Consider the following 251,441-nt stretch of genomic DNA (forward strand, 5'->3'; position numbering starts at 1 on the left):
CGCGTAAGCGGTTATCGCGCCAATTAAGAAGAAGAGAGTACCCTTGTGTTAGCATATAATAGAAAACAAAAGTGTATTTACTGAATTGTTTTAATGAGATTTTGTTTATTATATTGTTATGTTAAAAATATTAAAATTCTTTTAAACAATTATCGAATTTTGATTTTAAATTTCAAATTCCTAAGTTGAAGTTATTAATGTACTGCACGTGATTGCAGTTTGCATGCTAGACCGTTTACACCATCGCTATTCTACCCAATCGGTATCGTTATCATCGTCGTCATCATCCGAGTTTTTTCGTCCAACTGGTGGTGGTATTAAGGCTGATAGGCGCGACATAACCGGGTTGCCAGTTGTAGTTGCACCAAAACTAAGTGACCCTTTATGTGCAGTTTCAGCGGCGTTAATATTTTCTTTGTCTTTGGCTCCAGAAATCCCCTTTCGACGCATTAACAGCTTGTTATGCAAATCTGCCATTAGGTCGCCGCCACCGGTATTGCTGGTTTTCAATTTAGTTTCACTACCTTTAGAGCTTAAACGATTGTCGACCACGTCAACAGGCGCAGCAGCGCGCAAACGTCCTCCGCGTGCGCCACCCGCTTTACGAATGGCATCCATGAGTTCAGTGCGCGAATTGTTTACATTCGATTGCGGCAAATTCAATTTTTCTAACTTTTCACTTGTTTTTTGCGCTGGAATTGTTTCTGTTTGTGTTGGTGGCAGTGGCGGTGGTGGTGGTGGTGGCGGAGGTGCTACCGCCGCTAATTGAACAATAACATTAGATTTTGTGGCGATTGTTTGTGCTACTAGCGGTACTGGCGGCTGTACATTATCGGTGCACTGCTCTGCAGTTAACTTCGGAATGCTTGCAACGTCTGCGGCCGCTTGCTCCAATTCAGGCAAGTCGGGTAAGTTCTCAATGTATAGCGATGGCGCGATTTGCTGCTGATCTTTGCCTTCAAAATGTATATCATCCGCAATACCTGGCAAGTCCGGCAAGTCAAGCGGTAAATCTATTTCCGGCGCTTCGTGTAGACGCGGCGTGTAACGAAGACCACCGAAGGAGTTGACTTTCTGATTGCGATGCGCTAAGGAGTGAGGAGCTGGTTCCAATAGATGTTTTTGTTCTGTGCTATTGTATTGACGTTGTCGTGATGATTTAAGAAATTTCGCCTTTCTCCACGCATCCTTTTCAACACTTTCGCTCCCGTAAACAACTTCATCGCTATTACAATGTAATAGTGAGGATATAGAGCGTAGTTTCTCTGGTACTACACCCATACCAACGCTCTTGTTTACTTGTGCCTTAGTGCCCGCCACAGTGGGACCATGTAATGGGGCATCAGTATCATTATAACGGACGTGAAAGAACACTAACTTTTCATGTAAAGCTTGAGTTGCTGGTGCATCCGAGCGACTATGAACTTCATAGGCAGCATTTTGTTTCTGTTGACGCTGTTGCTCCAACATTGTGTGTGAATTGCCAAAAGTTTGTGGTATGTCTAGGAAAAATTTAGTTGACGGAAAGCGAGCGGGTGAGTAAATTTTAATCGATTTTTTTGTACCAACCAAACTACGTATTTTGGACTGTGCCCGCTCGATACGAGTACTTAGCTCTTGAACTTTCGCATTATTGCGTTGGGTACGGTTATCAATGCGGTCAAATATAGAATTTATTGTTTTCTGTAGACAATCAAGCGCTAAGGCTGCTTGGATGATAGTTTCCTCATGACGTAGATCGGGTGGTATCACGGGCACTGTATACATTGTGAAAACGTATTTTAAAAAATTTCCTTTTTATTGTAATCGCAGTTATGGTTCCAAATAATTTCTACACTTTCGTTCCGACTGAAATGATCAAAAAACTCAACTTGACCAACACAAAGCGAACAGCTGATTAGTTAGGTTTTAAAAACACTGTAATAAGTAGGCGGTGCCAAATAATACGGGTGCGTTCGGTCTCTAATAATTGTGGGAATGTTTTTAGAGGATTTGTATGAAATTTTGGACAACATAATCATAGTACATAAACAAGGCGCATTTATTAAAAGTGGTAGCACTAGACCAACAACAATGTTTTGTACGTTTGGTTGTCACGGTTGTCTTATTTTGTGCTGACCGCCACATAGACACAGCGAGAGCGAAACTACTCAATGTTTTTCCAAACTGTTTTTTTTTTTATTTTGAAGTACAATCCTTCCGGTTAATGATGGAACACAACTTCATTCATATGGCTGACTCGGCTAGCCATGCACCATCCCATACGATCGGTCCAATTTTTCAACACATTTTCGATTGTATGCGGGTGTATTTCAGCTATGACATCGAGTATGTTGGTCCTCAGTGCATCAATTGTTGCTGGTTTGTTGGCATAACACTGGTCTTTGACGGCACTCCAAAGATAATAATCCAACGGCGTCAAATCGCAGCTCCGAGGCGGCCAAGCGATATCAGAATTTCGGCTGATAATGCGATCTTCGAAGACAGTGCGCAAAAGATTGATTGTTGTTGTTGTTGTTTTAACAGCATAGTTTGCCCTGTCAGTGTAGGTATATCATCTGTCGTCTTCGTCTAGCTCATCTAGGGGTAGGCCCAGGAAACATGCTGTTTCGACAGGTTGGGTCCAGAGGGAGAGGGGGGTTAGATGAGTCTGATTAAGGGGGCATGTGAAGAGGTGGTTAGTGTCGTGCGGGGTACCTTCACATGCCGGACATGTGTTTGGTATGTCGGGGTCAATTCTGGATAAGTAGGAGTTTAACCTGCTACAATATCCAGAACGTAATTGTGCCAATGTTACACGAGTCTCACGGGGAAGCTGGAGCTCTTCATCTGCAATGGGTGGTGGTTGGACTCCGATTATGGCATTCACGGGACGGGAGTTCATGAAGGTGGTAACGGTCTCCCGGTGAATGTCGTTTATTGACTGTCTGAATACTGTCCGGTCCAGTAGGTCTCGGTCAGTTTTGTCCTGGAGTTCGTCAGCGTAGTCGAGGAGGTGTCTCCTGACGTGCCTGGGAGGCGGCTCAGGCTCAAGCAGGTGTCTGCAGGGGTGAAACCTGCGGTAACACCCCAGCAGGAACTGCTTGCTGAGCAATTTGTTGTGCTCCGCGACTAGGAGCATTTGTGCCTCGTTGTGCAGGTGTTGTATGGGTGACATCAGGAGGCACCCGGTCGCTGTCCGAATGGCGGTATTCTGACATGTCTGAAGCTTTATCCACTGCGAATCACTGGTACCAGGCGACCAGACAAGCGCAGCATAGTTTAGAACCGGCCGGCCAATTGCCTTAAATGTCGAAAGCAACAGTTCTTTGTCCTTGCCCCAAGTGCTGCCGGCCAGCGATTTGAGGACCTTGTTGCGATTTTGGACTTTAGTGGCAATTGCGGTTGTATGCGCAGAGAAGGAGAGCAAGCTGTCAAAGGTTACACCCAAAATTTTGGGGTTATTCACAGTCGGAATTGGTGTGTCGTCGACTTTTACCTTAAGGGACAGCTTGACCTCCTTTGTCCAGGTGGTGAAAAGGGTCGCTGTGGACTTGGTGGGGGAAAGTTGGAGATTCCTCGCAGTGAAAAAGCGAGAAAGGTCGGTGAGGTAGTTGTTCACTTTGGAACACAGGCCATCGATGTCATTGCCCGACGCCATTATCGTGCAATCGTCAGCGTATGAGATCAGGGAAACTCCCGCTGGTGGTTGGGGGAGCTTCGAGATGTAGAAGTTAAAAAGCAAGGGTGAAAGGACACCACCCTGCGGTACGCCTTGCTTAATCTTCCTCTGCTTTGACATTTGATCTCGAAAAATCACTGACGAGTGCCGACCGCTCAGGTAGTTCGCGGACCACCTCTTCAGCCCTGGCGGGACTGTCGACTGATAAATATCATCTAGTAGCGTGGAATGGCTGACTGTATCGAAAGCCTTCTTTAGGTCCAACGCTACTAGGACAGTCCTCTCGCAGGGGCGGTTTTGGTTAAGCCCGCGATTTATCTGGGCGTTTATGGCGGTGAGTGCCGTGGTGGTGCTGTGCACTCGTCGGAATCCGTGCTGATGTGGGGCTGGGGCCAGATGTGTCGTGAAGAGTGGGAGTAGGAGGGCTTCAAGTGTCTTCACTACTGGGGAAAGGAGAGTTATCGGCCGATAAGACTCCCCTTGGTTGGCGGGTTTCCCAGGTTTCAATAGTGGGACCACTCTCCCTGCTTTCCACTTGTCAGGGATGATGAGAGTGGCCAGAGACAAATTGAAGACCCTTGTGAGGTATCCTACTCCCAGGGGTCCCAGACGCTTCAGCATCAGCGCGTTTAGTCCGTCAGGGCCAATGGCTTTCGATGATTTCGACTTGTTGATGGCCCCCTGAACCTCATCACCGGAGAAAGTAAGTGGCGCACTGTCGTTCGTCAGTTTGTGCAGCCTTCTGGTAACACGACGTTTGGTTCTGTCGCCCGGAGGATGCAGTGTAAACAGCCGGCTAAAATAGCTCGCGCATCTCTTCGGGTCCGACGAAGTACAACCGTTGAAGGTGATAGCCACCTTGTCGTTGTGTTTCGTCGGGTTCGACAGGGACCTAACGGTGGACCAGAGCTTACTCACTCCGGAGGTGAGGTTACAAGTCTTCAGGTGCTCAACCCATTTAGTCCGCTTATGTTGATTTACCAGTTGCCGGATCTCCAAATTGAGATCCCTTATGCGGGGATCCCCGGGATCGGCCTGGCGTAGGTGGTCACGCTCGTTTGCTAAACTGGCTGCTTCTGCTTGAAGTGAGGACGGATGTCCTTATAACATCCAGCTGGGATGAAGCGAGCCGCAGCAGCTGTGAGCACCTTGCGGAATGCGCGTTCGCCGACGCGCACATCAGTGGGGATGGGAAGAGCGGCGAAGGTGTCCTCGGTGAATTCCGTGAAGCCGGCCCAATTAGCTTTTTTAAAGTTAAAATAGGACCGGTGATTCGCGGAAACAAAATCGGCAGGTCTCTCGATCGAGACGATAATGGGCAAGTGGTCTGATGCAAGCGATAGCATAGGTCGCCACGTTATGCTATTTATCAGACTCGCGCTAGCTATTGTTAGGTCAGGCGAGCTGCTACAATTGCCCACTACCCTGGTGGGGGCGTCGTCGTTCACTGTGCTGAATGTCGAGTCGTCTATCGCAAAAGATTGATCGTAGCATTCGCTGTGTGGCAAGTACTAGCGCCATCTTGTTGGAACCAAATGCCACCAATATCCTCCTCTTCAATTCCTCGGAACAAAAATTCGTTCAACATGGCCCGGTAACGCTCTCCATTGACGGTTACGGCCACTCCTCGCTCATTTTCGAAGAAAAATGGACCAATGATGCCTCTCTACCAAAATCCGCACCAAGCAGTGACTCGTTGTGAATGCATCGGCTTTTCTTCGAGTGCGTGCGGGTTTTCTGAGCCCCAAATGCGACAATTTTGCTTGTTAACATACCCGCCGAGATGGAAATGAGCTTCATCCGAAAAGATGATTTTTCGGTAAAAGTCTTCATCTTCTTCAAGTCGATCCCAAGCCCATGAAGCGAAGCAAAAACGCATTGGGTGGTCGGTTTGCTTCAGCTGCCGAACCAATAGGGCTTTGTACGGCGACATACCAAGGTCTTTACGCAAAATTCGTCTCAATGATGTCTCCGCAATGCCCAATTGGTGAGAACGACGGTGAACTGATGTTCCTGGTGATTCACGAACACTCTCGGCGACAGCAGCAATATTTTCGGGTGTATGCACGGTTTTTGGTCGGTCACGCGTTGGTTTGTCAATAAGCAACCCAGTTTCTCTTACTTTTTTCGCAAAGTAACGCACATACGCTTCATTCGGTGCTTTTCTTCTTCCCATTGCCGTGCGTAATTTTCGTACACATTCTGCAACATTACCATGATTTTCAAAGTAATGTCGCAATATTTCCCAGTGTTCTTTGAGTGTATACACAACCATTTTCGTTCAGCGGAAGAATAAAACTAATTTTCAGGCAAATCAGATGGCAGCTAAGTGTTGCCATTCTTCAAATAATACCTCGTTCAAATCCGTAACGATAGATGGCGGGCCCGTATAAGTAAAGCAACACTTCTTCCCATTTTCCTAACAGGCTCTAGGGTTGAGTTTGTTATAAAATATTTGTTGGCCTTTAAATTTTTTAAAGTGGGCTGTTCCTTTTTTTAACTTGTAAATTTGTTTATATTTTTTGTTTCGCCATTGTATTAGGTGCGCAACTAAGTTCCCGCTGTTTGTCAATAGATTAGTGATTTTGTTTTGGTATCATATACTTTTGGTTTTGTGAAAATGTCTGATTTTGTGCCGAATAATCGTCATTTGCGGAAAATGTTGATTTTCCTCTTTCATTCAAAAAAAAAAGGCGACTGAAGCGCATCGAGAGCTACAAAAAGTTTATGGAGATGCTGCTTTAAGTGAAACAACGTGCCGAGATTGGTTCCGTCGCTTCAAAGACGGTGATTTCAATGTTGACGACCGTCCCCGTGAAGTAAGGCCAAAAACCTTCGAAGACGCTGAATAGGAGGCATTGCTCAATGAGGATCCGTGTCAAACGCAAGAAGACCCGCCAGTCCATTTCCAAGCGATTGCATGCTTTGGGAATGATTCAGAAACAGGGGACTTGGGTTCCTTATGATTATAACTAATATAGTATGCAAGTTAGGAAATAAAATATTTGAATATAAGTTTAAAAAATTCAGTTCCATGGAAAATACGAGTTATACGTTTTTTGAACTCCGAAATAAATTAATATAAGCAAAAAAATATCTTTTAATTTATTGATTCGTTCTATTGTCAGAAGGTAAAAAACCCCTCCTTGCAACTGAAAACAAGGCGCAGGCATTTGGAAGAACAGATATATTTATAATCTTTAATAATAATTATTAAAATCTGCGGTAGTTTGTAAAAGCAAAATTAAATTTTAATGAACTTGTAGAGCTATGAAAAAGCATTTAAAGATTTTATTGTACTAATTTTACGATTATAAATTATGGAGGAAAACTATTTCACCCAAATTTCAACTTCAGTTTAAGACTTAAGTAAAAAAAATCAATAAAGAACATTAACATTTCTACTTTTCACCATAGATGTCTCATTACTAATTTTTATGTTTCAGTTCTGATTTTATTTTTAAATTTGATGTCAACTTATGAATCCGTAATTATTTTGATTTTAGCGAAAAAGTAAACTTGACTGGAACCAAGTTGTTGCCCAGGTCTCGACTGGGCTTTAAATATGAAAAATCAAAAAGAAAATTAGTGTTCCAGATCTCACCCCGAACTAAAAGTAATTTCTCAAACATAATCGCAACCTCTAAACTAATTTTTTTTTTATCTAAGCAGTTGTCAAACTTCTAAATTGCAGCAAAATATGCGCTTTAGCGACATCGTATCAAGCAAGTTATTTCGTAGTTCGAACACTTTTCGTAAAAGAATAGATTTACGAACTCTGAATAGCATGCAGTTGGTATTTAAGATATGTTAAAACTATCAATAGCGCTTATTTAAAATTTATTTTCCTCAATTTGTTTTTAGAGAATGTTCATTAAAAAAATTGTACGTTTACGAACATATGGCAAAAAAAGAAAAAAGTTTTTTCTTTAATTTCAGGCTTTTACTTTTCATTTCGTATAATCCATAAACAAAAAACATTTACTATTCAAGCGTACATACAATATATGTATATCTATTAAAGCTGTCCCAACATTGGTTTCCGACCAGGCCATGCCTCTTTGGCATACTTTTTCTTTTGCGGTCCATGTCCACCACTTTCTGACGCAGCAGAGCCACCAACGGCATGTGGATCGAAGCGTACTGTAAGAATAGATATACATTTTCATATATAGAATTATATTTTACCGATACGTTATTGAAATGCAGATGCTTACAGTTTGCATTGGCTTGCCCTAACTTCTGCGCAGCACCCTGTATTGTTAAAGGTTTAATAGGCGATGCTTCAGTAACGACGGGTGTTACATCAGGGGCTGGGTTGGGCAGCAACAAACCCAATTTTGTGCCCATGGCAATTGGGGTGATATCGAAATCTGTGTTGCTATTGTTGAATTTTAAACTTGAGTTCGGAAGAGTGTCATGTATGGATGCTGGCAGTCCTTGATAAAGAGAAGTAGGTGAGAGGGGTGCTGCTCCCACATGTTGTTTTAGTTCAGCTAAACTTTGCTGGAACATTTGATGACCGCTAGAGCTGGCCGAGGATAATGCAGCATTTGATAATATAGTACCATTGTTGGGCGAAGTTTGGATACCCATTTGACCACCAGAGTCAAAGCGAGCTCGTTTCGTCGGCACAACGGTTGTTTGAATCAGATTTCGGAAACGCCCGACCGTTGGATCTATGTCTTCTGGATTAATTATGATTTCTTCATCGTTGAAAGTGACATTCCGGCGTTTTCGACCACTCTGTTTTGCTGCATTTTGCTGTAAGGCAAAAATAAACGTATGTTTATTATACAAAGTAATTCTATTATCATTCATGAACAGTACCAACCTTTCGCAAATTGTCATCTGCAATACCCAGCATCGAAATACGCCGGTTATGCGCAGTATTGTATTCGGTAAGATTCTATAAATTAAAATTGTTTAATCGCAAGCATTATACTTTCTTTGTATACACCTACATCCAGCTCGGTTTGACTTTCAGGCAAGCCAAGCAACGCTCCGTCACTTGTTTCACTCATGGGTAAATCCTCCATAATGCTATTGCGTTGACCAGCCGAAGGGCGTTCTCGGAGGATGTAACGCCGCGTAGAAGCTCCGAAATGAAAGGTGCTATTTATTTGTAACTGCGTCGGCTTGTGAGGCTCCAGGCGTAATGTGCCAATAAACGTCCCATGTGCTGTGAAGAAATGTACAAACACAAAATTACCCGTAACATGTTAATGTGTTTATGCATTCGGCATGAAACCTACTTGAGCCCAAATCAACCAAATAGGCAATATTCAAGTGTTTGTGGTACACAAAGGCTGCATGTACGCGCGAACAGGAGGCGTGATCAATACAAAAATCATTCATTTGACTATTGCGTCCGAAGAGGTAGCATCGCTTTTCATCCACCATAAGTTTTTGCACAAGTTTATCTTCTTTGAGAACATCCAAATGCAAACCGGTAGGTGGTTTACCAGCCCTACAAAATACGTATGCAGGCATATACAGTTTCCCAAGTGAAACATCTAAATCAATTTAACTCACCAGCTTGGTATATCATAACTATTGGCCATATCTACACGATCAGCCTCTTTAGAGTCAAGCAATAGTAATAACAGTACTTCTTGTTTTCTATTATTAGTTTTTTAACCAAACCGAATGGGTGTAGAATTCTCGGTTGTTTATTATTTTCTTACCAGGCTCTTTTCAACTCTTTCGCTGCCAGAGCTGTCAAATTTGGCTAACATTATAGTATAAACACATTAATGACGGCACACGACATATGGGCCCATCACAATGGGTTCGTTCCGCCCGTTGCGGCAACGAATTTGACTGACATCAAAATAGAATATGTATTGTGTATGTGCCGTATGCCATACTGGGGTGTACAAAAATTTACAACTTTCTACTTTTGCCATACGACAAGTGTGGCGAAACTGACAACTGTTTAAAGAAGAACAATTTTGTATCACGCAATTTTCATCGATGGTGATTTTTAATATATCAAATTAAATGCAGAAAATGAATGGAATTTAAGGGGTTATACGCAGTTATGAAGCAAATAAAAGACGGGTTGTCAAGGATTTATCCTGAAGAAACTTCAGAATATTTTAATTTGAAAATTTTTGGCGGTTATAAAAGCATCCTTCAAGAACGTAACAAAATTTTTTATTTATGAAAATGTTGATTATAGAGCGCGCTGCAGGCGATTTCTGGAACCTCCTTTAAAAAAAGACGATTTACGGTGTACATCGTAACTCAGGATTGGATTATCTGAAATCAAAAAACTAAACAAATTTTGTTAATATATTAGATTATCTAGTAATTAATCGTTCGGCTAATCAAAATAGTGAATTTTCACAAAATGGCAGCTTTTAAAAGAAATGATTTCGATTTTTACGTTAAAATTTGGCCGTAAATTGATTATAAAATGGAAAATAAGTATCAGATTTACAAAAGGAACGATTAATTACTAGAAAATGTATCTTTAAAGATAGAGTTAAAACGGTTGACCGATCAAACAAGCCGTTTTCGAGACATCGTGTACACCGATGCCGTTTTGAAAAAAACACGTTTAAAGTTTCAATACCTACCTTAAAACGTGCCGAGGCATCTCTACATATTTAGGTATAACTCCGAAAGTATTGCTTAGATCTACTTCATATTTCGTGCGTATACTTTTGAATATATGCACATTACAAAAATGCTATAAAAAAATCGATTTTTTTGAAAGTCATAACTGCGTATAACCCCTTAAATGATTTGAGCAAATTCAAATGCACCCTTATCTTTTCGATAGAAGCTTGAAAGAGTAGAGAAAAGACTCGGCTTAACAATGTTTTTCTGCAAAATGAATGTACGTCCCGATCTCGAAGTTATGGTCGCACCCACCGTTTACGATTATCATAAATTCTGGCAAAACTACGTTCTGGATATTGTAGCAGGTTAAACTCCTACTTATTCAGAATTGACCCCGACATACTAAACATATGACCTGCATGTGAAGGCACCCCGCACGACACTAACCACCTTTTCACATGCCCCACTAATCATACGTTCACATATGCATTAGTCACCTATAAATCCACCAAATTAATCTACCCGTTCACGTATGGAAGATTACCTGCAAAATTGACAATCAGCTGTCAATACTGCTTTGAGAAGTTTTTCTTCTTGGAAATTATTTTGGTGGAATATTTCAGTGGTTTTGGTTTCCTTAATTATTACTAAGGAAATACAAGGAGAATGAATAGCTAATTTAATTGCGCAATTGGCTGCTAATAATAAACAGTTGAGGGAAATCCGTATGTGACGTTTACCGAGGTTGCAAAAAATTATGGCAGCAATACACATGCGAAATTCGTAATTACATTTTGTAATAAGTAATAAGAGGACAAAGCACTTATGGTAACACGCTTTTTTCTGTAATATGAATGAATATTTAATAATATTTAACAAACATTTAACTAAAATTATATCTACAAATCTGATTTTTTTGCCGGCGTCCATTTTATTCAGCTTTTACTTTGATGTTTCTCCTCACATTCGTAATAATAATTATCGATAACACAAAAACCACAGGGTTGTATGTGAAGAAGTATCTTTATTATCTAGTATTATTTTATAATCTCAGATTTTGGGAGATAATTTTTGTATTGGAAATCGCGCTTTTTAATTACGGATTTTGAGTTAAGCGCGAAAAAATAGATCATCTACTTATATGAGAATGTATTATAAACCCACTCATCTAATACACCTCTCCCTCTGGACTCAACCTGTCGAAACAGCAAGTTTCCTGGGCCTACCTTTAGATGAGTTAGATGAAGACGACCGGTGATATTCAGTGTGGTGTAGGGGCAGGGCTTACTTTTTCTGCTAAAACATCAACTACTACTACCATAAATTCCATTAAAACCTTCATTCACGTCAATAAGCACGAAAAGAATATCTGCTACTTTTTGAAGTGAAATTTCTTTACGCGCGTTAGAGTATAATTTCAAAGCCGCAACATACGAGCTAGCGTTACGAAAAAACGTCACGAAATGTGTTGTGTTTCGTAGTCTCCCCACTCTGTAGATACGTATTGCAAGTATACACAATATACACTCATACTACATGATGCAAAGAATAATGAGATGGCGCCCATTGTGGTCCCGTTACTTTGCGCTCAGCGAATTTGACAACTAGTTACGTGATTTTAGCTCCAGTATGGCCAGATTACCATTTTCGTAACTTGATTTATAATTTTTTTTTTGTTATTTTTATTATTTTGTGTCTCGGAGTTTTAGTTCTTTCTTCATGACATTTTTCTAGTTGTTCTAATTAAAATGTCATGTTTATAATTTTGTAAAATATACATTTTTTAATAATTATTTAAATAATTCACTCAGTTTTATTTAGCTTTACTTTTTTTTAACATCTGGTGGCATTGCCCGCGAGTGCAGGTGTTGTTGGTGTTCTTCTGCTTTCGGCTGTCAAATCTCTCTCTCGCTACTGCAGTGTTGCCTAGCTTTGGATATAAAAACGCATTAAAATGCCCATTCAAAGAAAATAACCCAACAAATTTTTATTGAATCACTTAAAGAACTTTGTATGCGTGACAAATTGTCTTTAAAATGTGCATTTTTTTAAATAAATATGTCATGCTTATGTACAATTTAATTTATGAGGTTTTTCTTAAACGAGACTCTTTTGTTAAGGGAACGGCTTTTTTGCTATATTTGAAGTTATGTAACTAGATAAGGTACTCTTTTTGTAAAAATGTCAGTATGGTTTCTTTAGTATTTTCTGGTAGTTTGTGGCTTATTTTTACAATGAATACAACTCTTAATGTCCTATGTCTCACTAAAGATTTATGACCGGAAGAAACAATTACACCTCTAAGGTTTTAATTCGCATTCAATAAATTCAAAGGCTTTTTAAAATGTGTAAAAAGGTTTTCAATCTTAAGAAGAGTTGGGAGCGGGGCAAATAATACTTTTGCATAACCTTAAATGGAGCCAAAAATTAAATTTGCACTTTCAAATTATCAAATTTTATAAGAGTAAAAAAATTTTCATTAGCACTAAAATCTTCTCAGAGATCTGGTCACATTGCCCATGATTGCGGTTATTGTTGATGTTTATGAATATTCGTTTCTTATTTGAAATGTGCGTTAATAAGAACAAACGGTAACAAACGTTTTAGTGAATATTTACGCAAAAATAAGATATTTCGTGAAAGTGTACTCGTATAAGTGAAAAATAAGAAAACATGAAATGTGCAGTGAAAAATTGTGCTAGTAAGAACCTCAATAAAGCGTGTGATATAAGCTTTTTTATATTATATTTCCAAAGGATGAGGCGCTCTGCAAACAGTGGATGCATTTCTGCCGGCGAGGAAATGCCTTCAATCGAAAAACGAGCTTTATATGTATGAAGCATTTTACTAGTGATAGCATTGAAGCATTCGGTAGCTTTAAATTAAACGCAAAAAGAAACAAACACGAAACTTCAAAATTTTCGCATTTTCGGTATAAAAAAGCACTAAATTTATTGCGAAGAGCAAATGGTTGGCAATACTGCACAACTCATCAAACGTGACGACACGTACGCTCTGATGGGCGCAATCTTGTTTATATCATTCTTGGAGCGTACGTGTCGTCACGTTTGCTGAGTTGTGCAGTATTGCCAACCATTTGCTCTTCGCAATAAATTTAGTGCTTTTTTATACCGAAAATGCGAAAATTTTGAAGTTTCGTGTTTGTTTCTTTTTGCGTTTAATTTAAAGCTACCGAATGCTTCAATGCTATCACTAGTAAAATGCTTCATACATATAAAGCTCGTTTTTCGATTGAAGGCATTTCCTCGCCGGCAGAAATGCATCCACTGTTTGCAGAGCGCCTCATCCTTTGGAAATATAATATAAAAAAGCTTATATCACACGCTTTATTGAGGTTCTTACTAGCACAATTTTTCACTGCACATTTCATGTTTTCTTATTTTTCACTTATACGAGTACACTTTCACGAAATATCTTATTTTTGCGTAAATATTCACTAAAACGTTTGTTACCGTTTGTTCTTATTAACGCACATTTCAAATAAGAAACGAATATTCATAAACATCAACAATAACCGCAATCATGGGCAATGTGACCAGATCTCTGAGAAGATTTTAGTGCTAATGAAAATTTTTTTACTCTTATAAAATTTGATAATTTGAAAGTGCAAATTTAATTTTTGGCTCCATTTAAGGTTATGCAAAAGTATTATTTGCCCCGCTCCCAACTCTTCTTAAGATTGAAAACCTTTTTACACATTTTAAAAAGCCTTTGAATTTATTGAATGCGAATTAAAACCTTAGAGGTGTAATTGTTTCTTCCGGTCATAAATCTTTAGTGAGACATAGGACATTAAGAGTTGTATTCATTGTAAAAATAAGCCACAAACTACCAGAAAATACTAAAGAAACCATACTGACATTTTTACAAAAAGAGTACCTTATCTAGTTACATAACTTCAAATATAGCAAAAAAGCCGTTCCCTTAACAAAAGAGTCTCGTTTAAGAAAAACCTCATAAATTAAATTGTACATAAGCATGACATATTTATTTAAAAAAATGCACATTTTAAAGACAATTTGTCACGCATACAAAGTTCTTTAAGTGATTCAATAAAAATTTGTTGGGTTATTTTCTTTGAATGGGCATTTTAATGCGTTTTTATATCCAAAGCTAGGCAACACTGCAGTAGCGAGAGAGAGATTTGACAGCCGAAAGCAGAAGAACACCAACAACACCTGCACTCGCGGGCAATGCCACCAGATGTTAAAAAAAAGTAAAGCTAAATAAAACTGAGTGAATTATTTAAATAATTATTAAAAAATGTATATTTTACAAAATTATAAACATGACATTTTAATTAGAACAACTAGAAAAATGTCATGAAGAAAGAACTAAAACTCCGAGACACAAAATAATAAAAATAACAAAAAAAAAATTATAAATCAAGTTACGAAAATGGTAATCTGGCCATACTGGAGCTAAAATCACGTAACTAGTTGTCAAATTCGCTGAGCGCAAAGTAACGGGACCACAATGGGCGCCATCTCATTATTCTTTGCATCATGCGTACGCTCTGATGGGCGCAATCTTGTTTATATCATTCTTGCTCATACTATGCCATATACTGCAGCCTATGTCATATGGTGACATCCGTATACACGCGCATGCGCGTGATATTACAGGGGCGAGGAGGCGCAGACGCCTAGACACGTAGAAAACGACGCGGATTTGTGTAGTCCACGTGTTCATCAAAATTATTATTAAATAATATTTAATAGTTAAATATATATTCCGTGAGAGTGAAGTTAAAATTAGCAAATTAATTTCCCGTTAGAACAGGTATGTATTGATAAATTTGTATAAATATACTATGTAAAATTTAGTATCTATACGAAGAAATTAAATATCAGTATATTGTGATTATGAAAGATCTATCCTACACAGTTCACAGGTACTGTTGAGGAAAATCTGCTGTGCCTTACTAAGCCCGATTTGACATCACTAATTTGAGTATTTGTAAGTATAATTTTACAATAGTTATATTATTATATTTGTTGACCATAAAAAATATTGTTGATTTCCAATTTGGTATTACTTTTTGTTATAGACTTCAATATGCCAAAAACGCCTGCTGAACGTGCACGGGAATACAGAGCTCGGAAAAAATTGCCGAAACAAGAAAAACCGCGAGCGCAAACAGCAGCACAACGCAATCGAAAATATAGGGCTCGACAAAAGGCTTTGAGAAATGCAGTCGCCACTATCGGAGACAATTCATCATCGACGAATTTCTTTGGGCCAAGTGAATTACCCATAGTCAATACAGACAATCCACAACCCAGTACCAGCAGAGACGATGGTAACATATTGCATAAATATTTATCACAAACGAGTGGCCAAGCTGAGCAGGCTCAAGTTCCTGTTGAAAATACTGAGGGAAGAATAATTGTCATTCACGCCGACGTTCATCAGGTCAATCCATCGCAAAGTCCAATGAATCCGACTTCAACTACATCCACAAAGACGAGGAAATCAGTCGCTCAGCGGTGTCGTGAATATAGACAGCGAAAAAAGATGCGGGAAGATGCCAATACTATAGTCGTCCAAAGACCAGTTGTTTCTTCAGTTATTGTGAACGTGCCTTCGAATGTGAGTGATGAGAAGTTTCACTTCAAATATGCGCACATAGTGCGGCTGGTTTTTACTAATTGCTTTTTCATCCAAAAAATTTTATGTTGTATAAAAAACTAGGAAGTGGAGGACCGGAGTAATGCAATCAGAACTCAAAAGAAATGTAAGGACATATTCAAGCACGACGCTGAAACGGAGGTATATTATAGGCTTAAATTTATTTGCACTGTAGTATAAAAAAATATACATGTTTGCAGATCGTACTGGAACCGGAAGCAGATATAGAGATTAAAAATGAAATCGATTGCCTTGACGATGATGATATAAATAAAGTGACGGAGATTTACGAAGATATATCAGATCAAGATTCTGAACCGGATGTAGGTTTTCAATCACACACGAATTTTATTTATTAATTATTTATACTTAAAACATTCTAGGCTATTTTTGATTTTGAAGCTGAAATGGATATGAAAACTGACATTGAGCTAACGAATGATGAATATACGACATCTGGGCTGAACACCCCCCAAATAAATGCGCCTACATTGGGTTTTCCGGTAAATTAACATTGCAAAATTTTTTATGTATTAAATATTTTTAATTATTATCCAAAAATATTCAGAACACTATACAGTCGCAAATTTGTGTTACTATCCGACCAAATACTTCTTTGAATGCACCAATGCTGACCTCTGGTGAAGCTGACGGAGCAAGTGGAGACAATACAATTTCGCCTCCAGCAACTACTTCAGATAAATCTAAAAAGTCGGTAGAAAAAGCATGCAAAAAAAGCAAAATTGCTGTTCTTCCCTGTCCATCAGATATTACGAATGCCTCAGATGTGGAGAATAAAGAAAGACGAGTCGTTATAATCTCACCCCCATCAACTTCTTTGAATAAATCTACGCAAGCTACAATTGACACCGCCAAGGAGGAAAAAATGGTTCTTTCCCATCCATCTCCAACTGCGGCAAAATGTAAAAGAGAAAAAATTTGTATTGCCCGCTCAAAAATTACTTTGGATCCCTCTTTGATACCCTCAGAGGTGACGGGCACTGAAAGTTTTAACACCAAACATTCTTCGCATACGTCCGTACCTGAAGATACAACAAATGGATCGAAAAAGCGCAAGATCACATCTCTTAATGAAATGTACGAAATCATTTTAAAGAGCATAAGTAAGCGAGATGACCGAAAAGAGCAAATTATGGGTATTTTGCATAGACTAACAGTTGCCGTAACAAGATTGGCAGATAACGTTCAGAGACTAGAGGAAGTATTGACATTTTTTACGAATGATTAATAAAATAAAAAATATTAAGAAATATTTATTTTCTATATTCTACTGATATTTTTTTACAAAAAAGAAAAAACAAAAAAAAAAAAAAACTTTTAGCCATCGCAGTTGTGGCAGGTCCACATACAACAGTTCATCATCAGTGCAGTTTCATTGGAGATATGAAAGCGTACACAAGTAAAAAATATATTTCTTTGTCCACCAGTGTATATACTAGGTTTTTGTGTAAAAATAGTAATATTTCTTCCATTTTAATAAATTATAAATGTTGTGTATAACGGTGTCTAACGTATGTGCCGTCTAAAAATTTTGGCGCACGCTTCAAGGCCGCTTTCTCTGACACCTTCTTCGAAGCATCTTCTAAAGATGTTTGTAGTTCGTTTTTATCCTATGTTGCACTACCTAAATTCTTCAAGAGTATATTATGTAGTATGGCACATGCATATATGTTTGCGGGACGTTCGTGCTTATAATACAACCTGCGCCTTTTGGAGAGGCATTTAAAGCGGGTTGCTTAATACAATTATGAGAACTTCTAAGCCTATCGTTATAGGATAACTCCAGGCGAGTAAGCAGCCATGGTTCTAGAGGGCATGTAACATCTCCTAGTAACCAAGTGTTTTGTGAACCTAATTTGTAGTGTTTTATTAAAGAACTACGCCAGATAGATGAATTAGATAGGGAACCAGGCGATCTCGCGTTTAGCGATGTGAATAACAAGCGGTGATCACAAATCTATCAGATACATTGTTATAGTGGAGATATTAATTGAAGATTCAATAGCTGATTCAACTTGCTGTACTTACGCTTCCTACTTTGATACTGTATTCACAGTGCTCATTAAAATATTCTTCTGATCCGCATTTGTCTTTTGACACCAGTATTTTAATGTGCGCTGTTCCAATAACACCCAAAGTATTATCCATGTCAAATTTTTCTTTGAAATTATAAAATAATTCTTCCGCATATACAACAGCTCACAAACATAACATTTTGTCATTATTCACCCCTTCTTAACAACTGCTTGACTCTAATTTATGTCTGAAAAGCATATTTCATCACGTTTTTGTGTAACCAATAGTTCCGTTATACTTGGCAATGCGCGAGACATCGATGGCTGACTGATGCCGAATATCTTAATCTTAGAGCGAGAGGTAGACTAGTGCCCTGTTTATCGTACGGTAGCAAGTCTTCTATTAATGAGCGACACATAGATTTTGGCAAGAGGAAATGCTTTTCCAAAACTTGGGTTGACAAATTAAACGGATCGCTGCAGTCACCAAGAAACTTCATAGTATTGCTATTAAAAGCATCCTGCCACTTCTCGATTAAGAGCAATAGAAAGTCCTCTTCCATTTAGATACTCGATGAACAATTTCAAAAACGAATTGATTCAGCGCTAGTATTCATTCTGCATCCAGCAAAGTGGAATATTACAGCCCTGTCACAATGGGTGCGTTTCGTCCGTTGCATTGACTGTCGTGACGTGTAAGACGTAGCGTCACAATGGAAGTATTGCATCTAAACAAACAGATGTTCGTGACGTGAGAGCAAACAGGTTTTTGTTGGTTGTGCAGCGAAAGTTGATTTGAATAGAATTTATGGCAGTCGTAAACGGGGGTGCGACCATAACTTCGATATCGGGAAGCACATTTATTTTTCAGATAACTTGGTTAAGCCGAACTTGGTTCGAAGAAATAGGGGTGCGTTTGAATTGACTTAATTATTTTAAATTTCATTTATTTGCTGCAATTAATTAGATACACTAAAAAACACCATCGATAAACATTTGCACGTTACAAAAATTGTTCTTCTTTAAGGGGTTATATACCTTGTGGTCCGGTGAAATTAGCGAAAGTTGGGTTTTTTTTAAAGATATGTAGCAATAATTTTATTGTATAAAAGTTTTTATTATTGGATATTACAATGTTTAAAGAAAAAAAAAAGGCTTTGTTTGTGTAAAAATATTTAAAAATGGCGGAGTTATGGCGTTTTCCCCCAAGACCCTTTTTTAGGAAGAGGCTTGCGGTGGACGCGATTCAAGTCCACCAAGTCAACTGAAATCAAAAAATCGAAAAGATTTCATTAGTATAGGGTTATATCTTCTTAGTGAACGATCAATATATTAAATATTTTGATTTTTGTGAAAATAGGAACATGTTTTTAAAAAACTCCACTTCTACAGTCCTAAAATTGGCATTAAAAAATTCATATCTGCAAAATAAAAATTTATACATAAAAAGTTGATCGTTCACTAAGAGGCGACATCAATTACGAACAATTTAAAAAAAAAAATTATAAAAATCGGTTGAATACTTTTTTTGCAATCGCGTCCACCGCAAAAGCATTTTTGGAAAAACACGTTTTTGAGATAATCGCGTTTAAAGTTTCAAGCGCCGCATGAGGCCGTACGCTCAGGACGTGACGACGCACAATTTAAAACGCTGTAACTTTCGATCTATTGCTCAGATCTCTATGAAATTTTTGGAAAATGTTCTCAAGGGATTGTACTTTACGATAAAGAAATAAAATTTATTTTGATTTTTTTGAAAAACACAAGGTATATAACCCCTTAAACAGTTGTCATTTTCGCCACGCTTGCTATACGGCAAAAATAAAAAGTTGCCAGATTTTGTGCATTCCGCCATGACGTACGCGACAGATGGGGCGCCTTCGAATCAAATGCACATAATATTTTTTGCTGTCAGCCAAATTTGTTGCCGTAACGGATGAAACAGACTCATTGGGACGGGTCATTAGGTACACAAATTTTTGTTTACGTTTGCAATTGCAATCAATTTTTCTATTCATCATCTGTTTCGCAGCCCTTAAAACAGGGTGATACCGGCAGTGCGAAAAAAATGTAGCTGGCTATTTCATCAGCTTTTTAATAGAGCGAACTGTGTGTGTATGTTGCATACTTGCAATGTACGCAGCGGACAAAAAGGATTTATTAAGAATTAAGTATATTTTTAATTTGGCCGACAACAATCCCCCCTTAAAAATCTTACCGTATTTCATAAAAAAAAACATAAGCTAATTATGCTCTTCTAAATGTGATAACAATCGATGATTTTGAGCAAATAAATCTATTCATTTTCATTTTTTAACAAAAAACTATCACCCTAAATAAACTGCTTGTTATATCACTGCCGCTTTGAAAATAAATATTTAAGAAACTGGCTTCAAGGCTACATTTTCAGACAAGGAAGTGTTTCTGTCGTTACGCCATGAAGCGCCGTCGTTAATGGGCATAACCTTTTCTTGATTCTAAAAATATGTTAAATTACACTGTGGAACAAGTTCAGGTTAGCAAAAATTAGGTCCATTCTGAGAGTGGCGGGTGAAAATAGAGGCGAAATTAGAAGACCCGTATCGCGCCGTTTTTTATGTTAGTTCGAATTTTTTTTTAATCGGTCTTCGAAGTTTGCAGTCAAATGCCGATTTTCAGTATATTGTTTCATAAGTACCACAAAAATTTTCGAAATCAATTTTTTCAAAAATTGTAATTGTTGCACAGGTCTCTAGCAATAATTTGGCTTTTACAGATTGAAAAAATATCAATTAGTCGACGAGTTATAGCCAAAAAACCATATAAACAATTTTGCTCCGATTTCGAACTTCGAAGGCCGATTAAAAAAAAATTCGAACATAAAAAAACGGCGCGATACGGGTCTTCTAATTTCGCCTCTATTTTCACCCGCCACTCTCAGAATGGACCTAATTTTTGCTAACCTGAATTTGTTGCACAGTGTTATTATGGGTCTGTTCACACAAAACTTTGTGTCTTACTACACAAAAAACTTTCGAGGAAGTAGGAATCAAGCGAATTTTTTAAATGAAAAGAAATAAACAAATAAAACATTGTTAAATTATGTACATTAACCCGTTTGTGTTTTTGTATGTGAGGTGTCAAAAGCCACTTGTTTTATAATATGTATCTAATATTACAACTGTAAAATGGAGACAAACAATCCATTCACTATGAATTTTATAATTATTTCCTATTCATTTTACCAATAATTTCATATAAATATAATATATATATTCGCAAATATTAACGCTACAATTTTTTTTTGTCCTGCACAAACAAGAGTTCGGCATTATTTTTATTTATTTTTCCGAGTTCTTCCCCTATTTGTGCCATTGTTCCCCAAATGTAGAAACCTACAATTTTAGGGCGACTCCGAACGGCAGATATTTTTTATGAGGAGCTTTTTCATGACAGAAATACACTCGAAGCTATACCATTGTCTGCCGAGGGGCAAGCGCTTTAGAAACAACTTTTTCTTTTGATATTTCATGTCCGAAGATTCGAGCCTGGGCACTTCCGAAAACTGCTGATTAAAGACAGTTGCAATAAACAATCAAACAAACCGTCAAACTCATTTTAAAATATGGTATAGAGTAAAGAACAAAAATTAAATAGAGTACGTTCAGTACGTTAGCAATAAAGGAAATATTCAAGTCTGTTTTGTGAAATTGAACTATTCAAACAATATGCCAGCATAAAATCGTGTTTTTGTGAAGTTAGTGCTATTAATAAAATATTTGAAAGTGGCGTCGTATATTAATAATATTTGACACTTGTGAAATAGACAGGTGCAGTATATAAACAGACAAGCAATGAAGCGCTTAATGATCTAAATAAAGACTCAAAGTCATATGTTTCATTTAATAAAAACGTTATTCACAAACGAAATTGGATGATTGGATTGTATAATATATATTTTTCTATTTGAGAGATAAAAGTATGTTACTCTCTTACAAGTTGGTGCCGGATATTTTTTACTGAAGGTAAGAGGTAATCAAAATTTGGCACTTTAGAGAACTTTGGTTCAAACTACCAAATATACTTAAATTTTGCTTTTGGACTACTACTATCATATTGTATGAATTCAATTTGTATGCATCTTCGTCACGGTAGAGAGAGAACTTATTCTTGCATTTACCTATATGGAATTGATTCCGGGGAATTACTAAATACTTAATTCTTCCGTTACCAATAGTATACGCCAATAATAGAGAATAATTCGTGCACACATACATAAATCGCGATCAGTCTTGTATAAACAGCACGGTTCCGAAGAAAGCAAACGCATTTTTATTATTATATTTAACGGCAACAAACTGTGTTCTCAAAACTTAACAATTTTTTTAGAAACTTTTGGTTTTTAATTCTCCAACTGCCAAATATTGGTTCGACAGCTAAACACTGTAAGACGATTTCAATTCATTGAAATATTCCAGATCACTTTTGCTAATCGATGGTACAAACTGACTGAAAGATTTGTTGAAATCTTCCATTTCGACAAGCACATTATCGGCGACTAGCCGCTCATCACAGGTATTATCTGCAGGAATAATATACAAAGACATATATGTATGTATGCGTGGAAATATTTTTGGTTCAAGTAAAACGAGATAAAATTACCTCTCAGATGCTTGTCAACAGTACGTCTAACTGCCGATAGCCAAGCATTCGAGCATATCGAGTATAGATCAGCGCCAGACATATCGCCTTTAAGTTTTGCGGCAATGTCATTCAGGTTAAGGTTCTTAGCCAAGTGGAAGCGCTGTGTCTGTGCACTTAAAACAGCTGCCTTATCATCAGTTGTCACACAAGGCCCCACATAAAATAGCTTATCAAAGCGACCGGGCCGTAGTAAAGCTGGATCAATAAGATCTGGCCGATTAGTGGCAGCTAAGATAAAAACTGGTTTTGTTGCATCGCCCAAAGCATCCATTTCAGCAAGCAATTGTGACACCACTCGATCCATTACACCGCCCGAATCTCCAGCTACACCTCGATTAGGCGCTAAAGAATCTAGTTCGTCCAAAAATAGTACACACGGTGCAGCTGAACGTGCGCGAGCAAATACCTCGCGTACGTTTTGTTCACTCTGGCCAACATACATATTTAACAGTTCTGGTCCTTGCACCGACAGAAAACTTAAGTTGCACTCCGTCGCTACAGCTTTCGCCACCAAGGTTTTGCCTGTTCCTGGGGGACCATATAAAAGTATACCCGAACGCCTCAAATTTTTACCCATTAAATGCATGTGATTCAATGGCAAACCAATACTACTCTGAATTTCATCTTTAAGTTTTGAGAGGCCTCCTATATCGGACCAGAGGACTTTCGGTACTTTAGGTGCACCAAGACTATCGGCAAATGAGGTTTGCATTTCAATAAGGTGCTTGGAGAAGTGTGCGAATTTGAGATTGGAATTGCATTTAGATTCTCGGTTGTAGCATAGTGCACGGATTGCATTTTCATACAACATTTGTAAATCACCCAGCAAGAATCCCTGTGATTTCTCTGCAACTTCTTGCAAAATAGATTTTATTTCCATCCATTTTGGTGAGATTCGCGTCATATAACGATCCCTTTGATCTAAACTGAAAAGTGGCAAAGACGCTATCGCCTTTTGATTGAAAATCTTATCGTTGAAGACTTCACGAGCATGGAGCCAGCACAGTATTTTATAACGTTCTTCCTTAGTTGGCGTCTCTAAGTGTATAACCTCCAAGAAAAGTCGTTGTACCATTGGTTTGAGAAACTTTTCATTGATCAGCGCTACAATAACTATTGGATGTTTGCGATCGTGTGTGAAAAGTTCTTGGACTTGAACTTGAAAAGCAGATAACAAGCGTAGATCCTCATTTCCTTCATTATCGATACCAAATATCTACGAAAAATTTGAAGAGATTTATTTTAACTACTGCTTTAAATTTAATTGAAAAATAAATTTTACCTCAAAGTTATGGAAACATATAAGCAGTGGTTCACTAATACTGCCTTTGGCGAAAACAGTTTTCAATTTCATTTCTGTATGAGAAGGCACTTGTGATACTATTTCCGCACAATCAACGCCAAATACATGTAAACCTAGCTCCTGCCCGACCGCATTCGTCAGTTTTGTTTTACCAGCGCCACGCTCGCCTTGCAAAAGAAATATTGGATAGATGTGCTTAGACGACAAACAGGCTGATTTTTTGGGTAAAAAAGCATCTATTGAGTCGCGCAGGATCCGGTATGTGCGCATTAAACCGATTGGATAATTTTCCGTGATTGCAATATTGTTCATAAGTTGTCGCGGCAGAAAGTGATGTGTGTGCGGTACTTGCACTAGGTTGGTGAAGTTTTTAGCAATAATGGCCTGCATCTCAAAATCATTGCCTTTTAACTCAAGATGCGCACAACGGAAGTAAACATGCTTCAAATATGCAAAAATCAAGTAATAGTGCGCAAACGCAGCGGTGCCAACCAGTTGTGCATTGAGCTCAATACGATACGTGTGGCCACGATGCAGCAAGCGAGGCGTATTAAAGAAATTATTGAGTATTAACTCAGATACTTCCGCAGGCAGATCGTATGGAGTATTTAACAAATAGATATGTGCCTTAGTCGCAATGCTAGGAATTGTTTGGTCATCACTTAAATGCTCCAAATGTGCCCAAAAGCGTGTGCGACGGCTATAATCGTTAGTTACACGAAAACGATCCATTAAATTCGCATAGAAATTCTCTTGTACAAAAATACAATTAGATTGACTATTGGCAGTGGGTAACAATTGCGCAACGATTGTATGTGGAGCACAATTAAGCATTTGTTTGATAACATGGTCGGATGCAGGAATTAAGCTTTTGCTCTTTCCGTTAGTAGATGAATTGTGTAAACCGCCCTCTGCGGTTATAACCAAATTAACAAAATTTACGTCGGCGGATTCTGTATATTCATCATAAACTTCTTGCGCTGCGAATACAATGTGTTCGGACTTTATAAGCTCTTTGTCTATTAACATATCATACAAAGCATTCGGTATGGGCACTAGACGATATTTGCCCTTATAGTATTTCATGTAGCGTTTGTAAACTGCATAGATGAGATGACCTGGAAATATGTACCATGGAAACTTTGGATATAAAATTTGTACGGCAACGTTATAGCTTTCAATTAGTTCCAGCATGCGTCCGACATACGTATATTTTGTGGGTGAACCATCGTCAATGGAGCGTTTTGGATTGCAGCTCACAATTTTCTTCTATGTGAGAGTAAAAAGTTGAATTTGTAAGTGTTTAGGAAAACAACATTTCATTGAAAATTTAATACAATACGTGATAAAATAATATTTGAATTCTTGAAATTTAAAAGGTACATTTACGAATGGCTTTGAATTGCATTATATTTTAAGTTAAATGAACATGCGATGAAATCCGTACCACTTATTGAGACATACATATGTATATAGATATGTGCACATTAGGGTGGGTCAATTTGTTCTTAAAGAACATACACGACTTTGTTTCGACGACTGAAGTATTCTATTCGCATTCTGTGAATCTTACAGTTTAGATAAAAGAGGTGTTTAGCAGTTCGCATTGTACAAAAAAGGAAATCAGCGGAGAAAAAATTGAATTTAACTTTTGACCTAGAGTTTGGATATTTCAGGGTAACTTGTTGAAAAGAGATTTAAAAGTAGTTTATTCACACAAAAAAAGTTATTTAAAACTCTACTCGAAATGGGAATAGGTATAATAAAATTTCAAATCTTTCCTAAGGGTGTTAGGATATACATATTTCAATCTATGAAAAAAACATGGTAGTAATACAGGGAATAGAATCCTGTCTGAAACATATTATTGCTGGAGTTTTATACATTATCAAATACTTTTTTTAATATGTTCTGAATAAATTGAAATAAGATAATTGCTATAAGTAGTGTTTTTTTTTTTCTTGTCAAGGTATTCAAATTGAGTAAGCTTTCAAGTTTTACACTCTTTTGTGGAGGGGTTTGAACAAAATAATAATCATCAAAACTTTCAAACCACATGTGTATACTTTCTTCCAAAAAATATAATAAAATATAAAATAAAAATTAGTTTTGGATAACTAAAATTAAACACAATGAGTCTTGAAATCCATTTTTGAACTATACTTCCATAGATTTTTTTGCTTAGAGTTAGTAGTATAGTACTTCAGTCGCCGAAACACAGTAAAGAAAAAATTTCACCCTCCCTAATGTACGTATATTCACTTTTATGTGCAATATAAAAAATTTAACTAAATATATTTTTGATACATCACTATTTCACGTACCTCTTCGAACATTGTTGTGTTAACTCCAATATGCGGTTACATAGAGCACACAGTATTTGTTTTAAATCAATTAACACACATTTACTTGTTGTTAGTCGTTTAGGGAAGTAGTATAATGCGTAACCTTTAGGCTTTGATTGACAAATACATTGGGGATATAAGGTTAGGAGCAATAGTATTAAAAGCACCTCTCCAAATCATTAAATAACAACTTTACCCTGTATGGAGCTGCAAATTTAATTAACAAAACAATTATTTTGGCATACACATATGCTTATGTGCATCAAAAAACTTTACATACATACATATATATTTACAAGAACAAATCACCAAAAGTCGTTTTTATAACATTTGCAAATGGACTTTACCTTTTTTACAATAACGCGTCTCTTCATTTCGACACAGGTATTAATTTCTTCAATAGGCTTCTTTTTAGGCTATTTAGCTGAAAATATTATTTTCAATTAAGAAATAATTTGCTGCTATTTTTAATTATTTACAGTAAAGCCCAATTTGTCAATGAGAAGTTTGTAGCTGTTCAGAATATTTAATAGACAGCTGAGCCAAGAAGACGTATCAAAAGTTCTAAAGCCAATGTAGTTTTGATTTTTTCGACCATAGTTAAGGCAGCGGATTCGCCTGAATAAGATGAATTTTGACAATCTAACTACTAAATTACAAAAAAAAAAATGCTTGTGAATATTGTTGTTGCTTTAGGGATACCATCTTGGATGTATTGGTTTTACTCAAAGTGTAGTGGAATAAGTATTTCACGTACTAAGGGCAACCTATTCAAGTTTATGTTTGTTTTTCGCCTTCAACATCAAGATGTCAGCACAAAGTGAAATGACGAAAAGTCGTTCTATTTTACTGCTATTCTACTTTCTTTTGCCGTGACATTTTAATGTACAAAACCTTGTTGGTATAGTGACACGACCTTTAATAAATCCCCCTTGTGACGTACGCTTATTTGCCAACATGAAAATAAAAACTTTGTATATTTGCGAGAATGATAAAGTACAAGGTTGCGTCCTCTGAATTCGCTGTGACATCATCTCTTCAAATAAACAAATAAAAGGAAGAGGAAGAGTAAGCGAAGGCAATGGAAACTATCGCCAAGCAATAGTAATAGTGTAATTTCTTACACACACACCATATATTCTTGGTACGGTGTTGTCAGCAAAAAAACTCAAAAAAGAATATATTTTTATAATCCGTTATTTCAGAATTTATGAACTGATGGCGTCAACCGGTTGTCAAAATCGTGAAAAATGAAGTAGCGGTTTTTAGAAGGCGCTAATTTTAGTTTCTGTACATCGTGGTATTTATCCACAGTTGTAGAATCACTATAAATAATTTAGATCCGTGCCCACTAATGGGTTAATGAGTTAGTAAAAAAGAATGTGCATAGCGTTTAGAGTTCGCAGAAATGTGAAAATATCCTCCGGCTACTGTTTTGCTTTCATCTTAATCGGTCAATCAGTTACTTTTAGTGTTACACATGTTCTGGTGGTTTTGGTTTTTTGGAGATGCAACCTGTTGAAGCAAAAATAGGTGTATTGCTTGATAGTAGCAACCGTTTAGATGGTGATAGATTGAAACCGAGGCGTAAAAAGTCCCACCTAATAAGAATGACTACGTTTGGAGACTATATAAGTATATATTTAAGGAAGAGTTTAAATTTTAGTGTGGCGGCCGCCGTAGCCGAATGGGTTGGTGCGTGATTACCATTCGGAATTCACAGAGAGGTCGTTGGTTCGAATCTCGGTGAAAGCAAAATTAATAAAAACATTTTTCTAATAGCGGTCGCCCCTCGGCAGGCAATGGCAAACCTCCGAGTGTATTTCTGCCATGAAAAAGCTCCTCATAAAAATATCTGCCGTTCGGAGTCGGTTTGAAACTGTAGGTCCCTCCATTTGTGGAACAACATCAAGACGCACACCACAAATAGGAGGAGGAGCTCGGCCAAACACCTAACAGAAGTGTACGCGCCAATTATTTATTTTTTTTTTTTTTTTTAAATTTTAGTGTGCCAGGCTTTGGGTTAAATTTCAAGCTAATAATTTGCAACAACAATTGGGAAAACCATAATTGTGTGGTTAAGGCTAATTGTAAACATCTTTATTTTAATTTCAGTGATTTATTAAGCTTTGATAATTTTTAAATGACTTTTAAATATGTACATGTTACAAATATTCTTAATATCTTTCAGATAACTGGGTGTATATATTGTTCACCATATTTATTGCTGATGTCTTGCTTCGATTTTTTAAAGTACTTTGCGAGTACTTCAAGTACACTAATCATTATTTGCCCGAAAATCGCTTCTGGACTATATTGTCTTATGCTTATTGTTACAATACCGCAACTATGGTTATTTTTCTATGCGTTACAGCTGTTATTATCATACGAGTCAGCTTCAATAAGCATGTGGATATATTCCCGCCTTTGGAATATTTAACATACATTCCTGTTTGGTGGCTAGTTTGCTTGGCACAGTTAGATCATAGCACACTCGATTATGCCATGTTTATCCGTGGAAGTCATGGTTTAGATTCTGCGTCAAGTATGGCAGCCAATTTCTTCCATGGGTATTTAAAAATAACACTGCCAGCATACACAAACCACACAGGTATACGGGAACGTATTGACAATTATGAGCAGGTGCACGATGTAAAATTTGCGACCGACCGTCTAGTTATATTAGTTCCAAGCAAACTTTTTATACAATCTAAATTCGATAGTCCCTATCTGGAAAAGGCAGAGGTAACTAAATTAAAAAAAAAATTGAAGTTAATCAAGGGAAATATTATTTTATTGACTTATGTATGAGTTTCGTTAGCCACTACCTCAAGTACAACGTAACCGTGCCGGTGTCCTTCGCTCTTACAAAAATGATGTCTACCGTTTTACCAAGCCAATTAACAATCGATTTTATTATTTGGCGCTGGAAGGTGCTACCCCGATTCTAACATTTTTCGAAACTTTGAATTTTCAACTCACTAGCACCAAACAGATATTGGAAATGAACCGTGAAATCCTTTTGAAATTCTACAAGTATTTGAGGAAATTGATTTATATGTGGCCAGAAACAGAGGCAGAAATTGATTTGATTTTCTATAATGGTGAGTAAATACAAACCTACATATGTAGGTATGTATGCATAAATTAACAAAGAAAATATTTTATAACCAGATCACAAATCAAATGGGGAAAAGCAGGATGTTGGAGAAATGTTGTTTAAGCATTTCAAAAGTTTAATACTTTCTAAAGAGATGTCTAACTCAAACGAAAGTATTCAAACTGCTGCTATGGACAATGATAACATGCCTGATGAATGACATTGAAAAGTGATGCAAACCGTTTTCTAGTGATAAAACGTAGGCTATTACTCCTATTTGAAATGTAAGCTTTAATATTTATTTACAATATTATGTGCCTTTATTATATGATTAAATGAAGGGTTTTTCCAAAGCAAATAGGACTTTGCACAAATAAAAACGAAATATTTTATTTACATGGAAGTTTAGAGTATGCCGAATGATTTGGTTAAAATGCAATAATGTTTTGAAATTCTAGATTTTAACTCCAAAGATATCAATTGAGGTTTTATATATTCCGCTCAATTTTTATAGAATTTTAATTAAAACTTAAAATTGGGATTAACTTTTCATTACTGCCACTGTGTATTTGGATGGTAGACGGAGGTGGGGAGGCATGTCACCGACGTTTCCACGACAGTCGGTTCTACGTTACCGAAACGACCCGGATTTATATCCGGCCAAGGACTGTCACTCCAGCAGCATTCCCCGTATGTAAGTATGGGGAATGTTTATGCTGCTACAACAACAATAGGCATGTCACCGACCAATTTGATTTTTTTTTGTGTCTAAGTATTTTAGTAAATAAACTTTAGTGAATGCTTTAATTGGATAAAAGTTAAGATAAATCCATTTAAGCAAAGTAATTTATTAATTTACATATGGTGACATTCATGTGTTACTTTATCTTAGAAATTAAAAAAATTTACATCTAAATACTCCATAACATCTAAAACTAAATGAAAGATTAAACATGTTCTTGAACGATTTCAGTAAATATGTAAGTAGGTTCGACGTTTTGTTTGAATACTTAGGTGAACAAAAGTGCAATCGATTTTCTCTAAGTCAACTAAAATAAAACGCAAAACATTGCGTTCTTAAAATTACATACCAGAATTGTGTATGTAATTTTAAGAACGCAATGTTTCTGGTAACATAATTAAGTCTCTTCTCTTTTTTACAATATTCGCAATTCTCCAAAATTTAATAAATTTCAAAAATTAGGAGCCATATTTTCATGATTTTTATCAGAAGACGTGCAAAAATTGCATTGATTTTTGACAGTATTTTCGTATACGATGTTCAGAACGTCCGAGTTACCATTATATGGAATAATTTCAAATGAAAAACACTACAAATATTGTAATAAGATGTAGTGACTTAATTATGTGACCACAATTTTACCTAAATATTACTTTAAAAACAAGCGAGCAAAAAGCTGCATTCCTACTATTCTACATTCCTAAAATGAGATTTTCTTTGTCAAATTCTTGTTCGTCTTCTTCTTGGTCTAGTTGACTTTTCAGCTGCTCTTCTGCCATTTGCAACATTCTTTTCTTCCATTCTTCATAATCCTCTAAAGCAGTTGCTGAGCATTTTTTATTGTCTACACCGCTTTTTGACTTCACTTTAGCTGCAGTGCATTCACTATCTTCCATCGATTCCTTAATGCGCGACTTTAAATTATTATTCTCCGTTTTGTCTTGATAATGTTTGGTTAAGAACTTATTCCATCTTAATTCGAGTTGTTGCCACTGTGTTGGACGCAAATTACTAAAAGTTAATATTTTCACTTTGGATACTTTCTGTTTTAAGATTTTTGCAGCCTGGAAAACAGCCATTGCCGCATATTGAGGATGTATAAGATCGTTTTCGTCACCAGTTCCTTCCTTTGCCATAATTGCTTTATATAATCCCAACAATTCGTTAGCCTTTTGCGAGACTTCGGTCATATTTAATTGCACACAGATATCATTGACACCTACAACCTTATTCAGGTCGAGAAGTTTTTCAATCATTCGTTTGTGCTTGGTGTAATGTGATTTGCGTAAACTGGATAACTTGATTGCCTGCTCCTAAAAATTGTTCGTTACGTTTAATTGTTTTCTCTTATCAATCGTGTACTCTTACCATATCGAAAGCAGTGCCCAATAAATCTGCCGCAATATCCGCACATAACACAGTCTTGGCATATTCATTTAGCTGTAAGGGAGCATTGGCAGAACGCAAGTCTAGAAGTCGTAGCAATTCCAGTGTTTTGCTGAATAAGCGAAATAAACATGCGATTTTCAGAAATTTCAAGTATTTTTATTTTATTTTTTATATATGTATGTATATACTGACCTTTGCATGATGGGCTCGTCGCGCAGCCCCATTTTGCAAAGCATTTGCTCAATTAAAGTGGCCATGACTTTGTCTCTGATTTGCACTTTTATTGAATTATTGCTGGTGTCAGCAATTTCATAAACAAAACAAATCTTGGTTTCACTGAAACCTTAAGTAAATACAATAGCACTATTGGCGAATGTCGATTTTGTGCGCGCGAATACAACACAAAAGAAATGAAAGTAAACACAGAGAACAGAGAACGTTAATGCAAGGCGAATTGAGTACTGAAGGTGGCGTCTTCTCAAAACAGTTATTCGTGATTTTGACAAGTCTGCCTTCCCAACACAGTAGAAATTATGACGAAATTACATGTTTGTGAAATTGGTAATATTGTGATTTGTGAGACTTAAATTAAATAAAGTAATGAACTTAATTGTATAGAGGAGTCTTACGTACTACGAATAGTGTAAATTGTCAAAAATGAAGTCTATTTTACCTCAAGAATGATAGAATACAAGGTTTCGTCTACCGAATTCGCTGCGTCGTCCTATTGGTACCCCGCAAAACCTTTGTAACTTTGGCCCAATTGCGTTCTGGATACAGTAGCAGGTTTTCACTTGCTCCATCAAACCTACTCACCTAACACACCTCTCCTCCCGGAGCTAAGTGCAGTAAGAAAAAATAGCAGCAGAGAATATTAATGAATGAGAAGGCGGAAATGTTATTGTAAGTATTTTTCGTACAATTAAGTTTTGGAAAGTTCTGTAGTAAAGGATTTAAGAACACCGACAATATAAACAACATACTGAGTTTTGCATCACACCACAAATTTAAACATCACACATTTCTCACCTCAAGATATAGGTGAAATATAGGTTACATTTTTTACTATTTTCTTATTTTTGAAAATTTGGAGTACATAAGATTTATGATCCAACATTTATCCGATAGCATTAAGAAAAAATGTCATTAACCATCTCGACTTGAAGGGGTCATTCGATTTAACCTTTATTTAAATTCCTTAAACAGCAACAACAACAACATAGCTAAATGAAAGACACATTCGAATTGGGTACATATACATACATAGGTATATTCTTTTCAAGTACACCTTATCAGAGCTCTTGAGTCTTTCATATTCGACAACTATGTGGGTATCGTGGAAATGGTATAACATCGCGTATATTCTTTACTCCTGTGAGCAATTGTAGGTAACGTTCAAAGCCCATACCGAAGCCACCCGTCGGTATTCCACCAAACTTTCGCAATTCCAAATACCATTCTAGTCCCTGTGGCAGTTGCGGATGCGTACGCAGTCGATTTTCATCGCTTTCGCGAATGCTACCACCACATATCTCTCCCACTCCAGGCATTAACAAGTCTAAAGCATGTACGCGTTCAGGATTTGTCCGCATAACTTTCATATAGAATGGTTTTTGATTTGTGGGCCAGTCGATTACGAATACTGGTGTGCCACAATGTTCAACAAGAAATAGCTCTTGTTCTTTCGAGAATCCTTCATCGGGTTTTAACTTCGTTTTGAATTTATTCCTGTTTGCAATCAAAATTTCCAAAGCGTCATCGTAGCTAAGTGTCTGCCAAGAAGATTTTAGCCAAGGAAGTTCAGAGATAGAACCCAAAGATTTTTCTTGGCAAAACTTTACATCCTCCGACGCTGCTTCTAAGACATTAGTTGTGATCGCTTTTAACATTCTTTCAATAAATTCGGTTAATACAGAAACTTCTTCTACGAAGGCCAACTCCGCTTCAAACATGTAAAACTCTGACAAATGTAGTGGTGACTTGGAGTTCTCTGCACGAAATGCCGGTGTTAAAGAGTATGTGTTACCCAGGCCATATGACATGGCTTCTAGGTATAATTGGCCCGAAACGGAGAGAAATACTTTATTATCGAAAAAGCTTTGCTCTACCGGAATATTGGGACGGGACATTTCTTTTAAAAGTTCTACTGAATCTGGTTGCACTCTGAAAACCTGAAAATTAAATGCACAAATGAAATAAAAAAAAACAACATAAAATAGTACCTATACCAAATTAATTCATACACCACTGTTGATTTGAAAAATAAACAAAAAACTTACTTCACCAGCACCTTCGCAGTCATTTGTTGTAAGCACAGGAGTATTGATCTGAACAAAATCTGAAGCATCCATGTAGTCATGTATTGCCTTCAGTGCACGATGTCTCACTCTCATTTGCGCAGCTATATAATCTATTCTTGCTCGTAGATGTAAATGCTCCCGAACATATTCCGGTGGGTGCTGCTGCCTAGGCGTAAAAGGATATCCCTCAGCTATATGGCCACCAGCTGTAATAAAAATATACAAATTAAATTAAACGTTATGCATATGTGTATGTAATATGTTACACTTTTGCAACACCTATTACTTCCACATGTTCAGCGTGTAGTTCAGGTTGGCCATGAGGTGTCGTTTGTATAAAGCCATTTGCGCTAATGTTGCTGCCAATATTAATATCCTTGGTATTTGGTGTTTTTGGTATTACTATTTGGAAACACTGCACTGTAGATCCATCATTTAAGTCAAGAAATATATTTTTCTTTAAGCGGCGTATGTTCTGTATCCATCCCTAAAGTAATGGGTAATGGTTGGAATGAGGATAGAATAAACAAAGTATATGTGCAGCATTATTTGCTTGCCTGCACACTGAGACGATCTCCTGGTTTAGCGGTCTTCGTGATCCCATTTATCCGTTGGAATCCGCTGCAGAAACGTTTGACCAGAAGCATGCTAACCTTATCTTGGAGTGGTCTTGAAATAATTGCATTATATACCACTGATATGCCATCAGCTGATCAGCTGTGTGCAATTTATTCACAATAATTGAAAAGCTATTCATTAAAAGTTTGATAATCACTGTAGTTATTACAAAACCACTCCACTATATATCCTATTTCATTTGCCCTAATCGTTATTAGGTCCCCAAATCTCCCAGAAAATACTTACTCAATGGACCAAAGAAAAATATCAGGCATGTAAAATCGCTTCATATACTACTTGATTATTACGTTTTTTTTTATTGAATAGGTAAAAGCACGTTTACGCATTTTTAGCAAAATCCAATAGATTCTTACTAAACCGAGATTTTATATATAAAAAAATCATATTATATCTCATTATCACTGTCATCTTCATTCTTGGCTGCTAGACCCGCTTGAACTGCCTGATCGTACCATGGCTGAGGATTCAAGCGATGTAAACCTTTCGTTTCTTTACTCACCAAACTCATTTCGAAATGGAAATCTTTATTTCTCAGTTCATCGTGCACTTGGTAAATTCTGTAATTTGTAAGCAACATAAGTTAGGAATTCAAAATACTAATATATGCAAAAATAATAAGTATTTACATTCTGCCAGCATTCTGCACTAAATCGTCTACGCTCATTTCAGCAAATTTTAATTTCTCCATTTCTGTTTTTGCCTGCTGTTCAGCTTTTCCGCTGGCACATGCAAAATATCCAAATGAAGTGCCGGATGGTTCAATTTTGTACAATTGGGGTCCCTGTTTCTCATCCCATGAGGCTAGAATAACCGACACTCCAAATGGGCGTACAGCACTGTACAGTGTGTATGCGTGTACATAGGCCGACACACGCTCTGTTAACTGTTTCAGTGGTATTGTCCGTTCAAATTGTTGTCGGAAATTCGCAGCTTCTTGACGTGCGATATCCACAATGTAGCGTCCATCAGCCAGCAGACCAGCAATGGCAATACCAATATTTTTATCCACTGTGAATATGCGGGTAGCCGCGTCATCTTCATACAATGCACTTGTAACAATCTTTTCCACGGCCAGCACGATACCGTCCTTTCCACGCATTCCAATTACCGTTCCACTCATTTCCACTGCTTTGCCCGCATATTCAATTTGGTAGACACGGCCATCAGGAGAAAATTGAGATGCTGACAAATCGTACTGCAAGATTCATATATCAGTATGTTTTTGGAATATTAAGACTTTCAATATTTAACTTACTCCAGCGCCAATTGAACTCATATTATTTAATTGTAATATTCACTACTCTATGAAAACAAGTGTAAAATAGCAAAAACTGAATTGGGATAGTTTTGTTTGCGAGCGATGAAACGGCTTAATTTGCGTATTCTAAGGTTAGAATTTTGACAACCAATTTTGACTTTTCATTCACAAGAGCTGCCAGATTGCAATTTATCAAAATCAAATTCTGCATAATAAATTTTAAGGACGAGTTAGTGACGTACCATATTTTTGTGGTTTGGTCACAAATCTGTAATTATCAATTCCACGTAATGGCATTCCGACTGTTTTCCATATAACTACAGAAATTGCATGACTTAGCTTTTTTTCTTCCGACAAAATATTGTGTAAGCGTAATTTTCTAATAAAATATATTCAGCAGAAAATTTTGGAAACAAGTAGAGAATACGGGGCTTAGTTTCGTCGGTAAAAGTCGAGTAATATTTAAGATATTAACATTTTTAAAATGCGTCACATTAATTTTTGAAAAATTAAAAGTTTTATTACCGTTGTAATCAGTATAAATAGTAATAGTGAAGAGGAAGAGCAAGCGAAAGCGATAGAAATTGCCAAACGCAAGAAATATATACACACACACACATTTTCTTGCTAAGGCATCATCGGCATAAAAATGTAAAAAACTGCTTTTCGAGATATTTTTATAGCACAAATTATAATTTAATGATTATAATTTTATAATTTTTCACGAGACACTGCGTTTTTATTACTTTGTTTAATTTCAAATTCACAAATCTTCAAAATATAATATTAATAATCCTATTTTATCCAACCTTTATTGGTCTATCGTTCAGTCGGTCTCTCTACACCCATTTAAGAGTTTACTTTATTTAATAGCTCTCAAAATTGTGTATTGCGAATTCCTTAATTCAAAACAAATATGTAGGTTTTATATTTTACTTAGTTTTCTTAGAAACTTAGAGGTTTTTACTTAGCACGACATCACGATTGATATAGCCCTATTTGAAATCACTTAAATTAATATAATATTATTTATACCATTTAATATCAAAATGCATGCAAATGAAATGGGTTTGGTTTATGACATTTGTATGTCCACAACAGAAGATGTAAGGTAAAATTTATAAAAAGCATTCCATAATTTCGAAAAGATTGATTTTTGATATAATAGGAAGCACATTCCACACATTGCCATGTAAATATTTTAAAATATTGTATTTTTTACTTATAATTGAAATAATAAACACAGATCAGTTGATTTAGGTCTGTATTCAGAGGATAGGTGATCTATTAATCGATAAACAGTCAAATTGTATTTCAAGAACAACATTTCACATCAATTATCAAATTTCACTTAGTATAAAAAATAAAAACTTTTTTAAAACTTATTTTTAATGATTTTTAACAAGAAAACCTTTTGGTGTAAAATTTTCAAGTTAAAAAAAATCGATAAAATATATTCATTGGTCCATTTACGATATTTTCCCCCCAGCATGTCATCGTTACTTTTGCGGTGTTGCCACTCCTGCGTATTTTGCCGATTAGTATTAGCTGTGCTCTAATGGTCAATAGTCGGGCTACGGATAAAAATTTTGCACGCAAATGCAACAACACCGATGATATCCTGATATTAATCTGGTTCAATTTATAATCAGCACATCCTTTAGTAATTGGTATTACCGACGGTTGAATTGTCATATATATGTTACATATGTATATATAAAATTATATGAAGTAAATTGAAAAAGCTTTTCTTTCAGAGATAAATTTTATGCTACGCTTTATTACGACAATGAGCTATTTAGAAGCTATTTTTCGCCGATTTTCAATTGTAATATCGGGGTCTTGAAAATGTGTATTATTTATAGCTCCTTCTTCTTATATTTGTGTTTCACCTTCAATGCTGTCATATTCTAAACAGCAAACATTGCAAAGAATACATCCACATTTAATTTTATTTATTGTTGCTTTCAAAACAAAAGTTGTATACCAGTGCTGCCAACACACGCTAAATATCGTTATTAGTTAGCACCATACGCCAAACTGACAATAACAAGATTAAAAATAAAGACGGCTTTTCTTTTCAGTATTTTCCTAACTAAATTCGGCTTTTCTATGGATGCTGATTACGGGCCTATGTATACAGTGGCACAAATGTACATTTCACTTTATAATTTTGCATATGTAGACTCATGCGCTACCATATCTCCAGTGATATCAAGTAACTTTTGACAACCAGCCAAAGCAAGTGTAACTTCAAGATCCTTTCGCAAAACTCCTAGCAACTCTTCAACACCCTTTTGACCACCACAAGCCAGACCCCAGAGTGCAGCACGTCCCACAAATACCATTTTAGCACCGAGTGCCAGTGCTTTGAATATATCATTGGCATGTGATACACCTCCATCCAACATTACCACCAAATCGTTACCAACTGCTTTGACCACCTCGGGAAGTGCTTCAATTGACGCTGGCACTGTGTCTATTTGTCGGGCACCATGATTTGAGACAATTATTCCGGCACAACCGAATTCACGAGCCAATACGGCATCTTCGCGTGTTAGTACACCCTTAACAATGACTGGCAGTCGAGTTAATTTTACCAACCATGCCACATCCTTCCACGTTAGCGTCGGATCGAATTGTTTTGAAACGTAAGCGTTGATTCCGGACGTTGATCTGTCGTTACTATGTACGCCATCCGCTTTGATCCCTTTGAAATTGCCGAGACTTAGATGCGGTGGTAAGCTAAATTTATTACGAATATCTGAGCGGCGCTGACCAAAAACTGGTGCGTCGATGGTTAGAACGATCGCTTTGAAATTTGCCTTTTCGGCACGGCGTACCATTTGTTCGGTAAGGGAACTGAAATAAAAAATCTTATTAAATTTTCTTTTTCCCTTTATAATTTCAGTTAACGCTACTGAGAAATTTATTTTTAGGCTCTTATCTCTAAGATGTGAATATATTTTCTAGATATACAGTGCCGTGAGGCAGATTGCGGCCGACAACGAATTCATCTAAACAGGGTGGGACAACGAATGGTATTTTTTGATTTAAACTACTTAAAAATGCTTTCCCAATTCCCATTGGGAATCATATTTTACCGCCCGAAATGATGTGCTGCAAATGGAAGTCCATACAGTTGTAAGCTATCTCCCGTACAACTGATTATTTATGAGACACCGCTTTTTTTTGCAAAATTGCTCAAAACGCCGTGCAAGTTTGATGTGGATAAGTCATAATATAAAACAATTTAAATAATTATACTTGTGGAATTATTTACCGATCTCTGTAAACGTAAAGTTGAAACCACTTATTGGTATTAGGTGCCGCTGTCGCGACTTCCTCAATAGACATTGTGGACAGTGTACTCAGTATATAGATGGAACCAGCATTGCCTGCAGCACGTGCACTTCCACCCTCCCCTTCCGGATGCGCCAATTTTTGCATAGCTGTGGGCGCAATACCCAAAGGCCATTTAAGGTCAATGCCTAAGATACTGCAACTAGTGTTAATTCGAGAAACGTCACGTAAACATCGTGGACGTATGCGAATTCTGAAATAAACAATAATAATTAAAAAGAATATAAAGTTTTTTAGAAGGTAGCAGTGCTTTGCAATGTAATAACAGTAGTAGTAAATAACAGTGTGTGCGTAACGTAAGCAATTATTTTCCTATTGCTAATGATTACCATCCATCTTCATTGTAAATCATATTTTCGACCGTTTCACGACAGTCGGTTCTACGTAAGCGGAGCGACACGGGCTTATATTCGGCCAAGGAGGGTCACTTCGGCAGCATTCCTCGTACATACATGTATGGTGAATGTTTATGCTGCTACAACAACAGCAAGATTGCGACATCCGTGAGAGTATTTCTGATTCTGAAGCAACAGTTGAATAAACAAGAAAGAGAACAGCGTTGCAGGGGAAATTCGGAGCAGTACAACAATGAAATGAATGCAAATATTATATGAATTATTACATCAGCAAATCAGCTGATTCTGGTAAACTCGCTGACAGTAGGACAGCGGGTCACGGATGTCTCCACTTTCTGTATAATAAAACCGGTTTAGCTGCAATAGCGAATTGTAGCCACGCAAAAACTCCTTCGATTATGGTGGGCACCTAAAACCGTTGTTTTCAATAATTTAAGTATACTGATTTGGTTCGAAGAAAAAACTGTGCCATTTTCCGTATTCATATTTTGAAAGCATTTGTATTATAGTTCCGTCCTAATTCTTATATTTAATACATTGACAAATAGTTTGTAATTTTTCGTTTAACTTGATTTAGTTTTTCTTATTCCTATTTTCTTAATTTTGTTTACTTCTTAAAGCTTAATGTATTGCCAAGACGCAGCTCTTTCATGCCATCTGTTTCAACGGTATATTGGTTTACTCACTTACATGAAATAGCAAAATGATAGAAAAAATTTTTCTAACAACAGTCGCCCTCGGCAGGCAATGGCAAACGTCCAAGTGTCTTCTGCCATGAAAAAGCTGCTCATAAAAAAATTTGCCGTTCGGAGTTGCCTTAAAATTGTAGGTCCCTCCATTTGTCGAACAACGTCAAGACGCACATCCACAAATAGGAGGAGGAACTTGGCCAAACTCCTAACAGAAGTGTACGTGCCTATTGTTTATTTATTTTTATTTTTATTTGACGGTCACACTTCTTGTCGAAAGGTATTCAGTTATTATCTAAAATATGAATTTAGCAAGAATAAGTATACTTTTTCTCAATATATTGATGGATTGTTTATGGAAATGGATATCTTCTATCATTACGATATTTTTTAGATACTCGCGTTGAGAGAAGATGCTAGATTTTGTGGTTGAAAAAATCTTTTTTATGTGCAAATGTACCTTCTGAAAGCTTCACGATTCAAGTGCAATGTATATTGTTCTCCTGCACCGCTACGATAATAATCTAATGCACTCTTTTCCAACACACTGTGTGCTTTTTGTTCAAAATCGTCCACACAAACAAAAACCATTTTCTCTAAATATGAATTATACTGATCAACATATGAGGTTCTAGAGTCAGTCAAGCTGCTTCTTTCTTGCTTGACTTCCCGATTAAAACTGTTGAGCATTTAGTTAATGGGATATTTGAAAATTGCAGATTAATTTATGTGATTATTGTCAGAAGATGCTCATCCATGTTATCAGCCCAATGACAGGCAAATACTCCTCCTAAAGGTCTAACACTTGGACATACAATTAGATTATTTTAATTACTGTAACAAGTTTGTATTGAAGAGATAAGAGTTTAGCTACAAAAGAAAACAGAAGAAACGCGTGCATGTGTAGCAATTTTATTTATATATATAGTACTGCACTTATATTTAGATTGTTTTATTGTTGTTTATGGTCAGGCCAGCTTTCTTAGATTTCACATATCACATATTTTATTGCATATCCTCATAATACTGTTACATCAGCCACATATTCTAAATCACTTAGATTTCTGTTAAATCTCCAGTTGATACTAAGCCGTTGTTCTATTAAGCATCGGTACCGAAAATATCGAAGATGTATACCGAAAATATAAGATCGGTTACATGAAAGATGTTAGAAACACATGGCGTCGTACTGTCAGCAATAAGACGAGAAACCGCACAAGCTGGAAAAATTATGTGAAATCACTTGCCGCTTGATTGAAGTTTTTGTTTTTTGAGTAATTGTAGTTGTTATCTTACTTTTTTTCTTCTGAACTGGCAATATGTATGCATTTATATATAGTCATAATAATAATAATATTTAGATTAGGGATATGATTTTCTTCTTCCATGGGATACCGTAAATTATTATTCGAAACAATTTTTTCAGCACTCTTACGAACCTTCCGTTGACAGGCTGACGCTGATCGACTTTCGAAATGTGGTTGTTTAGAGCAACAGCTTCCGGCAAAAAAAAGGACCCAGCTACGCGATTGTCTCGTGATTGGTCAAATACAAAGATAAATCAATCACCATGGATGTAAGACTTTGCTCCTAGTGCTTTAGATGTACGTATGATCCGAGGATTTATAAATATACGCTTAACAACAAAGAAGTACCTCACTTGACATTCAAAATATCAGATTGCATGAAAAAAGCAATCAGCTACTCAAGTAATATCGACAGAATTTAAAATTTTAAGGTAGGAAGGATTTTCTGTAAAGATAAGAACTATTATCTGGTAAAGAACTATAATCAAAAAGTAGCTTAATGGGTATGAATACCCCTTTTTATTTATTTCGTGTTAAATAAAATACGACAGTTAGGTAAATGTTCTACACATCTATGAAATATTTAAATTATAATAGATTTAGTAAATTATTACGATTTTTGACTTATTTTAAAATAAAAACGTTCTTCAGACTGATTCGGTCACATTACTATTCGGTAGTTCTAAGGCTTAACGCATTTCTTTCTTTATTTTTCTGTAGCGATACAAATGGGCTGAAACTCATTGATATTTAAATATTCTTTAATAAATGTTGTCTTAAAATGGTGTAATAATATGAAGTATTGCCTTAGATGAATAATTAGTTCTCACGTTATCCTCGTCACGAAACGGAAGTAAAAAAAAAACACTGTCTGGCGCTGAGCAACCACTACTTGCTTTTTCGCTTACCAGAAGTTTTCTCGAATTTTGTTAACGAAGTAGTCAAAAAGTGGTTTGACAAGCGACTTGTGTAGTGTATTTTGCCCTTTATCTAATCACCCGGTTTCTTATTTTTCAAACATGTGAGTATCTCTGTGCCGCGCACGTTGTTGGATGAAAGAAGGAAGAGAAAAAACAAAAACATTGTGTTAATTTTGCACGAGAATTTTTTGCCAGGCATTCTCAATAATTCAGTTTGTTAATGCCCCAACGTGATCATGTCTGGATTGTGTGAGAAAAGGTATTATAATTACAGCATTTAAATATTTTATAACTTAATGATATTTTCTACTCACCCAGTTTTGCTGTGGAATCGCAATTCATTAATTTCTATGCCGGTGGCGACGTCGCTTGGTCCAACGATGGCGACACTATTTATTGTTTGAATAATACGGATGTATGTGCAGTAAATGTTCCCACGGGCCAAATGCTGCGTTCATATGGTACTAATGTGAACACAGCAGAGCCTGAATTCACGACAGGTAACAAAAATGAAAGATTGGATGACGATCAATTGGAGGATGAAATTCCTTGTTTCTCATTGTCACCGGATAATACCTTGCTTGTGACGGCTCATCGTAGTGGACTGTTGCGTTTATGGTCTGTTGATACCGGCAAAGTTGTGAAATTATGGAAGTCGCAGCATCGAGGACCAGTAGTCAAAATTCAGTTCAGCAGATGTGGCAAAATAATTTGCTCTAGCGGTGGCGACTCATCTTTGCGCATATGGGACTATGTACATAGCACATGTGTGTGTGCTTTGCGTGAATTCTGTGGCCCGGCATTAGTTTTGGCATTTCATCCGGATGCTGCACGTACTGAAGTATATGCCGCTGGCTCGGATAATTCAATATATTGTTGGGATTATGCAGAAAGGCGACTGTTGGGGCAAATGCGCGGCCACCTTTCGCAGGTCACAGCCCTCACCTTCCTAGCTGGTGAGAATGGTTATAATTTTCTGGCATCTGTAAGCCGTGACAAAGTTTTAATTGTATGGCGTCTTGCCGATGCAACACAGCATAAAGTTATACCCATGTATGAAGAACTTGAAGGTATAGTTTGCTTAGATGTAAATGGTGGCAAGAAAGAATCGCACAACGTAGTTGTGGCATGCGCATCTGGACGATTAAAGATGGTTGATTGTAAAACATCCAAATTAACTACCCTAAGTGAAGATTCCAGTCAGGAGCTTCGACAATTATTACACTGCAAAAACACTCAGCAATTAGCTGTGGTGACAGTGGAGCAAAATATTATGGTGTACAAAGCGACAGTTGAATGTGTGAACGCTAAAAAGCTAGAATGTACAAAGCAGTTGATCGGATTCAATGATGAAATTCTAGACATTTGCTTTTTGGGTGAGAATGACCGTTTTCTAGCTGTGGCTTCGAACAGTAAAAATATTAAGATTTACGACACGGAATCTAATATGAATTGCAAAATTGTTAGCGGGCACAGCGATACTGTGATGACGCTTTCAGCGGCTGCCGGCACAAATTTGTTACTGTCTGCCGGCAAAGATCTTAGCATTTGTTTGTGGAAAGTGGATCCGAATGCATTCACACTCAACCTTGTGGCCAACAACAATAGCAGTCACACTTCAACCATTGGATGTATCGCATTTGGTTGCAATACAGCTGCACACTTCGCATCGGTTTCACAAGATGGCAGTCTCAAAGTATGGCATTTGAAGAAAAATAAAGATGCACCGCATTCGTTCAATTTAAAGTACTCCGCGCTGTCGCATGAAAAAGAAGTGAATAGTGTCAGTTTCTCGCCCAACAACAAGTTACTGGCTACAGCATCTCAAGACAAAACGGCCAAATTATGGAGCGCTGATACCAACACGTTGGTTGGTACCCTGCGTGGTCATACGCGTGGTGTTTGGTGCGTGCGTTTCTCCCCGGTCGATCAAGTTGTGCTCACCTCGTCCAGCGATTGTACGCTACGCCTTTGGTCGTTAGCCACCCAAACTTGTATAAAACGCTTTGAGCAAGAATGCACCATATTGCGCGCTGAATTTATCGACTACGGCAAGTACATAGTGTCGGCAGCATCCGATGGCCTACTCAAGTTGTGGAGCATTAAAACGAACGAATGTATACAAACATTGGATGCACACACAGATCGTATTTGGTCGCTGGCAATATCCACACGCAGTGGGAAATGTTTTTATAGCGGTGGTGCAGACTCCAAATTGATACAGTGGCACGATGTAACCAAGATTTGTCGAAATGAAGAAATTGATAAACGCGCACAGTTAATGCAACAAGAGCAAACGCTACAATCTTTGTTACAACAACGTCAAAATATGAAAAAAGCCTTCGTGTTGGCGCTTAAACTTGGGAAACCAAAAACCACCTACAACATCATTAGTGATTATGTACGCCAACGCAATACCGAACCAGTGCGTGAGATAATCAATACTTTGAATAGTGATCAACGTGTGACGCTAATGGAGCATACCAAAGCTTGGACGACCAATTCGCGGCATTGCAAGATTGCCAATCTTGTATTGCATTATTTACTGAGCGATTGCATCGCAGTGCCCTCAGAGCACGGCGTACCTGGCATGCGAAATGTGGTAGAGGTTCTCACGCCATACCTGCAACGCCACCATAAACGCGTCAACGAGCTGACCAAAGAGCTAATGTTTCTTGAGTATATCGTCAATAGTATATAAGTGTTCTTCAAGTTGCTTGAAAATAGGTTGTTTGCTGAGGTTGGTTTGATTTATGTAATATTAATAAATAAAATAGCAGAATACATGCAGTAATGTAAAATGAGAGTTTTTTTTATTTATAATGTCAAAAGATTCTTAATGGTGTGACCAATAGCAGACCGTTAGCTGGCTCTCAGCGAATTTGACAGAATTAGCGGATGGGCCGATGTAGCAGAAGTTATGAATCGGTTTGTTTACGACAAAACTAAGAATGTGTTAGTGATATACGAAAAAAAAAAAAATTAACACAATATCCCTGAACAATGACAGATTTGATGAGTGTGTGAATATGTGTGAAATTATAGTGCAGGTTTTAGCTGGCGAATACTTCTGTGACGTGGTAACCGAAGTTTCCCTCACAATTTTGTTTTTCATCATAGTTATTGGCCAAACCTAGTAATCTATCATCCTTGATAAAATAACTCTCTTCCAAAGTGGCCTTCACTGTTGACAGTTATAATTTCGAGGTGGTAAAAGACTTCGTTTATTTAGGAACCAGCATTAACACCGATAACAATGTCAGCCTTAAAATCCAACGTAGAATCTCTCTTGCCAACAAGTGCTACTTTGGATTAAGTAGGCAACTGAGCAGTAAAGTCCTCTCTCGACGAACAAAACTAATACTCTACAAGACTCTCATCATGCCCGTCCTAACGTATGGCGCAGAAGCTTGGACGATGACAACATCCGATGAAGCGACGCTTGGAGTGTTCGAGAGAAAGATTCTGCGTAAGATTTTTGGACCTTTGCACGTTGGCAACGGCGAATATCGCAGACGATGGAACGATGAGCTGTATGAGCTTTATGATACCAGCTGGTGGTAGCAGAGGAAGAGGAAGACCTCCTCTGCGTTCGAAAGTTCAGGTGGAGAAGGACGATAACAATTTTGGTGATATTGGCGCCTGTTAGCACGAGAAAGAAACGACTGGCGCGCTTTGTTAAACTCGGCCAAAATCGCGTAAGCGGTTATCGCGCCAATTAAGAAGAAGAAGAAGGTGGCCTTTAAATCACGGAATTACTATAAGTATGCTTTTGTGTTTGCGCTTGCGCATAACAGCACGATGAACGTTTGCTTTGTTGATTATTGTGTTTCTCATTTGCTCGACAACAGCGGAACTAAGTAGAACTGGAGAAATGCCGAAAAGTTTTGTATTGGGTAGCAAATGCGAACTTCTGATTATCAGCTTGAAAAACTCCAGTGAAAATAAACTATTTTTAAAGTTTATTAAACATTTCTTTATTAACTTGCCAACATACACATTTTATACATTACAGAAATAATGCTCCATTTAAATAAACACTTTTGTTCTCTCATAAGTCATTACATAATTTAACTCGTTTTAAAGGAAACTTAATCGAAAGGGTATAAAAAGCAATTAAATAAACAAAAGAGTTTTTATATAAAAATATGTCGCTCACTACTATAATTCTAAACTTAACACATACTACGTATGTATATAAAAAAGTAAGGAAACCGTTATAACACTTATAAAATATATGTATGTATATTTGGGGTTTTTCATTCAAATGTACGAAGATTCACATGTGCTTGTGTTTTTAAATACATATACGAGTATAGATACTTATTTGTATGCGCTTTGACTTAACTGAGCGCAAAAACACCAACACATCTGAACCCTAAGAGAACTGCGCAGTGGGTTGACATGTCAGTGGGTTGTGCGTAAAAAGTTGTTTCGTAGTTAAAAAAAGAACAAAAAGCAAAAACAAAAAAGCGTCTCTCAGGATGTGTGCTCGTTGCTGTGACAACAATTTGTACACTCCCTCTTCGATAGTCGTAATAACAATATTAATTTTTTCCCGCTATACATATGTACATATAAATTCACTATGAAGGTACAAAAGTTCCAACTCTAAAATGGAGTGTCGAATGAGTGTCAAATGTTCTTAAGTATGTTTTGTACGAGTATGCTTGCATACATATCTATGTGGACATTATATTTCCTATTTAAATTGACAATGTCAGTTTTTGTATAGCGAACAGCCAAGTTAATCCTCTGAGACATTTCATTTTAGCCGCACATGTAGTAAGTTTGTAAATATAGTACATATATTTATAAGTTCATATGTGTATATATATGTATATGTAAGTATCTTCGTTATGCATTTTGAATGTTCACATGAATGTATAACTTCCATTCTTAATTTACTACAAATATCATCACTATTTGGTACATTTTGGATTTTATACACTCACATTTACATATATATTTTTAAGCTAATTTTTTTTACTTTATGTATTTATTTTCATACTTTATGCTTTGTGACCAACCAAACCTCAAGAAATAATTTTCGGTACAAAGCCGGTCTAAGCATTAATTTTGAGAGCTTGCATTTATGCAGTTCGGCTGTTTGTTGTGAGAAGAGGCTTTTACTCGATCTGCATAATCAAGTCGTCGCCTTCCAATTTCATGCCGTTGATGATCTCCAGCTTCTTTACCACACCTGCTTTTGGAGCCTGTACAATCATTTCCATTTTCATGGCCGAGAGCACAACCAATGGTTGACCTTTTTCAACTGTATCGCCCTCCTTTACACGAATATCAATCACTGTGCCGGGCATTGGTGCGCCCACTTCGTTTTTGTTTGACTTGTTCGCCTTAGGATGGATATGAAGTTCCTATGGAAGACACGGAAGATATGATTAGTTATGAAGGGAAAATTGGTGTCATAAACTTATCACTTTAAAATTTCATATAATTTACGTCCTGCATTCTTCACTCACCTTCACCGCTTCCTTGTCGCGTATTAGCACGGAGCGCAGTTGTCCGTTCATCTCGAAGAACACCTCTCGTTCACCATTTGGTGTCAGATCTTCAGCCATTGCCAGGGTCTTCAAGCTTAATGTCTTACCACGTTCAATGGCGACTTCAAATTCTTCTCCAACCTTTGGCCCAGTGAGGAAAATACGTGTATCTAGCTTATCGACTGGTCCGTAATTATCACGGAAGTAGATGAAATCTTCAGTCACAGCAGGATAAAGCGCCGCCGACATAACATCGCGATCACTAATATGTGGATGAGATTCTTTCAGATCATTTTTAAGCTTATCAAAGTCCAGCGCTGGCAAATTGGCGCCAGGACGTCCTTCAACCCGCGGCATATCCTTGAGTACACGTGAACGTAAAGGTTCAGGAAAACCACCATGCGGTATACCGATTGAGCCCTGTAGGAATTCCACCACCGACTTGGGGAATGACAATTCCTCAGCCTTATCAAGCACTTGCTCAGCATTCAATTTATTTTGGACCATAAATTGTGCTAAATCTCCAACAACCTTGGACGATGGTGTCACCTTAATAATGTCACCCAACAACAAGTTTGCCTCACGGTAAGCCTTCTTTACATCTTCAAAGAAATCGCCCAAACCCAGCGAGAATGCTTGGAATTGCAAATTGGTATATTGACCGCCGGGTATTTCGTTCAGATACACATCAGCGTTGCCTGATTTCATGGTGGTGGTGCATTCGAATGGCGCATATAGAGTACGCGTCTGCTCCCAGTAAGCGGAATATTCTGAGACATCGCGCAACTCGAATTGTGTATCGAGCGGTGTGCCTTGTAATGAAGCAACTACAGCGCCCATACTGGGCTGTGAGGTCATGCCGGCCATAGAATCGACAGCTGTGTCCACAACATCGGCACCAGCTTCCGCACAGGCGAGCATGGAAGCAACACCGGCGCCTGAGGTGTCGTGCGTATGAATGTGAATAGGTATGTCGGGATGCTTATCGCGAATGGCGGTGATAAGAAGTCTGCAATGGTGAATGAAGCGAAGGCAAAGAGGAGGTGTGTTAATATTAAATACATGTGTATATGTGGGTAGGGACAGATAAAATCACTTACTTAGCCGCTTGTGGTTTCAACAAGCCAGCCATATCTTTGATACAAAGTACGTGAGTGCCTGCCTTCACCAGCTCATCGGCTAGATTGGTATAGTACTTGAGATCGTACTTAGTGCGTGTGGGATCACTGACATCGCCAGTGTAGGAAATAGCCGCCTCAACGACACCACCAGCTTTGCCAGCAGCTTCCATACCCAAAATCAAATTGGGTAAATAGTTCAAGGAATCGAAAACGCGGAAAATATCCATGCCGGTTTGGACCTGCAAAAAGAGAGGAAATTTTTGAATGGTCATATTGGAATGGGAAAAGTATAAGATAATAATAAAAGAAAATTATGTAAAATAAAAAACACGAAACAAAATAAAGTAAAATGGAATGCAATGAAAAAAGAAAAAAAATTTAATTAAATTAAATAAACTACAAATAACAAAAACAAATTTAATTGAAATAAAATAAATTAAAATGCAATATAATATGATAAATTTAATAATCAAAATAAAGTGAAATAAAGTAAAATTAAATATAAAATAATGGGGTAAAGTAACGGAAAGTAAAATGAAATAAAATATAATAAAGTAAAATGAGTTAAAAAAAGGGAAAAATAGAAAAAAATTTAAAATAAAATAAATGAAAATAAAATATAATATAATAAATTAAGAAAACATGAAATAAAGTAAAATTAAATAAAGAGTTTTCCAATAAGAGGTGTTATTTTGATATTTAAAGAAAAATGCTATTTTTTGATATAAATGATCGGATGTTTATTTCATTATAAAGAGGAAGGTATACCATTAACATTGGAAAATAACATCAGGCAAATGACCACCACGACCACGCTTACAGGACAATATTCTTTTCATGAAATATTCCATAACCAAATTGCAAAGTGGCTGCCCTATGTCCTCGATAGCCTCACGAATTCCATCTTTGAGGTCTTAAATCGACCATGGGATGTTGGCGTAGACCTTCTATTTCACGTGGTCCCAAAGAAAAAAGTCACAAGGTTTTAAATCACAAGATGCCGGTGGCCAATTGTGATCACCTCTTCGAGAGATAACACGGTCCGGAAACTTTTCCCGTAAAAGATCAATGGTTTCGTTGTTTGTGTCGGACTTAGCGTCGTCTTGTTGAAAATAAACGTTGTTAAGATCAATACCATCCAATTCCGGCTATAAAAAATCGTTAATAATCTCTCGATAGCCTTTTATGTATATATTTAAATAACACCTGTTATTGGAAAACCCTTTAAAATTAAATGTAATAAAATGAAACAAAATAACATAAAGTGAAAGGAAATATAGTAGAACTAAATAAATTTTAATAAAAGAAATATCATGAAGCAAAATAAAATTTAAAAAAATTGAAAATTTTCTACCACGAGCGCTAGTAGGTATATCGTGCTTTTTCGAGTAATTCGAGCAATACTTTTAATATTTTGATTTTTTTGTCCGACATTTTGTTTAATTTTCCTTGCTATTTACCAATACGCATTTATTGGAGGTGGTGGCACTAGACCAACAACAACGGTCTGATTGTAACGGTAAGGTATTGGCGAAGTAGAAAACAAAAAATGAATTCGCCTTGTTTTATTCTGTGCTGACAGCTACGTGGACACAGCGAAAAAAAAAACAAATAAGCTGATTTACCAACACCACCTTTAATAGATTCGCCTTGATACGCTCCCAATGTCGTTGGAAAACTAAAGAAATGCTGACAAATAAAATTCAAATATTTGAGCAGTTGAGCAGTGAACGAGTTTCGAGCTACTTGCACTGCGCGATACTCGGGTATATCGAGCTCTAGTATGTATGTAAATTAAATTTCTTAAAAGTTTGAAAAAAAGTAAATAAAGTAAATTCACTTACCGCCAGTTCACAGAACTTATAAACCACATTGTCTGGATAACTTGTGTAGCCGACAGCGTTCGCACCACGCAACAACATCTGGAATGGAATATTTGGTATACGCTTACGCATTTCTTCCAAACGTTCCCAAGGACATTCGTGTAGGAAACGCAATGCAACATCGAAAGTGGCGCCACCCCAATTCTCCAGTGAATAGAGATTATGGAATTTGTGTGCAACATACGGTGATATCTTTAGCAGGTCATGGGAACGGACACGTGTCGCCAACAAGGACTGATGCGCATCACGGAACGAAGTATCCATCAGCATGAGGTTCTTACGGCTGCGCACTTCCTTAGCAAATGCTTCGGGACCCTGCGATTTGAGTATATGACGGAGGCCCTTTGGTGGTTCGGTGACTGGATTGTCACAGAAATTAAATATTAATTAGTTGATTCATTTTCATGTAAGTGACAAAAAAAAAACTATTTATAAAGCAAGTAAAGCACACTCCGCAAATATGTGGCAAGCCGGCTTATATACTATAAGTCAATTTTTACATTCGAGAACCCGATAGGTTTTAGTTTTTATAATGATTTGAAGATTTGCCAATACCGCATAAGTCGGAGGTACGCGCTTGCACATGCAGCATAAAGCCTAAGCTGAAGCAATCATACATTGCTGATGTGTGGATTAAACTAGAAAACAAATAAAAATACAAACAAAAATATTGGCTACAATAAAAATTGTAGAACTTATTTAAGGCGTCATGAGGAAACGTTTCTTATATACCATCAACGAGGATAATCAAGCCCAAAACGAATTGTGGAACGTAGAGATAAAGTCAAAAACCAATTGTAAATAAATAATGGAACTGAACAAATACTAAAGATTACCAGAAACCAATCAAAAAGAAAAGCGAAAATACAAAAAACAAAAAACTGATAAACACCTCAAAAGATCAATGAACTTAAAGATGTCTTACAAATATGTGGGTCAAATTTGAATACCAGATGATCGAGATATTTATGTAAATTTGCTATCATTGCTTCAAATTGTTTTCTTTTTTGTAGCTTTTTTTATGATATTTGTGTAGGTGTATGTATGTATGTACATACACATATTAGGATGGCTCAAAACGGGGAAAAAATCGTTTCCTGCTGCTATCCCTAAATTTGTTCTGTGGTCAAAAAAATATGTTACCTCTATTAATTTTTTTCTTTTATTGATGGATAATATTTACTCATACTGCCAATTACCGTTGAAGCCACATAGAAAAAAATGCACTTTTCCGTAAACTTTATAATAAATGTATACAGAACGATATTATTTAATTGTAATTTCTCTTAACAAATGTCCAAGAAATAATATCAAAAAAAAAAAAACAAATGAGGTTGGTAAAACATATTTATATTATATTTTAAAAATATTTTTGTATTTATTTCTATATGGCAATACCTGCTACTTGTTAGGATTTAATTTAAAGTTTTTCTTATATGGCAATGCCCTAAAATTGTAATAACTACTACATGTCTTTTTTCAACTTCTAAATTCGAATTTTATAACAGGATTGCCTTTGCCTACAAAAATCCTGCGCGCACTTGGAAAGAAAACATTCCATTTGGTAATCGGCGATAAACAAAGCTAAGTTTTCCGGTGTTTTCTTTACCATTAACGATAAGCTTTAAAATAAACACAACTCTACAAAATATATTTATTGTAAAATAAATACAACTCTACAGGTTATATTTTTGTTTTAAACATTTTCAAGAATGTTTTTTTCATAATAAATGCTAAATTCATTGTTTTTACTTTTTGTAATAAAATATGTGATATAATTTTCTGAACATTTGTGAAGGGAAATTAAATGAGGAGATTGAATAACATGGATTTTTAGACATTTTTGATCAAATTCACGGAAAAGTGCATTTTTCCTATGGGAATTCAAATGTAAAGACCATACGCCGGCGGAATGGGTGAATATTAAATAAAAAATAACAATATAGGTGTCTAATTTTTTGTCCATAGAACAAATTAAGGGAGTAGCATAATAAAATAGCATTTTGTTTTTTTGAGTCGTCCTAATGTTTATACATACACATGTACATCTATTTATGCATTCTATTTTTCCTTTATATATACAAATGTAGGCATTATGTACTTTATACGACTACACCAAATATTTATTTATGTACGTACTAATTTTATGACTAAGAATGAAATCTGGAGTGGTAGTAGTAGCAGATTTAAAACATACCTTTGGCTTCCCCGCGCTCTTCACGGCTAATTGCCTCGGGAGACAGGTCTTCAAGTGATCGTGATCACAATTTCAAAGTTCGAATGTTTTTCATGATCATGTAAATTTTGTTTTTGTTTTCGGTGATGTTACAAAATGGTGTTGTTTGCGATTTTTTTTATTTTGGTTTGCATATATTGTAAAATGTTGTATATTGATTTGTTTTTGAATTGGATTAATCACATGATGTAATAAAGAAATAAAATCGTAAATGATAAGAAACATTAAAGAAATTAAAAAGAGAAGAAAGCAAAAGAAGACATACATATGTACATAGTATAATTCATATGTATATGTAGATATTTAAAAAAATAATTTTTGGAAAATCACACCATAATATTAAAGGCGTGAGTGCAAAAGGCGACAGTGGGAAAAGGATGTTAGCAGGAAGTGGAAAGATTATGAGCGCAAAGAACTAAAGGCACACAACTTGAAAAGTTTGCTAAGAAAAGTTAACTGACGAGAATAGGATTAAATGTATAACATATAGAATGGTATGAATTGGAAAGAAGGTAAGCGTAATTAAAAAAAAAAAAAAATTGGAAAACTGAAAGATGTTAAAGGGAGAGGAAAAGAAAGCTGACCGGTTATGAAAAAATGCAGATTTCGATGGAAATAAGGGATGTAGGGAAAAAGAAATAAATAAAAATAAAATAAAAGCTGGAAGAAGTTATGAAAAATATTAATTGAGGAATCAAAAATTATTGAATAAAGTATGACATTAAAGAGTAGATAAATTAAAAATTTAAGAGAAAAATAAGAGGAAAAGAAAAAGCAAAAACAAAAACAAATGAAAATTTTAAGCCTTAGTATAAGAAAGAAAAGAAGGAGAGAGAATATATAAGAATGGAGTGCAGTTGAGTGGAGAAGAGAGGAGAGAATAGAAGAGGAGAGAAGAGGAGAGGAGAGAAGAAGAGAGAGAAGAGAGGAGATGAAATAAAAAAAGGAATTATAACAAAATTGAAAAAAATATATTAAAGAGAATGCTTTTCTAATCACACTTTATAAATGTTGAAAGTTTATATAATAGAAAAAATTAAAAACGAAATTTTAAAAGAAAAATTATTCGAGTAATGTAAAGACCGCGCCTTGTATATACGCATACAAATTTTGGAAGAAAATTTGATAAATTTGTATCAGAAATTTACAAAACTCGCTATTCTCGTATTCGTCCGGGCATCTCAGTATATTGAATTTTACTGTTGTTGTCGATTGTATACGAGTATATGTAAAAATATGTACGTAGAATACAAGTAAAGTTCAAATTTGTTGAATTGAGAAACGAAACCTCTGCAAATCGAGGACATTTTTATCCAAAATTCACATTATGTGCGCGAAACTTGCAGATTTCTTTGCCGCCAGTGCGGTGCGCACCATTTGAGCAGCATATACGAAATATGATGGATTTATTCATTCGCAATGAGCTCATACCAGGCGTACTAAACTGTGATAATGAATACATATGACCAGAACTCGACTTCTAAGCTAGTCTGAGTTATTTGTTGTTGAAATTGGAACATTGTTTGCGTCGTACGTTAGGTGAATAGGCTTGAAAATAATTGGAAGTTGAGCTGGATTTTTACTGTGAAATCATCCTTAGAGATGAGGCTAATTTCCGGCTTATGAGTATGAGAATATGTAGAAAAAATTGGCGTATTTGGAGTGAGTAAAATCCTCATGTGACTCTCTGGACCCCTTTACATTCATTACATCACTGTTTGGACTACTTTTTGTGGGGCTACATCTAGTTACTTGTTACTTATGACGCAGTCGACGTGATCATGTGTCGCAAATTATTTCTAAATTAGAAGAATTTCAAAGCTTATAAAGCTTACAAAGCATTTTCCAATTCATTAATTGTTTGTGATTTATTAAAAACAATGTAGATATGCTTCTAAAACAAACAAAAAACTCGACTTTGTGAGTATTAAAATGGAAGAGATCAATTCAAAGCAAAAGGAGTTTTAAAGAGGGAATATGAGAAAAGAATGAGGAAAGTTTGAGATTCAGAGAACTGGAAATGAGCGGGAAATTAAGCAAAGGAAGAAAACGAAAAAATTGTATTGTAAAAAACCACAAATAGATATGAAAATGGAAAGAGTCCAAAATATGTATATGGTATAAAAGCAATTAGGAGAGCTACGGGATATTTGGATTCAACGAGTTACAGGAAGAATGGTTGAAATATGTAAATAAAATATCGATATGGGAAATTAGATAAAAATGAATAAGGGTAGGAATTTGTTGAGACACATACACTGACTTGATATAAAAACGGCTGTTGATAGAAGTTGAAAATTAATTTTTACATAAATAATAATGAAAAAAAAAGTATGAAGGGCATTACTATATAAAGTCACATCTCTTAAACTATAAAACTATTTCTAGCTGTTCCGCATAAATATTTGTGTATTTTTGTAAAACGAAAAAAGAAAGAAGCCTTAATAGACTTGACTCTTAAGACAAAATAACGTGTTTTTCTGTTCAAAAGTCCACAAATACTTAAGTATTCTTATATTTCAATGAAATTGTTGTTGAATGATGGTAATTAAATAGAAAAAAAAAAAAAATAAAAAACTGCAAAATAGATTTTTAAGGACACTTCACTTGAGGGTTTTTGAATATTTATTATTTTTCTTTACTTTACAACTTCGCTGTCTTAGGTGAAGTAAAAAATGTTCAAAATTTTTCGCTTTGTAACGACGATAATTTTATCGTCGGCATAGTTATAATTATTTTTACACAAATGGTTCGAAATAGTTTTCGGCCTAATCATAAATTCCTTGATGATATCAAAAATGCTCACAAGCCGGTCTGATTCGATGATTTCTGAGCTTTTATAAACATTTTCGATGACTGGTCTATCTTCCACATCCTTAGTACCAGAATGGAATAACTACTTGGCTGCTGCTTTCGATACTATAAGGTGGCGCAAAATTAATCACCCTATCTGAAGATTTTTAATTTTTGCAAATGGTATCGTACGCCAATTATATTTGCCACTTATCAAATAGACATCTGCAGCATACAAACAGACATGCAATGGAGGGCGAAATAAAGATGTCCATCGCTCAAAATCATTTTTGAAGTGAAAACTTCTTTAGAATCGTTGGAAGAGATTTGAGACTCGATGAAACGAAAAGCGGCACTATACGTATATGTGTGTGGCTGCGTACTGCTGAGCCACGCTAGTATAGTGAGTATTGTAGTATGTATTTAGTAGTATGTATACTACACTGCCTATTACTTGCTTTGGTGTTTAGTTCAAGCGTCGTACGTATGTATGTTTGTATGTATGCTAGTACGTATGTGTGCGCGCCTGCGTATTACGGAGCCACGGTGAGCGAGAAGGCATTATGTATACCTATACTACACTACCTAATACTTGCTTAAACCAAGCGTCCTACGAATGTTAGTGTGTATGTTAGTACGTCTGTGTAATATACGCGTTACGACGCTCATAATAGCAACCGCGTGTGCTGTATTGCGTCCGTATTTTTATATTCGTAAATATTTTCATTTTTAAATATTCACCGCAATTGCAGGCGGTGTTGCAATATACCACAATCAAAATGACGGTACTCGTATTGTAACTCCACAGATAGATCAGCTCTCTAAAGTGGGAGAAATATGTGCATGCGAAACCAGATTGAGCAATGGAAAAACAGTTTTAATTGTGGCAATTTATATTTCACCGAATCAATCAATAAATAGCATCACGGAATTCATTCACGAAAATTTAATAAAGTATACAGCAGAAGTATCGCGGATACTTAGGGAAGATTACGATAAAGTTCCAATGATTTTAAGTGGCGATTTTAACGTAAATTTTTCATTGGGCACAGCGGTTCCTTTAATTGACTTTCTCAATACAATATTCAATTTAAAAATGTGTAACAATCGCACTGAATCGACAACACGATCAAAAACAACAATTGACGCGGTATTTCAAAGATATTTTGACAACATCGAAACCAAAGCATTTGTATCATATTTTAGCTATCACAAGCCACTCGTATCATTTGTTGAAATTGAAAACATTGAGGATGAATAATAATAAAATGAAGAAAATAAAATATGAACTTTATAGCAATATTATAATGAACCAAAAATTATCCAGCTCCTAATGCTGCTTTCGTCTCATTCTCTCTCAGTTTGTTTTACGGAAGGTTTCACTTCTATCGCGTCTAACCGTTAGACTGGTATTTTTTTTTATTTGGTAACAAATTTATTCGTAAACAAAATGGTATGATTCATTTTATGCCACCCGGTAGGTGGTCGTAGTAATATCAACATTTTTTCTTTTGTTTATATTTTTATTTTTTAATACTGTAAAGCACAATTGGCTTCACCAAAATACAAAACTAGCACTTTTTTGCAGCGTAATTACACTTCTTTTAGTGTTTTTTTCGGACCTTTAAAGTCAAAAAAGGGTGAAAAAACGGGTTTTCATCTTTGAACGTCCCGAATCATACGATAACGACATTCCTACTGCATAGGAACCTTTTTGTCTTTTTGATCGCAGACACCTGTGAATCCCGGAATTCGTGTCGCCAGCGACATACCTTTTTTGGAAGACCATTTTTTGAAGGCAGACAACTTATTGAACAAACCTCATATGGCAAAAGCAAAATTTGTATTTTTGATAAATGGATCCAAAAAAAATATATATATATATATATATATAATTGGCGTGAACACACTTTTTGTTTGCTTAGCCGAGCTCCTCCTCCTATTTGTGGTGTGCATCTTGATGTTGTTAAACAAATACAGGGACCTACAGTTTCAAACCGACTCCGAACGGCAGATATTTTTTATGAGGAGCTTTTTCACGGCAGAAATACACTCGGAGGTTTGCCATTGCCTGCCGAGGGGCGATCGCTATTAGAAAAAACTTTTTCTTCTTTTTGGTCTTTCACCGAGATTCGAACATACGTTTTCTCTGAATTCCGAATGGTAGTCACGCACCAATCCATTCGGCTACGGCGGCCGAAATAAAATACTGAAAACAAAAATTAAAAATCTTTCGTTCCCGTTTTACACGCTTTTATAGAAACACCCAAAAAAACACCATTTCAAATGAGTGGAGGGCCTTAATCGTCTTATTCGTCAGACTATATGACCCGACGCCATCTAAACATGGCACTAAAGGCATCTAGCGAAAAACATTCAGAACTTTTTACTTCACCCAATGCCATTTTATTAATATTGTATATGGAAAGGCGGGAAAACTACATAGAAACAAGTGGAAAGATAAAGAATCGAAAAGCTATCAGCTAAGTTGAAGCTGACAAATATTCGCTTCAAACATCTATTTTTACTTGGATAAATAAGAAATTTATGACAAAACATACACGGATCACATATGCAGATAGTTGTTATAAAACATTTAATACGGGGAAACGGAAGGGTGCGAGAATGTGGGAGGATGAAAGGATAGTTTTTGCCTTTTTTGCTTTTGAGTTTTAACTCAGCACGCTTTTACACATTAGAGCAATAGTTTGTTACTTACGAAATCTCGTAAGCTGACGTTTAACACAAACTGTTTAGCACTACTCACCTAGTGGTACTTCCGGTACATGTGGTGAAACCTCTGCTGGCTTCAAATTGGTTGCCAACGGCGTTTGTGGACCATTGACGAGCACTTCACCAATGTAGTTAAGCAATTTCTGTGCACGATTTTGAGAGATGCGGAATTTGAAGAGTTGCGGATGTTCATCGATGAAGTAGGTATCCAAGACACCATGCAAGAATTTCTGATTTTCCAAAACATTCAACAGGAAAGGTATGTTCGTTTTCACACCACGTATACGGAATTCACGAAGAGCACGATTCATTTTAGCTGCCGAACTTTGTAAGTCGCTCGCATGCGAGATAATTTTCACGAGTAGCGAATCATAGTAGGGCGAGATGATGGCACCTGCAAAACCAGAAGCACTATCGACACGTATACCCATACCCTCACCGGAGCGGAATACCTCCAGACGACCGGTGCTGGGTTGGAAGTCATTGGCTGGATCTTCGGTGGTGACACGACATTGAATGGCGTAACCGCGTGGTTGTATATTATCCTGAGTGTAGCCAAGTTCGGGCAGAGTCATGCCTTCGGCAACGCGAATTTGTGATTGCACCAAATCGATGCCGGTAATCTCCTCGGTTACGGTGTGCTCCACTTGTAATCTAGATGGAGAATTTAAAATAAACCAATTATAGTTGTAGAGCAACATTTTTGGAGTTACATTTATGCACTTGCACTAAAAACTTGTTGTTATTGTTTTTTAAACCCATTACAACTTTACCTGGCATTCACTTCGATGAAGTAGAAGTTGCCCGATTCGTCGCAGAGGAACTCGACTGTACCGGCGTTTTCGTAGCCCACATGCTTGGCCAGGCGCACCGCTGCCTCGGTCATTTTATCGCGCGTCTCTTGCGGTAGGCGCGGCGCAGGTGCTATCTCGACTACTTTCTGATGACGTCGCTGCACCGAACAGTCGCGCTCATACAAATGCACAATATTGCCCGCCTTGTCGCCAAGCAGTTGTACTTCAATGTGACGCGGCCGTTCAATGAACTTTTCAATAAACATAGCACCATTGCCGAAAGCGGCCTTCGCCTCCGAACTGGCACGTTCAAACATCTCTTCGACTTCATCCATTTTACGGACGACACGCATACCACGGCCACCACCACCATAGGCAGCCTTAAAGATCACTGGCAGACCATGTTTCTTGCAGAAATCCACAGCCTCTTCTTTCGTTGTGACGGGCCCATCAGTACCGGGCACAATTGGTACACCGGCTTCGATTGCTGCAATACGTGCCGCCACCTTATCACCCATCTGTTGTACCACTTTCGGTGTGGGCCCAATAAAACGGAGGCCAGCATCAATGACAGCTTGCGCAAAGTCGCTACGCTCCGAGAGGAAACCATAACCAGGATGCACAGCATCCACATCATTCTCTTTGCACACACGTATAATCTCTGGAATGTTCAGATAGGCTTCAACGGGTGGCAACCCTTTGCCGACAATATACGACTCATCAGCTTTCTGACGATGCATATGCATTTTGTCCTGTTCCGAATAGATGGCCACCGATTTGATACCCAGCTCTGTACAAGCACGGAAGACACGGATGGCGATCTCACCGCGATTGGCGACCAGCACCGAGCGTATGGGTTTGTATTCAACCTGTAGCAGAGAGTAGGAAACGAAATGAAGTGGCAAGGTAAGACTCAGTAGCAAGGTGAGCCTTGCTCGAATATAAAGTCTACTTTCTTTAATACTTTACTTGCGTATTAGTGTGTCTAATTTACCTGACTAGAGTAGGCATTTTTGTTGATGAGAAAGATTCGAACACGAGGCGTAGATTGTCTCAAAGCCCTAAAGGCCGATTGGGCAACTGGGATGAACATTTTGGCGGTTTTGACTCTTTTAAAGAAAATTAAGAAGAAATTTTTGTTTTAATTATTATTTTATTATCTGCGAAGCAATTAATTTTTTAGTACTTACGGAGTTAGCAACTAGAAAATTATCGGTTCGACCACTAAATGCTGGTATCCGAAATTGCCTGAAATGAGAATGAAAATCGTATAGGTATTAAATTTGTTGTTAATAAATTTAAATATTTGTAAATTTAAATAATTGTTAGTTACTAAACTGATGCAAATTTCTAAGTGGTGCAGAATTAAGTTTTACAATGTGAAATAGCTATAAAAAAGAGCATTACACACAATAGAGTTTCGACTCTACCTAATGTCGAGTTTCAATCATTTCGGTACATAGTAAAAAAATGTAGGATACTTTGTTTAGCACCACATAAACATAAAAACTTAATTTTAAAAATAATAGTTTTTAAAGAAGCTCAATCATGTAAATAACTATTACAAAAAACAACTATTACAAATTGAATTTTCATTCTTTCATCTAATTAATCTTGACATCGATCTGGGCGATACATTTCCCTGCATATAACTTTCTACTTTCGAAGGGGATTGCTGCGAATTCTTTCTCGAACGACTTTTATAGCTGCACTGGATCGAACCACTCATAAACTAATGGCAGCACAACTTGCTTGCTTTATTTTTTACTTTCAATGCTGAATTATGAAGTGATGCATCACTTTGGACTTAAGACTGAATGTCTTGTGCGCATGCACCTCTGTTTTTATAAGTATCTACTTGTGCTTAATGCTATCATAATTTCTGGATGTGGCAACTCATATTTTCTGGCAACTTGTGTTTTGTCGTCCGTTAATCGTGTTTTGTTTCAGTACTTGATTCGTTCGGTATTAAACAATAATTGTAAGCTCTTTGTTCATTTGAAACTTTTTGCTAGTTTTAACAGGAAATTGGATACTTCAGTTTGTAGGAAAATCTGCAAATCTTTTCGGCAATTTAACGTTAAGTAAAACGGAAACAGATTTAAATATTTAAAAAAATTTTAAGGAAAAGCTCGTCATAGATAAATATGTAATACCACATTTCGTTTTGAATGTTTTGAAGCAGTATAATTATTGCTCGTTTTTTTTTGTTTGTTTTTGTTTGAAGTATTTGAATCATCATAAGTAGGTAATATACAGAACCGATGACCTGTGCAGTGCATTTATTTTGTATTGCCTTCAATAAAAATTAGTTCTCTCCTGACATGAAAGAAGTGGTAAAAATATAGAATTAAATTACCGCAAATAAATACTAAAATTCAATTAGTGCAGATATTTAATAAGTCCAGAATAATGAGCCCCACTTGACTTAAGGGGTTAGGGGTAGTCAGAATTTTCAAAAAGTTGGATTTTTTGTTTTGGCATTTTCTTAAAGTATAATATCTTAGAAATATTGTGTGGAAGTTTGAAGTGAATCCGACGAATACTTTTCGAGTTATTCAACAATTAACAAAGGGCGCTCGGGCGCTCCGGAGCTCGATAGGAAACTTTAAATGCGTTTTTCTCAAAACTATGTTTTTTCAACTGGTGATCACTGTAACTTAAAAACCGCTTGGTAAATTTCAATAAAATGTATACTGCTTCTAAAAAACAATTAATTGTCGTTTTTTTTTCGAAAATCTGAAAAATATTTCCTTAGGCAGCCACATTGTTAATTTTGAAAAAAAGCTTCGATCAGGCATAAGCTGATTTTTTTTTTCTTTCGCTGTGTCCATGTACCCGGCAGCACAGAATAAAATAAGGCGAATTAATTTTTTGTTTTCTACTTCGCCAATACTTTGCCGTGACAATCAAACGTACAAAACATTGTTGTTGGTCTGGTGCCAACACCTTCAATAAATGCGCCTTGCGTTTGATCAACAAAATCATAGTACAGAAATACATTTTCCTAATAGGCACTAGGGTTGAAATTGTTATAAAATATTTTTTGGACTTTAAATTTTCGAAAGGAGGTTGTCAAGTTATACTTTTTTTTTACTTTCAAATTTGTTTATACAATATTTTTTGTTTCGCCATATGCAATATTAATAAAACTAATTTCACTTGTCCGATTGATTTTAAATAAATCTCCAACGACTTGTGATGATCACCGCAAGGGACTTCTTGAGAAACAGGCTCCACACAAACAGCGATAAGTTGCTAAAAGCAAGTCGGAACATGATGTATTAATGCTATGTTTTTATTTTTGTAAAACAAAGCAATTGACTAGCAAAAAAAAATGATTGAAAATTTTTCGAGCCTCTGACCACCCCTAACTCCTTAACCACACAATTCAGGTACACATCTTACATTACGTACATACACATAGTCTTATATGTATATATGTACATACATATGCCGGTATTGTACATGAATGTTCCCGTATTAATATAAAAAATACACAGTACCGGATTTTATTTGCGAATATTTTCCATTTTCATAAAAACAGCTTTTATTTTAAATGTCAATAAAAAACATCGCTTTTTTGATATATGTATACAAGTATGTACATATGTCTGCATGTTTTTTAATTTATGTATGCATGCTTGAGCGCCATTACTGGCTGATTTTAAGGTTATCAACGCTTACTGATTAAATGTGGTCTTAGTTTTTGTTTTTTTGTCTATTGAAGTAAAGTAAGAGAAATTAATGCAATTGAATTAATGAGACGTTTTACTTATTTCTTCTTCCGCAATAATTATTGCTCAAATATTCTTGTTTGAACAGATTTTTATGGTCCTTTTGATAAGCTTTGTCTGTAGTAATAAAAGTTTAGAACCAAAAAAGTTGAAAGAGCAAAGATGTATATATTTATGTATGTGGACCTATACACACGTACTTAAGCTGTTTGCACGTGTGAAAGTAGTTTCAAACTTTAAACGCGTTTTTCTCAAAATGGTGTTTTCAAAGTCGGTGACCAACCTTACTCGAAAACGGCTGAACCGATTAGTCTCAAATTTTAACAGGAGCTTCTTAAATATATTTTTTAGTAAATAAATATTTTTTTTCTAAACAATATAGATAAATATTTTTTTTCTAAACAATTTAAGGCCGAAATTTTGGTAAAAAATCGATTTTTTTTAGAAACCGTCATTTTGTCAAAAAAGTTTATTTTGGTTATTTCTTCGATTAATTACTAGATTAAAGAAATCTGTTTGATTTTTTAATTTCAGAGGATCCAGTTCAGAGATATAGCGGTCACCACAAAACGTCTTTTTTGAGAGGAGATCAGCAGTAGTTCCTTTCCAAATAAATATTTTTACTGATACTAAGTCTTAAAATATAATTAAAAGATAATATAATATGTGCACAAATTTTTAGATAAAAAAATTCTCAGAAAAAATTCTGGAAAATTTGCTTTTTTCGGCCTTCTAACTGTATATAATCCCTTGAGCTGTATGCATGTATGGATATGTATGTGCAGGTGCAAAGGTACAAAAACTTATACCAATAGTAAAGGCCTTAATTTTAATCAAATTAATATTTACTGAATCGTATCTTAATTTTAGTAGCTAAGTATGAGGTTCAAGATTTATAATTAATTATATACGGGGTGCAAAATTAATTATCCTATCGCAAGATTTATGATTTTTGCAAATGGCGGAACTAGACAGCTGCAGTATGCAAAGTAAAGATTTCCATCGCTCAAAATGTTTTTTTTTTGTTTTAATTTAGTAAGAAATTCATTATTTAGTAAAAATTACTCAAAAACCAAATGGGGTGATTAATTTTGCGCCGCACAAGTACACACCTTGTGTTTCTAATATTTTTTTTTAGGTTCAACCTATTTAAGATAATGGCTGCTATTGTTCTAAACCTTGAAGAAAGTAGCCAAAAGACGAGCGTCGATGTTGTTTTAAAACAAAACATGTCAAAATTGAGATTATTTCAAGTCCTACTATTTTTTATTGTTACCCGTTTAACACACAAAAAATATTTTTGATCCAATGCTAGCATTTATTGGGCACCTTAATTTTAATAGTTTTGCTTTTATTAATAGAAAGTGGGTTAAGAACGTACCAATTTTCTATAAAAGCAGGTACCAATGATGAGTAACAAAACTACTAAAATACCATGTATGTATGTTTGTATATGTAAATATGTACATATCCACCTACATAACATATGTACGCATGCTATTTAATTTAACGAACGGCCTTTGAATTCTGCGCACTTACAAAACTTATACCAACTGCTTTGCTTCACATTACTTTAGTACATTGCGTATGCATGTAAGTACGGGTATGTATGTATGTGTGTATGTATATGCACACATGCAATATTACTGAACAGCTGATTTATGTCTATCAAAAGTCATAAAAGTAATGCAAAATATGAAGTATAGAATGTATTACTACAACAACACTGGCACGCGCTTGCAACGGCCACGTAATTCAATATTTATTACTGGTGCTGTTATGAGGTGTGTCAATTAAGCTTCGGGAATTTAGTTAAAACTTTGGAACTGGCAACACTTGCTCTTCCCCCTTGTTTTGAAAAAAGGGGGCTTTATTGGCTGCGTGAAGATGAGTAATTCGCATTGCGAATCGATTTGCGATGAAAAAGGGCGGCAGAGATTGAAGTCCGGAAATGAAACCTGCAAGTTTGGTTTGGTCAACACAGCCAGTAGAGGGTGGTAAAGGGTAGGGAGGCACATATAATATTTTCCAAGTACGTCCCGAACTCGCCAATAATGGTTGGATCTTGCACCGCAATCACACGTCGGCGCATTCCTTGTTCACTGTACTAACATTTTGAAAACAAAAAGACTTTCCTACGTTTCGAATTCCTAGTTCATTGGGCCTTAGTTTTTGAAAACAAAAAACGCTTTCCGATGTTGCTATACTACTTTATATCCGCCACGATATTTTCTTACTCCTCAAAATCAAATCGCTCTTCAAGGGGACTCATTCTGGTGGGCGTACAAAATGTAAAAAATATGGGTTCATTTTTGACGATTACCAAGAAGCTTCCAATTGAGGAAGCAACGTTGTAAACAGAACTAGACAGATAATATTTTTAAGAGCGATAATAAAACTTGGCACAGTACTTAATTTGCTTTTGTTTTATTGATAAACTCACGACATTTAATTGTCGCACCTCGTACGGATTGCCACAATTATAGCGGCTCACCGCAAAACTATTTGTTTGGTATAAAACGGCGGAAAAACCACTGCGATAGGTGTGTGCCAAATACTAGTACTTTGTAACTGTAGATGCATACATATGTATGTACGAGTATATGTATGGTATATATGTAAGCATGCATGCATATTTTCTATGCAAACATCGTCTGCAGGAAAATATTCTGGGTCTTAACTATTAAATGAATGAATTTGGAATGGTTGACGTTCCAGAGGAACAACTGCTGAAATCAGATACTATAAATGTAAGTATATTTATACATATAAGTATCCCTTATAGCTATGTTCTGAAGAAGTTTTACTAGTTGCAATCATATATTGAATGTTGGAATGAGGAATGATTTCTTTCATGCTTTATTTAACACTTGTTAAAGGTTAAAAATACAAAGATTATATCACATATTTACGTAATACCATTTACCAAGCCCAAAAATATGCTTGGTTGCCTCCAAAACCGCTGCACACTTAAACCAAGAAAAATTACGAGGTGTGTTCAAAAAGTATCGCGAATTTTGAATTTTCCCAGGTTACGTATATTCGAATTTCGATTTTTTTGTGGCGATATGTTGGTACTCATGTCTCTCACTCATGCCGACGAGTTCGGTAATTTTGAATGTTCAGTTAATTGTTGACAGCGTTTTTGCTTGCAACTGTTTCGGCTCGTCTTCGATTTTTTTCCCTAGGAAAGTTAGGAAAAGTGCGAGGACCGTGCTTTACGTGGGATTCGAACCCAACCTCTGGAATAGCAGGCTAGTGCACTTACGCTAGACGACCGAGGCTGCACCGTCTTCGATTTTACCTATACCTACCGTGTCATACGGAGAAGCTACTTTGGACCAAAGCAACGTTTATCGGTGGTACAAAATGTTCTCAGTAGGCCGAGAAGAAGTGAACGGCGAAAAGCGTGCGGGACGCCCGAGCACTTCAACAACTGACGAAAAAATTTATGAAGTGAGGAAAATGGTATTGGCCATTGGCCATGAGGACCTAGACATATCGATTGGCTAGTGCCATTCGATTTTTTTCAATGATTTGGGCATGAGACGGGCCGCCGCAAAATTCGTACAAAAACTGCTCAATTTCGACCAAAAGCAGCATCGCATGAACATTGCTAATGAGATGTTGGACTCTGTCCGCGACGACCTAAATTTGCTCCAGAGGGTCATAACTGGTGACAAATCGTGGGTTTATGGTTGTGACGTGGAAACCAGAGCTAAATCATCTCAATGGAAGCTGCGGCACGAACCAATACGGAAAAAAGCGCGTCAAGGTCGGTCGAATGTAAAAGTTTTGCTTACCCTTTTCTTCGATTGTAATGCCAGTAATAATGCCACAGCTACCGCATTTCCCAGATCTGGCCCCCTGTGACTTTTTGAGATGAAAAAGATAAAAAAATGACTTTTTGAAGTGCTTCGAAGAATGGAAAAAACGTGCATAATATCTCATGGGGATTACTTTGAAGGGGACAAAATAGATATTAATGAATAAATAAATAGTTTTTGAAAAAACATAAAATTCGCGGTACTTTTCAAACACACCTCGTATATGGAAATATTGGAATAAGCAGCTAATTAGAAATCAGAAGTCGCTCCCGATGACAGAGAACGCAATAGAAGAACTGAGTGTAGAGGGTCGTGCCTGCAACAGACGAAGTTTGGTGTGCCACAATAAAATGAATAAAACGAGTATAAGAAATTGAGAAACCATTTTTTCCTTCTCAAAACCGTACAATCTATAGCATCGATGGCTCTTTTAGTCCTATTACAATACAACAATCGATATAATTAAATCACTTTTTTAGTAATCGTTTCTGATCCCATTTTGAATAAGTTAGTATAGTATCCATACAAATAATATACTGTTCCTACATTTCACACTAGTTTCTTTATATTATAATACCATAGTTAATTGCCAGCTTTATTTGGACGTGTGTCATGTGATTTCACTCACTTTACTACAGTGGGTTGAGAAGTTATTTGCTATGAAACAACGGCCAATGAAAGGAAATAAGAAATGCCTTTGATATATTGTAGGATATAAAAATGTGAGAAACGAAAAAAAATTAGTTGGAATATTTTTGCATGCTAAGCTCTTCCAATTGAAGATTAGCTACAAGCAAAGCTTTTTGTAAAAACGAAAATTCAAGAAGAATTCACTCTCTCAGATGTTCTCTTCGTTCCACATCCTTCATCTATTCCAAATCTTATTAACGAAGAAAACTTTTCAAGTAATGAAAAATAAACTAATCAATTTTTATTTTGTAAAGCTTACCTGCGATATAAACTCTAACCAAAAAAATGTAAACATTTTGACTGTAGTTAAAATTTTTCCTGTGGGGGTTGTTTGCATAACTGTCTTGAGTCATTACTGTGACTCTTACTGTGACTTAATTAACTTGATAGCATAACGTCATAAATGCAATAACCCACTGTTACAACACAAAGTGAATCGACTGAGAGTGGCGGCATTTTGATAAAAAAAATCACTTGCACTCAATTAGATTAAGTGGATTTACACAGACTGTGGGATTTATTGAAATGCTTACATATGTACGTTAGAGAAATTAAAAACAAAAATTCGAGCGATTTGAAGCTGTCATTTGAGGTTATTCTATAGCTCTTTAAAACATTTAGTTATTGATACAGAAAATAAGGAAGATTTTAGTTTGTTACTAGTCAAGACTCAGAGAGTCCATTGCGCATTCCACTGTGACTTTGAAATCAAACAGAGTTGAGTAGTTTAACAGAAAACGCCGCCGAACGATTTGATTGTACAAAGTCGAATAAATCTCTTTGTTTTCCTAAAAGTACGCTCACATATGCAGTGATTAGCAATAAATCCACAAAAACTAATCTACCCGTTCACATATGTATGGCAGATTACCAGCAAAATTGACAATCAATCAACTGTTAAGACTGTTTTGTGAAAGTTTTTCTTAATAGAAATTGGTTTAGTGGACTATTTTATTGTTTTTGCTTTGTTTAATTATTACTAACGATAAAAAGAAAAGTCAAATGGAATTTAAGTTAATTTAATTGCGCAATTTGCTGCTAGTATTAGACAGTTGGAGGAAATCCGTAAACGACCTCGACTGAGGTTGCAAAAAATTATGGCAGCGATACGCATGCGAAATTCAATATTTCATTCATATATATTCATTTTATAATAAGCAATAACAGGCCAAAGCGTCTATTCACATAGGATTTTTCCTGTAATATGACTGCATAATTAATAATATCTAGCAAACATTTCATTAGAATTAGGTTTACAAAACTCTTTTCTTTGCCGGCATGCATTTTATTTAGTTTTTACTTCAACGATTCTCCTTCGTTCTCTCTGTGAATTCCGAATAGTAGTCACGCATCAGCCCATTCGGCTACGGCGGCCGCTCTACGATACTCCTTACATTTGTAATAATAATTATCGATAACACAGAAAATACAGGCTTTTACAGCAAAAAGTATGCTTATAATCTGAGATTATTTCTATTATTTTATAATCTCAGACTTCTCGAGAGAAAATTTGTATGGTTAATCCTGCTTTTTAATTACGCATTGGGAGTTAAGTTCGAAAAAGTGGATAATCTAGTTATACAAGTATGTGAACCTATTATAAGATGGCGTTTCACTCGTACAAAATACTATGATACACGAGGCTTAAGATCTAGTTACAGTGACAACTTAGCGACTAAATCTTAAGATCTAGTTACGTACATGCATGCTCTACTAAAGGTCTTTTCACGCGCACACATTTGCCTTCAACTACTGTTCCCCCGTGCGAGCTCTGTAGTGCGATTCACGAACACATTTTAACGATATTCGCGTTGTTAAGTTTTAAAGCTAGATATAGCCGGGGCAACCGTTGAAGCAACGTGTTGCCTTTGTTTAAGAAACACGTTGCGACCGTTGCTTCAATCTCAGTATTGTGTATAACTGTGGTGCAGGAAAGGTACAAGCGGAAGATACGTAAAATTAAATTTTTTAAATGATCGACAAAATGCGTAAAATTACTTCTCTTATTGTATTATAATTGACGAACTTTTGTACGAAAATGAGGAAGAAGAGATGCAACAAAAGAAGAGAAAAAAAATCTGGTCCAAAAATTGGCTTTTAAAAAAGATCGAATTTTCGAACGAGAGGTTGCTGAAAGAACTGAAGGAAAATGAGCCAGCGGACTATAAAAATTACATGAGGATGGACGAAGCCCTGTTTAGAAAATTGTTGGACTTCGTAAAGACCAAAATAACGAAACGAGATATCATAATGAGAGAGGCAATATCAGCAGAAATTAGACTGGCAATAACTTTGCGGTATCTTGCAACAGGAAACTCTTTTGCGGACTTGAAATTTTTATCAATTTTATTGTATTCATTTTTTAATTGTTCGTATGCTTTTTTTCTAAAATTTTTATTTTTATATTTTTCACTACTTATATCCCACAGCTCTCTCAAATTTGTATATTCGTTAATAAAATTAACATAATTTTCATTATTTTCAATTGCCATTTTTTCCTTTTTCACTTTATTTTACTCCGCACGAACCTTCTTCTTCGCTTGTGTTCAACGAACTGAACGAGTAAAAGCAGTAAACAATGATACACACGAAGCAACGGTTGCAGCAACCTATCCCAAAAATCAAATTTATTTGATATTTCAGGCAACGGTTGCAGCAACACGAAAATCATTTGGCAACACAGCTACACACGAGGCAACGGTTGCTTCAACATGGCCGTGTTGCTGCAACGGTTGCCTGGTGTGTATTTAGCTTAACGATTTTGCTATTCGGTAACCCATTTGATAACCATAATCGATAAAACAAAATTAGCGGCTTGGTTAACATGTCGATTATCGCAAACTAAACGATAACAATTTTGGTGTCGTTAAATTAAACGAGAAAACAAGAATTAGTAGTTTAAATTGAAATTTTGAAATTACATAAATAAAAACTTATTAAAAAGACGCGAATATGCCCTTTGAGTATTTGGCTTAAGACTTATCGCGTGGAGAGAAGGTAGTGAACCCTCAAACAGTGGATCGGCGTTTGCTCCGGGATGTGGATAATCCTCTTCATTTGGTTGCAGCGGAGTTCCATAAACTATTCCGACTTGACTGAGGACCTAATATCTCAAGTTGACAGTCATCTTAAAGGTTCCAGAATAACATCGATTACGACTGAAAAACAGGTATTTCTTGGAATCTTCAAGCTAATTTAATTCTAAACTCTGTCTTTATATATCAAGGTTCTAGCTGCATTGCGATTTTTAGCAACTTTTAAAATAATTTTATTATTGTTTTATTTTACTGATAATAAATAGATAAATGAATAAAATTAAGATACAATTCATTAACATTAACTAGGTTTAAAATTGTTTGAAAATCCCCACTGTGCTTTAAAAACTCGGGCTTTCAGTTAATTGCCTATATTGAGCTTAATGATGAAACAAAATATTGCATTTGTTTGTAAATATGGTAGATGCGCACTTGAATAGTCACTGTTCGTGCTAAAATATTCTAGACATTTGTAAGTGGTAATTGCGTCACAATGATTTCCATTGAAATACTGCGGTGAAAATTTAAAAAAATTTATGAAAGAATTTAAATTAATTTATATATATGTAGTATGCGAAAAGCACTTAGAACACCAAAACTAGTAAAGCTTAAGTTTTATTCGATTAGTTTCCCCAAAATTCCAGCGAGCGTCATAAATAGTATTATTTAGTGGTAAAAGAAGTATAATTTTTTAAAAGCTTATAAATCCATTTGGTGGCATTTTTAAGATAATATTTTTTATTTCGCACTCTTTTGTATTTGAGAAGATTATCAAAAAAAAAAAACTATTATTAATGAAATAGCGATATTTATTACTTTGCAGTGTAAGTTAGTTATTCATATTTCCACGGCACGTTTGCACGCGATAGTGTATGAAATAAAAAAATCTAGATAAAAACCTTTACGGGTTTATTGACTCGTCAATTGGCACCACAATAGTGTAACATATATACATTACAATTCGTCTGCTCGTTTACGCACTTGAATGACGTACTTATAGTACGAGGAATACTACAATATTTTTTTATCGCAGCTATAAAATTAAAAATGAACTAAATTATCAAAAGTGTCGAGTCGCAGAAAGTCACACCCAGTTATCGCAATTTCCTGCAGCTCATACAATAACAAAAAACAAAAATAAATAATTGGAATTTGGTGCAGAATTAAGGTGAATTAACAATAACCGGTTTTTCGTTATTGCGTTTTGTGATAAAAAAGGACAGTTAAACAGAGAAAAAAATAATTGAACCACCTCCTCCCAGTAGAAAATGGGGCATGAAGTAAAAAATTGTGTAAATAATGTATCTAAAAGCATTTACAATAATGACCTTGCACAATACCAAAAGCGGCATTTAATCTTTTTTATGTGAAACTGAACTTGAACTTGAAATTTAAATGCACTCACTTTGCTTTAAAGGTGTATAGTCAATCAACTCCAGCGGTTAGCTTTGAAAAGTTAACTTTTTTCTTTGAAATATTAAAAAGTTTAAATTACTGAAAAATAAAGTATTTTTTGTTTGCAATGCAGTAGAGAAATAATAATGCATAAATTACTGTTTACAAAATATTAATATAATACCTAAAAATATTGTATGTACAGTCTGTGTCACAAAACAAGAACCGCGATTATTCATGAAGTAGAAAGGATATATATTTAAAATTTGATTTTATATGAAAGTATGTATGCACAAAAATACGAGTCGCAATTACTTAAAAAGCCGTGTAGTTTTCATCGTTGTCGAGTATAGCCTGGCATCTTCTTCATGCTTTGAACAGCTTTTCTGCGTAGCTCGTCGACAAACAGGACTAGATTTTGCGAACTTGACGCACAAGTTGCTTTAAATCATGGACTGGCCTTCTGGCAATATGCATTTTCATAATTCCCCACACATGTTCAATGGGGTTGGCGTCTGGGGAATGGGAAGGACAGTCTATTACTACTGACGCCATTTTTTTATTTGGTTATTTCTCAATGTGTTTTTCTGAGAGAAGAGGTTTTGATGATGTGGTACGGTAGGATATGTTCGCCTCCTTCAATCGACGTTGGACAGTGTTGATACTCACATCTATTCCCTTTTTAGCAAGAACTGATCGTGCTTGGCGTAGTCACAAAGAAGGGTCCCGCTCAAAAACTTGAACGATCACTTTATCCGGTTTTTTTGTCGTCACTCGCTTCAAGCCGCGCTCGTAAAAGTCATCAACATTTTTGTACACCTTATACCACTGATTCCACATCACAACAAACTTTTTTGAATTTTTAATCACGTTTGCAGCCACGGCGTAAGATAATTTCGGCCCTTTCGAATGCGTGCATAAAAATACCGCCTCGAAACGCTTCGCGCACTTCTCACTCATTTTTGTTTGGTTGCGTTTACGGAAAAGTTTCGAACAACACTAACCTGAGTTAGCACTGGCGTCGTAGCCCTTGAGTGGGACTATTATGCAGAAAAAAGCAGAACGAAATATATCTTGAAGTTACACGAAAAACCGGTTCTTTTGTTCTGACACAGACTGTACACTAAGTGTTATGACCTAATTTCTTTATAAATGACAAATGACCTAATTTCTTTTCATAATTGAGATTAAAAATGATATTTAGTGAAATTTTGCGATGTTTGGTACTCTAATCTATAAAGTCGTATTCTATAATTGCTTTTATGTGAAGTTTTATTCCAGATTTCACTGGTGCTATAAAATTATTATTCATTCCTCTCGTACGTCCCAAACGGAAATATAATATCTTTATTGGGCGTCCGAGCCACGACCATCATATTAAACGCAAGTATTTGTGGCGAATTGGAAAAGTGAGCCTACCAAACTGCATGTACAGAGATACTGAGTATGACGATGCGGAGCACACCTTCTTTAAATGCGAGAGGTGGAACATAGAGAGAACAGCTCTGCAACGAGCTATTGGTGTATTTACACCTGAAGAAAAAACAAGAAAATGATGATAGACGAAGAAAAATGGAATGCCGTCGCAAATATCGTGGAGTATATTATCCGAAAAAAGAAGCGTGAAATGGAAACTTATGCTGAAGAGCATTGAGCATAGGTTTCTCAAAAGAGGCGACCCTAGACGCAGGGCGAGTAAGTAAGTGTCCTTCTTAGGACGCCGTCTTAGCCCTCTACCTCGAGGCAATGCGGCAGCAGTCCCGTGATGGAGGGATAAATCTAAGAGAAGAGGCGGGATACTTTTAGTGGAATCACCACACACGGTTATAAGACGGAACGGATTTAATGAGAGTTTATACGGTTTGCTCTCCGATCCATAGATGGTCTCATTTTATGTGAAAACGGGCCCAAGAACTCGTTTGAGTACTTGGCAGCACTGCCAATCCCTGGGCTAATGAACAGCTGACAGACGAAATAGCGGCCTGCCAGAAATAAGTCGCCAAAAATAACTAATGAAAATATTTATTTTTTACGATAATGCCGCGATATACACATTTTGCAGGAATTTGTGTATATTCAAATAAGAGAGAAACATAAAAATGAAGAAGGTAAATATTACAGTTAGTGCAGGTAATGTTGATGTTTTAAGCTAATAAATTATGTTGTAACACGGTTTTTTCAGCAAGAAAATGTCAAAAGTAAGAAATAAGTGGATTCGAGAAAGCGTCGGGGGACAATAAGTTTTGAATTTCTCAAGTAAGGAGAAAACTATAAGTGAATTGCTATGCCTTTAATATTAATAAAAAAAATGTAATAAAACAAATATTCTTCTAGGCATTTAAAAATTAAAAGTATTTTTTTTGAAATTGAAATTTGAATTGGTCGAGCCAAGGAGCACCAAGAGATTTAGTGGCTCCTAAAACACTCAGGCTAAAAAGCCCATTGTATTTAGAATTTTTTATTAACCCTCTAGTACCCAAGACCGCCTGTAGACGGCCTAAGTTTATTTCACGCTTATTCCCTTTTAAAATACCATTTCGTTACTTTTTAAACTCATTCTAATTCCGGAAAGTCCCAAAATTATTGCTGGTGCATTTGCAGCAGCGTCTTGTTTTTTAATCAGCCGTCATAGTCATTTGAAGTCGGAAAATAGTGAAAAGCGGTCAAATTAATTATTCTGCAAAAGTGGTGTATTTTAAAAATTAAATAAAAATATTAGAAGTGTATTTAGCTTATAATAAAAATTATCATAGTGTTGCTGGTTGTGTTCAAAATACGAAAGTTAAAAATAATAACAAAAAAAAAGTGTTTCCTGTATTTTATAAACCTTTGAAGACAGCCCGTCTAGAGGCGGTCCTGGGATAACTCGGAATAAATAACACTATGCGGTAAGTTTGAAATTTTGATATTTTTAGAGGGGGCTAAGCTTAAAGTTTTGGTTTTTTAGAAATGGATCAACGACAAAAGTCTAAATTATCATCCATCAATGATGAAGATATTGCAACATTTTTGGATTTACTAGAAATCGACGATGATACAGACGTGGAAGAAGATTTCGAAGATCTTTTAGACGAAAATGTGGACGATGCAGAATTACCTATCGACACTGGAATTGACGAGGTGATTAACAGGGCGGTAAATTTGTCAGATTCTATGCTGGAATCAGAAGTGTGTGTCAATTTATGTACATGTTGTCAATTTGTCAATTGTCTCGTTGATCATTTTAATAACAGGTTTCAGTCCATTCCGATGACTCAACGTTTATGTGACGATGAACAAATGTGCGCACCGAAGATGAGGACTTTCCTTCGACAATATCTGCCAGATAAACCACATAAATGGGGTATAAAACTCTTCGTTTTGTGTGACTCCTTCTGATTTTGTTATAACTTCGAAATATATTGCGGCGCAGGAGACAATGCTGTTCTGACTGATACACCAGATCTTGGGGCATCAGCGAATGTGGTGGTCCGATTTTCCCGTAATATTCCAGATTTTAAAAACCATATAACATATTTCGACAACTATTACACGTCACTGCCACTTCTGGTTTATCTAAAATCACGCAGAATACATTCGCTGGGAACTATTTGTTCAAATCGAATTCCGAATTGCAAACTTCCGACAGATCTTGATCTCAGGAAACAACCCCGTGGATATTCAACTGAATTTTGTGGATCTGCTTTAGGAGTTGACATGTCTTTATCAGTTTGGAGGGACAATAAAATAGTGTGACTCGCATCGAGTTACGCAGGCGAAAAGCCCTTCCAGAATGAAACAAATGTTATAAATAAGGTGTCGCGGTTCGTCCGCTCAGAAAAAAAATTTGTTGATGTCGATTGCCCCAATGCAGTCCGTGAATATAATAGTCATATATGGGGGGCGTCGACCTCATGGATGGACTAATTGGGCGATATAAGATTCCGGTAAAGAGCAATAAGTACACAAACCGACTTTTTAATCACCTGCTTGATATGGCCATGGTAAATGCTTATGTTTTGTTCAGAAGAATTAACAAGATTGACACGCATGCTAGGCAGTACCAACTGCCGAACTTCCGGGCAGAGATCGCATACGTACTATGCAAACAACAATATTCTTCAATACCAAGAGCTCCAGGTCGTCCTTAACAAACTCCTCAAGTAAAATTTACTGGAAGAAAAGCTTACTTACCTCCTGACGACATTCGCTACGACGGAGTTGGACATTTTGCAAAGTTTTTATCACGCACCGGTAAAAAAAGGTGCGAATATCCTGGCTGCACCTCCGAAACTCAAATCGTGTGCCGAAAATGGAATCTGAATCTTTGTTTTTCCCAGCAAAAGGACTGCTTTCACAATTTTCACCATAAATAATTTGCACCAACTGCCTATTTATGCTCAAAAGCATGCCTTTCTTTTGTAGACATTTTTCTAAAACTATTTGAAATAAGACTGACTGTTTATTTTGTATTGATTTCTGTTAAAAACTTTCTGTTTTGTTCAATAAAAGTACGTAATACACTGAATTTGCAAGTTTTTCATTTAGATTTTTTTTGGCGTTCTTTCCCAAAGCCGCCTGCAGGCGGGGTAAGGTTTTATCCCTATATAATCGGATCAAGGAACAAAATTTCACTTTCTTTATAAAGAACATATAATTTTACATAATCCCCACCCAAAGCAATTTTTTTCATTCAAAAATAAAATTTGGGCACTAGAGGGTTAATTTGTGTGTTATTTTACAGATTTATTTTTGTTACCCACTTTTTATATTATATTCAAAAATTGCGATATTTTACTGGTCGACTCTCAGTAAATCTTTGAGCGAACTTCAAATAAGCATAATTAATATATAAATGAGGCTTTTAATGTTTTTCCGAAATATTTTGGTGATACTCCTAGAATATTATGAAACTCATAGTTCCGAAGGAAAAATACAATTTTTTGTATGCAAAGGATGAACTGTAATGCACATACATACATGCAAGGTGGCGCAAAATATTTTTGTGATAATTTTTGTACTAAATAAAACAAAAAAATATTTTGAGTGATGGAAATCTTTATTTTGACCTTTACGCGCTCCATTGCTTGTCACAAGTGCCAAATACTATTGACTTATATGCCATTTGCAAAAATTATAAATCTTCCGATAGGCTGATTAATTTTTCGCCACCTTGTATATAGATAACGTCGAGAAATCTGAAGTTATTTTTCATAAATCGCTTGAAGCTTGGCCATCCTGCTTTAGAGTACTCCAATCGGCAAAAGTATTAATTAAAATATAAAATAAAAAAAATTATGGGATTTAATATGGCATAACAGCTTTCACAATTTGCGATAAATAACACTGGAAAAAGCAAAAACAAAATGTATTTAGATTCTAAATATTGTCAATGTCATCTCAAGGTCAACGAAATATGTTTGCTACAAATATACATAAATGCACGCATACGTACATAGGTATATATGTATATGGATGTATGAATCACTTTATAAGCTTTAGCGTAGACACCTTTCTAATAGTTCTAATACGAGTACATATGTATTTGATACTTTATTTAAAGCAATTTGTTTTTGGCAATCGTTAATTAAATATGCCCTCAGTATTTCATTTTTCAGTTTTATCAACTGCATACTTAACTTAATCCCTTGCAATGTCAGCTAAGTGGAAATCAGCCGTATTTTATTGAAGTGTTGATAAAACGTTAAATTACGATATGTCACACGTCTGGGTTATACACTTTGCAGTTATGCAGCCTATCTGCACTGATAACGAAAATATATAATTATATGTATAGATAAGTTAAAGTGCTCAAAAAAGATATTAACTAAAACACATTTATCCGGCTAGCAAGGGATTTCAGATAAGGCTAGACACGAGTACTCTCCAATGCGGTGGAAAATAGTAGTTAAAATCAATAACTAGGCTTTTACACAGTCAAACATTAAACAACGGTTTCAAAAACGGTTGTAAGTTTGAAAAAGAAATCTCGATGGACCAGTGCAATGTGCGTGACTTCCATATTCAATATGCAATTCTTAAAAAAAATGCTCAATATTTCGATATGAACTTTAATGTCTACGTTCACTTGATCACAAAAAAGCACCCGCTTTTCATGAGAATCTCTACCATGCACGAAGAAGTATTGCATTTTTTTTGCGCAGTGCCCATGAAAACTGTTCTTTAGAACTCTGGGACTCAAATTTGGATCAAATTGAACAACCTTTATCAGTTGAGTATACAATTAATAGAAAATCGTTGCAAAAGAAGAAAAAAAAAAACATTACCATAAAAAGTTATGAGTTAAGGTGTAGGACTTTTCTTTTTATTTTTTATAAAGTATTTTACGTAATTCGTTGGACGACGCTGTGAGTAAAGTAGAGCGAAATGTTTTCCAGAATTAAATTGAATATGAGCTCGGTGCTCGGTGCTCGGTGCTAACAATCATATTAGCTTAGGATTAGCTATCACTGGCATTAAACCTTCTAACTGGAACTAAACCTACTTCATTATAAAAAAAAAAACTGTTTGTAAACCGAAACTAAAATTTTATTTACTATTGCTTCTGCTCTCAGCTACTAGATTTTGTTTTGGCTAGCATCCAACCGGCAGCTCATCTCCCGACCACAAGTTTAGGGACAGATGTTCGCTAGCCAAACTTAGAGAATTTACATTTTAGCCATCTTTCGATTGTTAACTCAATCCTAATAAAGCACCTAACCCGACCTTATGACTTCAAGTATAAAGAACACATGCTCCATTCCGGTGGTTTAAGCGTGGATCTTTTTTGTTTTGCAACCTTATGTGTGACCTTGTTCCACGATATAACCTTTAGTATTCTTATATCGCTACAATCGGTAACAGTTTTAGAATGGTGTGTGACAGAGTCAAGTGGTTTGAGAACCACTTGTGTGTTTGAGTATGAATTTGTAGATCTTATTATCTGCACTTATTTCTTAATCGCAAGCAGCCAATAGCCCACTTGTTAACTTTGTAGTATCGCCCTTATTCCTGAATGGTGGCACTTATCTTATTCTTAATGAACTTTTTTACTTATATTTGTCACAACTTAAAAAAGTATATTAAATAAATAAGATGATATGGCTGATCAAATTTGATTGAGAATAGGGCTGCATTATTTGTAAGATACGTCGGCAAATCATTTGAGATATTCCAAATGAAGTAGTAACCTATAATCTATTATCTATCTATTATGTAATTTAATTTTAGAAATTCCTAATGCTCATTCGCTAGTTTCCTTTTTTTCACCCAGCTATTTGTTACACTGTTTAAAAATTTCATAGCGGTATATATTAACAAATAGCATCTCACTACAAGAAAATAGGCCTTCGTTTCTACTTAGGGAGTAATAGTAAATTGAAATTTTTAAAGTCAGCATTCTCTATATATGACATTCTTCCAGCAATAAGTTACACTCTTCATTCATTCAAAGTCATCTGAAAACTGATATGCACACAGGCATTTAAAAAAGTCCCTCCAACAAGTGGCGCGTGTTTATCATTTCTTCTTTTTTTTATTTGGAGATTGAATTCATGCAACGAATTAATTTCGGGCCAGTTTCTCTTTTTTTGATGCTTTTTTATAGGTACTATAAATGTACTATGTAGCCATTTGCATATGTATCTGTGTGCTTGTGCGAGCAGTGTGTTTGCTTCTTGCACATTGGACTTCTTTATCGCTGACAAATACACAAGTGTGCAAGTACATAGTTTATTTTTAATCTACATACTATACATGTGTACATACATATGTATAAAAGCAATGTAGAACTTGTTTGTGCACTGTCGAGCCCCTCTTTTTGATGGACACTCGCACAAATATAGATATATAAAAGCACATACATATGCAGGTACTACCGTGCGTGCGGAAAGAGTTTATTTTGCATATGAAGCGACATTTCGTTATGATACTTAGTGGAGTTGTAATATATATGTAAGTAAACTATTGTCTTTAGTTATACAAATATATGTAATATGAATACCCAACAGTCACTTCCTTTTACACGAAAGCTGGCGCCAATTGTAACCACGAGGCCCAGCCAAATCGTTGTCCCTAGGCCTTTTTAAACCAAATGAGGTCTCCCCTTTTCTTAAATTCACAGGTACAGTATCGCATACTTTCAGATATGGATTGCAATGCGAAAGCAGCTTATTTGATTTTTTGTATTTGCGGTTTGGTATTTTTTTGCACAGTTATTACGTCAGCAAATCAGTTGTTTCTGTCAAATGCACTGAGCATGCGATATTTGTTCGCGGATGTTGCCACCTTCCACGATGTACAGGGTGACGTCACACTTGTGCAGTTTATTCGTGCAGTTGGAGTAATTTCTTCTTCTTGATAATAGTTCACACGTCACACCTCTCTGATGGGCGCAATCTTGTATTCTAATCCTGCTCTCAGTGAATCTGACAGAGTCAGCTATTGAGTTCACGTAATAACTGAGCTGTTTTTGTATTTGTTTTCATTTTTATTATTATTAACAAGCGAATTTATTGTACTACGCCGTTTTCTTTCTTATTTGCCCACTTGTTACGTCACAGCCAGAAATACTTTCACGGATGTCGCAATTTCGTAATCTATCATTTTTGAGTAATGTTTGTTTTATTCGGATCGAGCCAGCGTTGCCGTTTGGATCTTAGTTCGCTGAATTATGAACTGAATATCCAACGCTCTGCAGCATACAAGAAAAAGATCATCACGATGTATCTACGGAGCGTATTTTTGCTCGTCGAAAGATTACTTCAATTTTATTTCTGAATTTGAGTAACGCTTATAGGCGGCTGCAGGTCGCAACCCAGCCATTATTTGTGCATATTGCTCTAACTTTTATATCAATTCGATTCCGTTCTCCAGAGCACTAGTAACACGCTCTTAGACTCAGCGGCTTAGTTTTAAAACCGAGCGCGGAGTTACACATCGTATGCTATTCAACGTCGACTGCGAAACTAAATCAAAGAGACAGTCTTCACATTCCCCTGAAAATAATGTCATTCGCCTAAATGTCAAGCTGATACATGCGCAACCCTTACATCCGTGGACTACGTCGTAAATAATATCTGGGGAGAAAGAAATGTACGTGCATGCGGTAACAGCTGTGCCACACTTATGGAATTGCTTCAAAACTGGTTCAGCAGTACAAGTTTCATCTTATATGGGAGTACGACGAAAAGAAATGTCTGAATATCTGGCCAGAGCGGGCTTTGACTGGTTCAGCAATCAGTTATATTCAGTATTCGCTCTCTCGACTATCGAAACATAGTGGGACTGGGAGGAATCGAGAGACTGCAGTTAGGAACAATTCAAGTAACCTTCACAATCTCAGAAGGTACAGCGCTCTGTGAGCAGATGGAATTGCAAAAAACTGATACGAGTGTCGACTGATCACTTTTTCTGTTTCATCTCCTGGATGTGATAGTGCCATTTACCCTGCCAGTTACAGAAAAACTGAAGAAGGAAAATATCACGATCCCGCAACAGTTAGTTTTACGTAACCGGAACGACCCGGATTTATATCCGGCCTAGGACTGTCATTTAAGCAGCATTCCCCGTATATGTATGAGGAATGTTTACATTCACAACAACAACAACAATGAAAATATTACGGATTACCTTAATCACAATTCACTAGCCTCTATTAATTACTGATATTTTCATTTCAATTAAAATTATGTGGAAGTAGCAACAAGTACTCTTTACTGCTCTGAAAAAAATTATGAATCCCCTATAATTCTTCGCAGTGTTAATTCGCAGTGCATTAGCCATCAGGTGCTTTTTACAGTCACTAATTAGGAAACTATTGATTTCTCTACGAGGTACAGATACCTACATACGTACATGCATATGTATGTACGTATAGGTATCAATTCGCGTAAATTAATATTTTTGCATGTGCAAAATCGTTTTAAAATATACAACGTCTGCCTTTAGAAATAACACAAAACACAAAAACTGAAAAAAATGTAAAAAGCAAACAAAAAAATTATTAAAAATAACAACAAATGTAGGTATGTAAGCCCATATTTAAAAAAAATATTCAGCCAGACACAGCAACGCTCCGGACTTTGCACTTTGAGAAGGCCAAACAAGAAAGTCAATGAATTGAAATTGGACCTGTTAACACATACATATATGAATATATGTATGTATGCATGAACATATGTATGTATGTATGAATACATGTATGTACATAAATATTCTTATAAATAAACATATGTAAGTATTGGCAGAGAAACTCTGTAGGCGACTTGTGAGTGCCTACAGAACTTTTTTAAGCTTTTGGGCATAAGCATTTGTATATATCATAAAAATACTTCTTTAAATCAGCCTGCTGACAATGCGACTATTATTAAAACTCCTGCAATTAATTAGAAACTAAAAAAAACAAAATTTATTAAAAATAAAAAAAAATAATTAATTAAAAATTAAAAAAAACAAAATTTATTAAAAATAAATTATAAATTAGTTAATTAATTAAATTTTTTTTAAATTAACTGTGTAACACGGGAACCTTACTGTTTTTTTTCACGGAACCGTTTAGACTCTCTTAAGCAGCGTAGGATATGTCTTATCCCAACACCGGATCGTTCCGTAAGAGAGTCAAAATGGTATTTTCCTAATAACCTTGCTGACTCCTAGCTAGTGCTAAACAATAACAGAGGAAGTGTTCTAATGATTCTTCCTCTTCCTCGTCTCTGCAACTTCTAGGAACTCTAAAACAGCTAATGACCGATGACACAAGCCACGACCTTCGAAATGCTCTCTCATGAGAGGGTGAGCAGTTCTCCTGATCTTTCGTATCTATTTGCGGCTAAATTAGTCTGGTTGTAACACAAGTAGTTTCTTCTCTTCATGACCTTTTGGCCTCCTGGAGAATGTAATTTTGTATCCTTAAGTCGCAAGGGACTCCAATATTGCTTCTGTTTTCAACCAGTGGAAGATTAGTATCCTTTCTGTGTGTCCCGGATCCCATATAAGGTTGACCTTGAAGACGGTGCTAATATAATTTAGAACTGCCAGGTATTCCTGAGCAACCTTTGATCTTAGTATAACTGTCTCCATTGATCTCATGGCCGTCTGGCTGTCCGAAAAGATATTTATTGTAGTTCTTATTATGGCTAAGACTTCGCCTGATAGACGCTACAGTAGTTCGGAAGTCGAAGAGATAATTCTAATGCTGATTCTTTTGAAAAAGCTGCATAGCCTACTTTTTTTCTAGTTTATATTCATCCGTGTAAAAATTTATTTCCCCGTCTTTTCCATGGTCTTTGAGTTTGCCATTCTCTCCTTGACGGGATGTTAGTCTTGAAGAACCTGTCGAAGGTGGGTTTAGGGAAATAGTAGTCTATTTCTAGGTTATTACTACTCATAATATGTAGTATAGAAGCGTGGCCGAGCCGCCGGGTCTTCCATAGCGCCATACTATTAATTCTAAGTGCTGAAGCCGCGTGATTTTCAACCAGATTTAGAGCAGGCAAGTTGCCTCACTCCTTTTTTGCATGGGCGCAATGCAATGTTGGCCTTTTGAACCTTATTCTTAATATTAAGTCTCCACGTAAGTTTTCTTATTCTAAAATTAAGTAAATAATAAACTTTTCTTACTACCGTCGCCGTACCTAAATGGTTCGCTTAACCCCGGATTCGATGAATATTATAGACATGAAATAGTTTTTCTAATAGCGGGCACCCCTACCATGCAAAAAGCGTCTGATAAAAACAAGTTGCTGTTCAGAGGCGTCAAAAAACTAGGGGTCGCTCTACAAATATCTATGTATATACATATATATATATATATATATTCCCGCTGTTCCTAGCAGGAACATGGTGCCTCATGCATGCATAGAAGTTTCTAATTGCGTCGCTTTTTATAAACCTTTCAACGCCTTTTTTCTAGCTTTTAAAAAATGTGAAGAGAAATGTACATACACACATACATATGTATATATGTATGTATATCTAAAAATGTATATCTATGCAGAAGTGCTAATCAATTAGGTGCTTGCTGTGAAAACGTGCACAGACACCGGCAGTCAAACACTGAAAATATTTCTGTGAAGAGACAAAACTATTTTTAGATAAATAGTGCATAAAAAATTTCAAAAATGAATAACACACATAAATAAACTTTTCATTATAGAAAAAATTATTTCAGATCATAACTGAGCACAGTGGTCGAAATCGGAAAAATTCGTCAATAGTATTATAGTAAAATACCTAAATCAATACTTTCAATAGTTTAAATAGTTGCAGAGATAGTCTCAAACTTTGGCGAGACAACTAAAAGGCGTCAAAAATATTTTAAATTGAAACCCACCGATCATCTAGAAATTTTGACACAACGGATTTTGATATTGAGAATAATTTGTCTAAGCAGAAACAGTTTTTATTTATTGTTATTAAATTAAACATTTTTTTATCGCTGCTTTTTGCATGGTTGTGAGAATATAGAGCAAGCCGTGGACCGCTACCAAGACCGATAGAATATAAGATTGCGACCATCAGAGAGGCGTGACCTCACAATTGCGTGAGCGAGTTGTAAAAATGCGAGCAAGAGTTCCAGAAGAAGAAGAAATTACATAGTAACACACGAATAAGTTGCACAATTGTGAGGCCACACACACACACACAGAGATTCTGTCAAATTTATTGAGAGCGAAGTAACGGTACTAGATGGGCGCCTCATTTACATATATACTATACTGTGGGCCGCTTCTTGATTGTCAGTAAATTTCATAAACAGTTGTTGAGGTGGCGTAAGTATAGATTTGTATTTACAAAAAAAAAACCTTTTTTCTTGCTCTGTTCTATTTTCTTCTTAATTAGCCTAATCCAACTTTTCATATCTGTTTACAAATGTTCGCTATTTCAAGGGATTAGGGGTAGTCAGAATTTTCAAAAAAATAGATTTTTCTTAAAAGTATAATATTTTAAAAATATTGTGTGAAAATTTAAAGTGAATCCGACTAATACTTTTCGAGTTATTCAACAATTAACAAAGGGCACTCGGGCGCTCCGGAGCTCGATAGCAAAACTTTAAATGCGTTTTCTCAAAACTATGTTTTTGAACTGGTGATCACTGTAACTTAAAAACCGCTTGGTAGATTTCAATAAAATGTATACTGCTTTTGAAAAACATAAAAAACTCATGTCTGATCAAAGGTTTTTTTTTCAAAAATTTCGATTTTTTTTAAACAATTAATTGTCGTTTTTTTCTGAAAATCTGAAAAATATTTCCTGAGGCAGCCATCTTGTTAATTTTGAGAAAAGCTTCGAGATTATCTATTAATAAAACTATTTTCTCTTGTCCGATTGATTTTAGATGAATCTCCAAGGACTTGTGATGATCACCGCAAGGCACTTCTCGGGCTCCACACAAACAACGATAACTATTACAATTATTAATTTTTTTTTTTGAAATTTTGCTTAAGTCAAGTCGAAACATTATGTATTAATGCTATGTTTTTATTTTTGTAAAATAAAACAATTGACTAGCAAAAAAAAATTATTGAACACTCTTTTCTTAGTTTTCTCACAGCTCACATCTAGAATTTTTTCACTTCATTGAAAAAAGCGGAAAAATTGATCAATGTTGCCATTACTCTAAAATCTACGCAAAACTAATTTTGGTTGGTGCCTTTAGTGAACGAATAATAAATTCTCTAAAATCGATTGATTTACGATAATTAAAATTAATATTTTATAAAATTTACTATATCTTTGGTTTCATTCCAATTTTGCAACTAATAATAAATAAAATTTAATGAAGTAATAAATAAACGTTTAGATGCATTTCAGTAAATTTCATTACAATAGTTCTCCTACAAGTAAGCACCACCAAATCGATAGTTAAATAATGGGCAGCTTCTATTACTGTCACATTTAATGCAAAAATTATAATCTTATGACAGTGTGTTGCACTTAAATGGATGCGGGTGTGAAATCCGGCCGGAAATAGTTATTAAAAGCCTGAATAATAAGCCCTTGCTTGCTCAGTCACATAAAAATATAGTTTATTTACAGTTTAATTATTCATTCCGACAAAAAAACTATGGGTGGGATTGCAAAATATGTGAAAAATTACATACTTAGCTGAAAATTGAACGGTTTTTCGAATGACTTATTAACTTTCTAAGGTCTTTAAATTTATTTGAGTACTAGCGCGAAGCTGTTACAAATTTAAGAAATAAAAAAATTTTTCTTAGAACTCATAAAAATGGCAGCTTTAAAGTAGATTTGAAAATGCCTTTCATGCTTAGAAATATTTTGAAATGATCAGTGTGACATGAAAACATTTGAAAGTGTATAAGTTTAATGCCACCCCTTTCGACAAGATGCAGTGAACAGAGAGGAAGAACGCATATGATTCAGCGATGAGCAGCAGACAAATGTTATAGCAGAATAACGCGCTGAAAACTATAGCGCCAGGAGCGCTTGGTATAAAGTTCTAGCTTTATGGAACATCTTGTAGTTAAAACAAAAAATACTCTTACAAAAGAGTAGGTAAAACTCCCCGGCTGGGGAAATTCCAATGAGCAAAAGATATCCGCTTACCAGAGACTAGAGTCATCGAGCTCTGTTAAATAAATAACATAATGCGTATATATATTTCGTTCGCTCTTTCTACTCTGTGTGTGTGGGGCTAATATCAGACCGTTAACCGGCTGTCAGCGACTTTGAAAGAATCAGAAGATTTGCTGGGGTCGTGATGACGGTTTGTTTACACAGCCTTCACTCGTATTACATCGTTGTCGTCTGATAGAATGATAGAAACAAGATTGCACCCACCAGAGAGTGCGTGACGTCCCATTGGTGCAGTTGCATGAGATGGACATGAAAATGCGAACAATAATGCAATAAGAAGAAGAAATTACACAAACAACACACCTGCAACGTCACACACACAGAGATTCTATAAAATTCGGCGAGAGCAAAGTAGCGGTACCACACAGCTCCACCTTAGTGTTCTCTCCGTCTTGGTCTGAACAAGGACTAATTGGACGATGTGAAATGAGCGAGCATAATTCCGCTACCGATTACCCGGTGACGTTACAGCCGAAATTACTCTCATAATTTTGCTTCGGATGGATAAATCCGGTAAGCTATCATCCTTTTCAGAGTGGTTTTAACGAGATGTATTTTTAGAAGAGCTATGAGAGAGAATTAAGAGGCAAGTGTCGAATGAATATTTTGTAAAAAATGTATATTAATATATACATTAACCTACCATTGGAAGATAATATTGTATATAGAAATGTTTTGTTTGTAAATAATAATAATAATAATAAAAAGAAATCTCTAAACTGAAGGCAGCTCAGCAAGTGATTCTGACAAATTCATTGAAAGCCGAGTTACGGTCCCGCGATATTCGAAGCATTCTGTTTCCCCTTTACTGTGTGAAATATTCAATATATTATTTTTATTCAAATATTTTAAAACTATTTTGTGGTTGATCTTTAGCTCTTGGGAGATGCTACGACTACGAACATAGCGGTCAACTTTGATTATTTCGACTTATATATATCCTTTTTAAAAATATTTAATAAGCTATCTGAAGAACGTAAAAAGTACAATTTTTAATGTTCTTGAAAATGTTTTTAAATCCCCGAAGCCAGTAGTTTGTAAAATTATTCAGTAACTAGTTTGGTCAGCCCGAATGCTTGTTACATTCATTATCGTACACACTGTTTGCGTGTATTAATTAATCGAGTTTTGAGTTTTTTCTGAACAAGAGATGTAAAATAAATGCAAACGTGTATATTTGTCTGGGGTTTCTAATGAATAGTTTTTATTGCATTTCCATATTCACGTGCCAAAATTTAATGCAAAGCAGACAGTCAACGATTATCGGTATACAAAATGGCAATCATAAATCGTTATAAAGCTTAGTTTGTCATTAATGCGGTATATATTCATATACATGTGTAAGTATGTATTTCCATGTGCAACCAACTGTTTGTATGTCTATTCATTTCTACTAATGCGCAAATTTCAGAATACAACAGTTGTATAGAAAAAGAAATATAGGATAATAATTAAAAGTACAAGTGCACATACATAAATACATACATAAACATATACGTATGTCAAAGGAAGAACAATTAAGTGAGCAATAAATTCTGCAAATAACTCAGAATATAGCAAAAAATGGGGAATTATTTGTGATGGCTGAAATATATGCACATAAAACCCAAATATAAATTATTTTACCGATATATATTTTTTGTTTTTGTTTTTCTCTATAATAAGGCGTGGTCGCATTCAACCTTGAAAGGTGTCAAATAAGGGGTCATGAGGTTTGTACCACCTCCGAACGCCAAATGGTTTTAATGAGAGATTTTTGGTGAAGCCGTTAGAACTTTTACTTACATACGAATATGTATGTTCCACCATGCACATGCACATGTATTTAAAACTTTCCCCACATATTTTTGGTGAATGCTGCTAAAGCAACAATCCTCGGCCGAGACGTACCTATAACATACATACATACATATGCACATATGGAGAGCCAATTGTAATTCGCATGCAGGAACTTGCTTTACTAGCGTTGCTATCAAATCGGAGCGAACGCGATGCGAAAGTAAGTAGACGGCTCTTAAGGAGAAAAGGGTGATACATATTTGTGCCGATAAGAATGAAACAATAAAGTGTTTATTAAATACACATATTTATATATGTATGTATAGCAAAACCAGACGCCGCACAGTTGATTCTTCTAATTAGCTACATATGCAATATTTGTACTTAAAATACAATACATATATACATATATGTGTATGTACAAATGTATATTTATATAAAAATCTATTTACTAACTATATTTTAAATAAATAATGAATAAATATCATATATTTAGCTGAAATATGTACAGTGGCGAGTGTAACTGAGTGCATAATGATTTTTTTAATATTTACATTTTTTTTCGATTTCAAATTGTGTATTTTTTTTTTAATATCTACATTGTTTTACGAGTCACAAAATTCAATTTTTTTAATACTTACAATGTTTTTCGGATTAAACTTTTGTGGTTATTACTTTTTCTTATTTATAATGTTTTAAGACTTAATTTTTTTATAGTTTGCAAATTTTTAAGACTTAATTTTTTTTAATATTTGCAATGCTTTACCAGTTACAATTTTTTGCTATTTTGGGAAAAATTTTGTTGTTATTTTTTTTAATATTATGTTACAAATACTTTGCAGTTACATTTTTTTAATCTTTTTTTTTTAATTTGCAATGTTTTTCGAGCTAAAATTTTGTAGTTATTTTTTGTTTTCAATATTTATAGCGCTTTTCAGTTCACATCTTGTTGTAATTTTTTTTTTTTAATATTCTTAATATGATACTTTCCAGTTAAATTTGTTTTTAATATTTACAATGTTTTTCGAGTTAAAATTTTCTTGTTATGCGTTTTAATATTCACAACACTTTTCAGTTAAAATTTTATTGTAATTTTTGTATGCTTTCCAGTAAAAAATATTTTTTCTATTTTTTTTAATATGCACAATGTTTTTTGAGTTAAAATTGTGTCGCCTTTTTTTAGTATTTGCAATGTTTTACGAGTTTACGAGTTAAAATTTTGTTGTTATTTTTTTTTGTTTTTAATATTTAGTGCTTTTCAGTTCAAATTTTGATGTTAAAATTTTATTTAACATTTACCATTTTTTCTATTTAAAAATTTATTGTTGTTTCTGTTTTTATTTTTAAATCGAACTTTCAAACTATATACAAAATTTAAAAAAATGCAGCAAATTTTCATAATTATTTTGAATTTTTCCACCTGAATTTAAAAAAAAATACGAGCGATTTTTTTTTTCATATAACAAGCAGAATTTATAGAAACTATGATTATTTCTAATTTTTTTTTTTTCAAACTACTTAGTTTTATATGGAATAAAGTGCAAAACAAAAATTTAAATTAAAGCCAATTTAAGCCCTTATTTGATTAAAGTTTTAAGAGCCATGCATAACGATGCATTTTTTACCTCTGCTAATACAGACGAGTTCTCTGCATTGAAACTACAATGAGTAAAATTATTTCTTCCATTTTCTAATAATAAAGCACAAATTCTATTATATTCAAAAATACTGGTTCCATAGGTCTGCGCATTGATAATTTCAGCTAGCAGTGTTAGAATGCTGCACGGCGAGCCATTATCGTTCCCTCGTCTTTCTTAAATAGTGAACGTCTCCTGAAAGAGGTAATTCTGTGCTCTACGATGCGTTTATAATTTATTTAAATTTGAAGCAAAACATTAAATATTTGAGTGTGGAATTCAAGTCTACTTGCCAAAGTTTGTGTTACTTTTTACTACTTGAAAAGTAGTATTCATATCTATGGCAAAAAAATTAGCTGGGCGTTGGTCATCACCTGTAATAAATCCGCCTTGAAGAGAACTGTTGAGCGATGGATCGTCTAGCACAAGCTACGTGGACGAAAATCTACCATTCAAGTGTAGCTTAAACATTAATACGCAACCCACAACAAATTGCATCCAATGCCTGGCCTCAACATCTGCCCACAATGTCCAGTATTAGTCAAAAATAAAAATTTAAAAACCAAGTTAATCAACTTGATGTTGAATTCTCCACGATTGCCCACAAAATGTTTACGACTGCGCACTGCTTATAAAACAAAAAAAAACATAAATTATTTTCACCTCCTTCGATTTAATTTCGTCTAATTCATTTACATTTTCTTTACTTTGTACTTAAGTGAATTAAGCACTTAAATAAATTGCAGGCATAAATCGCACAATACGAGTTAATTTCGTGTAGACATTCCTCCATTATACAAATATCACATGACCGGCTTTTTTTATTTAGTTTGTAGATGTTTGTTTTTTTTTGCACATTTCAAATTAATGTTAAACCGTTTTCGCTACTTCAACGCCTGTTTATTATTCATTCGGTATACTGTTTAAGCATCTCGTGCTGTTTTGCATCGTCGATGACACCTCCGCAACACACTTGCTCATACAAAATGACAGTTTCAATTTAATTAACTTGAACTTGTAGTTACATATGTATGTATGTATGGATGTTTGTGTGTATGCACAGATTTGCCGATATCAACTTACCGACGGCGTCTGCTACTCAAACAGCATTTTAAGCGGCGATCTATGCGAGGTTTTATATGCATTTATTTATTTATTTATTTATTGCCTTTGAATGTATACATTCTTACAGACTATATTAAGCTAATGTACAATAGTTCAGTAGTTACTAAGAAAAGAACGATTTAAGATGATTGACTAAGATGCCAAACGGTCATGTAAAATCAGCACCAGAAGAATTGAAAAACATTTATGTGTGTTTGTTTACTTGTACGCATGTGCAAATACAAATCTGTTGGCTGTCTTGATTTTGAAAAGCCGGTAAAAATGTACATTCGAGAATGCTCTCTTAGTAGCTCTGTGCCATTAATAGCTTTTGAGTGGTATCTATTGAGAGATTTTAAAATTACTCGTATTTATCAAGAAAAATGTCCTAAGAATGACTTATTATTTGAGAGAAAGTCATAAGTATGCAGGTATCTAAATTGTTTACGATTTTGCGATTTAAATTAGGAACGATTTTTCGCAGAAATGAAACCATATTTACAAGAATTTACATTATTAAAACAAGCTGAGTGCGCTCAGCTGTGTTTCAACAGATAGTGTAACTGTAGCCTTTTGCAATGGACCAACTAAGCTACTGCTGAGATATTATCTGTCGGAAATACCATACGAGGGAGGTCAATAAGACTCTAAGAGTTAGAACAGATGGTATTTTGAAAGATGAAGAAAACATATGTAAGTGGATTATAAATAGTATTAAGCAAAATCATCATTAAAATTTTAGATATTGTAAGATTAGGTCCAAATTAACTTGATCACATGATTTTCTTGTTAAAAGTGTCCAGCGCTTATTCAAGGATTATCGATTAGCTCTGCGCGTACAAAAACTTACCATTTCTCAAATAGTGCCAACACTCCTATTACTTCGTTGACGTCTGAACAACGATTGATAGGACTAGTGTGTGAATACGAGTACGTGAGAAATAACCGAGCAGAATTCTGCTGTCGAATGCTCGATGAGGTGGCAGCCGAAGTTACGCTCACAATTTTGCTTCAGGTAATCAAACTTTTTAATCTACATATTATTCTTAGTATACTCTCATGAGCTAACTGTAAATCACAAATATGAGTCACGCATCTACTGCAGTGTTTTTCAGTGAAGCACTAAATCACATATTTTAGTGAATTATAATATTTATTCTGATAGCCAAGTGGCGAGCAAGAACTTATGTTCGTGCAAGTCAAAGACGAAACTGACTGGAGAATGCTTGACTTCACTCTTGATTGCAGTGGAAGACTTTACAAGCTAAACTACCTATACATACATACATATGTGTGCATATGCAGATAGCCTAGGTTTTTCATCGGAAGATATATTGAAGCACATTCTTTCTCTTAAGCCTTTTCGCAAACTGATTATGATGGACTGCCCGAAATTTTATATAGCTTTGTCTAATCTATTAAATACGAGTATAATATTTAATAAATAATTTACGTTAGGTAGGATCCTGACGATAACTACAATAACACAATTTTCCAAAAGTCAAAGTAAAAATAATGTTCGAAATTATAGACCGACTTCAAGCCGTCGGACCATCTCTAAACTTTTTAAAATTGTTGTCAAGGGCAAATCTATTTTGCGATCAAATCTTGAATCGGTTCAAATCAACGTGATTTCATCCATGGACAGTGTACTGTGTCTAATTTACTGACTTTTAGTGAATTGTGTATATCAGCGTTTTTGGCAAGACTTTTCTGTTAATTGACTTGAACGAGTTCATGTAGTTTTTCTGAAATATGCATTGCGCACGCTAAGGCTTGCAACTTCTTTTTCATCTTGCGATTCTCGGCTTTTGTTAATTAGTTTGCGCTCTTTGCAAAATAGCTTTGCAAAAGAGAAGAAATTGTCCTTTCCTTGTCATTTATCTGCCACATAATTGATTGCCCAGTTTTACTTGAGTGAATAAGCTTTAACGTTTCACACAGAAGTCGCTGAAATTTCTACCCTTTCTGCGATGAAATTATAAAACTATTTATCGAGAACTGAACTCATTTTCTAAGACACAGTTGCTGGAATTTTTTTATCGAGATGTGAGTTTACAAAAATTGTAAACTCAATTATTTACATATACAATTTTTTTGCATTTTATTTATATAATTATTTATTTTCTATTAAAATTTAAGTAGGTTTTTCTGCTAGTCTGTGAAGAACTTTACTGTAGACTTAATGCAATAAAATAAAAAATTATATATTTAATATTTTATACATATTTATATTATATTCTATATTCACACACACTTTCGAACACAACCTTCTGCAGTGGGCCCATTGCTGTTTAGGTAGCGCTAATTGCATCGCAAAAATATTGAAAATAGAAAATTGTTGTACACACATACATACATACATATATGGTATACACATCGTCATTGAAGGTCTTCCGCACGCAGTCAATAAATGATTTGAAATAAAATCATGCATACTTAATACACATACACATACACATGCATATGTACGTACGTAAAAAAAAAGGAAGCTGCGCGGAGTGGATGTTATACTCGTATAGCGGTTAACAACTAGTCAATTCAGGCACGAAAAAGTGTGCATGCATGTATGTATATACATAAGTCAAATTATACTGATACTAGGCCTATAAAAGCATACATAAATGTGTATGCATGCACGCCTAAAATACAAGGATGTATTCACTTTCACATAAGTACATACATACGTCACATATGGCGCCATTACTTTGACAGCGCTCACGCGTTTCTCACGGTGTACCAGTTTGATTTTTTTGCCATCATACACCAACATACACCACATACATATGTACATATGTATATGTATATGAGTATATAAAGAATACAAACGACATTAACCACGAAAGCTTTTAGAGGTTAGAAATTAGACGAATGTGAAGGTCAATTGATTTTTCACAATATACGAAAACGTAACGAAATAACATCAAACATCCATGGAAAGTGAGATATGTAATTGGATGGAAACTCAAGAAAATGGACAGCAAAAACATCATTCATAAACAGCTGGATTTTGTTATGTTAGCCGCACACGGAGGTATGGCATTTTAAAAGTAAAAACACGTGCGTATAGCATCATAGCTATAACACATTATACAGTTACTCTCAACTTATTTGATACAGATACGATTTTATTGTTAAGTGTTCTATATTTCACTATATTTTGCGCAAATGGAAAAAATAGAGTATTCAGATATTTTATATATTTTGCTTTATTTTATTTATTTCTCAACATAAAATACAAAAAAGTGTTCACTCATTTCATTGTAATGCAAAAACAAAAAACCTAAACGTACAGGGAATTCACGCCGCAGCGTAAATGATACAGTTAAAAGTAATGCTATTTCCCGGCGAAAGTTTCAAAACAGAAATGTCGCAACATAAGAACCCGGAACGGAATTAAAGCGGGATAGCGGGTAACGGGTTGACGGGTGGTGATCAGCTGATTCAATTCCCGCGGAAAATTAGGTAGATTAAACACAATTGCGACGAGTACGAAAACACCATTACGACGGGCCGGTTTTCAGTTGACATTTTGTGGTTATATGTATATATATATATAATTGGCGCGTACATCCTTTTTGGGTGTTTGGCCGAACTCCTTCCTCCTATTTGTGGTGTGCGTCTTGATGTTGTTTCACAAATGGAGGGACCTACAGTTTCAAGCCGACTCCGAACGGCAGATATTTTTATGAGGAGCTTTTACATGGCAGAAATACACTCGGAGGTTTGCCATTGTCTGCCGAGGGGCGACCGCTATTAGAAAAACATTTTTCTTAATTTTGGTGTTTCACCGAGATTCGAACCAACGTTCTCTCTGTGAATTCCGAATGGTAGTCACGCACCAACCCATTCGGCTACAGCGGCCGACATTTTGTGGTTGCAATCAAATTAATTTTGTACTTAAATCTTTTCGTTTGCTATATTTGTAAAGCAACCCGTTAAAGCTCATTATTACAAAACAACAACTAAATTCCTATGGACACTTTTTATTCAGTTTTTCCATTTTAGCAAAATATTGTGAAATATAGAACACTTAACATTAAAATCGTATCTGTATCAAATAAGGTGTGAGTGACTGTATGTTTGTATGCATGTGATCAACATTTCTCATTTGCGAAAAAAATATGTATAGGGCTGCATGAGAGCTATAGATATCTAATATATAACTATGAATTGACGGCTGAGAATGGCAAAATGTGCTGACATTTCTGTTCAGTAAGGCTTGGCTAGTTATCGTAAATAGATTAACACCAGAACAGTGCATCCAAGCTGCGGAAATTTACTTTGAAAAAAACTAATCTGTTCGCTAAATTTATAGAGCACTTGCGGCATCAACGGTTATTATTACTTTCGAAATTAGGAAGGAGCTGCCGTTATGGCTGACTGAATATTTGCTGCCAAAAATTAATCAGCTGAACAGCGACGACATTTAATAAAAAAAAAACATTCATTCCACCAATATTTCCGTTTCGTATTATCATTTTAAATTTTCAAGCTCTTAAAAAAACACCTAATAACATAGGTATATGTTTGCACACCTAATTGTTGTTATTAGCAAGAATACTTCATTTTATTTTTTAGCACGCAAAATTCACGTGAACAGTTCGGCGTCCCAAAAATGGAAATAAATACAAAAAATATATAAAAACATACCAAATTGCTCGCGTGAACTTATATCAAGTGCGCACTTAATACTTAATACTTATCAAAGACTTGCTTAAGTTAAGAAATGGACAACATACATTTTTTTTTAGTTTAAAAGGTATTCACAGTTCACATCAGATTGGGTTTATAAATAATGCGCTCACGTACATGAAATGGAAATATTTATAGAGATCTAATATTGATAAAAATGGTTAGAGTCAACCTAGAGCCAACACAATGAACTAAGTACTTACAGACATAAGATGTAGATAACTTAATCGCACTTTTTCGCTAAGTACCAGCGTTGGCACTTTGCTGCGATCTTAATAAATTTGCTATGATTTTTAAAACATTTTAAATTTGCTACCTCGCTATGCTTTATAGGCACCTTGCACCATACCTTTTTGTTTGTATCAAATTGCGCGTCGGTGTAATTTGATGTTTTGCCCTCACATATACATATCAAAAAACTCATCAAATTTTAGCTTCTCGTTTGTGTTCAAGCTTTGTAAATACAAGAAAATAAAAGTGAGTGACAATTAGTTTTTGAAGTAAAACTTCTTAGGCGTCGATGGACGAGCGAGAATGGAGAGTAAATTTTCAAGGTAATGCAACGTTTTGAGCATTTTCGTTCCGCGAGAGAGAAAAAAGATATAACGTAGAGGAAAAGGAGAGAGAGAACTATACCTTATATATATCTTAGATACACTTTAGCCTATTTTTCCTGACTTTTTACTTGTGGTTGCTAATTTCTAGTGAGAAATAAAATTCCCAACTTTGGCGCTTGTTTGTTGGTGCAAACTTGTAGGAAATATATTTTTGGTGCCTATTTTTTAGCGTTATATTTCCTTGGTGCCTACTGTTTGGGACGTTTTTTGGTCCCAATTTTTTTGGTGCCAACTTTTTGGCGCTTATTTCCGTTTCCTGGCTAGTGCTTGTGCGTACTATTAAGTGCTATCCATTCCGGCGTCGGATTTATTTAGATATATATTCTTTCTCTCTCTCTCTAAGACTCTCTCGGGTCTCTCCCTCTTTCTTTGTCTGCCTTGACAGTTTCTACGCTACACGCACTTTGTTTTTTAGTCAAGCCAGTTTTCGTAGCTTTGTCATAACGTTTTTGTATCTTTGACGAAGTTTGTCGTAATCCACCGCTTTCAAGTTTCTATCGCTATGAAAAGGTCTCTTCACATCCCATAAAGAGCGAAGATTACTGTACGCGTGTATTTCCCCGTAAGTATTAAAAGTCATTTTCCATATCATTTTTAACCATTTCTTTATTTTTTATTTAAATTTTCACACAGTTCACTTGTTTTAATTCTCAACTAAGCAAATCGAAGTACAGTGGATTCGTGATAACTCGTAATCCAAGGGACCATCAAACTATTACGAGTTTTCGTTATTTTCGAGTCATAGAAAACGATCAGTTGAAAGTTGAAAGCAAACGTAATGGTATAAATCGATTAGCGATTTTTTACTATTTCGCCAATTACGAATTATAAAGCAATATGAATAATGAATATGAGTTATAGAATACTTTTGCCAAGCACGAACGACAAAAAAATCGACGAAAAAATCGTTCGGCTGGGATACTCAACTCAATAACTCAAACCCAAATTACATACGTTTTATGCGAGTTATCTAAGGAATCGAGCTTTGGTACAAATTATGGTGATTTTCAACTTATCCTATTTGTGCAAACCGCCAGAAAACCCCATACATATGATTCCAAATCTACAAAATTTCTTGAAAAAAATGCACGAAATTTTTTAAATGCGGAGTAACGCATTTAGGTACTCTATCAAGAGGCTAAGGAAAAAATTATTAAAATCAACGAAATTTTTTATTAACTTCAATCTTGCACTATAGTATATTATACTAAAAGTCTTTCTAGAAATTCTAATTAAAAACCGCTGGCAATAACTAAAAATTCAAAACTTTCTTTCTGCAGAAGTACATTCTGTCAAAAAACTATCGGGAATTGTTCATTTCAAAAGCGCGCGTTACACATACAAGTATGTCTAAATTTTTTTTGCTGGAATGTTGGTACAATTGCCCTCTATAGTGTCGCAGAGTTTGAACGTGATCTGTCAATTAGCTTGTTTTTGGCATTTAATTATATCAGTCAACCACAGGTGTGCCTGCGATTTTCACTATGGATAAAATTATCGAACAAAAAATTTGTCTTAAATTTTGTGTTTTAAACGGGATTTCGTGTGCCGAATCGTTGAAAATGTTGCAGAAAACCTATGGCGAGTGTGCTTTATCAAAAGCACGGTTCTACGAGTGGTATAAGGCTTTTGCAGAGGGGCGAGAAGTCATCGAAGTTTTGATGATCGCCCATCAACGTCTTCAACGGATGAAAACGTCGACAAAGTCAAGGAAATGGTGCTGGAAAACCATTATTTAACTTTGAGAGAGGTAGCTCGTGACCTTAGCATGTCTGACGAATCAATTCGCAACATTTTACACCATGAATTGGGCATGAAACGCGTAGCTGCTCGACTCGTTCCAAAATAGTTGAATTTCTTTAAAAAAACTTTAACGGAAGAAGGTGGCTGAAGACATGCTTGAGCAAGTGAATTCGGGCCCAACGTTTATACAGCGCATCATAACAGGTGATGAGACGTAGGTATATGAGTTTGACATGCAAACCAGCCAACAGGCGGCTGAATGGCGCTATCCACATGAGCCGAAACCCAAAAAACCACGTCAAAGTGAAACTCGTTTTCTATGATTATCATAGTGTTGTGTACTCGAAATTCATTCCAAATGGCTCCACAGTAAATAAAGAATATCACTTGGAAGTTTTGCGACGTTTGAGAAACGGTCAAATTTGTGGTAAGAGAACTTATGGATCTTGCACCATGATAACGCACCGTCTCACAAGGCTCATATTGTGGATACTTTTTTAACCAAAAACTCGACAAATATCATCGAACAACCACCGTATTCACCAGATTTAGCTCCCCGTGACTTTTTCCTTTTCCTAAAACTTAAATTGCCACTACGCGGACGCCGCTTTGAGTCGATAGAGGCCAGTAAGGGGACAGATACCTGTAAAATTTCGAAAAAAAAATTTTTTTTTCATAAAATGTTAATATAATCCTTTAAGAATATGTCAAACAAAATTTTAGAAGACTTTCTTATATTATAGAACGTCAACCGTGACGTCTCTATTATTTGCGTTCAAGCGCTGTGAGAGGTATAGTTACGTTGTATTCAAACTTTAGACGCGTTTTTCTCAAAACTAAATTTTTCGAATTGGCGCACACGATAACTCGAAAAGCTATGGACCGATCTCCCTGAAATTTTGCACGCACACATCTTTTTTATGATATTACTTTTTGTGTGAATTTACAATTCGAAAATTTTATGATATGAAAAAAAGAAACCAAATTTAATAAAATTTGCAACTACAAAATACTAAAAAATGTATTCGTGTTAATTATCAGCACCAATTTTTCTATAATTTTTTATTATTTTACTCAGATATATTCCCTTAAAGTGGCTGTTGGCGTACTTCGCAATTTTTTTCAATTTTTCCCACATAAATTCAATTGAATCTATTTACCAAAATTAAAAAAACATTTTAAATGCACCACTGTGTTTTCGTTATGGAAGCATCACGTTTTTTGCAGCCTATGTGCAAGAAGTCAGGGCCAGTGACAGGCAAATAAAAATAGCTAATAATGCACATAAGAACAATGACACTCGACAGCTTAAACAAAAAAAGCAACATATCTGTAAAAAATTGTGTAAATTTCTTATTGTACAACTAATAACTTATGTTAAAGCGAGCACGAATGGCCGCAATTCAAATGGAGGAAAGCTAAAGAAAAAACGATCAAACAATTATGCAATTGGGAAAACTGAAAAAAGTGCATGTGTTGGCACAGATTAACAAAAGAGCGCAGACAATGCAACGAGAATGCAATGAATTTGTTGGTCAACTTTTAAATTCGCTATTCTCACTCTCTCTCCCTCTCTCTCAATAATCTATTGTTCATTTAATAAATAGAAACTCCAATTTCCCAATAAATGTCGAACGTAATAAGCGATTATTTATTTAAATGGTTGGATGAAATTGTTTCTGAAACACAATCTGTTAATTTGATTGTATATATTTTTTATTAACAAAATAGGCAAGAGAAAAAGCAAAAAAAATATTTTATTTATATTTTTGACAATTTACTCAAAATGACTGTCATGAAGTTGCTAAAAATAAATTTCTTCATTTGAGTGTTACCATCTAAATGAATATATTGGCGCAGGATTTTACAAATGCAAATAGAATTTGTTCACCCAATTTTATTTTATTTATTTTAATTTAATAATATATTATTTTAACCTACTTAATTCTTTTAAATTAAATTTCTTTTTATTTGTCTTTTATCTTAATTTCTTCTTTTAATTTCTTTTTATTTTATTTTGCTTCACTTTATTTTATTTCATTTTATATTAACTATTAAACTAATATAATTAGATGAAAGAAAATCTTATTTTATTTTATTATAAGTTTTTTATTTTTTAAATTTATTTTAATAGAACTTAATTTTTTTTCATTTTATTTTATGTTGTTTTATGTTATTTAATTAATACCATTTTTTTAACTACAATTTATTTTAAGATATTTTACTCTAATTTTTTATTTTATTTTATTATTACTGTTTTTTCTTGTAAGCTTCATTTTATCTTATTTTATTTTATTTAATTAATATTGTACGTTTTTAACTTTAAAATATTTTGTTCCATTTATTTGTTTTTGTAATATATTATACATTAATAGAATTAGATGGAAGAAAACCTTATTTTATTTATTATAATTTTTTGATTTTTAAAATTTATTTTTATGCAATTAAATTTTTTTTTCGCTTATTTTATGTTATGTAATTAGTACCAAATTTTTTTTTAATTACAATTTACTTGAATATTGTATTCCATTTTTTTATTTTATTTTATTTTATTTTATTATTACTATTGTTGTTTTTTGTAAACCTTATTTTATTTGGTTTTATTATATTTAATTAATAATATATTTTTTTAAATTTAAAATATTTTGTTGAATTTTTTTTATATATTTTTTCTTATTTTGTAAACTTTTTTATCTAATTTTATTTTAGAGTATTATATTTTATTGTATTTAAGTTAATTTTATTTAATTTGATTTTATTTCGTTTTATTTCATTTTATTTTATTTTATTTTATTTTATTTTAATTTATTTTATTTTAATATATCAATACAAATATATAAAAGGAAATCTTGAAGCCGTAAATACTGTTAGCTGACAAAGTTCAGGGTTAAATTCAGCGAAAGTTGTCCGATAGAAACCACAAAATTGTGTTGCATCAACAAATGCAGCAATTTTCTGGCTTTGTATGGTAGAAACTCAGCTGTGTAAGAAATATATGGCAGCCTAAATTTGCACACTGCTTGCCATATGTTACGTCCTTACATATACACATGGTCGGCTTGTCGGCCTATGTACATAAATATGTTAAATCTCAATCAAGTTGCTGTTAACTCTCTTTAACTAACATCAGCTGTTTTGATTTGCCACTCACCTTTTCTGATGTCTTTTGGCACAGATATGTTATTCCCTTTCGCTTTTGTAACTGCCTGTTGTGTATCCTTCGTTGTGTATATTTGTATACGAGTATGTGCGGTTAGCACAAAATTTTTCTAATTTATATCCTTCACTTATCCTTTCCGACAAATTTGAAAATGCCACACATACAAATAACGTTTCTATAAATACATATATACGTAGATTTGTACTAAATATATGTGCATAAAACTTCCACAATTTTAACTAGACTGCACCGCAGTAACCTTGATGTCGTGGTTGTTTTTTTACAGCCTAATTTATTGTCTCTTTTCAAATAAGAAAAATAAATAATAATTGCAATTAAAAAAGAAAATGAAAAAGCTACACGTTCCACTGTTCCCAAGAGTGACCGTGCAAATCATTTAGAATTAATAATTATGTAAAATGTAAGGTGTGTTGTTGCGTACAAAATTAGCAATGGATTTTTTGCCAACTTTTTCAATAACATTTCGTACGTAAAAATGGTGAAAGTTGGTCTACTTTAATAATCACACGCAAAATATACCCAAATAATTAAGAAAAAATATCAGTATGAAGCAAAGCCAATAAACTTGCACACTTCACACTATTTCTAATTTTTTTTTGCACGAGAATTTAATTAAATACTTATCACGCACCACCACAAGAAACAACTACGTCCGTTCACACCAAAGCTACACATCTGACTGGTAAAGTGTCTTGAAAAATCGGAACATGAAATGCCTACAATAGCAATGTTAGACAGAGGCGATGATATGAGCAGTGCTGCTAACTGAGGCAGCACCAGCAACAGCAAAGGAATTTCAATGACCGAGCTGAAATGAAAATGTGCCGACTCTGGTGCCGATATGGACTTGAGAACTTATAAAAAGGTACACACAATAATTGAGCAGTGTGGAGCGAAAGCTTGCGAAAAATAACAGATAATTATAAAAGTTAGGCGTAAGAACATTGGTAATATATAAGCACATCTCAAATTGCCCTGCAGGGAAATTACAATTGCAGCGATTATACAAAATTTAATTATATTCTTCAATAATTTATTTGTAGAAATCTTCTTGTATTGTATATTATTATTTAAAACTGACTATAGATATTTTATATATATGTAAAATTGGCGCTTACACCCTTTTTGGGTGTTTGACCGTGGTTATATCTTGATATTACAGGGAATAAAAATTGAAAATACAAACGCTCATTTCCGCTACGTATTATATTCGTACGTCCATAATATGATAATCTCGGAAAACGATGACCATGCTCATCTTGCTATCTCCAAAGCCAATTGGGTGGTGTGACATCCAATTAAGACGAAACGCTATTCAATACATAGTCAACTTTTCACCGATAAGGAGTAGTCTCTTTAAACAAGGGAATTTATTAAACTCACGGAGAGATAGCAAAATGTTTTTGCAAAAAATTAAATACTCATTATTGCTTTTTATAATTATTAAAATAAAAAATTAAAAACAAAAACCACGAGGTTCAAACTAACAGCAATTGACAATTGGCGCCTCATGGTAATGAAATCATTATTCATGCAGCTGAGCTCTCTGCAGAGAATATAAAATAAAAATGTACAGACGTTGTATTATTTATTTTACGACTCTTCGCTGCGCTGCTAACATCAAAGTCAAAGTCATTGCATAAAACAGCGAAGTTGGCAGCGGCAGCGAAACCTACAATGGCATATAGCATCTCGATGTTACGAGCATCAGATTGAATCGTTCTTTATTTATTTGAGTAAATTTATTATATTGTCCAAGCTATTTGACTTAGCTACTTACCATGCATTTGTATATTCATTTATATGTGCATATATATATGTACATATATACATAAAGTATATTTACATGTATACATTTTTAAGCATTTTGTACGGATCGCACATAGAAGTGACTAGTCACTTATAGTAGAACGTCATCTCCAAGAGAGGCGATAAGCGAACTTGCTTGCGGTGTTCACTGTCTGCGTACGCTGAAGCCGGCTATAACACGTGCAGTAAACAAATGTGTATAAAATTTTTACTGAAGCAAAAGTATATATGTATGCATAAATACACATGTGTGTACGTACATACGCATGTTTGTGTGTTTGTTTATAACAGCCACGATGTTGCGTGAGTATTAAAGCCAATGTAGGATTGCACGTTCTGAGCAGACGCACTGTTAAAGCTTTGCAAAGTAGAGTGCTGACAGAGTCAGAGAGTGCAACAGAGAATATTTTATTTTTCTGTCTTAATTTTGTTTTCGAACAACAAAAATTAACTAAAAAAATATTATAACCACAAAAAGTTGCCTTATGAAAACAAATTTGCTATTTTTGTTATTACTTGTTGTTGAATATAGCGTGGGTCATTAGGTTTATTGGAATCAATCGTAGAGAAGTCTCACTAAATAGAAATTTATATACTATATGAATCACAAGGAAAATTTTTAAATATAGGGAAAATTCTAACTATATACTGGAACATATTGTGCACTTATTAATTTAATATATAAATAAAGAGGTGATGAACTGAATGGAATAAGTCCACTTGGTAAAAATAGTGTTGTTAGGAGTTTGAACCGGCATTAATTAGCTGTTACTGAGTGTATTTTTCCATATCCACCAGTACAGTTGAACTTGCGTTGATCCAGCGGTGCTACCAAGCAACGGACAAAACTTGGAATAGTTTTCTTCCCTGAACCTATCCAACTGTGACTGTGAAAACTATCTATTCAGATGATAGTAAGGGCGTCTGAGCAGAATATGTGCTCTGTGTTCAAAAAATGAGAAAAGAAGATATGACATTACTTTTACTTTAAAAATTTTATAGCTACAAAAATGCGGCAGATATTCAGTAAAAATCCCACAATTCATATCAATTTTGCAGGAAGTCCAAGAGCCAATCACTACTAGCTTACAGTGTCGTCACTTTAATCGCCTTAACATAAATTTATTACCACAAAAGGCGTATGCGATCGCTCAACAAACAAAACACATGAACACGTCTGCACGCGTATACTCTAATATATAACAACAAAATACTATTAAATTCGATACTCGGCAATACTCGTATCAGATAACAAGATCGTGTTAATCCACCGAAACCACAACACTTACGAGCGATTTTGGCGGCTGTATAAAGCAAAGATATCACCAGCATTGGCAATTGTTCGTAATGGGGTGCGCAGTTCTTGTCGCCACGTTGGCTATCTTCATATGTACGAGTACGGTAGAAAGAAGGAATGAACGATTGTGGGTGGCGCTCACTGCGTATGAGTAACTTTCCATAAATATTGTTATCACATTCAATATTTCAATTTAAAAGGCACACTATTTGCTTTCGTTAATAATATTATTTACATATATTTGTTGTGCACCTTTGATTGGTTGATTGATTAGCGCAAATTTCAAATAAGGAAGTTTGCTTTCTGTCGAATTAAAAGGCTTTGTGATATCAAATGTTAAGGTAGTTCGTGCGTACTCAATACCTAATGAACAATTTTTTCAATCAAATAATGTGATTAAATATATATGTACATACATATATACGTATGTTTGTACATATAAAATATTTGTGTTTTTTTAATTAAATAAGCTTACTCACATTAATTTATTTTAATTTTTTTTTTACAAGTCATTTTAATTATAATCATTTTCAGACTCAGAGCAAGAGGCCTTATGGCAGATAATGATTCTAGCAATCAGTCGGAGCAAATTAGTTTAGTGATTTGCATTTTGAAAATATTCAATGTACGTACATGTATTCAAATTATATGGTATAAAAGATTAAATTGAAATATGAAAATAATAAATACATATATCATGAAATCAATTTATTTGCTACAAAATTTAGTAATACATTTAAAAAATATAAGTGAAAACAAAACCAAACAAAAATTATAGAAATATTCCAATTATGTTCAAAACTCCGACTCTTGCTCTGTGAATCGGAAATAAAATATATTTATTCATGCCTCCTTTGACACACTTTCAACAATTCGGCAGATCAGGAGCTTGCTAGTACATATTTTTAATTGTTTTCAAAAGTGTGGGGGAGAGAAACGAAGCATGATGGAATGCCAAATTTTATTAAATATCTTATTTTGAGAGTTCTGTATTGTAAGAACACCCCCATTGAAAAATTTATTAAAGCTATTAGGTCACTCGTTGCATGCAATCGCGCAGATTTCACAAATTAGCTAAGGTTCAACACACAATACTAACCATACTTGAACCATTAAAGGGCTTTGACTTTATCAGATGTCATCGAAATACTTCCAACCAGAACAAAACCACAAAGGTACTGAAAACGAAATCGTCCAAACAAGGCGCCATTTTTTTTTTTTTTTTTTTTGTTTCACTAAAACTGATATTTTATGGTTGTAGTCCACTTTAGCCTTCTCAATTTGATTTTTAGTAAGACCTTATGGTATGCAGAGCACAAAAGAAAAAACATCAGCAAGAATTTCGAATGACGGAAATACGTGTGCGAATCAAAATATTTCATGTTCCACTTCAGGCAGGATCGCAAGGTTTATTTCTTAAGTTTTCTTTTAGGTTTTGTTGGAAGAAATATTTTAATTATCTCTCACTCATTTCTTTTACATATTTTACTAGTTTTTGATGTGATAACGTCTTATAATTCGATGTAGTCGGCTGCACGCACCAAAAAATGTTATGTTGCTCATGCGGCGTTACGGCGTTACCTTGCTTGAACTGCATGCGAGAGCGCGGAACGAACGACAAAGAGGCACAATCGGCCCCCGCGTTCAGCAACGTTCGACATCTGGCTCTCTCCTACTTGAGTGAGCATATATATGTATGTATATGCGCATATGTATATAAATTAACATATCTGTATTTGCATATGCCTTCTTCCTGTGTGCATGGTAATGAACCATTTCTCTATGAAGATTATTCATTTAATTTAGTTGAAGAATTTAAAATAAAACCAATTATATCATCATAATCCTTACCGAATTTATAATTAGTGACGACTAGTTGTTAATAATATCTGTTGTTTTAATGTTTTTATTATTAATTTATAGGATAGAATAGGACGATGATAGGAAAAGTAGGAAATGAAAGGGAGTGTTTCGAGTGTAATGTGTCTTGAAAAAGTCAAATCGATGATGGTGCCTCTTAGTGTTGTTGACTTATTAACGTCTGATGCACAATCGAAATTGAACATATCTTTCATGAATTTGATAAATGTTTCGTAATTTTTTACGTTTGTGTAAATGTAACTTGATCAATTCCATTGCGATTCCATTTACCTCCTTTTCTATGTCCATACAAATTATCTATCAAACAAATAAAATTAAAATTTTCTTTTGAAAAATGCAACCATTCCATCAGTATTTTCTTATGACGTTGTCACGTTAAACTATCGTCAGTAAGCCGACTTTACAGACAACCTCTTTTTTCATAGATTTTTTTTTTCGTATATTTAACTAGTTTTTTTTCATATATTTAACTAGTTTTTTTTAATTTTCGTAGATCGACATCGAACATTTTAATGAACGACGCCGAACAATAAACTTGCAATCTTTTGGACTACCGGCACCATAAAAATCGAAATTTGAAGATGCGTGGAAACACACACCTAAATGCCTTTTACTTGTAGATATTAATGTCTTGATCGGTAAAGTGATTAGAGCACAAAGTTGTGATGAAAAATCCGCCTCAATTTTGTACTAAAAATGAAGATCGAGTTGAATGGTTTGACTGCTAAAACTCTAGAGCACTACGAACAGAGTTTTAATCAGATATCTGAATGTTAGAACAGCCTTGATAAGTATTAAATATAATGCAAGGGCGGAAATGAAGAGCTAATTGGCGCTAGTGCTTCTTAGCCAAGCACCATGCTGAGGGAAAAAGGTCACAAGATCCCATTTGATAAAGAAGGTTGAAACTTGTAGAGGCCAACTTAAGTCAAACTCGCTACAAAAATCGTCAAACTCACTTGTTCTCGACTCAGTGATATCTTTAAAAATAGTTATACATATGTATTTCGATACATTTTATTTAAACTTGATAATTTGTCTACTTTCCGGGCAAAGAAAAATATACACTTTTTTTTTAATTTCAATATTCGCTAGTGAATTTTAGGATAATAATCTATGCATGTGTAACACTTTCAGATGCCACAGAAACGAAAATATGTTTAAAATAAATTTAAATTTTATTTTTCCCCTCATTCGTTTGTATGGTCAATACGTACATATGTTTAGCCGGAAAGCACCGCGCGTTTTTGTCTTGTTGCCTTCTTTTTTAAAGCAAAGGATTTAGATTACACATTTATTTTTGACAATTTGACGTAAAACATACATTTCTAGCGCTTTTATAGCTTTTGCTTTCACGAATTTCGTAGGTGTGTCTCTAAAGCATACATATGCATATATGTATGTAGGTACATTTGTAATTATAATTTCTATATCTCCACACTGTTGCTTCTGCAATTGTTGTTATTGCAGTTTTTGAACCTAACGCGTTAACACTTTTAATTTTTGCTGTTCTCTTTTTTTATATGCATGCAATAAACAAAATAATTTAAATAAAAAATAATTTTTGAAAACCTTATTGCCGAAAATCATACAAATCAATGTGAATTCATACAAGTTGATAGCGGTAGTACAGTAAAATTTTAAACGTATGTACATATATAGGTACATATAATATTTTGTTTTTGCAATTTGATGGTTTTTATGCCAAAATTTCAATCAGAATGTGAACAAACAAGTGAAACTATAAACCAAAAAACTGATCACTTTGGCCTTCAAACCACTAATCGCGAAAAAGCAGCTTTTCCGCCATCACCTTTTATGCATTCTCCTTGATAAGCAATTTTCTATCGTTTTTTATAGCTATTAATTTACCGAATTTCGTAGGTGTGTCTCGAATGGTCGAAGAAAGTAAACACGAAAGCTCAAAAAGAAAAAAAATGTAATCGACAAACAAGATGAAACTAAGTAAATATACAAAATTTTATGTATATGTATGCACACGTTTGGTATTATTATTTCTATATCTCCATATTGTGGTTTTTTCTCTCCATTTGTTTTTACTGTAGTTTTTTCACCTATGTTTTGTTTTTGGCTCTCCGCCGACATATTTTATTTGTTGGTAGCCGCCCGTTTATTCTTACATATTCAATTTAGTTTTTGTTGCTGCTTCAGTTCCAACAATTTCACACACTCATACAATCAACCGGCATCAATTCTTAGGTAAACATTTTTATGACCGTCCTATTCATTTGTTTATTTGCTTGGTCATTAGCACGCTTAATATGTATGTATGTATGTAACTATTTGTGTCTAATAACAAATAAGTTATTTTTAGTAAATTTGCAACCAAAATATGTTTGCCAAAAATGAAAAGCAAATATATACATACATATACATATATGTACGTGTCGCCGTTGCGGTCTATGTTGGTTTTTACAAAAGTTTCATATTTTATTTTGCACTATTTTTAAAAGAGAATTATTTAGATTGTTAAAAAATATCTCTTATGTACTTACATATTTGTAATTATTTTAGCATTTCTTATACTGCGGTAATTTTCTCTCACTACATTTAAGGTTTAATATTGTGCTTTTGCAAATGCACAGCATCTGGCAACGTTGTGATATACGGTCCTGTGGCGCAATGGATAACGCGTCTGACTACGGATCAGAAGATTCCAGGTTCGACTCCTGGCAGGATCGCAGAGTAAAATTTTTTGTTTTTATTATTTATTAACGCATTTAATTTTTTTGTTGTTTTTAATTTTTACTTACATTGCTTAGTAAAGGTTTTTACTTTTTTAGTATTGTTCTTCATAAAGATGTTGCAGCATATTTTTTTCAATTGAAATTATTATTATTTTTTTGTCTCGATAAGAATAAGTACATACCTCTTAAGCGGGGAGGGGATTTAGAGATTTAGAAAAGTATGTACATATGTATCAACCAAATCGGTCATGTTCTGAATTTACATATTCAGCATTACTTGTGTAAATGGTTGCAATATACAGAAAACTTGAATTTGTGGTTCAATTTATTAATTTATCCTATGAAACGATGTACTAAAGACAAAACGAAATGCTTATCGAAAATATTTGTAGTATTTTAACGAAATTCCTGTGTCCTGAATTTAATAAAATCAACTGAATATAAAGCATTGCACTGACCAGTTTGTGTCACCTCCTTAGTTACAGCCGACTAGAGCACAATAAAAAACTATTAACTTCGCATTTTCCACACAAAAAAAAAAAAAAAAATCCGTACGTATTTTAACCATTTTTTTAGCGATGATGCCAGCGGAAATAAAGCAATAACAGCGTTGATGTTTATATTCGAGAAAGTATTTTTTTATACCCGTCTATACTGCTGACAAGTATGTTAAGTTTGCATCTAAAGGTTGTTTGTAATTGCATAAAGGAATCGAGATAGATATAGGAACATACATATATGTATGTAGGTGTATTCGAAATAGTAGCAGTGCGGTATAAGTTAAATTTTGGTCAAAGAAATAAGAAAAGTGACATTTCGTTTGTGACTAATATTGGCAGATTTATCAAATTTATAAAGTACGAACCTAATCATTTCGTTTCCTCTTGTAAGTAATATTAATAAAGGATTGAATTGCGGAATCTTTATGTACTTTTCAGGAGTCCTGTAACAGTAAAATTATTCGTACCCACGAAATTCAGGTCTAATTTACCGAAACGACTTGGAGTTATGTTCGATCAAAAACTGATACTCCACCAACATTCGTCCAACATTTTTTAGGAGTGTTTTATGATTTCATGAACAACTAAAATTTTGGTAACCCTGGAAACCTAATCAGCTGTTTATGCGCCTGTGTTGAAAGTTTATCAACAAATAAGTACACATAAAATAAATCACTGAAATTACAAATCACAGTGTTAACAAATCAAATTGTAGAAATATGTTAACTGCCAAGATTGGTAAAGTGGGCAAAGTGCTGATATGTGGCATGAAAGGGGTCGGCAAAACGTCGCTGCTGGAGCAATTAATTTATGGCAACGTCACAATGGACACGGTGGGTCTCCAACGTTCTACCCACTCATCTTTATAAATAATAAACGTGTATGTTATTTAATTAAGATATAATCCTTTCCCAGGAAATTCATCCCACTATTGAGGATATATACGTGGCTAGTGTGGATACGGGACGTGGCGGTGCTCGAGAAACTCTTCGCATTTACGATAGCGCCGGCCTACAGGGAAAGGGTCAACTTCCCCGCCACTATCTGTATTTTCCTGATGGTTATGTGTTGGTCTATGATCCTACAGATCCTAGCAGTTTGGATATGTTGGCTGATATCAAAACTGATATCGATCGAAATAAGGAGAAAAAAGATAATGTAGCAATAATTGTGTTGGCGAATATGAGAGCACGTAACAGACGTGAATCACCTGCGTCGCCGCCAACTCAAGTGATACAACCACAAGTACAACAGCAACAGCCCGATCCTGTAGAATCTGTTTTAAATCGAGCGAATAGTTGGTGTGCACGTGAACGTATAAAGCATTACACGGTAAATGCAATGGAACGCCCGTCGCTATATGAACCATTTATAGCTTTATGTGCACGTTTGCATCCACCACCGACAAAAAGTAGCTTCCCACAATTGCGTCAGGTGATGCAGAAAACACAGAAGAGTGATAGCTAGGACGGGGAATCGGATGGCGGCGGTGACAATATGCTATGGTGTATTGCTGGCTGCCAGCGAATCGGCGGTGGGAGTGGTGGGCAATAATGCAAAATTAACTCTATTGTAAAGTATTAAAAATAATATACATTCATACATATGCAAACATGAGTCCGTTAAAAGGACCTGCATGCACACATTTGTGTTGGTGGGTATATATTTCGATAATCTCAAATTTTCTACAATATTAGTACTTAATTATTAATTAACGTGTGCAAGATATCTCCATTATAAATGGCACTTAAATAAAATAAAATAAATATACGCATAACAAAACTACATTGGGTCATAGAATTTATTTAGAAAAGATTGTTAGAATACATAAATTTTGTATTATTTATTTGAAAAAGAGATTAATAATTATCATAGTTTAGTTTGTCGTAACCCGCAGCCTAGCTCGACATGTGGATGATGATCGCATGTAAATCATTCATACGATATAATGCAATTATAGACCATAATAAATCGCAGAACTTATTTGACAGCTATATTTTCATTTATACGAAATCTTTGTAGTAGCAACATTTTAAAATCATAAGAGATTTTTAAAAAATTAATGTTTATTCTAATTTCTTAGGCTTATTTAACATTTATGTGATAACGGCAGCGAATGGATGGATTTGCCGAAACTGCTGTTAGTAAGCTGATAAAACAACAACAACATTTACAGAAACTTTATTAATTTTGCGTTTAATAAATTTCTTATTTTGCTCGAAGATGCAAACAGTGCAATGAAATGCCCAATATGGTAATTATGTCATGTGCCATAGAACTGCCAGCTCACATGCGATAGATCATCGCAAACAGAGTTCTATAGAACAGCTATGAAATTCAGCGCACTTGCGAATGCGACCCTGTCTCAAAACTTGAATGCCACTCTCTTTGACTGTTTCATTTTACATGGTTCCGTTCGTCTTCTCTGTGAAAATTTGTCTGCAGCCTGCAAAATTTTATGTGTAAAAAGTTTTAATTACTGCAGAAAAACTGAAGAAATATTGTTAATATTGTTGCAAGGAGCTTATTTATAATAAGGGCAATGTCCAAAGAAGAAGGAAAAACTGAAGTGATGGAAGCTAATGATAATTCGGTAAGTAAATTTATTCACAAAAAATGTGAGCCGTGTGTGTGTATATGTCTTCTTGGAAGAAGCACCGCACACGCAAGGCAAGGCATTTGTGAGCGACGCTACGAACAGCTGAAAATGCCGGGCCAGCATGTAATTGATGAAAAAAAACGCGGCAAATTATTGTTTGTTTGTTTTGCATATTGTTTTTAAAACTTAAGTTAATGTTTCAGAATGAAACCACTTCGGAGGCCACCACTTCGTCTGCTGAAAAGGAAGTGGATTTCGACAACAAAATTGAAACTGATCGTGGCAAACGTTTCGATTTTTTACTTAAGCAAACTGAAATTTTTACACATTTCATGACAAATAGCTCGAAAAGCCCCACAAAGCCTAAAGGTCGACCAAAAAAGAACAAAGATAAGGAAAAGGAGAAAGATGGCAATGCAGAGTAAGTGAAAAATTTTAAGTGATGAAAAATAGAAGTAAAGGTAATTATTAAATATTTCCTTATTTAGCCATCGCCACCGTAAAACAGAGCAGGAAGAAGACGAGGAACTATTGGCTGAGGACACACAGTCGAAAGAGCTTTTCCGTTTTGAGAGCTCACCTAGCTACATTAAAAATGGCGAAATGCGTGACTATCAAGTGCGAGGTTTGAACTGGATGATATCTCTGTACGAAAACGGCATTAATGGAATATTGGCTGATGAGATGGGTTTGGGCAAGACTTTACAAACGATTTCGTTGCTTGGCTATCTCAAGCATTTTAAGTAAGCCAGTTTAAACATATTTCTTATTATGTAAGTAACTATGCAAAAGTATTACAGAAATCAGGCTGGACCACATATTGTTGTTGTACCCAAATCCACATTACAAAACTGGGTTAACGAATTCAAAAAATGGTGTCCTTCACTGCGCGCTGTCTGCTTGATTGGAGATCAAGATGCGCGTAATACATTCATACGCGATATTTTATTGCCAGGCGAATGGGATGTTTGCGTCACATCGTACGAAATGTGCATACGCGAAAAGTCAGTTTTTAAGAAATTTAATTGGCGCTATATGGTGATAGATGAAGCGCATCGTATCAAAAATGAGAAGTCCAAGCTCTCAGAAATTTTACGCGAGTTTAAGACAGCTAATCGTCTACTAATCACTGGTACACCACTGCAGAATAATTTGCATGAATTGTGGGCTTTACTTAATTTCTTGTTGCCGGACGTTTTTAACTCATCGGAAGATTTCGATGAATGGTTCAATACGAACACCTGTCTGGGTGATGATGCACTTATAACACGTTTACATGCAGTATTGAAACCATTTCTGTTACGTCGCCTCAAAGCGGAGGTGGAACGTCGTCTTAAGCCTAAGAAAGAAATTAAAATATTTGTTGGTCTTTCGAAAATGCAACGGGAATGGTACACAAAAGTTTTAATGAAAGATATTGATGTTGTGAATGGTGCGGGTAAACTGGAAAAAATGCGTCTACAAAATATTTTAATGCAACTCCGTAAATGCACCAATCATCCGTATCTGTTCGATGGGGCCGAACCCGGCCCTCCATATACTACCGACACACATTTAGTCTATAACTCGGGCAAAATGGTCATATTGGATAAATTACTGCCCAAGCTGCAAGCACAGGGTTCACGTGTACTTATATTTTCACAAATGACACGCATGTTGGATATACTCGAAGATTATTGCCTATGGCGCAACTACCAGTATTGTCGCTTGGACGGTCAAACACCACACGAAGATCGTAACAGACAAATTCAGGAATACAACGCGGACAACAGTTCGAAATTTATTTTCATGCTTTCCACACGTGCTGGTGGTTTGGGTATTAATTTAGCCACTGCGGATGTCGTTATCATTTATGACTCCGATTGGAATCCACAAATGGACTTGCAGGTACTTCCTATTGATGTTTCCATTTAAAGAGTATAAATCTATTCCCTTTTTACTCGCTTAGGCAATGGATCGCGCTCATCGTATCGGCCAGAAGAAGCAAGTCCGAGTTTTCCGTTTCATCACCGAAAATACGGTGGAAGAAAAGATTGTGGAGCGCGCTGAAGTAAAATTACGTCTGGACAAAATGGTCATACAACAAGGACGCCTGGTCGATAATCGATCTGCACAATTGAATAAAGATGAAATGTTAAATATCATCCGATTTGGGGCTAATCATGTGTTCGCCTCGAAGGACTCTGAACTCACTGATGAAGACATCGATACTATTTTGGAACGAGGAGAAGCAAAGACCGCTGAAGACAAGGCTAAGTTGGATCAATTAGGTGAAAGCTCTTTGCGCACATTTACCGTTGACACTGTGGGTGGCGAGGGGGGTTCGACGTCTGTGTATCAGTTTGAGGGTGAAGATTACCGTGAAAAACAGAAACTAAATGCGCTAGGTAATTGGATCGAGCCACCTAAGCGTGAACGCAAAGCCAACTATGCGGTCGATGCATATTTCCGTGAGGCGTTGCGGGTCTCTGAACCCAAAGCACCTAAAGCGCCGCGTCCACCTAAACAACCTATTGTACAAGATTTCCAGTTCTTTCCGCCACGTCTCTTTGAGTTGCTCGATCAGGAGATATACTATTTCCGCAAAACAGTGGGCTATAAAGTGCCGAAGAATCCAGAACTAGGTTCGGAGGCAACTAAAATGCAACGCGAGGAACAACGTAAGATTGACGAAGCTGAACCACTGTCAGAAGAGGAGGTCGCTGAGAAAGAGTCGCTGCTGACACAGGGATTCACTACATGGACCAAACGTGATTTCAATCAATTTATCAAAGCCAACGAGAAATATGGACGTGACGATATTGAAAACATTGCAAAAGATGTAGAGGGCAAAACTCCTGAAGAGGTAATAGAATATAATGCAGTGTTTTGGGAACGCTGTCATGAACTGCAGGACATCGAAAGAATTATGGGTCAAATCGAACGCGGCGAAGCAAAGATACAACGAAGACTGTCTATCAAAAAGGCGCTAGATCAGAAAGTGAGTGGAAGGGAACATTAAATAATAAGCAAAATAGAAAAAATGTTATTTACTTTTCTTTGCAGATGTCCCGTTATCGCGCACCATTCCATCAGTTACGTTTGCAATATGGAAACAATAAGGGCAAAAATTATGTAGAACGTGAGGACCGCTTCCTTGTCTGTATGCTGCACAAGTTAGGCTTCGACAAGGAGAATGTATACGAGGAGTTACGGGATGCTATACGGTAAGAAATAATATTAGAGAGAAATGCGAGAAATTGTTGTAATAAATTTTTCTTTGACTTGAAGTTCGTCGCCAGAATTTCGTTTCGATTGGTTTATTAAATCTCGTACGGCACTGGAATTACAACGTCGTTGCAACACACTTATAACACTAATCGAGCGCGAGAATCTTGAACTCGAAGAAAAGGAACGGCAAGAGAAAAAGAAGAAAGCCGCTAAGAACTCAACCGGCGCGAGTACAACAAGTGCACCACCGGCAAAGGCGAACCAGAAGCGCAAATCCGAGACAATTCCCGTTGAAAAGAATTCAAAAAAGAAGAAAAAGTAAATTTTATGTGTAAGAAATCCCACATCAACTTAAGTAAACAAAAAAACCAACAGTTGTAACAGTCATAAATAACTTTGATGTAATCCACAAACTTGATAAAAACTGTAAACCAACTCTATATGATTTTCGTCAATTATTATTTTTGCCTAATCCACAACTGCGCACTGAGGGTTCATAAATATTTCATTGTACTACAACCGACATACGCAAAACTCAACCACTTGCCACTTTTAACGCCTTTATGCAATAAACGCGTTGGCATTGTGGCAGCAAATTTAACTAAGCAGCAAATTATTAATCATACATACTTAACTTTATACTCTATAGTACTACTCAAATCCCTAAATTATCTTAATAATGACATTTTTATGCTATAACTATATTTTTAAATTTCTATATATTTATTATATTTTAATAGAAGAAAAAGTGTTTATATCTTTTGATCACAACTCTACATTTAAAGTTTTTCTGACCGCTTTACTCGATGTCTGTTCACTCCATTTAATTTGTCTTAAGCGTACTCAATATTTTAAAATATATAAACTATACAAAATTAATATTTAATATATCTCGCAAGGATTTAAAGCAAAATCATAGTCAAGTACATTTATTTTCGTAACAAAAGCACATTGGGTGCAAAAGGCGGAATTGCAGGAGGTGTTCTCGTTGAAGCAACACTTTGGTAAACAGTTGATCGTGACGAGGTGTGCAATGCCAAAGTTTTTGTAAAGGTGGGAGATAGGCCTAAATTTTCTTGTTTACATTGAACCAGCTGTTGTAGACACCCGCGCACACGACACGTTCTGCTCATTTTTAAATCGAAAAAGTTTAAAAAAATTCGGAAAATCGAAAGCGTTTGAAAATTGCGCGACGTCAATCAAAAGTTTTTCTCAAACTAAAGTTCATTAGACTCTTTTGGTTTGACATGGAAATTTTGGCGCAAATTACGCAAAATCAATTCAAATTCAAAAATGAATTTTCATGCAAATAAAGAGACAAAAAGCACCTGTAACCTAACTTTGGCACAAAACGGAAAGTTTCCAAAAAAAAAAGCTCTTAATTCTCAAAAGCTGTTAAATTTCTGCAGTTGAGCATATTTCTGTTAACGTTCTGTGAAAAATGTCGCTGTTGTGTACCACGCGCGCAAAACGAGTACCCCTGAAAAGTGCTGCCATTTCAGTCATTGAGACTTCTCTATATTTAACGTTCTCTGCACGATATTGTTTACACTCCGAGATTGTCCTTTATCAAACATTTTTAATACTTTTTGGCACCAAGTCATACAACGAGCCACCTATGCCTACTTATTCAGGATCGAGCCAGCCATAATCGACATATGTACGGCATGTGAAGGTATCCCGCACGATCTAACTACCAATTTACGTGCTCCCTTAAACCTACTTATCTGCAACCCCTTTCCCTTGGGACCTACGCCGTCGTTTCTTATGCTTACCATTAGACGAGATAGACGCCGACGATCGATGAATGCATTACGCTTGCCAGAAGTTTATGAATTGCTGCAACAACAACGAAACATCTGCTCTTCCGTCAGACTATGCGACAACAAATATCATTAAAAAGGCACAAGAGCCTATATTACCGGAACGACCCGGATTAATATCCGGCCAAGTATTGTCTCTTCAGCAGCATTCCCCGCAATATCAGTAAGAGTAGGCGCGTCTTTTGGAATACCCTTTATTTACTTATCAGAGCACAGAGTCTTAATCATCTTCTTTTCCAATAGTGATAGATAACGGCGTTCACAGTGTAAACTTTGCATGACCAACAATTCTGAATATGAAAACATAGTATTTCTGTGATTGCAAGCAATAACCGCCTAAGTCGAAAATCGCTTTTCTTTACCTGTGAATTTTTATTTCACTTTATGTGTGTTCTTTTTTTAATTTTCCATAAATATAGTCTTACCATTAGCACGCGTTGGCATATACCAAAAAATCGAAATGTTCTATCAAGTCGTTATTTGTACTACAGACGTCTCAATTGCCCTGATTCTCGAGAGCGAGCATAATTTCAACTTTCGCCAGAAGAATTGAGCTGGAAATTGGAGCAGGGATCCGTTTGACTATATGTGTACATACACTACATATGGGAGAATATAGCCCCCGAGCCCCATCGAAAATCTCTTTAGAAAATAATTGAAAGCTGTTTTTGATCTTACTACGAGGGTAGTTTGAAAAGTTTGTGCAAAAAAAATGAAAACTACTTACTTGTTTGTTGTATTTTTTTTTTATTTTTCGACATATCCTACTTTAAAGCTTATAAACTTGTCCAAAGCTGTCCAAGACTTAGAAATATCCCTTCGTTTCTGCAACCATCTCCTCGTTCGAATAAAATATGTTTCCTGCCATCCATTTCTTCAAATTCAGAAATAACTAGTAGCCCGAGCAATCCGAGCGAGCAAAGTCTGGAATATAAGGAGGATGTGAAACGAGCTGGAAATTAATGGAAATAAATTTTGCGACCATAACTGCTGAGGCGTCAGCTGGTGCTTGGTCGTGATGAAAAAGGAAAATCACTCGACTTCCTCGATTCAAACGAATGCCAAACGCAAAGAAATATCCCGATCTGGCTTAAACTTGGTGTGCGTTCTTCCAAGAGATGCTACTAACTAAACATAGCCTCGATACGTGCGAGTGGTGTCTTCTCTCTGAGTTTGCACGTACTTTTCAAACGACCCTCGTAAAGGTGTAAAAAGCGCTGTAGTGACATATGCACCGTCAGAATTGGGAAGAACTTCTCCTAGTCATTTGATACCAAACGAGGTTTGGTGTGACTTCTTTACCCTGATGTTGGAGAGGGTCGTATGAGCCGTAGAACTTAATCGCTCAGGCACAATATTTTATACGAGCGTAAGATACAATTGTTGGCATATGCCGATGATATTGACATCATCGGCCTTTACAACCGCGCTGTTAGTTCTGTAGGTATCTCCTGTCATCAAACAAACAGTCGGTGCACTCGGGTATCGGCACCCGCGTCACTGTTGACAGTTATGTTTTCGCGGTTGTAAAAGACTTCCTTTATTTAGGAACCAGCATTAACACCGATAACAATGTCAACCTTGAAATCCAACGTGGATTCTGTCTTGCCAACAAGTGCTACTTTGGACTAAGTAGGCAAATGAGTTGTAAAGTTCTCTCTCGACGAACAAAACTAACACTCTAAAAGGCTCTCATCATGCCATCTCCAATTGATTTCAGTTCCTCTTCTCAATTAAAAAATTTCTACTTTGCATTCAAGATAAGATTTCGTGTTTTGATGGGCCCTTAATTCTTTGATGGGTAATGGGTAAAGACCCAACCTAAGTGAAGTTTATTTCATATGAAAATTTTATTATTTAAAAATAAAAATTAAAGAAATAAAATTAAAAGGACATTCGTTTATATGCCTTGCTTTTACAACTTTTTGGCTATATTTCATTTGTACGAAAAAATTATAAATTTTTCCATCAGAAAATACATTTTTTATTTTATGCTTAAAACTAAGTAATAATAGAAGAATTTAAAATAAATACAACAAAACAATAGAAATAACATTTTCAAAACAACTCATTGTAATCCACCCTGATAGTAAAATCGTCATACACGAGACACAGCCCCTGAATGTGTCTACTAAAGTTACATACAACTATGCACGTATGTACTCGTATGTGCATATTCAGGAATGATTTCTCAGTACAGTTTTCTTCTTTGGTAATGTTTTACATATAAAAAGTACTAATAGCAAAAGCATTGTTCATAAGCCGATGCTATGTGACATTTTAATAACTTACTTTTAAATATGTTTTTAATTATTCCATCTTAAATATATTTATGTGTAAGGCCTAAGGTGATTATTTGACAGTACTTATCGCCAACGCAATGGAAATCGTAGTTTACGCAAGTGTATCCTTGTATTGAATACGATGTCCCAAAAAGGACTACTTATGCCATACCCCATATCCTGGTGCGCGAAATGATGCTGATAGTGGTAGCGTTTCATATCGTACATGAAGCGTGTGTGTTGGAATGAAGGATTACCATAGTGGAGGTAGTAGTGCATCAGATCGTAGCACAGATAACCGAACAGCGCACCGGCTAATACAATACGTGGATGTGGCAACAGAAAACTGATTGGTGTATATAAGATAGTGGCAATAACGACGCCCGGCAGTGGCGGAAAGACAAGACGCTTTGAATCGAAAGGTACCTTGTGATGTAGACCGTGAATCATGAAATGAAATGTGCACAGCCATGGATTGGTGCTGGCGTTTATTTTCATGTGGAACAAAAATCGATGAAGCATATATTCAAGTAAGGTCCAGAGAAGTATACCGGCTGCAAAGTAGGCAACCAAAAGCGTTTGCTGGGGGAAATAAATCGTAAGAAATTAAAAATTAAAAAATGCATGCCAAAAAATAAATGTAGTATGCGACCTTACCGTGCTTGTGCTAGAAGAGCTCCAATTACGTGTGAATTCATCCCAAAGACATTTGCTAATAACGGGCATCCAAAAGAGTGGTATAACCCACCAGGGTGTTTTTGTAAACATCTCTATATAAGTTGGCCCAAATAAGCGTAACGGCCTGTCGACCGGCTTGTGCACCCATTCATCATAATGGCGTGTAATGTGTGATATTTGTGGGAGCATAGCTTTTGACCAGTCCACCAGGTGCTGAAATAGATGGAGAAACATTAATGAAATGGAGAATAGTAGCGTAATTAAAATGAGAAAAAAAATTATAAATGCGCATTAATTTATTGGAAACAATTTAACTGGTCACTCTTAGCCAACGGAAATTCAGATAGAAATCGTTAATTGTGTGCCACGAAATTCATACAATTATTTATTTACGTGCAAGCTTGGCAGCACTGGCGTCTCTCAAAAGCTAGGAGTAACAAACAAATGTTAGTTGACATTTCATCGCAGAATGCGATTGGCTTTGACATTGGCCTATAACTGTCATACATAAAAACAGAAGTCAAAATCGAGCACAAAAACTTCAAATTTTTTCAAATTTTCTTTTGAAATTTTTTATTTTTTCAATTTGTGAGAAGAATATATATTTTGTCTGAATTTATAACAAAGTAAAAGCAGCAAAACGGAGGGTTATAAGCGGAGAAATGAAAGCAGCTCTTGCATGAGCGGCGAAGGAGTACCTGAGGCGCGTAGTAGAAATGTGATGCCGACAACATCGTTGAAACCCATGGAAACGTTGAAGGGTATTTTCAGTGTGCCCAGTAAGTAGAACCAGTGGCCAAAAATCATAATAACCCATAATTACAAATATTGTGGTATGTGGGTACTTTTGCTGTTGCTAATGTTTATGCCGCGCCGGTTGCCAGGAGCAACAAAAAAGTGGGAATTACGGTTTCTACTGTCTAGTAGTAGTAATAGTAAGAAGTCAGCTATAATGAAATAACTACATTTTTTTCTTTGAAAACAGAGATGGAGCGGAATCGTCGAAACTTTCTACGTGAGAATAAATTGAGTTTACGAGAATTGCAACGTGTAACCAACAAGAATAAGATGCAACAGCAGCAAGAGCAAATGATGCGAGAACAAAAATATATTGGGCGACGCTCACAATCCCAGCAACGTAGCAACAACAACAATGGATTAGACGTAATCCAGCTAACATGAAAATAATAAGCGGAAATTTTTATTTTAACAATTTTTTTTATTCAGAAGCAAGGAAACACCCGCTGCCCATCATTGTCTCGAGTGCCCAGCGGTCGCGCTGTTGGCGGATCTGTAACCGGTGGTTTCGGTGATGGTGCCAATCATCACATCCGAAATGGCTTGTCGCGTACGAATAGCACAACTACAGTAAAATCTGTGCATAAACAAGTCCAAACAGAAGATATACAAGATGAACAATTTCTATATGATGCGTTGAAGCGGTAAGAAAGCGGTTTTTGTAAATATTTGCTTCTGATTGTGCACTAATTTCTTATTGGGAAATTTATCAGGTGTTCTGCCAACGATTGTCAGTCTCGTTTAAATGACCTACAGACAAACCTTGTCCAAAGCTCGCACCATACAGCATTCGATGCGCAGAGCCGCAACTCATTTTACCCACCACCAATTGATGATATAGATCAAAGAGGATTTGAAAATACCGATGAAAACCTATACACCGCGCAGCAACAGTCTCAGATGCAAGATAAATATGAGCAGCATAATAAGAAGCACCAGTATGCGGAACAAAATTATAATGGTCAGCAACAGGAAGAAGCGCCTGATATCGAAGATGTAGTTGGCACTGAGAGCGTTGAGCGCTTATATGGTCCAGAAGCATCATCCAAATACAACTTTGCGCCAACCCCACGTTCTCAGCAGCACTTCACCAATGGTTACAATATGGGGGACAGTGATGGATTGCCAGCTACGACAACAATGCAATCATCATACGAACCGCCAGATCAACAACAGCAGCATCAGCAACAGCCAGTGCGTTACCGCATGCAACCACATGTACAGGATGATGTGCGTAGCACTTTCGAGAATATGTCTTTAAACAATGGTACTAGTGGCGGCATCGACTGCGATGTTGGCGCTGATGGCGGTATTAACGGCGGCGTAGAAGCTGTTTGCATATCTGGACGTAGCCGTCGCACAAATTTTTCACAAAACTCTCAGCAAAGCAATACAGACTTAACGAAGAAACGTTCTAATGGCAGCATACACAAGCTCGGTTGTAAGTTAGAAAAATGAAGTATTTCTTAATGTACTCGAATACTCGAATAAATTTGTATGCATTACTTTCCTATGCTCTTTTTATAGCTCGCGATAACTTGAGTCTGCCACGCTATTTGGAGCGCGAGAAACGGGAAAAGGAGGAACAACTCCAACGTCAAAGCGAGCGCGATCCGAATTGCCCGCCAGGGCATTATCCGTTGCCGGACAAAGAGCGACAAGCAGCACTACAATCAGCTGAAACTAGTAAGTAACAAGTTCGTTTAGAATATATTTCAATCATATTTTTATGAACACAAATTACAGGATTCAAAGCGCTTGTCAATGAACTGAATCACATGCCGATGACCACTGAAACATTACGTATGCGCGTTCGCAAAGCGGAGATCGAAAAAGAACTGAAGCTACTTGAAACCGACATAAGAGTATTCTCCAAAACCAAGGTGTATATGAAACATAAAGAATAGGAGTTGTGAAGTCAACACAGATGAGCGAAAATGTAAATTCGACCAACAGTCAATGAGGCGTAAAAATTGCAATTATAGAAATATGTGCAAAAAATGTACCAAACTTGTATTTTAAGCCACTCTGAAGGCATAAATGCCATTTCCGTATACTTGAATGTATCGGCTTAAGTACTTTTATTTTATATGGCGTAGGAGTGCTTTTTTTATATATACTACCACTTGAATTTTATTATTTTTCTTACACAGGATTTTCAGAGGATTTGTGTGCTCAAATGGATAGGTGCGAATGAATATGTTTGTGAGCATGTGCGTCTGAATAGTTGTGTGTGTGTGTGTGTGTGTGCGTATGTGGGCGAGTATGATATACAGTGTTTTAAAACATTTATCATATGTTGATATGGCAAATGGCAAAGAAGAGTCGCAGTAATTGTAGATATCTATATCTACTCATTTTAAATCATACAATACATGCATATTAACTGATAGCAGTTTTATGAACAGATATACATACATACATACTTTGAGAAAAAGACGGTAAGAAAAGCTTGATCAAGCTAAATGTTAATGAAAAAACAAAAATACATTCCTTCATTTCGAAGTTACTTATAAAATAACCGAAAGCCTGAGAAATTTGTATTTTTACGAATAAGCTTTGCCTTTGGTTGTATGTAAACAAGTTTTTGCTTAGAAAGATAATAAAAACAAAAACTAGTTAATATTAATGAAACATTTTATTAAGTTAATTGAAAAGGAAGTAGAAATTATCAAGCATTGTTTGCCATATTTCTTTTACGTCCGATTGCTCTTCACGAAGAGAGCATTTGCAGAGAACGTTAATGCGTTAAACATTAAGCCACTCTGAAGGCAATTAAACAACGCTCGTTCTCTGTCATTTAGATTCACGAAATTATTCAGGGTTCACTTCAGGGTTATATACAAAAATTACTTTTTTTACAATAATGTTATAATAAAAATACATATGTACATACATGCATTTGTACTTATAAATAGGTCTGCTTATGAAGCAAAATAATTATCAAGTTTTGTTTTTTATGTACCCAAAAAACTTGCAAGGTAAGGGGAAGTGAGAGACCAAATGGCATTTCATTTTAAGGGGAAGTTGCAGGGTTTTACTGGATAAATTTGTACTTGTAAGAATTTGCAAGTGAGGAAAATAGCTAATCGCAAAGTAAAAATAAACACAAAATTAAATTGCGAATTGATCCAAAGTTCTAAATTTAAATAAAAATGGTGATTAAAATGGGAAATGTAAGTAAATATATTTTAGATAAAATTCATAGAGTTTATTTGAAGGCATATATTAAATAAGAAATGGCCAATGATAGAGGCAGAGGCAATAAAAGAATAAGATTCGTTGTCGACAACGACTACACATTTACGACTGAAAAGTTACGACTTTATATCATAGATTTGTGACAGCCATAAAAACATGAATAATAGAAATATTACGTTTTACAGCGAAGTATAATATATGTTTTATAATATACTAAAAGAGCTTTGAAACCGTTAGAAGTTTGACTATATAAAGACCATTTGTTGTTGTTGTACCAGTTTACCATACTATGTCTAGCCACAGTCATCATAGCAATTAAAAAAAGTTTTAATCAAATGTCCTTCGTCTTGACTGGCGCGATAACCGCTTACTCGATTTTGGCCAAGTTTAACAAAGCGCGCCATTCGTTTCTTTCTCGTGCTAACTCTGCTACCACTAGCTGGTACCAGATCGAATACTTTCAGAGCAGAAGCGTTTGCATCCATTCGGACGACATGACTTAGACAACAAAGCTGCTGGATTTTTATTCGCTATGTCTATGTCGTCGTAAAACTTATACAGCTAATTGTTGCATCGCCTCCGATATTAGCCGTGCAAAGACCTGAAAATCTTCTGCAGAATCTTTCTCGCAAACACTCCAAATGACGCCTCATCGGATATGGTCATTGTCCAAGCTTCTTAGCCATACGTTAGGACGGGCATGATGAGAGCCTTGTAGAGTGTTAGTTTTATTCGTCGAGAGAGGACTTTACTAATCAATTGCCTACTTAGTCCAAAGTAGCACTTGTTGGCAAGAGAGATACTCCGTTGGGTTTAATCAAATAAAAGAAACTAAATTTCGTTTTTTGACGAATTCTATCTCTAAATATGCGCAATGGTTGAGCTGATAGATACTTGAAAGTAAACTTATTGATTCTATTTTTAATTTAAGATTTAAAAAGTATTACAAATACTGTAAGTTTATGCAATTATTGAATAATAAAAGTAAAGAGATGTGCGGTTAAAGTGCGCCAATTTTTGGCCCAAGCCGAGCTGAGACGAAATTCAGTGAATCTTCACGGAAAATGATAGAACGAATGAATGGCAGAATGCTGGTAGCAGAGGAAAAAAAGAGACCTCTTCTGCGTTAGACAGGGTCGAGCAGAGAAAAAACGTATGAGGCACATTTTTTAAATTGGCCAAAGTATTTTAAGCTACATTTTTACATTGTTATGTAAATGCCTCAAAAGCCTAGAAGAAATGCTGAAAAAAAGTACTAAACAAAAAATGTCTTCAAAATAATAAACCTTGCACTTTGTTATTTATGTTTATGTACGCAAACCTTACACCGGGTGGGCCATATAGTGTTTGCTTTTTGAACCACCTATTTTTTTGAGAATGGTAACACAAATGACATATCAAATGTGTTCATAATTTACTTAAAGGTTTGTCATTTACGAAATGGGACGCTACACGTTTGAACAAAATTGGGAAATATTGAAAACCTATTTCCAGTGAGTCTTCATCTTCTTTTCTGATTTTCACATCGGAGGCTACGTCAATAAGCAAAACTGTCGGATTTGGGGCTCAAAAAATTCACACGTTACTGTAGAGAAGCAAATGCATCCACAAGAAGTCACTGTTTGGTGCGGTTTTTGGTCTGGTGGCATCATCGGGCCATTTTTTTCGAAAATGAGCGAGGAGCCGCGGTTACAGTAAATAGCGAGCGTTACCGTGACATGCTCAACGAGTTGTTTCCAAAAATTGAAAAGGATGACATAGACGACATTTGGTTTCAACAGGACGGTGCAACTTGTCACACTGCCAAAGTTACAATCGAACTTTTGGCTACGGTTTTTGAAAACCGAATAATCAGCCGAAACTCCGATATCAATTGGCCGCCTCGGAGTTGTGATTTAAGCTCGTTGGACTATTTTTTGTGGGGAGCCGTTAAGGACAAATGCTATGCGAACCATCCAGAGACGATTGATGCTTTAAAACACGAAATCGAAGTTGCCATTCATGAAATTGGAGCCCAAACAATCGAAAATGTGTTTAAAAATTGGGTTGATCGAATGGCCTACTGTAAAGCCAGTCGTGGCAGTCATTTGGACGATATTATTTTTCATGCATAAATGACAATGTTCAATCTTCAAAATAAAAAAAAAAGTTTGAAAATATATTGATTAGTTTTTTTTATAGCCGATTCAAAAAGCAAATTTTACATGGCCCACCTTGTATTTTTCTTTAAATCTATACGACCAAATAAATGGATTATCAATCATTTTCATTCGAAGGAAAGCATATCAGCCGTATATATAAATATTTATAAATTAACTACATGTAATTAGGAGATAATCATTATAACGTAATATGTTAAGCTCTTCTCATTTAATAGATTTTACGACATTTGGCTCCACTGAACCTATCACATTTCGCGCGCTCTCAGATGCACCTGTGTACTGATCCATACATGTATGAATGTGTGCATTTAACCGACATTTTTTTACGACCTGCAGAGAACGTTAATGACGTTCTTTGCGAGCTGTCTCACTATCTTATCTACGTGTTGGGAAACATAGCTGATATTAATAATAATTATAATATAGGCACGAAAAGTGGTATCTTTATTTAAAAACAAAAAAATAAAAAAATAAATAAATAAAAAATTGGAGTGTAATAGGTGTAGTTTCAAATCTACTTAAACGTATGTACGTAAATACTTACATGTACTTGAATGTAGTGTGTAAGACCTATTTCAATTTATTGATAACATTGTGATGTAAAATACGATGTAAAAGTGCAAAGAGTTAAAAAATCGGCACTTCAACCTGTTAAAAAATCAAAGGTTTAGATGTAATTTTTGACAGTGGCTTTACATTTTCTAGTCACAGTAATTTCATCTTATCCAAATCATATTCTTTCTCAGGCTTTGTACGACGTATTAGTCAAATTTCTCGGCACTTTATCTGAAATTGCAGTTTTCTATTGTATATTTCGTTGGAATATGGCGCCTTTATTCGTATGCCATACCACAATTTTTCAATTGACAGAAATGGACGTCTGCAAAAGGTGTCTCTTAAATTTGTACTCAGATCATTAAAGTTTTCTGATCCTACACTGGGGTACACGATAACTCGAAAAGTTATTGACCGATTTCCCTGAAATTTTGCACACATCTTTTTTATTATATTACTTTCTATGCGATCTTACAAGTTTTTGAAAAATTTTCGAAAAAATATTGTAATTTTTTCGAAGCAAAAATAGTAGGGAAATTTGCCCCAAAATTCATTTTTTTAAGCATTTTATTCCGTGAATTTTTTTTTCATTTTTTTAAATTCATATAGGAATTATGACATTAATAAACAAAAACATTTTTGGTTTTATGTATTCACGTCACTGACGCCGATGCTACAATGCCCGCCGATTAAGAAGCCCCGCTGCGACCTTCCTGGAAGAATTGAGTGTACAATAGGGTGTCCGTTATTTACCAATTTGATTATTTTTCTGGCGACGCCCCCTAAACTTTTAGTTTTCCGTCTAAGAAAAATTATCAGATCAAAATCAGCACTTAATATTCAGAATAAACCTTCCCCCAAACACGATATATTTCCCATATAAATTACATGGGATTTTGCTACTTTTTGGAATAAACTTTTTTTTTTCTAGTATGCTAATTTGCAGCTATGAAAAACACATATTCTGATGGCAATTTTATTATTTTTATTATTTTGTGTCTCGGAGTTTTAGTTCTTTCTTCATGACATTTTTCTAGTTGTTCTAATTAAAATGTCATGTTTATAATTTTGTAAAATATACATTTTTTAATAATTATTTAAATAATTCACTCAGTTTTATTTAGCTTTACTTTTTTTAACATCTGGTGGCATTGCCCGCGAGTGCAGGTGTTGTTGGTGTTCTTCTGCTTTCGGCAGTCAAATCTCTCTCTCGCTACTGCAGTGTTGCCTAGCTTTGGATATAGAAACGCATTAAAATGCCCATTCAAAGAAAATAACCCAACAAATTTTTATTGAATCACTTAAAGAACTTTGTAAGTGTGACAAATTGTCTTTAAAATGTGCGTTTTTTTAAATAAATGTGTCATGCTTATGTACAATTTAATGTAAGAGGTTTTTTTTAAGCGAGACTCTTTTGTTAAGGGAACGACTTTTTTGCTATATTTGAAGTTATGTAACTAGATAAGGTACTCTTTTTGTAAAAATGTCAGTATGGTTTCTTTAGTATTTTCTGGTATTTTGTTGTTTATTTTTACAATAAATATAACTCTTAATGCCCTATGTCTCACTAAGGATTGATGACCGGAAGAAACGATTACACCTCTATGGTTTTAATTCGCATTCAATAAATATTCAAAGGCTTTTTAAAATGTGTAAAAAGGTTTTCAATCTTAAGAAGAGTTGAGAGAAGGGCATTTAATATTTTTGCATAACCTTAAATGGAACAAAAAATTAAATTTTCACTTTCAAAATATCAAATTTATAAGAACCAACTAATTTTCATTAGCACTAAAATCTTCTCAGAGTGACCTTTTTAACTTTCTTTTGTATAATAATACAGTTTATTTTTTAACTTACAGTTTCGGTAGCTTTAAATTAAACGCAAAAAGAAACAAACACGAAACTTCAAAATTTTCGCATTTTCGGTATAAAAAAGCACTAAATTTATTGCGAAGAGCAAATGGTTGGCAATACTGCACATCTCAGCAAACGTGACGTCACGTACGCTCTGATGGGCGCAATCTTGTTTCTATCATTCTTGTGTATTTAGTACTTTTACTATAGTTTAGTCGGCACTCTCAACTCTCAGTATTGTATGTAAATATCTTCTCATAGCGTTGTGGATGTTCTCTGTCATATCAACAACAATTAATTATATATTGAAATTTGTTAAGACTATAATTCTTTAATTTAGAATCGGTGTAATTATTGAGATACATAAACTTAAATATTCAATTAATATTAAATATCAGAATACAATTTAATTTTTAAATACTGTACTAACCCATAAAAAAATTAACTTTATAAATATATTTCTGATTGGAAAAACAATCAGCTCATTTTTTTTGCTACAACAGTAATAATTTTGCTGCAAAAGTGAAAATGTCTGAAATTTACACACAGTTCAACTTTAACTTCGAGTAACTTTTAAAGGAGTCAATTTATCGAAAAATTTTAAGAGATCTTTTTTGTAGAGAGTTAAAATTGCCATCAGAATATGTGTTTTTCATAGCTGTAAATTAGCATACTAGAGAAAAAAAAGTTTATTCCAAAAAGTAGCAAAATCCCACGTAATTTATATGGGAAATATATCGTCTTTGGGGAAGGTTTATTCTGAATATTAAGTGCTGATTTTGATCTGATAATTTTTCTTAGACGGAAAACTAAAAGTTTAGGGGGCGTCGCCAGAAAAATAATCAAATTGGTAAATAACGGACACTCTAGTGTACAACCGCCATTTTAAATGAGTAAAATAAAAAACAAAACATTTTATATTAGTTTAATGTATAAATAAACTGTATGCCAATTTTGAAAAAAATATATTGACTTCTTCATTTTAAATAATTTTAATAAAAATCAGGGAAAATATGGCCATTTACAGGTATCTGTCCCCTTAAGAATCAATTTACTTTTGTTCGATACGACCCCCTTTTGCCTTGACTATGGCTTTGAGACGGTCCAGAAACGAATCGCAAACTGACCGAATGTGACTTGCAGGTATTTTCGACCCACTCGCGGACAACGGCTTTTTTCAGCGTCTCGAGTTTGGTGAATCTTTTAGTTTGGACCTTGCTCTCCAAAATGGCCCAAAAAGAATAATCCATCGGATTCGCGTCTGGTGAATTTGAGAGCCATTGTGTGGACGTTACGAAGTTCGGAACGTTTTTTGTTTTACCATTCTTGGTTCTCTCGAGACGGTGCCGATTCCTATGGAAACGTCCATGGTCTGACACCGAAATGTTTGTCTGCCCACGGCTTCAAAGCAACCTCCAAAATATTTTCCCGATAATATTTCGCATTGGCCCAAACCATAACCTGTGGTGGGTGCACCCTCCTGGTGGCCAATCGATGACTCAAATTATCGTATGAACGGTCGGTCAAATAAACCCTATCGTTTTAGGAGTTTAAGAATTGCTCAATTTGAAAAATTTTCTCGTTAGAAAACACAATGTTCGGAAATTTATTGCTTTCGGCCAAGCGACGCAACTCCTTCGCTTTCTCAAGTCTGACTTGTTGCTGCTTTGGTGTGAGATCTTGTAAGGCTTGACTTTGAGACAATTTTTCAGTATTCAGTTTTTCACGTGACATTGCAGTCTTTTGATGACCACCTACATGACCATTGTAAAAAGTAATGGTGCGGTAAACAAAAACTTTATTTACTTTAAGGTACTTGAGCTCACGAACAATCGCTGGTTGTGATTTTCCAGCTAAATATAATACAATCACACTATTACGTTTGAAATCCATTACTGATTTTCGTTTTTCGCTTTTACTCTCGGCAAACGCTCGGGCTGTCATTTAGCTAACTAACAGACAGCTGATGCCCGCTCATCAGCTGCGCGAGCGGTCTGAAGTTAGTTACACTTCGAGTGCCGGACCCTGTAAATAAGTTCAATACGAATATATTCGTAATGCTCTTATTGAACGTGCACTTCGTAATTTTCATAAAATCTCGAATTCGAACCTGCTAGATTTCTCGGTTTCAAAGAAAGTATTTTCTGTACTGTTGACTTGTGTTGTGTCGTTAGACTAAATTAAAGTTAGATAATTTAATTATATAATTTTATTGTTCTTTATTTTTAACTTTTTTAAACTGAACTTATGTAAGCATTCGATATTTTTATCGAAAAGTTTGTTTTCGATAACGTTTTCACCTATGAACTTTATTTGTTCTTTTTTCAGTGAGTTGAAAATTTATTCTCGCTCGGGAAAATTTTCGAGCGATAATTTATTACGATTTTCGACTGGGATTATCGAAACAGTAATGCATTGATCAACTTACTATGAATTTTGGCGTTGAAGCACCACTCTAAGACAGTGTGAAGCGCTGGGGTCGAGTTCCAAAGGGGCCGACGCTTCTTGCAGGATGAATTTCGTAAAGGCCATGCAAAAACGGTTGATGTGCCAGAAACAATCGATGCTGTTCGTCAACTGATAGCGCAAGATCGTCATATGATATATCGCGAGATAGAGACGTCCTTGGGCGTTAGTGGGACCAGCACACATTTAATATTGCATGTATGTACATGTATTGTATGTCGCCAAGAAGATTTGTTCTCGTTGGATGCCGCATAACTTGGCAATTGCCCAAAACAGGACTCATGTCGATAATAGTTAAGAAATGTTGAAGAAATTGAACCACTCAATGCGCACGTTTATGACATCGTAACAGATGACAAATCTTGGATCTAGGCATGTGAGTCGAAAACAAAACAGCAATCGACTGTATAGGTGTTTAAAAATGCGCTTAATTCACCAAAAGTTATGCGCGGAAGAAACACTTCACCTGTTTTTCGGAAAATCTGATTACGTTGTAACTGTACCGCTAGAGAAACTTAAAGCAGTCAATTCTGAGTGGTACACAAACCATTTGTTTGCCAGAAGTTTTCGGAGAAGTAAGGAAAACCAAACGCTGAAAACGAATTATCCTTCATCAATACAATTTTATTTATTTATTTGTTAATCAAGCACACAACTACAATGCAAACTCTCACGTATCAGCTCATACAAGACTGGTTTTGAGCACTCAAAAGTTCGAATCCATGAGCCATCTGCCTTACAGCTCTGATTTCGCAACTAGTGATTTCTGTTTGTTCCCGAACATCAAACATTTCAACGTTTTTCAAAGTCTAAAGGAGCTATTCTAGCCTTTGAACAACTTGTTTTGAAGGCATTCACTTCTGAGTGGTAAAAGTGTTTTGAACATTGCTTCAAGCGAGTGCAGAAGTGTATTGATTTGCACAGAGAATATTAAAAAAAAACAATAAAAGCATTTGCATTATTTTTTACTGTGTTTTTATTATTGGGCGCAAAATATAAAAGACAACCTTCGTATGAGACGTTCCAAGCTCTTTTTGAAATGGTCATGGGGGATAATTAATTTGGTAGCACTGCTGCAGAATCGGTATTCACACCACTGGGTGCGGTCAAGAACATAATTTCGACATGCAAAATTAGCAGAACGTTATGGCCCACCTATATACAACTACACCTACAAACGTCAACATTGATAGACATGAAACGATGGGACGCCAGAGTCGCACGGCAGTTACAACAGGCTTTTGGTGTGTCGGAGAACAAGCAGTCAAATGGGCATCGCTCACAACACACACTGTCATAGTTGTAAACAACCGAAGAAAAAGGAACACAATCTTCCACTTCCTCTGTAAATGCTCTGTCCTATGGAAGGATAGAATGGCAACTCTGGGCGAGCTGCTGTTCGATAGTCTCGAACAGCTTTTGGATGTCAACAACTTAACAAGGTTCCTGAACTGCACAGGCTGGATAAAGTCTTGTTGTAAATAACCGTCAAACAAGTTGGTAACGAGATTGTGCCAACAAAGTGGCGCGGAAGTGCTAGTTGGTTTCTAGATGAATCACCATTTAAACCAACCAATCAGCATTGGTCTATTTCCCTTTCCATTTATCCGCATATATCGTACGCTTCACACTTGACCTCAAAATTTTGCTAATACGTATACATTTTGGTTTTAAACTTCATACTCCTAAACTCACCTCCATACTCTCATCCAGCTGATTGTTGTTTCTATCTTCTTGTAACACGTCATCGATCAGTTCAATACCATTTACTGGGGTCGCTTCAAACACCTGTTGCTGTTGTTCATTATCCACAAAATGATCATCATTCACCCTTTGTTGTAGCTGTTGCCTTTGATGCAGCTGATGATGATGCCTTCGCTTGGTGTCATTTTGCAATTGTGTGGGCTTTATTTCATATTCTTTCATCAGGTACATAGCAGCATCAGAGTGCGGTGGGGCGTGCAGAAAACGCGTTGTCATATCGCTATTGTTGAGACCACGCAGCGTATTTATACCACCTGGATGATTTTTCAGGAAACGCGTTATATCATAAAAACGTTGTCGATATTTAACAATAAATTGTTGCCTGTCGCCTTCCTTTAAATTCTTGTCATTTTGTTCTGCACTTCTTTGTATGTCTTGAATTTGCATGGCTTCGCCATTTGGCAAAGTCTGCGTTGTCATTGTTGTAAATGGTGTGGTTGCTGTGGCGGCAGGTGTTGCTGTTGGCAGTGTGAGATCTGATACAGCAGTCGGCATTTTGTTCTTTTCTGTCAGTGGTATGAAGTGTGAAGTAGTGTGAAGAATACTGAAATGCACAAGAAGGAGAATATAATTTATTAAGATAAAAAGAAACTCAATGCGGCATATAGAAGTTGTGGGAGAATACATTTTTAATAGAGAGAGGTGAGAACCATACGTAAGTGTGTAAGGGAGCATTTTGCTGGATTTGCATAATTTCTCACTGGAATGCTTAAGCGAAAGAAAATAAAAGATTACATGGAAATTTATAGAAATATATGTACGATTATGCAATGAAACAATGATAACAGTTTGACCGTCCCTTGAATTTTTGCTTAATTAACTTAACTTTGCCAAACATTTTCAATAGGGTTGGCATCAGACGGTTGTGAAGAACAATCGAACATTTCAATCCCCTTGTGCTGTTTCCACTCTGCACACCTTCGGTTTCGATGCTTAGGATCGTTGTCCGCTTGTAAAATCCAAGGTTGCATAGTTCTTGCAAATATCTTCGCAGCTGACGGTTAAAATGCTTTGTGGTAAATTTTATTCATTGAGGCTGCATTCAAATTCTGTGGAAACACAAATAAAAGGCCAAATCCTTTTTCGGAGAAGAAGCTCTAAACATGAACCTTAACTGGATGCTTAAGGGGATCCGGAGGTCTAGAAATTTCAAAAAATCAATTTTTTGTTTTTTTCAATATCTCGAAAGTATAGTATTTTAAGAATATGCTGTAAAATTTTCATGCGTAAATTCCCAATATTATAGCTTATACAACCTATTAACTAGAAAAAGAGCGGTCGGCGCGCTCCTGTACCTCAATCTTTAAATTCATTTATCGCGAAACGACTTTTTTCGGCCTGGTGTTGGAAAAAAAAACTAAAACTATTCAACCGAATCGTCTGAAATTTTAATATGTTGTTCACAACATCAATGCCTATCGACCATACTAGAATCATATTATTATTTCAATTATTTATGGTAGTAATTTTTAGATTAAAAAACTGAAAAAAAAACTATTTTTAGAGTGTTAAATTCAAAACCGCGCCATTTTGTGAAATTTTTGTTTTACTTTACTTTTTACTATTCTAGTAGCGGGACAACTATAGTCATGCTGATGAATATTTTTTTTGGTTTTTGTATTTCAGATAAATATAAGTGCCAAAACGGACAACACCGTCCAGGTCCAATTTCTCGGGAGTGTCAACTTCAGCGCCATTTTTTTAATTTTTAAAATAAAAAAAAGCCTAAAAAATTTGAATATTATATCATTTTTCATTTTTTTTATTGTAAAAAAAATTTCTCAAAATACCCTACATTTTCGGGCTTTAGACCCTTCAATGTGCCGGAATTTGATTTCCTGTGCGTGTAAACTTTCTCGATTCGTGTCTTTGGATACTTAACACCACTTTTCCTTCAAACTCTTTGTTACAAACAAATCAATGATTGTCTGATCTTGCTCTGGAGAGGTATTTTTTTGGGCCTCGCCCAGTTAAGTCGTCAACGTTTTTAACTTCGGTATACCGTTGTACCCATTTATTTATGAACACCTTCGACTTCTTCAAATTATTTGCTGCAAATGCACCTGATATTTTTAGACCTTTAGCGTGAATACATGGGATCACTGCTTCAAATCGTTTTCCATACGCGGAACTCATTTTGCAAAAACTACGTACGCTTTCTAAATTTTTCACAATTGGTAGCTTTGTGAGAAATTTCATAACACGCGTATTGCGAAAAGGATGCGCCTATTTAAAAGCATTTACATTTTTTCATAACGGAACTCTAAGTTTGTATTTTACCGTTTACGCTTCCATTAGACAAATTGAATATTTTTCTCGCTTTTTTATATTTGATAATCATTTTTGAATATTTGTGAGGACAAATTAAAAGAGACTATTAAATAACAGGGATTTTATACTAAATTTGCGGAAAAGTGAATTTTTCACATGTGAATTCAATGGTCGTTTTAAGAGCGGCACGAGCAAATGTAAGAAGAAAAAAAAAAAAGGTGTATAAAATTTTTGCCCATACAATAAGTTTAGGTTATCATCAAGAAAAAATGTTGGTTTTGGGCCATCCCAGTGCGCACAATCGTACGAGTGATTTTCAACTTCATACTTCAATTTTGAATGTCTACCACATCTGGAATGAATTCCAGCTTGCAAGACTCAATTATTTATTGTATAGTATTTTATTTAAATAATAAATTGTTATGTCACTACTACTCCCTCGGTGTACTATAATAATAATAATATTTTTTAATGAAAACTTATTTGCATTTTAATATGAGTGAAAATTAATTGAAGATTTTGAGCAAGCTCGTTTTCGTTCTGAAAATTTCGGTCATTAAGACGTGCCTTGCACCCTAACGAGAGCAGAAAATGTACCGAAATCGAGATAACTGGTTAGGAAGTCGTGACTTTTCATCCTCAAATTATCAAAAGTGGAGTTTAACAGAATGCAGCACTTCGTTAAAAAAAGCTCAGCAGAAAAGCATCAAAATATAATCAATCAAAATGGTACATGTACATATGTATGTATGTGTTTATTTTCAAGATATTAATAACACGTTTTTCTTTTTTTAATTTTGTGCAAATTATTTATATTATATCTTAATTTACATACATTTCTATGTTCTGCGCATATATTTAACAACCTTGCGGTGAGTGCATTTAATAGATTTTAATTTCTGATTTGTGCGCTCTAAACCAATGCTAACTACTGACGGCCTGCGTGTATTCCTCAACACATTTACATACGAATTTTAGTTTTTCATGCATCGTTTTATTCAACAAGTTCGCGCACATACACGTGCGTTATTCCCCGCTGATCAGCGCTAGTCATGCAACAATTAACATCGCATTTTTTTGCGTGAGTTTCACTTCAGAAAATGTTTTTGGTTTGAGTGAAAACAAATGTGCATGTAAATAGTGGAAAATGTATAAGTTTTTCATGAAATTTTGTTTTACGTGAAATATGAAATATTAAGTCGTTGAATCACAAAAGGTTATACCTGGAAGCTACTATTTACAGAAGAATTTTAGTGCATAATGAAACGTATGAATTAATGATAGAAAAATGCAAATGGATATTTGTTTTAAATATATATGTGTATATCTGTTTATAATTTATTTGTTATATCATGCGAAATATATATTTTTCGGTAATTAGCAGTAGATGCGGGTAGATAATTACTTTGCTAAAATGAAACGCTGTACGTTGTACATTGGATTAATCACAAACAGCAAATGCCTCGCAGTTTTTCTATCCTTCAGAGTTACATTTACAAAACCGTATTTAAGCAAGAGGGGCTACGAAATACTAAATTAATTTTCCATAAGAAAAAATTTTTTTTATAATCACCGGTTTTTTATGGCAACATTTTTGTTTCTATTATTTTTTCAGCGAACCTTTCTTAAATTCGTTGAAATATTATTATGGTTCGTAGAATATTTGGACAATTTAGTGTATTTGGAAATTTATTAATTTGCATTCATTGTTTAAATTTGTAAGGCATAAAGTATACGAAGTTTTCAAAAATGAAAAAAGGCAAAAATTACATGCAACTATTTGTTTCTAAAAGAAAACAAAGAAAAGCACACAGTTACACATTGCATCAAGTGGCGCCAGCAAGAGGAAGCGGGCCGCCGCGGTAGTAGCGCAGACACTCCACTTTAATGAAGTCCTCAACCATCTGTGCGATCCTTCTGCCAGAAAAATGTGACACACATAGAAGGCATTGTTTCTAAGCAACGACACGCGGGCATTCCCACTACCTAGGACTGATAGCGGTAGGCTAATCCCCTACCCTATCAGAAATCAAAGAGATTAAGGGGACAGATACCTGTAAAATTTTGAAAAAAAGAACTTTGTGTTTTTCATAAGATGTTAATATAATCCTTTAAGAATGTGTCAAAAAATTTTTAGAACGTAAATTTAAGTATTTCTTATATTATAGATCGTCAACCGTGACGACTCTATTCTTTGCGTTCGAGCGCTGGGAAAGGTATAGTTACGTTGTATTCAAATTTTAGACGCGTTTTTCTCAAAACTATATTTTTCGAATCGGCGTACACGATAACTCGAAAAGTTATTGACCGATCTCCCTGAATTTTTGCACACATCTCTTTTTATGATATTACTTTCTATGTGAATTTACAAGTTTTTGAAAACTTTTCAAAAAATAGTTCTTTTGAAGCAAAAATAGTAGGAAAATTCCCCCCAAAACTCTTTTTTTTAAGCATTTTATTCCGCGAATTTTTTTTTCCATTTTTGTTTAATTCATATAGAAATTATAACATTAATAAACAACATTTTGTATTCAGGTCACTGATGCCGATGCTACAATGCCCGCCGATTGAGAAGCCCCGCTGCGACCTTCCTGGAAGAGTTGAGTGTACATCCGCCATTTTAAATGATTAAAATAAAAAAATTAAATTTTTATATTATTTAATTGTATGTAAAAATAAACTGTATGCCAATTTAAAAAAAATATATTGACTTCTTCATTTTAAATAATTTTAACGAAAATCAGGGAAAATATGGCCATTTACAGGTTATCTGTCCCCTTAACGAAACCAACGCAAGACAAATCTTTTCGAGGCCCTATGCTCCCTAGAGGAGTGAACAAGGGAAAAAAATTTGTTTCTATTAAATTTTCCAACAGCGTATATACCTAGGTACAACCCCAAGTCGATGGTAGTTCGTGGCCGTTTCTTTATGAAACTGCTGCACGGTGTTAATAAAAAAAATATTACTAAAATAAAAAATTAAAAAAAAAAATCTCGTTGGATATGTTTAGTTAAAGCTTAGAAGATACTTTATGAATTTTTGCTAATTTTTTGTTGGCGTTATATAGTAGAAATAAGCGCCGACACATCGACATGGAATTAAGGGGGTATTCTAGCGTAGAAATTGGAAAAAATCGTTTTTTGTTTTTGATATTCTCAAAGCTTAACCTTTTAAGAATATGTCCTTAAAAGGATTTGTTAAAATTTTAATTATTTCCAGAGATATAGCTATTTTAGTGCCACGACCTTTAAACTGGCTCGGCTAGAACGCCACAGGGCGTAATTGCACCCAAAACTTTAAACGGGTTTTTCTCGAAACTATATATTTCAAAATGTTTACCTTGATTTCTCTGGTTCTACTTAACCGATTTACTTGAAATTTGGTGTGAGCCTTCTCAATATATATATCTATCGTACTTACTATTATTATAAACAAAATAAATTTTTTTACTATTTTTAAAAAATTCCGTGAAGTAACAAAAAGTAGTAAATAAATTGATAATTTTTTTGGGCAGCCGTAATTTGGCCAAAACAATTTTTTTCCACTTTTTTGTAGTAAGTACGATAGCAGCATTCATCGATATTAATAATCTTTTTTATTTTTTTGTTTCAGATTATTAGAACGCTTGCAATCGTGATAGGTGTGGCGCGCCATTTTTTGTTAACCCCCCACTTCAACAACTTATAACTTTTTCAGTTTTTCGTTTTTTGAGATTTTTAATTTGTTTATGTATTTTTTAAACATTAATAAATATCTTATTAAAAAATGGATGGTAAATATATTTTTTAAATTTTATTTATAGCACCCGAAAAAACACCTCAAATTCATGCCTATACACTAGAATACCCCCTTAAGGTGCCTAATGCAACGACATGGAATTAGGGTTAATCAACCTATCGGAAGATTTATAATTTTTGCAAACAGGCATGGAATGGAGCGCATAAATGTCAAAATAGAGGTTTCCATCACTCAAAATATCTTTTTTAAATTTAGTAAAAAAGTTATTTAGTAAAATATGACAGATGGTTTTTATAGGAAGGAGGTTTGCACAAATCTACTCCGCTACGGTGACTCTTGCACATACATACATATATTACGTGCTTAGAAATACAATTTTACAGCTTTCTGCTTTTTCATGCTGAGTAGCCGATTCATGCTAATAAATGCATGTTTATTCCTGGAAATTTCCTAATTATCATTATTATCAAAAAAAACATTCGTTTCGACTTTCCTACCGAGCGGACGTGTGTGAAGTGGCTCCGGGAAGAATCTAAAAGAATCACGCAGTGCGGGCGCGCCAAAAGCGAAAAACGCCACAAAAAATAGCAGCTCTGGCAGCTGCTATCGGGTCACAAAAACCAGCTATCTCCATAGCGCTGTGAAGGCAAACTTGTTAAATTTTGATCGAAATAATAAAGGATCACGACACTTTTTTGTTCGTTTTATTGTAGCCAAAATCACTCAAAAACTAAAAGGGAAAGTGTACTCACAAACAAATTTAACACTATAGCTGTTTCACGTTGCTGAAAAGCAGCTGACATTCGAAAACAGTGTTGTAAAACGTAAATTTACTTTACACACTACATTAAACTTATAAAGGCATGTACGCAGCTCAGTCGCCAATCAAACAAAAGTTTGCGCAAACAAGCGATCAAACATGCAGACAAAAAAAATCTTGGAGCTCTCAGTGTGAGTCACCAACAACCAAAGATAAATCGACCTCTCCGAAAGGTATCACAAATAACTTAAAAAACATGAATAAAGGTGCTACGTCTGCAAAGCGCGGGAGATCTAGTCCAGGTAAATATACACCTAATAAAACAAAACAATCAAAGCTTGATAACTACTGGCTAGCAACGCCATCTGCAAGCAACTCAAATCGATTCGCAGTACTCGACCAAGAGGAAATCAATCGTAGTACCCCCCCACCTCAAACGCGCAAGGAACCTAGGCCCCCACCGATATTTGTATCTGGAGTGAGCAACATCCAGCCACTTCAAGACCTACTCTTAAATGTTGCTGTAGATGGCTTCGTATTAAAAGTTACTGGAGGAAGTGAGGTTAAAATCCAACCGCAGTCAGCAAAACAATACACTGCAATAACTGCGGCCCTAGCGGAAAAGAAAACTGAGTTCCATACATATAAATTAAAACAAGAACGTAACTTTAATATAGTCCTTAAAGGTATGCATAACATAACATAACATAACATAATATAACATAACATAACATAACATAACATAACATAACATAACATAACATAACATAACATAACATAACATAACATAACATAACATAACATATCATAAAGCATTCACCAACAGCTTTCATTTGATACCCATATTGTACATACACGTCCGAAGGTTACCCGGGTCCACGTTTTGACCTATATCTCGAGACCCTATCTACCAATAGGTATTCAAACTATACGGAAATCATCTTCAATACCTACTTAACAATGTGCGTAAGTTTGGTTTAATTCGGTTCAAAGACACGGCGGGTCCACGTTTTGGCATATATTTCGAGACCCTAGTCATCAATAGGTATGAAAATTACCCCATATTAAAGCACTTATCAACAGCTTCCATTTGATATCCATATTGTACAAACACATTCTAGGGTCCACGTTTTGGTCTCTATCTCGAGACCCTAGTCACGGAGCGGATGGAAATACTCTGAACTAAAGCATTCACCAACAGCTTCCATTTGATACCCATATTGTACATACACATCCGAAGGTTACCCGGGTCCACGTTTTGACCTATATCTCGAGACCCTATCTACCAATAGGTATCCAAACTATACGGAAACCATCTTCAATACCTCCTTAACAATGTGTGTAAGTTTGGTTTAATTCGGTGCAAAGACACGGCGGGTCCACGTTTTGGCATATATTTCCAGACCCTAGTCATCAATAGGTATGAAAATTACCCCGTATTAAAGCACTTATCAACAGCTTTCATTTGATACCCATATTGTACATACACAACCAAAGGTTACCCGGGTCCACGTTTTGACCTATATCTCGAGACCCCAGTCACGGAGCGGCATGAAAAATACTCTGTATTAAAGCATTCACCAACAGCTTCAATTTGATATCCATATTGTACAAACACATTCTAGGGTCCACGTTTTGGTCTCTATCTCGAGACCCTAGTCACGGAGCGGCATGAAAAATACTCTGGACTAAAGCATTCACCAACAGCTTCCATTTGATACCCATATTGTACATACACATCCGAAGGTTACCCGGGTCCACGTTTTGACCTATATCTCGAGCCCTATTTCCAAAATAAAATATAATCCATGTTACTCGTGGATGATGTAGCTTTCGAATGGTGAAAGAATTTTTAAAATCGGTCCAGTAGTTTTGAGCCTATTCATTACAAACAAGCAAAGTTTTCCTCTTTATAATATTAGTATAGACAACATATCTTATAAGGTATATGGTAAATATTACCATACATTTTTTCCTTCATATATAATAAAAAAATTAATAATTATAACATTAAAACAACTGGTATTATTAACAAACTTCGTTTTATTTTAAATTCTTCAAGTGAATCAAATTAATAATAACACAGGCCGACTAAATTTAACCAACATTCAGACCCAGAAACCAGACTATATATTTCCGAAGGTTTATGATGCGCTGAATCCAAATCTGGCCTCAGAATTGCTCTATTAGTTTGAGTTTTCGAGATATCCTAACCTAAAAGTGCAAAAAACCCCATTTTTGCCCATATTTGAGGTTATGTAGCCTTGCAGATGTTTTCTTTCACCAAAATTAAAGGATGGCATCTTTAAATACAATCCTTCTTTTTTCCAGTGGCGTTTTGTTTGCTCAAATATCATTTTTTTTCGCAGAGATATCGCATTTTGAAATTTTCATGTTTCGAAATTTTCCTACACCTGAAAATCGATTAAGATAACATAGACATGATATAGTCGCTTACTAATTTTCTTGGGTTTGAGGGCCTGAAATATATGGATTAATAGTATGTAAATTTGGAGTTTGTGGGAAAGCCTGCTTGCGGTTATGTAGGTTAGCCTGCTCGCGGTATGATAGGGGTGGTTTCTAGGGGTTAGGGCTGTGTGTGACTCGGTACCCAAAGGTTAGATAGTGTAGGGATGTGGTGAGTCAGCACACTTATGGTGTGAGACAAAATTTTAAGAAAAATAAGACTCAATTCAACAACTCAAATAAAACAACGAAACCACTAACCTTCACGCAATCAGAGCAGGTGTACCACAAGGAAGTGTTCTAGGCCCCGTCTTGTACACTTTGTTCACGGCAGATCTTCCACTATCAAAGAACACATATACAGCCACGTATGCAGATGATACTGTCGTCATGGCCAGGAGTACCCTTTCCTCAATTGCTTCTGATTACCTACAAGAAAACCTTAACAGTGTTAGCGGCTGGATGAAAGAATGGCGCATAAAAGCTAACGAAAGCAAATCGACGCAGATAACATTCACTCTTCGAAATGGCTCGTGTCCTGCCGTATCTCTTAACAGCGTTCCAATACCACAAACAGATAATGCCAAATATTTAGGTATTCTATTAGACCGGCGTCTTACTTGGCGATCGCATATATTTTTAAAGCGAAAGCAACTTGGACTGAAATTGCGATCACTACACTGGTTAATCGGTTACAATTCAGCACTTACACTAGACAATAAGGTGCTTATCTACAAAGCTATTCTGAAACCGATATGGACGTATGGCGTTCAATTATGGGGCTCAGCAGCAAAATCAAATCTAGAAATCATGCAAAGATTTCAGTCAAAGGTGCTCCGCATGTGTGCCAATGCGCCATGGTTTGTACGAAACGAGATATTGCACCGTGACCTAAAAGTTACGACAGTTTTCGAAGAAATAATAGGTCTATTTATAAGTTCGTGCGGTTTTACAACAGATGGCGTAACTTGATTATTATTCCATCGATCCACATTTCCAAACATTCATTGGAGAGCTACTGTCGTAAGGCACAAACGTCAGTATAAGTTTTTTATTTGAAGCGTAAACAACAATATTTTTACCACACTTGAAAATGTCGAATTTCGTGCCAAATAATGTGTTTTTGCGGGGAATTCTTCTTCATTATTTTAATATGAAGAAAAAAGCAGCCGAAAGTCATCGTATCTTGGTGGAAGTTTATGGTGAGCATGCTCTATCTGAGCGAACGTGCCAGAAGTGGTTTGCACGCTTTAAAAGTGGTGATTTTGGCTTGGAAGACGAAGAACGCGAGGGTGCGCCGCCAAAGTTCATGGATACCGAATTGGAGGAATTGCTCGATCAAGATCCGGCTCAAACGCAAGAAGAGGTTGCAAAAACTTTGGGAGTTGATCAATCAACCATTTCCAAACGTTTAAAAGCCATGGGAATGATCCGAAAGGTAGGCCATTGGGTGCCGTATGAATTGAAGCCAAGAGACGTTGAACGCCGTTTTATGGCATGCGAACAACTGCTTCAACGGCACAAAAGAAAGGGTTTTTTGCATCGAATTGTGACTGGCGATGAAAAGTGGGTCCATTACGACAATCCAAAACGTCGGGCAACGTATGGATACCCTGGCCATGCTTCAACATCGACGTCGGCGCAGAATATTCATGGCCTGAAGGTTATGCTGTGTATCTGGTGGGACCAGCTGGGTGTTGTGTATTATGAGCTACTGAAACCGAATGAAACGATTACGGGGGATGTCTACCGACGACAATTGATGCGTTTGAGCCGAGCACTGCGAGAAAAACGGCCGCAATACGCCGATAGACACGACAAAGTTATTTTGCAACATGACAATGCTCGGCCACATGTTGCACAAGTGGTCAAAACATACTTAGAAACGCTCAAATGGGATGTCCTACCCCACCCGCCGTATAGTCCAGACCTTGCGCCATCCGATTACTATCTCTTCCGATCGATGCAACATGGCCTGGCTGACCAGCACTTCCGTAATTACGATGAAGTCAAAAAATGGATCGATTCGTGGATTGCGGCAAAACCGACCGAATTTTTCACAAAGGGAATCCGTGAATTGCCAGAAAGATGGGAAAAAGTAGTAGTAAGCGATGGACAATATTTTGAATATTAAATTTGTATCCATTTTACGATAATAAAGTTTCAAATTTCGAAAAAAAACCGCACGAACTTATTCATAGTCCTATTAAACAACCTCAGCCAGAGATACAACAACCGACTTGCCACTCATCCGAATAATCGAGCAAATAACCTTTCCAAGATAAGCTACTCCTCAAGATTAAAAAAATGTCAGCCTAACGATTTAATGCAAAGATTTAAACCGTAATATACGTAAATGCAAAAGTTGTAAAATTGTATAATATATGTATATGTTATATGTTGTTCATTATTAAGTAACGAATTCCACTGGGAATTCTTACTCTAAGCTATTATTATTTAAATTGTAGGTAAAAATAGTACTTATTGTTATTGTTATGACAGATTGTATGGAATAAATGGAGTTTGAAAAAAAAAAAAAAAAAAAAATTATCATTATCATGAACATATTATTGTTTAATTGCATAAAAAACGTAATCAAAATCCGCAAGAATGCAGCAAATTATTAATTAAAGATTAGATATGGCTATGAAGTGAAATTTTATGACTCAAGCAGGGCTGTTCATTGAGAAAAAAGGTATACAACTTTAATCGATTATTCGATACGAATAATTAACTTTTAACTACACTTTTGTACATATGTATGCGAAATCGTAATATATTTCATAAAACTATGCTCGCTTTGAAGATTATCTACAATTTATTCTAATTTATTGGCCAGCTTTTACAGTATAAGAGGTAGAGGCTTTAGGTAAGTAGAAACCTACTCTGTACATTTTTGTTTGTTTAATCCATGCATATTTACTAGTATCGCCTCTAATATACAAGCGCATATAAACCACTTATTACACTTTTCATATAATTTTAATCGATAGTTCGATATATTTCTGAAAAAGTGCAGCCAACGTAAGCGAGTCTGGTGTAATTTTAATTAATAGTCTGTCCTTTTCATTTCATAGCGATATTAACCTCTGCATGATATTTAAAATTTAAAATACATTTATTACATAGAAAATCTATATATATAAAAGAAAGTAATGTTAGTTACACTATTTATAACTCGAGAACGGCTGAACCGATTTGGCTGAAAATTGGTGGAAAGGTAGCCTAGAACCAGGAGACGGACATAGCATACTTTTTATCCCATTCGAACGCGTTTCCGTTAAGTCACTATAAAATGTGGTATAACAAAAACGCATCTGATATGGAATAACAAAACGCAAATGACAGCTAAACGTAATTTTGTCTATGGTTAAGTAGAAAATTTGATAATATAAATTTTGTCAGAAAATATAATCACAGTAATTTGTATTCTCTTTGAATCATCATTATCAATGCCGCGACCAAGACGATCGAATCTTTCCCGACAAAGCAGTAATGCAAGAAGGATACGAAACATTGCGAATGAATGAAACGACTGAAGAAGCACAAGGAATTGCCCGTGAAGAGCGCCGCGTTAATATGGCTCGACTTCGTGCTTCTCAATCACAAGAGCAAAGCGAGGCAGCCCGTGAAACGGCTCGGTTGGCAATGCGAAATCGTCGAGTGAATAACAGAGATCAACAAGTATATCATTTTCGACGCACAAGAAGAGAATTATCAAGTGCTGATTTGAATCGAGCAGCGTTTCGATATGATTGCAACACTGATTACTACTTGCATCCTAGCGTTTGCATTGGGCCAATGAACGTTGTTTGCGAGTATTTTGGCGTATTGAAGTTTTCCGGAGAAACGCTGGGATTGTGCTGCCTTAGTGGAAGAGTGAAATTGCCAATATTGAGTTTTTTGGAGGCGCAATGATTTTACTGTCTGGCGACTTCCGCCACACACTGCCAGTAATTCCAAGAACAACGGCTGCTGACGAAATAAACGCTTGCTTCAAATCATCGAATCTATGGCGCTATGTGAAGAAATTTCAGCTGCCTCACAAACATGAGAGTTGCATTACTTAATGATACATCTACTGAAGATTTCTCTGAGCAATTACTGACTATCGGTAATGGTCAAGTACCTGTCGACGAATCGAGCGGATTGATTTCATTTCCTCAGAATTTCTGTAACTTTGTCTCATCGAAAGACGAACTTATCAATAAAGTATTCCCAAACATCATTAAAAACTACAAAAATAATGAATGGTTGAGTGAGCGAGCAATTTTGGCGGCTAAGAATAAAGCTGTAGATGACCTAAACTACATAATTGAAAATGATATCATTGGAACAATGCATTCATTCAAATCCATCGACTGTGTAACAAATGAAGATGAAGCCACCAACTATCCAATTGAATTTTTAAACTCCTTGGATGTGCCTGGCTTACCACCGCACAATTTACGCTTAAAAGTTGGCTCCGTAGTAATCATGCTTCGAAACATAAGCCCACCAAAACTTTGCAACGGTACGCGTTTGGTGGTAAACAAATTGATGAACAATGGGATTTACGCGACGATACTCAAAGGAAAATTCGAAGGTAAAGAAGTTCTCATTCCGAGGATCCCGTTGATTCCAACCGATCTTCCGTTTGAGTTTAAAAGACTTCAATTTCCGATCCGTCTTGCATTCGCCATGACCATTAACAAATCACAAGGCCAATCCATGAAAAATTGTGGTCTGAATCTAGAAAATCAATGTTTCTCACATGGTCAATTATATGTGGCATGTTCACGGGTCGGAAAACTATCTGCGTTGCTTGTTCTTGAACCTGATAATAAAACAAATAATGTCGTGTATCACAAGGTGCTTAACTGAAGAGTGCACTCTATTAAAGCTTCATTGAAATACTTGTTAATAAAAAAATTAACTTAACAAAATCAAAAATCTGCCTTTTTATTGCCTCTAGGGTGGAACAAAGTTCGCCGGGTCAGCTAGTTCTTTCTTTCTTAATTGGCGCGATAACCGCTTACGCGATTTTGGCCGAGCTTAACAAAGCGCGCCAGTCGTTTCTTTCTCGTGCTAACCGGCGCCAGTTGGACACACCAAGTGAAGCCAAGTCCTTCTCCACCTGATCTTTCCAACGCAGAGGAGGCCTTCCTCTTCCTCTGCTACCACCAGCTGGTACCGCATCGAATACTTTCAAAGCCGGAGCGTTTGTATCCATTCGGACGACATGACCCAGCCAACGAAGCCGCTGGATCTTTATTCGCTGCGCTATGTCTATGTCGCCGTAAAGCTCATACAGCTCATCGTTCCATCGCCTGCGATATTCGCCGTTGCCAACGTGCAAAGGTCCAAAAATCTTACGCAGAATCTTTCTCTCGAACACTCCAAGCGTCGCTTCATCGGATGTTGTCATCGTCCACGCTTCAGCGCCATACGTTAGGACGGGCATGATGAGAGTCTTGTAGAGTGTTAGTTTTGTTCGTCGAGAGAGGACTTTACTGCTCAGTTGCCTACTTAGTCCAAAGTAGCACTTGTTGGCAAGAGAGATTCTACGTTGGATTTCAAGGCTGACATTGTTATCGGTGTTAATGCTGGTTCCTAAATAAACGAAGTCTTTTACAACCTCGAAATTATAACTGTCTACAGTGACGTGAGTGCCGATACGCGAGTGCGCCGACTGTTTGTTTGAAGACAGGAGGTACTTCGTTTTGTCCTCGTTCACCACCAAACCCATTCGCTTTGCCTCTTTATCCAGTTTGGAGAAGGCAGAACTAACAGCGCGGTTGTTAAGGCCGATGATATCAATATCATCGGCATACGCCAACAATTGTACGCTCTTATAAAATATTGTGCCTGAGCGATTAAGTTCTGCGGCTCGTACGATGCTCTCCAACATCAGGTTAAAGAAGTCACACGACAGCGAGTCACCCTGTCTGAAACCTCGTTTGGTATCAAACGGCTCGGAGAGGTCCTTCCCAATTCTGACGGCGCTGCTGGTGTTGAGCAACGTCATCTTACATAGCCGTATTAGTTTTGCGGGGATACCAAATTCAGACATAGCGGCATACAGGTAACTCCTTTCCGTACTGTCGAATGCAGCTTTGAAGTCGACGAAAAGATGGTGTGTGTCGATTCTCCTTTCATGGGTCTTTTCCAAGATTTGGCGTATTGTGAATATTTGGTCGATGGTAGACTTTCCAGGTCTGAAGCCACACTGATAAGGTCCAATCAGTTGGTTGACGGTGGGCTTCAGCCTTTCACACAATACGCTCGCTAGAACCTTATAGGCGATATTTAGAAGACTAATCCCGCGGTAATTGACACAAATTGCAGGATCGCCCTTCTTATGGATTGGGCAGAGCACACTTAAATTCCAATCGGCAGGCATGCTTTCATCCGACCATATTTTGCATAGGAGCTGATGCATGCACCTTACCAGCTCCTCGCCGCTATATTTGAATAGCTCAGCCGGCAGTCCGTCGGCGCCCGCGGCTTTGTTGTTCTTTAGCCGTGATATTGCTATTCTCACCTCGTCATGGTCGGGTAACGGAACGATAATTCCGTCGTCAACGATTGGGGTATCGGGATCTTCACTTTCTCTATGACATGCGCAGCTGTCACTGTTTAACAGGTTCGAGAAGTGTTCCCTCCATAATTTAAGATTGCTCTGTACGTCAGTCACCAGATCACCGTCTTTGTTCTTACAGGAAAACGCCCCGGTCTTAAAACCTTCTGTAAGCCGCCGAACTTTCTGGTAGAATTTTCGGGCGTTGTTCCTACTGGCCAGCATCTCAAGCTCCTCGCACTCACGTATTTCGGCCTCACGTTTCTTTTGTCGGATAATACGTCTCTCTTCCTTTTTCAGCTCTCTGTAGCGATCCCACATGGCTCGCGTTGCGCCCGATCGCAGCGTGGCTCTATAGGCGGCATCTTTTCTTTCGGCGGCAGCATGACATTCCTCGTCGTACCAATTGTTTTTTCGGGCTCGCCGGAATCCGATTTCTTCTTCGGCGGCGGTACGTAGGGAACGAGAAATGTTGCTCCATTGCTCGCGCATGCCGGTGTGTTGGGCAGTGCTCTCCGAGAGCAGGAGTGAGAGTCGAGTGGCGAATCTTTTGGCTGTCTGTTGTGATTGCAGCTTTTCGATGTCGAACATTCTTTGCGTAGGTAGATGTACGTTTTTTGCTGCACAGAGGCGTGTGCGCAATTTGGCTGCAACAAGGTAATGATCCGAGTCGATGTTGGGTCCTCGGATCGTACGTACATCTAATACACTAGAAGCGTGTCTTCCATCTATCACAACATGATCGATCTGGTTTCGCGTTTTTCGATCAGGGGACAGCCAGGTAGCTTGGTGTATCTTTTTATGCTGGAATCTGGTGCTGCAGACTACCATGTTTCGGGCCCCGGCGAAGTCGATCAGCCTCTGTCCGTTGCCGGATGTTTCGTTGTGCAGGCTGAATTTTCCGACTGTGGGACCAAAAATTCCCTCCTTGCCCACCCTGGCGTTGAAGTCGCCAAGCACGATTTTTATGTCGTGGCGGGGGCAGCGCTCATAGGAACGTTCCAAGCGCTCATAGAAAGAATCCTTGGTCCCATCGTCCTTCTCTTCCGTCGGGGCGTGGGCGCAAATTAGCGATATGTTAAAAAACGCGCTTTGATGCGGATTATTGCGAGACGCTCGTCCACCGGAGTGAACGACAGTACTTGGCGACGAAGTCTCTCTCCTACAACAAATCCGACACCGAATTTGCGCTCCTTTACATGGCAGCTGTAGTAGACGTCGCAAGGTCCTAGGTTTTTCTTACCTTGCCCCGTCCATCGCATCTCTTGGATGGCAGTGATGTCAGCCTTTACTCTCACGAGGACATCAACCAGCCGGGCAGAGGCACCTTCCCCATTAAGGGACCGGACATTCCAGGTGCATGCCCTCAAATCGTATTCCTTATTTCGTTTGCAGGGGTCGTCATCAGTGTTGGAAGTTCTCATCCGAGGCTTTGTTGCTGTTTTCATTGGGGGGGCTTTTTAAGTGGCGGGTCCCAAACCCAGCGCACAACCAGCTATGCTGGGATGCTTCGCCTTCTCACTTTAGCTCACTCCCGAACGGGTGTTCGGAAGCTAACCAGAGGATACGTGGACTAATCCCGGACGTTGTGAGCTGCTTGAACCATATGTAGAAGAATCGTCCTGGCCACTCCCAAGTGAATGGCGATCAGTAACTTTCCCCACTTGCGTGGACTTCTACACATGGAACCATCCTCCGGGTCAGCTAGTATTATATATAAAATACGAATAGTTTATTTTCACTTTTTCGAAAAATATGAGATTTTCATAATTTCTACGAAAGCACGGATCCTTTAATGTTTCAGCAGCATCACACAATGCATAAGGCACGCCAAATTGATTCAAAAATAACGTTGGTAACGATTCACTCGATTGGTGAATATATTCGCAATATATGTTGTAATTTTAAACTACAGACTGTTTGATATTTGTAACAAAGGCCAAGTAGTGTAATTTCAAAAAGGCGTCGCTTCAATTGGCGCATCCGATAATTACTCGTTACATACTCCTAACAGAAATATTACTCATACGCCATGCTGCAGGTAGTTCCAGAGAAAATTTTATGTAGGAATGTTATTGAGGAGTTCTTTGCCAGCACGGTAATGTCATAGCTGTTAGCACAAAATTAAAAGACGTAAAAACTATACAGTTGCAGAGATTATGTTATCTTGGCTGTTAAAGTCGCATTCTGGTAACACGTTTGGGGAATTAACTTTGCGCGTGTTTGTTTTTCTAGAAATGAGCCCCTGACATTTGTTTAATGAAACGTAGCTGGAAACTCATGTAGATTTGGAGCACTACAATCTATTAGATGTCGGAAATAATAATAATAAATGTGATATGAAATTTTAAAATGAAAGAATTAACTTAAAGCATCTCTAAATTCCTGATTTGAATGCCTTGATTGGAACAGGCCTTCCTCGAACTACATAGTTCACTCTATCCGCATTGCACTGTACAAGCGTATTATCATACTTGACACCTAGCGACCGACACTGCTGTAAGATAGGCGTCATGATGCACGCAAGCTGTGACGAGCGTTTGCGTTTCTCATTCAAACACAAGTGTGCACCATTGAAGCGTGTGCCGCGCGTACATTTTGTCGCATACGCTACGATCCGTATTCGTAGTACCTAATTCTCTCAATTAACTTACATACATATGTAGGTGCAGACAAAAGACATGTTCTGATTGAATATTGAAGTATTTCTATCAAGTTTTGTAAATTTTTGGCTGCGAGTTGGTTCAAATGAGTATAAACATCATTTATTGATATGATAATAGGGTATTTCAAGTTCGAACATTTCAATTAAATATAGTTTGCTAAATACATATTTTGGATTGATATTATTTGATTCATTATCTGTGTTTTGGCATATAAATGTGGTAAATGATGTACAATATATATATGATAAATGATATTTAATAAGTGTCCTTCGTGTCCACCCTTACAGACGCCGACTTATGGTGATGCATATTTCGATGGCTGCCGGGCACAGATGCGGCCCAATCTCGGCGATTTCGGGCCGAATGTTATCTTCTAAATCTCTTAAATCGTTTTTCACTTTTTCACATAAACTCTATGGCGCATAATCATAGTCAAAATAAAACCAACGTTAAAATTGTCAAACTGCGGTTTCGGAAAAGCTGTAGCTTATTTTGGATATTGTATAACTAATATATAATTTTGAGTAGTGAGATATCCTCCATGCAGCAGCAATTTTTTATATAATAACAAAAAAAAAAAAAACAAAAAAAAAAATAAACACTAAACACAAAAGCGCCAACACGACTTGCAGTTCGAAGTTGACGTCGTGCTTGGTGAAAATGGACCCCGCCTCACGCGGTATGCGGAGGGGAGAGTGGCGTGGGATAATAATAATAGTAAAATAAATAATTGGCGCGCACACTTTTGTTAGTTGTTTGGCGGAGTTCCTCCACCACCGAACGGCAAATAGTTTTTTATGATGAGCTTTTTCATGGCAGAAATACCCTCGAAGGTTTGCCATTGCCTGCCAAGGGCGACCGCTATTAGAAAAAGATTTTCCTATCATTTTGCTGTTGCATGCACGAAGTTTCGAGCCTAGGCACTCCCAAATGGTAGTCAAGCACCAACCTAGTCGGCTATGGTGGCCGCCGTACTTATTTAAAGACGTAACCACTAATTCTCTCTTAACAGAATTGTTCGAGAACAAAAAGGTTTTCTTAAGTATGCTCTCGCTACCCTGAATTTCTCTGAACCTGTCCTAGTCTATGAATCTCGCTTACTTCTAAGCAATCTTAAACAACTAGAAAGCACATAGAAGATCGAGTTTGTCACTGCCTTTTTGTTTATTATTATCAAATTCACTTTATTATTATTACTATTCATCTTTTTTAGAAAGTATTAAATTTTCGGTCTCCACCAGGTCTCTACGTAATAAATGCGAATGCTATCCGTTCCATTTTTATAGGCTCAGAACAAATTATGCCTACAGTGCTTCTATTGTACGCTCTTTTTATGCACTCAATGAGATGTCGAGTTCCATTGAACTTGATTTTGCATTAGCCCAATTTCTGCCCAATTCAACTGTGTATTGTAATTTAAATAAACTTTTCGATAAGGATATTTTTGTAGTAGGTACTCAGGAAGAACAATTGTTTTTTGATTTCAGAATAAATAAATAAATATTCATGCATCAACAGTAACTCAAAAACACATTGTTATTGCTGTTGTAGATAGGCTAAGTTGCTGTTTATGTTCAACTGGCGAATTTCGATCGTTTTTCAATGCTTTTTTTCTCGTAGCCATTTTTTCAATTCAACGGCTGAAACAAACATGCACTGGTGCCTTTGAGTCTTTCATCGAGCCAGTTGAGTCTGATTTTTTGATCAACATTTTTATTTTGAGCTCTGTTGTTCTCAGCAGAACGGTCAGTTTTTGGTCTGTCATTACTTTTTCTATACTCGACAGACCCAGTTTTGTGAAACTTTTTACCAACTTTTGAATTATCGACTCATTCGGACAATTATTTCCAAAAAAAAAAAAATCACAAAGTTTGAGATATGTGACCTGGTCTATGAAAAGGTACCTTACGTGTCAAAAAATCATTTTTAACTTTTTTGTTGATTCGAATAGTGTGTGAAAGGCTCTTTAAAATGGTGAAAACCAGAAAGTCATAATTTGTTTAAAAATTTGTTAAAAGTAAAAAAAAAGAAAAGTACAAATACGAAAAAGACTAATTTTTTGTCATGCTACAAATTAGAATAACGAAGACAATGATTTGTGCAAATTAAAAACTGAACCATTCCTGGACAGTCTGAGGTGAAATGAAAACGATACTGAAGTCTGTTTTCAAAAAATTTGTTACAAAAAATGTATTCATAACTTTATAAATGGTGGTTTTTAAGGATTTGTCAAAATTTTTGTCACGAATTGTGTCATTGTTTCAACATCAAAAGTTAATTAAAACATTTAAAAACTGTTATTCGGTGAGATTATTTAAAATCAAAATGGCGGATCCAATATGTCGGACATGTTTTTTTAAATTTAACGGATCCTCTTAAGATTCAATACAAGGGTTTTTTGGCGTTGTTGATTCACTATTTTGTGAACAAAAGACTAACAGAAATGATTACATAAACGTAGTAACAGAAAAGCCATGAAGTAGAATAAGGAGACGTAACGCAGCTGTCAACTGTAAAATTGTCAATTTGACATCATATTCGTAGTTAGTGGCTTTAAAAACCTTTACAAACATGTGTCACTTATTTATAGTTGTTGTTGCTATTTGGAAAACTTAAATTATTTTTTCTATGTTTGAAGCGCCATCTTGGATATGCCATTTGAAATTTTTCAAATTTGACACCAGAATCGTATTCAGTACTTCGAAAAATGTTTGTCACCGGGTCTTATAAGTTTTTTTTGGCATGGTTGTCGGTACAAAAGCTAACTTATTTTTTATAACGATTTCTGCGATTGCATTAACTTTTTCTTATTTATTTATATATAAAACAAATGTTTTTCACTGCTTCTGTGATTTTATTGATACTGTGATCTATGCTGAAGAAAATAAGCCAAACCGGATTGAAAAATATTAATATTTAAAAAAGTTACAAGGGTTTTAGAAGTTTAAACTTTAACTGCTGTTTTCTCGAAAACTTGTTTTCGCACGTAAGGTACCTTTTCGTAGACCAGGTCACATATATTGTTTTTAAAAATCGCCCGTAATTAGTTTCCATAATTTTAACTTATTCATTGTGATTTTGAGCTCTGTTGTAATTTTAATAGATCCATTAATTTCATAGTGAATTTCCATTATTTTTGGACGGTTTTCCAACAACATCAAACTCACTGTTTATTAATACGGGTCGATTTAAAAATCGCTCATTGCTCTGTGAAAATCGTATTCTAAGGGTCGAACGAAAAATCCCACTTTGACCCATTTAGAGTGCTCCAATCGAGTCCAAATGTATGACCGACCCCCACTAACTTTGGACGGCCGATCCACCCATGCCAGTGGCACACCCCCTGGAACTCCCCTGGGGGGTTCCCTATACAATCATTTCAAAATATCACCATTTTTGGCCTTTACATGAGAAAAGAAACTAAAAAGTTCGACCCAAATTGGGGGACATCAGAATTCGTTTTAGAAGTATGGTTCCTTCGGCAAAGTTTCTTATTTTTATCCCTAGAATATGATTTTCACAGAGCATTGGGCGAATTTTTTACCTCCCCACAAAATACACTAAAAGTTCGACCCAAATTGGGGGACATCAGAATTCGTTTTAGAGGTATGGTTCCTTCGGCAAAGTTTCTTATTTTGATCCCTAGAATATGATTTTCACAGAGCAATGGGCGGTTTTTTTGCCTCCCCACAAATCGACCCCGCCTACTGTTTATGAAACGTAATTGATTACTTTTTGTGAATTTTCTTCTACTTAAAATGATCCAATTGCTTTATTTTATATAGAGTAAAATATGTTTTCTTTTAATATAAATTTATAAGTTTCCTTAACTCGTTCCATAGCAGAGATGATGATCGGTGATACATTCGCACCTGCGCACAGTGCGGCCGATTCCCGAAAAGCTGGCCAAAACTCAAAAAATTAAGTAATTGATTCAAAATTTCTTACTCGGGGGTTGTCGGGGTCGCTGATTACGAATTTGATCTTAAAATTTTGAAAATCCACCCCCTTCCACCCCTATTGGCCACGCCCTCATGTGAAATAGCGTATATTCAAGAGCATAATCAAGATGCATGTAAATTTATATGTTTTCGGGGTCGCAAGGTAGCAAGTGGTAGCAGCTGAATCTTGTTTTATTCAGTAACCATTACTTTTTTGAGTAACCTTTAATAGGTTTCAAAGCAGCATATGACGGCGTTGTATTACTATACAGTTTGAAAACTCAAATTTTATAAAAAAAATTGCAAAAAATGTATCTACGTTTTGCTGTAGCTAAAAATTTTGTGTCGAGGTATTGATATGTACTAAAGATTTCTCGTATTTTACTAACCTTCCGAAGATGATTCCATTTGGTTTTGTTCAATTTACTCCATTACAAAATCTTTCAAATGTGTACAACTTTCACTATTCATCGACAGGACAGGACGTTGCTATGAACGGTTTTCACTACTCAAGGCATTACTGTAGCCAACCCAAAGACAAAAAAACTCTATCTAGAAACTTTTTTTTTCGACTTTTGGATAGCTTTTTGGGAATCGGCCGCACTGTGCTGCGGCTAATTTTTTCATGTGATCGCCGGGTAGACGGACACTGGCATATGGAGAGCAACTTTTGCTACGATCACAAGTGATGATGCGCTGGCAATCAACGTGTTAAAGTTAAACCATCAAACCGTAACAGGCTGCCAAAACTCAATGCTGTGACAAATGAAAATCGAACTTGAAAGACCCTGCATTTTAACATATATTCACTTGCACGTGCTTAACTACTTATGTTTATATGTACGGGTGAATATTTTGTTAGTTCAGAAGGTCAATTCCCACTGGAGTTTCATTCAATTAGTGGCGCAGTCACTCATTAAATGGTCATTGTCAATATTTACACTTTTGCTTTTACTTTACTTTACTTTACTTCTTTTTGTTGACTTTGCTTTTGCTTGGCTTTGCTCACGCTCACACATATATATATAAACTCAAAGAAATTTTCTGCTTGTATTACTTATATAAGTATATAATGCCATACAGCCCCTGCAATTGGTTAAGGGTATTAATTAGTGAATTTCGACAGATTTTGCATTTGAATTCCAGAAATCTAATGTGTTTGCTTATGATTTTGAAGAAGGGATTTTTTACTTATATATGCACATACATACATATTTGTTAAAATTTTGCATATTTTTTATAGTTATATTGTACAAGGTGGCGCAAAATCAATCACCCTATCGCAAGATTTACAATTTTTGCAAATGGTGTCATATTTGGCATGTGTATGTGTAAGTTATATTTGGTACTTGTGAACTAGACAGCTGTTGTATACAAACAGACAAGTAATGGAGCGAGTAAAGGTCAAAATAAAGATTTCTGTAACTCAAAATCGATTTTTATTCAGTAAAACAGTTATTTTAAAACCAAATTGGATGATTAGTTGTGAGCCACTTGTTTTATATTAGCTTGGGGGAAAAGACATCCATTATTTTTGCGTAAGTGGGTTAAAATTGTTTGATGGTCAAACTTCAGCTCCTGGGCGATGCTATGACTACTTCGTTTATTTTTGTGACTTTATCGACATTTTCGACTGGCCTGCCTGTGCTAGGTGAATCTTTGACCATAACATCATTCACAATTTCCACGACCTGGCTTGAATATTCCCCTTTATCAAATAAAAACTGTAAAATGCAGCGAATTTTCTCTTTGTTGACTTCCATTGTTAATACCCTGTAACTCACAACTGAATGAAACAAACAAAAAACGGCCAGTCAACGACAAAGAGCATAAACTTTAAATTGTTTGATCGATACTTTAGGAGTTATCGACCACTACAGTCATCTACCGAGAACAGAATGGATTTATTCCCCCTCAAACTATTAATTACATAATGTAACTATACCGTTTGGAACCGGCTTAAAACTGTAGACCCCTCCATTTGTGGAACAATATCAAGACGCACGCCACAAATAGGAGAAGGAGCTCGGTCAACCACCTAACAGAAGTGTACGTCCCAATTATTTATTTTTTTATTTGATATTTATTAATTAGTCTGCAAGTATTATCGCCGTTGTACATGTTTTAAAATTTTAGACCTATTTTTGGATTTATTTGAAATTCCCAATATTCGGACGTTATACAAACTTAGACATGTATCCATCTTCAGACACATTTTTATGGGCTCAAGTGTTTATTTTGAATATATGCAGAACAATTTGACTCATACATCTTGATTAAGCTTTTGGCTGGTTTCCTTTAAATTTTAATTGTTCGTTTATTTCATTTATTTATAGTTTTCAAATGTATTAGAAACGATTTGGCATATTTTGAAAGCTGATTGGTGAGAAACATATACATATACATATATATGTATGTAAGTTCAATTAAAATAAATTCAAAAATGTGTGCTTGCCTTTGCATATGTAGAAAGCGGCCCTTGTGGGTGTATACAACTTTTAAAATTTGATTTATTTCATTAACATTTCTTCCATTAAAAATTAAAACAATTAGAGAAGAATCCAAGTTTGGACGAAAAAGTATGAATACGCGAGTGGACAAAAAACCAAATATCATTTATCTGAGAGATGCGCCTGCTTGTTGCTGTCGATTTGCGTGTAGCCGGTTTTACGTCATCGGAATGACCTGGATCAAGGACTTTCACTTCAGTACCATTTCTCAATAATACGTAGGTGATGTTTTAACAACTCGCAATAACAACAATAACTAAAAAATGCGTATAGGTGTCGCGTGTACATACTTTTGCTAAGTGTTTGACCGAATGACTCCAATTTGTGAAGAGACCTACCCAAATGAAGAGACCTACAGTTTTATGCTGACTCCGAAATGCAGATGTCTTTTATAAGTAACTTTTTCATGGCAGAACTACGCTCAGAGGTTCGCTATTGACTGACTGCTATTAGAAAAAATCTTTTCTATAATTTGATGCTTTATGTCCATTGTGGGTTTCGAAGGTAGGCTCTACCGCGTGATTGTCACGCACAACTCCATTCGGCTATGGCGGCCAAGGAGTTGTGTTACCTAACTAAATAACAGTTATAACTTTTCAATTGTTGTTTTTGTGAGCTACTATTGATTTGGCCTTGCGCTTAAATAAAATTCATTGCAAATTAAATTGGTTCTCTAAATTGATTAAAGCGAAAGTTATATGGGCCATTGGGTACTATTAAATGGCGTAATGCGATTAGTTATTAAGTAGTCACTATTATCATTGCAATTGCATGTTTATGATTATGACAGTAAATTATTATGATTAATTTTTAATTATAATGAATTCATTAATTACTCTACTTGATTTTTAGTACACTTAATCCCTTTTTAATCACAAAATAGAAAAAGGATAAATAAATACTTCTTGTTGATGCTGCTATTGTTGTTGTAGCAACTTACTCATCCCTGCTTAGAGCGCTAAAACCCATGAGAGTTTTGCGATCACGGTTTGAAAGCTTTGTGGATTTTAACATAATAAGAGGCTATGGAGTCAGTTTAAATGATTAAGTTAGGTTAGATTAACATGACTGCTCGTGAGAGGGCCCACTTTGAATTTAGAGAAATTCGAAATTTTGTCTGTTGTGATACTATTGCAGTGGAAAAAGGGGGGGAGCGAACAGCAATGAGAGGATTGAGGAATGGCGAGTTACGCTTGTAAAAAACAAGCAAAGAAGACCGGTTGTGATTGATGCATTTTAAATTATAGTAATATTATTCACCAAAATCTTTTCACTGCTAATATCTGTTGCCCCTAACAGTTGAAACTTTCATGAAGCGTGCGCTTACCTACAAGATGTAGTGAACACAATAGATGAAGTCAACATAGCACAACGAAATTGATAGCTACTTATATTAACAAATTGTATTGTCACATTTGGGCAGTTGATAATTGAAGAGTTATCAATTGAAGCTTCACGCATCCGCGTAAGCATTTGTTTGGCGCCCCTATTGGACTAGCGGAATTATTGGACTGCTCTTCTGCGATAATGCGGGCAGCAATGTTGCCTTCATCAATGAATTTTGTAAGTTTTGCAGTGAGCACCAAAAAGTCAATGCCCAGTAAGAACGATGACGGGCCTTCATCAACATTGAGTTCAATATTCGCTAATAGATTTAATGTTTATTTACTTGGATACCATATTTTGCTGATCATATAAATAGCTTGAAAAGAGTTCACAAAATTTGTTCTTCCGCTTCGATATAATCGTATATCTTCTAAATTTTAGACACCCTCTGCCATTATATAAGTCTCGATGCCACTTGATAAATATATTTCGTATCTTATATTACCACGGGCAAGATTTACTGTCCTTCTATACTCTAGAATTACCTCCAGTAAACCTTACCATTTTTTTGATAGTCATGCAACGATCAAGGCACAGGTTACTTTGGAGTGGAGAGAAATGAAAGAGCGGAGAGTGTACAAGGAAAAGCTCTGAGCTTGATCTTGACGAGGGGTAGAGGACAAGAGCATTCCTCTAAACGAATTATGTATACACTACGATTGATCTGAGAGTAATCGCAGATGATCTCTGACTACCAGCTGCATGGTCTGCAAAGCGCTCTGGTCAAAACTGAATTTTAAAAGGACAAAATGTCTGCTTGAATTCAACAGATTAATTACCAGTGGCCTCACAGTTGTTATAAACGGCACTGCACTATTGACACCACTTGCCGTTAGAATGGGTGTACCTCACAATGACTTCTGCAGGAGCTGTGCAGATGAAGAAGAAATTGAGTTGGTACAACAGCTCCTCTGTGAATGCCCTGCACTTCAAAGAAGCCGGGCCAAATATCTTAACGATTATTTCTTTGAAGACGTGAGAAATGTGCAAAATGTATCACTGGAGGGACTAGTTACCTTCTTAAAAAGATCTAAGTGCTTTAAGTAACTTAGTTAGAGGAAGGAAAGCAAGTGCAGGTATCACAATGGATCTTAGGGCCACCGAGTGTGTTGTATTAGACAAGCAATTTGGCTTGACCCAACCTTTACTCGAATGCTGCTTTGAGCGCTAAAGTTATTATCGTTGGAGCTTAATCGGAGTTTAACTTTTTCACAAATTCTATAGGTCTAGACTTATCTGGCCCTAAGTCCACTATTAAAGCCTAAGTGAAAGACTATTTGAACTATAATTAATTTACTATGGTAGCCGAATGGGTTCGTGTGTGACTACCATTCGGAATTCACAGAGAGAACGTAGGTTTGAATCTCGGTAACACCAAAATTAAGAAAAACATTTTTCTAATAGCGAGCGCCCCTCGGCAGGCAATGGCAAACCTCCGAGTGTATTTCTGTAATGAAAGAGTTCCTCACAAGAATATCTGCCGTTCGGAGTCGACTTGAAACTGTAGGTCCCTCCATTTGTGGAACAACATCAAGTCACATGCCACAAATAGGAGAAGGAGCTGGGCCAAACACCCAAATAATATATATATATATATGCTGCTTTTTGAAATATGAAAAACTATAAAATTTAAGCACTTACTCTGATTTTATATGCGATATGCAAAGATGCCGGCAGTATTGGTAAATTTATAAACAAAATTTTGTTAAATTTATTTTTTGCAGAAGTTTAAAGCAGTTTTTGTTGTTTTGATCTGTTTTTTATTAAAATTTCATATTATTTATAGTCATACCACTTAGCATGCTTTATTACGTATTCTATACAGTGTGTTTTGAAAGTAATTTCATTTGTTATTTAATGGTTATTTAATTGTGCAATTTTTGTTTGTTCTAGTTTATAATTTTACACAGTTTACGCATGCATAGCAAACGATCGGTATGCAAATTGAAAATTATTTCACGTATAATTACAATAATTTGTTTGAATTTATTAAATGACTTTTCACTTTCAGAAATTTATTTTTGTTTCCATTTTTTAGCACTTCTAATTCCCCCTGCTTTATATATATACTTATATGGATATATGATATAAATGTCTTATTATCTACAGCAAATTTAAAATTGTATTCGATATCTTGATGTGAATCACTCAGAGCAAAACCAATCGACAGAGTTTCATTCAATTAATTCATTCAACCGCCAAATGACACAATTTCTTAGTTCAATTCAAGCAAAAAACAACACCGAATTTAATAAACACTTATAAATATGCAAAGTTTACTTTTTTGCGCGCATTCGAAGAAAAGGTCAAAAAATACACTTGAAATTCGTCTGCTTTCTCATCGAACTAAACATATGCAAATAATAAAACAAAAACATATGCACACATTTAGCGTATAAATCTGATCAACAGCAACAACTACACAACAACACGAAACACAGCCACGCTCACTGTACTCTTAATGGCAAGCGCGCTCAAAATTGAACTCGTCCACCAGTGTCGCTGCTCCAAAGCGAACTAACCAACATAAATACACCAACGCAGGCGAATAGGTGCCGTAGCGTGTAGTTGAGTTTAGTAGCGACTAAAGAATTTGTACAGTTATTGTTGCTACTTATTAGTAACTTAATCCTCAAACCTTGGTAAGAATGTAGCTATGCATGTATGAGTTAGTTTGATAGTAACGAACACACAGAAGAGCGTCAGTTAGCCTAATGTATCCAAGTACATATGTGTGTATATTTTTATTGGTTTTTATGTCGCGCAGGGTAGGCAAGCATACATATGTATGTAAATACAGATCTGCATGCATACCTATATATACATTTATATGTACATGTGTAGAAGCATATATACCTAAATTGGTGTGCCAGGGCGTATACGCATTGATAAGAGCAGCCCTTATTTGTTGTTAGTTTGTATCTACATTTGTAGAACACCTGTACCGCACTATCTACCGGCACGATATCCACATGCATATATTACTACAATATATGATATACATATATAATATATATACATACATATACATATATCAATAAATGTTTGTCCCTTTGCCTAGCAGGCTATGTTAAAGATTTGAAATTTAGGTGCACGCTAAGATTTATAATTTGTTTTCCTGAATCCGCTAGGTGGCGCTGGTGTCGATATTTTTTCGAGAAATCGTACATACTGTCAGAATTTGGTCACACATAAAGTGCGCCTACCTATATATAGGTGCATAGATATAGTAGTTTTTTGTGAAAAATTAGTTCGCGAAAGGTTTTTAAAAATTGTTTACTTAAACATTCAAAATAATAATTCCGGTAGAAAGACAGAAAGAAGTTTTACGTAGAGTTATAAAAAGTCAGTGGCCTTATTAGTGGACAAAGGTGACGTCAGTACCAAAAATTTCAGCATTCAAAACGAGCGGCTCTCACGACAGTCGCTGCTACACTACCGGACCGGCCCAGATTGCTATTTGGCCAAGGACTGTCGCTCCAGCGCATTACCCGTACATGTGTTGGGATTGTTTATACTGCTACAACAAGAACAACAACAACAACATATACGAGTACTAGTTCATGGAGGCTGCACTGTATTAGGCCAAAGTTGTAATATATCTAAACGAAATCGGTAACTCGCTTGGTTTAACAGGCATGGCGCCGCAATGGTGCCAAACTTTTATATGTAAAATTTAAAAGCGAAGATGTTTCCATGCATCCCAATGATTCCTGCAAATATGCGATTCGATTGCAAATGTTTGCAGTTTCCTGCGCACGAGTCGAAAAGGCTTCTGCTTTACTCGCTTGCGTATCAAATGGAAAATCAACAAATAATATGTATCAATGTAATGATTGGCGCTATATTATATTGACATATTGGTTATTACCTAGCAAAGTGGATGCATACAAGGTGGCAGCAGCAGTACAAAAACAAAATTTACTTATATATTTGTTTGCCATTTGGTGATTTGAATGTCAAAGCCAGCTGATTGCTTTCCAAGCATTTTACGAATTTCCCGAAATTCATGAATTTCGCCTTTTTGCTGATATATCTATATACAGGGTGATTTAAGAATTCCTGTGCATGGATTTTAAGTGCATTTTATGTAGCCGCCTTGTCTGACTTTGCAGTAACGCATGATGCCAATAAATTTACCATGGCTTTGTTGGCGATTACTCGGCCGATAGTCGCATTAGAAGTGTAGATAGTTCACGAAATTTCCTCATACATTTTAAATCGCCAAACTGGCTGACAACTGGCTGGCGATGATTTTTTTTCTCTTTCGTTAGCGGATATTGAAAAAATTGTTTGTTCAAAGTTTTATTAAAAATATGTATGTATGTATGTAAGTTATCAGCCACATTTTCCTTTTCGATTTATTTCTGGTATTTAAGTTGAATTTTAAGCTTTGGCGTATTAAGAGCTTTCTAGTAGAATTTTATGGAAAATATTTTTGTAGTACATTTTAACCCGTTCTATCCCTTTGTTATGAGTAGTTTTTACTTTTCACCACAAGTGACTAAAAGGTCCTTCTATTGAGGAGTTAGAGGATTAAAGTGTTTCAAAAAAAATGTTCGACGTCATTTTTTACATGGAACTACTAGTGGCCACATCATACGTCAAAAATGTAAGAATGACATAGTTTTTTTGCCGATACACCATAAGAATGTGCAGAAAGGTAAAAACTGTGGCCGCCCTCCTAAAATAAAATTCAGACCAAAACTCTCAAATCGCCTCTAGCAGAATACATTGGTGGAACCATGTTACTTTTTTTTCTTTTGTTGTTTTGATGCCCACTGGCTTAGGCCATGACACAACATTCTGCTGAAACCAAATTCATCCATTCATTCAAGTTCATATCTTTCATTAATTACTAGAAAACCTTCTCAAGCCGTTACTCTCAGGGGATGCAAAGGCTTCCCTTTTTTCACGTCCGGATTTTCCATGAATAGACGACGCAGACTCTTTTGTTAATTTAGCCGTCGAACTGTTCATAAAATACACCTTATAGGGAAGTAAATATATTTAATGAATTGAATAGACATTTGCCTTCAATTGATACAAATTCTTTCCGGCTGTTGAGAGAAATATTACGTTGTTAATATAAATAGCGAATCGATTTTTTCTGAATTAAGTTGTATACGCTGGATTCATGGTAGGCCAATTTCACGAAATTTGTGCGCAAATTTGCGCGCACCATAAGCGTTCGACGCTTCTTTGCGGGCAAAACTTGTATTCAATAACTGAACAGTTTTAGAAGCACAGCATTCACAATGGAAATAAATTCGCAATATTATTATAGGCCTCTTCTATTTGCCATTTCTTTGCTCGCCTGCGAATCTTGCTCGATAACTTTGTTGTTGCTTTCGCATGCAAATTTTTCGAGAATAGAGATAGCGAGCGGGGAAGTGGCGAATAGATGAGGCCCAATAATGATGAGGACTTATATTACAGTTTAAGCACTCTTGCGACTGATTTAAGGAATATCAAGATTTGGGTCGAAAAACTTGCTAGTATCTCTTTATGTTTGAACTACCCTCTCCATACCAAATTTAAATGACCAAACCTGTGATATCTGATAACTTTTCGAATTTACTACAATCGAAACAATCTTTGTAAAAAAAATAAGTATTTTTGTATAATAGTAATAATATATAATAATTTAGATTTAGATTGGTTTTTGTATTCAAATCTGCAAAGATATATTTTCATCGCGTATTTTTTTTACTTTGCAGTTTCTGTATTTATGTTTTTATTTTTGAAAATTTTATCTTCACTTGAAATATTTTTAACATTTTTCTGGATATGTATGCGATACATCATTTATTGCTGAGAACAATTTTGCAGTTCTAAGCAATTGTGATCGGAACGTAAATAATAGACATCGGCAAAAAATTCTGCTGAATTATACAAGGTGGCGTACATTTAATCATAAATTTTGGAAATAGCAAAAAAAATGATTTTGTGTGATGGAAATCTTTATTTTGATCTTTACGCGCCCCATTGCTTGTCTGTTTGTATACTGCAGCTGTTTAGTTCCTAAATGTCAAAACAAACATGACATTTGCAAAAATGATGAATCTTCCACTGGGGTGATTAATTTTGCGCCACCTGGCATAATAAATAAATAAATAGTTATATAAGAATTCTCTTGGTTTCACCTTATTTGCCTTTTTTCCATTCATAAATATAGTAAATGGATGTACATTTCAGAGATACGTAAAAAGTGCAATGCTATTTCAGTGACTATTACAAAATTCTTAAAATTTCCCATAATTGATCGACAATGTCCTCCGTGAATTATGTTTCAATATTAATTTTTTTTTTAATACACATTTTTTTTTTTTTGGAAAATTCCACTGAGGGCGATTGGCCACCCTGAACGAATAAATTTCTTTTTTTTGTTTGTTCGAATAAATATACCTTTTTTTTGGAAAATTGCAATGAGGGCGATTGGCCACACTAAGTGAAAACAAATTTTAATTTTGGAAAAATATAAAATTTTTTCTGGAAAATTCCACTGGAGGTGATGGGCCACCCTAAATGAATAAATACAACTTTTTTGTTCGGAAAAATGTATTTTTTTTTTTAATTTCACTGAGATGACCATAATGATGGGAGTTTAAAGGTTGGGCAGTGAGATAGTTGGCCACCCTAAACGTATAAAAAATTTTTGTTCGGAAATATATAATTTTTCGCTTTTTTTTGAAAAATTTCACTGGGGGTGACTGGCCACCCTAAATGAATAAATTCCGTTTTTTTTTTTGTTCAAAAAAATATAAGTTTTTTTTTTGGAAAATTGCAGTTGAGGTTGTTGACTACCCTAAATGAATACACGTTTTAATTTTTGTTCGGGAAGCATAGAATGTTTTTTTGCGAAATTGCAAATGAATGACATTTTTTGTTCGGAAAACTCTAATAATTCTTTTTTAAATAATTATGTTTGTATCAGTAAATAAATACATGACTTCTCCCTGTTTTTTACCCGGTCAGTTACCCCATAAGGAAGAAATACCCGTTAGTCACTCAACGGAGCAGCATTTCTCGAATATCAATAACAAACAGCAGTGTTGAAAATTGCTTAAATCTTCTTCACTCAAACATCAGAAATATAAAACTCAACTGCATTAGTGAACTCTTCCTCCGCTCACCCATTAATCGAAATCTTGGCTACGTCCTAGTAAGTATAGAAGGTAGCTAATTCGATTTATTCAAAATTGTCCGTAACACAAAAGTTGAGTGCGGTTGCCCCCAATTTAATTATTTTTCGATGAGCGTGGAGTAAAATGTGCGTACGCTTCGTGGGATAAGCAATTATGGACGGAGAGACGGAAAGTTGATTCTTTTAGTCATTTTACTAAACATTTTTATAAACATTTTTCAAAATACCTACATGGATACTTTTAGGTGATTAAAAACAACCTTTATTTTAATAAAGAATAAGCAGTAAAATAATGCACGACTGTACTAGGGCTCATGTGTATAAATATATATTGTGTAAATATGTGTACTATCTCTGTGCTTTCAAAATATCGGGTGTGTTTTTTTTTTGCTGCATAAAAACTATTGATTTCTTTAACTATGATTTGAGTGCTGAGAATGGCAAACTGTGTTGACATTTTGGTTCAACAAGGTTTGCCAAGTTAGAGCTTCCAAATCAGTTAAAGCTTGGAAATTTACTTTGAAAAATAAAATACATCAATCTCTTCGTGAAGTTCATAGAGCGAAGTGTTGAAGAAGACGCCGATTTGTCGTCGTTCTCAACTTGTTGGCCCTTGTCCTTCGACTACGTGAAAAATTTTGCGTAAGGATCTTAGCTTACGTGCCTATGAAATACAACTCGTGCATGAATTTAAGCCAAATGACCATTGTTTGCGTTGCATTTTTGTTGATTGAGTGCATTTAGATTTCCTTTTCAGATTTAGTGGAAAAAGTAGTCAAAAATTAGCCTGATCCAACGGACTATTCGACACCTTGATCAAAAAGTTCCCGGAACAACCCACAATCAACGCTATAAATCAATTGATTTGAGTTATGTTTTTTTGTTTGAGTTATGTTTGTTGTATTCAATTTTCCTTTAAAATGGATTAAATGGTGTGAAAACCTCCAAAAGGTGGTGAAACTATTTCAGTCATGTACTAATGTCCACTGAAATCAGCTGCTTATGAGTGGCTCGAACGCTTCAGAAGAGATCGTGAGTCCATCGAGGATGACGAACGTAGTGGCAGGAAAGAAAAGTTTATCAATAACCACAAATTAACCATCAGAGAGCAGACAGAAGACTTCAACATTGATTATGGATCCATTCACGACATTATAATTACAAATTTGGGTTTATGCCGTTTGCTGCAAAGTTGGTCCCAAAGGAACTGAATCCCATGCAAAAATGGGATGGCGTTGATATCGCCCAGAACATGTTTTGCAAGACTGTGTCCGACCCATCATTCACCAAACGCATCATTACTGGAGACCAGACTTGGGTTTATGAGTACGATACTCAATCCAGACATCAGATGACTGATTGAAGAGCTCCGAATAAACCAAGACCAAAAGAAAAAAACCTAGTAATACTCGTACAAACCAATGCGAAAGCGATGCTCACGATTATTGTGGATTACAACGGTATTGTACACCACGAATTTTTGCCAGAAAGTCAGACAGTTAATAACTGACTATTATTTTCGTGTTATGAGAAATTAGACGTTTACGGGAAGCAATTCGCCAAAAGAGAAAAGATTCGTGGAAAAACAACTAGCGGATTTTGCTAGTTGATAAAACAGCTTCCAACAGTCATCTTCATTATCCGTGAATTTTGGACGAAGAACGAAAAGATTATCATCCAACAGCCATCGAATTCCCCTGATGTGGTGTAGCAATTTTTTTCTCTTTGATCGAGTCTACTAGTATGGGAAACGCGTTTTAAGAGCCGATAGAATGTAATGGAAAAATCGAAGTCGGTCGAGATGGCTATACCGAAAATAGAGTTTCAGAAGTGTTTCGACAGCTGGCTCCACTGCTGGCGTAAGTGCGTTGCAGTTGATGGGGAGTACTTTGAAATTCAGATATCATACTCAAAGAATAAATGCCGTGAAATTATCTACCAGATTATAACGAAAAAAATTTCGATTCAATCTTTGAGTTTTGAATAATCATTTTAAGTTCTCAAGCTCTTCGAAAAACCCCCTATGTAAAGTGATTTGGCGCTAGTTTGGTAGAATACAAGTATGCCACACACGCCTGCACTTGACTCATTTTGTTTTACATGTACATTTGTATGTATGCGTTGTGGATTTAGCGGCGTAAGTGTATATCAACAAAAAAAGCAAACTATTCATTGATAAGATATGCAGTAGAAGTCAAGATATAAAACAGGTTCACTTATTGTTTATGTAACTATGTACACAATTATGTAATTTATATATACATAAATATAAATATATATATATAAAATAAATATAAATATATATGTACGAAAAAGTCCTTCCTATTTGCATGCAGTTACTAGTCATACATTCAATACTATCAGTAACGATCGTAAATTATTGAAATACCTGCTTATCGCATACCTTAGTGGAAATATCACGAAAGTTGAGTCATACCACTTGAAACACCCGTCTATCTTTCTGAATATGTACTCATGTATGCATGTGCATAGATAACTTATCTGTTATGTATCGCTAAAATCCCTTCAACTAATTTTGTGTATATCTGATTTCACAGAAATGAATTTTAAACGAAACTCTCATAACACAGTTATCTGACATTTTGCAGGTAGTGTTATTAATTTCCTGCAGGGAAATCTACATATTACAAGTAGTTCCGAACTAGTGCACTTGTGGCGAATTTGGAATCATGACCAGTTTATGTTTCGTCTGCTTTTCGAAATAAGCAACTGATCATTTTTATGCTTCGATGCTCCAGGAAGGGGCATTCATCTTCTGTTACTCCCATTTTTTGATAGTTCTGAATCAGTTTAACCCTTTGGGGGCGAATGTTGGCATATAACCGCCCAAGCCGTTTTACCGTTACTAACGAGTGTCGGCATTTAGCCGCCCAAATTAGTTCATAGCTGTAAGGCTCGCGACGTCTATCGTTCTGAGCGGTAAGATACGCATATGTATAGTAAAAGAGTCACGTTTTCATTCAAAGACATTAGGGTGATGTCTTATATTCCTTATATTGTAAACTTACGATGTGAGACGACGGTAGTCAGAACGAATTTCAGTACTTCGATTCAGTCTCTCCGGGTCACTGCCAGGGGAATACGCAGGCCTTTTATATATTTTATCTTACGCACGATGGCTAAGCGATCTAGAGGTGATACGTTAGATAGTTACAGTTTTGACGAATATTACTGTTAATCTAATAAGACAGAACATGACGGCATTACTTCGTCACTTTGAACGATACCACACAATGCCGGGATATAAATCGTATACATAAATACCATGATTCAATAATAAAAGGTTTGCTCAGTAAGCAGCTTTCTCATTCCCTCTTGACAAATCGGCTCCCTTAGCAAGACACTGGGTTGGTAACTCTAGAAATTTTTAGCAAAAGTGGAAGAAATGTAAAATTTGTAGGAAAAACATTTCGTTTTCAAAAGCGTGTATAAGCACTTGCTCGGTATGTGAATAACCAAGACGATATGGAAAACATACTGACATACAGCTTAAATCAGGATATCACAAAGCATCTTTTTGGGGCAACGAACGTGAAAGATGGACGTTTTGACAATTTGAGTCCAATGCCTTTCAAATACAGGTGGGGGAAATACTTACTACGTTACTTTAAAGATACATAAGTTACCAACAAGAGCTCATTTAGCAATATGTAACTAATCATAGCCTCCTGATGGCAGATGGCTTTTTATGAGGAGTTTTTTCATGGCAGAAATACACTCGGAGGTGTGACATTGCCTGTCGAGGAGCCTCTGCTATTACAAACAACATTTTCTATCATTTGGTGTTTCATGCCCGTGGTAGTTTGTCAAGTAGTTAGGAATGAATAATCGCGACTTGGAGGTCAAAACTCCAAACTTGCGTGGACATAGCATAGTAAAGCAAGGCGCAAGGAATCCATTAGGGCCATACTGCTTAGGTAATATAATAGCTTCATATTGGTAAAACTTTGCAACTTCGCGATCAGTTTTCAATTTAAAAATTAATTCACAAAATATCAATCTGGGTTTAACTTAATAACATTTTTTTTAATATCATTCCTGGCAATTTCTGTTTGTATCTGCTATAATTTAAGTAAAAAGAAAACGTTTTTTGCTACCATTTTTAACAAGAAGGTATTTAATTTTTCCACTTTCTACGCCCTTATTAAATGCGACCTTTCGTAAGGGAGTGTCAAAATTCTAATGTCACAAGTGAACAAACCTTTAATAATTGAATCGTGCATAAATACAACCAAACTTCTTTTTGTTGTGTTTTTTTTTTTCAATTTGTTTGTTTATAAATATTTTTTGATTTTATGAAAATTTTTTCTTGTGTTAAAATAAACTTTAGTTTTTATAACGTTGAATGTATTTATTTTCTTTACTGCGGACTCGAATACCGGGCTCCGTGACCAAAGGGTTAAATATGAGAAATGAAATTTCGGTGCATTACTGATTAAAAAAACAACATACAAACAGCTTGCCGCCGTATGAGAGTAAATTTAGGCTATTTTATTTTTATACCCTCGCACTTGTGTATAAGGGTATTATAATTTTTTTCACATATAAATATATCATACATACGAGTATACATATATACATATACAAAAATACTCCAAAATTTGGGCATACCTCCGAATGTACAGAATAATGAGTGGAGTCTATTTAGTCATGTTGGCCCGTCCGCCCATGCGCACTATACATATATGTAAATATATAAGCCTATATAATTGACGCCTACACCCTTTTTGGGTGTTCGGCCGAGCTGCGCCAACCTCTTGATTTCACTCCACATTTTGTTGGTGTTGAATATGTCAGCTTCCAGATTCCTCCTCCATGTCAGTGCTGGTCTGCAGCTACGACGGCTGCGGGTGATATCGGTTTGGTTTCTTCTTAAAACGTGCCCTAGCCAGCCCCATTTCCTTTCCATGATATCCAGGCGCATTGGTATCTGGTTATAACGATTCCACAGGTCAGTTTTTGAGATCGTGTCGGGGCAGAAAATTGCCAATATTTCGCGGAGACAACGATTGCTGAAAACCTTCAGCGTTTGGAGGTCAGAGGCTGCAAGGTTCCCGGTTTCGCAATCGTACATAAGAGCGGACTTACCGTTGGTGTGCATCTCGATGTTGTTCGTCAAATGGAGGGAGCCACAATTTTAAGCAGAAATACCCTCGGAGGTTTGCCTATGTCTGCCTAGGGATTCAACCGTTATTAGAAAACACTTTTTTTTAATTTTGTTGTGACTCGAACCTACGTCCTTGGAATGGTAGTAAAGCACCAAGCCATTTGGCTACGAAGGCCGCACTATAGCTCGAGCAAAAATTAATGTATTATATTTCAATGAAACTTGGTATATATATTACTTTTTATCCAAGATAGGTTGGTCTGCAAATGAAAGATATCAGTCAATATATCCCCACCTCCCATATAACGGTTATTCTGAAAAAAAATAAAAAAACGACTCAAAACTACTCAAATTCAATACAAATAATGAGCAACAAAACACAATACGACACCAGTAAAATTTGAAAAAAATAGATGGTGCCACGTCCACTCTTGGATAAACGCGTGTATCTTGATAATGACTTAACCAAACTCTCCCAAACTTGGTACGCGTATTGCTCCGCACTTCATCATTTAGAACCAGCATAAAGGTTTTTGAAATCGTACGAAAGCCGCGTCCACTTTTGTAGGTTAGGTTAGGTCATACTGGCTGGCCGAAGCCACGCAGAGACCATTTTGGTCCATAGCGATACAGATTAGAATCCTTCTTTTCTTTCTTTAGCGAAAATATGCATCACTCAAGATGCGCGTGGTGGTCGCGAATTTAAGGAATCGCTCAAGTACCAGTTCAGGGATAGATTCTAGTCCTTCAAAACCGAGAGCACCCAGGTATCACAGTCTAGTTTTCGAGAGAGCCGGACAGTAGCATAGAAGAGGATCCCATTTTTGTATGCTAAGACTAAATTTTCGTCCATCTGTCGGATGTTATAAGTTATAACTCTCATTGTCTATGAGCTTGTTTGATTCCTAAAATTGACAGCTAGCATGCATTAAATTTTATTAAAATGTGCGCGCCCGAGTTTCTTAGCACTTCCTTACATGTTATTATTATTGTATTGTATATATTTTTTTTGGCATTTGCACTCAACCAGCCTTGAACCAGCAGCTCGCTGTATCCGAAGCCGTGGGTTAACTCACAAAGTCACGGTTGAATTATGAAAAGAAACTGAAAGAAGAAAGAATAAGAAAACTTTTTAATTTTACTCTTCGACTGTGATTCTGTTTCACTTTGCCACGTGAACTAGAAATTTGCCGTACTATTTCAGATTTTTTCTAGAGGGTATTTGTGAGGGTGTCTCTATTAACTTTGTATTTATAAATTACAAACCATTGGGTAAAGTATTATTTTATGTATATACAAGGTGGCGCAAAATTAATCACCTTATCGGAAGATTTATAATTTTTGCTAAAGGCGTCGTGCATCAGTAATATTTGGTATTTGCAAACTAGACAGGTAGATCCACGCAAGTAGGGAAAGTCCCTGATTGCCCTTCACTTGGGAGTGCTCAAGACGATTCTTCTGCATACTGTTCAAGCTCCCGAACCCCCGTTTGAGAGCGAGCTAATGTAAGCAGGCGAAGCATACCAGGATATCGGTTGTACGCTGGGCTTGGGAGCCGCCACGTAAAAATCCATCCCCAATAAAAACGACAACAAATCTTCGGAAGAGAGCTGCTTATTCTGATGACGACCCCTGCAAACGACCTTAGGACTATGATTTGAGCGCATGCACCAGGAATGTACGGTCCCTTAATGGGGTAGGTGCCTCTGCCCGGACGGTTGATGTAGTCGTGAGAGCAGAGGCTGACATCACTGCCATTCAAGAGATGCGATGTGTGGGGCAAGGCAAGAGGAGTATTGGACCTTGCGACGTCTACTACAGCTGCCATGTAAAGGAGCGCAAATTCGGTGTTGGATTTATAGTGGGAAAGAGACTTCGTTGCCAAGTAGTGTCGTGCACTTCGGTGAACGAGTGCCTTTGCAAAAATTCGCATTGAAGCGAAATTTCTCAACATCTCGCTCATTTGCGCCCACGTCGCTGGCACACTGGTTTGTATTTGACGAAAGAGTTCAAGTTTTATTTCTGTGGAATATGACAATTTGCAATTGACAAGTGTCATAGGTAATGAAATGACTTCTACATAAACGTCCATCTGGCCTCTTTCTAAAAATTGTATTGGCAATAAAATTTGCCTGAGTTTCGGACTTTTCGGCATAACATCCACATTCAAATTGCAATTCTATCAACGTCAACTGACACTACTGAAACTGAAATTGCTGATTACACGATTACTCAACTTAGTGGGCAAAATATCAACTGTTGAAAAACTTGTGTGGTCGTGTCGTTAATAAATAAAATAAATATTGTATTCTATAACTCAAATATTATGCTGACTTTGAAATCCGTCTAAACTTTATGTAGCTATACATTTACTCACACACTTACTTGTGAATTCACGGCGCAGCAACTTCCCATTAATTATAACTGAATTGATCATCAGGCGATGCTGATTTTACAGTACTTCAGAAATTAACTCGTTAAAAGAAAGAGAAAAATTGCATTGCATATTTAATTGTAAACAAAATATTCTAGCACATTAGCTGAATGGCTCATGATCTACAAGCAGAGCCGGTTAATGTTTTCGTCATTGTGCAGCTAGCAACATTAGCTTCTACATACAATTTTTTAGAAGGGCCGTTGACAGGGCATACAACTTAAATAGTCGTCGGCTACAGAATGTCGTAAACATAAATGAAAATTAAAATTCCTTTAAAGCAAATATTTTTTGTGGAAGTAAATTTAGTAATTTACATTTTAGTAATCGATTTTCCATTTGTTCTTTATGGAATGCGATTTTTTGAAACGACATTGGAAAATAAACCCGATGTTATCTAGCCGTTCAATATTCTTCAAATTCATTTGACGTGTGAAAGTGGACATACTCGTAGGTGCGTGTGTGCTTACAGTGCGTTGAGCATGAATCATCATCCTTCGTATCTAAGTGGAATATACTGGGACTATATTTAATCACAAACACCTGCGAATGTTTGCACTTTGCGCCAGCTTTCATGTTCATACCCGTTTATAATGTATAGTAGACGTATTTGTAGAACTGCACATTTGTGCCCAACCCCATCGTTGTTGTAGTTTTTGTTGCTCTTGAGTGAAATTGCATTTTGCAAATTGCAATTAACTGCAAATGGGGGCGCATTAGCCAATTGAATGAAAGGAGCGGGAATTTGACGTCATCGAACGTAAGTATGTCCGGATTTCTAAACAAATAAATGTTTCTATTAAAAATGTTTGCTCTCTTCGAGCTAATTACTCATTTCTGGGTAAAACGACAAATTTATGGAAAAATAATTTGCGAAATTCTTCGAAGGCAACGCTGTAAGAAATTTGCTTTGAGAAAAATAAAAAAAAATATGAAAAAGAAAAATTGAGTTTTTGGAGTTATAAAAAGTTGTGTAAAATGCCTGCAGGCGCGCGATTTTCAGTGGCCCTTACTGTATATATTTCGATCATGTAAACAAGATGTAACTTCAAAGCTTATCGGCAACAAATGCTCGAAATATCAAAAACAATTAAGCATTATTTTCACACCTATTGGCGAAGACTTCAAGGTCGTTACAATTAAAATTGCATATTTTTTTTGTTTGGCTTTTCTTCGCATACTTTTGTCAAAAATAAAAATAAAATAAAAATGTTATATAGTAGATAGTAGATAAAAATAATATAATCTTTCCAAAATCGCTAAAAAACCATATTGCGTAATAGCAGCTTACTTTTGTATACATACCTACACCTATGAATGTACTTAAGTAATAATAAGGCATTTTGTCTCGGACCGCTTTAAGATATCGGGATTTCGTAGTTTCAAAATGGCAATGCAGGAGTGCCGAATAACATTTCGTAGACATATTGTAATATACCCCTTTGCATAGTTATAAGCGCTCAATAATTTTACCTGTATTTGTTATTGTGCTTTAGAGAAAATATTTTTCATGCACTACTTGGACAAGTGTGTTAAGAGAAACAAGTTCACATAAGAAGTACCATCATTTGTGTTAGGCAAGAAGAGAGTAGACAATTACGAGTATAACTGTTGCAAATTTATAAACCCAGTTTGGGGATTCTCTCAAAATATTTTTTATTTGCCCTCTCGAGTAATGTATGGTATTTCCATTATTTTCAATAACTTCAAAGACTGTGTTCGACATTGAATCAAAAAAGTTTTGCACTAGTTACGTGCTTAGGCACGTGAATTATGGCATCTCTCAACTGTGCTCGCATCAATTCACCGCACACGTTCTCCATGATATTGAGATCTCGAGAAATTGATGGCCACTCACGAAGGGGTTATATTGTTTAGCAAACCAACTCAAAATGCGATGAGATTAATGGCAGGCCGCCTGGAAAACAATTGCTGTAAAACAATATTTTCGCCAGAATGCACTTTGAAAAATGATAGCAATTAGTTTACGCTCTATTCGGAATTCATGCGTGTTGATCCCAGCTCACAGCTCCCAACACCATCAGAGATCCAAAGCCAAAATTTATTTTTGAAAAATGTCTTGAATCTAAACACAAATCTCCCTAATACTTACTACATCTATCTGGCCCATTTAAGTTAAATTTCTTTTCATCATTGCTCCATTTGCATGTGCGAATACAGCGATTCGATTTGTTTGATGCCATTTTTATTTGATAGGTTAGGGCAGTGGTCGCCAACCCGTCGATCGCGAGCTACCGGTAGCTCGCAAAGACAATTCTGGTAGCTCGCGCTGCTCACGTTGCAAAAAATCCAAAAGTCTGAAAATCATACCAGTATTAGCAAATTTCAGAAATTTTCATAATAAATAGATAAACAGCGGCAACACTGCGGTAAGCGATTTCGCGCCGACAAACACGACGCGAAGTCGCGTCTCCGTTTTAGGATCGGCTGGAACCTATTAGCGTGTTCGAGAATTTTTTGGCTTTATATATACGCAATGCACGTCGACAGTGCGCCCCGTTTAATACTGAACGGCATTATCAACGTTCTGCATGCAGCGGTTGGGTAAGAGTTCGAAACATTATGGCAAACAGTAGTAAGAAGGCGAAGACATACCATTTCCATTCGGAATGGGAAGAACAATACTTCTTCACAGAAGTTAAAGGCAAAAGTGTTTGTTTGTTATGTAATACATCTGTGTCAGTTCCTAAAAAAGGAAATATTGAGAGGCATCATAAAACTGTACGTTCGAATTTTGAGAAGGCATTCCCGTTAAATTCTGCCACCAGAAAAGAAAAACTGAAACATTTAAAAATCCAGTTAATTGGACAACAGTCAATATTTTTGAAAACAATCGACAAAAATAAGGCTGTAACTGAAGCATTTTATCGTGTTTCCCAGATAATTGCACAAAAGAAAAAACCTTATGAAGACGGGGAAATCATAAAACAAGCATTTTTGGAAGCTGCAGATTCTTTATTCGCCAACTTTAGAAATAAAGACGAAAAAGTGTCTGCTATAAAATCTATGCAACTTTCTGCTAATACAGTGATGAGGCGAGTAGAAGCAATGATATTTTTTACAGTTAAGATGTGACTTAGATAACTGTATTTATTTTTCACTGCAACTGGATGAATCAACAGATGTAGTTGACACCTCATAATGGCCATATTTGTCAGGATGGCTTTTAGTGATTTTACAATTAAAGAAGATCTTTTGAAGTTTATTCCACTCAAAGGACATACTACTGGGCTAGAGCTGTTTTCTCATTTAAAAAATCTCATCTCTTCTGAGAAAATTCCAATATCAAAAATGGTAGGCCTGACAACTGACGGTGCTCCAGCTATGGTGGGTTGTGATAAGGGGCTCGTGGCGCTATGTCATAAGGATGAAAGCTTTCCACAATTTCTTAGTTACCACTGTATTATACATCAGCAAGCATTATGTGGAAATTGTGAAACTGGTGGTGAAAATTGTGAACAAGATTAGAGCTCAACCGTTACAAAGAAGATTATTTAAAACCTTGGCTGATGTAATTGACTGTCAATACGGAGAGCTACTTCTTCACTCTGAAGTGCGATGGTTAAGCAGAGGACGAGTGCTCAAACGTTTCAATGATGTCCTGCCTGCTATACTCCAATTTTTCAAAGAACGCGATGAACCGATTCCTGAACTGGAAAATTCGACTTGGCTCAGAGATTTTGGTTTTCTTGTGGACATTACAGAGAAATTAAATGAGCTTAACATGCAGCTTCAAGGCAGGGATAAAGAATTAGCGGAAATGATTTCTGATATAAATGCATTTATTACAAAACTTGAATTTTGGGAACAAAACCTAAAAAACCTCGATACTAAGCATTTTCCTATTCTTTCCGAAAAGATATCCGAAAATCTATTAGAGCCCTATGACAGTAAATATCATATGGAAATAGTTTCTAACTTGAAGTAAAACTTCAAAAATCGTTTCAAGGATTTCAGCAAAATTGCTTTAGTGACGCAATTTGTTGTTTCACCCTTCATGGACATTGATATACAACAGTTTGCAACTTGTGTTATGAACAACTTTGTCGAAGAATGGAAATGGAACTGATTGCTTTTCAAAGTGACTTGACTTTAAAATCTTTAGGATCAAATACAGAATGTATATGGACTTTAGTAAGTAAAGATAAGTATTCAGTTTTATGTCGTGTTGCGTTGAAAGTGAAAGCGTTATTCAGTTCAACTTATTTGTGTGAATCTTCTTTTTCCAATGTGAAATTTATTAAAAATAAATACCGCAATCGGCTTACAGATATACATTTGGATAACTGTATTCGAATGACTGTATCAAATTATATTGCAAATATTAAAAAAATTATTGATGAATGTCAACCTTCTCATTAAATATGCTCTTTTTATCTGCCCATATTTTATTTATATAATAATGTACTATTACTGTTTTGTTGTTTTTTTAAGTCGCTTGTGATTTGCCATTGTGACTGCAAAAAATTTTGTTACGATTGATAGGTGTGAACATGGATGTAGTTATGCATAAGTATAAGCACTATAAGTCATAAGTTTATTATATATAGAACGTATATTAGTAAAATAAATACATGTATTGTATGTCAAATATAACTGTGTATTATTTAATTTATGTTGGCTTGTGCAAGTAGCTCGCTGTTTATTTCAAAATCTTGAAAGTAGCTCAACACATTGAAAAGGTTGGCGACCACTGGGTTAGGGTGAGTCAAAAATACCACTTTGAAAATGAATGAATGTTAGGACAGTCCACTTGAGAAAACGGGAAATTTTACAGATATTAAAACACTTTTAGTAAAAGGTGGAGATGTGGGGTTAGGGTGAATCAAAAATAAGTAACACTAAATTTTTATACTATGGAATTATAAATTAATCATGAATATGGATCACGTCATGTGATTTGAAGTAATTTTACAGACTGAAAGCCTTTTTTGTTACCTACCCAATTATTTATAATTTTATTTCATGAAAATTAAAAAATTTCAGTACCTTAAATGTCGCAATTCATTTTAATATAAATAATTTAACAGAAATTTTTAATAAATTTTATATTAAATATATATTTATATATATATGCGAATAACGAAATCATGTAGGTATATTCTCAAAAGTTCGGGACCGGAGTTCCGAATTCCGGGATCGAAGCATGATGTGCTTGATGTGCTACACAAATATCAAAATCTTTCTTTCAACTTGGTTACACAAATCACGTCGATTAAATCTTTTATCACCTTATTGGCTCTATTCAAAATAAGGAGCTCGCATTCGCCAAAAAATTGCTTTGCATGGCATGGCATGCCATATGTGCTTTGACATATGTATGTATATACTCGGATAAGAGGGACACATTTTTTTGGGGAAGTATTCACTTCCAAGTTCAAGTCGAGTGAACTCAGGAATTCACAGAAAATGGAAAGTATTTCTATAGAAAATTGGCTTCTAATAGCGAAATGAGCCATTTGCATACATCGCAAATTTTCACACATACATGCTTGCATAAATGCAAGCGTATGAACATACAAATGTATTTGAGTACGCTGCTTATTAGAACAATCGCAGTACACAACAATCGATTTATTTATTCAAAATTTTAATTGCATTTTTGTGCTCATTCGCTTTTCTGGGACAAGATGAGTGATTTAATATTAGAGTGGAATTCATTTGTAAAAGATATGCTTGGAATGTTTTCAGAGGAAAATGTAGATAATAATTTACTATACACGTACATTACAAGTATACATTAATGGGAAAAATTTAAAATAAGAAAAAAATACAGAAGCGTACTTTGTAAAAAGTTACATAGCGACGAAAAAACAAAACGTATACACAAATAAGTTTTAATTACACTCGCGAGTAGAAATAAAAAGTATAATGTTTTAAAATAAATATTTGACTCAGTTCAATCTCCGGTAGAAAAAAAGGAGTTCCGAGATTTATTGTTTGAAAAAAAAGCGTAATTTAAAACCAAAACTAGAAAATTACCCTGAAAAATTAGAAAAAATAATAATATTTTTGTATTAGGTGCGCAACTAAGTTCCCGTTGTTTGTCAATAGATACCGCCAGCAGAGTGTGCTAGTCGATTCTAACATAACCTAAACGTCATAAACCAAGCTTAGCCATATGGTAAACAAACTGCTTAGACACATAAGTGATTTTGTTTTGATATCATACACTTTTGGCTTTGTGAAAATGTCTGGTTTTGTGCCGAATAATCGCCATTTGCGGGAAGTGTTGATTTTCCTCTTTCATTCGAAAAAACGGCTACTGAAACGCATCGAGAGCTACATAAAGAGATGCTGCTTTAGATGAATCAACGTACCGAGATTGGTTCAGTCCTATTCAAAGACGTTGATTTTAATGTTGACGGCCGTCCGCGTGAAGGAAGGCCAAAAACTTCCGAAGACGCTGAATTGGAGGCATTTCTCAATGAGGATCCGTGTCAAACGCAAAAAGAGCCCGCTTTAGTATTAGGTGTTACCCGCCAATCTATTTCCAAGAGATTGCATGCTTTGGGAATGATTCAGAAACACGGGACTTGGGTTCCTTATGAGTTAAAACCAAGGAAATTTGAACGTCATTTTTTCGCCTGTGAAAAACTGCTCCAGCGGCAAAAAAGGAAGGGGTTTTTTCATCGCATCGTGACGGGTGATGAAAAATGGATTCACTACACATCCAAAGAACAGAAAGTCATGGGGACTGCCCGGTCATGCTTCTACGACATCGCCTCCGTCGAATATTCACGCTGCGAAGGTTATGCTATGTATTTGGTGGGACCAAGTTGGTGTTATTTATTATGCACTGTTAAAACCAAGCAAAACCATCACTGAGGATTGGTATCGACTTCAATTGATGCTATTGACCCGAGCACCGCGCGAGAAGCGGCCACAACACGCGGAGAGGCATGAAAAAGTGATTCTACAGCATAACAACGCTCTCATGTTGCCAAACCAGTTAAAACCTACCTGGAAGCACTGAAATGGGAAATCCAACCCCACCCGCCATATTCTCCAGATATTGCGCCGTTCGATTATCACTTGTTCCGATCGATGGCACATGGTATAGCTGACCAGCAGTTCCATTCATATGAAGACATCAAAAAATGGCTTGATCCGTGGATAGCCTCAAAAGATGAACAGTTTTACAATACTTTCAATGATTCACTTGTAACCATTTTTTCAGAATAAAGTTGCCACTCATTCTACCACTCCCTTCTGCAGCCATCAAAGCCACGGTTAGCAAACGGGTTACTGCAACCCACAAGCGAGCTTGGCAGGCTGCTCTTGCGAGAGAAGCTGAAGATGGGCAAAACTGATGTTACCTGTCATGTCCGACCGACTGTCGCAGATCCTCTTGTCATTAAGCAGAACGGGTTGTAGGCACCTGGTAGGACTGATGGCGAGCTACTTTCTACGGACAAAGCACATGGAAAAGGTATGCATCTCAGACAGTGCACTCTGCCCAGCATGTGGAGAGGATAATGAAGCGGCCGACTACTTTCTGTGCGTCTGCCAGGCCTTCGCTCGAATCAGGCTTAACGTCTTTGGCACTGATGTGTTAAGAAGCGACCACCTTGGCTCCTTGGCCATATAACATCTAGTCAGATTTCTGCGGAGGTCGGGTAGACTTAAAGAAAATTAAAAAGAGGACCCGAGTGCAGTACAAGGGACTTAATGTTGCCTGAGTGTTGTACTTGCTAGTTGTCCCGACAAAAATAAAAAAAACCGTAGAGTTTAAGAACCATAGCAAATGAAATAAATTTACCCTACTCAGTTTTGTTGGACAATGAAAGTTTTTCCGGAGGTTCTATTTTAATTCCACATAGGACGAAGTCATAATCGATGAAGCAGAGATGACCTAGCATTGCTTCAACAGTTATGAGAAGGAATTTTGAGCTACAGCGGCCGATGTGTTTTTCGTGGGTACCTGCCGACATCGGCCTAACCACACTCTACCCAAAACCACAGCGGTCTAATTCAATGCTAATGTATGATCGGTACCTATTGTTAGAGCGGTGTGGGCAAATTAACTCGTTAGTCTGGTACGATGCTCATCTAACACCTCCAGGCTCTAAAATTGTTATATTACTTTATATTATATTAATTACTAAATTTACTATATTCCCGCAATCAATTGGTGCCGGACTAGTATTCTCTTGATGTTTGCAATTGGTCGCTGTTAGCACAAGAAAGAAAAGACTGACGGTCCTTTTTGGTTGAACTAAGTCTAGTTCTCCTTGACAGTTACGAGACAAATTAAGAATAATAGGTTAAAGCCCAAAGAGTAAAGGAATTTTTTGCTCAGTGATGACTAAGAGTTACCGTAAGGGAAATACTACATATGAGCTAATACCAGTTATCTTCAATTCGATATTCAATTGAGAATTGAGAATTGCAGACATTTAGGCATTCAAACACCGGGTAATCAAAATTGATTCAGCAAACTCAGGCATTCAGCATATTCCGGCCTTAACACTCTTTCAATCAGACGGAAACGAATTATTATATGAGCGATGAGTGCGTTGATTTTTTCTCTCGATGATGGTACCGCTACTTTGCTCTCAGTGAATTTGACACAATCTCACACCCCTAATGGCATCAGCAAATCAGCTGATGCCTTTAAAATCGCTGAGAGCCGGTTAACGGTCTGATGTTGGCCACACCTTCTGAACTCTCTATACCGTGAGAAGTGGTCATGAAACCATAGCTGTAGGTGAAATCTAGATCAATGCTTATGGTTCCAAAGGTGATCAAAGGGCGAAAAAATGGTGCCAGAGTTACTTAAAATTAAAATTAAATTAAATATTTTCTGGGTTTATTGTAGTGTGGCACACTATGAATACTTTACAAGGAATATTTTGCGACCATTTGGTAGACAATTGGACAAATATGTATAGTTTCACAACAACCATGTTCGCCTGACTCACATGTTCGCTATTCAATAAATAAAAAAATCCGCACCGAGTACACCGTTTCGAGTCCATAAAGGAGATTCCAGTAAAATCTCGCGACAAATAAATCACTGCGCGAGTTCAATATCATTTCCGAAATTTTCTGCACAGTAGCGAATACAGAGCGTACCACCTAGAAAAAGTCCCCTTCTTTCAAGGAGAAATGTGAGTAAAAGGTGAATTATGCTAAAGCATACGCAAGGCGAATTTATTACAGGTGACAGCAAACACATATAAGTAAAACCCTACATGTATTTGTTGTTGCGTTTGGTGCAAGCATCACGTCAAAATCAGTAAGCAAATGTAAACATACGAATGTAAACATACCAATCCATACAAACAAAGCATATCATTTTGACGTAAGCCATACCTACGGCGAAAAATTCAGCTGGGTAAATGCTGTCACCTTAATAAATCCACCTTGAGCATACGTTAGCAATCGAAATGAATTTTGGAGCAACGTTATTTTTACCGACGATTCGAAATTCAACATATTTGGGTCGAATGGCCGCAGTTTTGTCTGGAGAAGGGAAGTTACAGCGCTCAATTCGTCTGATGTGGTTGATAATGTGAAACACGATGGCGGACATGTTATGATTTGGGGAGCAATGAGGGAAAGGCACAATAACTAAAATGAATTATCTAGAAATATTAAAGGAGCACAATCCCAAAGCTGTCCAAAAATTACATTTACCAGCAACGTTCACCTTGATCCACGACAACGACCCAAAGCATACTGCGCTTATTGTAGGGGAATAGATGCTTTACAATGTAAAAATAGTATTGCCCCAACCTCCTCAAAGCCAAGATATCAATCCCATTGCGCACGTGTAGCTCCATATTGGAAGATAATTGCGCAAGCGGGAGATTATTGGTACAAATTACTTAAAATCAGCCTTTAAAGCGATATTGGCAAATATTCCAAGAGATGTCACCAAAACTGAACTCCGTGCAACGACGTCTAATTAATGCTTTTAGACGTCGTTGCTCAAAGGAATACTGCACAAAATATTAATATAGTTCATCAATTTTCCTTTATTTTCATTTCTAGCCCACTTTATGTTTGAGTTGTTAAATTAAGTTATTGTTTTGTTTACTGGAAAACTTCCAAATAATTTAAGTATTATATTATTTTCGTTTTTTACAATAAAATACTGAATTGAATACTTTATATTGGTTTTTGCCTTTTGAAAATTATTTGAACCGTTCTCAAGTTATAAGGGATTGAAGTTGAATGAACAAGAGTCACAGTTTATTTTTGTTTCACCGCATATGAAGAACAAAAGGAACGTGAACTAGTTCTGGTTCTAAGCTCGCTAGTGTCCCATCAGTTTAATACCAGCGGATTGCTCTACAAGGCATTGCTACGCGGATAACAGATTATCTTAAAATAATAATTCTAATAGAATTCATTAACTACTTAATATAATTAACCACATATTGGATGCTTACTCACCTGGTAATTAGTCAATATTTTACCCCTTGACTGGTAACTAACAGTCTGAGTACACTTGGATGTTTTAATGCCTAGAGTGGTAATTTCGAATAATCAAGCGCTACGAGTATGAGTATACATTTTGTTGGGTAACCTCTCAGTTATCATGATATCTCTCGATCTTTATGGTTGACTTTTTGAAACACATCACTCATAAAAACAAAACAAAAACAAAACTATCATCACAAACAAACAACAATGATTAAATTGCTTTTTATCGCATCAAATAAACATGTAGACTGCTTCACACAAACAATTAAATATAATAACGGATTTTTTAGTGCTTAGCTATATTTTCTAAACATTACTTGCATGTTCTCTCACTGAGCGTAGTTTTTTTTATCATTATTATTAGACTGCATTTTTTAGTTTGGTTATTTTGTTTCTTTTTTCAATTCTACCAATTTTTAGCATTTTTATTATGTTTGTGGTTTATATTTAGAAGCCACATTTTAGCGGTTTCCAGGCACGACTTGTCTAACTCGTTAGATGAAAGCTGTTATTTTTTCTCTCATTATTTCACATTGTTTCACTTTTATAATTATTTTTATTAAGCTCCAGTGAAACCTTACTTTACTCTAACACCGCCGCTAAATCTTCTCAATTTACCAACAATTGGCCTACTAATCAAATCGAACAACTCTTTATGGCACAGTAATTACAAACAATTCGTCTACTCCTCAATTGTGTCAATATGTAGCTGTGACTGCAGCGGCGGCGGCGATGTCGGCTTCGACCAGCTGATGTGACAACCGCAAATGTTCAAGGAACACTACTAAGATTTCGCTGGTGGTGTAAATGGGCGACTCCCGACTTATGGCTTGCGACTTTGCGCTGCTGATGAAACCGTGACGACTGCGTATCCAAGTGGCTCTACTCAAAAGTGTGTGATGCTATTGTTGGCGATTGCCCGGCTCACGACGCGCCCATCTCACAGTTGGGCTACTGTTACATTCACCACTCCCAGCCAGCCAGTCAGCCACCTACTCTCGCATTCATACTTACATACATGAATACATATTGTATTTATGAATGTATTAAAGAAAGAAAAAAATATCGCTATTACGTCAACCGTTTCACATATCAGCGGCATTTTTAAAACAAATTACAATAACAAAATAAACAACAGCATTTAGGTAAGAACACAGAAATAGTCGATGTGTTGAACGGATGTGATACTCCTTATGGTTGATGAGAAACGCGTATACTCGTAAAAGTGGAGGAGAGAGCGAGCTAAAGAAAAAAGTAAATAAGATAATAATTATGAAGCGTCCGGCAGGAGTTTTACCTCTCGCCTCTTTTTTATTTTTGTTGATTTTGTGTAATTTTTTGTTTCTTTCCTACACTCACATGTGCATATGTATGTATGCGCATTCTTGGCGGTTGATGGCATAAAAGGAAGTCCAGACGGTCGCCTCCGAATATGAATGCTGGCAGTTGTTTCTCTGATATTGGCAATTTACATACTCGTATGTTTTAAAATTATTTCTCCATTTTTTATTTTATTCAAATACTATATTAGCTTTAACCCGCGACCCCGCTCGCGTAGGAGTAGTTTTGAGGGATTTAGGATATGTATATAAAAGAATTACAATAATTTCATAGAAAATAATTTTTTATTAATAACCATAATAGGTACCTCGTTGAATAAAATCAAAACAACCAATCAGAAAAATATCAAGCAAAATTATTTTTATTAATTTTCTATCTCAAACCGTTTTTGAACTTTGCATTTGGGTCATAGTTGAACAGCTTATGCGGATTATGAAGTCTAGAGTGTGCTATAAATAGTGGGAAATAGAAAAAACTAAGATTTTATAGATTAAATTTAAGCAAACATTCGATTATTAGTGACGAATGAGAGTGGTGGCGCGGCCTGTGGGCTGTGGGAAGGGAGTTCCATCATAAAAACATGCCTATAACCTTCATTGGGTGAAAATATGATGTATAAAAATTTTTACGTCATTTGGTGTTGTCGTTTCGTAGTGATGCGCGGAAAACGTACAGACATTCACCTTTAAAAGTTAGATATCTCAAAGCAAACAAAAAATCAGTTATAATATTCAATATTTTGTGTGGAGGAGATAAGACGAACTAGCGAATGTTGGTGTAAAGTAACCACATTGCATAGATATACCATTGCCAAGAAGCCAATCAATCAATCAGTGCCAATTTTCCGAAAAATTTTAAACTATAAATAGTATTCCTCAGGTTCGAAATTATGACAAATATTTTTTATTAATCAATTAATATTAATCAATAATGAATCTTGTTGCTGCTCCATAAGTATTCGGCTTTATATAATGGCAATGACTAATCCATTGGGTAAGTTCGAATTCGGAAAGGTCTTTCTAAAAATCACAATTGCATTGTTTCTGTAAAGAGAAAGTTTAATCAGCGCGTATCAAGAGTACCCCTACGAGAAGTGATCACTCTCTGTAACTTAGCTACCTAGAAGAGGAGAGATTTGGAAGAGCGGAAATTTGCTATTGCTTGCCGAGAAGCGATCGTCATTGGGGCCAACCGGTAAATTATATTCATCGACGATGCTCGAGTTCACTTCAGTAGATTTTTCTGGCCAGACGTAGTTGACTTTGGACGTGAATTTAACATACCTATTTCTATTATAGCTGACGACTTGAGCTGCCAAGTAGCTTCCTAATTTAATTTTTTATCGTTTTATGGATATTAGCTTTTAAACAGGATCCTCGAACAGGAAGAAAAAGGCCAGACCCGAGTGCTCAACCGAAGGTTTTAATAAAGGTGTCCAACGGAGGGTTCGTTGCGCTGAAATTTTGTAAAAACCTGAAATCAAAAATTATTTAAAACTATGCAACCATCAACATTTTCCTCTAAATTTTAAATGCACAAATGCTATTCTTCTCGTGATCCTACTCGAGCACAATAGCGAATGCCAGCAGTTTTCGAAACAACAAAAAGTAAAATTTTAGTGTGGCAAGTATGTTTTCGATTTCTCATGGGTTGAGTGATAAAACTTCTTTTGTATTCGTAGCGCACGCCCATTCGTAGATTTTCTATGATAGATTCAACCATTGAGTAGGTAATCACATAGAATCACAATCTCAAACAAATATTATTTTGAATGTGTGCCTTATTGTCTACCTACTCAATGATTCAACTGAAGGTCTCGTTTTGCTTGTACTTTACAATATTCCCTAATATAAAAAAAAACATATTTTTGTACATATATTTTTATTTTTCAAGGAAGTTTATTTTTGGACTACCCTTTATACGAGTATATGTTTTCCAATGGCGAGATTCCTCTCAAACAATATAAAACGGAAACTGATCACAATTTTCAGTACATTTTTCATGCTTGAATCACATTTTTTATAAACATATGCACATACGTATGTATGTTTATACGAACAGACCTTTCAGTGAAAAACCAAATTACTCAGCAAATATTCTTGTTCTGGCACACCAAAGCACCCGATTAAGGCCAGCCCATCATTTAAAGCAACTCGTGCGTCAAGTTCGCAAAATCTAGTCCTGTTTGTCGACGAGCTACGCAGAAAAGATGGTTCAAAGCATGACGAAGATGCCAGGCTATACTCGACAACTATGAAGACTACACGGCTTATTGAGTAATTGCGACTCGTCGTTTTGTACATACTTTCATGTAAAACAATTTTAAATATATATACTTAATATATATATACTATGAATAATATATATACTATGAATAATAGAATTTATTTTTATTTTTGTGTTTATTTTTATGTTTTTTTCACGATGAGGAAGTGGTTTGAGCACTAGACTCAACGTCCGTTACTGTCCTGATGCAATACGTCTAAAGTAGCGTCTGCTTTTTCCACCCATTGTTTGGGTCTTTTGATGAGAGAGCCACCCCTGTCGTATCAGTACCTGACCTTTCGTGTTTGATGCCTTAATGGCTCCGAAAACCGCATTATTTTCTTGCCATTCGCGTCTTCGCCGTGCCTATTCGCTGTGTCGAAGTTGCTTCCCTATTTCCGCAGTCGCATGCTGTACGTCGTTCCATGTGTCGTTGCTCTTCAGTATCAGTGGCACTAAATTCTCGGCGAGTTTATCTTCTAGTCTTTTCCTAAGTCTTCTGAAACGGCTCGCAATGCTCGCAGTATGGGGTCTCTTCATGCCCAAAGCGATGAAGGTATGCTTTAAAACACCCATGGGCACTAAAGATTTCGGTAAGGTAGTAATCGACCTCCCCGTGCTTCCTTTCCAGCCATTCTTTTATTTTAAGGATTTGGCGGTGGGTTCACCTGCCTTTTGTTGAACTATCCAATCGTATTTGCCACTGTAATTTCCATCAAGCACAACGCAATCATTCCAGCACTGCTCTTTTGCACTTTTGTAGAACGATTTATCTTTTGCCTCAAAATAGGCCTCAGCTTCAGCGATAACCTCATCATTCAAGCGAAATTTCTTACCGGCGAGCATATTTTTAGGTCTGCGAACACTCAGTAGTCGCTGAGAGCCAAATCTGGCGAATACGGTGGATGTGGGAGCAATTCGAAGTTAAATTCATGTAGTTCAATTCATTTTGCCATTGTTTTGATTGACTTGGTACACGGGGCGTTGTCTTCAACAGTGAGCAAACGCGACACCCACTTTGAACAGAGCTTTCTCATAGTCAAAAGCTCTATTCTTTTGATATCTTTACGATGTCCGCTAACTCAAGAAACTTTACTTTTCGTTTATTCAAACGATTTTGGGGACTCTTTTTTATTTTTTCTAGTGTTACCGCCTCATCGGTGTCTCTACGACCACGTTTGAAGTCAGCAAACCATTGTCTTCTGGTTGTTTCTGATGGAGCGGAGTCCCCATAACACTTTTCAAGTCTTTACATCGCTTGAACGGTATTTTTCCCATCAAGAAGCAGAGTAAAATTAAAACACGAAATTCGTTTTGATCCATTGTTAACAAAATAAAAATGTTCACATAAATCATATTTTTTTCTCTTTTGCAAAACTTTACATTTAGAATTACTCTGAAGAAACTGTTCCCACTCTAAAACTATTCCCATTTTAAAACTGTTTCCACTTTAAAGTTGTTCCCACTTTAAAACTATTCCCACTGTAAAACTGTTCCCACTTCAAAACCATTCCTAATTTAAAACTGTTCTTACCTCAAAACCGTTCCCAATTTAAAACTGTTCTTACCTCAAAACCGTTCTCAATTTAAAACTGTTTCCACTTTGAAACTGTTCCCACTTTAAAACTGTTCTCTTTCTAAAACTGTTCCCACTTTAAAACTATTCCCACTTTAAAACTGTTCCCGGCTACAAATTATTCATTATTAAATTTAAATACTAAACAGCGACCTAAAATATGTCGTTCTCAGTCTAACATAAATTATTCTTAGGCTGACAGAAACTGTTCTCAATTTTGCGCAATCTTAATTTTACTGAAGTTATGAATTATATAAAGTAGATTTGTGTTTAATATTTTTAATAAGTGTTCATCAGAAACTGTTCTCAAATAGTTTATAGATGCAAAAAGTTTCATTTTCATAAGATTTCATTTATTTTAATCATATTAATTAATTAACATTGGCAACAATGTATTACAATTTAAAATATTTAATAATAACTAAACTTAATATTTAGTGGGCATGCCTTTTTTTTTATAACAGCATAATAGGCATAGCCCATTTTATTTTCGTATAGCTTTAAGCAATAAAAACATTGACAACGATATCATTTTTACACTAAACCTTAAAGCACTTGTGGAATTTTAAATATAATACGATACCTTTTATAAGATTTTGCCGCATTTGCTGGCTCAGCAAACCACTGTGCTTGGCTTTGAACTTTGAATTAAAAGCTATTAGCGAAATTAAAAATTTAAGTAAATTAAGATAACACCGCAGTCACAAGCACAAACAAACCAGCTTATTAACAAGAAACAACGCAAACAAAATGTTAAAAAATAAAACGTTACCGGTGGCCGGTAGACGGCAGGCGGTAATGACAAAGTGGCGAAGTGGCTAATGCCAATGCGACATTTTTCTATCTGCAGCCCATATAAATGCCAATGCACACACGCCAAAACAGTATTTCACGGACTCCCAAAAAAAACTACTTCCGCACCGGTAACTCTTCTTGTTTGCGCAAGCCAAAGAGATTTGCACAAACCCAGTCATTACGAAAATTGCATGGCGTTCACTATAAGTGTACATATATAAGTACATATATGTGTGTGCGTTTAATAGTTTTTGCGTGAAGGCTGCCCATACCCACGATGCAGAGAGTACAGATGGTGGCACCTTCCGAAAACCGCCACTTTATTTTTGGCGAATTTGACAATTGAGCGACGTCAGTACAGAAAATAAACTCATTTTTGTGTGCAAATATTTGCACGTGCAGATATATTCTTGGTTTTCCACTCACTTACTCAATTAAGAGATTTGCTCTTCTTATTGTTTGTTTACTTACTGTATTGATGTCACGGCGCAAGGGAAGCCACCACCTTGCATTCCATCATTCTTGGCCCACACCTCTTTAAGAAGTGATACAAGTTTTGTTGTTGTTCAATCCGCACCGAATTTATATCAATTGACAGATAAAATAGTGTGAGCAGGTTTTTGTTACAATAAGTTTGTTCATGAAAAAATTATCCAGTAACTTAATTTGAGAGAATTTGCTCTCAAGGAGAAAAATATCAAAAAAGTACATGGACGCAAAACCAGTAACAAGTTGAAAGCTTTATGAACAGCTCATTAAATTATCAGCAGGGAAAGTCACAAAAATTAAAAAATTTTTCAATTGACCTACCTATTAAATTAAAAAGAAATAATGCAAATAAAGTGCAAAATAACGGGGGCTTAGGCATCACCTGATTTTATTTTGTACACAATAATTGGTTCCATTTTATCAACGCTGTCAGATGAAAAGCAGTCCATTAGCAAATTAGGAATTGTGTTGTTGGAGCAATCACACCTTGTTTTCATATTTACCTTGCTACCGTCTATGCATATATGTTTACACATACATATACTTATAAATTATTTTATATCCAAGAAGTACAAGCATAAAACATAAAAGATCCCTTCAATGTTTTGGACTTGCAGAAACTTGCGGGAAACTGCAGCAACGGTGATTGGAGGCTGTGGTTCGGAAGTACTTATGTACTCATTTGCCGATTCCTCTTTGATATATTAGGTAGGTAGGTGAAATCGTTGAAGTGCCAGTCTGGCACTCCTCAAGTAGAACTAAAGCGCCGCCATTTTGATACCATTATGAGACCTCCAACAGGCAGATATCTACAGCCAGCCAAAGCTGTTGATATAATGGAGAAGAGAGATTTAGGTTGGCGCACTGCCTCAGGCTGTCGAAGAAAGGAGCACCCAGTGACCTTAATCGTCTAGCTGCCAAACACGCACATTTACAGAGAAAGTGTTCAACAGTCTCCTTCTCTGAAAGGTCCCCACAGCTTCTGTAATGGGGGCTAAATGGTAATCCTAGCTTTTTAGCGTGTGTGTCGATCGTCCAGTGACCGGTAAATACATCTACGAGTTTGGAAATTGAATGGCGAGAAGTCTAAAGGACTTTCTGAGTCCTCCGTATAATGTCCTGGGGCCAAAGGGTTTTCGAAATACCACATGAAGAAATGGAGCTCCATTTTTTCTGCGCTTTCCTGAGAAATAATTTGTGCCGATGCCCGGGTAGGCGGTCTCTGATGCCTATTCAGTTACCTTCCTGACAAGCTCATCAGCAATTTCATTTCCCTCTATGTTCCTATGTTCTCGAAGCCAGATTAGAGAAGTGTACATGTTACAATATATAAATATATTGTAGTAAATATGTTACTTCAAACCAACTTTATGAATTTTATCTAAAGTGTATTTATTAACACTCTCCATTTTATTCACCATTTGCGATGAGCTGTTTTTCTCACTTGCAAATTCTTACGAGTAAACATTTATCCAGCAAAAACTTGCAACTTCTTCTCAAAATGAAATTTCATTTTGCTCTCTCACGTTCCCCTACCTTGCAAGCTTTTGGATGCATGAACACCAAAAAATTCGTGAACAGACCTAATGCCCTACTACTTTCGTACTCTAATTGTGCTAAAATAAATATTTATGTAATTACCGTCAAAAATTACAAATATCAAATATCTTCTCGTAAGTGGTCCCAAGTGGCTTTAGTCAGATCTAGCAACCGCAGCTCTGAACCTTTCTTTAAATTAAAAGTTACGAAGTCGAAAAGCTTCATCTATCCGGAGAGCTCTCGAATATTTTTCTGAATTAATTTTTAGTTTACTTACTCATTAGTTTCACGTGTTTCATATTTTTGAACGTGCTGAATTTCTTGGTTGGCAGGGTTGTTACGTAGGAATCCATGTGAGTAGAAAACAAGAATGGAGCAACAAATAAGAAGACAAACACCGCCATCACACTAACATTTGAAAAGTGTTTGAAATGGTTGTAATTTGCCATTGTTGTTAAGCGCGTGTTTACTTGTCATCTCGCGGCTACTTTTCCGCGACTATATCATAAATTATACTCTACACAAATACACACACACATTGAAATGTAATCAAGCACGTGCCACTGTCCTAAGTGTTTCAAAGAACATCCATATAATCATATTTGACACACCTTCGTGCTGGGTGTTTCCTCAAAATTAATTTGCTGGATGTTGTTGTTGCTCTCTTTTCTTACCTCTAATTCATAAAGTTACAAAAACCTGAGAGAAGAATTATTCAGTAATCAACGAGGGAGTGGAACAAAACTTAGCCGACTTCTATACGTTTTCATTTAGAAGTGAGTATTGGAAAAATCATTTTAGGATGCAGTATGGGTTTTGGAAAAAAACAATGATAGAAAATGGAATACGAACATTATGACAAATCAACTTTTACACGCAATTAATAGAGAAATTTCGATTTATTTATTTATTTTTTTTATTTATTTAAATATAGGAGGTTTACATTTACTAAAAAATTTTGAGGTATAAATACTTGATCACGGCGTTCAATTGACGAACACTGGGAAACACTGCTCCCCGATGTACAGAATGCAAAGGTGTGGCAAACATCAGACCGTTAACCGGCTCTCAACGATTTTGAAGGATTGGCTGACGTAACGAGGTCATGACTGTGGTTTGTTTATGAAAAAACTGAGAGAGTGTTGTTAATATACAAAAAAAAACTACACAGCCTTCGCTCATATAACGTCGTTTGAACTACGGCTGATTGGACAAGTGTGTGAATATTTGTAAAATAAGCGGGCAGAATTCTGTTACCGAGTACCCGATGACGTGACAGCCGAAGTTACGCTCACAACATGGCTTCAAATGGTCAAACCTGGGTAAACATCGCTGCTCGAGAAAACATCGCTCTATTCCGAGAACTATTTACGGTAACGTTTCCTCCTTCCTCATTTCGAAAGGAAAAAGGTTCGATAATGTCGCCATTTCAAAAAATGCATCAAACAGTCTATTGTGGGTGCTTTGGTACTTACATAGTCGAACATTTGTGTATTCTGTTCGCCCTATTAAATGTAGTTTTGCTTCTTGACACAGCAGCTGGTGATTGACACCAATCTCATTTCAAAGCATGGATCCCCCATCAACTTCTCAGTCCCAACAGCATTTTGTCAACCGTAAAAAAAAATTACGGGAACTTTTTCTGCATACCCTGTATAACTGGCCCATTTCCTTCTCTACTTCCGGCTGGGTCTGGGCTGTGATACTCATACAAAACCTCCACCTCCACCACCACCACCAATCGTTAAATGTCATTCTGCTCTAAAGTAAATAGATACGTCAAAAAAAATTGCTCATTTTGGAACACCCATTAGCAAATTATATTGATAAGGGGGCAATGGTCATTAATGGGCTTGCTTATTTGCCCCACCGTCATATCATTTGAACGCTTCGTCTGGTCTTAATAAAAATGTCGAACAGTTCTCAAGTGTTTTTCAAATCAAACACTCTTTTCACAACCCTTGCATGTACTCGTATAACCAATCACAAACTTTTTACAATGGTGCACTTAACGGTATTTGCACAGACAATGTTTAAATATTATTTATTGGGTCGCAGCAGGCGCACACAACCGTTACACAATGGATAAACTAAGCTCAAAAATCGACGAAATAATAACTATCGATCAACTATTTGCAGAGTTGATTGTATACTTACTTAGTACACCTAGCAATTAAGTGGACTAGTAACAAAAGTCCAGGGATGGCGAAAACGCACAAGTGGACGACAGTGAGTCGGCATATGGTAAATTGCGTTGCCCCACACTCTGCTCACGCTTAGATTCTTGTATAATACACACATATATTGTATATATATGTGTGTGTAGATATGTATGTATGTGTGTAGATATTGGTTAATGTTCAGCTTTTTCGTATGCTTAACGCTTTTCGTATGCTTAAGGGACATCGCTATAAATGAATCATAACACAAAAGTAAATACTGGGAACGACAACGCAATGTCAATCGAGGATAAGGTCAGTTGATGATGAATCGATATACACTGGGTCGATTGTTTGTTGTCGTTGTTTTTTGCTTTCTGCTGAATGATTATTCTGTTATTAAGTTAACTGATTGGTTGCACTGGTAGCCGGCTGACATAGTAATTTTTTTGCCATTTGGGAATTATTGACGATTTTTATAAGAGTTGTTTATTGGCTAAACATTGAAATTATTTAGTTCACGTGCGATATATAATAGTTACTATTATTTTATAATTTGTAATTTTATAAAACTACTATAGTGCATTTTATATATTATAAAAATACTTTAGTATGTATGCTTGTTCATGGCAGAAATACGCTCAGAGGTTTACCACTGCCTGCCGAGGGGCGAATGCTATTAGAAAAAACTTTTTCTATCATTAACTAGCGTGGCATATTGGCCAATAAAGCGACTCATGAAATTATAGGTCGGTAGCTAGCAGGACCACTTCACATACAAATGTACAAATAAAAAAGATAGACAACTTCTTTATGTAATGTTGTTGTTGTAACAGCACAAGGTTGGTGGATTGATTGAAGTGGCGATTCATCTAGAACTCAACTTGCGCTTCCGCACCATTTTGTTGCCACATCCTCCTTACCAAGTTAGGTTAGGTTAAGTTGTGGTGGCAGTTGGTCCATATGACCAGCTCACTTAGACCTCATAGGTCCGTTGTGATACCACTGTGCGACACGGGAACCTTGTTTATTTGCTTTCGTGAAACCATTTTGAGGCTCTTATGAAGCGCAGGATTGGTCTAATCCCCGCGCCAGATAGTTCTGTAAGAGAATTGAAAAAGTGTTTACCTAAACAACCTGCTCTGATTATGGCTAAAGCTGGACAATTGCAAAGGAAGTGCTCTACTGTTTCTTCCTCCTCCTCATCTCTGCAGCTTCTACAATATTCATGGGAGAATACTCCTAGTCTCAAGCAATGCCTTCCAAATAGCCAGTGGCCGGTGACACAAGCCACGACCTTCGAGATATCTTCTCTTGAGAGGCTGAGCAATTCCTTTGTTCTTTTGTTGTTTACTTGCGGCCATAGTAGCCTGGTTGTTACGCATGTATCTTCGTCTTCCCATGACTTATTGGCCTCTTGGATAATGTTGTTTTTTACTATTAATTTACTCGTGGCCAAAGATATTCCAATGATACTTTTACCACTGAGCGGTACCTTTTCTGGCTAACTCATCAGCTTTACAGTTTCCCTCAATATCTCTGTGTCCCGGAACCCAAATAAGGCTGACCTTGAATACGACGCTAATATCATTTAGGGCTGCTCGGCATTCCTGTGCAACCTTTGATCTTAGTATAGCCGCATTCATTGATTTAATAGCCGCTTGGCTGTCCGAGAATATGTTTATAGTCGTTTTTGTTACGGCCTGCAAATTTAGGTATGTAGCCACTTCTTTTATAGCTAGAACCACTGCCTGGTAGACGCTGCAGTAGTCTGGTAGTCGAACGGATAGTTCCAGTCCTAATTCTTTCGAAAATACACCATAGCCAACTTTATCGTCTAGCTTGGAGCCATCTGTATACAAATTTAATTCTCCCCTTCTCCATAGCCTTGGTGTTTGCCACTCCCTTCTTGACGGTATACTTGTTTTGAAGAGCTTGTCGAAGGTAAGCTTACCAACTTGTTTAACAGTTATTTATGTACAGCATGACTATATCCAGTCTGTGTGATTTAAGTGCCTTATTAGGTTGTCGACGTCTAGGCCAGATAGTTGTTTGAGACTTTCGAACATATACATATATCTCTATGTTATTGGCCGATTCCCATTTAATATATGACTTCAAATAAACTTGATGAAATTTTATTTAAAATATACTTACTTACATTTCCCATTTTAATCACCAATCTTTATTTAAATTTAGAACTTTGACTCAATTCGCAAGATTTAATTCGGCTTATTTTTACTTTGCGATCAGCTGTGTATCTCACTTGCAAATTCCTACAAGTCGAAAAATATCCAGTGAAAACCTGCAACTTCCCCTCAAAATAAAATGCCATTTTGTTCTCACTTTCCCCTACTTTGAAAGTATTTGACGTCTAAGCCAGACAGTTGTTTGAGACTCTCGAACAATGGTTTGCGCAGGGTTGGCAATTAACAGCGCAAGATATTTCCCACAAATTGTTCTAAGAATGCTGCTGAATTGACATTCCTTGGCCTTGGTAACGTTGAATCGACTATCGGGCCACGATTCCTTTGTTTGCAAATGTCATTCATTGCTTTTACTCAGATCTTTTTCAAAATGTGGCGTAGAGTAAAAAATGCTCCATAATAGATTTGCCAGATCTAAATTCACACTGATAAGGCGGGATCGATTCATTGGAACTGAGCAATATACTTCATAGAAAAAGACATTTTTCAAATATTGGGTGTTTTTCTAAGAGCTTGAGACCTTAAAAACATTATACAAAACAGAAATATTGTTGGAATGAAATTTTTTTCTATTATAATATGGTAGATAATTTCAGGGTATATATTATTTGAAAATGATATCCGGCATATTTCCTCCGGCGCTAAGAGTTACATGCGATTAGTCCAATAAGTCGATCAGTTCAATAGTCGATAAGCTACAGCCAGTGTGCATCAACTACTGGTATCCTGTCCAGAAATCGCTTCTCAGAAGCATCACCACGTCAACAACAGGGATCCTCTCCTACTTTTGAAAGACGCCAATGAAGATAATATGAAACAAATTTATAAATGTCTACAAAACACAGACCTACTCCGTTGTAGCCGACCTAGCATACGTCAGCAGCCAGTGCAAAGCCTCTGCTGCAAGCGCTGCGTTTGCTTCAGTTTACCTAATAATTGTGTTATCATGCAAGCTTTTTAAGGGGAGGAGGAAATCTTGCACCTCTGTTTTCACTGACGGTTCCAAGATGGAATCAGTAGTCGGAGCAGGGGGTTTCTCTAAATCAGCCAATTTATCTATCTCCTTCAAACTGCCGAATACTGCTAGTGTTTTTCAAGCAGAATTCTTTGCGATCTTGCAGGCATGCAAAATGCTTAGGGAACGTGGGAGCGAGGGAGATATTAACATTTTCTCCGATAGTCAAGCCGCGATCAGGCTCTGACGACGCCATGGTGCAGAACGAAATTAGTAAGCTCCTGTAAGGAGGAGATCAAATATATTGGGTGTGCAGGAAACATTTCTCTGATCTGTGATCCAGAACATAGGAACATAGAGGGAAATGAAATCGGCATCCCCCTGACAGTTGTTAAAGGGGAACTGCAGAAAAGATGGAACTCCATTTTTTCAAGTGCTATTTCGAAAACCATTTGGCCCCAATACGATATACGAAGGAAATAAGGGTGAATGAAGCCACCAGTGCTCTATGAACTTAGCGAATAGATTTATTTTTTCAAAGTACTTGCCAAAGTTTATTGAACAGAAATGTCAGCACAGTTTTTCATTCTTAACTGCCAAACCATAGTTATCGATATGCAGCTTAAAAACACACTATACGAGTTGGCGCAAAATTAATCAGCCTACCGGAGTATATATAATTTTAACAAATCGCGTGGCACGCCAATTATATTTGACATTTGTGAACTGGACAGCGATATCATCGGCCTTAATAACCACGCTGTTAGTTCTGCCTTCTCTAAACTGGATAAAGAGGCAAAGCGAATGGGTTTGGTGGTGAACGAGGACAAAACGAAGTACCTCCTGTCTTCAAACAAACAGTCGGCGCACTCATGTATCGGCACCCACGTCACTGTAGACAGTTATAATTTCGAGGTTGAAAAAGACTTCGTTTATTTAGGAACCACCGATAACAATGTCAGCCTTGAAATCCAACTTAGAATCTCTCTTGCCAACAAGTGCTACTTTGGACTAAGTAGGCAACTGAGCAGTAAAGTCCTCTCTCGACGAACAAAACTAACACTCTACAAGACTCTCATCATGCCCGTCCTAACGTATGGCGCAGAAGCTTGGACGATGACAACATCCGATGAAGCGACGCTTGGAGTGTTCGAGAGAAAGATTCTGCGTAAGATTTTTGGAGCTTTGCACGTTGGCAACGGCGAATATCGCAGACGATGGAACGATGAGCTGTATGAGCTTTACGACGACATAGACATAGCGCAGCGAATAAAGATCCAGCGGCTTGGTTGGCTGGGTCATGTCGTCCGAATGGATACAAACGCCCCGGCTTTGAAAGTATTCGATGCGGTACCAGCTGGTGGTAGCAGAGAAAGAGGAAGGCCTCCTCCGCGTTGGAAAGATCAGGTGGAGAAGAACTTGGCTTCACTTGGTGTGTTCAATTGGCGCCGCTTAGCACGAGAAAGAAACGACTGGCGCGCTTTGTTAAACTCGGCCAAAATCGCGTAAGCGGTTATCGCGCCAATTAAGAAGAAGAAGAAGAACTGAACAGCTGGGGTATATAAATGTCAAAGTAAAGATTTCCATCACTCAAAATCTTTTTTTTTCTGTTATTTAATAAAAAAAGTTATTCAAAAATAAAATTGTATGGTTAAAGGGGTCAGCTCCTCCAGACCACGAGTTTTTTCAATCATTTTTTGCGAAAAACGAAGAGTATTTATTATATTAAAATAATTTACATATTAATATTTATGCTTAAGTGAATATACAAAAAAAAATTTTAAATAAAAAAAAACAAAGTTGCGGCGCTACAGCTGCTCAAACGTGGGTCCTTCAATTTGCGACAAGGCATTCCACGGACTCTTATAATCAACTGAAATCAATCAGACAAAAAATGTTTCACTAAAATAAGTTATTCCGCTTTGCACTTACCTGTTTTTAACGAAAAAAAGAAAAATTAAAATTTGAAGTGGAAAAGAAAAAAATTACACTTTTTTTATAAACAAATTGACCAAAACAATATTTTTAGTTATAATTAACAGAAAAATTGAGGTACATACAAAGACCAATATATTAAAGAATATTCCTGTAAATTTTAAGAGAATACAAATAGACAAAATTTACAAAAATAAATATAAATAATCACAAAACACAAAAATGAATAATAACACACGTGGTATATCAACTGCGTATATATAGCGTCTGTCGCTAACGCGTATTGCCACAGCACGCACAATACGATCTGTCATATTCTAACTATACGTTGCTCTTTCTCACTCCGATGTATTAGCGTTAGAGCCGTGCGCACATATAGCGTCTAACACTATAACGTGCATAGACAAAGCACGCGCATGCGCAATACTACATATGTATCCTTTTCTAACAGTATGTTGCTTTCTTTCCCTCTACTATAGTAATATGGCGTTAGTGCTGTACATTTACGCGTCACTCTCTTTCTCTCTCTGTTATATTCAAACGCCTTGTATATAATGTATACGTAGTTCTCTCTTGCTCCTACAATACGAGTAACATCGTATGACTTAGACTAGAGCCTTAGCGTAGGAGTGGGAGAAAAGACGAAGGACCGCACAAAAGGGAGACGTGACTAGCCTAAAGTGTATTTAAGATATATATAAGGTATAGCTCTCTCTCTCCTTTTCCTCTACGTTGTATCTTTTTTCTCTCTCGCGGAACGAAAATGCCCAAAACGTTGCATGGCCTTGAAATTTTACTCTCCATTCTCGCTCGTCTATCGACGCCTAAGAAGTTTCACTTCAAAAAAACGTATTTCGAGAAAAGAGCGATTGATCTTTCATTCGACGCTCATCACTTCACTGACTTTACAGGGACAAGGAATGGAAGGAATGGACACACACCATCTTTTCGTAAATTTTAAAGTCGCTTTCGATAGCACATAAACGATTTGCCTATATGTCGCGTTGTCTGAATGTAGTTTCTCGCAAAACTAACACGGTTGTACAAAATAGCGTTAAGCAACATCAGTAGCTACGTCAGAATTGGGAAGAACGACTTCGAGCCATTTGATACCAGCCGAGACATCCGACAGAGTGGCTCGCTGTTGGGTGATTTTTTTAATCGAATGCTGGATTGAGTCGAGCCCACTTAAATTCCAGTTGGCAAGTGCATACAGTGAGTCAAAAAAGTATTGGCACACTCGAAAAATCAAAGATCTCAGTGCTATAACTTTTGTTCTAATGAAAGTATAAAAAAATAGAAACGGTATTTTCTAAATGTATTTATTTATTACGGATCTGAACAAAAAAAAAATTAATATCGATATAGGTTTACAAGCTCAACCTTGAAAGGTAAAATAAGGCACAAATTCACATCAAAAAAGTTTTGGCACAATCTTTATGTTAGCTTATGCTTTTGGCGCCAGAACGGTAAACTGCCGTTTTTTTCACTCTTGCTTTTTACTTATTCGTACGTTTTAGAACTTGCATACGGTCGCAATCACTTTTGATCGAGATTTCAACGGACATAGACCAAAATGGGCTGTGGTACTGAAATCTCTCTAAAACTACGTAAATTAATGATAAAACTGTATTTAGAAAACAAATTATATCAAGAAATTGACAAACTTGTCGATAACTCATGGTCCAGCGTTCGAAACATCGTTATGCATTATTGCAATACTGCCAAAATAGCTCCGGAGCGCAGATCTGGCCGCCCCAAAAAACTAACCGAACGACAGGAGGGAATTGTGGTGTCCACGGTGACACAAAATCCAAAAACTTCGGCTGTCAAATTGTGCGAGACCATCTACATAAATCAATTTCAACCGTCAAACTGTTCGGAATACCCTATATAAGGCTGGGTATCATCGCTGGATTCCTCGACGCAAAGCCTTCATTTCGAAGGTAAATAGGAAAAATAGGCTAGAATTTACGAAACAGCATTTAAATACGTCCGACGCTTTTTAGAACACCACCCTATTTAGTGATGAATCAAAATCCAATTTATTTGGGTCAGATGGAGCACAAAATATTTGGCGAAAGCCAAATAAAGAGCTCCAGGAGAACAATCTGCTCAAAACAGTTAAGCACGATGGAGGAAATGTGATGGTTGGGGGTGTCGGAAAGCTCACGTTCATAGATGAGACAATGGATACGCATGTGTATCGCGATATTCTTAAAGAAAATTTAAGTGCAATTGTCGAAAAACTGGGCCTTAATGGGATAACTTGGCAATTTCAACAACATAATGACCTAAAACATCTTGTCTTGTGATATACCATTGCAAACAGCTTAAAACACCTTCCAATCGCCGGACTTAAATCGAGTGTACCAATCAGTGATGGTAAATGTAGGGAAAATTCCCTACATGTAGGGATTTTTGTCGAAAAATGTGGGTGTAGGGAAAAGGACAAATTTTGTTAAATTCTGTAAATGTAAGGAATTTTCAAGAAGGACAGAAAAAAATTTGAAATAGCGGGAAAAATTAGAAAAGTTCATCTAAAATAGAAATCCGCAGTAAGGTTTCATTCCAGACTTTTTTTCTTTATGGCAGAATACTTTTAAAAGCGTTAATACGGCAACATTGCCGTTTTTTCTTCGTTAACGCTAACGGGATTTTTTCTTCGCGCGAAAATTGTTTGTTTTCTGGTGCTTTTCACTTTTGAAATAAGTTTGCAAATAATTTTGTTTTAGCTTTTTTATATTTAAAATGCATATATACTTATATATGAGTTCCCCCTCTTCGACTGAGTCTTCGGAGGAACACCAGAAAAAACAATGCAAGTATCGGAAACAAAAGTTCAATAACAAGTGGCTTCACGACGACAATTTTTGTGGCTGGTTGGAAACTATGGTCTAAACTAACGACCCATTCAAATGAAAATGCGCTGCGTGCGACAAAGTTTTGAACTGTGGCAAGTCTGATTTTCAGACGCACACCGAATCAGAAATGCACCAAAAAATATGAAGGCAATAAAAAAGACACATAAAATAAACAGAGTTTTTTAAGAAAAAATCGAGTAAACCAAATGGTTCCAGAAATTTCGAATTAAGACTTAGTCTAATTTTTAGTTTTTTTGCTGAATTTTTCTTTACATTTGTGTTTCTAATGTAATAAATATGTGTACTTATATATATTTGAAATAAAATTTGTTTTTATTATAAAGTGTCAAAATAGCACCAAGTCCAAAACTTAAGCAAATAATTCAATTTTGACGTTGCAAGTGCCTCATTATAGTGTAAGCACAGGAGAAAAAATGTTGGGAATTGTATAGGGAACATTTTTTGTAAGCGTAGGGAAAAGTAGGGAATTGTTTTTGGCTGTGTAGGGATTTTTCAGAAAATCATTTACCATCACTGGTGCCAATACCTTTTTGACTCACTGTAGCTACTCTTCAACCGTTTTCTGCATGGAAGTTGATGTATTCACTTTATTGGCTTCTCTACTTTATTGGTTTTGGAATAGTTCAACTGGCATTCTGTCAGCTTCTGCGACTTTGTTGTTTTTTAGCTGTGTTATTCTTATGAGAATTTCATCTTAGACGAGTAATAGATGGCGAGGATTACATCATATTCCAGATACGCTAGGAGTCATAATTCAACGGTCCTCCTATTCTTAACAATATACTGGGCCAAAATCGCTTAAGCGATTGTCGCACCAATCAAGAAAAGAAGATTTTTTAATGAAATTCTAATGGGGAAGATCAGTACAAATTCAAATTCATCATCTTCGTGACTTATTATGTTGACGACCAAAAATTATACCGCAATGCGCCAATTTTGTACGCAGTTGTAAGCTTTGAATTTAACGTAGAAAAAATCAAACACTAAATATCAGCTTTTTGAAGTATGCTTTTAGGCATTAGGTAATATTCGTTTGCATGTGGTTCCATTGTTCCATTTTCGGCAATCAGCTCTTGTTGTGTGCTGAATGATTTCTTCTAAATTAAATTAAATTATGTTTATAGTTTTTAGTATAAAAAGTGAAACAGAAAAAAAAGCACCAGTTGCTTTTTCATAAATTGTTCATGGCTCTGAAACAGGGGGGGAAAAGTAAGTTTGATGGGCGGTATGCTAATTTTTTTTTTATTTTCTAATATAGTTTTGAATAGGGCTATTGACATACCATATATGAACCCATATTGACGTAGCGATTAAGCCAAAAATGTGCCTCAGCGCTGAACAAAATTCGGGTCCCAAAATGTCGATCTTCGGCAAGTTTTTCAAGAGCCCAACGACTGAAATTATGACGCTTTGAGAGATCGGCCACCTTCAAATCTTGGACTAGTTGTACTTTATACACTTTCAAACCTAGATCTCTGCGTAAAATCGCCCAAGTGGTGTCACAAAAAAGTTGAGATCGGCGCCGAACCGATTCTTCTGGGTTTCTGGCAAAACTCTCATTTACAGCCGCAATATTCTCTTCATTTCGGGCTGTACGTGGTCTTATCGGTCGAGTATCATCCAATAATGTAAAATTATTCTCACTTTTGCCGCCGAATAGTGCGTTCGGGAGGATGGTGATGTATACCATAAATTGGGCTGAGCGCGCAATGAACACTTTTCACAGCGCATCGATGATTTTCCTAATGCAATTGTACGATTTGTAAGAGTTGCTAAGGCGTAAGTCTTTCCATGATGAAATGCCAATGACTATTGAAAAAAATGTATGTATTTAGTTTGACACTAGTCAGGCGTGATCTGTCAAAAAAACCCCCTCTTGGAAAAGACTTCCAATCTGATTACCCTTTACTTTAACCTACACTAGTCTCGCAGAGCAATTGCGGATGAACTATTTTCATTTATATTCCAATATTGGCTTATGAGGCATTTTCTGAGAAAAACAAACACCTAGAAATTAGTGTTGTCTATTTTTTTTTTGTTCGTACTACAAAAACAAGTTCTCGTCCCAGTTCAGACCATTGCAACGCGTGGTTTCTACATTATTAAGATTTTAATCTTCTTAAGATTTTAATCTTAACTTCTCATTGGACAAAGTTTCGGAAAAAATTTTATTAATAATGTTCTGGACTTTCAAATAGATGTGGTAATTGATTTTAGAAAAAAAAAGGGAAAACTTTAGTATAATGTATATCGCTTTGAAAAAAACGGTTAAAAGAGGGTGATAGAGGGGTGTATCCCCATCTTAAAACTGAAAACAGAACCTGCCGGAGGCTTATAGTTTTTAAGTAATTTAATGTTAAAGTTCTCAAATTTAGCGAAGAGTTGGTGTTGCCCTACACCTGAAATGAAAACGAAGTTCGCACGCAGGGATGTTCAGTGGAAGGTTCATTGTAAAACTGCAGTATTTTTTGCTATAATTTAAAGTTGAGAAATATTTTTGAAAATAAAAACATACAACTCATTTAAACTTAAAAACAATGATATTAATAAAGTAATTAAAAGCCAAAATTACGGTTTATAACTGTATAACATTGGAAAATAACAGTTAAACAAACAGTATACATACAGGTTCCTTTGCATTTTACAGGAGCGTCGACTAGAAGTGTTTTTGTAAATTTGTAAAATTTTTGCGTAGAACTCCTTCCGCGTGGTCGGCCTTCGGCCGCGCTTCAAAAAAATAACCCTCATCAGTCCAACTCCGGCTATGCAATCCACAGTATTTTTGCGTAAAACTCCTTCAAAGCCTCCTTCCAGCCAAAAAAAATGTTTACGAAGAATTAATTAAAAAAAAAATTAAAAGCAAATAAAGCTTATATTCTTATTTTTATAGGTATTTTTTTAGTATATGACGTCCGATTTTCACAAACCATTAAATAAATTCATACAAACAGTAACAGTGTAGTCGAGCCGTAATTGCGGCGGCGTTACTTTTTGTGAGCTTTCATCGCCTTCTGTCACAATGGTAACGTCAGTAAATTATTGACAATCCGATGCTCATCACTAGCTAATCAAGCGCAATACTACTTTGAAGTTAAATATTGTTTATTTATTGGTTTTTGCGTAAAATTAAGTTTAAATGAAACGAAGTTATTGGACTAAGTTTCCACATCTTCAACACGTTCGGCGTGAAATAACGGGTCTGTTCATGGCCAAATTATCCAGTAATTTGCCAGTAGCTTAATTTCCAGGAACTCGCTCTCAAATAGAAAAATATCAAACAAAATATATGCATGAATTTACAAGTTTTACGAATAGCTGATTTACGCGTATGGTTGGCGAGAGAAATCAAAAAAATTTAAAATATTGCTTCCGATTTGAATTTCGCAAACTGCAGCAACGGTGACTGGAGGCTGTGGTTCAGAAGTGCATACTTATGTACCTCTATACCTCATTGGCTTATTGCTATTTGATATATGACTTCAAATAAACTATAAAATTTATATAAAGTATATCGGGTATGGTAGTAAGTTTCCGGCCTTTCTTAGCCAAAGTTTTGAATTATTTCATATTATCTGAAGTATGTGCCATTGGAAGCTACAACTTTACTTCATCTTTCAGGCAGCATACGGATTCTTCTGACAAAAAACTCCAGTTCTTTTCAGTTTCGAGTTCAGCTAAATCAGTTTGTCATGTCTACCGTCCCATTCCGGCCGCTTTTCTTTGAGAGCTCCATTCAGACGCATGCCATTCTTTTCTTTTCTGCCGTTCAAGAAGCATCTCACACGTCACCAAATGTCTCTCGACATCCCTCTCCTTCAATTGATGTGGCACCCCGTTACCTGCTTTCTGGAGCATTCCCATCGCGTGCAAACGTTAACCGACGGTTGATTTGTCAACATCCATCGACATGTGTCTTCATCCAATAATTGTTGTAGTTGAGTATCTTCGAATTTTTTATCTTTATCACTCACGTCGAAATTGCCACTTTGGAAGCGTTGGAACCACTCTTTACAAGTTGTATTTGATAGATCGTGATTAACGTAAATATTGATCAATATACTCTGTGGGCAAAAAGTAAGGTGAATTTGGTTGTAAAATGAAAAATCTTTATTTTTTCTTATAAATCAATTTCATCCCCCTCAAAATAATCCCCTCTCGATGAAATACACTTATGCCAACGATTTTTTCAACCCCCGAAACATGCCAAATAGTCCATTTCCGGTATAGCCATCAGCACCTTCTTCGATTCAGCTTTTATCTCCTCAATCGACTCGAAACGCGTTCCCCGGAGTGGTCTACTGAGTTTTGGGAATAGCCAGAAGTCACACGGAGCCAAATCAGGCGAATATGGTGGTTGCGGAACGATATGCGTGGAATTTTTGGCGAAATGGTCACGAAGAACGAGTGCAGTGTGAGACGGTGCATTATCGAGATGCAAAAACCAAGAGTTGTTGGCCCATAATTCTGGTCTTTTTAGACGAATTGCTTCACGTAAACGACGCACAATGCTCAAATAATATTCTTTATTAACATTTTGGCTAGGTGGAAGGAATTCATAGTGCACCACACCACGAAAATCGAAAAAACTATCATCATGACCTTTATTTTTGAACGACTTTGACGTGCTCTTTTCGGTCTGGCCTCGCCTTTAGCACGATATTCGCTTGATTTGTCGGTTGTTTCAGGGTCGTAAGCATAAATCCAAGTCTCATCTCCCGTAATGATGCATTTGAGCTTGCCCTGATAGTCCGAAAGCATTGTTTCACACACATCAACGCGACGACTTTTTTCCAAGAAATTGAGAGTTTTCGGTACCAAACGAGATTTGACTTTTCGTAGGCCAATATGGTCTTTCAAAATGGTTGTCACAGATCCTCTGATATTCCGATCATATCAGTAAGGTCTTTAAGAGTCAACCGACGATTTTTGAGCACTAACTCCTTCACTTTATTGGCGTGTTGGTCACCTGTTGGCGTCGATGGTCGTCCGGAGCGCTCCAAGTCATCAACACGTTCTCGACCCTCTTTGAAGTCTTTGTACCACTTATAAACATTTTTCTGCGACATGATCGAATCACCAAATGCCTTCTGCAACATGCTAAACGTTTCCGCAGCCGAAATTTCATTCCGCAAACAAAATTTGATGGCACTTCTCTGCTCAATCAAATCAGACATTGTAAAAATCGAAAAATGCACTCTTGGTCGTTTGGTAAACACAAGCGTAAATATATTACTGATAATGCCATTCACATGAAAGTTGGCCCAGATGTTATTAACAGTGCTGCCAACTCATGAAAAAGATAACTAGAGCGAAATTTTAATCCCGCGAAGTTTGACAAATAAATTCACCTTACTTTTTGCCCACAGTAAGTATGTACTATATTCGGGACGAACGTAGACATTTTTGATGGCAGATAAAAAAGGATCTTTACGCTTCAAACGAATGTCAACTACTGCGATCGAGACCATATATACATCTTCAAATCACTAGAGCGAACACATAAATAGTAATAGCAGCGACACCTCTTTTACGAGGGCGAAAACTTATTCCCATACCCAATATTTACTTACATTTTTCACTTTATTACCATTTTTATTTAAATTTAGAACTTTGACTCAATTCGCAATATTTAATTCGCGTTTATTTTCACTTTGCGATCAGCTGTTTTTCTCACTTGCAAATTCTTACAAGTAAAAATTTATCAAGTAAAAACTTGCAATTTCCCCTCAAAATGACGGGTCATTTTGCTCTCTCACTTTCGCCTACTCTGCAAAAATTTAGGTATGTACATAAACACCAAAACTAGATAATTTGTAACAAATGTTACAGGGTTCAACAAATGTTACAAATTATTTGCTTCATGAGCAGACCTAACATCTGAAATTTTGCGACAGCTAATCAGCTCAGTATCAGCAACAGGCCATCCAAAAATATCCAGGCTCGCAATATTGCTGTAACTATTGAGTGCGGTGAACAGCCTCCAAAGCATATATACTATATATAATTGGTGCATACACCCTTTTTGGGTGTTTGGCCAAACTCCTCCTCCTATTTGTGATGTGCGTCTTGATGATGTTCCACATATGGAGGAACCTACAGTTTCAAGCCCTCTCCGAACGGCAGATATTTTTTATGAGAAGCTTTTTCATGGCAGAAATACACTAGGAGGTTTGCCATTGCCTGCCGAGGGGCGACCGCTATTAGAAAAAAACTTTTTCTTCATTTTGGTGTTTCACCGAGATTCGAACCTATGTTCTCTCTGAATTCCTAATGGTTGTCACGAAACAACCCGTTCGACTACGGCGACCGCCGCCAAAGCATAAGAATATAAAAAACATAAATAGTTTCCATTGAAATCGGTACTACCATTCTTTATTAAAAACAATGTGTTTGTGGTTTTTAGACAATTCACGTACAATTTGTTTAAATGTATCAACCTTTTCAATGAGAATTAAAACTAAAAATTTTATAAACTTTTTTTTTCTTGTTTGAATAGTTAAACTTATTGCATTCAAAAATAAAATTCGGGCTTAAAATAGTTCTTAATGAAATGCTAAGTACTGAGAAAAATATGCGGATCTTTTTTTGGTTTTTGTCCAACCAGACGAAACAATTTAATTACAATTTCCAGCAAATACTCAACACTAGCGAAATGCTTTAAATATGTACAATAGTTCACAAAAATTAAATACTACTCTTTGTTGAAGTTAATAATTTTTCTTTTATTTCTTTTCGAAAAATTGAATTCTTCACAATTTATTCAAGTTATATTTTTATATACCATTCTAATTAATTTTCATTAATTTATATAAATTTTCCTGAAAATGCGACCCAATTTCTCACTTTTCTATTACCGTTTCTTTACTTGTAATATAGTACAATTATTTTTATTAAAAATATATATTTAGGTACATTTCAAAAAGTTTTGATATCAAATATGCCACAACAGGTGAAAATAGTCAACAATGCTTTATTTGTATGCAAAACTATTTCTCGTATGGAATATTTTGGGTGATTATCTATTTTACCTGCGCCAACGCAATTCTTTTAACCCGTTAACTGCGTTATTGGAATATTACAATGGGCACCGAAACCTGTCGATTGACAGCCATACCTAATACTTCTGATGAAATTTTACTCCTGGGTTGTAAAATAGATAATTACCATATTTTTTAAGGAATATATTTTTACATGTATATACACATATATCGGCTAAAAACTACAGAGTATGTACTAATTTATAAATTGCCGGCAAATTGCGCCATTTAGCCCAGTTTCTCAGCGTAAGTTTAACGCTGCTTTCCAGTGCACATTTAACTGGGGTAAACCGAATTTAAACGCGCAATATTACAGGGTTAAACGGAGTTTAAACATTCAGAGCACTCATAAATTGGACCTTCAGAAACAAAAAGCACTCAAAAGGTGTTGGTGGAAAAAAGTGATTTGAAAAACAACATAAAAAAGGGATGAGGTTGTAGGGAATGATGCATACTGATACATACATATAAACTTTAATACTAATTGCCCTCCTATTCATCAACATACTGCATCCGCTTCCATCTTTTCATCACTTATTAATGATTCAGAAGACCATTCGCATTACCATTGGCATAATGACCATTGGACGCCACCTTCGCTGCTACCTTGGCGATATGACCATTGGCTTTGTTTCCATTCAACTCGGCGGCAAAGTTATTCGCTACTCCTTTCAATTTCTTTGTAGGCGGCTCATTGGTGATAGACGCAAAATCAAAACGTTGGTCCAACATCATATGCGAGTTGGGTGGCAGACCAATGCAGCCGCGTAAGATATTCTCAATAGCCGAACGTTGGCGGAAAAGTGAATTTACCACTTGTGCACCATGTGGCACCAATGGCGCCTTGCATAAATAGCTGAGCAACGAGAGCACTGGACTGAAGGAGATCCATGGAGCGTCGGCGCGTTCACCACTCTTGAGCTGTATGCGTGAACATAATTCGCCCAAGATGACCAAGTCGAGAATGAGCGGCGAGGCAAGTAGCGAATCCTCACAGGTATTGTGTATGACGAGCGTATTATGGCCGCCCATCATAATTTCCGAGGTGTACTCATCCATGGCACGCTTGCTGTCACCCACATAGGGTACATACTTGATGACTACCACGTGATCGGGATGTTCGTTGGGTTTGTAAAGCACCGCGTTCGATTCGACCATGTCGTCGACGACATTGCTCTTTGAGATCTGTAAAAGAGGTCACATAGAGAGAGGCGGAAGAATATAAGTCAATTAGCTCAAATGATTTAGCTCGAAATTTTTGTAGAGGGTTTTCGTGATTCCTTTTAAAATCAACCCTACTAATTTATTAACTAATCGACTCACCTCTTTCGAGCGGAACTGCTGCGGCGCAGACAAGTTCTTGCCATCGTTGTTGCCCAAATGATTGTAACTCACAATGGACACTGGCTTAATACCCGCGCCCACCAAGAAATCGACCAACACCGACTTTAGCTTAGTTTGTCCCGATTTGAAGTCGTCGCCAGCGATAAAGACTCCCTTGTGCTCAGCCAATTCAATGAGACCAGGTACAAAAGTATTTTGCGGTGAGCCATTGATGTAGGTGCACTGCAATCACGAAACCAAAAAAAATAATAAATATTTTCCTCTCTCACTCTTCCGCTTAACAATTCTACTTACACCCTCATCAATGCTTGCCATTGCAAAAATAGTCGAAGGCGATATCTCCGCCTTGTTTACCTTCAACGATGCCTCCAACTCTGCCATGGTGGTGTTCAAACCCTTTTCTATACGACAGAATCGCTCCGTATTAGCAGTCCACAATATGACCACCTTATCCACACCAGATGTCTGTTTGAAATCACGTATGTCGCGACGCAACTGTTCATATTGCTCAAATTTAGTACCCTTAATAAGATTGTCAGCGCGATCATTCTGATTGGCTGCAATGAAATCCGGGTCGTAAATAGATGGCCGTGGCTTGAGTGCCGACAAATCCTTATATAATTGATCTTGCAGCTCAATATCCAATACTTGGGCACGTTGCATGGCCTCAGCAATATTCAACGAGCTAATGTCCCAACCGTCGACGATGATATCATCGGGATTAACCATGGGCACGAGATCTTTCATGGGCACATTACAATCCTTGCCATCCTCATCGGAACCAATTAGTACGGTCGATGCCTGCGTAATAGAACCGAACCAGTTGGCTTTCTGTATGCCAGTGCGTTTGCGCCATTGCAATTGACGGCGATTAGCCTCTAAAGCAGCCGTGAGTGTTGAGCCGTTATTGCCGCCCCAGCCGACAAGCATAAGACCCAATTTAGGTACACGGCGATCGGTGCGAATCTTGAGCCCAGTTGTCTCGGGGTGAACCTATAATGAGAGGGGGAGGAAAGAGTGGAAATGTTAATGATGTAAACGAGAGTTCTTTTAGACTTGAGACAAAATATCACTAAAATAAAGTTTATTTCTCGAACTCCAAAACGACCCTCTAACATTCAAAAAGACCACGAGTATTAGTAACCGAGTTAACTACTGGCACTCAAATGGGATAATAAAAAAAAAAAAAATAATTGGCGCGTACACTTCTGTTAGGTGCTTGGCCGAGCTCCTCCTCCTATTTGCGGTGTGCGTGTTGATGTTGTCCCACAAATGGAGGGACCTACAGTTTCAAGCCGACTCCAAACGGCAGATATTTTTATGAGGAGTTTTTTCATGGCAGAAATACACTCGGAGGTTTGCCATTGCCTGCCGAGGGGCGACCGCTATTAGAAAAATGTTTTTATTAATTTTGCTTTCACCGAGATTCGAACCAACGATCTCTCAGTGAATTCCGAATGGTAATCACGCACCAACCCATTCGGCTACGGCGGCCGCCGTCGATAATACTATAATTAAATTCAGGATCTTAAGTCAACAAAGGAATAATGCACCGGAATTTGGTAGGGTAAGCAATTTTAAAATATTCGTATAATAAATTTAAAATTTCAGTGGAAAAATGTAATTTTTTTCTAATGAGGCAGCCTAATTTATTTGCTTTATTGCTCCATTACCCCGACGACACACCTACTAGTTTCGTGCAGACATGTCTAAAATGTTTTTTGTTTTGTTAAATTCATAAATCTGCGGAACTTGTTAACTCTATATATCTTGTCAACACCCTTGCCTACCTACTTACTCATCCTTTATGCATATTTATTTATTTAAAGTGTGAGTAATATATTCCGACATTCACATTTGCAAGCTTACTAGAAGAAAATGTTGGAAATTATAAAAATCTATATATATCTTATATGCCAAATTAATCATCCAATTGTGTACCAAAAAATCAATTTTGAGTGATGGAAATCTTCTTTGTAAACATAAAAGGTGGAGCAAAATTGCCCGAAGAAATACAGACCGATCTTGAACTACAGTCGTGAATGGTGAACATTGCTGCTACTTTTACAAACTCTCATTCCTTTAATGGTCTCATAAACTTACTTATTTAATACTTTTTCTCTATGGTACTAATTTAACTTCGTAAATGTATACTCGTTTCCTTATAGTTATTGGTTATCTGTTATATGTCAGGAAAATGTCCCCTCTTTGTATTTTTTCTCTTTTAAGTATAGCGTATTCGTTACTGTAGGTCTATTCCTTTTGTAAATAATATAGAAAGTTTTTGCGAACCTCTGAGAGAACTAGTCAATGTATTAGTTGAAGTTTGCTTATTAAAGCGAAAGAAGAAAGGAAAAACAATAAAAAATTACTTATTTAGCAATTTTTCAAGTGCAGTACTCCAATTTCATATTGTATATTAAATTAGAATCTCAAACAAGTTGTTGTCCAATGGGTATTGTGAATGAGTTCCCAAAGATTATTATATGAACACCGTTTTACTAAGAGAGGGGAGCAGCTCTACTACTCAAATCGGCCTTCTACTCTCAACAACTGACACGAACGAGGCACGCGATTAACCAGAAACGAACATAACTATTTGACGAATATGCGTGTTGCGCCCATAAATCTTAACTGAATTTATTAATATGGATTTAAATTTAAATGATAAAAGGAATAATAATAATATTTAAGAAAAAAACCACTAGATTTTATTACTGCCATATGCTTGTATGATTACTTCCTTAATTTAAGTTATCATATGTTGTGATTCGCTATCATACGGTTGAATTCTTCCGAATTATGGAGGGCGAGTAGCGATTGTATTGTATGGTTTTCTTGAAACAAGTAAAATTATCAAGTGAAAATTGCTTATTAGCATTCTTTTATAGATATGTATGTATGTCTGTCTACGCTTCTGTGTGTAAGAATCGTTAATAAAACAAAAACGAAACAAACAAAAAAATATGCAGTGATAAAAGTGCGTGAAAAGGTAAGCAATAACAATTCAATTTTACGACAACAAATAATACAAGTGTTCCCCAACATTCCCAATGTATGTAGATATGTCTGTAACAAGGGGCATAATAAAAAAACCAATAAACAAACATAAGTAATCATACCTCAAAAGGCAAAAAAAAAGTGTGTATGAATCATACTTGTTACTCATGAAATATATAGATCCCATAAATCCACATAAATGCCAAAAATTATTCGCATGGCAATACATTTTAATTTGAACAAAATTGAAAAACATTGCTGATCTCTTTGTCGTAAAGCATGTTGCATTTCATATGCGATCTTTGCACTTTACAGATATACACCCATAGGCACATAAATAAGAACACATTTGAAATGGAATTCATTGTCTTTATCAAAATTCAAATTACAAAAACTCTATATACACCCATAATCTAAAGTATTTACACAAAGCTGAAACTGTCACACTGTTTACTAGAAAGCCTTTGTTTGTTGTTGTTAAACAACGCTATTGAAAAATGTTGTTGTTGGTGAAATCTTTAGAGTATGCAAATATGCAAATTCAAAGAAAGCAATGGTATATTTCACATTAATGGAAAGGCCTGAATTTATGCCTTCTGGCGTCAAAAGTATTAGCGTCAAAAGTAATTAATTGCGTCAAATAAAATATATGTACATAGGTATGTAAATACTTTTGAGCCAGGAGGCTTAAATTCAAGCGTTTGCTTTAAAGTGAGAAATACCGTTGTTCTGATTTAAATTTGTTACTCTAAAGATTTCAACAACAACAACATTTTTCAATACAACAACAACAAACAAAGGATTTGTAGTGATCAGTGTGACATTTTCAGCTTTATGTAAATACTTTATGTAGACTATGGATGCAAGTAAATTTTGATAAAACCTTACTTGTTCTTGATTATTTATTTACAGTTTATTGTAAAGGCCTATTTTATTTTGAAAGATTTAATCCACATGCATACATATTATTGAATATTCAAAGTGATATGTGAAATATTTATATTATCTTCCTATGAATGAATGTATGTGTGTATGTATGTAATTATAAGCAAACGCGTTTGCTAATGTGAAGGCGTAATCGTATACCGCAAATAATGTATATACATTCATATATAAAGTTGATAAACATTACGTTTAATAAATAAAAATATTAAACCATTTAACAAATTCAAGTGTGATTACCAAATCTGAAATCACAAGCAGACACTATAACTATACACTAATAATACGCAAAAGCTTCCCTACTAACATTTTCCATTATCTTTAATTTTCCCGCCACCCTTTCCAGCTGCAGAACTCACTCACTTTAGGTAAAAAAGTAAACAAAAAATAACCCGTGGATAAAGAGCGCTTACATTTGCATTGCTGACTTTTCGCTCTCGCCTAGTTGATGACCTTGAACCTGAACTCTCCGGCTCTGGTGGGCAAAATAGTGTAAGCACAAGTGTGTCAATCGGATGCATGCAACAGAGCAACAGCTGATCATTGATTCATTTCCCACCACCCACTTGCACTAACACTACTTGTATTACCAACAACTTACAATTTCTCTGAGTGCGTACAAATGCATGGAATATTCCACTTCCAGTTGCACTTTTCACTTTTAGTTCAACACAGGCGGTTTAATTGTACTATGTATATAAATATGTATGTATTCTTAGAAGTGAGTGAGAGTGTAGTACTCAGGAAGATGGAAGGTTGATGTGCTCCCACACTATTATTTGCACATTGTTTATGTTTTATATAAAGCAAACGCAGCACGCTACTCAACAATAATAACAAAAACATGCTTGTGAATGTCAATATATCAGCTGAGGTGTTTGTGTTAGAATATGCGAGAGCATAGCGGGAGACAGAAGACGCCTTCATATTACTTGGGTTCCATTGTTGTACTTTTTGAGTTTGCTTTTGTTTCGTTAGCTTCTTTTGATCTATTTACAATTATATACTTATATACGGGTGTATGAAAGTATGCACACACATTTGCATATATTAAGAAATCATAAATATTATATTAAGAAAAAGTAAAAGAATTGTGTTTGGCACGGACAGCCGAACTTTTTTCTATTGCAATAACTTTTTTAATGTTTACTTCATAGTTAATTGTTTCCTTCTTTTTATAATAAGTACATATGTATGTATTTTATTTTTACTTTCATTGTTTCTTTTTGCTTACGATGAGCCACACAATATGTGCGGTAGGTAAGCTTTAACTGTCTATAAATAATTTTTACGGGCGTGCATACATATGTACATACTTATATAAATTGGTGTTTATGCATGCGCGTATGTAAGTAAAAAACGTAAGATACATAATGTTTCTATGTGTATTACTCCATTTTTGTATACACGTCCATATATGTGTGTATATGGTATTTACAGTTGCTAGATGCAGAAGATGAAGACTTTTCACGGCTAAGGTCGAATTGCAAAAACAAAAAGTTTACTTACTCGTGAGAAAAAAAGAACAAAACCTGATATTTATCATATAATTTTAGTGAATGAAATAAAACCAAATGAAATAAAATGAAGCAAAGTGTAACAAAATAAAACAAAATAAAATAAAACAAAGTAAAATAAATAAAAATATTATACAGAATATATGTATGCATGTATGTATATCGATTTATTTTGTGTGAAAAATGTGAAGCACATTGCATATTTTTTATTTTTTATTTATGTTTCAATGTTCAAATTTTCAACACTTTTCTTACTTCTCCGTTTCTATTGCTTAATTTTTTTTTATGGTGAGTCGAATTGTCAGTTGCTAGACTGATGTGTGTTAATTAAAAATTGTCAGCTACATTATTATGTATGTATAAACAAGTTTTGAAAAAATACTTCTAGCTTTTATTCGTATTATGTTTTCTTTATTAATGAAAAAATGTAGATGAAAAAAATTAAACATATATTATTTATTCCAGAACATATTTTTTATCAAGCCTAAATAAAATAAAATGCAGTATATGTAATTATATTAAGTAAACTAAACTATAAAAATTATAATGTATTATATTATAATAATATAAAGCAAAGTAGAATATAAATTGGAAAATTTAGTACCTAAAAATAAAAAAGAGCAAAAAAAAAAAAAAATCATCTTCATCAATCATCCCATTATTATTGTTTAACAAGCGAAAAAAGCGAAATTTAGAACATTTGTCTATTACAAAGTTGATCGGAACGAACATTAATTAAAAATTAATTACAAAAAAAAATTTTTTTTTACTTTTACATTTTTTGTAAATATTTTGCCATTTTGGGGAAAAATAAATTTTCAGAATTAAAAATACTTATAAAACACAAATAATGCAATAAAGTAATATTTATGAGCACATATTAATGATATGTAATTTTAATTAGGCGTGGAAAATTTAATATATAAAAAACTATTACCTATACTATAAAGGTGAATGTCTGTACGTTGTCCGCGCATCACTACGAAACGACAACGCCAAATGAGGTACAAATTTTTATACATTCATATTTTCACGCAATGAAGGTTATAGGCATGTTTTTATGATGGAACTCCCTTCCCATAGCCCCCAGGCCGCGCCACCACTCTCATTCGTCACTAATAATCGAATATTTGCTTAAATTTAATTTAAAAAATCTTAGTTTTTCCTATTTCCCACTATTTATAGTACACTCTAGACTTCATAATCCGCATAAGCTGTTCAACTATGACCCAAATGCAAAGTTCAAAAACGGTCTGAGATAGAAAATTAATAAAAATAATTTTGCTTCATATTTTTCTGATTGGTTGTTTTTATTTATTTATTTATTTATTAATAAAAAATTATTTTCTATGAAATTATTGTTTGTAATTCTTTTATATACATATCCTAAATCGCTCAAAACTACTCCTACGCGAGCGGGGCCGCGGATTAAAGCTAGTTATTATATTAATAAATTTAAAATTATTAACTAATTATTAATTATTATTAATAAATTTAAATTTATCACTATTAACAACCACTATTTTCAAATACAAATTAAAAATATGCTCAATCGATGTAGAAATAAAATTAAAAGGAATCTGTAGCATTAAAAACAAGCTGCCGGAAAAATTTTAGTTCTGTTAAACGATATACAGTGAAATTCCTTATAACCGGACACTCACCGTCGCAGTGTTTTTGTCCGGCTATGGGAGATGTCCGCTTATAAGGGATGAAGTCACAAAATATATACCACACATATAAATTGTATTGTACCTAGTTTATTTAAGAAATTTTTGGAAGTAAAGAATATTTGCATACTTTAGTATTGTATATAAATACATATATGTACATATATCGATTAAGTACATTGTTCAAGTCTTTACATTTCCATACTAGTGTTTTTAAACTAAGCTTCTATATGTACAAAGTTTTAAAATTTTGGATTATACCTTGATCAAGGGTTTGGCTAACTGCCGTTGTATTTGGCGCCAAGAAATTAATTTTTATGTTGGTTAAGTTTAATTCCTTTGGGTGAGAAGCCGCGTTATCTAAAAACAAGATAATTTTTCGATTCTGGGTTTTCAATCTTCGATTGAACTGATGCAGCCATTCACTCATTACTTCTCGAGTCATCCATGCTTTTTTATTAGACTTCCAATCCACTAGCAGTTTTGCGATTGGAACATGTTTAAAAGATCGAGGACGGGCTGCTTTACCTATAACCAAAAGCAGCTCCTTATCTCCAGCCATGTTAGCACAGAACAAAATTGTAAGTCTTTCCTTTGATAGTGTACCGCCCACGCATTTTTCGGATTTAAGAGCGAGGGTTTTATCAGATAAGGCACGAAAAAAAAGCCCACTTTCGTCTGCGTTCTAAATGTCTTGAGGCTTGTAACCGGTCAACAGAGATGGCAGTTTTGTCCTAAACTGTTCGACACCATCCTGGTTTACATCTGCAGCTTCACCAGATACGCATTTGAAAGCAACATTATTCTTTATTCGCCATTTGTTTAACCATCCATCTGAAGCATTAAAATTAGGTACATCCAGTTTGCCTGCAATTTCCATTGCCTTTGCTTTCAAAATGGGACCAGAAATCGGAATGTTTTGACTTCTAGCTTTAGCGATCCAATTAAAACACATCTTGTCTATTTCAGAGCCGCCTTCTTTAAGAAAGCTTCGCTTTTGATGAACATTAACTCCAGACTCCCATTTAGAACGAATTTTTTCTTTATTTTTATTGATTTCAGCAGCTAGTGTTTTGCCAATATTGAACCTCTCAAAGCAAAAGAAACGTGTACCTACCATTAAATTTTTGGGCTCACTGTACTTTACCTTTTTGCAATTCCACGTACTGATAATTTATCTTTTTCGAAAACATTAATAATTTCCATTTTTTCTTTAATAGAAAGTACCTTCTTTTTCGGCGCCATTTTATTACGAACTTTGAGCGCAACCATTCGCATGCAACTGACTTAACAAACTGAACGGAAAACTACTCTTAATTTAAAACACAGGACTTGAATGTGTGCATACATGTTAAAAGGAGAATCACCTATTTAATTTTTATAATGAACAACAAAGCTTGCTGTGATATTTTTGAATTTTGTCCGTTTATGAGAAATTTCTTTTATGAAAATGGTTTGAAATACTTTGTCCGCGTCCGGTTATTAGAGTGTTCGTTTATTAGGATGATATTTGTATGAAAAAATGAATGAAAAACCTGTGTACCCAAAATTTGTCCGGTTATTGGAGCTGTCCGGTTATAAGGACTGTCCGTAATGGGGAATTTCACTGTATAACATTTTAAAATACGTGTGTTTCGCTAGAGAAGTGTAAAGATTAGCATATTATTATTTATAATCATGTAAATATTATCTTTCATGTTTAAGTTATTACTTATTCTTCCTGAATGCTCTGCACTAATGCTGCTATTACGTACAATTCTTACGCTTACTTAGCACAAAAAGCTCAAATTTCGATAAACAAGTAAATTTTTACTTAAATTAACTTACATCGCCTTTTAATTTTCATGAAAATTTATCAAGTCCAAAAATGTTCATCGTAACCAAATTAGTGTCGTGATATTTACGTATGTAAATACATACATACGTATTTAGTTTCAGAATCGCAACAAAGCTCCAGCTACACCAAATTCGTACATATAAAATTGTGAAAGAAAATCGATAAACGGCGAACCAATAATATTCTGACATGCACATAACCATTCTACATAGTATATGCTAATTTGTCCATTTATATACCAAATTGTGTACAAACATAAATTATTACGCATACATAAATATTTGCGATCGTAAACATGAAGAGATAGATGGATTTTGCACCTTTTTCCTAATATTCAATCATCAATTAACTGATTATACATGTGCGTGCATATGTATGTATGTATGAAATCTTTTTCATTTTCTGCTTTGATTTTCGCACACACCCGTTTGGTTTTTGTTTTGCTTGCCACTTACCTGAATTTTGCCATTGGCGGTGCGTTTGACATGCGATGTCTGATACTCATAATCGGTGTCGATGTAGTTGTCAGTGATTTGCACTTTTGGCGAAATGACTTCCAGGGTAGCAGCGTCCACTTTCATACTGAGTAAGCTTTTTTTTTTTATTTATTTGCAAGTAACTTAAATTGCTGATTTATACTTTTATATTAAAAATATTTCGTTTTTAATTCCTTCTACTATCTGCTTTGTAAAATAACTTTCTCAGCGCCTCTTATATGTATGTTCTCGTATGTGTATGAATGTTGTAATGATATTAAAGAAATCACAAAAACAATTTTGAAAAATTGCGGTGGTTTTGACAGCCTTTCGTAAAACTCTCTATTTCTTCTTGGCTTATTATGCACAATATTTCTAGTTGTAAGTGGTAGGTCTTCTTCGATTTTTTCTTTAATTCTTTGAGAATTTTATTATAGTTGTAGCAGCGTCGCAATTGGCTTTTCACTCACAGCTCAGCTATGTTTGGCGGTTTTTCAACTAATGAACTCTCACAATGCCATACGCTCCTATTTATGCTCATTACCAGCCGGCATTTGCGCGTTCTCCAAAAATTCTAGAAGGCGCAGCCACCACCAGAGTCGTAGCATTGTATGTGCGCATGTATGTAGTTGTGTATTTCAATAGAATTGGGAAGAACAAAATACCGCACCAGAGAAGAGTAACAACATACACCCCCAACCGATAAATTGGGATATTGCACTGGCAGCAAAGTAAATATATGCTCGCGAATTCACGAACAGTGTCGTTCACGTAAATCTGGAATATTGTACTTAAAAGTAAAGCTCAACGTTTTGTTTCTTTATTTCAATGATACAGATTACAATGTTATGGTATCCTTATACAAATGTCTCGAAGCTATTTACTAATCAATGTTCAATCACCGCGCAATGGAATAAATGAAGCAATTCTAGCATCACAACTCTCTTGGCCTGCTCTCGACTCATCGTTGCTTGTAACACTTACTACCGCGCTCTATTGTCAATCAAGAAATAATACCTTAAAAAGTTGTATGTTTATCATCAGCTTCGGATCTGACGTCACTGTTCCAGGCCTCCCTAAATGCTTTCCGGATTTGCCTCGGCGTCCCTGTATATATGTACTATATGTACATATCTGTACATTGAAATGAGTTGTGTGTGCGTGCACATGTGTATGTGTGTATGTAAGCGTTTATGAGGGACCGAATGCCAAACATTAGGTACTAGTATTGGAATTTCACTACCGATACTAGCTCGTGCCAGCACTGAGCCGGCTCTGCATTTGCTCGCATTCGTTATGGCAAAAGTGTGGCATTATTGTTGCTTTTGCTGTTCCAATTACTGGCAGGCGAGCGCAAACCCTAAGAGAAATACAACAACAAAGTTTGTAACAATAGCTGAAGTTGTTTTGTTTGTCCTTTGATTTGCAATTTATTCATATTTCTTTATGGAGCGTCTTACAATTTGTTGCTGCCTTCAACTGGCAGGTCATTTTTATGAGAAGCTTTTTTATTGCTGGAAAGCATTCGGAGGATTTGAAATTGTTTGCTAAGAAGTAATCGCTGTTAAAGCAATGGCAGTTGCTATACATTACATATGCCATATGGCCACAGTGGGCATCAAGCCATGTATGTAAATGAAATTTTTCAAATTCAAACTAAAGCTTTGTGCTCTAAATTAAAATAATGTACATACATATTAATGGAGGGTGTACCCATATAACACGAGCGGTAAAATTCATCAACCTGATGAACAAGAAATTCCTAGCTCCTCCTCCATCTGCCCAAATTACATAATTTACCTTTCTTTTTACACGATTTTTGCTTCCTTCGATCCTGAAATAAATTCTGAAAGAGTCCAGTCAATTCTCACCTTGCAAAAAACTTATAAACACAAAAATTAAAAAAATAAAATACCGGAACTGCAAAAAAATTGAAGAAAGTAGCAAATTCAAATTGAAAAATCAATCCCAATAGAACAATGCCCACAGCCACGCTCTAATATTAAAAGTTCAAAAAATCCCACGAATAATGAAAACATCTTAGGTTTACTGAGATAACTGGATTTAGATGAAGTATTGAGATGAGTAGAGAGCAAAAGAGGCCTTTACGTCGAAGTGCAAAACTCCCGTTATTCGAATTCTAATTCTACAGGACTATTACGTGCACTAGAAAATGTTCTAATACATTTCTAAGGGTCATCTAGGCTCAGCCAACCGGTCAGTCGAATTTGGCATAAAGTCTATTTTCATCTCTTGCAATACATATCTGTAAATTTACCATGTCATGACGTGGGCATACTCTCTGTATTCAAACTCTCTCTCATTTACTCTAAGTATCACGCTCACTAGCGCTTTGAATATACTGTAAGCATATGTATGTATACACGTACATATATGCTTGTAAGTGCAAAATACTTCACTCCCGTGGGGTGGTTTAAATCCTTTGTAGTACATACGTATGAACAATGTTTACGGTTTGTGTCATATGGTTCAGGAGAGCTTTTAACTGAGTTTCAAGGACGCTGACAAAATGTAATGCGGAAGGTAATAAGAGAGTATACATAAAAGCATAGGTGTGACCTTCTATATGTACCTATAGATATGTGCAGACTTACATGCTAATGTTTGCTTACATACACACATACATATATGTACTTATGTTCAGGTACTACAATTAAATATATACGTATATATGCATGCAGTCCCATATTCCCATATTCGCACAGTTAAAATTTCTGTATGCCCATTTTTTCTCCTACATACTTAAGCTTTCTGTTTTGGTCTCATTTTACTACAACCCGTAGTAAACCACAATGAAATCTTTTATTACTTTATTTTGATTGAATTTGACATTCATGTTTGTAAATTTTTGTGCAGTTGCCTGCCGCCATTCAGGAAACTTCTAGAAATACGGTACGCTGCTGGCTGGGATTGGCTGCAACCGGGTGGCTGATTGCTGCTAGCTGACCGGGCTCACTTTCAGTGCACAATTTCAGCAAGTGCGCATAGAAGTGGAGACTTACATATGAACATAAATACGTATGCATATGTATGTATGTATAGTATGTATGAATATGCACTTAGTAGGTATGCACGCATTTGTGACGAGCATTTGTGTATAAAGTGGTTTGTTTCTTTAATTTATTGGTACGCTTGGTGGCTGGTAAAATTCCAGAAGCCCGATTCAATTGATCAGTGGTGTGTGCACGTATGGAAATTTACCGAGCATAACTTTTTTTATTTAATTTTTACTATTCCATATTCTGTGTGCAAGCTGATACAGCCTGGTAAATTGCGAAAAAATAGGCACTAACAAATAAATCATACAGTAGGTTAGTATTGTCATGTCTAAGCACAATGAGGAGTTGCTCGATCGAGTAGGTAAGTAACGTGAATTGGCTACCAAGAGCGAGCGATTTGTCTCCGCTAAACTTTCTTTTTGTGGGTTTATCTGAAGTCATAGATCTAAGGCAATAAGCGCCGATCGACCGGTACCCTATTCAAAGTAAAAAATTCAGACCTTTGCTCAAATTAAGGGGTTACATGGGTTTCATCGGGTAAAAAAGGCCTATTTTCAATATTTTTTTTTCTATGTAAAAAATTATTTATTTAATTCAATCTTTTTTCTGTCTTATAGATACATACAAATTTAAAGAATAATTTCTGAAATTTTCAAAAAAACAAAATTAAAACTCCTCCATTGTGACGTCTTTCCGGTGACCACTCGAAAAAAAGGTGCATCCGCGTTGTCAGCATAACTCCTGACAGGATCATCTAAAATGAAAAAACAAAAATAAGTGTTTAGTTAAGACCATAAACTCGTGCTTGAACGAAGGAAAGAAAAAAAAGTAAAAATTGGATTTTTGGCAGACATTTTTCCAAAAAAAAGAAAATTTCGGTCAAATTTGCTTAACATTTTTTTTTAAATAGTTGTAATTAAAAAAAAAATCCTTCGTCCAAGCACAAGTAAATTGTATCTCGAACACCTGTGTAAAATTTCATCAAGATCGGTTGAGTAGTTTTCGAGAACATTTGACAACCGACTTTGAAAACACGGTTCCGAGAAAAACGCGTTTAAAGTTTTGAGTAACAATAAACCTGACTTGGAGCAAACACCCTCCAAAGGCTATATCTTCGGAACTATTATTCGGATCGACTTGAAAATTTAGTATAATATTCTTGAGATGTTGTAAAAATTAATAAGCCAAAAAAAAATCGATTTTTTGAACCCACGAAACGCATTTAACTCCTTAAGGTAAATCTATGCAACAGAGTTAATGAAAGTTGAGTTTTCCTTTCCGTACCACTGCGCGAAGCCGCACCACTCATTTTAACGATGTCACATTCCATACCAAATGACATACCTTTGATTAATACTTCACACGCAATTATTTTATTCTAGTTCAATACCCATCCAGCCTATTGGGAAAGCCTACAATTGTGTTTTTATAAAATTTAGACACAAATTTTTATCTAACGCGTATTTTGTGTAAGTATCCTTCTGATTTGAACCTTTTCCTGCTACCAAAAGTAATTCTGTCATCTGCACCGTGACGCTTCAAAGAATATGCGATTTAAGGCTACCGAATTCTCTTCGCTCGGTATTTCTCGACAGGAAATATGTATGCAATGTACGCAACAATAACTGTTGAACAAAAATACGAGATAGGGCTTTTAGCGGGTATTGAAATCTATACTTAACCGCTATGTCTACAGCAGAGCATTTAATACCGGAATCCATCATCACAAATAGGGGGATGCCTGTGCACTTTTATTCACGCATTCCTCCATAAACTAAATTTTTCGCTGTTAAGGGGACAGACACCTGTAAAATTTCGAAAAAAGAAAATTATTTTTTCATAAAATGTTAATATAATCCCTTAAGAATATGTCAAAAAATGTTAGAACGTAAATTAGAGTATTTCTTATATTATAGATCGTCAACCGTGACGACTCTATTCTTTGCGTTCGAGCGCTGGGAGAGGTATAGTTACGTTGTATTCAAACTTTAGACGCGTTTTTCTCAAAACTATATTTTTCGAATTGGCGTACACGATAACTCGAAAAGTTATTGACCGATCTCCCTGAATTTTTGCACACATCTCTTTTTATGATATTACTTTCTATGTGAATTTACAAGTTTTTGAAAATTTTTCGAAAAAATAATATAATTTTTACGAAGCAAAAATAGTAGGAAAATTCGCCCCAAAACTCATTTTTTTAAGCAATTTATTCCGCGGATCTTTTTAATTCATATAGAAATTATGACATTAATAAACAAAAAAAATTGGTTATTTGTATTCCGGTCACTGACGCCGATGGAGAAGCCCCGCTGCGACCTACCTGGAAGAATTGAGTGCACATCCGCCATTTTAAATGATAAAAAAAAAAATTATATTATTTTAATATACAAATAAACTGTATGCCAATTTTGAAAAAAATATATTGACTTCTTCATTTTAAATAATTTTAATGAAAATCAGGGAAAATATGGCCGTTTACAGGTATCTGTCCCCATAAAATAGCGCTATGATTCACGCTATGCAAAATCGTCAGCCTTTCTAAATATGCAAAAAGCATGAAAATCATAAAACTCGATTCCAAAATATTGTAGACCACATGAAAGAAATTCACTGTGATTTCGGCAAAAATTGTCATTGATATACTCGATTATTGAGATAAAAATTCAAGATAAAAATTTGGTTAATATCCAAATGAAAGTTAATATCCAAAACCTAGGCGATTCAAAAACTAAACAATTCCCTAAATTCACTTTTAGTCCACTTAAGTTTTCAGAAATCTGTAGAAATATTCAGAAAATTATTTTTCAAATTAGAATTTAGAAGAATTTCTTCTTCTTGGTTGCCGCGATAACCGCATAAGCGAGGCCGAGTTCAACAAAGCGCGCCAGTTGGACACACTAAGTGAAGCCAAGTCATTCTCACTTCAACGCAGAGGAGGCCTTCCTCTTCCTCTGCCATCTGATACCGCATCTAATACTTCCAGAGTCAAAATTGCTGGATCTTTTCTCGCTTTTAAATTAGTTATGATATCCTAAATCTAATTGGAGACGTTTTAGAAAAGTAACCCGAATAAAATTATTTCACTATAGTCAACAAATAGATGGAAGACGATCCCAAAATCGCAGTATTCGCAAAATTTTAAGAGATTGAATGCTTAGTCTACGTTCCTTTTATGTACAAATACTAATAAAAGGAATTCAAGTCAAGGTCACCCCCTTTTTAGGATAAAATGCCATAAGGAATTCCACGATCTTATAGCTCACCATCTTACAAACACATGTATAGTATGTAATTTATGGCAGCTCTATTCCCGCGTTGCCAAGACTCATTTTTACCAATTGCTGCATCTATTCGCCACTTGCTAACGCTTGGCGAAAAGAAGAAGCCTAATGTGAGGAGTTGTTTCAATACGAATTTTCCCAACTGTACGTATATACATATACTTGTATGTATGCAGCATGAATGAACTAGCAATTATCGCCAAGCATTCATACTATATATCGGGTGTTTTTTAAAGAGCTTGAGAACTTAAAATAATAATACAAAACAGAAATATTGTTGGAATAAATTTTTTTCTTATTATGATCGGGTAAACAATTTCAGGGAATTTATTTTTTGAAAATGATATCCGGCTTTTGTGCGTCGCGGCTGCGAGTTATATGTTTCGATTAGTGCGCCATTTTCAATTTCTTTTTTTTGTATTCATTTTTGTATGTAAAAGAAGTTTAACAAAAAGCCTAAAACATTTAAATATCGTTTTTCATTTTTTTTTATTGCAAAAAAAATTCCTGAAAATACCCTAAATTTTGGAGCTCTTCACCACCGATACCCCTTAAGTGGAGAAACAAAAATTCAATGAGCATGGATCGATAGCGCTCGCTATTCACCGTAACGCCAGCTCCTTCGTCATTTCGAAAGAACTAAGGACATTTTTTTTTCAAAGTAAGTTTCCACAATTTGGAAGCGTTGTTCTGGCGTGAAACGTTTCATGTTGCCAAACCTTACAGGAATGTCAGCCCAATTTGCCATTCTCAGCTGTCAAATCATAGTTGTCGATATCGTTAGTTCTTATGCAGCTAAAAAAAACACCCGCTATATTTTCTATTACGCAGAGCAACATCGGCGATGTGGAGGTAGGCAACGAAGGGATACTCTCCAAAATGCATGAAGTTGTTATCACCGCTCCATCAGCTACATATTTGTATGTATGTATGCACATTTGTAGCTGGTTGTATGTCACACTATTGTATTTATCGCTCAGCATATTGTCTATATCGCCGCTGGATAGTTCTGGATTTTTCTTCCGCTCTCATCAAATTTATGTAAATTTATACAGGCAGTTTGAAGCTTATGGAGTTCCATTAAATGAATGTAAAGATGCGCTCTGATAGCACTTGACTGGACTTATGAGAATATGCACACACACACACACGTCAACCTTCATACCTAATAACATTCATTTGTGGTTAGTCATGCAATTCTGCAAAAAAAATCAAATAAATATTGCCCAGATTGAATTTTTGCATCGCCTTTAAAATCGCGCATCCATCCATCAGCTGCGGCTGAAATATACTGCCTAGAATGACCTTCATTTATTTTCTTGCTTCCTGGTATTAACCTTTAAACGATCTTCATGTAGTTTTTTACATTTTTTACGTTTCTTTTTTTTTTTGTTTTTGCTTTTTCAATAGTTAGCGATCGGTTAACAATATTTATTTTGAAATATTGGGAAGTCCTTGAATTGGGTTTAGTTAATTTTTATTTATAGATTTAGATTCCTACGTTTGGTATGCGTTGCCACCAAAATGTCTATACCTCAGGGAGGAATAATCGATTTCAATAAAATAAATACGATTTTTAAAGGTGAAGAAGTGTACTTTAAGTAAAATCAAGTTGTGGATTTTGAACGAAATAAATAAACGATTATAAAAGAAATGCAGGAAATGATAAATGACTAAATGCTTTAAAACGGCAGTTACAAACCTCTTTATGTATGTACCCCTTTCTTCCCCTGATGTTGTTGTTGTTGTAGTAGCGTAAACATTCACCATACATATGCGAGCAATACTACTGAAATGGCAGTCCTTGGCCAGATATAAATGCGGGTCGTTCCGGTTACGAAGAACCGACTGTCGTGGGAACGCCTAGAAAGGGAGGAACAGTCCCCTCCTCCTCTTTGCCTCTTCTCCATTATATTACCTCTCTGTTATTGTTAATTTTAAGTTAAACTTTTGTAAGTTAATTTAAGAAAATTTTTATAATTCAAACCTTATATCTTACCATACTTTCTGAAATAAATAAATACATAAATTTTAGGTGTACATATATATATATATATGGCGCGTACACCTTTTTTGGATGTTTGGCCGAGCTCCTCCTCCTATTTGTGGCTTGCGTCTTGATGTTGTTCCACAAATAGAGGGACCTACAGTTTCAAGCCGAACCCGAACGGCAATATTTTTATGAGGAGCTTTTTCATGGCAGAAATACACTCGGAGGTTTGCCATTGCCTGCCGAGGGTCGAGCGCTATTCGAAAAATGTTTTTCTTAATTTGGTGTTTCACCGAGATTCGAACCTACGTTCTCTCTGTGAATTCCGAATGGTAGACACGCACCAACCCATTCGGCTACGGCGGCCGCCATTATATGTACATAGGTTGTCGAATTTACCAATAGAGAAACATCGTCTTCACACTTTTTGCTTAAAATATCGGATAAACTTTGCGTGTTGGAGTAATTGAGTACAGAAAATTATTGGCAGATCCCGTATTCGGCGTATATATTTGCCTTACAAATCCGAAAAGCATGGCTTAAAAATCTGGGTTTATGCTTTTGTGGTTATGTGTTGAAAATTGAACGGTATTTTGGAAAACAACTACATAGGTAGCGTCGGACCAGAAAAGAAGCCAAGGGGAATGAAAGGTTTTAAATTCAGCAGCATGAGTCGAACAAATTCTTTTTGTGGGTGTATAATAGATTCCACAATTAGTAATCCAAAAATCCACAGCTCGCATTTAACCAGAACTTGGCTCCCATCACAATGCTGAGTCTATCCTCCAATTTGTGGTATGTCTTTTGATATTATTTTACAAGAGGCAGGACCTACAGTTTCGTGCTGATTTTGCACAACTTTTTCTATCATGAATTTGAGGTAAATCGAATGATAGTCGCATGCCGCCTCGTTCGGCTACGCGGCTGCCTGTTTCCAATGTCATTACTTAGAATAGCTGATAACACTGTGCTGGGGAAGATACCTATGGGCGAGGCGACTAGCAAAACTTCGTTCAATTAAGCATAAGAAAAAAGCAAAAACTAATTTAATTTTAAAACTTTTTTCCAAAAATATTCTTCAAAAGCAGAACGCTTATTCCGGGGATATGATACGGAAATAATTTCTTCAATTCACTCGTGCCAATGAAGTTTTTTCATTAGTGTAGACTAAGCCATTATCGTAATGTCGCACGATTCATCTTCTTTTCTGATCCCCCAACAAATTGTTGAAAACTGTTAGTAGGAAGATTACAATATACCAATTAGCAGATACCTGCTGACAAGTTTTCAGAGAAATCAAATTATTTATCTGCTAAAGTAAATTTGCTTTACCACTTTTGGCTCTGGGCTGCATATCACATCAATTGATCCTCAAACATTCGTGATAACGGTAAACAAGCCGAGTTCTTTAGTATTAATTTTTTGGGTCAATCTTAAAACTTTGTCTGTTTTGCATTGCACCAAGACCAACCTTAAGTAATCAGTACAATATTATGTTCAATCGTCACAAGACTCTTTCCGCATTTAAAAATATTCTATCCAGAATCTTTCAAACATTTGTAAGATAAACACAAGAATCGTGAATTCTCCCCATATAAATTTGGCACTCATTAAACATTTCCACAGACTTGAGGTTATGACGGTGGAATTTCAGCCAACTCTTTTTTATTAGCTTTGGGTTTTTTGTCCTTATGTTTATTGTTTACATAAAAACTTTTTTAACTAACATTAAATATCATAACAGTATACCACCGCCGTAGCCGAATGGTTAGTGCGTGACTATCATTAGAAAGTGCGTAACTTCGAATCTCATGTTTGAATGCATGAAACATCAAATAGTAGAAAAAGTTTTTTCTAATAGCAGTCACCGCTCGGCAGGTTATAGCAAATATCCGAGTGTACGAGTATTTCCATGAAAAAGCTCCTCATACAAAAAATCTGCCGTTCGGAGTGGACTTAAAACTGTAGGTGTACCTCCGTTTGTGTGGGCTAAACACCGAAAAAGGGTGTAAGCGCGATTTATATATATATGTATAGGTATATAATATATATCGAATGATCTGATATATTCCTTCATTTGTCAAAAACGTATGCAGTGTTACTAATTTTGGATAGCCGATTTTTGGATAGCCCGTTCGTATTAAAATGGCAGTGGTGAGCAAATAAAACAATCACGAATCTTACGAGGTGCTATGGCATTTATCACAGCTTTAGATTGAGATTTCTTTCACAGAACATAACAAATAATTACTTGGGTTTTGGTGCCTCCGCAAATCTATATATATAAAAGAAAGTCATGTTAGTTACACTACTTATAACTCGAGAACGGCTGAACCGATTTGGCTGAAAATTGGTGGAGAGGTAGCCTAGAACCAGGAGACGGACATAGCATACTTTTTATCCCATTCGAACGCGTTTCCGTGAAGTCACTATAAAATGTTGTATAACAAAAACGCATCTGATATGGAATAACAAAACGCAAATGACAGCTAAACGTAGTTTTGTCTATGGTTAAGTAGAAAATTTGATAATATAAATTTTGTCAGAAATATTATATATAATCACAGTAATTTGTACTCTATTTGAATCATCATTATCAATGCCGCGACCAAGACGATCGAATCTTTCCCGACAAAGCCTTAATGCAAGAAGGATACGAATGAAACGACTGAAGAAGCACAAGGAATTGCCCGTGAAGAGCGCCGTGTTAGTATGGCTCGACTTCGTGCTTCTCAATCAGAAGAGCAAAGCGAGACAGCCCGTGAAACGCCTCGGTTGGCAATGCGAAATCGTCGAGCGAATAACAGAGATCAACAAGTAGATCATTTTCGACGCACAAGAAGAGAATTATCAAGTGCTGATTTGCATCGAACAGCGTTTCGATATGATTACAACACCGATTACTACTTGCATCCTAGCGTTTGCACTGGGCCAATGAACGTTGCTTGCGAGTATTGTGGCGCATTGAACTTTTCCGGAGAAAGACCCGGATTGTGCTGCCTTAGTGGAAGAGTGAAATTGCCATTATTGACTCCGCCACCTGAGCCATTGCATTCATTGCTTTGTGGCAAAACACCAAATCACGTCATTTTCTTGCAAACAATCAAAAATACAATGGTTGTTTCCAAATGACCTCATTTGGGGCAGACATTATCGAAGAACGAAGATTTAATCCGACATTCAAGGTATTTATTGATTTGTTTTTGAACTTACTATAATTATTCATACGTATTATGTTTGCTGAGTATAAAAAAGTGTTTATAAATAAAAAATACTGACTTTGCTTTTTATAGATACAAGGACAGATTCACCATCGAATTGGATCATTGCAACCTTTCGAAGATGCACAGCATAAATTTTTACAAATATACTTCATGGGCAACATGGAAGAACAACTTGATCGACGTCAAGGGATCAATGCAGCAATGAAAATAGTAATTCTTAAAGATCTGCAGCAACTACTTCATGAACATTATGCGTTGGTCAGACTGTTCAAGAGTGCTTTGGAACGCATGCCAAATGATGACTACAAAGTCGTGATCAGAGCAGACCATCTGGAACACACGAACGCACATTTAACGCTCCAACAATAGATGAAGTTGCCATCCTGATTGTTGGTGAAAACTTGGAAAAACGCGATATCGGGCTTACACGTCGTCATACTGGGCAACTGCAACAAATATCTGAAACGCATCGTTCATATGACACGTTGCATGTTCACGGGTCGGACAACCATCTGCGTTGTTTTTTCTTGCACCTGGTAATAAAACAAAAAAAGTCGTGTATCACAAGTTGCTTAACTGAAGAGTGCAATCTATTAAAGCTTCATTGAAATACTTGATTAATAAAAAAATTAACTTAATAAAATCAAAAATCTGATTTTTTATAGCCTCTAGGGCGGAACAAAGTTAGCCGGACCAGCTAGTTTCAAATAAAATTATTAGGCCTAGTTTTATTATTTCTTATTCTTATTTCCAACAATTCTAATTTCCAGAAATCTGTAAACTAAGGAAACAATTTTTTCCTAAGACTTTTTCAAATTAAAACGATAAGAAAATGCATTCACACTCATCTGCTTATATGTACATATGTGCATGCAAATGTATGTGTACATACATATTTACTCGTAAGTAGATATAATATTTAACCAAACTATAGCCCATTGACGCAATTCAAAGTAGTTAAAGTGTTATTATGCAGTATTTTTCCTTCAATGGTTGAAATATTTGCAGCTGGTTAAACAAAATTAATTAAATAGGCTTATATAATATAAGTAGTTAGAGAAAATAAATAAATAGTGTTTTAGAAAAAGTTTCCATTAGCTAAGTTCAATATGAATGGATTGTTTGCGAAACTAAAGCCCCCTACTATCGACAATTTAAGACCGAACAAACAATATGCAACTCCTTAGAAGCGGCCATGGTGAAACAACTCAGAAGGTATGGCAAATATCAGACCGTTAACCGATTCTCAGCGATTTTGATTGGCTGACGTAGCCGTGGTCGTGATAGCGATTTGCTTACGAAAAAGCTGCGATTGTGTTGTTGAGATACGAGAGAAATTCATACAGTCCTAAATCATTTTGCTTCGTTCCTGTCTGAACACCGACTGATTGGCAGCCGAAGTTTACCTTTTTTATTTTTTCACCATAACCGCAGGCAAATCTGGTAATCGATCATCCTTGAAAGCCGATTCTTAGGCCAACTCGTCCGTCTGCATAATTTCAAGATGGTCGTGGATTGCCTTTAAGCAAATTTCTGATGCAGAGAATCGCATTTCCTTAGAAATACCAAAAGTATCACCACTTTTGTCCATGGTTACCAAAATTTTGGCCAGTTAAGTGTAATGTCTGAAGAGTTGTGGTACCTGTCTAAGGAAATTTCTCTTGAGCGATCTTCACCTTATGGATGTCAGGAATAAATAAATATATAGTAACGCAATCATTGGCTATTGCTGCCTAAAAATCTTGATTTTTTAAACTACATGATGGTCAATTTCTCGAAGACACTGTCCAGCAATATATGTTTTGGTCTTTTATTATCAAACCTTCCCAAAATCTTGTTACTGGTAGTAAATATTCAAGATAGTGAGATTTTTATTTTACTGGCAGTTGCATAATAAATTTTGCGGCATTGAGCGAACTCCCAAAGATTGAAGCGTCAATGGTATTCCCAAGAAACGCCAAAGTCAGGTTCAGAACAACGAATTAATGAGTCTTCAAATATAATTTTATTTATTTATTTATATCCATTTTTTTTCTTTCAATGAAAAACCGACCAGAGGTGCTTATTGAAAAATTATTCACTTCGACGTACCTCCAGCACTACTTGAATTGCTCTAGATTTATCAAGAAACCATTTAAAAATTTTGGCGAGTCATTCAATCAATTCCACCGTGTAGTTCGTTGGCCGAAATGTACATATCGCACCCTAAATACAAAAGGGGCACAACTCAAAATTTTCCACACTCGAGCTTGACTTGTTTACAGTAGCACAGAAAACAATCTATGTGACATATCAAGCTGAAATTTGCCATGTAAGCTTATAACAGTCCTACCAAAAAACAAAAAATTTATTTTTGCCATATGTCATCCGCGGACCGTTTTATTGATAACGTCTCGTTCATATTTGAGCTTCTGCTCATTTTGAGTTGTGACCCTTTTGTATTTAGGGTGCGATATATGTAATTTCTTGCATTCACACACAAAGTTATTATTTCATTTTCAGTTTCCCCTCTTTTTAACACAGCATGGAGCTTTAGGGGTATACCTATTTTTATACGAGCAGATTGTATTCAATAGCATGACATAGTACTTAATCATATACTCGTTTTTTCTTTTGTGCTATCATTATTTTAATATATTTAAGATAAAACAAGTATATTAATCATCGAAGTGGATCAATCATCATCGATCGAAAATATAAATATGAGTATTACTCATAATTGTATGCTTAATCTACCCTTTCATCTACTCTCATCACTATAAGAAAATGGGCGAAAGTTCGCTCAATTAACAGAATAATCGAAGGGCCATAATGAAATGAGCGAATGGTACCCACATTTAAAAAAGTCTGCTCTCGTTGAACAGTACAAATTTATGTAAATGTTGATCGATATGCTTATGAATTGTATATCCAAAGTAAAGCTTCCATACGGCTCGAAGTGGAATTCGTTATGACTGTTTGCCGATTTCGATAAGTTGGATGTATGGGTTTAAAAAAAAAGCATTGAGAAAATGTTATAAAATTTATTAAAATATTCGGCAGCTTTAAAATAGATTACGAGTATTACAAAAAAAGTAAAATTGAAATCCTGTTCTTTCATTGAGCTGCATGCGGGATCAGTTTCATGGCGAAACTGAACATTATTTTAAAGTGTTTGAAAGAAACGATTATTTAACACTTTGAGTACCGCCACATACATGAAATAAAATATGTCTTACCCTCTACTCTGAAATTTTGAATTGTTCTTTGAAATGAAAAAAAATGTCTCCAAAATATAATATAATATAGAAAAACTTTTTAGAAAAATTATATTAAAATTATTCCAAAACATGATCGCTTTTGGATTTGAATGCAACGTGTTAAGCCAAATACATACATATGTGCAAATATGGAAAATAATTGAAATTCAACATCGTTTCTCTTCCATAAAACTGTTCCCACTGAGAAGAATTTTTACTGATTGAAAATAAAAAAATGCTGTACAATCTGAAAATACGGACACCACTATTGTGTATGTATGTATATATAAATACATTAAGCAATATTACATAAAGCAATCTAAAAGTTCCAAATTGTTTGCCTTCCGTACTGACCAGCCTCAATCGGTAATATTCAATGCCAAATTTATTTCATCTTTACATTGAATTTTATCGTTTTTGGTTATATGTTATGGGACATTATAGAAGTATAAAAGGCGAATATACCTGCACAAGTACATGCTTTCCCCAGTTTGTGTGGGCTGCTTTTTAGATGGAGTAAGAGTTGGAAAAAGAAACTTTAAACCTCGAGAGTGAGTTACACACACTCACTTAGCGCTAAGCCGGCATATCCAATATCTTTACCAATTAATTCAATCATTTTACGTGAAAGCTAGGATTTCTCTTTTTTTTTTTTTTTAATTAGCTACACCCGACGTACGTTGCTAAGGCTCAATTATTTTTTGTGGGCTTCTAATAAAAATTAAGACAGCGTAAAAAAATTTTGGGTTTTTTTTTTTCAAAGCTATCTTAAGCCCCGTAATCCCACTGGTAATCGGCCTAAAGTTCCCACAAAACGGATCATAGTGTCACTCATAGATTAAGGGGTTACATGGGTTTTATTTTTTTTTTATGTAAAAAATGATTTATTTAATTCAAACTTTTTTCTGTCTTATAGATACATATTTAAAGAATAATTTCTCAAATTTAAACAAAATAAATAAAACTCCTCCATTGTGACGTCATTTTCGGCGACCACTCGAAAAAAGGTGCGTCCGCGTTGTCAGCATAACTTCTGACAGGCTCATCAAAAATGAAAAAACAAAAATAAGTGCTTTAGTTAAGACCATAAGCTCGTGCTTGAACGAAGGAAAGAAAAAAAAGTAAAAATTGGAATTTTGGCAGACATATTTGCAAAAAAATGAAATTTTCGGTCAAATTTGCTTGACATTTTGTTTTTTTTTTAAATAGTTGTAATTCAAAAAAAAAAAAAATCCTTCGTTCAAGCACGAGTAAATTGTATTTCGAACACCTGTGTAAAATTTAATCAAAATCGGTTGAGTAGTTTTCGAGAACATTTGACAACCGACTTTGAAAACACGGTTCCGAGAAAAACGCGTTTAAAGTTTTGAGTAACAATAAAAGTGGCTTGGAGCGCACACTTTCCAAAGGCTGTATCTCCGAATTTATTATTCGGATCGACTTGAAAATTTTGGATAATATTCCTGAGAAGTTGTAGAAATTAATAAGCAAAAAAAAAAAAAACAAATCGATTTTTTGAACCAACGAAACCCATGAACCCCTTAACAATTTTGTCGAAAATTTCAGAGCTTTTTGTCAATCGCCCCCTACCGCTTTTGAATTAACCATAAAGCGCTCGTCCCATATTATTGTAATAAACTGGTTGCCTAAATTTACAACATTCTGGGTGTTTACTAATACCAAATACCAATCTATCGGAATTTTAAATATTGTTGTTGTTATTCTGACAGCATCAATAACTACAAGTAATTACGAGCCAATTGTGCCAGCACGCTTTTAGTGAGGAATATTTCTCCTGTCCCATCAGGTGCATACCAAAACAGATTTACTCCCACAAATATGATTTATCGAAATATTTTTTTTTTCAAGCACCATCTAGCCTACGAATTTTTGGGAAAAGTATATATTTCTTTCACTTGAAAATATAAGTTTTTAATATAAGCCTAATTGGAGAATATAAGGGATTTTTCGAAATATTTCGACACTAGCGCCATATGGAGAGCAATAATATCAAGAAAAAAGGAGAAGTAAGCTCTGCTATCTACCAGTGAAAGTTTCTGTTAAGATGAACGTATTCAAACAAACCAAAAGACCGGCAAAGTATGCTGCTACAACAACAGCAACAATCACCAAAGTTCATAAAATGACCTCGTTATAAGCTATTATACTATATCGTCCACAGTTATTTTGTTAAATAATTTTCTCAACATACAGACATGACAGTCTAATAGTTTTATTATGCACCTTATCGAAAGATTTATAATTTTTTAATGAGACAGCGGCAGTATACAAACAGACAAGCAACGGAGTGCCTAAAGGTCAAAATATGCATCTTCATCATTCAAAGTAATTTGTTTTCTATTTAGCAAAACAGTTATTCAAAACCAAGTCGGATGATTAATTTTGCGCCATCTTATAGTACAGACGTCATTTCTCATATTTAAAGAAAAGTTATGCAACTCATTTTATGGAAGACACGTTTTCCAAAGCATACGTAGATCGTCTATATTTATTTATTATGGGTATTAAATTTAGATGGAATGAAATAGGAGTTGAGCTTATAAATTACGGAAAAGGAAATACAAATTTACGCAAAATCGTATTAAATAAGAAAAGAATAATAAATTTTGTTTGTAGACCAACAAGCAGCAGCTGTTATTGAACATTTCATAGAGGCATTTAATTACTTGTTTATCATTATTTTATTTTATTACGTTCTTTTCACAACTGTGCACGCGCTGCCCAAATGCACTCACTCACAAAAAAATTCACACGTATGGTGCAATACTTTTTGCTTTCATGCTCATGCATACAAACTTGTTATTCTCGTGATAAGCTCGTAGGATATACAATGTGAAGAATTCAATTTTAGAAAGTCGGCACTCATGAGATTTTGATTATTCAACGGTCACGTGCCTGCCGAAGAACAGTCTGATAATTTTTTTAATTTACACAATCATTATAGCGAAAATAACTGTAAGCCATCATTATTTCTTTAGAAATATGCCGGAAAAATTGTTACTCTTACTTGAGTGATTACGGCGGAGAAAAACGCATAATTTTGTGGCGATGTTTCAGTGTTCTCCTCCTTATGGAGCTATATTGCGGAACAGACTGTGCATGAAAGAGAGAGAAGCTGAGACTTAAGTATTTTAGCAATACCAGAGATCAGTTCTGTGTTCTATGTAAGATCACTGTTGTTCAGCTAAGTCAAACCAAACTAAGTAAGCTTAGCCAATACCTCATCTAAGCAACAACAAAGTCCCGGAAGTCCCGAACATAGTCGTATGAATGAGTAGCTCAAATTTATATGTCATTTGCCGTAAGTTCGCATACAAAGAGGTAGAAAGAAACACCTCTTCGGACAGCGTTTCGACGACAGTCGGTTCTGTTTACCGAAACGACCCGGATCTATATCCGGCCAGCAGCATTTCCCGTATGTAAGTGTGGGGAATGTTTATGCTGCTACAACAACAACAACCTCTTCGGACAAAAAAAAAATTATTGAAAAAGGATCGTTCCATTATGCCTTGGCTTTGGTCGACAATGGAGAACGCTGCAAATATATCAAGTCCAGATCTGAATCCAGTGGACTAGAGTTTGTGTGAAGAATTGGAGAACATAAGACCTAACAGAAATTTGGAGAGGCTCAAACAATCTTTTGTTCAAGCAGCGACGTCAATATCGATGGAAACCGTGCGTGCTGCAATAGCTGAATGGCCTAAGCGCAAATGATGACCATTCCGAATGAAAATGAAATTTTTTTTTAATTTACATGATTAAATAAACTAGGTAGCTAGTAGCACTGAAGCGCCGTTTTGATACCATTGGATATCTACAGGCAGCCAGAGCTGTTGATATAATGGAGAAGATTGATTGGATTTACGTTGGCGCACTGCCCCAGACTGTCGAAGAAAGGAGCGCCCAGTGACCTTAGTCGTCTAGCTGCAAAACCCGGACATTTACAGAGAAAGTGCTCAACAATCTCCTTCTCTGAAAGGTCCCCACAGCTTCTCCAATGGGGGTTAAATAGTAACTCTAGCTTTTCCGCGTGTGTTCCGATCGTCCAGTGACTGGTAAACACAGTGACGAGTTTGGAAAGGAATGGCGCACAAGGACTTTCTGAGTTCTTCGTATATCCTATCGGGGCCAAATTATTGCTAGATACCTGTGCAATAATTACAATTTTTGAAAAAATTGATTTCGAAAATTTTTGTGGTACTTATGAAACAATATACTGAAAATCGGCATTTGACTGCAAACTTCGAAGGCCGATTAAAAAAAAATTCGAACTAACATAAAAAAACGGCGCGATACGGGTCTTCTAATTTCGCCTCTATTTTCACCCGCCACTCTCAGAATGGACCTAATTTTTGCTAACCTGAATTTGTTGCACAGTGTAATTTGTGCAGTTCTTCTTTAACAACTGTCAGGGGGATGCCGATGACCGGATAGGAGGTCTCTGAGGCCAATACAGTCCCCTTCCTGACAAACTCATCGGCAATTTCATTTCCCTCTATGTTCCTATGTCCTGGAACCCAGATCAGAGAAATATTACCTGCAGACCCAAGAGATTTGATCTCTTCTTTACAGGAGTATACTAATTTCGTTCTGCACCATGGCGTCGTCAGAGCCTTAATCGCGTCTTGACTATCGGAGAAAATGTTCATTTATCCCCCTCGCTCCCGCATTCCCTAAGTATTTTGCATGCCTACAGGATCGCAAAGACTTCTGCTTGAAAACACTAGCAGTATTCGGCAGTTTAAAGGAGATAGATAGATTGGCTGATTTAGAGAAAACCACTGCTCCGACTACCGATTCCATCTTGGAACCGTCAGCGAAGACAGAGATGCAAGCTTCGGTGCAGATTTTCCCCTCGATCCAATCCTACCTTTTTGGAAAGATTGCCCTAGCACGACCCTCAAACTCTAGTTTGCGGATAGAGATATCTGTTCGAAGTTCGGAGAAATACGGTGTTAGCTGCCCGACAATGCTACCATGTCCCTTGAGAGATTGCCTCCAGAGGCCAACCTCCTTTAACCTGATTGCACTTTGAGCTGCGTTGGAAATGACGGAAAAGTCGATGGGGAGTAAGTGCAAAAGGACATTCAGGGCAGCACTGGGGCAAGTTTTACATGCTTCGGTGATGACAATGCATGCAGTCCTTTGCACCCTCCCCAGTTTAGTATTATTTTAGTCCTTCCGAAGAGCTTCCCACCAAACTAGGCATCCATACGGTAAAATAGGCAAAACCACTGCGTTGTACATCCACAGCACGACCTGTGGCTGGAGGCCCCATTTTTTACCGAACATAGACATTTTATACCGGCTGAAATTTGTTTCATGTATTGTTGTAATTTAGTAGAATAAAAAAAAATAGTCAACTGCGCCGTAGAGGGGGGAAAATACGTCAGCTGAACGCAATGATACATTCTTGCTACGGCTGACGGTCTTCCCACCGCTATAAACGCAGCTGACCATCATTACTATATTTTCATATGTGTCCAAAATTATGTAAAAAAATTTCAATCAGCAAATGTAGTTTTACTTTTTAATTTATTTTCCAAGTTCGCCTGTTCAGCTGACGTATTTTTCCCCTCTACGGCGCAGCTGACTATTTTTTTTCGACACGTTTCGCAGCATCCCACGCACGTACCCACCGCTACTGGACCAGCTGACGGTTGGTTTCATCATCCATTGGATGGCGCCTGCCTTCAGTATTAAAATCAGTCGGCATGAAATGATGAGGTCAAAATGACCCCTGGCTCTCGGACTAGTAGGGGCGAAAGGGCATCTTATTTTTTATTTAGTAAAAAAGTTATTCAAAAACCAAATTGGATTATTAGTTTTGCACCACCTTGTACTCATACACGTTTTGAATGTTGATAAAAATTAGAACACATGAATGTACGCGTGGATATTCAAATATGTATGTATGTATGGATGTATGTCGCATACTTATATAAATGCACTTCCTTTTTCTGAAGTTCACGGGCGGTGCAAGACGGATTTTAATCGCCCACGCATATATAACGAGCTGCGAGTAATCCATTTGTATGCATATCTATGGAAATTGCACGAGCTTTAAAAAACCGAGTTCCTGTATATTTTTACATCATACCGAAATGCGATAAAACTCAATTTTCTTCTGCACATACACATTAAACAATACACGAGTGATACGTAGTGCAGCAATACATATATATATATTTTATTTGGTATAGGTGTTTTACAAACGTATTTGCAAATAAATGCATAAATGAGTTCCTTTTTAACATATTCTGTATAATTAAAAATAATAAAAAAACGAGACAGTAATTAAAAGTAAGCGACAAGCGCGAAAAATATTTGATTATAGAATAACACAATTTTTAGTAATATAATACAACAATATATAATACATATGTGGATTATTTAAGAATGATATTTCATGGGCAATTGTACAATAGCGCCGATATGATTTCTGGTCATACAATAATGATATTTAATCCAAGCATCCACCATTTAAAAAGCGAACTACCTTAAAACTTATGTGATACATATTGATTTCACTGGTAAAGATATTCAAATTACTTCAGGGAATGGACGATTGAAAAACCTACTCAACGATTCAATTATCTAGAAACTCCCATTCGCTAGAACTGCCATTAGATTCCACTGAAGGCGGTGGAGTTTCTTTATGAGCCATAGGCTGTGGTGCGCATGGATCACATGCACGTCGAAAATCTGGTAAAAAGCTGCTAATTTCCTCATTCACTGGTTGTGTGGAAACGAATTGTAAATGTAGAGCTGCGGCTGAACCAGCGGCTGTGGGCGCAGACTGATTTGATATGCCAGCGCTGTCACTGTCCTTGTCGTACTCCTCAACCAGTGTCGCAGCACGCAAAGCTGCATGACAAAGATTGTCAATTGGCTGGCCAGCACTATAATCCGAGTAAATATTGCCCTCATCATCCTCTTCCTCGATGTAGTAGACTTTTTTTCGAGGCGTTGTTTGTACACCTGCATCCTCTACCTTTGTTTGTTTGGGATATGCCGCTGCGAGCTCTTTGAGTGGTGTTGGCGTGGAAGCTGGTGCAGCAGGCAAGGTGTGCGTTGGTGAAGGTGATGCAGAGTCTAAGCTAGATTGTTTGGGGCCAAGCGAAATGCCAGCTAAATTGAGTTCTTCAGCTAGACTTTTGGGTTTAATGGAGAGTGACTTCTTGGCCGATTCGGGTGAAGCAGGCGAGAGCGGTGTTGATAGGAAGCCGCAATTTGGTTTCGTGTTGAATGTTTTCTTTGATTTGCTACAAGATACAAAAAAATATCAGTAAATGCATAAAAATAAAGTTTAACAAAACAATAAGAGATGAAGTGAAATGAGTGTAAGAAAAAAATGTAAAGTAAAATTGAATTTTGATGCTAGAACATCATAAAATGTTCCCCTTAAATTTTTAGGCAATGCCGCTGAAGTAACAGTCCTCGGCCGCTACAAATCGCGGTCATTCCATTAACGTATAACGTGCGGCTCGCGTGCGAAAGTGAAAATTGTACCTCTAATTTGATCGCTCACCTTTCTTCACTTTCGTTATTTTTTGCCACTGCTGATGCGCAAAAACTACTATTCATTAATGTCGGTTTAGTTGTGGTCGTGCGTGTTATATTCGGCTTTGTTTCCGTAACTTCCACAGCCGTCAATGCTTTGTGCACCGTCTCCAATTCCGTTTCCGGCTCCGCAACACGCCCGATTTCGACAATGCCCTCTGACTTTGTTGGAGTTTTAGACGGGACACTAGTGGTAGCAGGAAGATTCTCCCGCTCGCGGCTGTGCCGAGTACGTTTTTTTCGCCCTCCTCCACTCTGTGATATGCCGCTGTGATGTAATATCGATTGATCGAAATCCATTTCTGATATTTGATTAAAAATTTCTAAACGTCGATTTTGTTCGGCCCGTGGCGATTCTACCGCCAATTCAATTGGTACATTCAAATTGAGCGCTTCAACGGGTGGCAATTCAAAACATTCTTCCGCTTTACCCACTGGCTGCTCAGATGGTTCGAACGATTCAACGGGCGATTCGAAGGCACCAGCGATAGAGGCGCCCAATAGAGGAACTGGTGGTGGCATTGATGGATTAAAAATTATTTTGGCTATAAAAAAAAATCAATAAGTTATTGGAATTGCATGCAGCCGAATGATAGGATTTGTACTACCAGTTTTGCTGGGCTTCTCCGGCATTGGCGCCACTCGAAGCAATGAACGGTCTCCTTCCAAAACGAAAATCTCCTTGCCGCAAACACAAAAATCAAGTATTTTCCGAAAACCACGTGCCACCGCCTCAACGCGCAACCGATCCAAATTCAGCACGTACAAAGTTGATTCATCGTGCGTTACGATCATCACATCCTGTCCTGCATACAAATGCAATTTACCGAAACTTCTGGCGTTCTCATCATTATCACCCACATCGATACTGGAAGATGTTCGTCGCTGCGAAAATGCTTTGGGATTTAGTATAGGAATTTCCCAGGTAGGACTGCGCGCTATTGCCTCCCGAAATAGCAATGTTTTCTCCACGTTTCCCCCAGCGTCAGCAATCCAAAAACGCAAACCTGGACGGCCACAAATCAAAACTGGACGGCGTGTCGGTTGCTGTAGGAAGATGCTACCACAATCCGTCAATACCTTTCGATCCTTTTTTCCAACCTGAGTCACTTGCCATTGACCAGTGATCGTGGTACGTTGACACACCACCGAACGGTAAAGTGAAGACACTAGCAAATAACTCTGGCAAACGCTAAGTTGTACAATTTCATAAGTTTCGCTAAGTATCTCGACCGATTTGCTAAGGTGCTGCGAATGAGAAAAATAATGTTAACCTCGAAATGTTATCACTGTGGCATTGCACTTACAGCTTGAAAGTCAAATTCGGTTAGCACTACTACACCCTGCCGATCGCCTGAATAAAGTTTCATCCCATTCTTGGACCATTCCACACAGCTAACGGCGCAGTTGTGCAAGTCACGTATGGTGTATCGCTCGATAGGTTTGGCGCGGGTACATGGCGCTACCAAATTCAGGTCAGGCGGCAGCTGTTTTTGTATTTGAAATACGCTCACTTTACCACTAGAATTGCCTGCTGCTACCATATATTCCACTGAATCGACAATTTTCACGCAAGTTATACGCGCAGTGGACTAATGGAGGTGGGTGAAAAATAGGATATGGAAATGATAAGTTAGAAAATTACTCACACTAGACACGCAACATTCCTAGCTTATAATATCAAACTAGGAGTGTATTCTGTACAAGCATGAGTCATTTAGGCGGTTTGTAAGGAGGTGGAGTAGATGCCCATTCGCTTCTGAATCCTTTTTAATATTAAAATTAATTTACCTCTGTGCGCAGCTTTTGTAATTCGCCGTTATACCGGTCGTACCAGAAAACTATGCCAGCATCACTACCCAAAGCCAGAAACTCGGAAATTGCATCGACGCAAGTGATATTCAAGTCGGCTGGAAAAATACCAAGCGCACGTGTCATACGTACAGGTATCTTTTCCATTATATCCGTTAGAGGCGCCCATTCTCGTATCGAATACAATTCCTTGGAGTTCATCGAGTGTTTAGTAATTACGTATTTATTTTTACAAGGTTTTTTACAATCACTTTTTTTGTTATATTTTTCTATTTGTTTATTTACTTTGTCTCTTTTTCGTTGTCAACACAAAAGCAAAAACAACAAGCAGGCGGCAAAAAAATCAGCTGAGCTGCCACATTGCCACACTCTCAGAATATGTGTAGAGTACGATGGGTAAGAAATGCGTAAAAGTACGTTCACATATGCAGTAATTACCAATAAATACACAAAATTAATCTATCCGTTCACAAATGGTAGATTACCTGCAAAATTGACAATCAACTGGTCAAAGGTTTTTTTTTCACAGAAATTGTTTTGGTGGAATATTTTGGTTTGTTTAATTATTATAATGATATGAAGAATAAACAAGGAGAGGGAATAGCTAATTTTATTGCCCAATTAGCTGTCCGACGTTTACTGAGATTTGAAAATTTATGGCAGCAATAGGCATGCGAATATTGATATTACATTTTATAATAAGTAATAAGGGGCCGTAGCCGAATGGGTTGGTGCGTGATTACCATTCGGAATTCACAGAGAGGTCGTTGGTTCGAATCTCGGTGAAAGCAAAATTAATAAAAACATTTTTCTAATAGTGGTCGCCCCTCGGCAGGTAATGGCAAACCTCCGAGTGTATTTCTGCCATGAAAAAGCTCCTCATAAAAATATCTGCCGTTCGGAGTCGGCTTGAAACTGTAGGTCCCTCCATTTGTGGAACAACATCAAGACGCACACCACAAATAGGAGTAGGAGCTCGGCCAAACACCTAACAGAAGTGTACGCGCCAATTATTTGTTTATTTTTTTTTTTTTTTAATAAGGGGACAAAACGTTATGGACACACATTTTGTTCTGTTATATGAATGCAAAATTCGTAATACCTAACTGAAATTTTATTCGAATTACCTATGTCTACAAACCAGCACGGTCCTCGCACTTTTCCAAATTAATCTACTTTCTCTGGTTCTAAAAAAAATAAAAAAACAAAAAATCCTCCAATTCCATTCCTCAACGCCAAAAAACGTATCCTCCCGCACAATATATATATATATATTATATTTATATAAGAATTACACTCAGAGGTTTGCCATTGCCTGCCGAGGGGCAAGCGCTATTAGAAAAAAAAAATACCAGTCTAACGGTTAGACGCACAATAGATCAACTCTGGTCGCAGTGCGTAATGGCCTTCTAATAACGGTTAGACGCGTAAGAAGTGAAACCTTCCGTAAAACACTATTCACTATTTTGCACAGTGGATGCATTGTTATGCACAATAGAAACACTAGGTTCCGCATTTCGTAATGTTTTTCGGCGTGCACGAAATTCACGTACACGTTCTGTAGAAGTCTTTGCGGTTTTCTTAGTTTTATTTTCTTTTTGTTTTTTTTTTTCTGTCGATATTCACGACTACATACTACAATACTCACTATACTAACGTGGCTCAGCAGTACGCAGCCACACACATATACGTATATCAACATATAACACTTTGTAGCCAAGAGTGGTGTCGCTTTTTCGTTTCATCGAGTCTCAAATCACTCCCAACGATTCTAAAGAAGTTTTCACTTCAAAACTTTTTGACGTGATAACGTCTTATAATTCGATTTAGCCGGCTGCACGCACGAAAAAATGTGTCGTTACCTTTCTCATATGTCGTTACCTTGCTCATTTGTCGTTGCCTTGCTCATTTGTCGTTACCTTGCTCATTGTCGTTACCTTGAATGAACTGCAAGCGAAAGCGCGGAACGAACGACAAAGCAAACGAACCTCAACGTTCGACATCTTGCTCTCTCCTACTTAAGTGAGCATATATATGTATGTATATGCGCATTTGTATATAAATTCACATACTTGTATTTGCATATGCCTTCTTGCTGTGTGCATGGTAATGAACCATTTCTCTGTTGAGAATAGGACGATGATAAAAAAGTAGGAAATGAAAGGGAGTGTTTCGAGTGTAAAGTGTCTTGAAAAAGGCAAATCGATGATGGTGCCTCTTAGTGTTGTTGACTTATTAACGTCTGATGCACAATCGAAATTGAACATATCTTTCATGAATTTGATAAATGTTTCGTCATTTTTCACGTTTGTGTAAATGTAACTTGACCTATTCCATTGCAATTCCATTTACCTCCTCCTCCATATCCATACAAAATATCTATCAAACAAATAAAATTAAAATTTTGTTTTGAAAATTGCAACCATTCCATCAATATTTTCTTATGACGTTGTCACGTTAAACTATCGTCAGTAAACCGACTTTACAGACAACCTCTTTTTTTTATACACTTAGTGGTGTTATTTTGAGTTATCTCTTAACTTAAACTGTAATTTAAACAAAATTAAACAAATCGTTTGATTGTAAACAGACACCATTCAAAATGTTACACTTTATGTGACACAAATTTGTTTAAACACTTGGAGACAACTAAAAATGTAACTCTTTAGTTGAGACAAAAGAAGTCATTCTGAAAACAAAGAGAGAGTCATAATGGTTTTTTTAAAGAAAGACTAGACAAACCACTGAACGATTTTTACAGTGGGTAGAGATGACCACTGTACATTGTTTTCTTGCAAAAAACTAAAATTTGGAAATTTTGAGTTGTTACGCTTTAACGTAACAAGTGCGATATGCATGTATATGCGCATATGCCTTCTTATTGATTATTATTAATTTGATTTACTTGAAGAATTTAAAATAAAACCAAGTTTTTTAATAATACCTGTTGTTTTAATGTTATTAATATATTATTAATTTTTTTATTATATATGAAGGAAAAAATGTATAGTAATATTTACCATATACCTTATAAGATATGTTGTATACTAATATATGTATATAAACATGCATATACATATACAATTTCGGGCAATTTTCAAAAAGAACAAATCTATATGTAAAGATGCATACAAGTCATATGGACATATCAAATATACGAATATATTCCGTACGCAAGCAAATGTAAGCTAATGTGCTTGAACTGCAGGCGAGAGCGCGGAACGAACGACAAAGAGCACAATCGGCCCCCGCGTTCGGCAACGTTCGACATCTAGCTCTGTCCTACTTGAGTGAGCATATATATGTATGTATATGCGCATTTGTATATAAATTCACATACTTGTATTTGCATATGCCTTCTTCCTGTGTGCATGGTAATGAACCATTTCTCTGTTGAGAATAGGACGATGATAAAAAAAGTAGGAAATGAAAGGGAGTGTTTCGAGTGTAAGGTGTCTTGAAAAAGGCAAATCGATGATGGTGCCTCTCAGTGTTGTTGACTTTTTAACGTCTGATGCACAATCGACCTATTCCATTGCAATTCCATTTACCTCCTCCTCTATATCCATACAAAATATATATCAACAAATAAAATTAAAATTTTGTTTTGAAAATTGCAGCCATTCCATCAATATTTTCTTATGACGTTGTCACGTTAAACTATCGTCAGTAAGCCGACTTTACAGACAACCTCTTTTTTTTTCTTCATGGTGTCACAGAGATTCGAATCTATGTTCTCTCTGAATTCCGAATGGTAGTTACGCACCAACCCATTCGGCTGCGGCAGCCTCCCCCACAATAGTCAGCGCATTATTTGCATTGTGGCTGCTAAAACACAGCATGAAATTTAGCGGAGTCCTCAACTATCTGTGCGGTCCTTCTGCCAGTAAAATGTGACACACAGATGGCGCTCCAAGCAGTAAGAAGGCGTTGTTCCTAAGCAACGACAGGTGGGCATTCCGACTGGACTGGTAGCGGCAGGCTAATCACCTAACCTGTCAGAAATCAAAATAGATTAACGAAACCAACGCAAGACTGAATCTTGTCGAGGCCCTATGCTTCCGAGAGGAGTGAACAAGGTGAAAAAGAAATTTCTCCAATCCTTTTTTCTTTGCATCCGGCATCCATTTTATTTAGTTTTTATTTATTTATTTATTCATCAATTAAAGTATAACTTAAATAGATTACTAATATTAAAGCTTAAATATAATAGGTTACGAGTGGGACAATTAAAGAGTATTAGCTCCAGCAAGAAGTGACATTTGATATGATTCGTAACTATGTCTCTTATAAACATTACCGATGAAGTTTTTCTCCGCATTTCTAAAGTTGGCAATGCTAACAAAAGACATCTACTTTTATATGCAGGCAAACTGCAAGGCCAACGAAGTGAATGAATAGCAAATCGAGTGAAACGTGTTTGAACCTTCTCAATTCTTAAGGATGAACCCTTATAGAATGGATCCCAAATGATGCTGCAATATTCGAGGTTTGATCTCACAAGAGAAAAATACAAATTTTTCAGCGTAGAGATATCCTGGAACTCCCTTCAATTCCTTATTACAAATCCAAGCATAGATCTAGACTTGGCAATCATAAAGTCTATATGTTTGGAAAACGACATTTTCGATGTAAATATGACCCCCAGGCCTTTCTTTTCGTAAATTTTTGTGAGGGTGGTAGTGCCCAACTTGCAGTCGAAATCAATCGGAACTTTTCGTCTACTGAATGACATGTGCTGGCATTTACCAGCATTAAGAGGTAAGGAGTTATCATCACACCAAGCTTCCAATCTGGCTAAGTCTTCCTGAAGTCTTATGCAGTCAGTTACGTTCTCTACCCGACTGTAAATTTTCAGGTCATCTGCATACATCAGACAACGTGATGTCTCGAAAACGTCTGGAATGTCATTAACAAACACTAAGAACAATAGTGGCCCAAGATGGCTACCTTGAGGTACGCCTGAGGTAACTTTGATGGCTTCAGATTTTATGTTATTTATATGAACGAATTGAGTTCTATCTGTTAGATAAGATGCAAGCCACTTGAGTAAGCTAGGATGAAGACCAAATGAACCCAGCTTTTTAAGTAGGATACTATGGCTGACTCGATCAAACGCTTTCGAAAAATCGGTGAATATGACATCGCATTGTTGGCCTGTTTCAAATTGGTTTAAGACATAATTTGTAAATAACCCTAAATTCGTAACAGTAGATCTACTCTAACAAAGCCGTGCTGATTAGGCGATATGAGATTTGAAATTTGGAAGAAAATCAAATCATAAACTAGCTTTTCAAAGAGTTTAGGTATGCAAGAGATTTTGCAGATAGGGCGATAATTTTGGACTTCCGACTTACTTCCAGACTTATGTATCGGTATGATAAACGATTTTTTCCAATTATGTAAAAACTCACCAGAAGCTAGAGATTTATTGAAGATAATTGTTAATGGTTTTGCTAGCGATGTAGCACAGTTTTTTAGTAATATAGGAGGGAAGCCATCTTCTCCAGGAGTTGGGTCATTTGCCAAAGCCGATAGGCTCCTGAGTACATCATTAGATGAGAGCTGGAAACCTTTATTTGTTCGTGAGCTGTTAAAAGAGGTATCTTCTATTCCGGTGTCGGATTTTACCTTGATGCTTCCCTTTACATTCTTAAAAATAATTATATATAAAAAAGAAAACACAGGGTTGTATATAAAAAAGTGCGGTAATAATCTAGGATTTCAGGAGAGAAATTTTGTATGGGTAATCTCGCTTTTTAATTACGGATTGGGAGTTAAGCACGAAAAAGTAGATAATCTACTTATATGTGAACGTATTATAAGCGGCATTTACATAATCATTTGAAAGTTGTTCGCCTGAGAAATTGCTTATCCACACAATTCATACGGTCAAAGAAATTGAATCGGGATGCATTCAGTGTAATGCCGCAAAAGAAATTTTCGGTAAAGTATAATAATTTATTGAATGAAACTTGATAGAGATGCTAGGGAGTAATTCCTGAGCAACCTTTATAACTCCCAACACTTCAAAATAATAGTGCCTTCAGCATTCTTCGATATAGTTTGGCACTTTATATTATATTTGCTTCTAGTCAAACGTATTTTACTTGTTTTGAAAATATTGCAATGAAAATTACATGCAAATGCATATATCAATATCATATTGTTCAAATTTTAAACGAGAATAACTATTCCGCCTGCAAATGAAAATAAAAATACAAAACAAAAATAAAGTATTTCAGTTCAGTGTGGATGATGGGATGAGGATTTAATTTATCTTTATTTCAGGTGCGTGGCAGAACTAATTTTTCGCTAAATTACACAACTTTAACAGTAAATTACTTAAAAACTATAAGACTTTGGGGGGTTCGGCATTCATTTGTAAAACATGTATATTAGATTAGATGCTATATGAGGTTTGCACTTCGGCCACATGGTCTTTTGTGCCTTCTACTCATTACAATACCTCATCCAGACACAGTTCCCTTATTAAACTCAGGATAGAGCTGGGTTGGATTGAGCGAATGTACCTTTCTTCTGGCTGCAGTTGGCCAAGATGTCTCAATCTTCTCCGCGCTATAGCGTTACATTCAAGAAGAATGTGCATTAGAGCTTCCTGGGACTGGTCGCAGAAGCGACACGAGTCAGTAGACCATATCCCCATCATTTGCAGATGACTACGTAGTTTGCAGTAGTCTGTGAGAATGCCCGTGAGCATTCTCAGTTTATCATTCGGATTATGAGTTTTTTAAACATCTTTTGATCGTGCCCTCCCAGTAAGGTTTTCGCCTGGCATATGCCCATAGTTTGGTGATAGCAAACCTCCCTCAGCCATAGCTCTTCGCTCCTAAGCTCCTCCTTGATGGTGTGTTG

The 251,441-nt window shown here is 36.0% G+C and overlaps 19 protein-coding genes and 1 non-coding gene across 32 annotated transcripts; 8 read left to right on the top strand and 12 right to left on the bottom strand.

Moving 5' to 3' along the window:
* Positions 1–84: 84 nt before the first annotated feature.
* On the bottom strand, positions 85–1,898 carry LOC128867682 (WASH complex subunit 1). Its single transcript, XM_054109122.1, has one exon. It carries the CDS (start codon positions 1,765–1,767, stop codon positions 247–249), a length of 1,521 nt encoding a protein of 506 aa, XP_053965097.1. The 5' UTR covers positions 1,768–1,898; the 3' UTR covers positions 85–246.
* A 5,638-nt stretch (positions 1,899–7,536) lies between these two features.
* LOC128867676 (nuclear inhibitor of protein phosphatase 1) lies at positions 7,537–9,620 on the bottom strand. The gene is made up of 6 exons (XM_054109111.1): positions 9,197–9,620; positions 8,917–9,131; positions 8,626–8,843; positions 8,496–8,570; positions 7,879–8,425; positions 7,537–7,804 (listed from the first exon to the last, which is right to left on the bottom strand). Exons 1-6 carry the CDS (start codon positions 9,223–9,225, stop codon positions 7,680–7,682), a joined length of 1,209 nt encoding a protein of 402 aa, XP_053965086.1. The 5' UTR covers positions 9,226–9,620; the 3' UTR covers positions 7,537–7,679.
* A 5,216-nt stretch (positions 9,621–14,836) lies between these two features.
* Positions 14,837–17,132, top strand: LOC128867187 (uncharacterized). Its single transcript, XM_054108281.1, has 7 exons — positions 14,837–15,034; positions 15,140–15,211; positions 15,303–15,844; positions 15,947–16,024; positions 16,084–16,206; positions 16,267–16,386; positions 16,452–17,132. The coding sequence occupies exons 3-7, from the start codon at positions 15,311–15,313 to the stop codon at positions 17,130–17,132; spliced, it is 1,536 nt and encodes a 511-aa protein (XP_053964256.1). The 5' UTR covers positions 14,837–15,034; positions 15,140–15,211; positions 15,303–15,310.
* A 92-nt stretch (positions 17,133–17,224) lies between these two features.
* Positions 17,225–18,907, bottom strand: LOC128867989 (putative nuclease HARBI1). The gene is made up of 2 exons (XM_054109657.1): positions 17,933–18,907; positions 17,225–17,861 (listed from the first exon to the last, which is right to left on the bottom strand). The coding sequence occupies exons 1-2, from the start codon at positions 18,050–18,052 to the stop codon at positions 17,538–17,540; spliced, it is 444 nt and encodes a 147-aa protein (XP_053965632.1). The 5' UTR covers positions 18,053–18,907; the 3' UTR covers positions 17,225–17,537.
* A 3,300-nt stretch (positions 18,908–22,207) lies between these two features.
* On the bottom strand, positions 22,208–26,848 carry LOC128868198 (peroxisomal ATPase PEX6). 4 transcript variants are annotated; one of them, XM_054110026.1, is made up of 5 exons: positions 26,730–26,848; positions 26,598–26,666; positions 23,885–25,174; positions 22,561–23,818; positions 22,208–22,480 (listed from the first exon to the last, which is right to left on the bottom strand). In XM_054110026.1, exons 2-5 carry the CDS (start codon positions 26,622–26,624, stop codon positions 22,335–22,337), a joined length of 2,721 nt encoding a protein of 906 aa, XP_053966001.1. In that variant the 5' UTR covers positions 26,625–26,666; positions 26,730–26,848; the 3' UTR covers positions 22,208–22,334. The 4 variants fall into 4 exon arrangements, with proteins under 4 accessions (XP_053966001.1, XP_053966000.1, XP_053966002.1 ...); XM_054110025.1 differs by having other exon boundaries at positions 26,598–26,674; XM_054110027.1 differs by adding an exon at positions 26,230–26,457 and having other exon boundaries at positions 26,598–26,848.
* Positions 26,849–27,585: 737 nt separating this feature from the next.
* On the top strand, positions 27,586–29,739 carry LOC128868201 (stimulator of interferon genes protein homolog). Its single transcript, XM_054110032.1, has 4 exons — positions 27,586–27,885; positions 28,442–28,995; positions 29,072–29,354; positions 29,425–29,739. The coding sequence occupies exons 1-4, from the start codon at positions 27,759–27,761 to the stop codon at positions 29,568–29,570; spliced, it is 1,110 nt and encodes a 369-aa protein (XP_053966007.1). The 5' UTR covers positions 27,586–27,758; the 3' UTR covers positions 29,571–29,739.
* Positions 29,740–30,178: 439 nt separating this feature from the next.
* On the bottom strand, positions 30,179–31,890 carry LOC128868202 (origin recognition complex subunit 6). The gene is made up of 3 exons (XM_054110033.1): positions 31,674–31,890; positions 31,461–31,590; positions 30,179–31,405 (listed from the first exon to the last, which is right to left on the bottom strand). The coding sequence occupies exons 1-3, from the start codon at positions 31,736–31,738 to the stop codon at positions 30,785–30,787; spliced, it is 816 nt and encodes a 271-aa protein (XP_053966008.1). The 5' UTR covers positions 31,739–31,890; the 3' UTR covers positions 30,179–30,784.
* A 483-nt stretch (positions 31,891–32,373) lies between these two features.
* On the bottom strand, positions 32,374–34,456 carry LOC128868199 (probable asparagine--tRNA ligase, mitochondrial). The gene is made up of 4 exons (XM_054110028.1): positions 34,339–34,456; positions 34,061–34,268; positions 33,761–33,987; positions 32,374–33,652 (listed from the first exon to the last, which is right to left on the bottom strand). Exons 1-4 carry the CDS (start codon positions 34,426–34,428, stop codon positions 32,792–32,794), a joined length of 1,386 nt encoding a protein of 461 aa, XP_053966003.1. The 5' UTR covers positions 34,429–34,456; the 3' UTR covers positions 32,374–32,791.
* A 219-nt stretch (positions 34,457–34,675) lies between these two features.
* Positions 34,676–35,824, bottom strand: LOC128868203 (proteasome subunit alpha type-3). Its single transcript, XM_054110034.1, has 3 exons — positions 35,676–35,824; positions 35,047–35,615; positions 34,676–34,977 (listed from the first exon to the last, which is right to left on the bottom strand). The coding sequence occupies exons 1-3, from the start codon at positions 35,694–35,696 to the stop codon at positions 34,806–34,808; spliced, it is 762 nt and encodes a 253-aa protein (XP_053966009.1). The 5' UTR covers positions 35,697–35,824; the 3' UTR covers positions 34,676–34,805.
* A 1,104-nt stretch (positions 35,825–36,928) lies between these two features.
* LOC128868200 (uncharacterized) lies at positions 36,929–40,784 on the bottom strand. 2 transcript variants are annotated; one of them, XM_054110031.1, is made up of 4 exons: positions 40,547–40,784; positions 40,088–40,381; positions 38,962–39,234; positions 36,929–38,540 (listed from the first exon to the last, which is right to left on the bottom strand). In XM_054110031.1, the coding sequence occupies exons 2-4, from the start codon at positions 40,234–40,236 to the stop codon at positions 37,844–37,846; spliced, it is 1,119 nt and encodes a 372-aa protein (XP_053966006.1). In that variant the 5' UTR covers positions 40,237–40,381; positions 40,547–40,784; the 3' UTR covers positions 36,929–37,843. The 2 variants fall into 2 exon arrangements, with proteins under 2 accessions (XP_053966006.1, XP_053966005.1); XM_054110030.1 differs by lacking the exon at positions 40,088–40,381 and having other exon boundaries at positions 40,547–40,783.
* Positions 40,785–42,424: 1,640 nt separating this feature from the next.
* Positions 42,425–45,114, top strand: LOC128867485 (transducin beta-like protein 3). Its single transcript, XM_054108713.1, has 2 exons — positions 42,425–42,572; positions 42,632–45,114. The coding sequence occupies exons 1-2, from the start codon at positions 42,550–42,552 to the stop codon at positions 45,012–45,014; spliced, it is 2,406 nt and encodes an 801-aa protein (XP_053964688.1). The 5' UTR covers positions 42,425–42,549; the 3' UTR covers positions 45,015–45,114.
* Positions 45,115–46,298: 1,184 nt separating this feature from the next.
* Positions 46,299–102,133, bottom strand: LOC128868385 (pyruvate carboxylase, mitochondrial). Of its 6 annotated transcripts, none has more exons than XM_054110410.1 (11): positions 102,026–102,133; positions 101,365–101,548; positions 60,568–60,625; positions 60,372–60,486; positions 59,357–60,246; positions 58,618–59,237; positions 53,019–53,066; positions 50,783–51,180; positions 48,918–49,177; positions 47,797–48,826; positions 46,299–47,691 (listed from the first exon to the last, which is right to left on the bottom strand). In XM_054110410.1, the coding sequence occupies exons 4-11, from the start codon at positions 60,468–60,470 to the stop codon at positions 47,443–47,445; spliced, it is 3,594 nt and encodes a 1,197-aa protein (XP_053966385.1). In that variant the 5' UTR covers positions 60,471–60,486; positions 60,568–60,625; positions 101,365–101,548; positions 102,026–102,133; the 3' UTR covers positions 46,299–47,442. The 6 variants fall into 6 exon arrangements, with proteins under 6 accessions (XP_053966385.1, XP_053966386.1, XP_053966388.1 ...); XM_054110411.1 differs by having other exon boundaries at positions 101,365–101,674; positions 102,026–102,079; XM_054110413.1 differs by lacking the exon at positions 102,026–102,133 and adding an exon at positions 101,914–102,016.
* Positions 102,134–109,010: 6,877 nt separating this feature from the next.
* Trnar-acg (transfer RNA arginine (anticodon ACG)) lies at positions 109,011–109,083 on the top strand. Its single transcript has one exon. It is a non-coding gene; the product is annotated as a tRNA-Arg (tRNA).
* A 1,109-nt stretch (positions 109,084–110,192) lies between these two features.
* Positions 110,193–111,376, top strand: LOC128866205 (NF-kappa-B inhibitor-interacting Ras-like protein). The gene is made up of 2 exons (XM_054106750.1): positions 110,193–110,422; positions 110,505–111,376. The coding sequence occupies exons 1-2, from the start codon at positions 110,309–110,311 to the stop codon at positions 111,054–111,056; spliced, it is 666 nt and encodes a 221-aa protein (XP_053962725.1). The 5' UTR covers positions 110,193–110,308; the 3' UTR covers positions 111,057–111,376.
* Positions 111,377–111,977: 601 nt separating this feature from the next.
* On the top strand, positions 111,978–116,311 carry LOC128866204 (chromatin-remodeling complex ATPase chain Iswi). The gene is made up of 7 exons (XM_054106749.1): positions 111,978–112,182; positions 112,392–112,609; positions 112,677–112,931; positions 112,989–114,075; positions 114,137–115,168; positions 115,234–115,394; positions 115,459–116,311. The coding sequence occupies exons 1-7, from the start codon at positions 112,132–112,134 to the stop codon at positions 115,718–115,720; spliced, it is 3,066 nt and encodes a 1,021-aa protein (XP_053962724.1). The 5' UTR covers positions 111,978–112,131; the 3' UTR covers positions 115,721–116,311.
* A 2,819-nt stretch (positions 116,312–119,130) lies between these two features.
* LOC128865936 (fatty acid 2-hydroxylase) lies at positions 119,131–185,350 on the bottom strand. 3 transcript variants are annotated; one of them, XM_054106364.1, is made up of 4 exons: positions 184,761–185,350; positions 132,913–133,525; positions 120,161–120,394; positions 119,131–120,085 (listed from the first exon to the last, which is right to left on the bottom strand). In XM_054106364.1, exons 1-4 carry the CDS (start codon positions 184,796–184,798, stop codon positions 119,588–119,590), a joined length of 1,383 nt encoding a protein of 460 aa, XP_053962339.1. In that variant the 5' UTR covers positions 184,799–185,350; the 3' UTR covers positions 119,131–119,587. The 3 variants fall into 3 exon arrangements, with proteins under 3 accessions (XP_053962339.1, XP_053962340.1, XP_053962341.1); XM_054106365.1 differs by having other exon boundaries at positions 184,414–185,348; XM_054106366.1 differs by lacking the exon at positions 184,761–185,350 and adding an exon at positions 160,921–161,374.
* On the top strand, positions 120,636–123,110 carry LOC128865935 (uncharacterized). 2 transcript variants are annotated; one of them, XM_054106363.1, is made up of 6 exons: positions 120,636–120,960; positions 121,167–121,345; positions 121,412–121,623; positions 121,693–122,420; positions 122,507–122,665; positions 122,726–123,110. In XM_054106363.1, exons 1-6 carry the CDS (start codon positions 120,861–120,863, stop codon positions 122,884–122,886), a joined length of 1,539 nt encoding a protein of 512 aa, XP_053962338.1. In that variant the 5' UTR covers positions 120,636–120,860; the 3' UTR covers positions 122,887–123,110. The 2 variants fall into 2 exon arrangements, with proteins under 2 accessions (XP_053962338.1, XP_053962337.1); XM_054106362.1 differs by having other exon boundaries at positions 120,637–120,960; positions 121,409–121,623.
* A 23,580-nt stretch (positions 185,351–208,930) lies between the features above and the next one.
* Positions 208,931–220,925, bottom strand: LOC128866179 (inositol-3-phosphate synthase). The gene is made up of 4 exons (XM_054106707.1): positions 220,392–220,925; positions 211,265–211,963; positions 210,950–211,192; positions 208,931–210,811 (listed from the first exon to the last, which is right to left on the bottom strand). Exons 1-4 carry the CDS (start codon positions 220,515–220,517, stop codon positions 210,164–210,166), a joined length of 1,716 nt encoding a protein of 571 aa, XP_053962682.1. The 5' UTR covers positions 220,518–220,925; the 3' UTR covers positions 208,931–210,163.
* Positions 220,926–231,479: 10,554 nt separating this feature from the next.
* On the top strand, positions 231,480–232,299 carry LOC128867188 (uncharacterized). Its single transcript, XM_054108282.1, has 2 exons — positions 231,480–231,891; positions 232,000–232,299. The coding sequence occupies exons 1-2, from the start codon at positions 231,835–231,837 to the stop codon at positions 232,297–232,299; spliced, it is 357 nt and encodes a 118-aa protein (XP_053964257.1). The 5' UTR covers positions 231,480–231,834.
* Positions 232,300–241,363: 9,064 nt separating this feature from the next.
* LOC128867472 (WD repeat-containing protein CG11141) lies at positions 241,364–244,879 on the bottom strand. The gene is made up of 5 exons (XM_054108688.1): positions 244,545–244,879; positions 244,061–244,345; positions 243,362–244,001; positions 242,722–243,298; positions 241,364–242,455 (listed from the first exon to the last, which is right to left on the bottom strand). Exons 1-5 carry the CDS (start codon positions 244,764–244,766, stop codon positions 241,780–241,782), a joined length of 2,400 nt encoding a protein of 799 aa, XP_053964663.1. The 5' UTR covers positions 244,767–244,879; the 3' UTR covers positions 241,364–241,779.
* Positions 244,880–251,441: the final 6,562 nt, after the last annotated feature.

This window comes from Anastrepha ludens, chromosome 6 (genome assembly GCF_028408465.1).
Source record: "Anastrepha ludens isolate Willacy chromosome 6, idAnaLude1.1, whole genome shotgun sequence".
NCBI lineage: Eukaryota > Metazoa > Arthropoda > Insecta > Diptera > Tephritidae > Anastrepha > Anastrepha ludens.

Bases quoted from the DNA above. Each gene is read 5' to 3' on its own strand.
- LOC128868203 (XM_054110034.1), bottom strand. From the start codon at position 35,696: ATGAGTTCAATTGGCGCTGGA. The intron at 35,616-35,675 runs GTAAGTTAAATA...TGAATCTTGCAG, and splicing joins TGAGTTCAATTGGCGCTGGA to TACGATTTGTCAGCATCTCA. The intron at 34,978-35,046 runs GTAAATACTTAT...TACAAATTACAG, and splicing joins GTGCAGAATGCTGGCAGAAT to AATTTACCAAGTGCACGATG.
- LOC128867682 (XM_054109122.1), bottom strand. From the start codon at position 1,767: ATGTATACAGTGCCCGTGATACCACCCGATCTACGTCATGAGGAAACT.
- LOC128867485 (XM_054108713.1), top strand. From the start codon at position 42,550: ATGTCTGGATTGTGTGAGAAAAG. The intron at 42,573-42,631 runs GTATTATAATTA...CTACTCACCCAG, and splicing joins TCTGGATTGTGTGAGAAAAG to TTTTGCTGTGGAATCGCAAT.
- LOC128867187 (XM_054108281.1), top strand. From the start codon at position 15,311: ATGCCAAAAACGCCTGCTGAACGTGCACGGGAATACAGAGCTCGGAAA. The intron at 16,025-16,083 runs GTATATTATAGG...ACATGTTTGCAG, and splicing joins AGCACGACGCTGAAACGGAG to ATCGTACTGGAACCGGAAGC. The intron at 16,207-16,266 runs GTAGGTTTTCAA...AAAACATTCTAG, and splicing joins ATCAAGATTCTGAACCGGAT to GCTATTTTTGATTTTGAAGC.
- LOC128868198 (XM_054110026.1), bottom strand. From the start codon at position 26,624: ATGAAGAGACGCGTTATTGTAAAAAAG. The intron at 25,175-26,597 runs GTAAAGTCCATT...ACTCTCACATAG, and splicing joins GACGCGTTATTGTAAAAAAG to AAGAAAATTGTGAGCTGCAA. The intron at 23,819-23,884 runs GTAAAATTTATT...AATTTTTCGTAG, and splicing joins TATGTTTCCATAACTTTGAG to ATATTTGGTATCGATAATGA.
- LOC128868199 (XM_054110028.1), bottom strand. From the start codon at position 34,428: ATGCTTCTGGTCAAACGTTTCTGCAGCGGATTCCAACGGATAAATGGG. The intron at 34,269-34,338 runs GCAAGCAAATAA...CCATTACTTTAG, and splicing joins GAGATCGTCTCAGTGTGCAG to GGATGGATACAGAACATACG. The intron at 33,653-33,760 runs GTAAGTTTTTTG...TTTAATTTTCAG, and splicing joins ACTGCGAAGGTGCTGGTGAA to GTTTTCAGAGTGCAACCAGA.
- LOC128865935 (XM_054106362.1), top strand. From the start codon at position 120,861: ATGAGCGGCGAAGGAGTACCTGAGGCGCGTAGTAGAAATGTGATGCCG. The intron at 120,961-121,166 runs GTAAGTAGAACC...CTTTGAAAACAG, and splicing joins GGGTATTTTCAGTGTGCCCA to AGATGGAGCGGAATCGTCGA. The intron at 122,421-122,506 runs GTAAGTTAGAAA...CTCTTTTTATAG, and splicing joins CAGCATACACAAGCTCGGTT to CTCGCGATAACTTGAGTCTG.
- LOC128868201 (XM_054110032.1), top strand. From the start codon at position 27,759: ATGCAACCTGTTGAAGCAAAAATAGGTGTATTGCTTGATAGTAGCAAC. The intron at 27,886-28,441 runs GTATATATTTAA...AATATCTTTCAG, and splicing joins TACGTTTGGAGACTATATAA to ATAACTGGGTGTATATATTG. The intron at 28,996-29,071 runs GTAACTAAATTA...GAGTTTCGTTAG, and splicing joins CCTATCTGGAAAAGGCAGAG to CCACTACCTCAAGTACAACG.
- LOC128868200 (XM_054110030.1), bottom strand. From the start codon at position 40,776: ATGCTCAACAGTTTTAATCGGGAAGTCAAGCAAGAAAGAAGCAGCTTG. The intron at 39,235-40,546 runs GTACATTTGCAC...TGTTTATTTCAG, and splicing joins AATCGTGAAGCTTTCAGAAG to AATTCGCATACGTCCACGAT. The intron at 38,541-38,961 runs GTAAATAATTCC...TTTTTATTTCAG, and splicing joins CTTTACGTTTACAGAGATCG to TTCCCTTACCGAACAAATGG.
- LOC128867472 (XM_054108688.1), bottom strand. From the start codon at position 244,766: ATGAACTCCAAGGAATTGTATTCGATACGAGAATGGGCGCCTCTAACG. The intron at 244,002-244,060 runs GTAAGTGCAATG...TCTCATTCGCAG, and splicing joins CCGAATTTGACTTTCAAGCT to CACCTTAGCAAATCGGTCGA. The intron at 242,456-242,721 runs GTGAGCGATCAA...TGTATCTTGTAG, and splicing joins AATAACGAAAGTGAAGAAAG to CAAATCAAAGAAAACATTCA.
- LOC128867989 (XM_054109657.1), bottom strand. From the start codon at position 18,052: ATGGATAATACTTTGGGTGTTATTGGAACAGCGCACATTAAAATACTG. The intron at 17,862-17,932 runs GTAAGTACAGCA...TGTATCTGATAG, and splicing joins ACAGTATCAAAGTAGGAAGC to ATTTGTGATCACCGCTTGTT.
- LOC128866205 (XM_054106750.1), top strand. From the start codon at position 110,309: ATGTTAACTGCCAAGATTGGTAAAGTGGGCAAAGTGCTGATATGTGGC. The intron at 110,423-110,504 runs GTGGGTCTCCAA...ATCCTTTCCCAG, and splicing joins GCAACGTCACAATGGACACG to GAAATTCATCCCACTATTGA.
- LOC128865936 (XM_054106364.1), bottom strand. From the start codon at position 184,798: ATGATAAAAAAAACTACGCTCAGTGAGAGAACATGCAA. The intron at 120,395-132,912 runs GTGAGTTTAGGA...CATCTATTTCAG, and splicing joins AGCTGGATGAGAGTATGGAG to CACCTGGTGGACTGGTCAAA. The intron at 120,086-120,160 runs GTAAGGTCGCAT...TATTTCCCCCAG, and splicing joins GCTCTTCTAGCACAAGCACG to CAAACGCTTTTGGTTGCCTA.
- LOC128866204 (XM_054106749.1), top strand. From the start codon at position 112,132: ATGTCCAAAGAAGAAGGAAAAACTGAAGTGATGGAAGCTAATGATAAT. The intron at 112,610-112,676 runs GTAAGTGAAAAA...TTCCTTATTTAG, and splicing joins GAGAAAGATGGCAATGCAGA to CCATCGCCACCGTAAAACAG. The intron at 114,076-114,136 runs GTACTTCCTATT...TTACTCGCTTAG, and splicing joins ATCCACAAATGGACTTGCAG to GCAATGGATCGCGCTCATCG.
- LOC128868385 (XM_054110410.1), bottom strand. From the start codon at position 60,470: ATGTTCATCCCAGTTGCCCAATCGGCCTTTAGGGCTTTGAGACAATCT. The intron at 60,247-60,371 runs GTAAATTAGACA...TCTCTGCTACAG, and splicing joins AAAATGCCTACTCTAGTCAG to GTTGAATACAAACCCATACG. The intron at 47,692-47,796 runs GTGAGTGAAGAA...TGTCTTCCATAG, and splicing joins GCGACAAGGAAGCGGTGAAG to GAACTTCATATCCATCCTAA.
- LOC128867676 (XM_054109111.1), bottom strand. From the start codon at position 9,225: ATGGCCAATAGTTATGATATACCAAGCTG. The intron at 8,426-8,495 runs GTTGGTACTGTT...TTTGCCTTACAG, and splicing joins CAGATGACAATTTGCGAAAG to CAAAATGCAGCAAAACAGAG. The intron at 7,805-7,878 runs GTAAGCATCTGC...CTATTCTTACAG, and splicing joins AGGGCAAGCCAATGCAAACT to TACGCTTCGATCCACATGCC.
- LOC128868202 (XM_054110033.1), bottom strand. From the start codon at position 31,738: ATGGCCACTTTAATTGAGCAAATGCTTTGCAAAATGGGGCTGCGCGAC. The intron at 31,591-31,673 runs GTCAGTATATAC...TCGCTTATTCAG, and splicing joins GACGAGCCCATCATGCAAAG to CAAAACACTGGAATTGCTAC. The intron at 31,406-31,460 runs GTAAGAGTACAC...AACAATTTTTAG, and splicing joins TGGGCACTGCTTTCGATATG to GAGCAGGCAATCAAGTTATC.
- LOC128866179 (XM_054106707.1), bottom strand. From the start codon at position 220,517: ATGAAAGTGGACGCTGCTACCCTGGAAGTCATTTCGCCAAAAGTGCAA. The intron at 211,964-220,391 runs GTAAGTGGCAAG...CTCTCATTATAG, and splicing joins CCGCCAATGGCAAAATTCAG to GTTCACCCCGAGACAACTGG. The intron at 210,812-210,949 runs GTGAGTCGATTA...CCTCTTTTACAG, and splicing joins AGCAGTTCCGCTCGAAAGAG to ATCTCAAAGAGCAATGTCGT.
- LOC128867188 (XM_054108282.1), top strand. From the start codon at position 231,835: ATGACCTCATTTGGGGCAGACATTATCGAAGAACGAAGATTTAATCCG. The intron at 231,892-231,999 runs GTATTTATTGAT...TGCTTTTTATAG, and splicing joins GATTTAATCCGACATTCAAG to ATACAAGGACAGATTCACCA.